Below are 258,402 nucleotides of genomic sequence, written 5' to 3' on the forward strand. Positions count from 1 at the left end.
AAAACATAAATATAGTCGGAATAAGAAGAAAAAAACGACCTCATGCAATTTAATAAGTTCCACAGCATTCTCTTCAGATTCTCATCCCAGTGAGCAGCAGCATGACTGCCATGGAGCTAATATTAATTGACTGGGGGAGCTCAGTGTTGTCAAGGCTGTCTCTTGTTGAAAGAAAAATAACTTGCATTACATGCTGTTCTCTATTCCTCAAGGTCTTCGACTGAGTAAATCTGTTTTTTTTTGGGGGGGGGGGGGGCATAATTTGCAGTGATGTAGTATCCGCATAAGTCTCCTCAACTGAAAGTGGGGGTTAGAACAACCTACAGCTGCCGTAAAGTGCCTAGTGCCTGTCTCAACAGCCTAGCTGCTGTGGCAAAGCTATATTTAGGAACTAGTAAGTAATAACTAAGCACATCCAAATGATCCACACAGGCGGTAATGATACAAGAGCGAAACGACTAGATGTTGGGCTTAATTACATTTGGGACGGAAGCAAAAGCCGTGGCTGTCAGAAGATCTGCCTGTGTTTATAAAACCCGTGACTCACCCAAGACCATATCCAACCATACATCAGCTAATAAGCAGCGTTTTGTGCTCTCCACTTCTCTTTGTTTCAAAGCACTATAAAATGTAATGCATTTACAGGTCTTTAAAGAAATGTAAGTCTTTAAGCATGAAGGACCCAAAAATAACATTGATTCTACTTGATTTATTTGTAGTGTGTTGTGGACTCATGCTGCTTTTAGGCGCAATGTAACTGGCTAGTGGATCGTAGATCAAGTTCCTGTATATTTGTAAATATTTCTGGAAAAGGCTGCACAAACTTAAGCAACAGAGGATGTACCTAAATATTACAAGAAACAGCAGTCAAACACTGTTGAGGAAAGGGAGATTTATTCATGGCCTTGTTGCATAACATTCTATGTATGCTTCACAGTAATGCAAATGCATTTTATATGCAGAGGGGAGAGCAAGTATTTGATACACTGCCGATTTTGCAGGTTTTCCAACTTACAAAGCAAGTCTGTAATTTTTATCATAGGTACTTCAACTGTGAGTGACAGAATCTAAAACAAAAATCCAGAAAATCACATTGTATGATTTTTAAGTAAGTAATTAGCATTTTATTGCATGACATAAGTATTTGATACATCAGAAAAGCAGAACTTAATATTTGGTACAGAAACCTTTGTTTGCAATTACAGAGATTATACGTTTCCTGTAGTTCTTGACCAGGTTTGCACACACTGCAGCAGGGATTTTGGCCCACTCCTCCAAACGGACCTTCTCCAGATCCTTCACGTTTCGGGGCTGTCGCTGGGTAATACGGACTTTCAGCTCCCTCCAAAGATTTTCTATTGGGTTCAGGTCTGGAGACTGGCTAGGCCACTCCAGGACCTTGAGATGCTTCTTACAGAGCCACTCCTTAGTTGCTCTGGCTGTGTGTTTCGGGTCGTTGTCATGCTGGAGGACCCAGCCATGACCCATTCTTCAATGCTCTTACTGAAGGAAGGAGGTTGTTGGCCAAGATCTCGCGATACATGGCCCCATCCATCCTCCCCTCAATATGGTGCAGTCGTCCTGTCCCCTTTGCAGAAAAGCATCCCCAAAGAATGATGTTTACATGTCCATGCTTCACGGTTAGGATGGTGTTTGGGGTTGTACTCATCCTTCTTTTTCCTCCAAACACGGTGAGTGGAGTTTAGACCAAAAAGCTCTATTTTTGTCTCATCAGACCACATGACCTTCTCCCATTCCTCCTCTGGATCATCCAGATCAGTGGTTCCCAACTACGGTACTCAAGTACCCCCAACAGTACACGTTTTCATTGTAGCCCCAGCCAAGCACAGCTGATTCAACTTGTCAACTAATTATCAGGCTCTCATTGAGTTAAATTGGGTGTGCTTGTCCAGGGCTACAACAAAAATGTGTACTGTTGGGGGTACTCGAGGACCGGAGTTGGGAACCACTGATCCAGATGGTCATTGGCCCTGGTTCCAGCTGAACAAAAACAGCCCCAAAGCATGATGCTGCCACTACCATGCTTCACTGTTTGTATGGTGTTCTTTGGGTGATGCGCAGTGTTGTTTTTGCACCAAATGTACCTTTTGGAATTATGGCCAAAAAGTTCAACCTTGGTTTCATCAGACCATAACACATTTTCCCACATGCTTTTGGGAGACTTGATGTTTGTTTTTGCAAACTTCAGCCGGGCTTGGGTGTTTTTCTTTGTGAATGGACGTGTTCCATCTTGCCACCCTACCCCATAGCCCATTCATCTGAAGAATACGGGAGATTGTTGTCACATGTAGCACAGAGCCAGTACTTGCCAGAAATTCCTGCAGTTCCTTTAATGTTGCTGTAGGCCTCTTGGAAGCCTCCCTGACCAGTTTTCTTCTCGTCTTCTCATCAATTTTGGAGGGACGTCCAGTTCTTGGTAATGTCTCTGTTCTGACATCTTTTCTCCACTTGATGATGACTGTCTAATGCTTTGGAAATTATTTTGTACCCTTCTCCTGACTGATATCTTTCAACATCCCTCTGATGTTTTGGAAGCTCTCTGTGGACCATGGCTTTTGCTCTGAGATGCAACTAAGAAAATGTCTGGAAACAGCTGGACTTTATTTGTGATTAATCAGAGTCACTTAAAATGATGGCAGGTGTGTAATGACTATTTACCATGAGTTTGAATGAGATTGGTTATTTCTGAACACAGCCACATCCCCAGTTATAAGAGGGTGTGCACAGTTATGCAACCAGGTTATTGTAAGGTTTTTATTATTATAAATTTTTCCCCCTCAAAGATTTCAGTTTGTTTTTCAATTGAATTGTTCAAGTTATAGGTCACATTAAAAGGTGTAAAAAGTTCTGATGTGATTTATCTTTGTCTCATTCTTTTACATCACAAAAACCTGGAATTTTAACAGGGGTGTGTAGACTTTTTATATCCACTGTATATACACCGTATGATGGACTCAACAGTGTACTATTCTGACTAGATAAAGGTATGGAGCCACCTCAAATTCTGCTCCTGTGAACCTCATTTATGAATTTGCGGTCCCCTGAAAATAACTCAATATAAAATAAATACACTGCTAAAAAACATTTGGGGAACAAGTAATCATCACAGTATAACACCAAGTCAATTAAACTTCAGGGATATCAATCTGTCCAGTCAGGAAGCATAAGCGATTGTGAATCAGTGTCACCTGTTTTGGTACAAATGAAATTCACAGCAGGTGCACTGGACAGGCAACAGGAAGACAACACCCAAAATGGAATTGGTTTTGCAGGTGGTGGCCACAAATAATTGCTCTCTCCTTATCCTTCCTGACTGATTCTACTCTAGTTTTGCATTTTGCTAGTGTATTTGTCACTACTGCTGGCATGAGCCGGTACCTGCAGCCCATTCAGGTTGGACAGGTAGTCCAGCTCATCCAGAATAGCACATTCATACGTGCTGTCACAAGAAGGTTTGCTGTGTCTCCCAGTACAGTCTCAAGAGCATGGAGGCAAATACCAGGACACAAGCTGTTACATGAGAGCTGTATAGGGCCATAGAAGGGCATGCCAGAGGCCTACAAAATGACCTCCTGCGGGCAATTGACCAAACTGTCAGAAACAGACTCCATGAGGTCCAACTCTTTAAAGATGAGCAAGTTCACACTGAGCACATGAGAGATGTGAAAGATTCTGGAGACGCTGTGGTGAACGTTACGCTGCCTGTAACATCATCCAGCATGACCGATTTGGTGATGGGTCAGTGATGGTTTGGGGAGGCATATCCTTGAAGGGTCGCACAGACCTCCACATGCAGGCCAATGTTACCTTGACTGCTCTTAGTTACCGGGATGAAATCCTCAGACCCATTGTCAGAATGCTGGTGCAGTGGGACCTGGGTTCCTCCTGGTGCAGGACAATGCCTGGCCTCATGTGGCCAGAGTGTGTAGGCAGTTCCTGATTGATGGCCTGATGCCATTGACTGGCCCTCACGTTCCCCAATTGAGAACCTCTGGGACATTATGTACCGGTGCATCCAATGCCCCCACGTAGCACCACAGACTGTCCTGGATTTTACTGATGCCCTGATCCAGATCTGGGAGGAGATGCCCCAGGACACCATTCCCGTCTTATCAGGAGCATGCCCAGACATTGTTGGGAGTGAATACAGGCACATGGGGTCCACACACACTATCGAGTGACATGAGTTACGGTGATGAAATTCACATAAGTTGGAACAGCCTGTAATTGTTTATTTTAGTTTTTCTGTCCGAGTTTGAATCCTGCCCTAAATTTGTTGGTGATTTTGGTTTCCAATGACCATTATGTAATTTTGTTCTCTACAAATTACACAATGTACATTAAAGGTTTTGATCTTTAATATATTTTGTTAATTTAGACCATATGTGTGCTTTAAGTGTTCCCTTCATTTTTCTGAAGAGTATGTGGACAGCCCTACCAATTATTGAGTTCAGGTGTTTCAGCTACACCAACTGCTTACAGATGTATACAACCTTGCACATAGCCATGGAATCTCCATAGACAGACATTAGCAGTATTAATGGTTGTTCTGAAGAGCTCAGTGACTTTGGCATTGTCATAGGATGCCACCTTTGCCACAAGTCACTTGGTGAAATTTTGGCCCTGTAAGTGCTATTATTGTGAAGTGGAAGCTTCTAGGACCTCCCTTAAGCCCAGCCACAAAATGGTTGACCATTCAAACTCACAGAGTGCGCCTGTCGAGTGCTGAAGCACATAGCATGTAAAATTCACCTATCATCTGTTTCATCACTCCCCACAGAGTTCCAAACAGCAACATCAGCACAAGAACTGTGTTTTGGGAGATTCACAAAATGGGTTTCCATAGCCAGGCAGCTGTACACAAGCCTCATATCAACTTGCACAATGCCAAGGGTCGGCTGGGGTGGTGAAACGAATGCCGCCACTGGACTATTGAGCAGTGGAAACGTTCTCTGGAGTGATGAGTCATGCTTCACTATCTGATGGACGGATCTGTGTGTGGCGGATGCCAGGAGAATGCTACCTACCGGAACGCATAGTGCCTACTGTAAAGTTTGGTGGAAGAGGGATAATGGTCTGGGGATGTGTTTCTAAGTTTGGGCTAAGCCCCTTTTGTTTCAGTGATGGGTTATCGTAATGCTACAAGATACAAAGACATTTTAGACAGGTGGGTGTTTCTAACTTTGTGGCAACAGTTTGGAGAAGGCTCTTTCCTGTTCCGGCATGACTGTGCCCCTGTGCACAAAGCAGGGTCCATAAAGACATGGTTCGGCAAGGTTGGTCTCTGCCAATATGTAAATAAATGTGCTCAAATAAGAGCTGAGAGCTACTTTAACCTCTTATGAAAAATAATTAGCTGTCCCAAGACTTAAGGATTGTACTGTTTTATGAACAAGAAAAAGTGCATGTTAAGAGAGGCACCCGTTTAACAGCAAATAAACTTATAATTAGTAATTCAGTTTTTCAAAGGAAAAGGCATAACTTGTTTGTCACAAGGGGATTTACAGGGAATTATTTTTTAATAACAAGCATTTTAAATAATGCAATCCATTTTTACAACATTTAGCTAAAACAATATTTACAATAAATTGGAAATCATTGCATAAAGACACATTTTGAAATTAAATTTTTAATGGAGTTCAAAAATTAGCACTATTTTACACATCATTTTTTTTTTTTGCATGACTACCAATTCAGTGAAGAACATAATGTATGGGCTAACATATGTTGGATATTTTAGGGTTTATTCTTTGTAAAGCAAGTTGAAAAAAATCACTGTACATCCCATGGTGATCCTCTGACATTTAAGTACTCCTTTATTCTTTAAATGTTTAATGAGGATGAGGTTATCTTGAGTGGCTCCTCCTGGCATCACACAGCCATAGCTTGATTAGGAGTGACTCAGACTGGATGCTCCCCTGTATTCCAATGCCAAGCCCAAATATGAAATGGGAACAAAAAGCGTCTGTCTTTTTGGAATGCGAAGGGACTTTTACCTACCATCCAAAATTCCCTTCTTGTGATGAGAAAGCATAAACAAAGTAATTTCTCTTTCACCTGGGCCTGAACATTTTGAAAACGCTATAGCACAAGCATCAATAGTCATGACAAATTTAAGCACCAGACGAAAATAAAGTATGAAGCCCTGAGTTTTTGCTGAGATGGGGCAGGTCAAGTTAAGCAGTTGTATAATTACCCACTGCAGTTGTCTTTTAAACACGGTTTGAATTTCAGTTTATTTCATGTGCTTCTAACAATACAAAAAAATGCAACACCATGAATGTAGCTGCTTTCATTAATCACTCTTCCTCACCACTCTTCACCAAAGTATTTTCACACTTAAGTACCATCAATCTATAATTTACCCAGACCAAGTTCACTGGTTCATAGTTATCTTTTGCATATATTGCTTATAGCTCACTTCCCTCTCCTTTCTGTACAGCTGGCCAAATATCCAATGTGACATCTGCTTCCATCTCCCATGCATTTTTTATGGGCCTCTCATCCCACCACACTAACACATAACAGACCCTGTTGTAACTGGTCCTCTGTAACTCAGCAGGTGAAGCATGTCCCTTGCAGTCCAGAAGGTCATGGGTTCCCACTTGGGGCTGAACATATGTAAAAATGAATGGACGTGTTGCTTCAACAACATTGTTATGATGTTCAGTTCATGATTTTGACACTCACTGATCACCACTCCACAGCAGGTTTGTAAGAGTCTTCCCAAGCCTTTCTGCTTCTTATTACACTGCTCGTTTAACTGGAAAGTATGTTCCGGAACATGCAGGAGAATGAATTCCCCCAGCCAACAAGCAAGATTGAGCATCCGACCAATGAGAACAATGGCTACCCTGTCTGACAGTGACATCTGCATTACTTGTGGGCTTCTACCTATTCAAGGAACACTACCATTCAAAGGTTTGGGGTCACTAAGAAATGCCCTTGTTTTTGAAAGAAAAGATAAAATTTATCAGAAATACAGTGTAGACAATGTTAATGTTAGAAATTACTTTTGTTACATTCCACGTTCATTGTACTATGTTGTCTTGTGTGGTGTGGGTGCATGAGTGGCTGTTCATGTGGTGAGTGGCTGTTTGTTCACAGGTGCCGGTGGTTGCGGTGATGAGATTGACATGGCTACCAGACCTCTGAAGCGTCCACACCTGCCGGTGATATGCTGTGCACCTCGTATAATTGAGTCATTTGCTGTTTGCTTTAGCGCTCATGTTGTTTCCTGTATTTGTCCTGTTACCTGCTGCCATAAACAGTTCAACATAAGTTCCGCAGTTCAGGGAGTCAGAAGTGGACTCCTACTTTGGGGTGTTTGAGCGTATTGCGGTGTCTCAACTGTGGCCGCAGGAAATGTGGCTGTTATTAATACAATGCAGATTGTTTGGAAAAGCCCAAAAAGTAGTGTCATCCCTGTCCTTGGAGGACAGTCTCAAATACGGGTGTGTTAAAGTGCTGTCCCCCGGGCGTATGAGTTTGTTCCCGAAGCATATCGGCAGAAGTTCAGGAGCCATAAAAAGAGTTTAAATGTCACGTTTGTGGAATTTGCTTGGGCAGACGTACACTGTTTGACTGGTGGTGCTCGGCTAGTAATTGTGAGGATTTTAATTCCTTTTGTGAGTTGGTCCTGTTTGAGGATCTTAAAAATAGCCTTCCTGACCGCCTGGTGGTGACTGTGGCCCAGGCAGCTATCATGGCGGATTAGTTTTATTAAACCCACAAAACTGTGTTCAATCTTCCATGTACAGATCACCGGAGAGGAGCTCCCGTACCCAACGTACAAACCAGGCACTCACCACCCTCTTCTCCATCTCATCTAAGTTACCCCGATCACCAAAACCAGGTGGTTTAATTCAAATCTTGCCTACTGTCTCTAGTTCAGTGTCTGCTATGTCCAGTGACCCATTCTATGAGCCCTTTATTTTTACAGGGGCTGTATCTCAGGTGGAGGACGCTGAAGAGCAGGTTAGGGATTCTGAGGGATACCGGAGCATCACAGTCTGTAATCCTGGCAGACCTGTTGTCCTGGTCTGAGAAATCCTCATGTGGGTACACTGTCTTTCTGTAGGGTAACGAGATGGGTTATGTACCCCTACCAATGCATTTGATATGTATTATGTCTGAGCTGGTCAGTGGGCAGTTTAAGGTAGTGCTGCAACAGTCTACCAGTAAGAGGGGTTTATTTTAAAATGGGTTATGACATCGCAGGAGGTCTGGTCAGACCTGTAGTCCAAGTCGTGGACACTCCCGTCACTCCCGTGGACAAGTCCCATCAGCTCTATGTCCGATAATCCCTATACTTCTGTTGTTCCAGTCTGAGCCATTACACATGCCTAAGCATGTCGCGTGGGTGACCTGGTAGGTTAGAAGAAACTATTCTTGCCCGATTCTACAGCACAGATGTTGTGTCAAATTTGTCTTTCCCAAAAGCGATTGGGCCAGACTGCTCACTCACTACCTTCAAGGGTGAGAAACTAATACCCCTGATGTGCAACAATTCGGTTTGTGTGCAAAAGGCAGACCCCAGTTAAAAGAAATGTTATGCCTCGGTGTTGAAGACCCAAGAGCAGGCTATGCAGCAACAGGTAGCGTATCTTTTGGAGGATGGACTTTTAGTTCGTAAATGGTCCACCCACACAGAATCACGGAAAGCTTGGAGCTCAACGTTCCAAATTATGGTTCCTACTCCATTTAGGAAACAGGTGCTTTCATTAGCTTACGATGTTCCCTGGTCAGGACATTTAGGGGTTACTATGACTGTGTGTTACAGCATTTCTTTTGGCCTGCGTTAAAGAAAGACGTAGTCCTGCATTGTAAAACATGTCAAGTTACCAGGAAAACTAATAAAGTCATTGCATAGGCACTCCTGTACCTGATTCCAGTGATGGCAGGGCCATTTGAAAGAGTTATTGAGGACTGTGCTGGTCCACTGCCAAAGACCAAATCTGGTAACCAGTTTCTGCTAACCATTATGTGTGCCGCTACCCGCTACCCTGAAACCATACTGCTTAGGCAGATTACAACTAAAGTGGTATTATCAGCACTAACAAAGTTTTTTTTCTACCTTTGGTGTACCTAAAATAGTACAGATAGACCAGGGTACAAATTGTATGTCTAACATGTTCGCTCAGGTACCTATGACTCTTGCTGTCTCGCACAAGATGTCCAGCGCTTACCATCCTGAGAGCCAGGGTGCACTGGAACGTTGGCACCAGACACTCAAATCCATGTTGCATAAGTACTGTGCTGACACTGCAAGAGATTGGGATCAAGGTGTGTCATTCGTCTTATTTGCCATTCGTAAGACCATCCAGGAGTTCTTTGGATTCTGACAGTGTAGCCAAACACAGCCCAGTCCGCGGGCCGATGAAGTTATTGAAAGATCACAAAGGTATTGAAAGATCACCTCCTCGATGAGTGTCCTGGATTATGTCAGTCATGTTCGGGAGTGGTTAGGTACCACCTGTGCACTGGCAAAGGCCACACTGTCTTCTTCTCAGAGGAGTATTAAGAAACACTACAACCGCAAAGTAGTGGGTCATTTGTTATAACCTGGTGAGCACATTCTGGTTTTATTACCCATTCCTGGTTCATCCTTGTCAGCCCGATTCTCTGGTCCATACAGAATAAACGAGAAGCTTAGTGAGACTGACTTATCTGGTTGAGATGCCTGATAGAAAATGCCCGTCCCGGGTGTGTGACGTTAATATGTTGAAACTGTGTCATAACCGGGATGCCCATCATCCTACCCTGGAGGAAATAGCAGGGCCCGCTGTCTCTTCTGTGGTGCCGGTGGTGACTGTTCAACCCTCTGTGAAGGATCCAGTGGATGCTGACTGTGGGTTGGTGTTGTGCAACACACTCCGGCAGTGTGCGTGGCTGTCCAGCATGGAGATGCTCCAGTCTCTTCCCTCGTCTAACCAACATCTGAATAACAAGCACAAGACGTTGTGAGTTTGATTCTTGATTTTCCCAGTCTGTTCAGTGACCACTGGAGCATGACGTAAATGTGGATGGTGCCAACCCCATTAAGCAACACGGATATTGTGTCAACATTATGAAACTAGCTGTAATGAAAGCAGAGGAAAAACTACTTGGCTGTGTATAGTTCTAGTTCCTGGAGTTCTCCTGTCACAGTGCCAGACTCTTTCCCATTGCCACATATGAAGGATTGTGTTGATTCCACTGGTGCTGCCGCTTATGTGACCAAGTGAGACCTGTTTAAAGGTTATTGTCAACTTCCATTAATTCCACGTGCTTAAAAAATGTCTGCTTTTGTCACCCCAGACAGTTTCAGCCAATATACTGTCATGCCCTTTGGTATGCGCGATGCTCCAGCCACATTCCAGGGTCTCGTCAATACTGTCCTGGCTGGTGTCCCGGAATGTTGTGCTTACCTGGATGATTTGGATGTCCGTTTGTCTTTGTGGACTGACCAGGTACGTTCATTGAGGAAGATTTTTTCTAGGGTAGCGGCTGCGTCTTTGACCTTGAACCTAGCCAAGTGCTAGATTTGGAAGGCTGCGGTAATATGTACCTTGGCAACCAGGTTGGGCGGGGTTATGCATGACTGGTGGAACAGAAAGTTGTGGCTATCACTGCAATTGCCGCACCTACAACCAGACGGGAGTTACGTCGGTTTTTGGAGATGGCTTTTTATTACCGCTCCTTTTGCCGAAATGATGCGTCACTTACTGCCCCACTCACTAGCCTGCTTAGCCCTGCTGTCTTTCCTCTAGATGGAAGAATTTCAGCTTGCTTTTGATTTTATTAAAAGCTATTTTGTAGTTCCCCAGTTCTCTCTAAAACTGACCTCTCCAAGCCTTTCAAATTAGAAGTAGATGCCAGTTGAATTGGTGCTGGGGCAGTGTTGCTGCATGAGGATGGGGACGGAGTTGACCGTCCTGTGAGCTACTTCTCGTGGAAGTTCAATCTGTGCCAGACCAGGTATTCCACTGTTGAACAGGAGACCCTGGCGTTGTTGTTAGCCTTGCTGTTCTTCGTGGTGTATGTGGGTTTCTAGTGTGGTGCTGGTTGTCGTTTATGTCAACCACAACCCACTGGTGTTCCTATCATGGAAGTATACTCACATCCAGCGCCTTGTGCGCTCTGCACTGACAGTCCATGGTTAGAACTTAATTATTCGTCATATAAAAGGGTCCAAAAATGTTATGGCAGACGCTCCGTACCGTGTTTAGTTTTCCTGCCCAGTTACCCTGCCTGTGTTCTTTTTTGTTGTTTCTGGTTTATTGACAGGTAAGTTGAGGGGGGTGAGTCATGTCCACAGAGAATTTTTTTTTTGTTGGCCTGATAGTGGTACTTTCTATGAGGGTTGTTGGTACGACTTGTTGTCAATTTGCTCATGCATATCGCAGATCCGGTGGGTTTGCTCTTTTGGGTGGGTGTGTTATGTTCCACATTGTTTGTACTACTGTATGTTGTGTTGTGTGTGTGCATGAGAGGCTGTTCATGTGTTGAGTGGCTGTTTGATCGCAGGTGCCGGTGGTTGTGGTGATGAGATGGACGTGGCTACCAGACCTTGGAAGTAGCCGCACCAGCCGGTGATTGGCTGCACAGCCTAATGAGCTATTTGCTCGAGAGGCCCATGCCACTTTAGCTCTCATGTTGTTGCCTATATTTGTCCTATTACCTGCTGCCATACATTGATCTCTATGCTACTAATTTGTTATCTCCTAAATGCTACCTGTTTATGTCTAACACTTCGGAGAAAGGTCAGGTAAGACACCCAGGGGTTTACATACGCCCATAGATAACCACTGTTAAACACCCTACGGTAGTTAGATACGAGCGGGTGTCACCCTTGGTTTTATGTAGCAGGTAGGTTAGAAATGTGGTAGGTTAGAGAGTGCTAGGCAGGTAAGGGGCAGGGAAGAGTAGGGCTCTTTTTGTTTCATTTCTATGATTTGACCCTGTTCATTCAGTCTTTCTGCTGTACCCCTGTAGTGTTACTCAGTGTATGTAGTAATAATAATAATAATGCATTGTATTTATATAGCACTTTTCAAGGACACAAATACGCTTTACAAAATGGACATGGAACAGAAACAAACCAAAAAATACCATGAGAAAACAAAGAAAATTGAGGGAATGGGATTGGGCATAAGGGTAGGAGATTTTGAACAGGTGAGTCTTGAGGTGTTGCTGGAAGATGGGGATAGTCTCAGAGTCACAGATGGTTTTGGGGAGAGAGTTCCAGAGCCTAGGAGCAACCCTTGAGCAATGCCCTGTCACCAAAGGCTTTGAGCTTGGACTTGGAGATTATGAGGTGGGCTGCAGTACTGGAACGGAGTGAGTGTGTAGGTTGATATGGAAGAAGATGGTCGGAGAGGTAGGCAGGGGCAGTATTGTTTAGGGCTTTATATGTCAGTAGGAGGATCTTGTAGTCAATGCATTGGGAGATAGGAAGCCAGTGTAACTCACAGAGGATAGGGGTGATATGCTGCTGGGACTTGCTGGGAGTGAATAGTCTGGCTGCAGAGATTTAAACCATAGAGTTGTAGAGTTGATGCCGGAGAGTAGGGAGTTGCAGTAGTCAAGACGAGAGGTTATGAACGCATGTATAAGTGTTTCAGCGGCAGAACGTGAGAGGGAAGGTCTGACTTTGGCAATGCTGTGGAGATGGAAGAACTAAGATTTTACAGTCTGCTTAATGTGCTGATCAAAAAAGAGTGTAGAGTCCAGAATGACGCCAATATTACATGCGGGGGGGATAGAGAAACAATGGTGTCAATGATGCTGAGAGTGCAAGTGCCAGTTCTGGTAAGGGTGGATTTGGTTCCAATGAGTATGAGTTCTGTTTTGTCACTGTTTAGTTTGAGGACGTTTTCCTTCATCCATGCTTTTATTGCTGTCAGGCAGGATTCAATATGGGTCAGAGGTGGGTTGGTTAGAGACTTGGTGGCTAGATATATTTGTGTATCACCAGCATAGCAGGGGAATTAAGGTTGAAGTGACGGAGGATTTGACCAAGGGGAAGGATGTAGATGATGAAGAGCAGGAGACCAAGTACTGAGTGCAGGAGGACACCTTGAGTAACTGTGGCTGAGTCTGGGTTTAGTGAAATGTAATGGGTTCGGTTAGTGAGATAGGAGTTCAGCCAGGAGAGTGCAGTTCCCTCAACGCCCAGTCCCTCGAGCCTGGTGAGCAGAATCTGGTGGTTAACGATGTCAAAGGCAGCACTCAGGTCGAGGTGAATCAGGATGTTGAGGGAACGGGCATAAGCAGAGAGGAGAAGATCTTTGACAACTTTGAGGAGTGCAGCTATGGATTGGCCGGAAACCAGACTGAAGAGGCTTATATAGATTTAATTTGAGGAGGCAGGTTTGGAGCTATGAGGCAACAATTCTCACTGCTTCAAAAAGAGTTTTGGCCAGGAAGAGGAGTTTGGAGATGGGGTGGAAATTTAGGATGGTGTTGTCTAGTCCAGGTTTCTTTAGGATGGGTGTGACAGCAGCCTTGTAGCAGGAGACGACAATATGTTTGGAGAAGGGAGAGGTTGACAATGCTTGTGATGTGTGGACAGAGAGCAGCTATGGAGGTTTTAATCAGGACTGCGGGACGAGGATCGAGAGAGCAGGTAGTATTTTTGGATGTCATTATGGATTATGTGATGTAAGGGGAATTAACCAGACTGAATGAGGAGAGGAGAGAGTCCTGGGCAGCAGGTGGACAGATTTGGAGGTTAACAGTAGGGGGGACTGTGGTAGATTTATTAGATAAGGAGGAGTTTAGTGTTGTTATTTGCAGTTATATAAAAAACTGCAAAAAAGTGTTGTCAAGTTCAGTGGAGGGGCTAGAGAGTACAGTGCAGGGCTGAAGTAATTTGCTGACTGTAGAGAACAGTGTCCAGGAGTTCATATTGGAGCCATTGATTATGTTTCAGATGTAGGAAGCCCTTGTAAGACTGAAGGCATCTCTCTGAACTGAAAGGTGGAGTTTGTAGGCTTCAGTGTGAACAGATGGCGTCTGATAGTTGGAGAGGGTCAACAGCTCTGATGTTATGGAAAGGGATGATGCGCTTGTCAGTGCTGTGTGGTACGTTGGAAGAAAATTAGAAATTAAAAATCTTGTGGTCAGACAGCAAGAACAAAGAGGGATCTATGTCGGTAATGGTAATGCCGACTGGGCAGATGAGATCAAGTATGTGACCTTTGATGTGGTTGGGAAAATTAACATGTTGGATACAATTAAAACAGTCCAGGACAGTGATGAAATCAGAAGTGAGTTTGGAGTTAGGTGAGTCAAAGTGAATATTCATGTCGCCAAGCAGGAGAAGGCGCAGGGTGAGTGATACAGCAATGTTAAGTAGTTCAGCTAATTGACAGAGGAATGAGTCATTAGCTTTTGGAGGACGATAAATAAGGATGATGGTCAGGGAGTTTGTACAATCCTTATTATCTACTAAACATTCCCCATGGGGAAACTGTTACTTTTGTGTTCTTTCCCGTTCTTAAAACCACACACACGACTCAAGTGAGCATTGATGCGGGCTGTTGCGTCTCCCATCTCCAGTGAGCTCTCTGTTTACCATCAGGAATGTGGGAGCATAACAACAATTGTAGCTGGAAACGTCAGATTTTTTATGGAATATCTACATAAGAGTACAGATGTCCATTATCAGCAAACATCACTCCGGTGTTCCAATGGCACGTTGTGTTTGCCAATCCAAGTTTATCGTTTTAAAAGGCTAATTGATCATCGGAAAACCCTTTTGCAATTATGTTAGCACCGATTAAAACTGATTAAAGAAGCAATGAAATAGGCCTTCTTTAGATTACTGGCGTATCTGGAGCATCACAATCAGCCCAATTGTAGGTTAGACTGCAGGCTCAAAATGTCCAGAAACAAAGATCTAACCAAAATAGAATGAGGCCCGGTACACAACTGAGGACAATATGTTAGAGTGTCTAGTTTCAGAAATGTATGCCTCACAGGCATGGATGTAGCACAGAATTCTGGGCCCTGGACATAGGCGGTCTCTATATACTTTAGGGCCCTATATACTTAGTACCCCTTTTCCCCCCAGTCCAATGCCCCTGCTCACAGGTCCTCAACTGGCTGCTATAGTACCCACAAAACACCAGACTCAGCAACAACAGTGAAGTGGCGACTCCGAGATGCTAGCCCTCTAGGCAGAGTTACAAAAGAAAAGCCATATCTCAAACACGGTCCAATAAAAAGAAAAGATTAAGATGGACAAAAGAACACAGACAATGGACAGAGGAAGACTGGGAGAAAAAAGTGTTATCGGCAGACAATCTAAGTTTGAGGTGTTCGGATCAAAAAGAAGAACATTTGTGAGAGGCAGACCAAAGGACAAGATGCTGGAAGAGAGCTTGATGCCTTCTGTCAAACATGGTGTAGGGAATGTGATTGTCTGGAGATGCTTTGGTCATGGTAAAGTGGGACATTTGTACAAGGTTAAAGGGATCTTGAAGAAGGAAGGCTATCACACCATTTTCCAATGCCGTGCCATACCCTCCGGACAGTGTGTAACCCATGTTAAAATATGACATAAGTATGAATAAATAGTTTAAAAGCATGAATAAGTTGGAAGGTAAAAGTGATTCATTTAATGTAAGTTGGTAAAAAAATAACAAGAATTATTTAATGTTTAAAATTAAAAGTATGCCGACAGAAAATGTATGTCACTGCCCCTTTAAGGGACTAGTGACGCTAGAAAGCAGCAACTGAGGGACGCTGCAGTAAAGACCTGAGGGAGAGAGCGGGAGGAAAATCGGAGAGAACGAGTGGTGGCTAATAAGCAGGGAAAAGAGTAGAAAAGTTGATTTTGCAGTTGAAAAACATAACTTACCTGGTCGGGAACTGACAGGGATTTTATTAGAACTAAGCCACACCGGTTTTAGTCAGTTGTTTTGGTGTTGAAACTCGGTCGGAGCGAGGATTGGTCTGCAGCAGAGTGCACGTGCATAGACGGGATTCAAGATGGCGAGCCAGGCCCAGACCTTCAATTCATCTTCTCCATCGCACCAGTGAGGAAATCTCCTGCGTATGGTGACTCGCTGCCAGAGTGGTAGGAGTGTCAGGAATTGTTTTTGAACTCAACTGGGAACTGATTTAATTATTATTTTTGGACTGAAGCGAACTGAAACTTCATTGAACTCACATTCGGATTTGAACTTAAATTTAAGGTGTTATACTTTTATTTTCATATTGAGTTCATATTTTTGAATGTGATCCGAAATTATTGTGGTCCACAATTATTTGTAAAAGGAAAAAGGGAGTTAACTCAGGAAGAAAAATAAGAATTCTAAATGAGGTGCAACCTAGGAAAAAGAGACTTGTCTAACTTAGATTAGTTAGACTAAAATAACTTTGAACAAAAAGAGAGTGAAATACCCTGATTTCCTATCCTGTTTGAGCCCAGGGCCCAGTTTTTCAAAAGGTTTAATCCGGATAAAATTGATCCGGATTTAGTAATCCTTTTTTTTTGCGATCCGTGATCACGTATTCCAGCTTACTTTTGAGGCAGTTTTTCAAAGCAACATCGGATTGTATCAATCTGATCCGGATAGGAACTTTTCAGGATCACCAAATCTGGATAACCAGTGCTCAAACAGGATAGGAAATCACAATGTAGAACTATAGATATGTAAAGAGCAACAAGTAGAATAGCCAGTGTGGGGTCAATGTAGGTTTATTTATATTTGAAATGAAAACACAAAAAACTAAAAACAAGAAAAACCCCACCCCATCCTCTTTCAGCAGTCTGCTCATCTGAGACCTACAGCACAAACACTGTACATTGAGGATATTAATAACAAGTTTCAAATATAGATGTATTGAATTAAAAAATAAGACTTCATGTCAAATACTCCACAATAATTTCAGACTTCCTCATCTGATGTGGAGTGACCAGCTTGTCTGAGCTTAGCCTTTAGGAGGCGGATCTCAAGTCTGGCCTTGGTTTGCTGCAGTTTGGTCAGAGTCAGTTGTTCCTCTGCCAGACGAGGCTGTGCTTCTCCCCTTTCAGTCTCTTTTTGCAGAAGTGCCTTGTAATCAGCATGGTCCTTTGTTGCCCTGGCCTTAAGATTCTTCCATCGCAATTTGATTTGGTCTGTGGTCCTCCTCTGGCCAGACTCTATGGCATTCACATTTTCTGTGATTAAAGTCCAAACATCATTTTTCTTTTTGTTGGTATCCTTAGCAGAATTAAAACTTCCCACTATTGTTCCATAATGGCACCGAACACCCTCTAGTAGTGCATTGGTTTCAGCAGCAGTGAAGTTACAGCTTCTTGAGTCCATGGTTCCGTTGCTTTACTATAGTGAACATTGCTCATCAATTATAGGCCTTGGGTCCAATTGCCTCAATTGAACACAAGCCTAAACCAATCAGTTGTAATAGGTGTGTTTGAAACGACCAACTACACAGCCATATAAATCAGCCTTCCTCAGAGGATTCACAGAGAGACAGTGACATGGCAGGTGTTGTCCACCGCCACCACCACTTTGCCAGGTGAGGATACCGTCAAAGGGTGTATGTTGAACGTACCAAGCCACTGGAGCAATACACCACTGAGGAGCTGTATGTCCGGTTTCGCTTTGGGAAGGCTGATATAGAGTACCTTGTGAACCTTCTCAGGCCAAAACTTCAACACAGAACCCAAAGGAGTCACGGTCTGTCTGTGGAAGACCAGATCCTCATTGCTCTCCGATGTTATGCATGTGGGACTTTCTATCAAGTTGTTGGTGACTATATGGGAGTGGTGAAATCAGCTGTGTGTGATGTGGTGAGAGATGTGTCAATCGCACTGGCCAGCCTGGTCAATGAATTTGTTTCTTTTCCAAAGGACAACCAGATTGCCCAGGCCAAGCGCAGCTTTTTTCTTTTGGGGAATATGCCCAATACTATTGGAGCAATCGACTGCACACGTGCATATACAAGCACCTTGTGAGAATGAATGGGAGTTTATAAACAGAAAGGGGAGGCACAGCATCAATGTCCAACTTGTCTGTGATGCTGACGTCATCATCACCAACTGCGTTGTCAAGTGGCCTGGGTCTGTACATGATGCACGCATCCTGAGGGAGAGCGCTCTATATAGAGACCTCCAAACCAACCGACCGGATGGCATAATATTAGGAGACAGTGCCTACCCACTCCTACCATGGCTTATGACTCCTTTTCTAACAGCAAATACACCGGCGCAGGCACGCTTCAACACTGCTCATTGCAGAGCAAGATGTGCAATTGAGCGTTTAAATGGAGTTCTTAAGAGGTGCTTTGCATGCCTTAACTACCTGAGAGCGGAACCACAGAAAGCATGCAACATAACCCTTGCCTGTATTGTCCTGCACAACAACACCCTAACCAACCTCCTGCATTCTGCCAGAACGAGCAAACAGGACTTGCAACAAGGGACGCAATAGTTAGACACTATTTCTGATTTGGATTTGTTTTGGATTTCAAAAATCGGTGATTGCCATTCTTTGCATTTTTTTTGGTTATTCTGTAATCATTGCATGAATCACTAATACATATTCTAAAAAAAAAATATATTTTCGATTGTGATGAATATATATATATCAATTAATGACAGAATAAAATTTATTGTTTTTGGTCAATTTTGACAGCTGTTTGGGGGATTATTTTACGAGGCCAAACTTTTTCTACTTTGCTGTAGGCCTATACTGAAAGGCTGAATACGTTAAACGCCTACCTAATCACTGTAGCCTGACGGATGAACAAATAAAATTAAAACCTTATGAATAAATAGGATATCTTGTAAGATACTGCATGATCCAAATATAGTATTATTTGATACATTTTTAATGTTTTCATTACATTTTGGGCATGAAATCCACACTGAATCCACCCTTCTGATGGGATCAGTTTAATCCAGATTTTTTGGATCAAAGTGATCCAAATCCTACAAAAAAGTTCTGAAAAACCCAAACTAATGGTTTGATCCGGATCAAAACCAAGATTGGATTACGTGATCTAATCCGATTATGTAATCTGTTTTTTCTTTTGAAAAAAACATTTTCAAGATTTGATCCAATCCGTTATCCAAAATCCTAGTGGATAACTTTTGAAAAACCGGGCCCTGGTGACACCATAGGGGTAGGCCGGATCAGTGACAATGACGAGACAGTCTACAGGGAGAAGGTGAACCCCCTGGTGGCATGGTGACCCTCAACGCAAAGAAAACCAAGGAGCTCATTGTGGATTGCAGGAATTCTAAAGGATGCAGTCATGCCCCAGTTCTCATCAATGAAACTGAGATGGAGCATGTGTCCAGCTTCAAATTCCTGAAGAGGTCTCCGAGGACCTCTCCTGAACCATCAACACATCATCCTTGGTCAAAAAGGCTGCACAATCGACAGCAATCGTTTGCCCACTGACAAAGAAATTATCCGCCAATAATTTTAATGGTAGGTTTATTTGAACACTGAGAGACAGAATAACAACAAAAAAAATCAAGAAAAACGCATATCAAAAATGTTAGCTGTCCAAGGATGTCAGGGACAAGATTGTAGACCAATGCTGGAATGGGCTACAATACCATCGCCAAGCAGCTTGGTGAGAAGGTGACAACACAAAATAACTGTCAATCTCCCTCGGTCTGGGGCTCCATGCAAGTTCTCACCTTGTGGAGTTGCAATGATCATGAGAATGGTGATAAATCAGCCCAGAACTACACGGTAGGATCTTGTCAATGATCTCAAGGTAGCTGGGACCATAGTCACAAAGAAAACAATTGGTAACACGCTACGCCGTGAAGGACTGAAATCCTGCAGTGCCCCCAAGGTCCCCCTGCTCAAGAAAAAACATGTACAGGCCTGTCTGAAGTTTGCCAATGAACATCTGAATGATTCAGAGGAGAACTGGATGAAAGTGTTGTGGTCAGATGAGACCAAAATCGAGCTCTTTGGCATCAACTCAACCCGTGTTTGGAGGAATGCTGCCTATGACCCCAAGAACACCATCCCCACCATCAAATATGGAGGTGGAAACATTATGCTTTGGGGGTGTTTTTCTGCTAAGGGGACTGGACAACATCACTGCATCAAAGGGACGATGGACGGGGCCATGTACCGTCAAATCTTGGATGAGGACCGCCTTCCCTCAGCCAGGGTATTGATAATAGGTTGTGGATGGGTATTCCAGTATGACAATGACCCAAAACACATGGGCTAGGCATCAAAGGAGTGGCTCAAGAAGAAGCATATTAAGGTCCTAGAGTGGCCTAGCCAGTCTCCAGACTTTAATCCGATAGAAAATCTGTGGAGGGAGCTGAAGGTTTGAGTTGCCAAACGTCAGCCTCGAAACCTTAAAGACTTGGCGAGAAGATCTGCAAAGAGGAGTGGGACAAAATCCCTCCTGAGATGTGTGCAAACCTGGTGGCCATCTACAAGAAACGTCTGACCTTTGTGATTGCCAACAAGGGTTTTGCCACCAAGTACTAAGTCATGTTTTGAAGAGGGGTTGAATACTTATTTCACTCATTAAAATGCAAATCAATTTATAACATTTTTGACATGAGTTTTTCTGGATACTTTTGTTATTATTCTGTCTCTCACTGTTTAAATAAACCTACCTTTAAAATGATAGACTGATCATTTCTTTGTCAGTGGGCAAAAGTAAAAAATCAGGGGATCAAATCATTTTTTCCCTCACTATACAGTACATGTATACCTCGGGACCACACTGCTGCACATGCTACCTTACTCCTTGAACTTGCCTTGATCACACATTTAGAATGCCATTTGTACCTGCACAACTATTTATCCCACTTGTAACATGCACTATACTTAATACTTACATTTTCTGCCCTCCTTTATTTGCCTTAATTGCACATATAGTATTGCCATTTGTACTGCATGTGCCTTCTTTGCACATCTACACATTCCACTTGTAAGATACATATACTTGTACATTTTCTGCCCTTTTCTATTTGCACTTCTGGTTAGATGCTAACTGCAATTTGTTGAACTGTACTTGTACTTGCTCAATGACAAAGTTCAATCTAATCTCTTAAATAACAAACTCTCCCTTACATGTTTGGATATATGGATATGTATTCTGTACTTGAACACTGTTAACAGATAAAGGTAGCCTAATTTCAGAAATCACACTAAAAGATTATATTTTGCAATTATTTATTAATAAAACATTTACATAAATTGACTTTCAGTCACTCCCAGCTTCAGTAGCTGGTGTTAATCATTTTGGTTGAAATAACTTCATGTAGACATTTCTTGTAACATCAGCACACCATGCTGCCAGGCACTTGACCTCCTCCCTGTAGGCTGACCAGTCAATGTCGTAGATCAGGCCTACCATCGTGGTGTCATCTGCTGAATTGACGATGGTGTTGGAACTGTGTGCAGGAACGCAGTCGTGGGTGAAGAGCAGGGATGGAAATTAGCACCCGCCACCAGCCAAATGCGGGTGATTTTGTGTTGTGGCGGGTAAACTCGCTTCACCTACCGGCCACCGTGGCGGGTAAATAAAAATAGCATACTGTTTCACCCGGACACTTTTACGGAAGAGGATTAGTGCCAAGCAATAATAAAAAAAATAAAACCATCTCGACATTAAAGTCATTATAATGCGAGATTAAACTCATTAAATTTAGAGAAAAAAGTCGAAATACAATCTTGAGAATAAACTCATTAAATATCAAGAATAAAGTTTAATAATCCGTCTTATGGGAAACACGAAACCTTGATGAATCGCGCGTAGGTGAAGCCAGCGATAACCTTGCATTTGTCCACTGGTTGTCAATTCATGCTGGACAAAAGCTAGTACATCGCGCAAATTGGACACATTTTTTTTTTTCTAAAAAGTCCTATCCGCTTGCAAATTCTCTTTTGAATTCGTATGCTAATTATAATTCTGTCATAATTAGCTAATAGTTGATAGTATTTCTTTGTTACTGAAAGAACTTCTATAATATAGCTTGACTAATTGATCCAACTCTGCCATCAGTAGGCTATGCAATGCACACTGATCAAATGCGTTATTCTACATTTAATTTCGACTTTTATTCTCGATATTTCATGAGTTTATTCTCAAGATTGTATTTCAACTTTTTTCTCGAAATATAACAAGTTTTTTCTCGAAACACAACGATGTGACTTTATTGTCGAGATGGTTTTATTTTTTGTATTATTGCTTGGCACTAATCCTCTTTCTTACACTTTAGAGGCGGCAAACATAAAAAAATGTGGCGTTACATCGCAGGCGTTAAGAGGTCCGCTGAGAAAACATCTCAGGAAGAGCCAGTGGACAAAGAGGCGAAAGTCAAAAAACTTTTTTTTAAAGAACGATGGAGAAAAGCACACAATGGGGAGTCCCGCGATTGTTTAGTTTACGACGAGACAAATCTGATAATGTACTGCTCGGTATGTCGTCAACACGCTTCACGTTGTTGGTTAAAAACAAGAAAGTGGCTGGTAAAAACATTGAGTGGCTGGTAGATTTTGAAATCCACCAGCCACAGGGATGGAAATTAAAAAAAAATAATTTCCATCCCTGGTGAAGAGGGAGTACAGGAGGGGTCTCAGCATGCTGCCTTGTGGAACACCAGTGTTCAGGATCAGGGTAGAGAAGGTGAAGTTGTATAACCTGACACACTGGGGTCTTTTGGTTAGGAAGTTCAAAGTCCAGTTGCAGGGAGATGGGCTGATCCCTAGCTTGTTGTTGAAGGAGACATCGCTGGCTGAGGGGGCAGGGTTCTTTGGCCGGTAATCTGTGATGGCTTGGATGCTTTGCCACATGCATCAGGGTTCAGTGCAAGGTTATAATCGTTAACGAAAACGAACGAAAAATGAAAACTAGGTGGGAAAAAACATTGTCGTTAACTGAAATAAAAATAAAAACGAGGCATTACGAAAAAATGATAACTAACTAAAACTGTAATGTGTGGTTGACAAAACTAACTAAAATAAAATTATAGAGTAAATGTTCTTAGTTTTTGTCTTTGTCAATGTCTTTCCTTTTTTAACGCTATTTAAAACATGCAGAGTATTCGCTCAGCTGTGTTTCCGTTCCCTGCTCTCCCTCCGTCTCTCTGTCACTCACATACACACACACACACACACACACACACACACACCCCTCCCATCCGTGCACACTGCGTCTCCATGAGAACGAGTGTTTGACGTTGAAGCAAGTTCGTGAAAGGTTGGTATCTCGTGAACACCTTTACACAATCACACATTAAAAAGTGGTATAAAAATATTTTAAATTCTGAATATAATTTTGTCAGTGTGTTAATGTCTACCCGAGAAGCGATTGCGCCTTCTTTAGAAAGTCGCAAGTTTGAGGTAAAATGCACTTGGGTTGTCGATGTCAAAACACTGTAAGCTGTGATTCAAATATGAAATAATGTTATGTCATTTTTACTTTCACTATGAATGTTTGCTGCTTCAATCCAGATGAGTAGGCAGAAGGCTATTGTATAAATTTAGAATAGGGTGTGAAAATTGTACAGCTGTGGTATTTGTATAGAGTGTGAATTCTGTTTAGAAGATGTGTAACGTTAGATTTTTGGTACGGCGTGTGGATTTTGTAAGGTAACGTTAACGTTAAAGGAATTTCCATGGGGTGTGAATTTGGTAGGCCTCTAGGGCGTTAAATGTTTATATTTTGTGAAGGCGTGAACCATATTTAATATAATAGTTCTGTGTAACATTATTAACAAAGGAATTATTTTAACTATCCCTTTTTTCTGACCTTTTTTAATCTTGCCCCTGACAAATAGCCCATATTACAAAAAAAGACTAAGAGTAACACTAAAACTAATAAAAACTAAACTAAAACTAAGCATTTTCAAAAAATAAAGCAAACCCACTTTAAAAACTAATTAAAACTAAACAGAATTTGAAAACAAAAAGTCAAAACGAAATAAAAATAAAAACTAATGAAAAACTTTAATTACCTTGGTTTGGAGTTGTTGTTGAAGTGCTCCTCAATCTGTAGTTTGTGGTCATTTTTACCCATCTTGATGCCCCTTTTCAGGTTGGCCCTGGATGAGCAGTAGGCCTCTGATGTTGCATCGACGTCAATGTTGCCATGGTAACAGACACAGATATTGATGAAAGTTTTCTGCTTAGGGCAGCATTATGTACTCCATTAACATAATCACCACCCAGGTTAAGGGTTACAGGAGTAGATAAAAACATGGCAGACTCATGGTTCATCAGGCCTATCAGCGCACAGTCTAAGGTGTGTACTATGGTTTGTTTAACTAACTAATTACTATTGATGTTAATTTAATATACAGTTGTTCTTAATGTTAAAATGTTTGCCATTATAGGGGTGGCAAAAAAAAAACTAGTTAACTCATTAACAGGATTTTTTTGCAGTGATGTTTCCAAGCCCCTAGGCTTTAGAGCAAATGGTAATTAGACCCTGTCTAACTTCAGTCACCAGAACACGTTAAACTTTCATCAATATCTGTGTCTGTGACCATGGCAACAGGGACGTCGGTGCAACCTGGGAATAACAGTTTATTATTCTGTTTAAATGTTAAAATTCAGCCTAGCTTATAAAATTCTTAAACTTCTCTCCACAGATTGCATTGGGAAATGAGAGCATGGAAAGGCAAAAATCGAGAATTTCAGAACCAGATAAAGCCCCACCTCCACACCAATAGAGGCTCAAAACATGGTTTTAGGAAAAGTTAATTCGAATGAAAGTGGGAAGATATTGTAATCGCAAGAAGCAAACGTGAAGAAAACGTGTTTGAGCAAAGAAATTTCAAGATCCATAAATTGAGTTAGGCATATACTTTTACCACATTTTAATAAAAAAAATTTATACGACTGAGTTGAGTCGTACAGGGACCTGACAGCCCTTAGCAAAGGACCCAGGACCCCATATTCCCGAAGCACTCTCCACCGGATGCCGCGAGGGACACAGTTGAATGCCTTCTCCAAATCCAAAAAACACATGTGGATTGGTTGGGCAAACTCCCATGAACCCTCCAACACCTCGTAGAGGGTATAGAGCTGGTCCAGTGTTCCACGGCCCGGACGAAAACCACACTGTTCCTCCTGAATCCGAGGTTCTACTATCGGCCGTATTCTCCTCCAGAACCCTGGCATAGACTTTCCCGGGGAGGCTGAGAAGTGTGATCCCCCTATAGTTGGAACACACCCTCCGGTCCCCCTTCTTAAAAAGAGGGACCACCACCCCGGTCTGCCATCCCAGAGGCACTGTCCCTGACCGCCACGCGATGTTGCACAGGCGTGTCAACCAAGACAGCCCCACAACATCCAGAGACTAGAGGTACTCAGGGCGGATCTCATCCACCCCCGGTGCCTTGCCACCAGGAGGAGTTTCTTGACTGCCTCTGTGACTTCAGCCCGGGTGATGGACAATTCCACCTCTGAGCCCTCATCCTCTGCTTCCTTAATGGAAGACGATTAAGGAGATCCTCGAAGTATTCTTTCCACCGCCCAACGACATCCCCAGTTGAGGTCAACAGCTGCCCACCTCTTCTGTAAACAGTGTTGGTAGGGCACTGTTTCCCTCTCCTGAGGTGCTTCCACAACCACCCAGGCTGCAGTCCGCGTGGCCTGCTGGTACCCGTCAGCTGCCTCAGGAGTCCCACAAGCCAACCAGGCCTGATAGGACTCCTTCTTCAGCTTGACGGCATCCCTTACTTCCGGTGTCCACCACCAGGTTCGGGGATTGCTGCCTCGACAGGCACTGGAGACCTTACGGCCACAGCTCCGAGCGGCCATTTCGACAATAGCGGTGGAGAACATGGTCCACTCGGACTCAATATCTCCAGCCTCCCTTGGGATCCAGTCAAAGCTCTGCCGGAGGTGGGAATTAAAGATCTCTCTGACAGGAGACTTGGCCAGACGTTCCCAGCAGACCCTTACCGTACGCTTGGGCCTGCCGAGTCTGTCCAGCTTCCTTCCCCGCCATCGGATCCAACTCACCACCAGGTGATGATCAGTTGACAGCTCCGCCTCTCTCTTCACCCGAGTGTCCAAGACATACAGGTCGATGATCGACTTTGTTGTCGTTTCATCTGACCTGCGGCCTAGGGTGTCTTGGTGCCACGTACACTGATGGACACCCTTATGCTTGAACATGGTGTTCGTTATGGACAAACTGTGACTAGCACAGAAGTCCAATAACTGAACACCGCTTGGGTTCAGATCAGGGGGGCCGTTCCTCCCAATCACGCCCCTCCAGGTGTCACTGTCGTTGCCCACGCGGGCGTTGAAGTCCCCCAGTAGAACGATAGAGACCCCAGTCGGAGCACTTTCCAGCACCCCTCCCAGAGACTCCAAGAAGGTCGGGTACTCTGCACTGCCGTTCGGCCCGTAGGCACAAACAACAGTGAGAGACCTATCCCCGACCCGTAGGCGCAGGGAAACGACCCTCTCGTTCCGCGGGGTAAACTCCAACACATGGCGGCAGAGCTGGGGAGCTATAAGAAAACCCACACCAGACCGCCGCCTCTCACCATGAGCAACTCCAGAGTGGTGAAGAGTCCATCCTCTCTCAAGGAGTGTGGTTCCAGAGCCCAAGCCATGCGTAGAGGTGATCCCGACTACCTCTAGTCGGAACCTCTCAACCTCTCGCACGATCTCGGCGGGGAAGATCTCGGCCTTCCTTGCCAGCGAGGTGACGTTCCACGTCCCTAGAGCTAGTTTCCATGTCCATGGATCGGGTTGTCTAGGCCCCCGCCTTCGACTGCCGCCCGATCCTATCCGCACCTGCCCCTTATGGTCCCTCCTGTGGGTGGTGAGCCCACGGGAAGGCGGCCCCATGTCGCTCCTTCGGGCTGAGCCCTGCCAGGCCCCATGGGAAAAGACCGCTCTTAGTCTGACCCGTCGCCTAGGACCTGTTTGCCTTGGGAGACCCTACCAGGGGCATATAGCTCCTAGGGTCACTCGGGTACTCAAACCCCTCCACCAGGTTAAGGTGGCATTTCATGGAGGGTTGTTCATGTCTATCACATTCCTGCCATGATCATCATAGCATAAACCAAATTCTTAAAATATTGAACACACTTTTAGGACCCATGCCTGTATCTAGATTATTCAAAAAATGCTAACTGAAGAAGAAAATGCCAACTGTGGTGTGGAGGTTGTTGCCAAGATTAAGAACCTTAGCTACTTACACTCCATTCTTGACTGGTGGTGGCTCGTCCATTACTTCGCTAGCTACATGCAGACCCTATGGTGAAGACTTAGACAGTGATTGTGCAAATCATTTTGGTAGTCGTTCTTCCTTTCAAATCATTCACTACCACTTTTTCACACAGAAATAGGAACTACTCAGTGATATCTAGCAAGTAAGCTATTGACTGTAATGTTTGTTAGATAAAACCTGAAAATAAGGATAGCTATCTACGTCTTAACATCTTTTTAGCCAGAAGAAAGTATATATTTTATCAGTGTCATTCGTTCTATAGCTGTGGAAATGTATGGACGTTTATACATGTTGTACTTACTTTGAAAACAAAACGTATAGCTACAGTAATCCATTTACCCTACATACACACTGTCCGCTCACTAGAGCTACAAAACGCATTTTCGAATTAATCTCCAACTAGATCCTGCGAATCCCGAATCCAATGCCAGGGCAGATGTTCTTTGCATCTTGAAGTCCCTTCTTTTGTCTAATCGCTAGCTAAAAACTCTCTCGCTAGCTAAAAACATTGACGAGAAAACTTATAAATGAGGTGTCCGGTTTCCCCATTATTTATGACGCTTCCCTGGCTTCATACAGCTATATACTTCAATTTGATGCATGTTAGGTCTCACAGATCGTTGGGATCACAGATGAGTTATACATACATAACGTAAAACGGTGTAAATTGCTATTAGAACATTGTCTAATCATTGACTTGGCATCGTTGTAAGACGTTTAGTGGAGTCACCCAAATACTAAATACTTAATATTAATAAATTAATATTTGCAGAGACTGATGTTTCCCCAAATACTAGTTGACTGGTTGTCGTTGGCATAAAATAAGAAGATACGCCCTGCCCGAGCGGGCAGTGTGCACGCTAGGTTTAGGCTCGTCGACAGCTCGCCAGAGATTGAGCGATTTGTAAGTTGCGCGAGCGGACAGTGTGCACGTAGGATCCAGCCAACACACACTGCTGGTCATGAAATAATGAATGGGAATGTCAGATCCTGTCGCAACCGGGATGTGACAAGTTACAACGCATAATTTTTTCCAAATGAAAGTATTACGCAAAAAAACACTATTGAAGGGGACAATTTGACACATTTCTAATATTGAGGGTGACATGTCCCCCGGCTCCTACGTCCTTGCCAGGATAGGTATTTTGGTATGATGTGTTACCACCCACCTATATGGTTAATACCAAGTTTTTAATCTTTATGGAAGGTTGGACCCTCCCAAGTTATTCTCAAATTATATTCTTATCATTTGCACCTGATTTGGTGCACCTGATTAAAATTTTTGAAAATTGCATTTTTGTTTATTTTAATTTCAGAAATGGTTTCAAACAAAAAAATATAGAATTGGGTTATCTTTATCCAAAAATGGGCTCAAATATCCATGTTGAAATATGTCAAAAAGGATAGAAACTTTTCAACATGACTATATAATTATATTTTGCTTTAGTTACAATTCAACAAGAATTGCACCAACTGCACTAAGAAATTCAGTTTTTGCTCTTTTCTTTCAGTTTTTCTAATTCTTGCTTAACTCTGGCACTGACAGCTGGACGAGGCACTCTGACTTTGCATATTAGACAATGTTATAATGTATTCCCTATTTACACATCAATTCCTGGCCCCTGTGTGCAATTCTATGAAGCAGGGTATTTAGAAGATAGTTCATTTCAGATTAAATCTCTGATGACACAGGTGAGCAGTGAAGTTCCCATTTTCTGAAAAGTTCCAGTAGTGTAATATGTAGAGAATTGGGTGTCATTTGGGACAACAATATTTACAGCTGAAATTATTTTTCACATAGAAAATCCACCTTCCAGCACATTGGTGCTCACATACACAAACGCTATCAAATCCACTTTGCATGCATTCAATGGGATATTACACTTGATATTTCACACTGATCTTTCCGCCATTTGTAGTGAAAGGAGATGCATGATGGGCTTTTCATTTCTTTTCCTGACAGTTTTCCATTGATCATTTATCAAGCTGGGAACTCAGCGGGGGTATCGATCCAGGGAAATAAAATAAGACTTATGAAATCAAATGTGGGCCGCGATACAGAGTCCGTGGGTCAAAGACAACCATTTGGTATTGCAATTTGCCCCGTGTGTGCGTGCGCGTTTAAATATATAAACACGGACAACAGGAAAATGCAATGCATGCAGAGAATTCCATACACTAACAATGAACTTTGCCAAACCCCCACTTTCTTCTGGTAACAGCCGTTCTGCAGCGAAGCATGCAGTGTTATTGTACTGAGTTAAATGCCTCAAAACCTAATTACTTTAATGTCTGTTGCTGTCTTAAATCACACTTATTGGCACTGTACACTGGTATGTCCTTTACAGAGAAGCTTCCTTCGCGCTGCTTCCAGGGTAATTATTCCAATTGGATATGAGCAATTGCACTTATTGGCTAGGGCACAGCACCGGCTGCCTAGTCTCTGATTCGTTGTCAGGGATGCCTATTGGTGGCTCGCTATTGGGTCCTGGGAGAGTGGGAGTGGAGCTTTCCCTTTCCTCCTCCCGTGATAGAGCGTGTATATGCTAGGACTCTCTTTTGTATTATTTGAGTGACTGCAGGTATTGGTGACTGTGTGTGTGTGTGTGTGTGTGTGTCTAGAAGTGTGTGTGTTGGAGAGTAAAAGAGATAAAAAGAGAGAGGGAGAGAGGCGAGCAGCGTTTCTTCTCCCCCTTCTAGCTTCCCCATTTCCCTGCTCCCTGTCACTCCGTCCTTCCTCCCTTCCCGGACCACCCTGCCTCGAGCTGGATAAGACCCCGGACCTCCCCAGGACCCTCCTCCCCTCACCCCTTTGACTCTCCTCACTTCTCCGACCCGCCTTGTCAACAGAGCAGGTAAGCAGCTCTGCAACAACCAGCGCAAAATCTCCAGGGAAGTGCTCCCGTGGCTTTTTAGCTTTCCTTTTTTTCTTTCCTCTTTGAATCTGTCCTTTTTCTCCATCTCTATTCACCCCCCCACTGTCTGTCTAGCTTTCAAGTTCTCTAGCAGTTCCTGTCAGCGTTAGGGATGTTTTAAAAGTGGAAGGTGAGGGAGATGAAATCTGGGAGGTCAGTGTCTTTTCTCCCTCTAACCGATATCATGCAGAGAGCTTACATTTTCTCCATAATCTCCATGATCTTTTACTATCTCCCTTTGAAATTTCAGGCCCTCAGGGTTCAAGCAGAAGCTAATGCAAGAGAAGTGATTTTGGTCTCTTACTTCAGACCGCTCTGGGTATAAATAGTCTGTGACTGCACGCCATATTTCATTTGCATCCTTAATTGATTTATTCTATTTATTGTCATTTGCAATAACTATTTTAAAATGTGAAAATGCCAGGATGCGCTTGCTATTTCTCCAAATTGTGAATATGCAGGTCCACCAGAAACTAGAACGCATGACATTGCTCAAGCGATAACACAATGTTTGCTACTTGCTTGACTGAAGGGAGCAATCTTTCTCCTGCATGCAGGTCCTACAGTACATTAGTATGGTCTATAAAGCACTCCTGGCAGCAGTAGAAGAAGAGGGGGAAAGCTGCTTATTCCTCCACATAGACTCCACACATCCTGTGCACTAAAGTAATTTTAAGACGTCAATACTACAGGGCCCCTTGAAGGTTTCACCAAATTGTACTTAGCCTCTGATGTTTGGCTATTTCAAAAAGACTTCCCTTGTGGGAAGGGTGACCTTTCTATTTGTGATAAAAAATAAAAAATAAATTGCTCAGAAAAATGCAACTGTGCTAAAGCCTGCTGGGAGTATGGGACCTTCAAGTGAGAGCAACTCTCTTGGGAGAAACAGTGGCTGATATTGTTCTGTGGTGTGCTCACAACTGATTATGAAAGTACCTTCTGAGTACAATGATGTTTGTCCTTTCTACATAAAAACAGCATGCTATAATTTGAAATGGAAATCTCAGTGTGCAGGTTTATATAGCTTTTGTTAAAGTTAAGCGTCAAAGAAGAGGAGTAGATTAGGTGTGTGAATTTTTCAGAAAGAACAGTTGTCTTCATTTACACCAACACCCTATGAGGCCAAACTGACTGTGTGCCAGAGATGGGATCATATGAAATAGGTTCTCCAAATATCCGTTAAGCTACTGGATTTTTAGTTCTGTCAAGAAATGCAGACAAATTCGACTTGAACGTTAAGAAACAACAACAAAGCAGCTATGCTTAGTGGCCTTGGTGGAATCCAAACTCAGTTTTGTTTTCAGCTGGTTCAATTGTCAAACTTGTAATGTTAATACACAGTCAGGTCTGTATTTATTGCCATCCTTGATCAAGCTGAATACAAAAGACTGAAATATTGAGCATATTGTATGCAAATGTTCTTTTCATTATTATTATTTTCTTGAAAAACAACAGAGTTTTAGACAGCCTAGCAGTTAGCATGTGACCAGTAACTTTAATGCTAGTAAATTTGAGAATATTACCAGAAATACTTAGCTATAGAAATGAGATGCCATGGGAGTCTCATTGTTTAATGAGAATTGAGGACCATGTGAGTATACAGCTGCAAAAAACTTCATAAGTCAGACTGTTGCTAAACTAAACACCAGGAAATCCCTTAAAATGAGTTAGTTTACCATCTCCACATTTTACTAACTTTATTTCAACGGTATCTAATTCTGACATTAAACTCACGTTAGCTAACTAGCTAAGCACAGCACAGCCGTAACCTTACCTTCCTTTGCGGGATTTCTGATGTCTCACAGCGTAAGGTAACGCATCAGTAATTTTATTTTTGCATGATTTGCATACAGCTGTCATTTTCCTCCCCGCTACCATATAGCTTCAAATCCAAATGTAACTATTTTCAAAACCCATCCAGATGCCATGATAGCCAGTTCTCAATCATTCCGAATTGTTCACCTAACCTTATCAGCTGATAAGTTCAACTCTTTCTGCTGACTCGGATCATGTCGAGTCGTTCAGTAAAAAGTTTGAATCTTTCGAGTATTTTCGTTTATTTGAGTAGGGCATGAGTCCTACTATCTGTTGCAAATATGTATTTATTTACAATGCTACTTTCTTGATCAACTTTTCTTTGAGTACGTCAAACTAACAGCTGTTGGACGTAGAGTAGGCTTCTGAGCTGGAAACCAGCAGACGGGTAGAACTCTGCTGGCAGACGTTCAAATGAAAGAAATAACCGTTCAATTGAACGATAAAACTGACTGAGTCAGTCGTTCACAAGTCTTTTTTACATAAGGCTCAGTGTACAATTTCATCTGTGTTTATCTTTACAGTCAAAAATCAACTACTACATTAATTATTTTAGACCAACCATGTGTCCAATTATCTCTTGCAAACATGTCGTTATAATGCTACTATCTTGATCTATTTTTATTTGCGAATATAAAACTAACAGCGTATTCCGTGGTTGGGTAGAACGCTGCTGCCAGTCGTTCAAATGAACGAAACAACCGTTCAATTGAAAGATAAAACTGACCGAGTCAGTCGTTCACAAGTCTTTTTTACTCAGGCAAAGGCAGTGGCTCTGTGCTTGTTTTCATCTGTTTTTATTATCAGTAATTAACTAACTATATAAATGATTATAGTCTGCGTTCAATTATCAGTTATAAGCATGTCTGTATGAAGTTCCTGCCTTGATTTATTTTTCTCTGCGAATGTACATAGACGTTGATCGTATAACTGAGCTGGAGGACCGGTTATGCAGCAAGTGATCATGTTGTAGAAATCCATTGTCAAACGTTCGAATGAACAATACAATTGAACGAGTTACTATAAAAAAGGACTTGTGAGTCCCGATTTGTTCAAAACGAAAATAAATAGTTCGCTAACTGCACATCACTAGTTGAGACAACTGAACGCTAGATCTGTGAGCGTCGGGCAGCACGAGCAGAGGTGAGGTGAGAGAGGGCAAAATCTAAACAAGTCTCTCGAATCATACATCCCAGTTAAATCATTGGCATCAAGTCTAAGTCTAGTTGCGAGTATTTTGCAAGCTGTCATTAACGCAGTTGGGAATGGTGTGCAACGAGAGCCGACAAATGCTGTTTTCAAGTCAAGCCCTGTGTTAAAATTGCATAGATTTGCATGACATATATTAGAATATTGTCCAGACAACAGATTATTAGAAGATTACATTACAAATGAAAATGTTCACGTTTGTAATAGGCTTGCTATTAGAAAATATATTTTTTTAGCCCTCTTGATAGGTAAACAGCGACTCTGGGTGAACCTGGCATCCATGCATGTAGCATGTTTTGATAATATAAGAGTTGTAAAATTAAGCCATGTGCATCGGCTATTTGAGCTGTCAGGGTTGATTTTTAAATATTATTTTTTTCAGTGAGTACAACATCAGAATCGCAATGATAAGCACTCTGAATGATGGCATTATAACGCCATTCCAGGTTTCCGATCACAATTCATGTGTAACAAATGGACACGACTATGGAAAGAGTATGATGAGATCGGTACACTCCTAGTAAATAGATCCCCTTCCTTACAATAATTTATTTTGACAATGGGGCTAATTGAGTTATTGATTTTCAAACATTTTGAGATTCTAAGAAATGCTTCAGATGTTACTACTAAACGCTAATCCTACAGTACCAAACAACCAATCTTCACATAACTTTGGCATTTGTGGGGTCTTTAACTGATGCATAAACCATGATATTGTTTCAAAAAAACATATCTGCTCTTGACCAAATAACATTCTAGTGAGTGCGATTTTGCATGTCACAAGTAACATTATTTAGCTGAAAGAATATTTTTGGGATCAGATGATTTAGCAGCTGGTGTTATAGATTAATACAGAGTCACTAACTTTAAATTAATGACTCTGTATGTCAGATATGTTCTAAAGAAAGGTATTTAATGCTAGACAAATGACATCTCACTCATACCTCAACTCCAGCATTTCGATGTATTCTGGTAGTGGCATATTCATAAAGTAAAGAATTATGTCATGCAAATATAAGAACATATTCTTAATGAAAACTCTGCTTAGCTAAAAAAATTTTTAGCTTTTTACAAGCACTTAAATATTCCTGTTTTGAATGTGTAGTTGCTGTTTGGAAGTGAATATGCTGTGCTTTCTCCATTGCCTGGAATAACACTAAACCAATGAATTCTGCGCAATCTCAACATGACTTGCCTTACAAGTGACACTTGCTTGTCACTGAAACCTGGATTTAGTAATGAACGCACAATGTGATCACCGAACATTGACATAAATGAATGGTCTTAAACATACGGTACATAATTATCTGCGAAGTAGAATATGTAGGTTTAGTAACAGTATTTATAGATGCAATTAAAAAGTTCCTTACGTTTACAAAAATGTAAAATGACTTGGTGTCATAAGGAACATATTTGGGATGATAGTGTGGGTTTTGATCACTAGTTATTCATGCCTTCTTATCCATAATTTCAAGCACTGTTGCCTTTGTGCATATCCTATCAATGATCTGAAGAAGGAATTTAAGAGAAGCCATATAGCGTGCACCTAAATACATACTGGAAAAGCATGGGTGTGCTTAAAACAAGGAAAGACTGGAGACACCTCAATAATTTTTAACAAGAGCTGTTGACACTGCAGAACAAATGTAGCTAGTAAAATAATTTAGATGCATTGCTGAAATTGAAATTTCCCAAAAGGGAACCTTGATTTGCATAATATCCAATTTAGTCCTGATCCCATCCCTGCAATTCACTTTTATTTGTTGTGTTTAAAAGTGACTGTGAATCCCACTTCTTGCACTGTTGTTTCCCCAAGTGAACACAAGCTTTGGCAACATCAGGTTCTGTTCCTCCCAGCCTCCATCCCATAGTCCATTCTGAGGTACAGGTGGATTATGTGACCTTGACATTATTGACAATAACAAACTAATGAATCCAGTATTCAGTTCTATGTTACACCAGTAGAAGTCGTTCATAATATATACCATGGCGGCAATTGCAGTAGTATTGATAAAGCTAACTGTTTACTTCAATGGTTGATAGCTGATTACTTGGATTTACCCCAAATTGACATTGCATTGATTTGCAATGCTGCAATTCACTTTTCACCCAAAGATTGCTCAAATATAGAAGGGACCACTAACCGCTGTTTGGTTGTGGTAAGGAAAATCACAGAAACGTAGGGTTAGTAGTTAGTGTATCGTGATGACAGCTAGCTAGCTTAAGAAATGTTGTTACCATAATCAAACCAGCAGAGACGCAAGCAAAGCTATCTTGCTGCAATGATAACTAACAGAATGGCAATTGCTATGCTACAGCTAATTTAACAAACAAGTGATGATCATATATGGTTGACTGACTAATAAGCAGGAAAAATTGAAGCGCTTCATATTTGACCTTGACTTAATATGCCAGGCAATCTAAACCCAGTGACAGCTTTCAAACCATGTCCATACTGCTTACAGCCATTCTATTATGCTACTTCTAGTTCATAAAGCCAGGATGTGTATGTATGATCCCACCTTTTATATTATGCAAAAACATAAATTACACCTCATGTAGTGTTATTGTAATACTGGGGATGGAACTCTATAACACCACTTGAAAAACATTTGTTACATAAAATCTCTTTCTCTGGTATATGTCAACCACTTCCAATCAGTTGCATTGACAGAAAAACATTAATACAGTATAATCATGACACTAAGCCAACTGTCTTTGAAGATCTCTCTTCTTGTCTTGAGCCATGCTCTCGAAGCAGCTGGTCCTTTTGTGCTTTGGCTGCTTCCGCCTGTTCCGGATCTCATGCTGTCCTGGCTCGGTTGTTGCCTCGGTGGCAGTGGCACAACGTCAAAAGGCCTCTGACATTCACTGGCTAATGTCCCCTTGTCTCCTGAAAGAGGTGTAGACCGCACAAATACATACAATAATGGTAGCATGTAGCATGACATATGTAAACAATGCTATCTGACAGAACAGGACAATTTAGGGAAATATTGTTCAGAGTTTGAGCTATGTTGACATTTCCAGTTTTTATCTTTCTCAAATGTAATTTTGAAGGATTTATCCTAGTCACACCTAGATTTTACCTCATATGATGTTGCAATGATATTTTTGCAGTCGCTGAACAGAGTACAGTATATCTGTGGTAAATACATTTTTTCCAAACGCATATTGTAGATTAGAATCCTATAATGATAACGTCTTCATGCATTTTGATGCCATATGGAACCAGCAGCACTGTAAATGCTAGAGCAATTGTGCAACGTTGGCTTAATTGTGTCTCTCCCTCAACTTAGCTCTGATTGGTAAACAGGCCTCCCCGACTGTGCAGGGGCTGTAACTTAAAGGCATACAGCCCATGTCATAATTCATAAGTGAATGCAGCACTGGAGATGGCTGAAATTGAACACTGAACCTTTTCAAAGTTGAGCCTATAGGAGAGAATTATAGCCTGTAAAATCAGGGGCCCTTTGTCTTGGCAGAAAACCCAGTCAGCAATGTAATTTAAGTCGGCGATGGACTGTGAGATCAATGAGGGTTAGAAGCATGGAGAGAGAGGGAGAGGGGAGTGGAGCTTGGAACGTTGCTTTCTGCTGCCAGTGTTAACATGACACTATGTGGTGCAGTTAGGTCATAAATAGGCATGCTAGTACAATGTCAAAATGCTATTTTTATACCTGTTAATACATGGAGGGTTAGGATAAAGGCTCTAGTGGGATTTAACATGGAATATTATTTTTGGCTAGGAACAGGCCTGGATCTGTTGATCAAAGTATGATTTGTGGCATGGGAGACATGCTGTGATTACATTAGAACCTAAAGTGCTGTTCAATCGAAGCTGGTATGCAGGAGTTGTACACTGCTTGTGCTGTCTAAACCCAATGCTTGCAGAGATCAATATTTATTGTTTCCTTGCACAGTGAGAACAACATTGTTTCACATTTTACCTGGATGTCCTGGATGCTGGTATCAATTCAGTGAAAACTTAGTTTCAAAAAGCCAGAGCAAGCGTGAGTTCTAAACCTTTTACATGGTCATTGAGCTAAGTTAGTCACACCTTTCATTGCACGTTCAGTGGTCCCTTTAAAAGCTATGGTCAAAGAACAACTGCACTGTATTGCAGTGTCCTCTTTCACTGAGTCGTGTTTGCAGCTTATGTAGAAATGGGTATCAGCTAATGTCAAGAAAAATGTAATGGATACGCTTAAGCCCTGTCTCTTAGCCTGCACTTAGCACTCACTCTGGCTTTCAGCATTTTTACTCGATTAAAAGCAGCCCTGGAGTTTGAAGCGGGCGGTAGGTGCGAGCACAAGGGCTGACAGCTTAACCGCTGATTATTCAAGCCTCTTAGACTAAGCCACGGCACTCGAGTGATGAACGTCGACTCTCTTCCCCCTTCTCTCCCTCCTCTCAGTCTATCTCTTCCGTCTTCATTGAAGCAGCGGAGTTGAGGAACAGACTGAGGCAGCCCACCGAATGCAGACCTGTTGTCTCGTAGCTCATGGGGATCGGTACATGGCACAGTGATTCACGCAGTGCAGAGGCTTTATATAGACATAATCCACCACAGTGGAATAGCATGGTTGAATGCGAGAGTGCACCGGCCAGACACTCTTGACGCGCCCACTCCTCAGGCCACAGGGGTGAGGTGAGAGTGTGTCACTGGTCACTAAGCAGTAGGGAAAGTCTCACCGGAAGGAGGATATTACAGCGATCCCAAAGCACACCGATGGATATACAACTTGCTTCAATAAAAAAAAAAAATCTCCCAGTCTACCCTGACCTGGTTATACTTTACTATATTTATATTTTATACTATATGTACATTAACATTTTACTTATTTAGCTGACGCTTTTACAATAGTGAGTGCATATATTTCTGACCTGGTCCTCCATGGGAATCGCACCCGCAACCTCTGGCATTGTAAGTGTGATGCAGTACCAACTGAGCTATACTCATCAATAGCAGAGTCCATTCTGAACTTCTCCATCACTGTCTGGGTTGGGTTTGCGTTTCTCATGATGGAGGTGTAAAATGGATTGTATGGTCCGCAGAAAGCGTCATCAGCTGCCACGTACCATTCAGGTCCCACTTGACTTCAGGGCACAGACGTGTGCACATCATCACAGACAACCTCCCACCTCTATCAACCATGGACAAAAAATGTTTACTCCGGCAGGCAGAGAGTAGGCGGGCATTAAAGATCAATCATTTACAAAAAAAATTTGCCCTGTGAACAGTTTATTTTCCATCGCTGTCGACATCAGCAACTGGCCATCTGTACCACATAGATTAATTATTCAGTGAAAATGTAGTTTGGTATGTTCACCAAATCAAGCCACCTCCAAACTGTAAAAAGGTAGCTTTCACTGAAACATTAAACATTCATAATCATTTATCATATAGGATATTCTCACCACCTAATTTATATGATTGTATGTCCACTTGTGTCGATTTGTGTTCTCTGTAAAATACTGAGTATGTGTAAATTCACTTAGCAATTAAAGGTCATGCTGATATATTCTGAAATAAGTGGGTTTATTCAGATACAACCATTCAATAGATGCCAGCAACTCATTTCAAAAAAGCTGGGACAGGGGCAACAAAAGACTTGAAAATTTGTGTAATGATAAAAAAATAACATCTCACTGTAATGAACACAGAGACCAGGGTTGTGTGGTTCCAATTGCAGAAACGCAACTGTCGATTTATTGATGTACAGGGGAGCAGGCAGGAACAAAAACAGCAGAGACGGGCAGTAAGGTTCAGAAACCAGGAGATCAGTCCACGTAGGCAAAGGTACAGGCAGGGATCGGCAGAGAGGAGAAACCAGAAGCAGGCATGCAGGTCACGATACCGGGTGATCAGTCCGCAAAGGCATCAGTACAGGCAGGGGCAGAGGGTAGGAGAATCCAGGGACAGGCAGGCAGGTCGGAATACCGGGTGATCAGTCCACGAAAGTGACAGTACAGGCAGGGCTAGGCGGTAGGAGAACCCAAGGGGCAGGCAGGCAGGTCAGGATACAGGTTTCTGGATAACGAGAGAGGATGGGAATGGGAAGGGAGAGAACAACAGGCTGGGAGTCAAAATGCAATGAGCGATACAAAGACTTGGCAGGTCCACTACGAACAATACCTCACAACTGAGTGGAGGCAGAGAACAGGCTAAGTAGAGAGACCAACATGGCACAGGTGTTCAGTATTCTGGTGATTGGGATCTGGATTGCTGGGTGCATTCATGCATATCGGGAAGTGAGAGCGAAACGTTGGCAGGTGAGGAGCGTGACAGGGAGGAGCTGGATGCGGGACGATGTGAGAACCTCACACCCACAACTAATTTGGTTACTTGGCAACAGGGCATTAATATGACTGGGTATAAAAAGATCATCCCAAAAGATGGGGGGGGGTGATCTTTTTTTTTTTGTGTTAAAACTACCATGTAATGACTGAGGCGAAGTGGAAAACTGTCCTGTGGTCTGATGAATTTTTTCCCATATTTATGGGAAATATGGATGCCACATCCTCCAGGCTAAAAAGGAGAGGGACCATCCGGTTGTTTTCAGCACACAGTTCAAAAGCTAGCATCAGTGATGGTATGGGGGTGAATTAGTGCACATGGCATGGGTGATTTGCACATCTGTGAAGGCACCATTAATTCTGAACAATATATAGAGGTTTTGGAGCAACATATGCTTTTTCAGGGAAGGCCTTGCTTATTTCAGCAAGACAATGCCAAAACAACATTATGCACATATTACAACAGCATGGCTCCATAGTAAAAGAGTCCAGGTGCTAAACTGGCCTGCCTGCAGTCCAGACCTGTCACCCATTAAAACATTTGACCCATTATGAAATTAAAGATATGACAACAGAGATCCTGAATTGTTAGGCAACTGAAATCCTATAACAAGCAAGAATGGGAAAACATTTCACTTTCAAAACTACAGCAATTGGTCTCATCAGTTCCCAAATGCTTACAGAGTGATGCAACACAGTGGTAAACATGCCCCTGTCCAAATGTTCTTGAAACGTGTTCCTGGCAAAATGGGCAAAAACATAACATTTCTCAGTTTCAACATTTGAAATGTTGTCTTTGTACTATTTTTAATAGAAAGTAGGAATGAATGGTATGCACATTATTGCATTCTGTTTTTATTTGCATTTTACGCTGCGTCCCACCGTTTTTAGAAACAGGGTTGTAGTTATGAATATGAGTTACAGAATGTGTCTGAAACACATCTCCGGGTGTGGTTGCACCATCTTCACTTTTGTACAAGTGACAACGGCTTGCCGACACAGCTGATCTTTGTAAAGTTTTTGTAAAGAATGTTCAGAAAATAATTAAGATGGTGAATTATTCTTTGGGATCTTATTTTGTCCGGTTTTATACAACTTTAAAGAGTATTCCTCGTACCCTCCCTTCACTTGATCTCCCGGCTTCTGCCACTATCGTGTCAGAAAAGGAATTAAAAAATAACATGAATATGCAAGGAGTTCTGAATTCTGTTCTTAAAAGAAAAAAAAAGAATATGGCTTCTGTTGTCTATATCAAATTACATACAAAGCATCTCTAGAAGGCTCACTACGATTGGATTGAACAAGAACCTTTGCACATGTTTTAAATACATGGGTACTCCTCCTTGGTTATATTTTTTCCTGACCAGGGATGATAATCAGGTTGTTTTGGAAGCAACAGATCAGAAAAAAGATTTTCCTTTGTATGTGGGCTGTGTTGCACTGTCCCTTTGGACTCATTGGCAAAGCCTTGGACCACAGCACAGTGATACACCTGCTGGACAGATTGGACCCAGTCGGGGTGGAAATGAAAAACGTGTAGGCTGCCACTGAGGCGCCATCGCTGACTTTTTGTTCAGCTGAAGCACAACAGCTTAAGGATACCCTCTGCCTAATCTACAGTAGTATGAACATGAAACACCAGATATTGTACTGTCAGTGTTTGGTCCCCTTTCCCATTCAGAGAGAATTGTGGATGTGCAACCCCCCCACCCCCACCCCGACTTGCCTGACACACTTTCCTTGAGCTATAGTTTTTTTTTTGTCTCCTAAGGCATCCGCAGAGCACGCTAAGTCAGCAAGAACGCAGCCGAGTGTGCATAAGCAGATGTAGAAAAGGAGTGGACGGCTTTAGGGAGACTGAGAAACACTTCCCTCTCAGCTGTTTGCTGGGAACAGTGCGTCTTTGTCTTCTCGGTCTCTCAGAGAAACTTAATCCTATTCAAATATCATAACATACTTTATCCCAGCTACCTCAATCTCTGATCTAATTCATTAGTAACTAGAAGTTCCAGACCCCCAAGCTCAAATTGATCAAAACTTGCCACCAGATTTTAATTTGAGACAAATCGGCATGCCCCTTTGGCATTAAAATAATTTATGTTTCATGTGAATTTAGTAAAAACAAATGTTTTATGATACAAGTTTACTGTTTTCTGGTGTAAACATGCTACTTTACAATGCTTGAAAAACATTTTACTTCTAGCATTTTGTTTCATATTTTTAATCTATTAACAACCTGAACCCATATTTTACTGCTTATTTTACCCATGTACTGCTATGCTAAAGGCTATGTTTTTGCTAATACATTGTGGACCATGGGAGAATATCTCTGGCAATGTGTCTTTGTCTCTTTTGTTTCCTTCCCACTGATCAGACACACAGACAGGGGAGATCAATGTAAGAAAATCTGCTAAAGGTTGATAGGGGTGTCAGCTGTCACCTCACCACATTTATGAGAGGAGAAAGAAAACAATGAAAGCAAGTAACCTTAGACTATATAGATTAAGTGGCATTTCTGGCCCATATAACCTATTTCTGTCAATCATGGGAAAGGACATTGGTTGACAGATACCAAACACTTTTCTTCTTTCATTTGGAGATGGGCACATTGCAAAACTCCTCGAGGCGTCAAGTTGTGCACAATTAAGAACAGTTGCTTGATTTTGTCATTTTAAAGAGCTCATTACCAAGTGGAGCAGCAATCTGTTTCCCGCAGGCAAATCTAAGCAGCAGATTACTTAGTGTGGTGCAATTTCTCCCACCAAGTTTGGAATTTCATCCATCGGCTAATTCCTTTTCATAATCTCTCAGAGAGAGCCTGTGACACAGCCTGTGACATCATGATGCCCGCATCCCCTTATTTTTCCTTGAAAGGCTTAACAACCTAGTTAAAGCAGAAAAAGTGCTATCTATTCCGTTTTAGTCGGGAAGAATGTGTGTGGGTGGGTATGTGTTGGTGGGGGGGTGGGGGTTATTGGTGATATTCAAATATAGGGAAATGCCTTTTTGAATTTTCAGAAAGACCATTTTCCCCCCCTTGTGGGATTAAGACTTTAAAGTCTTTTAAATCATCAAAGTGTTTTAATGTCACCGCTTCATAAGGAGAGGATCAGCGCTGCCTCTTGGAGGTAAGAGCGTTTCAAACCTTGCTAAACGATTCAGCATGTTACTGTTCCTCTCTCCCACCAATCAAATCTTATTTTACCTGCATATTCAATTGTCTAATACCACTTTTGTTGTTGAGTCTATCATGTTTAGACTAGGTCAGTATTTTCATGCTTATGCAGTTCCTATAATTTCATCAAAGAGAACCAATATCATGATTCATGTCAGAGGGTCTCTTCAGTGAGAGAGACTGTTATAATCAGTATTCAAACTGAATTTTACAATATGTATATCTGTCAAATTCTCAAGTCCACCTTTACATCATAATAAGTGAGGATACCATTACACTTTTATTATGAGAGACAGGGAGACAGAGAGGGAAATACTGAGCGAATGACAATTAGAAAACAACTTCATTCTTAGTATTCCACCTGAAACATAAACTGAATGCAGGACTCCATAAAAGAAAGAATGGGACAAAAAAGTTATTGAAAAGTTGACTTGTCAACATTCGTTTCTCATGTCTCATCTGCAGAAAATTGTCAATGTAAGAGACACATTTTTCTTACAAAACGTTTGGCTGGTAGCTGTACTACAGGTTATGATGTGCCATGAGAGCAATGTTAATAATTTTATCAATATAATTTGTAGCAATAACAAACATACATAATACCTCCGTAGTGTTCTGGATATTCTTACTGCAGTGTAATATTTGTAAAGTAAACTGGATGTAGTACATATAAGGCAAACTCTACACACACATACCGCTATCCAATTTTTTAAAATTAATAATTGCAAAATACTGAACAGACTCCTTTAAATGTTTGTTTACATATTCTATAGCTTTTCATGTGTTCCTACTGTTATCATGATAATCTTTCGTTACTTATGTATTTATTTTTACTTTGTTGATCAGAATGCGGAAGTAAGCATTTCGTAGGTGGGGATACTGTACTCACAAAAAATAAGACTCTGAGGAGCACTTCACCCTGTGGGGAACTTAGGTGGTGTGTATCATGTTTTCTAGGGCATGAGAATTGTTTTAACTTAATTGGCCGGAACGAGTAAGGTTTGATTTTTCAAGGTTTTTAAAATTCCACAGTAGGGGTGTGCCGACTAATTGGACAAAACAAATATCATTACAGATACAGCATGATGCATTTGCTTAATACGACTAAAATACTATTATTTTATGTAATTATCTGTAATCTGAGAGATATAGAAAATCAGACACTCATTTCCAATACACTTTTAAACAATGGGCCGATTCAGCTGTCAATAAAGATAAAAAAGGAGTATGTTGAACCTAGCGGTTAGATGAGAAATGTTTTGCCTCTCTTGAAAGTAAAACAACAGTCCTGCATTTTTCTTTTGCTCAATAAATGTAATATCTAAATAACTTGACATTTAACAAAAAATATGACTTGAGTTTAATACATTTTAATCTGTTCAAAATTGGAATAAAAATACAATTAAATCGAACAACACTGCGTCATCCTGCACAATGAAATTCTTGTAACATGACACAGGACAACAACATAGTGAGAGTTAAGAAAAGTATATAAGCAAAGAAATAGCTAGACAGATAATAACAATTCTATAGAGCAACAATATACATAACACTGTACACTAGCACCAGTTTAAAAAAAGAGTATTGGAAACAAGCAGCAATCTGAGTAGTATTATTGATATAGCAACAACCTGGGTAGTATTTAAACATTTAGATATGGCATGTATAGCAGTAGTATATATAAATGTGAATCTGCAGCAATTGGTAGAGTTATTGAATGTTAGATACATAAGGGTACAATAAGCTTATGAATGGTGGCACACTACCCCTACATCGAGAGAATTAAGATGAAAACATATGCACACAGCAAAACCATATAGCAATAGGATGAAGCAATAATATAAGTGTGCATAGCAGCAGTTTAAAAAGAGTACTGTAAACTAGCAGCAATATTGGTAGTAGTATTGAATATTGTAGATATGGCAAGTATGGCAGTAATATACATAATTTGTTTTAACTTACATCAATTTTGAAAGGTTAGGATGGGGGAGTATGAACAGTATGGTAGAAGTTTTGAGTTTTGTAGATACATATGAGTGTAATATGCTTATGAATGGTACATGGATAGGAATATTCTAATGCCCGTTAAAAGTACCTGAAACTAGTGATGGCCATTCGAGGCTTCATTTCCGTTCTTCTAGCAGCAGGATATTATGCCAGCAGCACTAACTCAGATTTTCTTTTTCAAAATAAAAGCCATAATTGAAATATACAGTGGGGAGAACAAGTATTGGATACACTGCCAATTTTGCAGGTTTTCCTACTTACAAAGCATGTAGAGGTCTGTAATTTTTTTATCAGAGGTACACTTCAACTGTGAGAGACGTAATCTAAAACAAAAATCCAGAAAATCACATTGTATGATTTTTAAATAATTAATTTGCATTTTATTGTATGACATAAGTATTTGATCACCAACCAACCAGTAAGAATTCCGGCTCTCACAGACCGGTTTTTCTTTAAGAAGCCCTCCTGTTCTCCACTCATTAACTGTTTTAACTGCACCTGTTTGAACTTGTTACCTGAATAAAAGACACCTGTCCACACACTCAATCAAACAGACACCAACCTCTCCACAATGGCCAAGACCAGAGAGCTGTGTAAGGACATCAGGGATAAAATTGTAGACCTGCACAAGGCTGGGATGGGCTACAGGACAATAGGCAACAACTGTTAATTATTAGAAAAAGGAAGAAGTTCAAGATGACGGTCAATCTCCCTCGGTCTGGGGCTTCATGCAAGATGTCACCTCGTGGGGCATCAATAATCATGAGGAAGGTGAGGGATCAGCCAAGAACTACACGGCAGGACCTGAAGAGAGCTGGGACCACAGTCTCAAAGAAAACCATTAGTAACACACTATGCCGTCATGGATTAAAATCCTGCAGCGCCTAAAGTTTGCCAATCGCCATCTGGATGATCCAGAGGAGAAATGGGAGAAGGTCATGTGGTCTGATGAGACAAACGTGGAGCTTTTAGGTCTAAACTCCACTCACCATTTTTGGAGGACGAAGGATGAGTACAACCCCAAGAACACCATTCCAACCGTGAAGCATGGAGGTGGAAACATCATTCTTTGGGGATGCTTTTCTGCAAAGGGGACAGGACGTCAGATGTATATTCCAAGGTGTGTTGTCCTTCATAGCTCAAATGCAGGTTACCATGACACAGCTCAAGTTGTCTCCATTCTAGCTGCCAGGTCAGGAGAATCTGTGTATTTTCCTTTTTGAATGCCAAGATGACCAGTTTTATCTAAGGGCTCTATAGCTGCAGGCCAGGTTGGAAGTGATGGTCACCAGTACCAGAAAGCTGATGAGATGTACCTGGTAGGGACCCAACCAGTATGGCTTGATGTCATGCAGTTGGTCTTCCATGCCCCAGTAAATGTTGTCCAGAACCGGAGCTTTCCTTAGCCTCCATCCTCTCGGTTGTAGTCCGCTTGTAGCTTTAGGACAGTCTGTGTGTGTGTGAGATCCATCTTATCTCTGCCCACCTCAGAGTTGTCCTTTAAGCCAAACTCAGTCTCTCTGGGTCCAACTCGCTTCCAAGTGTCCTGTACCTGTCAGTAAATTCTCCTTGAGAAAATTAGTTGCAACTGCACAGTTCGCAATCAGAAAATGTCCATTACATTAGCTTGTTGCATCTCGTTAATGCATTAGAACCCAGTCCTACCAAACACTCAAACCTATATTTCCAATGTCTTTCTGCTTCCTTTGTCTAAATAGATTAGAACAGTTGTAAACAGTAACAGTATTGTTAAAAAAAAACTGTTCCGCTAGTGTGGCAAAATAACAATTCCACTCTTTTCTATAGTTGGTTTAACAACAAACAAATAACAAAACACAAAGAACAGAAGAATACAATTTTCCATTTCCCATTACTGTTCCAATTACATATCAGTTAAGATAGTTTGCTTACATTGAAGTATCACTTTCAAAGAGTAGTTCATGAACAATTCTCAGTTCATCTAACCAGATCTCAGTTGGTATATAATTACATCTGATTGTGTTGTCTCGGAACTACATTGAAATTCACCATAGTTTCACATAAATGATCAAATAACTTTATTACAAATCATAACATTTCACACCATTTCGAAGGTCAGCTAACATAGCTGTTATTTAGCCTAATTTCTCTACAAGATGAAACTTAGTGTAAATTTCTCTAAGTCTCTTCTTATTATCCTAGCACATCAAAGACACTCTAATGCTGTCATAAATCATGACCCCCCCCCCCCCCCTTTATCTTCCCAGAGCTCACCCTGGAGTGGGGGATGGTTTACAAACCTAAGGATAACAGACCCTAGTCTTGAAGAATGGTCCCCTTATTAATTAGGGACACATCTTTTTGTCTCATCATTCACACCTAAAAAAAACCCATCTGTTCCCCATTAACATTCCAATGATTGCCTACTAGGACAGAAATTAAGTACATAGATATACAGGTCTATAAAAATAATGAAGAGTCATTGAATAAGTAAACATGTCTATAAAAATAATGAAGAGTCATTGAAAAAGTAAATAAACATGGAAATTGACACTTCCGTTTCCTTCAAGTCAAAACCAGAATAATGAAGACCAAGTATTCAATGTAGCTGAATTAGAATACCCAATTTTGATAATGTCACCAGTAAGTTCAAACAAGTCAAAAACCCATTTCAAAACACCCCACACACTGGTGTTTGTATCAGTGAGTTGAGCACTCCAGGGGGTATATACCTCTCTTTACAATTTAGACTATGTAAAACTTCTCAACTTGTTTTTCTGGAATAAAACATGATGCAGAATTACTTTCTCAGTATTAAGTAAAACATAGCCAAACTTGATAAAAATGTAAGGAATAACAAAATGTGCTCCCTGCACCTTTTTACCCACTTTCTCCATAATGCATGAGATTAATATGATTACTTCTAATCAAATATCACACAGACTGAACAGTAACATTCTCATAGTCACTTTTCATCCCATCAAATTAGTTCTTTCTCAGCTAAACCAAGTCAAAATGGTAAGATGTATTCTACTCAACCATAATCATGTTAGATTTTGAATAAAACAAAACAAATTAGACAAAAACTGAACGGACACTAAGGGATGCCAATTTTATGTTATAACTGTGGAAATTCTTCATGTAACTCTTTAAATACCTATTTAATTATCTTTGAACTCTAAGTTCAACTCTTTTTCATCATACAGTCCCCCCCTGCTTTCACAAGAGTCAACAGAAAATGACTCCAAGCGTGAAAGCAGAACCATTACAGGACGGATATGAAAAAGAAAATCGATAGTTGTTCTTTCAGTAAGGAGTTGCATATGAATATTCAACAAAAACTAATGAAAATTATAAAAACATCCACAAAGAAAATCAAAAAACAACTGTGCCACATGGTCGCTCGTGTGAAGGAATTATAAACCACATAACCCATAAACAAAGTTGTCTCACCCAGGGAAACTCCCAAATTAGCATATCAAAATGTGCACAGGCAATGGCCAAACTAAGTAGTGACAACACAAACATGACTCAAGTAACCTCCTAAAGTCTAGGGAATTAGTCCAACTTTAATGCATGTCTATGTTACACCAAATAGTGGCGGTCAGCCAAAATCGCTACTTTCATGCATATGTCATACAACGACATCAAGATTGTTCTAGCAATTAACAATGTTGGATGACCCAGGGGGTCTGCCCCCCTTCGTGGAGCCAAGGAAAGTTTCCACACAAAAATGTGACATGGTCTACAGATTGTCTGTAGTAAAAGACGTCATGTTATAAACTTAGCCGATATCCCACATTAACTGAAAGTTCAGCGTTATTGCTCTACCCATCTAATATGGCAAGAAAATATATACTTATCTTATCAACACAGCAACAGTAGGGGGAAAAACTCTCCAGTAATGCCAATAGAGAACAGATGCATGAAGTCACTAAAACCAAGGAACAATCAGGGAGTGATCTCCAGGATACTCCAACCTAGATCTCTAAATACAGCCACATCAATCTACCCCATTTATCAGTTTCCCAGGTTAGAATGTAAACTCCAGTAAGGAGTATCAGGCGTTGGTCTTAAAACACAAGTTGTATCCGATATATAATTTTAAATACAAACTAAGTGTAACTACATTATTTAACCAAACCCAAATCAACATGTCTAATTTTACAGGCTTTGGCTATCTGGGGAATAAACAGGTTTTGGCTAATTTTACCCTCTGTTGCAGGTTATGTCTATATTGGATGTGAATCCAGTCTATATGGAAAACAGCGTGTTTTCTTAACGTTAAAGACTATGGCCATGTGGTTCTTCATTGTACTCTATACAAGGAGAGAGAAACACAATATATAAACCAATAATAATTAAACCACAAGATCAGGGATGGAAATAAAAAAATGTGTCCATCGGCCACTGTGGCTGGTGGATTTCAAAATCTACCAGCCACTCAATGTTTTTAACAGCCCCTTTCTTGTTTTTAACCAACAATGTGTAACTGCATGTGAAAATTAATACTACAAGATCTACAACACTTAAGCAGTTTATTTAATCTCAAGTCTCATTGAAACTATTAGTTTTGGCATCTTCTGAAGCGTGTTGACGACATACAAAGCAGTACATTATCAGATTTGTCTCATCGTAAACTAACCAATCGCGGGACTCCCCATTGTCTGCTTTTCTCCATTGTTCTTTAAAAAAAAGTTTTTTGACTTTCGCCTCTTTGTCCACTGGCTCCTCCTGAGATGTTTTCTCAGCGGACCTCTTAACACCTGCGATGTAACGCCACATTTTTTTTTATGTGCGCCGCCTCTAAAGTGTCCAGGTGAAACAGTATGCTATTTTTATTTAACCGCCACGGTGGCCGGTAGGTGAAACGAGTTTACCCGCCACAACACAAAATCACCCGCATTTGGCTGGTGGCGGGTGCTAATTTCCATCCCTGCACAAGATCATATTTCACCAAATTAGAAAAGCATCATTGCACCAATGTCCAATCTATCCCTCTAATTAAATGTAGGACATTATTCTCGTATACAATCCTAAAATATCAGGCAAATACATCCACGTGTGCCAGTCCCCAGCACAACACAAGAAGGCAAATTTCAATTTTGCGGAATCAGCACTAAGGCAAAGGCCGAAAGAGTGGGCCTCGCCAAAGAATCACAAAAACTACACAATGAGTTCCTTCACCCAAGTGTACACCCAACAATGCAAAACCTGGCAAAGGCATAACTTCCAGGTTAACAACAATCTCGAACAAATACACAAATATTCCACCAAGGAAGACCAAATGCATCCAATCGGATCCCTCGTGCACAGGGAATACCAAAATGAACAAATGCATTTACTAGGTGTCTACCACAACCAGATATTGACAAATGCCCGGGACTCGGGCCACAATATCATACAGAACAAGCACAATAAGCACGCGCACATGTAACTTCAGTAGTCCAACTACTAATTCAAACCACAAGCTGACCAACAACTTTGGCATTTTACAGGAGCAATCCCTATTCCATCCTACATTCTCTTAAATTGGTGGACATAGAGCTTGACAAAATCTGCGAGGTTCTCCGAGCACAGCAGTTGGCTATACCCCACCACATAGATGTGCAACAGATATAGCCCCTAAGCCATCAGTGCCCTTTCTACGTGGTTGGAAATCAACCCGAGGTCTGCTCACTGGGCCGCATCTCCCCTACCTATAATACAGGTTGCAAGAGAAGACATAGAGGCACAATATCCCCTAATCTTTCTTGCATTTCACAAAGACAGCATGGGAGCGTTACCAGTGCTAACAGGACACGGAACAACAACTGCCTTTTCTTCACCACAGTTACTATAATACTATAAAAAAAATTACTCCTAAAAAACCGAAACTTCTCAAACCCATCAATCCTGACATACTGAAAGCAACCACCCAGTTTACTAAACCCTATGAAATGGTATAAATGCTGTATCCTCTAAATATGTCAGAGAAAAAAAACGGCTGTGTTAAGGAATGATCTCACCGGTCGATACTCTCTGGTCCGTCTCCTCTGACTGTCAGCACCCCTCCCTCAGGCGGTTCAGCGTTCCTTTGTGTTCCTGTTGGATCGCCCGCGGTGAGACCAAAAGAGGCAGCCAAAACTGTCTCTATTCTTGCGGGAACACTAAATAAACAGCCATCTTGATTCCCACGGGTATCTTCCCAAATCCAATGTCCAGTTGAATGTCTAGCGGTATTTTCATAAATGTAAACGTAGCGGTCAGCATAGTCTCTTCCTCAACCCCGGGCCTGTAGGTTTCTTTGGTCCCAGTTGCTGCAAACACCATAGATTACGGGTCTGGTGTGTACTACTCCCCCATTTTGGACCTTTTCTTGACCCGCGTAGACACTCTAAACACTTCCAAAGTGGAGCAAAAAGGCCTCCAGACGGCCTATTGTAGGGAAATGTCCTCCACCGACACACTGTCGCCGGGCGGGATGGGTCCACATAAACTTCCAAGGAGTCCCAGCGATTGGCCTGGCGGAACACTGTGGGAGGGTGGGGGCGGTCAGAGGGACGATCCATCCAACCTGAGCAAAAACAACTACAACCAGAGATCAATAAACCACACACAAACTTCCCCAAAGTGTCCAGACTTTCTACATACCATAGCCTACGCCTTCCAAACAACTTTATATTATACCTTCTGCAACTTCCATATGTCAGCAGATTTTAAATGTGCCTTAACACATATTACCTGAATGTGCCCTAACACATATACCCGAACCTGAGTACAAAATTTAAGCCTGGGTACCTGTACCGATGAATCCCAAAAATAATTTAAGCCAGTTGCCTTGACTCTCACCCCTTTTGCAGCCACTCCACGAGCGGGGGAGGATTTGGGCTCCGGGACCCAGTCACCGGCCGTGCACGGATAACCCGCCAGGAAATGATTACGAGACACCAGGATAAGTAACCAAGGACGAGCTCCCAAAGTGTGATGGCAATTTCATCGATAAGAACTCTTAAATTCGCAAAATTCTCTTGGCATAATTATTATAAATAATTTATTTGCAAATAAAGAGACGTGTCAAACGCTTACAAACATAATCATCCGAGGAGTCTCTAAAGCATTTGGAAATACATTCGATACTTATAGAGGAATGGGTGGAGATAAGAATCTGCATGGTCATACCACATAAACAACACATGTTCCTTATCTACCGTACCCCCTGTTGTGTATCTTCCTTTATCCTGTCCTAAGACCCATTGTTCTGCATCTACCCCCATCCTGCTAAAGATTCACGTTTACCTCAGCACCTCATACTTCCTTTACCACAGCACAACCGACATTCCTTTTCTTATCTAAACATGGGGACTCAATACATGAATCAATAAGAGTGCATCAGTTCAAGACATTTCCATAACAAAGCCCGAAACCTGAAGGATCTGGAGGAGTAGGCCAAAATCCCTGCTGCAGTGTGTGCAAACCTGGTCAAGAACTACAGGAAACATATGATCTCTGTAATTGCACTGTAAGGTTTCTGTACCAAATATGAAGTTCTGGTTTTCTGATGTATCAAATACTTATGTCATGCAATAAAATGTAAATTAATTACTTAAAAATCATACATTTCCTTGATTTTTGTTTTATATTCCATCACTCACAGATGAACAGTACCTATGCTAAAAATTACAGACTTGCTTCGTAAGTGGGAAAACCTGCAAAATCGGCAGTGTATCAAATATTTGTTCTCCCCACTGTACATTTTTAATTATACATCTGCAAACAGTGTTAACATTCTTAGATTAGAAAAGTCATCATTTTGACATGTTACAACTAGTTAGCGAACTTAACAATTTATATTGACGATTGCATTAAATTAGCTAGTAGACGTTATCAGACATATTTTAAATGAATGGCTAATGCAAGATTATTTTACAAGATTACATTTTGTATTGTACATTTAGTAAAAGTGTGCAGCAGTACCATCTTTCATTACTGCCAGGCTAGTCTAGTGAGACCCTGACTGCTCAGTTGCTAAAAGTATCAAGACATGAATCAACGTCCTGTGTGTTCACTGGAAGGGAGGGGAGCAGGGTGTCAGGAGCAAGGTGACAGGAGCAAGGTGACAGGAGCAGGACTCTGGGACAGGGAAGGGCCGACTCAAAGGTATTGGAACGGGTTACCATAGAGATTAACCACAAAAGTAGAAAAAATATAATACTACACAATAAAATTATATTTGAATATAATATACCAGAAACTCTTGACAACTGTGGTGGCAAGACATTTTTGTAGGGTGGCAGCATCCCCCCTTGCCACCCCGGTGGTTTCACCAGTGCGTTTGACCGACAACCCAAGTAAGAAGCTAGCTACCTAACTGTCACAACTCAATAGCTACAATGGATTAGCGTTGTGCAGGCGATATTAGAGATTCGGCAACAGCAAAAAGACCTTTTGTATCTTGCCTTCAAAAAAGTCTCCAATGAATCTTTATATAGCTACATTCGGCAGCAACAATAAGACTTTTAATTTCCGTATTTTGCCTTCAAAATAAGACCCTGCGATAGGCTGTGTGTATTGTTTATATTTTCATAGGGAAAATGATGTAGGTTAAAATATAAATTCAACAAATTACTAGTTAAATAATACATTATATAAGTTAAATAATATTATAAGGTGGATCACATTGAGAAATGGTTAGAGCTTAAGTTAGTTAATATAGAGAGCCTTTCAAATATAAAGAAAATCAGATTTTTTTATGTTATTGTTGATAATTTGCTTTTGCTCATTAGGTTTGGAGAGGGATTTTGTTACAAATCTGGGAGGCAATTTATGAACAGTTTTAAAGAATGATTAATTGAGGGGGAGTACTTAGGTTAGTAGGGAATTATGTTAAATAAGTATTTTCAAATAATGTTAATTTGACAAGGAAGAAAGAATTATGTAAAGGGATGCAATAAATAAAAAAACTCTGTTTGCAGCTATGAAGGACTGCTGCGCAAGGACTGGGTCACCTGTGAGCGCTTTGGGATGGGGGAAGGGCCTACGGCAGCACCCATTGCTCGTTGAAAAGAATAAGAACGATACCCTTTCACGTCAGAGTGTCCAAAAGTCTCAAATAACACCCAAAAAAGTTGCTAGATTTTAAGCTAGTCGCTTTTTTGAAAAAGAGTCGCTGGATAGGTCTAAATACTTGCTAAATATAGCGACAAAGTCGCTCAGTTGCCAACACTGAGACAAACTTTACACTGCCAAAGCTATTTGATATCATGGTACAACGTTTGTTTTTCTTAAATTTGTGAGAGTTCTGTCCTGTCCAGCATCGGATCCTGTCCTAACAAATATTCTGGAGGTCCTAAAGAGGCAACAGGTCCAGATAGATGACATGACTCATAGGTTGTCTGGAATGCAGGGGTTCTCCGCAGACACGTGGGCAGGAGCCCAGATTTGATCCGTCAGGGAGGCCCATTTGTTTTAAGTGTCAGGGTATAGGCCACATTTCTAGGTGTTGCCAGCTACCTCCTGCTAAGCGGAATGTGAATATTGCACTCCTGCTGGGGTCAGTGGGTATGGGGGACCAGGCTGCCCATGTAGCTGAGCAACAGGGAAACTCTTACCCCCACAGGTTGGGGTCGATCAGGCTCAGACGGTCATTATAGCAAGCAGGATGGAAGCTATGAATGTCTAGTGGGACAGATTCCAGTGTTGGAAGTGTCTATGGGAGGGATCAAAGTGAAGAGTCTTTTAGATACAGTCTCTATGGTCACCACTGTCACTGAATAATCTTTCCAGGCAACATATTTGCCTGCCTCAAGTGGAGGAGTTTAAGTATCTAGGGGTCTTGTTCACGAGTGAGGGAAGGATGGAACGGGAGATTGACAGACGGATCGGTGCAGCTTCTGCAGTAATGCGGTTGATGTATCGGTCTGTCATGGTGAAGAAAGAGCTGAGCCGCAAGGCGAAGCTCTCGATTTACCGGTCAATCTACATTCCTTCTCTCACCTATGGTCATGAGCTTTGGGTCATGACCGAAAGGACAAGATCCTGGATACTGGCAGCCGAAATGAGCTTTCTCCGCAGGGTGGCTGGGCGATCCCTTAGAGATAGGGTGAGAAGCTCGGTCACCCGGGAGGAGCTCAGAGTAGAGCCGCTGCTCCTCCACATCGAGAGGGGTCAGCTGAGGTGGCTTGGGCATCTGTTTCGGATGTCTCCGGAACGCCTTCCTGGGAAGGTGTTCCGGTCCCGTCCCACCGGGAGGAGACCCTGGGGAAGACCTAGGACACACTGGAGGGACTATGTCTCCCGGCTGGCCTGGGAACGCCTCGGTGTCCCCCCAGAAGAGCTGGAGGAAGTGTCTAGGGAGAAGGATGTCTGGGCATCTCTGCTTAGACTGCTACTCCCGCGACCCGGCCCCGGATAAGCGGAAGAAAATGATGATGATGATGAAGTAATGTTAAAAATGTACAATCTAAAATACAATAATGAATCCGGTTTTGTAGAATTACAGTAAAAACCTTAAAATAATTGAATATTAAACTACTGTACTGGTTAACAGTAGAAGTTTCTTAAAATTCTCATAAAATGTAAGCTTTAACATTACTGTGAAATATCCTCAACTGAAAACATACTGAAGAAATGCAAAAGAAATGGATACATCTACAAGAGTTTCACTGTGTCAGTTAAAGTGCAACTGAAAACTTAATTACAAATAAAGTAAAATCAAAACCATGGCACAAAAGATCAGTGAATCTGTACCAGACGTGACAGTGCAATGTAGCAAATAAAGAACAATCTTCCTCCAAATTGCCAATATTCAGCTGGATCCATCCCTGGTGTAGCTATGGGGAAAAACTGAAAATAAGAACACACTAAGATTCACTGAAAAGTCCTTAAAAATTAGGATTTCATATTTTACCATTTCTTTAAACAAACTTAATGCATGTCAGCACTCCCGCCAGAAAAATGTGAATCACCAATATAAGGAAGACGTGGATTCACAACAATGGACAATTATCACAGATGTATCATATCAAGGTAAAAGATAGCAGGCAAGCCAAGTTCAGCCGGCCCGCAATAAAAAGTGATGATTGTTGATGCCCTCCCAGGATTTGAACACAGGTGGGTTCCCACATATGAGACCATGTATTCAACCACTACACCACAGAGCTACACATTTGTCGAGAGTTGGTATAGCATTTCGACATTACTGTAGATCATTAACATCATCAATATGTCGCTAGACACAATTTAGTATTGTGCCAAACTGAGTAACATTTCTTATGAAGTTTACCTCCACCACTAATAGCATCTATGAAATGTATGACTTTTGCAACCGGCCGTTTTAAGAGCTTATTAGCCAGTAATATTTCACTAGACACCATTACGCATTGTGTTAAACTGACTAACACTTCTTATTAAGTTCACCCCCACCACAAATAGCATCTATGAACTGTATGGCTTTTGCCGCTGGCCATTTTAACAGCTTATTAGCCATTTGTGAATGGGATTGGGAATGGGATGAGGGAATTGTGTAGCCAGAGTGTTTGTCTATCCTGAACAAATCCTAATATCTCAAGAACAGCATAGATTAGTAAAATATTGTCTGAAGGGTTTGAGCCAGGCTGGTGCCTCTGTTCAGAGTTTGCATGTTCTGCCTCAGTGATCATGTTTCCTCCCCCAAAAAGGTTATTCTTGAGAAAACTAATAAAATTAAAATGTACATACGAACTGGCAATAGTATGGCCATTAGTGTACATGCTATCCATTCACTGTCTTTATGTCAGGATGACATCAATACTCACTGCCTCTGAAGATCTTGTGGCAGTAGACTTCTCATTCCCAAAACGACAGGATCATTAAGGGAAAACATACACACAAAAAAAAGCATTATTTATTAAGCTATTTTTAACAACAATGTACATTAAGTATTACAATTAAGAGAAGACAACCTATCATGAATTGACAACTTTGTATTAATTTTCAAGCAACATGTTCAGCATATTTACTTAGCAGCCTGTGCTTGGTTTTTTGGAACATCTTAGGGCTTGACAAATACAGTTTTCCTGTAGAATATAAAATAAAGTTAAAGACAGAACATCTAAACGTCTTTAAATTTTGCTTTATACTTTATACTTAAAACTGCAACAAAAAAGGCTATAGCCAAACTATTGTTTTGAGTCAGTCAGCCATCAGTTTTTCTACACTCAAAGGACGACAGGTGCACAGCAACACAAAATACAAATAAGTAACAACGTCCATATCTGTATCTATCTATAACTCTCTTTGCTTTTTTTTTGTGGCCATTTATAGAGGTAGAGAGAGGGAGAGTGAGGTAGAGAAAGTGAGAGGGGAGATATAGATTATTAGATCTCCCAAAGCTTACTTCTTTAACATCAATGGCAGATAAGCATCTCTGCATTTTTAGCTGACAGGTTGTTCCTCTTCTCATCTACAACATTCCCTGCTGTGCTAAAAAAAGTCGCTCGCTATCAACACTTGTGCACGGTGCACAGAGGTAGGTTCGTGCTGCTTGTGCAAGAGCCGGATAGCGGCTTTTATTGTTCTGCCAATAAACAAGTGGCTGTCCGCTTTGTGGGATAACTTCCTCTGACAGGTACAGATTCAACTGCAATGATGCCGAGCTACTGATGTCACTGCCACCACATTCCCGATCACCACCTAACAACTCAGCATACATAGCATGCAGGGAGCCAGTTTGTGGTATTTTCTCTGGGGGTTCGGACCCGCTTGCAGCCAAACTCGCCTCACCATCCTGCTGCCCCAGTCCAGTGGCCACAAGTGGGTTACATTTGCTCCACATTAGAAAAGAAATATGTAACATAACAGAGAAATAAGAAAAATGGAAAATGTATATTAAGAAATGTTCTGTTTAATTTTAAAGGTTATGATTGGCTCTTGTTACGATTAATAAGCCTAACATACTTCAATTTTTTGAACTCTTAGTTCTAAATGCTTATGTTTACAGCAAATTAAACAGAATTTGAAGGAAATACCAGCCTACACAAAAGAATAATTACACTAGGCCTATACATTTCTGTAATAGCTCCTTGTATCAATAATTTAGACCAAAGATACCTATTCTTGCGATATGAATTAAGGAGCCAATTCTGAATTATATCTATTCTGAATTTAAACTTTTTAAATACTCATTTTATTTGCATGCTCTTTAATTCGCTCTGACAACCACACAGCGTGCACGCATGCGGCACACACACACACTCGAATGTGTAAATTACCTCACCTCGGATCGAGATCGAGGATTGTAGCAATGCTATACAGGCGCTCAGATTCAATGTCACAGAATCTTTTCTGGACCGCTTCCAACAACGTGGCTTTTGAAGTTTTTACACCGTGGTCAGTCTCTGCTGTCTTCTCAAGAAGACGAGTTAAAGCTCTGATGGATGGTATAACATCTGCAGCCGATGCAGTTGAAGAACTAATCTGTTGCGTGAGTTCTTCAAATGGGGCGAGTAGCAAAATAATATTTTCTACTAATTTCCACTGGCTGCCGGTGAACATAGAGGGTAATCCATAGTCAGCTCCATAAGCACACAGGGCACGTTTCTGTTCTAGCAGACTTTGCAGCATATATACCAGGGGTTCTCAAAGTCTACATTCAAAGGTCCAAATCTGAATTTTCAATGACAAAGGTCCGGAACTATTGGTAATTACAAAATATGTTTTTAATAAACATGTACAACAAATTAAAATTCATTTTATGAAAAAATAAGGTGCCTTTTGCATTCAAAATACATGGATAACATTTGCAAAAGTGGCAAAACAATTCATTTAAGTGTCTGGATTTTTCTTAACAAAACACCACAAAAGTAACATGCATGGTGCAAAATACAGAGCAGTCAGTATGTTGTTTTGGTCTATACAGCTAATTTTGCCCTTCATGACAACTGTGAGGGGGGTGAATTTTTTAATAACTCATCCGTTTAGTTTATATTTAAATTTCTGCATAATTAAGGCCGTGGTCTACTCCGTTGACTGACAGGTGGATTGCCGCTGCTGTTGGTCTCTCACTCGCTCTCACTAGCTGTTTGTCTGCTGTTAGCTGTTAGCCAGCCGTCACGTTTCTTCCTCAGCTAATTCCAGCTGCTGAACTGGACATATCGGCCATGTTCTTGCTTTTTTTAATTTAATACACGCATTATACCTTCGTCCATGCCTTTGTATTCCATCGTTGTTGAGTATTAAGAGAACAACCAAGGCTGTTTTTCTGTTGTTTTCCTCTGTGAACATGCATTCATGGATGTCTGACAATTTTGCTGCTTTTGTGTGGAGATTCCAGATTTAAAAACTTGTAAAACGTCTATAGATATAGAGGCTACACTCGTTCTGCCGTACCGTTGCTCTCACTGAACAAACTAACGTTAGATATGCTTATGTACCGTCAGATGCAAATTCCTGGAGGTGTCAGTGCTTTCCGTCCATGCAATAAACTAATGCACACCTAAATGAGCACAGATTTTTAGCGCATTTACTTGAACTTCTTAGGTAATAAATATTGTTTGACCGATTTGAGATGCAGCCAAAATAAAATTAAAAAATTGACTGAATAAAGCTCTCTATGAACTTGATGTGCAATGCCGCGCTGGCTGATATGACATGTTTGTGCATGAAACACAAGCTCACAGCAATACTGTAAGTTAATACACTTTAACTAGCAGAATAATACAGCATCAGGATACACAGTCTCACTTTTAGCTATGTCTTAATAGTATTTCGAAGGGCAAAAACATGAACTTTAACTTTTGGCTTTACTTCAAGTCAGCTGTTGTTAGTCACTTAGTGGGAGGCCAGTAGCATATAACATTAGCTTAGCCTGAGCAAACTTGTTCACATCGAGCTAGGTTTCAGGTTTCAGCATCCAGGCTCCTCGCTGAGCTCATCCCGCATCGTTGCCCATTTCTGTTTATCCGGGAGTGACGTGCGTTGATGCACTGCCAAAATGGCAACAGTTGGCTCTGCCCACTTTAGGCTTCAAAACTGCTCTTCACAAACCTACGGGTGACGTCACGGACACTACGTCCATATTTTTTTACAGTCTATGGTTGAAATACGAAATGGAGGCGGGTCCGGATTGAATTGCCTCAGTTGTTGGCCCAGTTGTTTCTGAACACTTTGTAGTCAGGAATAGGCAAGCGGGGAGTGTTTGAAATGACCGACAATGCGTCCTCCACCGGCGATTATATCAGTGATGCTGCGTTATGACATAATTCCCTCGGTCACGGCGAGCTGGAGTGAATGCGCCATGCACGGCAGGCTGGGTAGATTGCTATCCCTCATGGACTTTTCCATGTTATTTGCGTTATCCCTTAAAATAACATGCACTTTTTCCTTCGGGATTCCCCATGCTCGAAACATGTCGCTGAATGCAGCAGCAATAGCCTCCGCAGTGTGTGACCCGGAAAACTCTTAAGAGTGTAGAACAACTTTTTGTAGTTCGAAGTTTTGATTAATAAACTGCGCAGTGAGGCTCGACATGGGACATACACTCGCACTCCAAATGTCACTAGTGAAACCAATTGATGTTATGCTGTCCTTCATAAGGCTGTCGACATGTGTAAACACTGTTTGGTATAACGGCGGCAGGAACACATCAGTGAAATATTAACGCCCTGGCATAGTGTAACGTGAATCTAAATAGGACATGAGTCGCCGAAACTCTTTGTCTTCCACGATAGACAGTGGCTGGTGATCTAGGCAAATTAATTCCATTATTTTGTCTGTTATTTCTTAATGCTTCTTACTGTCCCTGCTGTAGGGCTGCTGTCTTTGAAATGTTTCTGTTACCGACAGCTGAGTGAGTGGAGCGTGAGCTGTCTCCACTGTCTCGCGTTCTCTTAGCGCTAGCTAATTTTGAAAACTCCTCATATTCCTTTACGTGACTAACCTTCAAATGTCTAATGAGGTTGGTGGTGTTAAAATGTTTTGCTTTCTTTCCGCCTCGTGGGATTTGCTTGGTACACACATTGCAGATTGCTAAGGTATTGTCTTTTTCACACACCTTGTAGATTTGCCAGACCGGTGAAGCCATTCATAGCAGCGCGTAAAAAATTGTCTTGCGAGTTTTGCATCATCTGATCGGCTTTTCTGGATCGGCCTTTATAGAGACCGCCTGTCAAACATCCCAAAGCAATTATCGGCTGATTGTGATCCGCGACCGATCAATCGGAGTACCCTTAGTTTTCTTTAAAATGTCTCCTTCACGATCACATTCATCCTCTGATTATGGTTCTGTACTTACTTTCCCCTCTGACAATCATCACCTTGCCTTGATGAGCTTGTCTCTGTAATTAGAATTAGTATCAATGTATATATTCTGTATTTAAGTACATGGAATTTAAGTACATTTTGATTCATTACAACTTATAACCGGTGTATTGCTTGGTTCACATTTTGGATGGAAAGAACAGGTGTTGATGTAATACAGATCATATCTGACCAAGCTGATCAAGCTAACTAGGGTGGGACAGGCAGTGGCAAGGTCCTGCAGGAACAAAATGTAAATCTAATACCCACTCACTATTTACCACCATATTTTGGCCTCTTTATGTGAAGAAGCTGTGAATATGTCCCTATCCCTGTCGTTTCATAATGGCTAGTTGTCTTCCATGATAACGTTAGCAAGTAAACTGCTACGCTTTCCTTAAACTTGAAGATGCTTACACATCCATAACCAACATCCAACTGTACAATATCCATGGAGTAGGGGTAAATCAAAACTACAGCTATATTTCAAAATGATAATATATGTAATTAGAACATGCATGTACTACAACAAAATATTAAGCCATCCAGCTAGTTAACTCCCTTGAAAACTCACTAGATATTTATGTTAGCTAGTAATCCTAGCTAAGATAAATGAGTGAGATGGCCAGCTATAGCAGCAATCTCTTTTTTTACAGTTTAAGGATAAAGGTTTTTTTTTTTAAATGTAAGCTGCCATAAAACACAGAGTTATTACTGGCAGAGTGACCGACTTAAGAAAAGTATAACAGTTACTTTTCATCAGCTAGCCACGTTTTTTCCACTCAAGCTAGGCTAGCCTGGTCAGTTAGCTAGTTACAAGCTAGATACAGATAGACGATCACATTGAATCGGTCAATAACATGTTGACAACAGCTGTTAGAAAACTGTGTTCATATGTATCTCTAATGAATTTACACCATTAAATCTGATTCACATACTTTGAATTGTGTTGTGTAAGACTAATGCACCGACCGAATAGCCCAGCAGCAGTATAACCACTCAAACAGACGTATTTTCAAACCTGACTTGTGAGAGGCGCGCAATTGTCATTGGCCAGATTCCTGGATGACAGTCAGATTAACCAATCATGCTCAATATTTATATTGAGACAACCAATATAAATATTTTCAGCGTCAAAATATATAGAAAAAGATTACTCGTTTTAAAGGGAAAGAAAAGAATAGCATGTTTTATTTTTAAAATTAGAATATAATTAGAATATAAGACCAATACAAAAAAAGGATTTTTAGAAATGTTGGCCAACTGAAAAGTATGAACATGAAAAGTATGAGCATGTACAGCACTCAATACTTAGTTGGGGCTCCTTTTGCCTGAATTACTGCAGCAATGTGGCGTGGCATGGAGTCGATCAGTCTGTGGCACTGCTCAGGTGATATGAGAGCACAGGTTGCTCTGATAGTGGCCTTCAGCTCTTCTGCATTGTTGGTTCTGGCATATCGCATCTTCCTCTTCACAATACACCATAGATTTTCTGTAGGGTTAAGTGTGATGGTAATTTTAACGATCTTTTAGAAGGAAGTACAGAGACGAAATTCTCTGGGCACAATTAACAGTTTTATTAATATTTGCAAATATGAGAGACGCGTCAAACACTTACATACATAATCATCCGAGGAGTCTCTGATTCGATACGTCATTTCAACAGTATGTAAGGGAGGAAAAGGGGTGTGGTAAGATGCTGCCATCAGTCTCATGTCAATAAAACACATTCCCTTTGTTCTATCACACAAGTCAAATGCTATCCTCTCCCACCTCATCATTCCTGCCATAATGTTTACTGTTGTGTTTACCTAAGCTTCACACAAAGGACAGCTCTCCTTCCTGTCATAAGTAACTTCTTCAATTCTAAGAGTTCTTACAGCATCTGGACAGACAATAGATGCCCCGATGAGTCATACAGATGCGCAGATGAATGAGTACCTTTATAACCAGCCGACACCAGTCAATGATGCCCCCTATGCAAATACCAGCTCCCCCTCTTCCACAGTCCTCAACGTATCTAAACAATGGGACTCAGTCCTTTAATCAGTAAGAATGCATCAGGCTTCAGAAACTTCCCCAACAATCCATCCTCTTGATACCAAATCAAACCTTGGTATCAATCCTTAAACAGTTCACTCATTAGGATGTAGACTGCAACAAAACAGTACTCTTTAACAACATGACCCAGTCAATATTATTACCCTTAACGAGTAGAGAACGGAACAAATCTGAAATGTCTGACTCCTCATTTACATGCTCCTGGACCATTACCTGTGTAGTAAAATATACCACAAACAGACAATAGGGCAATAGCGGCTAAGGCAGTAGTTAATAACTTGTATATTGTCATCCCCCAGGGACCAATCATAGAAGATAACCCTGAGAATGGGTCCCACCCATGAACAGTATTAAGTTCCTCTATTCCTTTAGTAGTTTCGTGGACTAAATTAGTTACCTTATGTGACGCATCTGAAATGTATGTACAACACTCGGATCCCACCACCTTACAGACACCTCCTGGGAAGCCAAAATCAAATCTAGTGCCATTCTATTTTGTAGAGCAACTGAGCGGGTTTCACTCAGCTCCATACCTATTGCTGCGATTGTGTCACTTGTCAAATTCATGTGTTTCTCCAACACTTTGGACAGGGCCATTATCTCTTCCTGTGAGGTGTATGTGCCATATCCTGGGATTAACACACTGAATATACGTTGAGTTCTAGTAAGTGTTCGCTTATGGCGAGATTGGGATTGATGTAAGGCAGTCATTTCCCTGTGGTCAGCCTGCATAATCAAAGGGACCAAGTATACCATGTAGCATACTCCACCTGCGTCTCTAGATATGCAACTGTATGCATTCCCACCACAGACTATATAGACCTGCTCCGGCAAAGCTCCTTGAGCCGTGAAGTTGGCTTGAGTCGTGGTGGGACAATCACTTTGTCCTAAACTCTGTGTGGCTCCTGGAGCATCTGTAATACAAAGCGAGACATTATGCAATTCATAAACAGGTATTGGTGGCCAAGTCTGCGCACAATCACGCAAACTGAGCTTCTCAGGTATCAAGGGAGTAGAACAATTATGCAAACTGATGGTCATTGAATCTACACTCACCTATCTACAAATAGGAAAAAGAGGCTACAATTTGCACGAGCTCACCAAAATTGGACAGTTGAAGACTGGAAGAATGTTGCCTGGTCTGATGAGTCTCGATTTCTGTTGAGACATTCAGATGGTAGAGTCAGAATTTGGCGTAAACAGAATAAGAACATGGATCCATCATGCCTTGTTACCACTGTGCAGGCTGGTGGTGGTGGTGTAATGGTGTGGGGGATGTTTTCTTGGCACACTTTAGGCCCCTTAGTGCCAATTGGGCATTTTTTAAATGCCACGGCCTACCTGAGCATTGTTTCTGACCATGTCCATCCCTTTATGACCACCATGTACCCATCCTCTGATGGCTACTTCCAGCAGGATAATGCACCATGTCACAAAGCTCGAATCATTTCAAATTGGTTTCTTGAACATGACAATGAGTTCACTGTACTGAAATGGCCCCCACAGTCACCAGATCTCAACCCAATAGAGCATCTTTGGGATGTGGTGGAACGGGAGCTTCATGCCCTGGATGTGCATCCCACAAATCTCCATCAACTGCAAGATGCTATCCTATCAATATGGGCCAACATTTCTAAAGAATGCTTTCAGCACCTTGTTGAATCAATGCCACGTAGAATTAAGGCAGTTCTGAAGGCGAAAGGGGGTCAAACACAGTATTAGTATGGTGTTCCTAATAATCCTTTAGGTGAGTGTATGTTCACGTATGTTTCCCATGGGGTATAGTTAACCACAGTATCAATATGAATAGAGAAACCTGAGGGTAAGGGAGTACAGGTCCTACCTGTTCTGATTCTATCCTCCTTAGTGTGACAGTCTGTCTGCACCAGGGTCATTTGTATCCTTACAATTAAGCCACCTTTTCCTATTTGCTCAGTGTAGGTTAACCTAAATCATTTGGAGATGTTTATCCCCATAGGACGACGGTGGTTATTAAATTCTACTATCATCATATAGACCAAATCCATGTTAACCCCATTCTGCCGGTCAGGAATGGCTGACGGGGAATAGCAGTCCTTATCTGGCGGCATCATTTGTGCTGCCACATCCACGCAACCATATGCCTGCCAGTCTTCTACTGAAAATGGGATAGGAGTTAACATAGGAGAACGTGAACATGTTGGTATGTGTTGACAAATCCAACAATTAGTAATGTTCTTGTTTTTTGCATAGTCAACCATTATCCTAAGGGCTATGTTGTCTGGCTCTAACAGTGCTCTCCTTACTCTATCTGGTTCAGAACAACGTGGTGCAGGAGTAGGAGCTACAGTAGTAAGTGCAACTGTTAAGGGACATATCATAGCGGGTCTACCTTTAGGGAAGTCGGGTGATCTGCAAGGGGTGGTACCCTCATTGGTACTGAAACACCAGTAATCCTGGATTACTCCTAGAGGTTTGGAAATGTTAACAGTACAATAAACATTATCATAACATCTCCACCTATTCACATGGTTGGGAAAATGGTGTGAGGGGAACATAGTGTTCCCTCCTGTATTCAGGTGAGTCCAATACCACACATTATCCTTCAACACTGGGCTTGTCAGCACATAGCAATCCCCATCCGGGGGGCAGCTCATCATGTCACAAGAGATTAACAAAGTCTGTTCGAAATCAGACCCTGTCTGTATCTGTGATTCGGGCCTCTTCTCATGGTGTACAAATGTCTCTTTCCTTGCATCAGGTGTCATATATACAATCTGTCCATGATCATCACAGTGCAGTTTAGAAATCCACACTATAGGTATGATAATGATAATACTTAAAATCAGCAGGCACCCGATGGTGCATCTCATTCCTCCAGACCTCCTGAAGGGGTTCCATGGTCCTTGTTTCTCTGGCTCCATGGTCCCAGGATGTGTTGGATTTGTTAGTTACTAGCACCACAACCCACGCCACCCTTAGGTAACTTCAATTTACCTATTCTTTCGCCGTTTCTTCTAATGCTGGAGCCTTCTTACAGTGTGTGGCGTGGACCCAGGTGCCTCGTTCAGCAACTTTGACCGCAGACTGAGTGACCAGTTGAACTTAGTATGGACCCAACCAGCGTAGCTTGCTCCAGTGCTTCCTCTTGCAGTCCTTGATGACTACTCAGTCTCCAGGCTTGATGTTGTGCAGCGGGCCTTCAATGGGAGTTGGTAGAGCAGCTTTCACACTCCTGTAGCGTGTGTCGTCGACCCCAGGCTCCTTTCTCAGCTACCTGGACAGCAGATGAGTTGTACCTGGTATGGACCCTATCAGCGTAGCATGATGTTGTTCAATCGATCTTTCCACGCCCCCGTAAACGTTGTCCAGAACCGGAGCTTTCCTTCGCCTCCATCCTCTCGGTTGGAGGTTGAGTTCTCCATCTCATTGCAGAATCGTCAGGACGTGCGGCACCTAGACGTGCAGCGCCCCAGAGTAGACTCCTCTATCAGCTGTAAGACAGTCTGTCTGTGTGTCTGTGAGAGCCATCTCATCTCAGCCACCGCACAGTTGTCCTTTTAAGCCAAGCTCAGTCTCTCTCTCTGGGCTCCAACAAGTCCTCTATTGCCAAATCGCTTTCAAGTGTCCTGTATCTGAAGTGTGAATTATCCTTGAGAAGATTAATTGCAACTGCACAGTACACCATCACAAATATGTCCATTACATTAGCTTGTTGCATCTTGCTGATACATTAGAATCACACACTATCAAACACCCAAACCCTATATTTCCAATATCTCTCTACTTCTTTTGTCCAAATAGATTAGAACAGTTGTAATCAGTAACAGTATTGTTAAAACATTAACATTTCTGGAGCTTCTGTTCTGTTAGTGTAGCAAAATAACTATTCCACTCTTTTCTATAGTTGGTTTAACAACCAACACAAAGAACAGAAGAACACAATTTCACATTTCTCATTACTGTTCCAAGAACTCATCAGTTAAGATTGTTTGCTTACATTGAAGTACCACTCTCTAAGAGTAGTTCATGAACAATTCTCAGTTCACCTATATAATTTACATCTGATTGTGTTGTATCGGAACTACAATCAAATTCACCCTTGTTTCACATAAATGATCAAATACCTTATTTCAAATCAAACATTTCACACCATCTTGAAGGTCAGCTAACATAACTGTTATTTAGCCTAATTTCTCTACAAGATGAAACTCAGTGTGAATTCTCCAAGTCTCTTCTTATAATCCTAGCACATCAAAGACACTCTGAAATCCTGTCATAAATCATGACCCCCCCTTTTTTGTCTTATCACCTCAGGGCTCTCCCTGGAGTGGGGGGTGGTCTATTAACCTAAGAACAGATCAAATCTCATAGGACAGAGTGGTGTTATCTTGAGGCCAGACAATAGCAAGCAACCTTACACCTCAGAAGCATCTGTTAATCATTAACATTCCAAGGATTGCCTACTAGGACAGAAATTAAATTAGAATTAGAATACCCATTTTTGATAATGTAACTTGGTTTTCCAGAAATATAACTTGATGCAGAATTATTTTCTCAATATCAATTAAAACATGGCAAAATTTAGTAAACGTAAGGAATAACAAAATGTGCTCCCTGCACGTTTTTACCCACTTATTCCATAATGCATGAGATTAAAAGGATTACTTCTAATCAAATAAACAAACTGAACAGTAACACTCCCATCAAATTAGTTATTTCTTAGCTAAACCATTTCAAAATGGTAAGATGTATTCTACTCAACCATAACCATGTTAGATTTTGTATAAAACAAACTTCTCAAAAACCCAATTAGACAAACACTGTGAAGGGATGTTGATTTTAACAGATGCCAATTTTCTGCTGTAACTGTTGGAAACAGAAAAACTAAATTCTTCACGTAACTCTCTAAATATCTATTTAATTTGCTTTGAACTCTAAGTTCAACTATTTATCATCATAGATAATCATTTCATACAATCCCCCCCTGCTTTCACGACAGAGTCAATGGAAAATTATGCAAAGTGAAAGCAGAATCATTAGAGGACCGAAATGAAAAGAAAACCGACAGTTGGGAGGAATCTAACAGCCAGTCAATAAAAGTAACAAACCGAACATCTAACAAAATAAAATGTGAAAATGATAAAAACATCCACAAAGAAAATTAAAAAAAACGATTGTACCACACGGTCGCTCATGTGAAGGAACTCCCAAATTAGCATAACAAAATTAGCCTTTCCACAGGCAACGGCCAAACTTGAGACCAACCAAACATCATGACTCAATTTACCTCCTAAAGTCTAGGGAATTTACTCAACTTTAGATGTAAGTCCATGTCATTCAAAATAGTGGCAGTCAGCCAAAATCGCTACTTTCACGCATATGTCATGCAAAGACATCAAATTTGTTCTAGCAATTAACAATGTTGGATGACTTAAGGTCTCCACCCTTACTACAAGTAGGTTTCAAAATCATAAAGTTAAATATTAAAGCTATTGAGAGGAAAACCTATTTAGCTTTCACTTAATGTTTGATTATCCCAAAACTGATCATCAAAAGGGGAAATTACCACGGGTGAGAACAGTCTGAACATTCGAATTTAACCCTTAGTAATAGGCTACTTTGATGTAATGGGAAAGGTTGCTACTCTGAGCTCCACCCATTTATGGTAAACCATTAAAAAGGCCAAATGTTTGTTTATGGTCCTTAGACTATCCTGTCAATTTAGCCAACATTTGTTTTTAACTGGAGATTTTAGATTTAGTGTCCAACCCATCTAATATGTTCGCAGTTTGTAAAAATGTGCTTATCATTATCTATACAACAACTCAACATTAGGGTGGAAATTAAGAAACTCTTAAGAATGGCAATCCAGACAGAAAACATGTATGACGTCACTAAAATCAAGGTACAATAAGTAATCCAAAGGAAACTCAATGTAGGCCTTAAACACTGGTACACCAGGCTAGAAAGCATCAGGCGTAGGTCTGAAAATGCAAGTCCTATTACCCCAGGTATCATTGTAAATACAAACAAAGTGAAAATAAATCATTAATTAACCAAATCCAATTGAACATTTTAAATAGGACGTCAGACATTAGGGGTTTATTCATTCGGGGAATAAACAGGCTGTAGCTATTTTACTCTCCTTTGCAGGCTATAACTATATTGGCCGCGAATCCAGTCTTTATGGAAAACAGCATGTTAACTTAAAATTAAAGACTTTGGCCAATCTACTCCATACACTATTTTAACCCCTCATTACGAAACCACAAGACCATATTTAACCAAATTAGAGAAGCATCATTATACCACTTTCCAAGCTATCCCTCTAATTAAATTTAGGAAAATATTGTCGTATAAAATCCTAAGGTAGCAGGCGAACACCTACACGTGCACAGGACTAGCACAACACCAGAAGGCAAAGTTCAATTTCGCAGATACCACACTAAGCAAAAGGCGAAAAAGTAGGCCTTGCATAATAACCATATTAACAACGCAATATAAGTGTTCACCCAAACGTACACCAAACAAGACAAAACATTGCGATTACAAACCTTCAAAGTTAACACCAACCTCGGTAAACAAGATCAAATTTTATATCAAGGAACATACAATGCAGCCTATCGGATCCCTCGTGCACAGGGAATACCAAAATGGACAAATGCAATTACAAGATGTCGACCACAACCAGACATATTCACAATTCAACATCCAAAACCATTATATACAGGAGCACGCTATGCTCCATCACGCAGTCCAACTGCCACAGTCCAACTGCTAACATATTTAAAGGTCCAACCTAAATTGCAGATTTTCCAGCAGTCCAACTGCTTAATATCCAGCACTAATCGCAACGCAATAGGTTAGCTGCACGGGAATGGGTGTCAGGACATGGAACAAAAACAACATGTTTCTAACTACAGGCGCTATAACCAAACCACCTCAAAAATAACTTATAGTTACCATACTTCAAATCTGACATACAAAAACCAACCAGGTTGGTATATGAAAACTGGATATAGCATATGAAAGCATATGAAAGCTGTATTCAAAGCATATGAAAACTGTATTCAGGAATTATCTCACCGGTCGATGTTCCCTCTGGTCCGTCTCCTGTCTGACCGTCCGCACCCCCCTCCCTCAGGTGGTTCAGCGTTCCTGCATGTTCCCGTGGGATAACTCGCGGCAAGGCCAAAGAGAAGCCGAAACTGTTCTCTAACATAATTTTTGCCGGTCTAGCGTGAACACGAGAGACCGGCAAAGATTTACCGTCGCACCTACCCATAATTAAACCCAGCAAACCCCAAGCGTAGCGAAAACGCCGGATCCAGAGTGAACACACTGGTGAGGTTGTCAAACCTCCACCAATCACCCTGGTACCTCGATCAACGTGCCCAGCATGCGTAGATCAGCTCGTCAGCCCTTTTGCGAGATATACCTTACACTAGTGTTTAACACAGTGGTCCAACCACCGTACTGTTAACAGTTTTTCCTTAAGCGCTGACTGTAATGTGCACGTACTTCCTGAGGACGAAATTTAAGCCCGGGTATACCAGGCACGAGTCACAGCTCCAGTCAGGCCCTCTTTCTCAGCCCGTCAAAGGATAAGCCTCTTCCCCGGGGGATACTAAAGTTCCAGACCTATCTCTGGCCGTGCACGGTTAACCTGTTTGGAAAAGGACTCGAACCGAGCAGGATTAGGATCCCGGACGAGCCCCCAAATTGTGATGGGAATTTTATCGTTCAGAACTCTTTTAGAAGGAAGTACAGAGACGAAATTCTCTGGGCACAATTAACAGTTTTATTAATATTTGCAAATATGAGAGACGCGTCAAACGCTTACATACATAATCATCCGAGGAGTCTCTTGACTCGATTTCAACAGTATATAAGGGAGGAAAAGGGGTGTGGTAAGATGCTGCCATCAATCAATCAAATGTATTTATAAAGCCCTTTTTACAACAGCAGTTGTCACAAAGTGCTTTACAGAGACACCCGGCTTAAACCCCAAGGAGCAAACAACAGTAGTGTTGAATTTCAGTGGCTAGGAAAAACTCCCTAAGAAGGTTGAATTTTAGGAAGAAACCTAGAGAGGACCCAGGCTCAGAGGGGTGACCAGTCCTCTTCTGGCTGTGCCGGGTGAGATATTAAGAGTCCAATTGGAATAATAAATAAATTTTTCTGGGCTAAATCCAGAGTCTATTTGATTTTAGACTAGGTCAGAAGTATGACCAGGTGGACAAGGACAGGGACAGCAACGGGCCTCCCAAACCAGGTAATCTGCAGGTGTGGACCAGGACCTCATCTCCTTCTAAAATGTAAAACTGGAGGAGACTGAGAAAAGTTAGTAGTGCATTCCTCATATCCCCCAGCACAATAATATAGCAGCGTAACACCTTGGAACTGAGACGGGGGGGTCCGGTGACACTGTGACCCTACCCAGGGGAGGCCCCAGACAGGGCCCAACAGGCAGGAAATCAATCCACCCACAGTGCCAGGCATCAACCAAAGGGACACCCACCAACCTCAACTCCCCTGAATGAGGGCCGAGTATTGCTAGCAGCGTACAGCCCAATTGCAAAGTGCGCAACAGAGAGTCAACAACAAGCCAGTGACTCTTCCCCCGAAAGACATTGGAGGGAGAGCATCCTAGTGGTGACGAGAGCCCACCTGGCAAGACAGCAAAGGTGGACAGTATCAAGCCTACTGGTCACCTTCACGCCCCCGGGCCAGGCCAAACCTAATTATAAACCGTGCTGTAGAGATTAGTTTTTAGTAGACACTTGAAAGTTTGCACTGAGTTTGCATTTCTAACCTTAATTGGCAGATCATTCCACAGGAGTGGAGCTCTATGAGAAAAGGCCCTGCCACCAGCTGTTTGTTTAGAAATTCTAGGTACAATTAAAAGGCCTGCATCTTGCGATCTAAGGTCACGTGTAGGTATGTATGGCTGGATCATTTCAGCAAGGTAAGTAGGAGCAAGTCCATGTATTGATTCATAGGTTAAGAGTAAAACCTTAAAATCTGCCCTAACCCTAACAGGCAGCCAGTGTAAGGACGCCAGGACAGGAGTAATGTGTTCAAATTTTTTTGTTCTAGTTAGGTTTCTAGCAGCAGTGTGCAGCACTAATTGAAGTTTATTTGTTAATTTGTCTGGATAACCAGAGAGAAGAGCATTGCAGTAATCTAGTCTAGAAGTAACGAATGCATGGATAAATTTTTCTGCATCAGTTTTTGATAGAAAGTTTCACATTTTTGCAATGTTTCGAAGATGAAAATAAGCAACTCTTGAGACATATTTTATATGTTCTTCAAAGGAGAGGTCAGGGTCAAGGGTAATGCCAAGGTTTTTTACAGTTTTTTGGGATACGACCATGCAGCCATCGAGGTTCACAGTGAGATCTGCTAACAACGCTCTTTGTTTTTTGGGTCCTAAAACGAGCATTTCTGTTTTATTTGAGTTTAAGAGCAAGGAATTCTCTGTCATCCACTTCCTAATATCTGAAACGTGTGCTTCCAAAGTAGCTAATTTAGGGGCTTCTCCATGCTTCATTGAAATATATAACTGTGTGTCATCAGCATAACAGTGAAAGTTAATATTCTGATTTCGGATTACATCGCCCAGAGGGAGCATATATAGTGAGATCAATAATGGGCCCATAACCGAGCCTTGAGGAACACCAAAGCATACCTTTGACTTGTCAGAGGATATGCCATCCACACTAATGAACTGATATCTTTCAGATAAATAAGATTTAAACCAGGCTAGAACATATCCACGTAGCCCAATATGGGTTTCCAGTCTCTCTAAGAGAAGGGAGTGATCAATAGTGTCAAAAGCAGCACTAAGATCAAGAAGCAACAGGATGGATGCGGAACCTTTGTCTGAGGCCATTAGAAGCTCATTTGTTACCTTCACGAGTGCAGTCTCAGTACTATGACGGGATCTGAAACCAGACTGGAGTATTTCATAAATGTTATTTGTCTTTAGGAAGGCATGCAGTTGTTGGGAAACACATTTTTCTAAGATTTTTGAGAGGAACGGGAGGTTCGATATTGGCCTATAATTGTTTAATATGTCAGGATCCAGATTAGATTTTTTTAGAAGAGGCTTAATGGTACGCATCCGGAGGAAAGGGAGCAATTTATTATGTTCAGCATTGGCTGACCTAGCACAGGAAATAGCTCCTTAAGTAATTTTGTTGGAATCGGGTCTAGCTGAGAGTTTGTGGGTTTAGAACTCATTACAAATTTTGTAAATGTGTCGAGCGATACAGTATCAAAAAATTAAAGTGTCCCCATTGACACCTGGTCAGGGAGGTTCAGGGCATTTTTTGGACAACTGAGATTTTAAGGACCATAACCATTTAAGGTTATGGTCCTTAAATTGTTTTCTAATGGTGACGATCTTTTCATCAAAATAGTTCATGTATTCATTACAACTGAAGTGAAGACCCACTTCACTTGCTAAGCTTTTTTGTTAGCTTTGCAACTGTATCAAAGAGAAATTTTGGATTGTTTTGTTCGCCTCAATCAGGTTGGAGAAATAAGCTGATCGAGCAGACGTGAGTGATTTTCGGTATTGTAGTGTACTGTCTATCCAGGCTAGTCTAAAAACGTCCAACTTGGTGGAGCGCCACTTTCGCTCCAATTTTCTGGAGGCCTGCTTAAGTGCTCTAGTATTGTCTGTGTACCAGGGAGCAAGTTTCTTGTTGCGTATTTCTTTTGTTTTTAGTGGTGCAACTGTGTCTAATGTATTTCGCAGTATTGAGTTTAGATCCTCGATTTGATCGTTTACAGATTTATTTACTCTGTCGTTAATGAGAGAACTTGTAAGAATATCAAGGAATTTATTTGTAGTCCGAGAATTTATAGTACGGCTTTTGAAACTCATTGTTTGGGGGGCAAGTGGATTTCTTGTTTTAACGGTAAATGTAATAAGACAGTGATCCGATAATCCGGGATTTTGGGGGTAAATTATTAGATCTACAATATCTATTTCTCGTGACAGGACTAAATCTAAGGTATGATTGTGGCAATGTGTTGGACCTGAGACATGTTGGATGAAACCCATTGAGTCAATCATGGCTTCAAAGGCTTTTTGAAGAGGATCATTAGACTTTCCATATGAATATTGAAATCGCCAAAAATTTGAATACTATCTGCCATGACTACAAGGTTAGACAAGAATTCTGAAAACTCATTGAGGAACATTGTGTATGGCCCGGGGGGCCTATAAATAGTAGCTATGTAAAACGATTTATCGGCCTGGTTAACTTTCATGAGTAAAACTTCGAAAGAATGAAACTCAGTGATATGTTTGAGAGTAAATTTATATTTACTGTCATAAATATTAGCAACACCCCCTCCTTTTCGGGACGCACGAGGGATATGATCACTAGTATAACCAGGAGGAGAAGCCTCATTTAAGGCAATGAATTCATTAGGCTTTAGCCACGTTTCACATAAACCAATAGCATCTAGTTTATGATCAGAGATTAATCCATCTGTCTCATGTCAATAAAACACATTCCCTTTGTTCTATCACAAAAGTCAAATGCTATCCTCCCCCACCTCATCCTTCCTGCCATAATGTTTACTGTTGTGTTTACCTAAGCTTCACACAAAGGACAGCTCTCCTTCCTGTCATAAGTAACTTCTTCAATTCTAAGAGTTCTTACAGCATCTGGACAGACAATAGATGACCCGATGAGTCATACAGATGCGCAGATGAATGAGTACCTTTATAACCAGCCGACACCAGTCAATGGTGCCCCCTATGCAAATAGCAGCTCCCCCTCTTCTACAGCCCTCAACTTATCTAAACAATTGGACTCGTAAGAATGCATCGTAAGAATGCATCAGGCTTCAGAAACTTCCCCAACATTAAGGTCAGGCGAGTTTGCTGGCCATTTAAGAACACGGATACCATGGTCCTTAAACCAGGTACTGGTAGCTTTGGGACTGTGTGCAGGTGCCAAGTCCTGTTAGAAAATGAAATCTGCATCTCCATAAATTTGATCAGCAGCAGGAAGCATGAAGTGCTCTAAAACTTCCTGGTAGACGGCTGCATTGACCTTGGTCCTCAGACAACACTGGACCAATAACAGCAGATGACATGGTACCCCAAACCATCACTGACTGTGGAAACCTTACACTGGACTTCAAGCAACGTGGATTCTGTGCCTCTCCTCTCTTCCTCCAGACTCTGGGACCTTGATTTCCAAAGGAAATGCAAAATGTACTTTCATCAGAGAACATAACTCAGCAGCAGTCCAGTACTTTTTGTCTTTAGCACAGGCGAGACGCTTCTGACGCTGTGTCTTGTTCAAGAGTGGCTTGACACAAGGAATGCGACAGCTGAAACCCATGTCTTGCATACGTCTGTGCGTGGTGGTTCTTGAAGCACTGATTCCAGCTGCAGTCCACTCTTTGTGAATCTCCCCCACATTTTTGAATGGGTTTTGTTTCACAATCCTCTCCAGTGTACGGTTATCCCTATTGCTTGTACACTTTTTTTCTACCACATCTTTTCCTTCCCTTTGCCTCTCTATTAATGTGCTTGGACACAGAGCTCTGTGAACAGCCAGCCTCTTTAGCTATGACCTTTTTTGTCTCGCCCTCCTTGTGCAAGGTGTCAATGGTCGTCTTTTGGACAGCTGTCAAGTCAGCAGTCTTCCCCATGATTGTGATGCCTACAGAACTAGACTGAGAGACCATTTAAAGTCCTTTGCAGGTGTTTTGGGTTAATTAGCTGATTAGAGTGTAGAACCAGGTGTCTTCAATATTGAACCTTTTCACAATATTCTAATTTTCTGAGATACTGAATTTGGGGTTTTCATTAGTTGTCAGTTATAATCATCAAAATTAAAAGAAATAAACACTTGAAATATATCAGTCTGTGTGTAATGAATGTATACATTATAAAAGTTTCACTTTTTGAATTGAATTACTGAAATAAATCAACTTTTTGATGATATTCAAATTGTATGACCAGCATCTGGATATACTGGATGACGGTTATACATATGTATCCATATGAAATACTGTATGTAGGCCTACATGAAAAGCTAAGGCTGGATTGACATCTCGGTGACATTACAGTTACATTCATGTAGCCCATAGAATTACCCTCATGCATTTTTACAAACACTTGACATTTCCTTTAGACCCACTCTTATGACTAAATGCCAACTGTGTAGCGGTTTTTCACCACCTGTTAGTTCAGGGTTAAGACTCACAGCAACACTCATTTTCAACATTGCCATAATTCCATACAAGTTACAACATTTGTCTTCAGACTTTTATTTAACTGCATGGAGTGAGTCAGTCCATTGCAAAGCCATTTCCCCCCAATAGGTTTTTATTGTTCTGCATAGCTCTGGGCCAGCCAGGTCCAAGGTGCTGACCGCAGTGGTTAGGCCATTAGCCATCCCTGAAAAGGGACAATGTAAATTAAAATGTGGAACATCTCAATGTAGACAGTGACAGTCTTAAATGGATTTTAGTTAGTGATGTAAGCAAAGACAACATTTGTATGGATTGGCTCAAAGCCAGAATTCTGCCATGAACCCTGCCCTGGCTGACCAGCATGGTCAATTCAACAGCCACTGTCCAGTTTGACAATGCATGCATGATCATTCATTTCAACACCATAGTAATGTGGTACTTGGGTGGCCCATGTATTATTGCTTGCAGTGGTTAGCACCTCACCTCACAGCCAAGAAGGACCTGGGTTAAACTTTAACCCTTGTCCTTTCTGGGTGTTGCTTGTATGTTCTCCTTGTGTTTCTTCCAGGGACTCTGATTTCCATAATATCAAGACACACAAATGTTGATGAATTAAGTGTGTTAGCTCCGTGATGCTGCTTTCCACCCAGTGCATACTGAGATACGTTCCAGTACTTTCAAAACTTTTTCTCCATGTACTGCTTTTTCTAGTTTCAATAGTGTCAGAATGCCTCAGTGTGACTTGCCTTTTTCTCTCATACACTCTTCCTCAGGGCACTGATATGAACATGAGATTACTATATATATAACACATTCACATTCTAGTCAGATAACATAATTACAAATACTTTAAGCTGTTAGTATGCCATATGAGTGCATGTATAATGATGTGCTTTTCTCATCTCTGTTTACCATTTTCTCTGTAAAGCACTTCGGATAAACTGTATTGTGTTTAAAGCGCTACATAAAAAAAAGTTGACTTAACTGCATTTAGTCAAAATATCAAAAGTATCATTAATATTCTTTACTTTTTTCCCCCCCACTTGCTAGACAACTATACATTATGTTTGATGTAATTAAAATAGTTTGCTAAATTTGTACCTAGAATTACAGAGTTTGACTACACATGAATAAGATTTAATGTAAAATAACAAAGTAAATTGTTAAATTGTTAGTATGGACATAAACCTTTGTATAATGTGCTACATATTTAATTACAGATATTTATTGTCATTTTACATGCATTTATCAATCATTTCAGAAAACAGAAATATACTGTATAAATTATATAGTAATTGTTCTGGAGAAAAATGTGGAATATATGTAATCTGTCATTATTGGCGTATTACTTAAAATAACAGTTGGATTGTTAATCTACAGATAATGTCCGTAATTTTACAGAGTTTTGTATACAATTTGAAAAAAATGAAAACCACTGTAAAAACATGAGCATTACTTTCTGTAAAACTTTTGATATTTTTTTTACAGTGTATGTAAATACCATGGGAATCTTTAATTTGTGAACACGATCAACTCTCTCACTCTGAAAAACATCAGCAATGCTGTTGTGTACAGAGTTAAAAAATATAAAGTTAAAAAATAATGATTCACAGTATAACAGACTTGATCCAAGAGTATATGTTTGAGGGAGTAGTAAAATAATTGAATATTGAGTATTCTGCATCATGGGGAAAGGAGCATAGCCATTACAAAGTTCAGAGTAGTGTTCATTCTGTCATCACAGGAGAGAAAAAGCCACTCTCTAAACAACTGCCTAGTAACAGGCCTGCATCTAACTCGTTGAATATTCTTGTCAAATTCAGACAGTCACAATCTTTTTGCAAAATCTGTGATTCTTGTGAACCAAGGAAAGAGCAGTCCTATAAGATGTAAAACGAATGACCTTGACAACGACGTGTCAGATTCAGCGCATCATCAAAACCAAACTTATTGGCAGCTATCATTAGACACCATATTCAGAAATATTGAAAAAGAATATCCAGAAATGGTAAAAGAGCGTCTATTACGTGGAGGATTTCATCACTGAAACACAGTGTGGAAAAGGCCTTGGAATTATCCAAAAGTGCAAAAGAAATCATGGAAACAGTCAGTATGACCATGTGAAAGTAGAGCACCAATTCCTCTATATTACTGTACAAACGCAATGGACAAAGGAGAGAATAAAGGAACAGGTGGAAATGAAAGGTCAAATTATTAGAATAAACATGGAGAACTGAAATGGATTACTTCATATTCGAAACAAAAGTGTTGACCAAGAGATTTGGGAACAAGGCAGTGACTGGGCTGAGGACCTTCCTATCTACAAAATGGAGAAAATGATGCGCAGACGTTGTTGGAGCATACATGTGCATTGACACTGCAGAATGAGGATGTTTAACTTGCCTTGTATCAACTAAAATGAAAGTCGCTCCACTGAAGTAAATAACACTCCCCGGAATACAATACAATTAATGGGAGCTTTGATGGGAGCTAAGCTAGGCAAATTCCTAATGCCGAATGAGAAGAAGAGATAAATTCAAATGTATTATTGGACAGATTTATTGATCATAATCCACTGGATCAGAAGCATGTCCACATGATGGAAACCTTACGTTGCTAACAGAAACAGTCAGTGAAACCCAAAATCTAACACTGCCAGCAAATTGCAATCATTGCAGAGGAATGTAATACCTCATGTAGCTGGTTGACTGTTTGCAAAGCTGTCATCAAGGTGAAGGGTGACTACTTTGAATCTCTTTAACACCTTTGTCATTACTACAAGATTCAATAAGTGTTACTTCATAGTTAGAGTTAGGTCCGGAAATTATTGGGCACTGACACAAGTTTTATTTTGGCTCTTTACCAAAATATATTCAAGTTACAGTTAAATAATGAATATAGGGTTGAAGTCTCTCGGCTTTAATTTGAGGGTATTAACATCCAAATTGGAGGAAGTGTTTAGGAATTAGAGTTCTTTAATATGTAGCACCCTCTATTTCAAGGGACCAAAAGTAATTGGGCAATTGACTCAAAAGCTCATGGACAGGTGTGTGCTATTCCTTCGTTATGAATGCTAGTGAAACAGGCCTGCAAAAAGAAAAACTATCCAGAGAGATAGCAGGAACATTAGGAGTGGCCAAAAAACCAGCTTGGTACATTGAGAGAAAGAAAAGAATGCAATGGTGACATCTGCAACACAAAAAGGCCTGGACGTCCACAGAAGACAACAGTGGTTTAGGATCCTTTCCATGAAAAAAAAAAGCCCTTCACAACATCCAGCAAAGTGAAGATCACTCCAGGAGGTAGGCATATCATTATCCAAGTCTACCATAAAGACTTCACAAGAGCAAATACAGAGGGTTCACCACAAGGTGCAAAACATTCATAAGACTCAAGAATAGAAAGGCCAGATTAGACTTTGCCAAAAAACATCTAAAAAAGTAATCCCAGTCCTGCAACAGCATTCTTGGACAAATGAAACTAAGATCAACCTGTACCAGAATGATTGGAAGCAAAAAGTATGGAGAACGGCTCATGATCTGAAGCATAACACTTCACCTGTAAAACACGTTGGAGGCAGTGTGATGGCATGGGTATGCATGTCTTCCAATGGCACTGGGTTACTAGTGCTTATTGATGATGTGACAGAAGACAGAAGCAGCCGGATAAATTCTGAAGTGTATAAGGATATATTGTCTGCTCAGATTCAGCCAAATTCATCAACGTTGTTTGGATGGCATTTCACTTTACAGATGGAGAATAATCCAAAACATACTGTGAAAGCGACCCAGAAGTGGAAGCAAATAAGTGGAATGTTATGCAATGTCCGAGCCAATCACCTGATCTCAACCTGATCGAGCATGCATCTCACTTGCTGAAGACAATATTTAAGGCAGAAAGATCCACGAACAAACAACTGAAAACAGCTGCAGTATAGGCCTGTCAAAGCATCACCAAGGAGGAAACCCAGCATTTGGTGATGTCCATGCGTTCCAGACTTCATGCAGTCATTGCCTGCAAAGGATTCTCGACAAATTATTAAATGTGAACATTTTATTTTAGATTGCGTTAATTTGTCCAATTACATTTGAGCTCCTGAAATAAGGGGACTGTGTATGAAAATGGTTACAATTGCTAAGTGTTTCATACAATATTTTTATTTCAACCCCTCGAATTAAAGCTGAAAGTCTGTACTTCAATTGCTTCTGTGTTGTTTCATTTCAAAAATTGTGGTGGTGTACAGATCCAAAATTACAAAGATTTTGTCAGTGTCCAAATATTTCCAGACCTAACAGTATAATGTCCTACAATGTGGAAAATAGTGAATATATAGAATACCCTTGAATAAATGTGTGTGTCCAAACTTTTGACTGGAACTGCATATAAGAGACCACTCCTATATTTTCTTAAATCAGCATCTCTACGTGTAAGGCCATACCATTCCAGTGTCTGTTAAATTCCAAAACAGCCACACCTCATTTTACTTAATGAGGTACTCATTGGGTGATTTCCTGAACCAAATCTAATTAAATGAGAAAAGGTGTTTTTTTACTGCTGTGGTCATCACTATCCTCTTGCAATAGGACCAGTTGGTCCTGAATAAAATAAATACTATTTTAGCATGACAAAAGTGTTGAAAAGAAAAGCTTTGAGTGAGGAAAAGAAGGGTTATATTTTGGTTTTACTGGCAGAGGGTTATAGTGAGCGTCAGGTTGCTTCCATCCTGATAAATTCAAAGATGGCGGTTCATAAGAACAAGGTCAAGCAACAGACATTGGGGACAACAAAGCTACAGACTGGCAGAGGGCGAAAATGACTGTCCACTGACCGAGATGACCGTCTTCTCATTTCGAATGTCATTCAACCACCGTAGGATGACAACAAGTGACCTACAAAAAGAAAGGGAAACAGCAGCTGGGGTGAAGTGCACGACGAGGACGGTTTGAATCAGGCTCCTAGGGGCAGGGCTGAAGACGTGCAAAGCTATGAAAAAGCCCTTCATCAATGATAAGCAAAGAAGAGTCAGACTGAAATTTGCAAAAGACTTTGCCCAACACCTGGTCGTCTAATGGTTAGACAGAGACCTGGAGAGGCCTACAAGCCACAGTATCTCGCACCCACTGTGAAATTTGGTGGAGGATCGGTGATGATCTGGGGATGCTTCAGCAAGGCTGGAATCAGGCAGATTTGTCTTTGTGAAGGACACATGAATCAAGCCAAGTACAAGGTTATACTGGAAGAACACCTGCTTCCTTCTGCTCTGACAATGTTCCCCAACTCTGAGAATTGTTTTTTCCAGCAGGACAATTCTTGGTTACAAGCCATCAAACAAAGCTGAGCTACTTAAATTTTTGTACCAGGAGTGGCATAAAGTCACTCCTGGTGTGATTAAAAATCAGGGTTATTCCACCCAATATTGATTTCTGAACTCTTCCTAAGTTAAAACATTAGTATTTCTTTGTTAAAATATTTGTTTTTTTTGCATTATTTGAGGTCTGAAAACAATGCATATTTTTTGGGCTATTTTGACCAGTTATTTTCTACAAATTAATACTCTAAATGACAATATTTTTATTTGGAATTTGGGAGTAATGTTGTCAGTAGTTTATAGAATAAAACAAAACTGTTCATTTTACTCAAACACATACCTATGAAAAGTAAAACCAGAGAAACCGATAATTTTGAAGTGTTCTCTTAATTTTTTCCAGAGCTGTATAATTCATAGTCAACTGTCAGGGTAGATGCTCTTATATCAATACAGTTTCCTCAGGTTATACATGTTGCCATGGACAGCTTTGCAGGGGTGAGGTAATCTGGCTCTCGTAGTCTGGCTCTCTCTTTCACTTATATTGGGCTATATTCGGCTCAGTTCAGAGATTTTAAGGCCAACGTGTCAGTATTATAAAAACTGAAATAAGTTGTTAGAGCAGATATTTTTTTTTTCATTATTGGATGTAGTATAACCCCCTTTATGACTTAGGTATTTTTCATAAATACAACAGGAGTGCCTTTTAAAGTGCTAGTAAGTTATCAGATTAAAACTACAAGGTAATGCAACATGATATAAGTTAATTCATGAATCTTTATAATTGCAACTAATCACACAGTCCCATACGTGGGGATGGATCTATTTTCACTCCGGAATACAGGTGATAATTTCACGTGCCTGCTTTGTGGCACAGACACCTGTTTGTTGTTATTACCCTGGGTCAAATTTTCCCGATCTTTTTGTCATTGTTTGAATTGTCATATTGAATTGTCAATACACTTACAGCCCAGGACCCTCTGTTATTATGGAGACAGTGAAGCAGGTTTTCTGCTTGTAGCTGTATACTCCAAAAGGTTGGAATTTGAAATCAAACAATTAACATTAGGTTCAATCATAGTATCCCAGCATTCTCTGTCCATGACACAGCTGGTTTCCTCTTTAAAAGACCCTGCAACACTCTTTTTATATCTGAACCATTTTGACTTCAGTTTGTCCCTGTGCTGACTTTTTATCACTTTGATTGCTTTGCAAAGGTTATAGCTGGCCTGTTTTGCTTAGCCATGTCTTTAATCACATTATGGTAGTTATATGCAATGGTAAGTGCTTTCAGTTTCAGAAAACTGCCATTAGTCCACATTTTAAGATTTGGATAGGTTGTAATAGTCACTCTTGGGACAACCTGCTCAATGCATCTCTTGATAAACCTGCTGACAGATTCCATTTCTCCACATTTCCTAGTCTACCTAATCAAAACAGTTCTGTTGCATTGATTCTAATTGTACAGACCAATGTACAACAGTCAATACCACTGATGCTAGCTGCTTTATTTTTGCCTATAGGAAGGTAGTTGGTTGGGGAAGACCTTGTAACAGTTATGCTAGTGGTTAAGCATATTATCTCTGCATGTCACACCCAATTGATGTGTGAAATTCTGGGAGAATCTTCCTCAGTTTCCCTGTTTGTGGATGGTCAGCAGTCTAAGCCATTTCCACCGGTGCACATGTGCTTCTTCAGCATGGGTTTGAATCTGTCCCAGTGCCCTTTAAGCAGAAATACATCCCTCACTTTCACTTTCTTGTCCATTGAAGTCTGATAAATAAGATTATTTTCTGTGTAATACCTCGAGTGCCTGCTTCAGTAAGATCCACATGGCCAAAATAATTAATTATCAAAATGTATGTGGCACTGACTTCCTTGGACGTGTGCCGGGTGTAGAAAGCCTTGTGTCAAAGGTGATCCAAGCAAAAGAGAAGTCTGATTTGGGCAAGTCGGATGTTTGTTGTGAGTGATTGCTAATCTGAAGTGCAAGAGTTACTGTAGGATATAATACCTGAGGCATTCTGAGCAAATAACAAAAGAAAACAAATACACTGTTCCAAAAAATTAAGGTAACCTGTAATCATCACAGTATAACACAAGTCAGTTAAACTTCCAACATGGTCTCAGGGGACTACGCAGACTATTTTATGCAAATATTTGACAGCCAAATTCGTAAGATATATTACATTAGGTAAAGTAATGTTAGAGTAATAATCCAGAAAAAAACATTTGTAGGCTGTGTTTCAAACCCAGGTCTTCCCACTCTAGGGACAGGTGCTGTACCCACAGCTCCAAACAAGAACATCCTGTTAGAAAAGACGAGTAGTGGCCTTTTAATTGTACCTAGAATTTCTAAACAAACATCTCTACAGCACGGTCTATGATTAGGTGTAGCCTGGCCCGGGGGCGTGAAGGTGACCAGTATGCTTGATACTGTCCACCCTTGCTGTCTTGCCAGGTGGGCTCTCGTCGCCACTGGGATGCCCTCCCTCCAATGCCTTTCGAGGGAAGAGTCACTGGCTTGTTGTTGTCTCTCTGTTGCGCACTTGTGCAATTGGGCTGTACTCTGCTGGCAATACTCTGCCCTCATTCAGGGTGGTTGCGGTTGGTGGGTGTCCCTTTGGTTGTTGCCTGACAATGTGGTTGGATTGATTTCCTGCCTGTTGGGCGCTGTCCGGGGCCTCCCCCAGGTAGGGCCACAGTGTCGCCGGACCGCCCCGTCTCAAGTCTTACGCTGCTTTACTATTGTGCTGGGGGATTGGGTCAGTTCTCCTTCTCCACTATAAATTGTTGTTGATATGAGGAATGCATTTTCTGAATTTTCCCAGTCTCCTCCCATTGTAAACTTTATGATGACATGAGGTCCTGGTCCACACCTGCGGAGTACCTGGTTTGGGGGGCCCGTTGCTGTCCCTATACTTGTCCATCTGGTCATACTTCTGACCTAGTCTAAATTTAAATAGACTCTGGATTTAGCCCACATTCATTTATTAATTATTCCAATTGGACTTTTAATATCTCACCCGGCACAGCCAGAAGAGGACTGGTCACCCCTCTGAGCCGGTGTCCTCTCTAGGTTTCTTCCTAAAATTCGGCCTTCTTAGGGAGTTTTTCCTAGCCACTAAAATTCAGCACTACTGTTGTTTGCTCCTTGGGGTTAAGGCCGGGTGTCTTTGTAAAAGCACTTTGTGACAACTGCTGTTGTAAAAAGGGCTTTATAAATACATTTGATTGATTGATTGATAGTGGTGTTACAACATCAATGTTAGAAGTGATTTTCTTTCTAACCCAAACATTAACCCTAACCTTAACCCCAGTGCTGTGATACCTAACCAAACCTTAACCCCAGTGCTGTGATGCCTAACCTTAACCTAACTGTAATGTTAAAATGCATTTATTACATATTGTAGTGACCTTGGTAAGGTCGCTACTCATTTCTTCATATTCATATATCCTGTGTGGAACAGTGGGTAGGGTGCTTGCCTTCAGTTCTGAATATTGCTGTTTTGAAATACAACTTTAATAGCGTTCATATCACATGTTGTAATAGCATTTGTAAGATATGTTATGTTTTAGCGTAATTCGTAATGTATTATACGTTTTGGTAGTGCATGTATTGTAACGTAACATATATGAAATCAGGTGCCATGGATTTACATAAAATAGTCTATGTAGTCGCCTGAGACCATGTTGCAACTTCAGGGATATCAATCTGTCCAGTTAGGAAGCATAAGTGATTGTGCATAAATGTCACCTGTTTTGGTGCAAATGAAAGTGACTACAGGTGCACTGGAGAGGCAACAGCAAGATAACCCCCAAAAGGGAATGGTTTTCCAGGTGGTGGCCACAGACAATTGTTTCTTCCTTATCCTTCCTGACTGATTCTTGTAACTACAGGTAGTATGAGCCAGTAACTGCAGCCCATTCAGGTTGCACAGGTAGTTCTGCTTTTCCAGAATGGCACATTCATACCATCACAAGAAGGTTTGCTGTGTCTCCCGGTACAATCTCAAGACGAGGAGAGCTGGATAGGGCCATAGAAGGGCATCAACCCAGCAGTAGGACCGGAATCTGCTCCTTTGTGCGAGGAAGAACATGAGGAACACTGCCAGAGCTGCAGACTCCATGCAGCTCTATTCACATTTGCCAGAGGACATCAGAATTGGCAGGTCTGCCATTGGCAACTCGTTCATTTCACAGATGAGAGCAGGTTCACACTGAGCACACAAATGTCAGAGTCTGGAGACAACGTGGTGAACGTTATGCTGGCTGCAACATCATCCAGCATGACCAGTTTGGCGTGGGTCAGTGATGGTCTGGGGAGTCATATCCTTTGGGGTATCGCACAGACCTCCACGTTTTAGCCGACAGTACCCTGACTGCTGTTGGGTACCGGGATGAAATCCTCAGACCCATTGTCAAACTTTACGCTGGTGCAGTAGACCCTGGGTTCCTCCTGGTGCAGGACAATGTCCGCCCTCATGTGGCCAGAGTGTGTAGGCAGTTCCTGGATGATGAAGGCATTGATGCCATCAACTGGCCCTCACGTTCCCCTGACCTGAATCCAATTTAGAACCTCTGGGACATTATGTATCAGTGCATCCAAGTAGTGCCACGGACTGTCCAGGAGCTCACTGTTCCCTGATCCAGATCTGGGAGGAGATGCCCCAGGACACCATCCGCCGTTTAATCAGGAGCATGCACAGATGTTGTTGGGAGTGCATACAGGCACTTGGGGTCTATACACACTACTGAGTCACATTATGAGATGCCGTGATGAAATTCACATGAGTTGGAACAGCCTGTGATTTCAAATGTTTACTTAGATTTTCGAAGTTTGAATCCAGCCGTCAATCGGTTGGTGATTTTGGTTTCCACTGACCGTTGTTACGTCATGTTGTTCTCAACAAATTACACAACGTACAGTAACGATTTTGATATTTAATATATTTTGTTCATCGAGACCCGATGTGTGATTTAAGTGTTCCCTTAATTTATTTGAGCAGTCTACTATAGACAGGGGCATTCAACTCTTACCCTATGAGGTCTGTAATCTGAGGGTTTTCTGTTCTGCCTCATCTTTAATTGCACCCCTCTGCTGTCCCAGATTTAGAATAGTCCCTGATTAGATGGTTAAGATGAAACAACGGAGTGTACCTGGCTTTGAATCCCAGAGTTGAGTTTGAGGGCTACAAAAACATACATTATAAAAACAAAAGACTTCAAAGTAGTCTAGGAACTAGCTACTCTCAGCACACCTCTTTGTGATGCTTCAAATCATGGTTGCTATGTGGCTAACAACAAAGCCCCGAGGACCAGCAGTTGTAGAAATTGGCTCTGCACTGCACGGGTGGACAAGTGAGACAGTAAAGGCAAACCTATTGTGCTTCAGCAACACCTTGTGGTATGCCAAGGTATCGCCAAGTGGATGAAATAACACTAGGAGGGGAGAAAATTGTTACACTATAGGTAACTAAAAAGTGGCTGAGCAGCTAGTTAAGGGTGGAGCAAAAGAACATTTGCAATTAAATATTGGTACTGTTTACATAGTTCGAAATTTAGACAGTTTAACAATAGTCTGTTACTTGTGTAACATGCTCAATATTCATAAATGTGTGTACATATACTAAATATTTTATTCTCCCTCTGTTCGCTGGCAAAGAGGTTTTAAGATATTTTTGACATAGATGGTTTGAAAAATCACGTCTGAATGATTTGGCTGTGCAGGTTCAGCATTCATGGCTCCATAAGGAGCATATTGGGGAGGGGAACTTTTACTAGGAGACACACACTAACAACAGGGAAATGGTAGAACTGCTTATTACTAGAAAAAAATCTGGATATCCTTTTAGCCTATTTTATACAAAAGCTTCATCAGAGGGGCTTTGCTAGCGATAACGCTATTTGAAGCTACTTATTCAACTCTACAAAATGTATGAATTGCCTAATTGCAGTTTTGGCCACTAAAACCTGCATCACATACATTTGACTGTGCATATATATATATATATATATATATATATATATATATATATATATATATATATATATATATATATATATATATATATATATATATATATATATAATTCCTTGGAGCACTTTGATCTTGCTTGGGGAGAGCCCATTTACTGTGCAGTAAGATGACTTGCTCTCACGTCATTTTGTTCCACTGAAAGGAAAGGATTAGCAGTGCTCTACTGTATGCTTTCTAAATTACACCCTATATTCTATTTAATGCACTACTTTTGACCAAAGCCCTATTGGCCTCTGTAAAAAGTGCAGTAAATATGGAATCAGGTGCCAGTTGGGACATAGCCTACATGTTTATAGCCAGGTTCTGTAAAGTTAATGTGTCAGCTTTTCAGAGAGCTGAAATGCAGTTTGTTCAGAGGTGTTTTGTGAGGTGACATACTGCATGATATGACATTCTGGGGCATATTGTCCCCAAATATCAAGACTCCACAAAATAAATGTTTGGAAAATATCTACACCACATACAGTATTGGTGACTTGAAACGCAGTCATGACTAAACTTTCAAAGTAAATTTCCACAGTTAACAGTATTTATTTGAAAAAAACGCAATGCCATGTAAGGAAATCAGAAACAGTATACATGATTCAGTTACTCATTAATTTGTTTCTTTGAGATAAACACATCTTGATTTATTTTTTAAATTGTTACTTTTGCATGTAAAACCAATGGTGTGCATATTCATGAATATTTATGAATACATTGAATAAGAACATTTTGTCAACTGGCAAGCTGTATGTATTCTACCCAGGACAAAGCGGATGGACATTTGTTAAAGGGAACAGTTCACAGCCTCATTTCATTCCATTACCATTTCATGTTAAATACAAACTGTCCAGTCAAGTCAGTGTTAGGCATCTTTCTAATCAAATAGCACAAATGGGTATTCCTTTTTAACAGTAAGTCAAGACCATAAAACCACTGAATTCTTGTGGTTGTCAGACCCCAGTGATTGCTATGGAAGTGTTTTGCATAATCATAGTATAGCTTAATAGGTAATCTTTTCATAGACCCCTTAGTTTGACCCTGTTGGGTTGTCAACTTCTGAGTAGAGAGGAAGCCTACTCAGACAAACTGAGAGGCACGCGCACACACACTTAAAGCTAAAGTAGGGGTCTGATCCACTTAGATTTATACTTATACGTGGACACATTTATGTCCGAGGTGTCAGACTTTCTGCCTCATCATCACAGTCGTGTGTGTGAGAATTTCTGTGTGTGCACTCACATACTCTCCTGGGCAAGCGCTGAGTGGGACAGAAGGTATTGACCCATGTTATGATTTACAAGGCTCATCAATAACCATGTGAGCTAACCTGTCATTAAAGCCACACTCTGGAGTTTGTGTAAGCCCAATGGCAGCCTTACCACTATCTGAGAGATGGGGATATTCCGGGTTGTGTCTAAGATCATTTTGTGTGTCTGTAAATGCCTGTCCTAGATCAAATTAAATCAAATGTATTTTATAAATGCATTTTTACATCAGCAGTTGTCATAAAGTGCCACTGCAGATACCTAACCTGAACAACAGAAATCATTAGATAGCAAATTCAACACAACCAGGTGGACAGGGACAGCAACAAGTCATTAAGACCAGGCATAGTCCAAAGGCTCATGTGCTCCTAAGGTTAAACAGGAATCAGGAATGTTAGGGAGAACCTTCCTTTGATTCAGAAGGATACCTGGGCAGACTTTTCCCTTGTCCCTCACATCACGTAAAATAAGGCAACATAAAGAATTGGGAATAAAGATATACAGGCAGGTGACAACTGAAAAAAGGAAAAACCTTAATAAATGAGGGAAGGAACATAAATGCAGATGCTTCCAGGCTCTGTGGCAAATATAAAAATTCTGAGCAGGCCCCAGTTGACCTCGATTTTGGATCAAGATGGCAAGAGTAAAGGATCTGAGTGAGTTTTAAAGAGGATTCATCATTGTATCCAGGATGACATTGCCCCATTCACAGGGCATGAGGGATCACTGAATGAGTATGAAAATAATGTGAATCGTATGCTTTGGTTTTTGGAGTCACCAGATCTCAACCCAATTGAATACTGATGGAAGATTAAGGACCGTCATGTAAGACAGCGCTCTCCACCACCATCATAAAACAGCTACAATGTGCTTTGGCATAGATTCCAAAAATCTCTGGAACTCCAGTAGAGTGATGGAACACCATTCTTCCAAAGGATATTTCCTCATTTGGTGTTTTGAAAATGGTGGCAGAGAGCACTCCTATAGGTGTTCAATTGAGTTGAGGTCTGGTGACTGTATTATATGATGGCTGTAGTACATGATTCATATCATTTTAATTCTCATCAAACCAATCAGGGACATTCATGCCCCAATAATATTAAGGGCTTAATTGTATCATATGGTGCACCTGTATGGCAGTTTTTACATGTTTATGTTTCTCTACTCATTATTTAAAGGGGTTTCCTTTTAATTTGTCACCCATCTGTATATTAGCGTTTTGAGTTATGCCATTCCTTTTTTATCAACTTAGCCTGCTAATTTACAACCCCAAATAGTTGGGATGCTGTGTAAAATGTAAAGAAAAACAGAATCCAATGTGCAAATCATATGAACCCTATATTCAATAGAAAATAGTACAAAGACAACAAATGGTGAAACTATGAAATATTATTGTTCCTTGCAAAATATATGCCCACTTTGAATTTGATGCCAGCAACACGTTTCAAAAAAGCTGGGACAGGGACAACAAAAAACTGGAAAAGACCTTGTGAAACATCTCACAACTAATTAGGTTAATAAGAAACATGTCAATAACATGATTGAGTATGAAAAGAGCATCCCAGAGAGGATGAGTGTTTCTGAGGTAAAGATGGGGAGGGGTTCACCACTCTGTGAAAGACTGCATGAGAACATAGTGCAACAGTTTAAGAATAGTGTTTCTCAATGTTAAATTGCAATGAGTTTGGGGATGTCATCATCTATGGTACATAATATCTAGGGATGCACCGATCTTTTTCAGACTGAGTACAAGTACGAGTACTTATATTTGGGTACTTGTTGATACCGAGTACTGATACCAAGTACTCAAAGCTGCAATATGTAATATTTATATAGTTTTGTCCCCTATAAACCTGTTGTGGACCAGGTTCTGGTGTTTCCATGATTCTTTCGTCTTTTCATTTGATGAAAAAGTCAGTTATCGTCACCAATATAGATAGATAGTGTATCAATGTCAATAACTTTCACACATTAAAGAAAAACAAACATTGTTGTGCCATGAAATGAAATAGCTTTGGCAGTGTAAAGTTCGTCTTCAGTCTCACTAGCAATTGCTCAGTTCTTATGACTTTTCCAAGTAGTAAGATACTAGTAGGCCTATTTCAGGCTAATAAGCTAACGGCCAGTGGCAAAAGCCATACAATTCATAGATACATACACTCACCTAAAGGATTATTAGGAACACCATACTAATACTGTGTTTGACCCCCTTTCGCCTTCAGAACTGCCTTAATTCTACGTGGCATTGATTCAACAAGGTGCTGAAAGCATTCTTTAGAAATGTTGGCCCATATTGATAGGATAGCATCTTGCAGTTGATGGAGATTTGTGGGATGCACATCCAGGGCCCGAAGCTCCCGTTCCACCACATCCCAAAGATGCTCTATTGGGTTGAGATCTGGTGAATGTGGGGGCCATTTCAGTACAGTGAACTCAGTGTCATGTTCAAGAAACCAATTTAAAATGATTCGAGCTTTGTGACATGGTGCATTATCCTGCTGGAAGTAGCCATCAGAGGATGGGTACATGGTGGTCATAAAGGGATGGACATGGTCAGAAACAATGCTCAGGTAGGCTGTGGCATTTAAACAATGCCTAATTGGCACTAAGGGGCCTAAAGTGTGCAGAGAAAACATCCCCCACACCATTACACCACCACCACCAGCCTGCACAGTGGTAACAAGGCATGATGGATCCATGTTCTCATTCTGTTTACGCCAAATTCTGACTCTACCATCTGAATGTCTCAACAGAAATCGAAACTCATCAGACCAGGCAACATTCTTCCAGTCTTCAACTGTCCAATTTTGGTGAGCTTGTGAAAATTGTAGCCTCTTTTTCCTATTTGTAGTGGAGATGAGTGGTACCCGGTGGGGTCTTCTGCTGTTGTAGCCCATCTGCCTCAAGGTTGTGCGTGTTGTGGCTTCACAAATGCTTTGCCGTGTTGTGGCTTCACAAATGCTTTGCTGCATACCTCGGTTGTAATGAGTAGTTATTTCAGTCAAAGTAGCTCTTCTATCAGCTTGAATCAGTCGGCCCATTCTCCTCTGACCACTAGCATCAACAAGGCATTTTCGCCCACAGGACTGCCGCATACTGGATGTTTTTCCCTTTTCACACCATTCTTTGTAAACCCTAGAAATGGTTGTGCGTGAAAATCCCAGTAACTGAGCAGATTCTGAAATACTCAGACCGGCCCATCAGGCACCAACAACCATGCCACGCTAAAAATTGCTTAAATTAGTTCAGGAGATTGTCTTGACCAGGACTACACCCCTAAATGCATTGAAGCAACTGCCATGTGATTGGTTGATTAGATAATTGCATTAATGAGAAATTGAACAGGTGTTCCTAATAATCCTTTAGGTGAATGTAGAAACAGTGTTTGAAATTAACTTTTTGGCTCACCTGCCAAGCGAACTGGTAGATAAAAAATCAATCAGCAAAGCATACCGGCCAAAATAATAATTTCCTTTTCGTATCATGTATATTTTAGTACATTTTAAGGTATTGTGTTGAATACAAACTTTTTCTTTCCGATGAGAAATTTGTTTTTCTGCTTTTATCTTTAACATAATAGTCACACACAAAACAAGTCGTCACCAGTCTCAGTATCATACTGTAGCAGCCATCCCTTTACATCAGCCGCTCTTCGTTGTCAACTTTATATTATTTGACAATACTTATTTAATGTTATTCCCTACTAACCTAAGTACTCCCCCTCAATTAATCATTCTTTAAAACTGTTCATGAATCGCCTTCCTGATTTGTAACACAATCCCTCTCCAAGCCTAATGAGCAAAAGCTTATTATCAACAATAACATCAAAAATCTGATCTTTATATTAAAACGTTTCTCTGTTAACTAACTTAAGCTCTAACCATTAGTGATGTGCAGTTCGCAAACAAATCGTTCACTTTGAACAAATCTTTTTAGTGACTCGGGCAATTGTATCGTTCATTCAAACGTAGCAGATTACTACAACATGATCACTTGTTTCATACCAGGTCCTTCAGCTCAGTTATCCTATCAACATCTATGTGCATTCGCAGAGAAAAATAGATCAAGACAGGAACATCATAAAGACATGTTTATAACTGATAATTGAACGCATACTATAATAATTAAGTTACAATTAATGGGTTAACTCAATGCATCCCCTAAAATGGCCTTATAATATTGAGTTCCACCTTAAAATCAAAATGAAGGCGTTTTTCAGTGGTCTAAATTAGACTTTTGAAATGTATGGATTCAATTATTTTAATAAAGGACCCATTAATTCATATTAAGGGATTTTTTAAGGGATTCAAGTTTCATAGTGGTATCTAATTTGTTCTGACTATTTAAGTAGTCATTTAATTTAGGTTTTATTTGATTGGTTAAGATGCATCTTGTGACTGAGGTTAGAGGTCGTGGTGGCCATCTTAGTTTTCACTTCACAACAGCAGTGATGCAGCAGCAGATGTCTCTCTGATAAAAGATATATTCTTCTGTTATTTCATGCCAAAGAGGCCATCGTCTTTATACAAATAATTACGTTGTGGGACTGAAGATTTCAAAGTAAAACACTGAAAAATAACTTCTTTGGTTTCGACTTTTTCTTCAACCCTCATGTACTACAGCAGTGGTGTCAAGCCGGTTCCACGGAGGGCCGAGTGTCTGCAGGTTTTCACTCTCACCTTTTACTTGATTGACTAATTAGGTCATTAATTGGTTAGTTTCTACCCTCACCTGGTTGTTTTTAGGTCTGAACTGGCAAACAATTTATTGGATAAACCAAAAACCTGCAGACACTCGGCCCTCCGTGGAATTGGTTTGACACCCCTGTACTACAGCCATCATTTTTGCTTCTCTCAGGACCTGACCTGAATAACATCCTGTTGGGTGTTTTGCTGCGTTTCCGTAAAGAAGCAGTCGCATTTACTGCTGACATTGAACAGATGTTCCATAGCTTTGTGGTAAGAGAGGATCACCGCAACTTTCTCCGCTTCTTGTTGTTTGAAGACAATGACCTCTCTAAGGACGTCATTGGAGTATAGGATGAAGGTCCATGTTTTTGGGAATAGTCCCTCTCCCGCGGTAGCAATCTATGTACTTCATCGTGCAGCTCAACATGGAGAACTTGAGTTTGGGAAAGACGCAAGAGCCTTTGTGGGGCGAAATTTTTATGTGGATGATGGCCTGAAATCAGTGCCCACAGCTGAGGAAGCAGTTGATCTGTTGAAAAGAACTCAAGAGATGCTAGCAAGTTCCAACTTGAGGCTTCATAAAATAGCATCTAACAGTCCTGCTGTAATTAATGCCTTTCCTGTGGAGGATCATGTGAAAGACCTCAAGGACCTCGATCTGGAAAAGGATACTCCACCTATTCAGAGGAGCCTTGGTCTGAGCTGGAATCTTAAAACAGACACTTTCACTTTTCGTGTTGATGCAGAAGAGAAGCCTTTTACACGTAGAGGTGTCTTAGCAACTGTCAACAGTGTTTTTGACCCTCTTGGGTTGGCAGCACCTGTTACAATACAAGGAAAGTTCCTTCTTCGTGACCTGACAGTAGACACCGAAGACTGGGATGCCCCTCTGCCAACAGTCAGGGAAGCTGAATGGGAGACTTGGAAACACTCTTTGCAGGATCTAGCAGTAGCCTACCTGAGAGTGATGAATGACAATGGATCATGTACTGTAGGGTTTATGCTAGGAAAGGCTAAGCTTGCTCCACTGTCCACTCACACTGTACCTCGATTAGAGCTTGGAGCAGCAGTCCTGGCAGTAGAAGTAGCAGACCTCGTTCAAGATGAGATGGATAATACTCCAAACGCTGTAGAATTCTATTCCGACAGTGAAGTAGTGTTGGGGTATATTCATAACCAAACCAGACAGTTTTATGTAAACGTGAGTAATAGAGTCCAGTGGATTAGGAAATCTACAAGGCCAGAACAGTGGCATTACATTTCCACAAGTCAAAACCCTGCTGATCATGCAACCCGTTCAGTGCCCGCCTCAGACTTGAAAGATTCCTCATGGCTTTCTGGGCCTGAGTTTCTTTCTCATCCTGTTTCAGAGCGTCTTGAAGACAATCCCTCATACAATCTAATTGACCCTGATTCAGATGTGGAAGTACGCTCTAACCATACAGATCTGACACCCCATGACTTTCCTGTCAAACTTGGCTCACATCGATTTGAGCGCTTTTCGACCTGGAAATGTCTCCTACAAGCTATATCCAACTTAATTCACATCATCCATTCATTCAAACTTGAAACTGAGTTGGCAAGTAGCTGTAAAAAGTGGCATCTTTGTGACAGTGTACTCCCAGAGGAACTTTCATGGGCAGAAGTTGTGATATTACAATGTATCCAACGGGAGAGCTACGGTGTTGAGTTCGCTCTTCTTTCTGAAGGAAAGGAAATCCAAAAAATCAGTGGACTGAGAACTCTGAACCCCTTCAGTGACCAATATGGTCTTCTGAGAGTAGGTGGTTGACTTAAGCATGCTCCTATAAAACAAAGAGAAAAGCATCCGGTCATCATTCCTGGGAAAAGCCACATAGCCCTTCTCATCACGAGACACTTTCATGAACGGGTCAGACACCAAGGTCGCTTGTTTACAGAAGGTGCAATCAGAAATGCAGGATTCTGGATTGTCGGGGCGAGAAAACGCATTCATAGTGTGATTCATAAATGCATCATCTGTCAGAAACTCAGAGGAAGAGTCGTTGAACAGAAGATGACGGATCTTCCTCCGGATCGACTTGCCACTGATCCACCTTTCACTTATGTCGGCCTTGATGTCTTTGGGCCCTGGATGGTCGCCTCTCGCCGCACTCGGGGTGGCTTGGCAAACAGCAAAAGATGGGTACTCATTTTTACCTGTTTGAGTATTCGAGCAGTGCATTTTGAGTTGATTCTCTTGATGCATCCACCTTTATCAACGCTCTCCGCCGCTTCTTTGCCATAAGGGGTCCAGCAAAACAAATCAGGTCAGACTCTGGCACAAATTTCAAGGGTGCTTGTAAGGAGCTGGGAATGCTTGCAGAGGAGCCTAGTTTAAGGAGCTACTTGAATGAGGAAGGATGTCGTTGGATCTTTAATTCCCCTCATGCATCCCATATGGTAGGAGCTTGGGAGCGTCTTATCGGAGTTGCACGTCGCATACTAGACTCCATGCTGCTTCAAAACAGTCACTCTCATCTCACTCATGAAATGCTGGCGACATTCTTGGCAGAAGTTTCTGCAATTATGAATGCAAGACCTCTCGCACCAATCTTAAGTGACCCAAATTCACCTGCCCTGTTGACTCCAGCCACTCTTTTGATTTAGAAAGTTGGTGTCTTGTCTCCTCCTCCAGGGGACTTTGAAAATTATCTTTGTCGCCAGAAATGGAAACAGGTTCAACAACTTGCCAGTATCTTCTGGGAAAGGTGGCGACGTGAGTACCTAGTCAATCTTCAAAGTTGCCGCAAATGGCCTACCAACCAGCCTAACATTAGGGAAGGAGATATTGTACTTGTGAAGGAGACTCAAGTTAAGAGGAATGAGTGGCCTATGGCTCTTGTCACTAAGGTCTTCCCAGGCGATGATGAAAAGATCAGGAACACTGAAATCAAGGTCACCAAGAATGGGAAGTGTAAAACTTATCTGAGACCTGTGTCGCAAGTGATTCTTCTTCTGTCACCGGAAGAACAGAAGGAATAAAGTTCTATGGAACTGTTGCATTGTTAGTAGTGATATTTCTAAAATACCAGACGGGGAGTGTTCTGACTATTTAAGTAGTCATTTAATTTAGGTTTTATTTGATTGGTTACGATGCATTTTGTGACTGAGGTTAGAGGTTGTGGTGGCCATCTTAGTTTTCACTTCACAACAGCAGTGATGCAGCAGCAGATGTCTCTCTGATAAAAGATATATTCTTCTGTTATTTCATGCCAAAGAGGCCATCGTCTTTATACAAATAATTACGTTGTGGGACTGAAGATTTCAAAGTAAAACACCAAAAAATAACTTCTTTGGTTTCGACTTTTTCTTCAACCCTCATCCTGTTTAACTATCTGTTGAAGAGCAACCTACTTGCATCAGGGACAGAATATAATTATTACTTGGAATAGGCAGAATTGAGTTAGCGACACTGAAGATGAACCTTACAATGCCAAAGCTATTTCATTTCATGGCACAACATAAATGTTTCTTTCATTCGTGAATGTCTTTGATATAATAACAATCAGTTAAGGTGAAGTTAACTATTTCGTCAAGTGAAAATCGAGGATTGTGGAAACCCCTCCTCTTACTGTGCATGGGGTTGTGATGTATTACCCCAAAAAACAATAATGGATCCGTACTTCGAAAATCCACCAGAAATAGTCATAATATAACCGTAAACAGTTTTATTTTAGGCTTAATATAATGTAGCTACTGTGGAAGGCCGTGTCTATACCCACTATGCTATATAACAAGGGGTAGTCAGTCACTCATTTGAGACATTTGCTCTTATTGGCCGGCTCCACTCTTCTTGGCTGGCTCCACAACTAACAAAATAATTTGAAAAAATGTAAGCATGGTGTGTACAGGATTATATCTGCTGGCGCCACTGCCTGGAGATATGATTTGGGTCATTATCTTGCTGTAGGATGAACCCCTGACGAACAAGGCATACACCAGAGCGTACTGCATGGCACTGCAAAATGCTGTGGTAGCTGTTTTGGTTCAGGGTGTCACTCACTCTGTGCAAGTCACTGATTCTGGATCCAGCAAAAGAGCCCCAGACCATCATGCTTCCTTTTCCATGTTTAACAGTTGGTGTCACAGATGGAGAAAACATATTTTGACCACTTGATCGCATACAAAAATTTAGCATTATGGACCAACATTTTTTATTAATCGTCCCTTACGACCTTCTTCCAGTCTTCATTATTCCACTGGCTGTGCTTCATGGCCCAGGCAAGCCTCTTGTTCTTACTTTGCCATTTTACCAATTACTTTCTTACTGCCACTTGACCTATCACACCTGCAGCTCAAGGTTCTCTTCATAGCTGAAAATGAGACTTGCTTCTTTTAACCTGTGTTAAGCTATGCTTGAAGCTGTTGTCCTGTGAGCCTCTCATCACGCAAGCTGTTGTCTTCTGATTCTATTGTGGCTTTGGGTCTGCCTGACCTCTTCCTGTCAGAGTTTCCTGAGGTTTCCTAGTGCTTTTTGATGTTTTAGGAAACTGTTCTCAATGACACCTTCACTTGCTTTGCAATTTCTCCAAAGAAAAGACATACACTTTTAAGGGTTATTTAATATCTTAATTTACTTCTATTGCCTCATAACAGCTTTAAGTTGTTAACCCATTTCTTGTAGTGTTGGCCAATTTGCTAAAATAACATTTTGTTGATATGACAGATTAATTTGTTTGTTGACTGTAAAAAAAGAGAGTCTTTGTTGTTGCTTGGGCACTTAGTTTAGGGCCTCAGAAACTTCCAGATTATTAATAATGGATGGGGTCTCTAAGACTTTGAGAGGATCAGACCAACAGCTGTTCATGGCTAAGCATTGGAGCAGTGTGCCCTCTACAGTTTGAGATGTTATCAATATTATGCTTCAGGTAAATGAGAGGAATCTACTGTAGAAGATTCTGTGTAGTTTGGTTTTGAGTAATGTAATCTGTGTAAAGTCTTGATTTGTACTACACAATGTATGTAGTGGATTGAACAGGTATAAATGTATTCCAAGATGTCCTACAAGGCTTTTTAAAACCTGATTTCTGGTTAAGCAGGCTATTGAAACATCTAGAGGATGAAATACTAGTATTTATTTCCTGTATGTCTGCTTAAATTAACCACCACTTGAATGTAATCATCTTAATGAAACTACCAAATGAGATGTAATCAATTTCTCATGAGTAGTCCATGAGAAAGCACCAGTTACAGTTTCAAGAGACATCTCAATCTGGCCAATTAATTTATATCTGGGATAAACAATTGGGGAATGCTTTTGTTTTAATTAATACATGCATACTTAAGGATTTTCGGCAATTTAAATTGTATTCAAGATCAAATTGGTTCACTTAGTGTGACTATCACCATACCCTTTTCCTATTACATTGTTGGATTTTTTTCCTTATCCAATATCCATACCCTGTTGGTTAATACTGTTTGCAAATTGCTATTTCAGTTTATTTAAAGGCAATACATGTTTGCTTCTCGGGTGCTATGTGGTTGTGTCTTACAATTATTAAATAACTGGATAAGCGTGTCTGCCAAATCACCAACATGTAAATGTAAAATGGGAGATAATATGAAGACATACTTGCCCTCCCCTGACATGGTTTGTTTTGAAGAAAGCAGTCATAGGGGCCTACGATTCATTATTCATACTCACAGTATAAATTGTTTAGGTTGTATTAATATTGTATGATATGCTCTCTAAAGGCAAAAAGATGTGACCTTTTTTGAAATGTAAAATGGTTGCTTGAAATTGACAACCTAAAAGAAAACTAAGCTAACTTCAGAGGAATGTAATTATACGTTGTCTTTGCTTATGTTTTGTTTACACTGACTTAATAGGGACTCCAGTATTCAATAAAGTTAAAAAAATACTTGCTTTTGGATCAAGTAGCATTTCATATACAGACCTCAAGCCTCTGTGAGAATAATATAGTATGTTTGTGACATTCACATGGAAGAACAGTGCTTTGTCAGTGGCAGGTTGTCACATGCCAATCCAACTCCTGGGTCACGTTTTGTAGGCGCCTGGTCTGGAATGTTGCAGATAGTAATATCATAACTAACATGAGTCCTTATTGTACATGTGAGTTGTATTCGTTCTAGGGTTTAAAGGACTGTGCAGTCTTCTTCATTTTATATTTAATTAATCACTTCATATTTAATATACTGCTGTGTGAGATTATTTAATAAATACAAGTGCCAACATTCAGCGAAAAAGTATTTTCTCCCTTTTAGATTTTTTCTGTCTTTGCATAACATAATATTTGTCACTGAATGTTTTCAGATCTTCAACCAAAACCTAATAAGAATGGTTGCCGTACAGCTGTACTGTGAGGCATTGACCACTGCACAACTCTAGGGCCAATATATTTCAGAAACCACCACAATTTTGTGCCTTTTAAAAGTGAAACTGTTCTGGATGTCAAGTTTGCCATCTAGCCCTGAATAAATGTATGGAGTAGTGGTATTAGATCCCTCTCAGTGTGTTCTACCACTCATGTAAGATTATCCTTGCAAGTTAGGATATTGGAGGGTGTTGAAAACTGTGGTGTCAATAATTTTCACTCCTTTCTCTTGATACTTTTTCTTTTTTTTTGATAACATCTCTTTTTGGGCAATTGGTGTCCTTCTTGAATTGTAGTGGTAGACTGAATGCTGTCCTTGACTTTGGGAACATATAAAACATTTTAAAATGTCAAATGCAATAAATGTTAATAATAAATGTTCTATTTTATTGAAATAATAAAAAATAAAAACAGCTCAGTAAATTTGATTCATAGTCATTAATGGACCTTGCAAAGCCATTCAGCTATTGGTCTGTCTTTGGCATTTCATTGTGAAAATTGGGTTTTCATCTTTATACCTGAGCTTTTCTCTGTTTATATGTAATTCAACAAGCATACCCATAACATGATGAGGTCACTAGTATGCTTAAAAAATAACATTATCAACATAAAATGTATTCCCTATTACAGGCAGTATGGAGTACATTTTATGTAATTTTTTAAGCAGGTTTTTATTACAGGATGTTTTGTGATGGCAGTCAAGTCACCTTCATTGACAGGGGAGTTAGGATAAAAAAAATACATTGAACAGAGAAGAGCCCTAGTAAAATGTTAGATGATAACTCGCCCCTGTCTTAAAAAAAAGACAAATAGTTTTATTTCTCAGCGGGAAAATGAAACAAAGAGTGTAATGGATGCATACACTATTCATTTCAGAGCAGCCTACTGTATTGTTCCAAATGTGGTCAAATGCACATCTCTTGAAAGTAAGTTCATTTAAAGAGAAAATTAAAGGAGGGATATAACCAGATAAGTATTGGGAATTTTAGATATCATTAAACTTTAATGTAGTCTGATTCATGTGCCGAGGCCTTACTGACTTCCATGCTGCATTGTAATAAGGTTTCACCTCTGGGACTCTTGCCTCTGGCTCTTTGTCAGAGAATAAATCCGATCACCATACTTTACACCACCCTAGTTTTGAGAAGGAAGATAAGCTCCCATTCTCTGCGTGCTTCTATTATAATTTTTTGTAAATTAGTAGAGGGATGTCTTGGTTAAGGGGTTGAACACAGACAATGTTTTTTTGATTCAGACTGTTTAACTTTAAAAAATCCATAGCACATACTGGTGAAAATAAAAATGTGTTATATATGCAACTGAATAATTTTCCAGACATGGAACATGAAACATACAATATCTAACAACCATGGAATATATTACATTTTGCAGTTTGCAAGGTTTGTCTAATGGTTGTGCTGTATTATTGTGGTAAACAGATCACCTGCAAACAGGGGGACTTCCTAAAAACATCCAGGGGACCATGGCACAACCTCCTGACATTCCAAGGATGTCCTGAATATATATATTTCTTTGCATTGGGTGTGCAGTTCCTCAGTATTGTAAATCAAATTTAAATTCCCCGCTTAGAGGGTTTTTTCACAACAATTATTTTATGCAGATGAGCAAAACTTGTGGGTAGATTTGTGTCAGAGATATTTTTGTAGCTTATAAATAGGTGATAGTTTTAACTGTTTGGTCTGGCTCCTATATAAACAGAATCACAAAAAAAAATATATAAATTATCTTTGGGAAGTTACTGAAAATATCTCTCATTGGCACCAAAACAATTCTAATATCACCAATAAAAGCACCTTGTTAGTTACCAGGTAAAAAACTGTCAGTAAGTGAATGCACCATCCAGGTCAATGGTCTGGCCAAAGTGCTGTGTGCATGTGTTTTGTCTTAATATGGAGTGTCAGTAACTCATTGCTAGTGCAAACGTAAAATGTTATTTACATTTTATGTTAATGTTGTTTAGAAAAAAAAAATTCTGTAAAACTATCATAGTGTAAAAAATAAATAAAAAATCAAGAACTTGAAGTCAGTTTGGCTCACTAATTGTTAATAACAGTATGGAAAACTGATATTCGATCCATATATAGTTGAAAATTCACAAGGAGCATGTGAGATTACGGCCTGTATTCTCAAGTGTCTCAGAGTAATTCTGATATGGGATCAGTTTAACCTTTTTTGCAAATAATATAAAAAATTATATGGACAGGGGAGACCTGTTCCTAGATCAGCACTTAAAATCTGACGCTAAATGGCATCATGTGCCAATACATACATGTGAAACTGAACTTGTGTTGTTGTAGGCAAAAAATGAGTGGATACAGTGCCGGCTCTTGCCCTTTGGGGGCGCTAAGCAGGTCGGGGACTCCCTAGCGGTCGGGGGCCTTAAGTGACCACTTATGCCCCTTATGCCTGGAGCCAGCCCTGATTTGATACATGCGTGTGTGTATTCTTGCCAGAAGCAGACAAGAGTCCTGTAGCTCTGTGCAAAAACATGGCAATTTTTCTATAACTTAAGCACAACTCTCATCAATAATTCATGCAAAGCAGCTACTAGCAATGTACTGCTCTGCATCGCTGGTCAGGGCAGCCTTGTGCTGCAGGTGTTCTCTGTACCCCCAGTGTACTTGCATACAGATATCTTGAAAACAGTCCTCTTTTAATTGTAAACCCAATTTTTGGCCTCTAATTAAGTATTTAAAGTGTGGGTGGTTACCTGTGCGTGCTTCCATTTACTCAGTCACAGCCTCCAAACCCTTCCCCATGCTGCTGAGTGCATGGTAAGCCAACAGAGGGAGCTGTCCTCACACTATAACTAACATCTTTCTCCTTTCTCATGTCAGTTTTGTTAGGATGTAATTTATTCTTTTTTCTCTTTCACAGGATTCACAGGATTACAAGACTGTTTAAAAAAAAAAGGTGAACCACTAAAACAAATTAACTTAATGTAAGGAGTCTGTGTAGTACAGTTATTAACGTCCATTAATGTGAATTGAAATGTCATCCAAAGATATACAATAAAGATGTGCTGGTTGAATGTACTGTAGGCAGAGACGCAATACAGCATCTACTGTATATGTTATTTATTAATTGGTCTTTATGTAATGTATGAAATTATGCCTTCAAATAATATAGCTTTCTCATTCCACTTTAAACAGCTCTTCAATAAACCTGAAGAGGGAAGTGTTATCAGACACAGTTAAACATTTGAAGTGGTCACCAAAAACATTGCTCAGGTAATCACTAGTTAACCTACTACTAGTGAATGCAAATAAATAAATAGTGCAAAGAATATATAGTATAACATGGTCCAGAATGTCTACATGAGCATAGCAGATACACATTCACATTTGAATTGTGACAATTTATTGTCATGAGGATTGGTGTTCCATGTACAGGAACTCCACAATTACCCTGTGAACTATTGCCCATCTTACCTGTTCTAGGAACCGGACTCTCCCCAGTCCTCTGGAAAGGCGACAGCACTAGGTCACATGACCTGGAAGAGAAAACTCAGAACACTTTTGGGATCCCTCTTTGGTAAGAGAACAATCACACCTCACATTGTATTCATTAGAGCGAGCAAACTGAAAGCTATGTGATAAATTGCAAGAGGAAGCAAAGACGGAAAAAGAAAAATCTCCATGATTCAGACAGTTTTTGTCTGCAGTTTGTTGCTCTAATGAACCTGATATATTTTAAAATATTTAAACTAAATGCTAGGTGAAAATCACACTTTGAAAATTGCATATACAAAATAATGTAGTTGAATAATTACAACAATAAATGATAAAGTTTAAATCGGACAACTAGAAAACACACAAAAAAATAAATATATAAATTATATTCCTGAAGTAATTTGAGCTCAATATAAAAACAAAATATCTTTAGCATTTCGATACTGTCTAAAACCACAAATGTGAAAATGCACTGATTGAAATTGGTTGCAAATAGAAATTTTGTTTGCCCATTGAACTGAACTACTTACAATACGATGCTTACACTATCTTTCAGTCGCCATGCCCATATACAGTGAATATAAAAAGTCTACACACCCCTTAAAATGCCAGGTTTATGTTATGTAAAAGAATGAGACAAAGTTAAATCATGTCAGAACTTTTTCCACCTTTAATGTGACCTATAATGTAAACAATTCAATTGAAAAGCAAACTGAAATCTTTGAGGGGGAAAAATAAAAAACTAACAATAACCTGGTTGCATAAGTGTGCACACCCTTAAACTAAAACTTTGTTGAAGCACCTTTTGATTTTATTAAAGCACTCAGTCTATTAGCATGGCACATGTTGACGTGGCAATATATGCACACTCTTTGCCTTAAGTGCTCCAAATCTGTCAGATCTCCTGTGCACAGCCCTCTTCAGATCACCCCACAGATGTTCAATTGGATTCAGGTCTGGGCTCTGGCTGGGCCATTCCAAAACATTCATCTTCTTCTGGTGAAGCCATGCTTTTGTGGATTTGGATGTGTGCTTTGGGTCGTTGTCGTGCTGAAAGGTGAACTTCATCTTCAGCTTTCTAATGGACACCTGAAGGTTTTGTGCCAAAATTGCCTGGTATTTGGAACTGTTCATAATTCCCTCCATCCTGACTAAGGCCCTGGTTCCAGCTGAACACAAACAGCCCCAATGCATGATGCTGCCACCACCATGCTTAACTGTGGGTATGGTGTTCTTTAGGTGATGTGCAGTTTTGTTTTTGCGCCAAACATGCCTTTTGGAATTATGGCCAAAAAGTTCAACCTAGGTTTCATCAGACCATAACACATTTTCCCAAGTGCTTTTGGGAGAATGTTTTTGCAAACTTCAGCCGGGCTTGTATGTACTGCTGCATTATGTGTTCAAATCCTTTCTCTATCAAATATGTAGCAAACAAATGGCCAAATATTTAGTTGTAAAAGATCGCCTTGCTATTTTTACCCATTTCAGCTGATAGGAAGTTCTTGTCTGGACAATGTCTAATCTACTATTAACCAGAAGAGATGATGGGGCTAATTGACATAACAATCACTATGTAGTTGTCAACTTTCCATTTTTGGTGCTCTGGTTTTGTAAAATGGGCCAGTTGTCAACTTGGAGAAAAGTCTAAAGGCTGATGAATTAATCTGAACAGAGAAGCAGCTGTGCTCGGTTACTCGCTTTACTCTCTGCCTAACGGCTTCATTGATGCCCTGACAACCCACGACTTAGCTCAACTCGGGTGAGTAAGGCTAAGCTCAGGGGTATAGAATTATGGGGTGCGGGGGGGTCATGACCCCCCCCCCCCCAATATTACAGACAGCTCAATGTCACTCCCCTATGAAGGGGTGGGTGTGTTTACAAGTGTCTTCACTGGCAATTGCGTAACACCCATGTTAACGATCAAGGGCTAATCTGATACAGCAAATGGCAGTGAGTCTCAGAGGCTTGGGGAACAGCTGTCTCATCTGCAATTGGGTACCTCCTTTGGCTCCAATGTTCAAGACTCCTTGTTATAGACTTTTTTACCAAACCAATTTTCTCAGCTCCCTTCACATACTCAGCTCCTGGAATACACAATCTAGCCTGGTTTTCAGGGCAGAGAAACAAGCCATCAGTGAACGGAAACAGGTAAATATTGTTGTCTGCCCATATTCACCTGCCAGGTTGAGATTGTCCACAGGGTCCTGCAATCGCCAGGCAAGCCCAAATGTTTACCAGATGTATATTTAACTTCAATTTGTCAAGGCCTGTATTCCACATGTTGATATTGTCTGATTTTGCCCCATGTAGACAATGGGATTTTGTAGCTATAACTATGAAAGAAGAAATCCATTGGTGAGAATGCTAATTATGAATGGCTTGCCAACTTGAGGCAAACATTCTCTTGTCTGCTGTAAGGCCAGCAACCCAGATCGTTTTTGCCTGTATTAAATTCAGTGAGGAGTCAGCATTGAGCAGGATTACAGTGGGGGAGACAAGACATATATTTAGAAAAATTGCTTAAGAATGATGATGTAACAGATTGCCAAAAGGACCAAACCTCTGGGCTGTCCCAGTCAAATGAATGAATGTTCCAGGATTTCTCTGAGGTGGTATTTATGTTCATCTGAAAGACTCCTTCTGGAGTCATGAGCAAAATTATAGGGATTCATTTCACTGAATTTCATGATGATAATGTAACATTGGCCCAGACAATATTCCAATTAATATCCCCTGCTGGTATATCTTCATTCCATTTTAAGTTGAGTGGTAATTGTTGGTTTAAGAAAAAATATAATATAATTTTTACCCTTCTTTACCCTTGCAGTCATTATCTTGGTTTGAATTACATACTAGCTCTGAACCCCATGGTACTCCATAAACATGTAGTGCAGAAGAAAGCTACAAACAGAAACAAGAAACCAGGCAAGCCTAGTTCAGCCGGCCCACAATAGAAAGTGTTGATCGTGGCTGCCCTCTTGAGATTCGAACCCAGGTCGCCCACGTCCAAGCAAGCAACACACCAGTGGCCCACCGGTGGCCCACTAGCTTTTTGCCGCTGCGGCCACTGAGCATTTCTGCAAAGTGTCTGTTTTTTTATAGCACGCGTCGCATTCGGGCCGCCGGTGGGCCACTTTCATGACAATGTTTTCTAACAATACCCTGATCAGCGGCTTACCAGCAGCCCGACGGCGGCTAGCTGCTTTTATGCACTAAACCCAGTGGGATGCCTTAAGCCCCAATATTAGGTTTTATTTATAATAATCCTTTATAATAGTTTTGGTCATATCACAAATGACAATGAACTGATGAAGTCTAAACAATTTATTTCAAATAGTGCAAGATGCATACAAAAAAAACATGCATTATACAGAAAGCATGCAAAATTAACATGTGAAAATGAATTGAAATAAAAAACATACAAAATCTAATAGTGCAAGAAAACGTGTCCAGCAACAGATAGTAAAATTACAGTACAAGTTCTGGCAAACTTGTCGTGGCTGAAGGACTTCCTGCTGGTGATGCTGTGTGGTGGCCAGTAGCAAAGTCCTTTGAGCCACCAGCGTGGAACTACTGCCACACAGTCATCCTCCTCCGGGAACAACACTACAGAAAACGTCATCACTGAAAGCAATGTTTAGAAAAGAGGTTAAAAAACCGGCAGCATAAGACACACAAAGGCTGGCTAAGAACAATGTGGATAAACAAAGACACCTCAGTAACGGAATTGTAACAAATGCAGGTTTAGCTAGTCTATCTAAATTTACTGCCAAGTTACACAAAGAAACACGATGTAGCTAACGTTATGTATCAGTTGATAAAAGTTTCCAGGTGTAAGCACATATTATAACATTCTAACTTGTTGATACCCTAAGAAACACGATATAGACAAGTTAGCTAAAGATGTTACCATACCTGTTCAACTGTTGATATGCGAAGACGCACAAAACATCCGAATTTGAGGATAAACGAAGAAACAAAAAATAGTAAGCAACCAAACTTGTGGACACACGAAGAAACAAGGGTTACTGTAGGTATTTAATCTCAGGCCAAAGCTGTTTTTTTCAAGCTCAGTTTCTATAACTTGTTTTCCCACCAATTTAGAACTTGCGTTCAGCTACCAGTATGACTATAGAATTTGAATGTTAATAGAATATTGCAAACAGTCATTGTTTAATACAAAACAGTCATTTCGTTCTTACTCAGTAACCTAACAACACTTAATGCTAGTTAATGCTAGTTATTTATAACAGAACAGAACTCACCATCCCCTCCAAGAACTGCCACCTTAACGTGGTGGAGGGGTTTGAGTACCCGAGTGACCCAAGGAGCTATGTTGCCTGGGTCTATATGCCCCTGCTAGGGTCTCCCAAGGCAAACAGGTCTTTGGCGACGGGTCAGACTAAGAGCGGTTCAAAACCCCCTTAATGAAGAATACAATTTTGAGTACCGTGACGTCGCCCGGTATGGCGCAGCCGGGGCCCCACCCTGGAGCCAGGCCCGGGGTTGGGGCTCGTATGCGAGCGCCTGGTGGCCGGGCCTTCCCCCATGGGGCCCGGCCGGGCTCAGCCCGAACGGGCGACGTGGGGCCGCCCTCCCGTGGGCTCACCACCCACAGGAGGGACCATAAGGGGCCGGTGCGAAGAGGATCGGCGGCAGTCGAAGGCAGGGGCCTAGACAACCCGATCTCTGGACACGGAAACTGGCTCTAGGGACGTGGAATGTCACCTCGCTGGCGGGGAAGGAGCCTGAGTTAGTGCGTGAGGTTGAGAGGTTCCGATTAGAGGTAGTCGGGATCACCTCTACGCACGGCTTGGGCTCTGGAACCACACTCCTTGAGAGAGGATGGACTCTTCACCACTCTGGAGTTGCCCATGGTGAGAGGCGGCGGGCTGGTGTGGGTTTGCTTATAGCTCCCCAGCTCTGCCGCCATGTGTTGGAGTTTACCCCGGTGAACGAGAGGGTCGTTTCCCTGCGCCTACGGGTCGGGGATAGGTCTCTCACTGTTGTTTGTGCCTACGGGCCGAACGGCCGACCTTCTTTGAGTCTCTGGGAGGGGTGCTGGAAAGTGCTCTGACTGGGGACTCTATTGTTCTACTGGGGGACTTCAACGCCCATGTGGGCAACGACAGTGACACCTGGAGGGGCGTGATTGGGAGGAACGGCCCCCTTGGTCTGAACCCGAGTGGTGTTCAGTTATTGGACTTCTGTGCTAGTCACAGTTTGTCCATAACGAACACCATGTTCAAGCATAAGGGTGTCCATCAGTGCACGTGGCACCAGGACACCCTAGGCCGCAGGTCAATGATCGACTTTGTTGTCGTCTCATCTGACCTGTGGCCGTATGTCTTGGACACTCGGGTGAAGAGAGGGGCGGAGCTGTCAACTGATCACCACCTGGTGGTGAGTTGGATCCGATGGCGGGGGAGGAAGCTGGACAGACTCGGCAGGCCCAAGCGTACTGTAAGGGTCTGCTGGGAATGTCTGGCCGAGTCTCCTGTCAGAGAGATCTTTAACTCCCACCTCCGGCAGAGCTTCGACTGGATCCCGAGGGAGGTTGGAGATATTGAGTCCGAGTGGACCATGTTCTCCACCGCCCTTGTCGAAGCGGCCGCTCGGAGCTGTGGCCGTAAGGTCTCCGGTGCCTGTCAAGGCGACAATCCCCGAACCCGGTGGTGGACACCGGAAGTAAGGGATGCCGTCAAGCTGAAGAAGGAGTCCTATCAGGCCTGGTTGGCTTGTGGGACTCCTGAGGCTGCTGACGGGTACCGACAGGCCAAGCGGGCTGCAGCCTGGGAGGAGTTTGGTGAGGCCATGGAGAAGGACTATCGGCTGGCCTCGAAGAGATTCTGGCAAACCATCCGGCGCCTCACGAGAGGGAAACAGTGCCCTACCAATGCTGTTTACAGTAGAGGTGGGCAGCTGTTGACCTCAACTGAGGATGTCGTCGGGCGGTGGAAGGAGTACTTCGAGGATCTCCTCAATCCCGCTGACATGTCTTCCATTGAGGAAGCAGAGGATGAGGGCTCAGAGGTGGACTCGTCCATCACCCGGGCTGAAGTCACAGAGGTGGTCAAGAAACTCCTCGGTGGCAAGGCACCGGGGGTGGATGAGATCCGCCCTGAGTACCTCAAGTCTCTGGATGTTGTGGGGCTGTCTTGGTTGACACGCCTGTGCAACATCGCGTGGCGGTCGGGGACAGTGTCTCTGGGATGGCAGACTGGGGTGGTGGTCCCTCTTTTTAAGAAGGGGGACCGGAGGGTGTGTTCCAACTATAGGGGGATCACACTTCTCAGCCTCCCCGGGAAAGTCTATGCCAGGGTTCTGGAGAGGAGAATACGGCCGATAGTAGAACCTCGGATTCAGGAGGAACAGTGTGGTTTTCGTCCGGGCCGTGGAACACTGGACCAGCTCTATACCCTCTACGGGGTGTTGGAGGATTCATGGGAGTTTGCCCAACCAATCCACATGTGTTTTGTGGATTTGGAGAAGGCATTCGACTGTGTCCCTCGCGGCATCTTGTGGAGGGTGCTTGGGGAATATGGGGTCCTGGGTCCTTTGCTAAGGGCTGTCAGGTCCCTGTACAACCGAAGCAGGAGCTTGGTCCGCATTGCCGGCAGTAAGTCAGACTTGTTCCCAGTGCATGTTGGACTCCGGCAGGGCTGCCCTTTGTCACCGGTTCTGTTCGTAATTTTTATGGACAGAATTTCTAGGTGGGGGCCGGAGGGTGTCAGGTTTGGGGACCACATGATTTCATCTCTGCTCTTTGCAGATGATGTTGTCGTGTTGGTCCCTTCTAACCAGGACCTTCAGCATGCACTGGGACGGTTTGCAGCCGACTGTGAAGCGGTGGGGATGAAAATCAGTACCTCCAAATCCGAGGCCATGGTCCTCAATCGGAAAAGGGTGGCTTGCCCACTTCAGGTTGGTGGAGAGTGCCTGCCTCAAGTGGAGGAGTTTAAGTATCTAGGGGTCTTGTTCACGAGTGAGGGAAGGATGGAACGGGAGATTGACAGACGGATCGGTGCAGCTTCTGCAGTAATGCAGTCGATGTATCGGTCTGTCGTGGTGAAGAAAGAGCTGAGCCGCAAGGTGAAGCTCTCGATTTACCAGTCAATCTACGTTCCTACTCTCACCTATGGTCATGAGCTTTGGGTCATGACCGAAAGGACAAGATCCCGGGTACAGGCGGCCGAAATGAGCTTTCTCCGCAGGGTGGCTGGGCGATCCCTCAGAGATAGGGTGAGAAGCTCGGTCACCCGGGAGGAGCTCAGAGTAGAGCCGCTGCTCCTCCACATCGAGAGGGGTCAGCTGAGGTGGCTTGGGCATCTTTTTCGGATGCCTCCGGAACGCCTTCCTGGGAAGGTGTTCCGGTCCCGTCCAACCGGGAGGAGACCCCGGGGAAGACCTAGGACATGCTGGAGGAACGCCTCGGTGTCCCCCCGGAAGATCTAGAGGAAGTATCTGGGGAGAGGGAAGTCTGGGCATCCCTGCTTAGACTGCTGCCCCCGCGACCCGGCCCCGGATAAGCGGAAGAAGATGGATGGAACTCACCATAGCTATGTAGGTGATATGGCGTTCAACAATTTTCAGTCTGACGTCCAAAAAATCCTTAATCTTTTTCGGGTATTCATCAAATCGTAGTAAAACAATGTCACATGTTGTATTGTCCAATTCGGAGCATATAGCTTATACCTTACACACTTTGAACAAGAATTGTTCCTGAATGAAAGAACCAAATTATCCTACTAGTTTTCACGGTACTACAGCGTGGGATTCCAAATGGCGATTGTCTTGCCTTATGTGCAATTCACATTCGCTATTGCGCCATCTACGGACACAGCTTTAAACACAGTAAAGAACTGTCCCCCATGAAGCATTAAGTCGAGGCTATAGGGCGAGTAGTTGAGCCTGTACCATGCAGTGGAAAATGGCTATTAGTTCGGGAAAATATTATGGTAAGCAATGGCTAGAGACGGCTGTTTCTATGTGTTTACTGTACATGTCTACACAAAGGTCCTTTACACAAGCAATAGTGCAATTTTCAAAGTCTATTTTATTTATAAACTACCAATGTTGACAAAAATTCTGTACACTAAGATTTAACAAGATTAAAATAAATCTAATAATCAGTACAAGAATAAAAGGTATACAATAGTATCTCTGCTGGAAGAAAATAGCAACACAAGCAGATACAGCAGATCACAGCGCACGCCCTCTCTTCGCCATCCATTTGCTCTTTGGGGTGTAAGGCCGCGTCTTTAATCACTATGCCACAGAGCTGACCATTTGCTGAGCGTCAGTATAGCATATTGACATTATATAATATTGTCATGCATTTAACATCACGTCAAGTTTGAATATTTTGTTAGACACCATTAACCATCGCGTTAAACTGAGAAACGTTTCTTAGTAAGTTTACCTCCACATCAAAAAGTATCAATGAACTGCATCACTTTTGCCACTGGCCATTTTTAAAGCTTATTAGCCAGTAAAATGTCACTAGATGCCATTTAGTATTGTGTTAAACTTTGTAACGTTTCTTATACATTTTACCACCACCACAAATACCATCTATTAACTGTATGGCTTTTGGTACTGGCCTTTTTAACAGCTTATTAGCCATTCGTGAATGACATTGATACAATAACTACTGTATCAATATAGGTGACTATAACAGACTTTTACGTCAAGTGAAAAGACGAGAAAATCGTGTAGGAAGCAAAGTGTTTGTCTATCCTGAACAAATCCTAATATCCACCAGAACAGTTTTGTTTTAGGCTTCCTATTATGTAGCTACAGAAGGTTATAGCCAGATAAGTTTTTGTCTGTCTTGAACCTCAGGCATAATGTGTTTTGACTTTTATGGGAGTCGAACTCAGGACTTGTTCTTCCATAGCCCGCGTCTCTAAACACTACGCTATTTAACAAGGGCTAATCAGTGAGGGACGGACAGACTCACTCACTTAGTAAGAGACATTTGCTCTTCTAGGTCGGCACCGGCAAAAAGGATAAACAGGCGATTTGAATTGCTTTTTAAGTCTTGGAATGTACATAAGCTATAGCTGTCCACGACATCAGAGAAAACATGAATCCCTCTCTCACTCCATGCAGGCTGGAAATTACGCTGAGAAGTAAAACATTTTGACCACTCTCAAGTGAATAATGTTGATCATCCCCTAACAAGGCCACAAGTCAAGGTCTCGACCAATTTGATGGTAAACGAAACAATCAGTTATTGTAGTCAACGTGTTGGATGCATGCAAAATGGGCAAGAGAAAGGACCTGAGCAACTTTGACAAGGGCCAAATTGTTAAGGCCAGACGGCAAGGATGGTGGGGTGCTCCCGGTCAGCAGTGGTGAGTATCTACCAACAGTGGTCTGAGGAGGGACAAGCCGGTGACAGGGTGTTTGGGCGTCAAAGGCAATCCCGTCTGGCTGGAACCAATAGAAGGTCTCCTGTGGCACAAGTCACAGATAATTCTAATAACGGTTATGGGAGTAATGTGTCACAACACATAATGCATCTCACCCTGTTGTGTATGGGGCTGCGTAGCCGCAGACCGGTCAGAGTGCCCATGCTGACCCCTGTCATCAAAAGTGCCCACAATGGGCACACAAGCATCGGAACTGGACCTTGGAGCAGTGGGAGAAGGTTGCCTGGTCCGAAGAGTCTTGTTTTCTTTTTACATCACGTGGACGCCTGTGTATGTATGTACTGTTTACCTGGGGAATTGCAGGGAGTGGGATGCTTTAGGAAATATTCTTCTGGGAAATCCTAGGTCCGGGCATGTGGATGTCAATTTAACACGCGGCACCTACCTCACGCGCCACCAACATTGTTGCAGACAAGGTACACTCCTTCAGCAATGGTATTCCCTGATGACAGTGGCCTTCTTTCAGCAGGATAATGCGCCATGCCACACTGCACACATGTTCGGGAATGGTTTGAGGAACATGACGATGAACTCAGTGTTGCCCTGGCCTCCAAATTTCCCAGATTTCAATCCGATTGAGCATCTGTGGGATGTTCTGGACCAACAAGTCTGATCCACGGTGGCTTCACCTCGCAACTTTCAGGACTTGAAGGATCTGCTGCCAATGTCTTGGTGCCAGATACCAAAGCACACAGGTTTTGTAGTCCAAGCTTCCGCGGTTCAGCAATGTTCTGGCAGCATGCCGAGTACCAACAGCATATTTGGCATGTAGTCAATGTTTTGGCTCATCAGTGTATATTGCCTAGTAACCCAAAAAGAGACTGACTATTAAACATAGGCATAACATAGAGATGATGTTTAAGGATGTATTTGCAATGATTCCCCACTGAATGCGATATTGTAAGCAGTGAAATGATTTAGCCAAATGAGGGTTTACCGTTTTTAACTTAAATGTTGGAATATACATAATTCTTGGAGCCTATATGGCTCTAGGGTTGTGATTTTCATCTCAGTTCTGAAGGAAATTCAAAGAAACCAAAATTGGAATTGAGTAATGGGCGATTGTCTATTAAACAGTATAGTTTTGGATTGCCAAACAATTCACAACCCCACAACCATTAAAACATTTGTATTTCATTGCATAATTGAGAGATCTAACCAAGGTTGGCATATTTATGTGTCTTGCTGGTTTAAGATATGAAGCTAATCAATTCTAATCATTCTCATTGGTCAGGATGTGTTGCACCTTGTTGTTATCATTACACAGAAGAGGTTTCACCAGTACCGGGACAGCTGATACTTAAGAGCTGCTGGCACAGTAGGCCAGCTGTTGGGCTAATGACGTTGTTTGGCTTGTGTCCCACTAATTAAGCTCAGCACACTGACGTGGGCCTATTTGGGAATGCATCCAGATGTGGAGACTTTCCTCACCCGGACTTAGTGCACTGGCAGGCTGCTCCCCTAGATAGAAAAGAGCCAAAGGCTTTACTAACCACAGCGTTGTGGCAGCTATTCCCAAGACCTAAGGGAGAACAGGGCCTTAGCTTTAGCTCTACACAGAACCCCACTAGCTTGGGGACATGACTGCTTACTCCTGAACACCAGTAGACATCATAATGGACGATAATTATGATTTAAAAAGGAGCCAAACAACCATGTGACAATAAATTGCTTCATATGATCACTATCCATAAATAAAATATAGTTTTTTCGCATGATCAGTCATATTTTCAAAACCAATGCCAAACTTTCACAATTTTTGCCAGGGTAAGCAAACTTACGAGCACAACTGTACAAATAGTAGTCGGAACATGACTTGATATATAATATCGATAGCAGGAACCACGTTAGAAGAAAATATGGTTGTGTCATTTCAAAGAAACATTTGCCAAAACAATCACTCACATAGTGGCGGAATAAATTGAAAACTCACATTGTTTCTTGAAACTCACATTGTTTCAAGACCATGGGCACTATGATGTCAGAGAGAAAATAAATTGTGCTGTATTCAATGTCCAGCATGCAACAAAAAAAGATGCACCACCACAAGAAATACTTCCAATTGCAACTACATTACCTTTGTTTTTACCACAACACAACCAGTGATCTAACGTTGAATTAATATTTTACACATTGTATTCAAAAGATTATGATTATCATTTAAAAACAAAGTCGATTCTCCTGTCCTTCTTTATGAAATGGATACTGGCAGGTTCATGTAGCTTGTCTTTTGATTTTAAATCCAAAATAAGTTATTTTTTGATTGAGTTCAAAGCCAGGGCTGACAGCTGGGCCATTGCCATCCTTACATACAGTTCACTCACTCCAAAAATCCAGTCAGCCATCTAAACTGAAGCGTGAGAAAACAGGATAAGGCTCGTTATTGGCCCTGAATTAGTGGCGTATACTAAGGCCCTCTAGAGAGCCTTGAGGCATCATACAGTTGTCCCACCTATTACAAGAACATTTGTGATTGGTTGATTCTGCTGTCATTCCAAAATGCTGCTCTAATTGAAGTCAATGTCATTGATCGTAACTGGTGCCTTCTATTCAAAACCATAGGGTTTAGCCAATGAATGTTGAGCACAGCTAAATCATTTCTACCAAGATGCAAAAAATATATATTCTCATTGGATAACCCTTCTTTTTCCAACAGAAACTTAAGAAATTCAGTAGGAAGATTACTACAATTAAGACGATTTTTTTTTTATCAATGAAAACAAAAATACAAATTATAACGTATAAATAGATATACAGATTTGTATCTATCCATAGGCCCTCTCCGAGGATGTAGAGGGCCCTGATGTTCCCCACCGGAAAATACATACAGTGGATATAAAAGGTCTACACAGCCCTGTTAAAATGCCAGGTTTTTGTGAGATAAATCATGTCTGAACTTTTTCCACTTTTAATGTGACCTATAATGTGAACAATTCAATTGAAAAACAAACTGATATCTTCGAGGGCGAAAAATAAAAAACTTACAATAACCTGCCTCAGGTCTGACATTTTCAAACTGTCACTGGCCCAGGCTGTTGTTCCAATGTGCTTCAAGACCGCAACCATTGTGTCAGTGCTGAAGCAGTCGACTGTGTCTAGCCTGAATTACTTCCGACCTTAGTACATTAACTTTGATAAAGTAATTCCTAAATATAAACCAATATCCTATGTGAACAATCCTTCACCGAAAGGTCCTTTCTGTGGATCCCTTTTCATGGCAATCTCAAGCTTCATTTTTTTTGCCGGACCGCATCCGTGTTCGAATCTCATCACAGTCAAATCAAGTTATGCATTAGGATTTGTTCCGGATAGACAAAAACTTTGCTGGCTACAACCTTCAGTAGCTGCATTATAGAAAGCCTGGTATAGCACTGTTTATGGTTATAGTGCAACAATTTCTGTTGGATTTACATAGTATGCATCCGTGCATGCTTTTTGGAGTAATATAGGCTAGATCAAAACCCCTTGGTTAGTAAAGGAGTAGGGGTTTCCAGGATTCTCTCTGCTTTTCAATTGATGAAAAAGTCAGTTATCGTCACCTATATTGATAGTTATTGTATCAATGTCATTCATGAATGAAAGAAAAATGTACGTTTTTGTGCAATGAAATGAAATAGCTTTGGCAGAGTAAAATTAATCTTCAGTCTCGCTACCAATTACTCCATTCTTATGACTATTCCAAGTAGTAAATTAGTAGACACTAGTAAGCCTATTACTGGCTAATAAGCTGTTAAAAGGGCCAGAGGCAAAAGCCATATATTTTATAGATGCTATTTGTGATGGAGTTAAACTTAATAAGAAACTTTAGTCAGTGTAACACAATGTTTAATGGTGTGTGGCGAAATATTCAAACTTAGCATGATGTTAAGGTGGGTCAACATTTTCTGATGTCGAGATGCTGTACCGACATTGAGCAAATGTGTAGCGCTATGGCGTATTGGTTAAAGACACAGCCTCTCGTGGGTGACCGGCGTTCGAATCCATTGGGGGCAACAACAATTATCACTTTTTATTGCTGGCCGGCTGAACTAGGCTTGCCTGGTTGCCTTTCTTGTTCAAGAAGAATCACCCAAGTTAGAAATGATTCCCTGGGTTGAAATTGGGTATTGATCCTGTCCCCATTCCATGAAATTATATTAATTCTTCTCTGTTTTTGGTGTCTTTCTTAAAAATATATACCTGGCAGAAACAGAGCACATTTGCTTTGTTTTCTGTTACGTTTTCTCTAATATTTGTGCTGAATTTAGGCAGAGTAATTAGGAGCACCAGTGTGCTTTGCGACAGACCTCGAAATGGGTGATATAGAATGACAATTGTTTTGTCACAATTTTGATTCAATCTTTTTTGTTGGGCTGAAAGTGTCATACAAGATAAATAGAAATGTTTGTAAGACTGATTATTTTTCCTTATTTGTTCAGAGTCAGATCCATTGCTGAGTGACAACATGTCATCAATGTAGAGTGAGGTACCAATAAAATGCAAATTAATTACATAAAAATCATACAATATGATTTTCTGGATTTTTGTTTTAGATTCCGTCACTCACAGTTGAAGAGTACCTATGATAAAATTTCCGACTTCTACATGCTTTGTAAGTGGAAAAACTTCGGCAAAATCGGCAGTGTATCAAATACTTTTTCTCCCCACTGTATATGTTTCAGAAATATTGCATACAATAGTGTATGTCAATCTGTTACCATAAAATAGACAACTTTAAGACAAATGCACTTGCTCATGTGTGGGGAGGATAATGAAAGTTCAAAAAAGTTACAAGGACGGCCTACCAACTAGTTATGTTTTGATTGAGGTTGATTTTGTTTATGAATTAATTAATGCCTAAAACATGTCATTCTTTTACAAAATCATAACAACAATCTACACTTTGGGGTAAGACATTTTTTGAAAGAGACAAGATGGCGTTGCACAACTTTCAGTATCTTTATATAACAAAGCATTTATCTTTACAGTACATTTTGGTGTTTTAATTTGCCCCATCATCAACGTAGCGGAGGCTTAAGAGGGTATGCTAAGGAGTCAAATTCATATGCTTTTCGGAAAACAGTTCATTTTTTGTTTGATGTATTGCACCTTTTTATAAATGCAATATTCATAAATACACACATAGCTCAAACTAACCTGAACAACTTCAACATGTGGAGGTTGTCCCATTTCTTCTGTCTTACTGTTTCAATTACCTGATTAACTGATTTCCTCATAAAAATTATGTAAAGAACTGTAACATTTGAAGGGTTACAAAACTGAACACATTGTTCTTTTTAAGGATGGTTGTCATATTTTGGTAAATAATGTATCAAAGATTTCATTTTTGTGATATTTTGATCTTACACAGGCTTCATTTAAAATTAATTATTGACTTTGTTCATATCTACGTGCAACAAAGCAGAAATTGGTATGAACATGAAGCTTTATCACTTGGCTTGTAACATGTTTAGTATTTTGATTTCAATAATAAAATTCAAGGAATATAAAATATAAAAAGATTTGATTTGGTTACATTTTCTAAATAATATTATTCAACATTATGCAACAAACTCTACTGTCATATCAGAGGTCCAGCATAATATCTCTGATACATTTATCAATTTGTAAGACTTGTTAAACTTCAGTTTGTAAAGTATGGTGCATGGTCGTGGGTTCAGTTAGAAAGGTGGGTCATTATGGACATGTATGGTTTTGGTTACATAGTATGCTAAAATCTCTGGGATGTAACTCAAAAAGTCCTAGAGATCCCACTCTGTACCTTACTGTGTCAGTAAAACATAGTTCTTTGAACAGCATATACGGTAAATAGGATAAAATGTATTTCATCTTTTGTGTCAAGTCTCTAAATCACACATACATAAAACATTAGGCCCACTTTTCCATCCGATTTGGATTCTTATTGGCTTCTGTCAAAAGCAGCAGCTTCAGTTTTCTTGAGTACACAGAAAATGCTAAACAAAATAAACTACAAAACACAAATGTATACAGACCAGAACAATCCAAAATTACAACCTATAAAAATACAACCATGTGTAGATTTGGTCTTTGCTCTTTCAGATTGTTTGTGCTTATCTCCCACTAGTTCTTGTTGTGCCTTGAGGGATTTTTCATCTGACATTTAGAGGCATTTTTGTTGTTTGTGTAAAAATATACTGGATGGTATATTTGTAAACATGCTCAGACACTGTTATAGAGATTGACTTACAGTAACACGTTTTTCATACTTTTGTTTTGTTTTGTTGTCCTGGCACCTGTGTAAATCAACCCCCCAGTAAATCAAATGAGCATTGTAGATAGATAGATATATGGATAGATAGATCCTTTCTAGTACAAGCATTACATTCAACACAATTGTGCCTGTAAAATGTAATGTATGTTTGTTGTACAGAGAGTGGTTGACTTGGCATAAACTTTTATATACTCAGACTAATGATCCAGGCTTATATAGTTGAACTGAGTTTCTGGACTGTGGCCCTACAAAAGCACTTTAAACCCATAGACATGTTCTCCAATGTAAAACATTTCACATATGACAGCACATAATTCATTTCCATGAATCCTGGGCCAAGAAAAGCTCTGGAAATGGCAATTGTTATTAGCAAAAAATGCAAACTGTGCACAATTTGTTGTGGGTTTGTTTCCCACTCTAGCCAACCTAGATAAAATGCCAGCATACATTTTTGGTGATAACATTAGGTTAGACTTAATTATCATTGAGCAGTACAAGTGCAGAACAATAAACTGCAGTAGTAATAACCACCTAATGAGCAATGTTTCTGGTCATAACAGACTCACTGTTGTAGTATACAGATGGGTTTTTATTTCAGCTGTTCAGAAAATATGAGGTGGGTGGCCTCGGGGTATGAGAGATGGGTTTGACTTTTACACATTCTTCAAAGCTCACCTCTGTCCAGTTTCCCCTTGATGGTCTGATAAAGCACACTATATCATTATGATCAAATCCTGATTAAAGAAAGGAGCATGAAGGGGGGGATCAGAAGCAATTATGTATCTCCCGAGAGCGCGATGATGAGCTGCAACACACCCCAGTAATCATCGATGGTGCTGAGGTGGAGCGTTTGTCCAGCTTCAAATTCCTGTGTGTCCACATCTCAGAGGAGCTCTCCTGGTCCCTCAACACCTCAGCCCTGGTCAAAAAGGCACAGCAGCGTCTGTACTTTTTGAGGAGGCTGAAGAAAGCCTGCCTGTCCTCCAGGATCCTTGTGAACTTTTAACGCTGCACTATCGAGAGCATTCTGACAAATTGCGCCACAGTGTGGTTTAGCGGCTGCTACGCCCTGCAACGGGTGGAGAAAACCACCCAGCACATCACTGGTCCCCAGCTTCCTGCCATCGCAGACCCTTCACATTCTTGCCACAAACTGTTTGCCCTCCTATCATCAGACAGGCAGTACAGGTCTCTTCGTTACCGCACCAGCAGGCTCAGGAACAGTTTCTTCCAATCTACTGTAACACTTCTGAACTCTGTGACCGCTCACTTAACAACCCCCCCCTTAGGTCCTTGTTGCACTACTCAATCAATCAAATTTATTGTTGGACCGCATAAGCATTGAGTGAACGACCGATCAATTTGCCTCTTTGCACATTTAGAATTGCCATTTAGAATTGCCTTTCTTTTTTACTGTTGTTACACACATGTCTACCTCGGGGACCTTTATGCTGCCATTTCTGCATTCCAGTTGATCATGCTACCCTACTACATTACTCCTTTATTTGCCTCGTTTGCACATCTAAAATGTCATTTAAGAATGTGCCTCTTGTACCCAAACAACTATTATCCCATACTATACTAATACTTTCTGACCTCCTCGCTTTGCCTTAACTGTACATTTAGTACATTAAGTATTGACTTTGTTGCACAACTAAACATGATTCACAGAATCGCAGGAGCCTCTGGATCTTTATCTTGAGAGATACATATTTTGTAATGGTCAGGGAAAAGACATTTGCAGTACAAAATGTCCTCTTTCTCCTCTAAGCCAACTGAATGGATAAAATATATCTTTGTATTGGAGGCTTTTCAGACTGGTTGAGGTAGCACATTTTAAGACGATAAATGACACATTATAATGTAATACATTGTCTGGTAAGAACAGAGGCTATTTGCCCTAAGCTGTCATCTAGCATTAGCGATACATATGGGGTCAATCCGAGGAGCATCTTTACTTTCCTTCCTCAAAACTGGGGATGCCACACATTATTGAGGTTGGCTAGCATCAAGTTGCCAACCATTCATCATGGAAACAGGTTCTTCTTCACAGTTTTACGGCAGTAGGTTAGGAACCTAAGGTGGGCATTTGTCAACCATTCCCCTAAGGCATTTTCCCACTCATATGTATTTTTCTCTAGCTGATGTGTTTTTCTAGGGTTTATGTTATTTTTTGTCAGGATGGGGAGTGATTTAGATGGATCTTAGATGTTGATAATGATGCACCATACTCGATCATGCCCCTTAGGGTAGTGACAGGAAATATCTGTATATGCCACAAAACGAATATTTATTCCTGTGGATCTACAGTATACTGCTCAAAGAAAATAATGGAACATGTAATCATCACAGTAATACACCAGGTCAATGAATCTCCAGGGATATCAATCTGGCCAGTTAGGAAGCATAAGCGATTGTGAATCAATGTCATCTGTTTTGGTGCAAATGTTTTGATTCCTGTAATTCATTAGCAAATGCACCTTAAACTTGCCCTCATTGCACATTGCACATTTACAGTAGAACTGCCACTGTACTTGCATTTTCAATTGTTACATAAACATGGGACCTCGGGAACCTCGTTGCTGCTGTCCCTGCATTTCAGTTGCATATACTTACCCTGCTCCTTCAATTTGCCCCGATTGTACCTGCACGACTATTTATACATTATACTTAATACCTGTACATTTTCTGCAAATGTTTTAATTTTTCCCTGCACATTTTGAATGGCCATATGTAATGCATTTGCATCACCTGCACACCTATACATTCAACTTGTACATACATATACTTAATACTTTATTTTTTAACTCTGCACTCCTATTTGCACTTCTGGTTAGACACTAACTGCAATTTGTGGTACTGTACTTGTTCAATGACAATAAAGTTATATCTAATCTAAAAGTGACAGGGACAACAGCAAGAAAACCATCAAAAAAATAATGGTTTTGCAGGTGGTGACCACAGACAATTGAACTCTCTTCTTATCCTTCCTGACTGATTCTTCTCTAGTTTTGCTAGTGTCATTTGCTAGTGTCATTGCATCATAACTGGTAGCATGAGGCAGTAGCTGGAGCCCTTTCAGGTTGCACAGATAGTCCTGCTCCTTCAGGATGGCACATCCATATGCGCTGCCACAAGAAGGTTTGCTGTGTTTCCCAGTACAATCTCTAAAGCATGGAGGAGAGACCAGGAGACAGGCCGTTGCACAAGGGGAACTGGACAGGGCCGTTGAAGGCCATCAACCCAGCAGCAGGATCAGTATCTGCTGCTTTGTGCGAGTAAGAATGGGAGGAGCACTGCCAGAGTCCTAAAAATGACCTACAGTGTGTCACTGAATTGCATTTTTTTGACTAAACTGTCAGAAACAGTCTCCATGAGGGTGGCATGAGGACCCTTCATCCTCTAGTTGGACCTGTGCTCACAGCCCAGCTCCGTGCAGCTGGATTGGCATTCGCCAGAGAACACCAGTTCCCTTCACAGAAGATTGCAGGTTCAGACCGAGCATGTGATAGATATGAAATAGTCTGGAGATGCCGTGGTGAACGTTATCCTGCCTGCAACATCCTCCAGCCGGTTGGTGGTGGGTCATTGATGGTTGTTATGGAAATTCTTGAATTGATGTATACTTAGTCCTATACATGTATAAATGGGTTACTAGTTAAAGGTACTGAGTCCCCATGTTTTCTAGGGAGGCATATCCTTGGAGGGTCACAGAGACCTCCATGTGCTAGCCAACAGTACCCTGACAGCTGTTAGGTACCGGGATGAAATCCTCAGACCTTACACTGGTGCAGTGGGCCCTGGGTTCCTCCTGGTGCAGGACAATGCCTGGACTCATGTGGCCAGAGTGTGTAGGCAGTTCCTGAATGACGAAGGCATTGATGCCATTGACTGGCCCTCATGTACTCCAGACCTGAATCCAATTGAGAACCTATGGGATGTTACGTATTGGTGCATCCAACTCTGTCAAGTTGTGCCACGGACTGTCCAGGAGCTTCCTGATGCCTGATGCAAATTGGACCAACCTGTGATGTCAATTGTTAACTTTGATTTTCAGTGAGTTTGAATCCAGCCCAGTCTGTTGGCAATTTTGGTATCCATTGCCCATTGTTACTTAATTTTGTTCTCAACAAATCACAAAATGTATACTAAAAAGCCTTGATTTGTGATTTAGGGGTCCTTTAATTTTTTTGAGCAGTGTATATCTTCGTCCATGATACTGTACTGTAACATTAATGGAGTCTTGTATGATCAAGCATAATATAACGGAAATTATATATATTTTTGATTACATTATATCAAAGGAGTTAAGATGACTAAATAATCTGTATTTTCAACAATGTGCATACAACCCTGTTTCCAAAAAAGTTGGGACGGTGCATAAAATGTAAAAAAAAGAAAAAAGAATGCAATGATGTTTCTTGAGAAATATATGGCCACTTTAAATTTAATGCCAGCAACATGTTTCAGTAAAATTGAAAAAAAGGGACAAAGGCAACAAAAGACTGGAAACATTTTGTAATGTAAAAAAAACCTGCTGGAATATCACACAACCAGTTAGGTCAATTGGCAACATGATTGAACATTTAAAGATCAATATCAGAGAGGATCATTCCATCAGAAGTAAAGATAGGGAGGGGTTCACCACTCTGTGAAAGACTGCGAGGGCAAATAGTGCAACAATTTAAGAATAAAATTTCTACGTAAAAGAGTTTGGAGATCTCATCAATTCCAGTAAAAAAAAATTATTAAAGATTCAGAGAATCCAGAGAAATCTGTATGCAAGGGACAAGTCCAAAAACCAATATTGGATGTCCTTGATCTTTAGGCCCTCATATGGGACTGCATTAAAACTAGACACGATTCTGTGGTGGAAATCACTGCATGGGCAGAGGAACACTTCCGAAAACCATTGTCTGTGAACTCAATACATCGCTGCATCCACAAATATAAGTTAAAACTCTACCATGCAAAAAATAAGCTGTATATAAACAAGATCCAGAACCCCCTCTGGGCCCAAGCTCATTTAACATGGACTGAGGCGAAGTGGAAAACTCTCCTGTGGTCTGACAAATAAAAAATGAGATTTTTTGGGGGGGGATTCATGGATGCTGTGTCCTCTGCACTAAAGAGGAGATGGACCATCCAACTTCTTATCAGAATGCAATTCAAAAGCCTGCATACGTGATGGTATGGAGGCTTATTTCAGCAAGACAATGCTAAACCACATTCCGCACATATTACAAGAGCATGGGTCTGTAGTAAAAGAGTCCAGGGGCTAAAGTGGCCTACCTGCAGTCCAGACCTACAATATAGTGATAAACATGCACCTGTCCCGACGTTTTTTAAACATTTTTCAAGCATCAAATTCAAAATGGGCATGTACATTTTCAAAAACAATCACATTTCTCAGTTTCAACATTTGATAGAGTTGTGCTCAAAAGTTTGCATACCCTTGGAGAATTGGTAATGTATTTACCATTTGTAAAGAAAATATGAGTGAGCAGGCAAAACACGTATTTTATATATAAATGGATTCACATTCAACTGTAGGTCATAACAGAATGACACAATCATAAAACAAAACAATGCAAAAAAAAATGACCCCTGTTCAAAAGTCTGCATACCCTTAGTTCTTAATACTGTGTATTGGCCCCTTTAGCATCAACGACAGCGTGCAGTGTTTTGTAATAGTTGTCTATGAGGCCCCAAATTCTTGCAGGTGGTATAGCTGCCCATTCGTCTTGGCAAAATGCATCCAGGTCATGCAAAGTCTTTGGTCATCTTGCACGAACCGCACATTTGAGATCTCCCCAGAGTGACTTGATATTTCTTTTTGATATTGAGGTCAGAAGACTGATGGCCACTCCAGAACCTAACACCATTTTCTGCTGTAACCACTGGAGGGTCAACTTGGCCTTGTGCTTAGGATCACTGTCGTGCTGGAAAGTCCAAGAGCGTCCCATGCTTCGTGCAGAAGAATGCCAATTGTCTGCCAGTATTTTTTGATAAAATTTTCTGAAGATTTTCTGTGCCTTTAAAGCTCACACAACCCTAAAACATCCGTGAGCCACCACCATGCTTCACAGTGGGGATGGTATTCTGTTCATTATAGGCCTTGTTGACCCCTCTCCAAACATAGCCCTTATGGCTGTGACCATAAAGCTGTATTTTGGTCTCGTCACTCCAAATTATAGTGTGCCAGAGGCTGTGAGGCGTGTTACAGTTTTGCCAGGCATATTGTAACCAGGCTTTTTTGTGGCATTGGTCACAAAAAAGCCTGGTTACTCAACCATGCAGCTCATTTTTGTTCAGGTATCAAAGTATTGTGCTCCTTGAAACAACCACACTGTCTTTTTCCAGAGCAGCCTGTATTTCTCCTGAGGTTACCTGTGGGTTTTTCTTTGTATCTCGAACAATTCTTCTGGTAGTTTTGGCTAAAACATTTCTTGGTCTAGCTGAACTTTTCTTGGTATCAAGAGATCTCTGAACTTTCCACTTCTTAATAAGTGATTGAACAGTACTGACTTTGCAAGGCTTTTGTTATCTTTTTATATCCTTTTCCATTGAAATAAAGTTCCATTACCTTGTTACGCAGGTCTTTTGATAGTTATTTTCTTCTCCCCATGGCTCAGTATCTTGCCTGCTCAGTGCATCCACTTGAGAGCTAACAAACTCATTGGCTATTTATACATTAATTGTAATTTAAGAAGCCGCAGGTGTGGGAAATTCACCTTTTCACCTGTGTGTGTGTGTGTCACCTTGTGTGTCTGTAACAAGGCCAAACATTCAAGGGTATGTAAACTTTAGATCAGGGCCATTTGGGTGATTTCTGTTATGATTATCATTTAAAAGCCAAACAATATGTGAAAAAAAATTGCTTTAATATGATCATTATCCTGAAATAAAAGACAGTTATAGACTAAAACATTATCTATGTACATATAAACAGCATACACATGAACACATATACACAGAATTGTACTTTGGATTCCTATTTTCATCTGCTAAATAATTCAGGCTTATTAGTTGACTAAAGAAGCTGGCTAAACATTTAAAATAGAGGTATCAATGGTATATTATAATCCACTCCAAAGCTTTCACTGAAAGTAGATGATATAGTTGTCACCAATAAAAACACCATGGCTAACGCATTCAATCACCATTTTATAAATTCAGGCTTTGTTCCCAAAGCTCCCACCCCTACTGCTACAGCTCCTGTACCCTCTAATCCCTGCAGCCTTTCTACACCTCCACATAGTTTTTCCATCCGGCCTGTTTTGATGGAGGAAGTCCTGAAAGAATTGACCGCTCTGGATCCCAATAAAGCAGTTGGGTCGGATGATCTTGCCGCCTTTTTTATTAAAATTGCTGCCTCTGTCATTGCGGCTCCATTAACATCACTCATTAATCTCTCCATCCATACATCAGAGATTCCACCGGCTTGGAAAGAAGCGGTTGTGCTTCCACTATATAAGGGCGGTAATCAGGTTGATCTAAACAATTACAGGCCAATTTCAATCCTGCCTTGTGTGTCTAAAATTGTGGAGAAACTTGTCAACAAACAACTTATCAATTATCTAAATGCTTACGATATCATATCCGGGGCACAGTCTGGCTTCCGAGCAGGGTATGGGTGTGTTACAGCTACCACTAAAGTACTCAATGATATTACTTCTGCGTTAGATACTAAACAACACTGCGCTGCTATATTCATTGACCTTGCAAAAGCTTTTGACTCTGTGGACCACAACATACTCATTGACAGACTCAGCAGCATTGGTGTCACTGATCACTCACTGGTTTGGTTCACAAATTATCTCTCACACCGGGTTCAAAGTGTAAGATTCGAAAACCTTGTATCCCACTCCCTCCCGATCATCAGGGGTGTGCCCCAAGGTTCTATCCTTGCTCCAACTCTTTTTTTAATTTATATTAATACCATTCCACCGAAGGCTGGCAATTCTTTCATTCACCTAAACGCTGATGATACTGTTCTTTATGCCACTGGTCCCTCCCCTGATGCTGTTCAAGCTACCCTGCAAGAAAGCTTTTACCAAGTTCAACAATCCTTTACACAACTCAATCTCAGTTTCAATACCTCCAAAACAAAAATCATGTGGTTTTACCGAAAGGGTACTACGCCTCCTCCTGCACTTAACATCACCACCTGTAATGGGGCTATTCTAGAACAAGTCACTGCATATAAATACTTGGGCATCTGGTTGGACACCTCTCTTACTTATTCTACCCACATATCTAAGCTGCAATCTAAGGTTAAAGCCAAGCTTGGTTTTCTTTACAGAAACCGCTCTTCATTCACCACTTCTGCCAAACTTTCTCTTATTCAAATGACCATCCTACCCATTTTAGACTATGGAGATACCATTTATAGGGTTGCCTGCAAGTCCACCCTGTCAAAACTTGACTCTCTTTACCATTCTGCTATCAGGTTTGCCACAAATGCTCCTTACAACACACACCACTGCGCTCTCTACACATCTGTCAACTGGTCCTCCCTTCACAATCGTCGTACAATTCACTGGTTCACGTTCATTTACAAGACCCTTCTTGGTCACTCACCACCTTACTTAGGTCACCTGCTGCAGCCTAAGCCTGCCACTTATGATACCCGGTCTTCACTTTATCTTCAATTAATAATTCCAAAAACCAAAACAGCTATTGGTCTAATATCATTTCAATCTGCTGCCGCTCGGGACTGGAATTCGCTCCAAAAAATTCTCAAAATTGATAAGCTAATTTCAACGTCATCATTTAAAGCTGTAATATCACTCTTGTATACGGACACATGCAGCTGTTTCTCTTCATAGTCATAAATAAAAAATTATTATAATTTTTTTTTTTTTTTGGAGCAAATATTTCTATGTACAGCTATTCTTCATTTCTATATACACATACCTAGTTAAAGTGGTCTGTTGTCTACTGTGTTGAGTTTGCAATTGTATTTATGTAATTGCTAACTTGTAAGTATCTATAATGTTTGTTGTCATTTTAACTCTACTTCCCCTTTTCCTCTAAGTGGTTACTCCACTTGTCAGGCCGCCATTGTAAATAAGAACGTGTTCTTAATGACTTGCCTGTAAAAATAAAGGTATAATAATAATAAAAGAATATGGCCTCTGTCAAAAGAGTGTGTTTGTGATTAAGAACAAAGTTTAGGTACTTCTGTGTGTGAACACATTCAGATTTAAGCTCAGTTGGTAAATGTCTCACAGTGAAGTAACGAAGAGCTACCTGAATAGCACAATGTCAGTTTGACTGATTTGAGTCCTAATGGAGTTGAAAGAGATAAGAACTGGTTACCAAGGTGGCCTTTTGAATGAGGAAGATATACAGAATGATTCATGTTCTGCCTTGCACATGATAAAAGTTGGGGAAAGGAATTGGTCCATTTGATAGTCCGTAACAGAGGGAACAATGTTTTTGTAAAAAAAAGACAGAGAGGGACTAGGGGACAGAATGAGAATGGAAGAAAGAAAAATGAGAAACAAGTTCAAAAAATAATCTTTGTAGCTCCTTTTGTCAACCTTCAAAATGGAGGGAAACAGAAGGAAAATTGCACTTCCCAAGCTGTGATTTTATCAATTTCTGAGCACAAAAGTAGAAAATAAAACCAAACTCGTCTCTTGAGTTTGGTGTGTTCTATCTCCCCTTTGCCGTCAGCTTGTATTAGCCCTGAAGATCAGTTTGGTTTGGCCTATATATAAGTAAGGAGCTATACATAAATGTGCAAAATTATTTTGCATTAGACATTGAGGTTATGGACATTCCTAGATAATTGAGAAACTTTAAAACAATTTACTTTAAAATGATGTCACTAGTTTAGCAAAACACGCAACGCATGAGACCTAGTAATTTATTATTAGTTTTAGTTGCAATCAATCATTATTAGATAGTGTGAGGAGGGTAAATGTTTTTGCGGGATTTGCCCATTATAACAGGTTTGGTCTAGATAGTTCCATGTGTACAAGTTTTTATATGAGGGCAAAAATGTATGGGCAGCCTTGATTTTTTTGAAGGCTGTACATTTTAGGTCCTGAGCAACAGAATGGTCCACACAAATGTTAGCGGAAAGAATATTCAGTGATGGATTTTTTAAATATCCCTCTGAGTTTCAAGAATATTCATCTTGTATTCTTAAAGAATGTGTCCACAATTCTTTAAGAATACCACTTTTCAAAAGTTTAGGGGTCACTTAGAAATGTCCTTGTTTTTTTCTCTATTAAAATAATCAGCAAGACAGTGTAGACATTGCTAATATTGTAAATGACTAGTGTAGCTAGAAACGGCCATCATCAGCAACCATCACTCCTGTGTTCCAATGTTGTGTTTATGATTTTAAAAGGCTAATTGATCATTATAAAGCCCTTTTTGCAATTATGTTAGCATAACTGAAAACTTTTGTGCTAATTAAAGAAGAAATAAAATTAGCCTTCTTTAGACTAATTGAGTATCTGGAGCCAGAGGCGCCGTATGGGAGGGAAGTTAGGAGGATTCCATGACTGAAAGGGGCCCTAAAAAAGTATTAGAACATCTGGTAAAAAAGTATTTAAATTATTAAAACATAAAATTATTAATTAAAACATTAAATTGTTAATTAAAACATTGAATTGTTAACCGATCCACCTATCCTGTTTTTGGCAAAAAGTAAACATCCAGAGAGCCTCTGTATTGTGCATTGCACTGTATTGTGAATTCCACTTATAAGAGCTGACGTTGCCTTCGGCTTTGGTGGTAGTGTGCTGGCCACAGCTCCATGACCCGTGTGCATGTTAATATAAAGAAACGACTTCCACATGAAGTTACTAATAATAAAATGTATGGTATTCATTATATGTATGGTAATAATAAAATGTATGGTAATCCATTTGCTTCACAGTTAGGGTAAAGAAATCTTCTCAGACAAAGTAAAGTAATTCCCTACATATAACTCATGCAGCTACGGTAAGAAAACTGTGTTGCTCCACTGTCCAAAACCCCAGACAAGCTTTGTTACAGCAGAACACAGCTGTTAAGTCCAATCACCACCTGTTTTAAAGTGACGGTTACCAAATATACAAATAAACCAAAAAGATATACAATGAAAATGTATTCCATGCTTATGTAATGTACATCAATCCATAGAGTTTCCTAACATTGTAGGAACATTTCAGATCAAAATAATTGGACAACAGTTTATACCCAGTATTTAGTATAAAACAGTAGTGACACTATTCCCTGTGTACTCACACTCAATATTAAACAATTGCACAACTTTAAAGGTGCTTTGGCCCCCACACCACTATATGCATTGGACAAAATTAATATTTCAATTAAAAATAATTATTTCCAACCATGTCAGTATATTTCCTATTAATTTTGCTATAAATCCTATTCAAATTAATTTCCTGTAGGAACATTTCTATGTGACTCGCAACTTTTGAATTGTTGTGTATTTGGTCAACAGAAGTCATACATTAATAATTTGTTGTCAATTCTGTCACTTTAGGAAAACTCCTTTAATAAATATTTTTTGGTCAATATTATGAATACATTATATCCCTGTTCTGGACTATTCTCTTCAACTATTTACATATACACTGTGCTAGATCAAAGGAGTGATATTAGATTTATAAATGTTGTTTCCTCTTCTAAATCTACAAAAACATTGCCAAATGTTAATATAATGCCCTTACACATTATATAGTACCAGCCTTGTATATTATACAGTGGTTCTCAAAATATTCACCTCCCTTTTGATTTTTCCGAATTTATTGTGTTACATGAAATCTAAATTGATTTAATCCATGTTGCCACAGATTAACATGAACAAAACTCTGGTGTGCAACTAACTGCATTTCGAAGTCACTCATTGGTTGAATGGGGTCCACAGTTGTGCAAGTAAGATGTTTCGCATGATTTCAGGTTAAATACAATTGTCTATGGAAGGTCCCAGAGTTGATTGATACAATTCCTAACAAAAACACATTTAAAGTAAATCTAAAATAAGGTTCTTCAAAAGCACCAATCAGGGTCAGGATATAAGAACATTTGCAAGGCATTGATGATACCCTAGAGTCTATTGTTAAGAAGGAGAGTTTGCCAGAAGCACTCGACTTTGCCGGTTTACTAACCACCGGTCTGCATTTTTATGCGCTGATAAACGCAGTCCAACATTCACAGACTGTCATCATTTACACCGGTTTTGTGTTACCTTGTTATCCCTTCACTATATTAGGCACTATTATGTTGTTGGTTTTCTTTTATCTGTTTTTTTTCTACGATTTAAGTGAGTCTTTCGTTTCTCAGTTCTGTGCCTGTCATTTTTCCATATCACGTCACCCACCCAAAGTGTACATTGAAATGCTATGGAAATGATTATGCAAAATAAGACATTTATTTTCATCTTTAAGTCTATGTCATTGTGTAAAAGTATACTTCAGCTCTGCCAATCAGAAGCCAGGTAGATTTACACCTACTTGTTTGTAGAAATGTAAAAGTTCCTGACACATTAATTCATTGTCACATCAATCAAAACTAAATATCTATATAATGTTAGGAAACTGAACCCCCCTGAGGGACCCCTCCTGGTGAGCTCTGGGTCACACAGAGGGCTCTTCTTGCTAAACTCCTTTGAGCGTCCTAGGACACTGAGTCCTCACATCATGATAAACTTTAATGCTTCTAAAAAGTTTCTAAAGTTACACTTCAGCTGTGGGATCCTACTTTACATGAGCACATTGCCATAGTTATTCGTTATTAGCTGTGTAGTAGGGGCGGTGCCATGTGGGGATGGAATTTTTATATCAAAGTACATGTAATGTGATCCCTTCAAGCAATCCGTTATTGCTCAAATAAAAGGTATAGCTACTAATCTTTTGCTCTGCAGAGCAAGAATAAATAATGCTGGGTTTAGGATTATGATAATACTGGGGTAAGTATTATAGGTTTAGCTTATATCATAACAACATAAATGTCAAATAACGCTGCATATACTGTCCTCCTTTTCTGCAAATGTACTGCAGAAAGAAAAACAATAATATGGCAGGTTAACAGAAAAGAACTAGGTCGATAGCTAGAACAATGCCTTGTCAACTAGGGATTCTGATTCACACAACTTTAGAGGCATGTCTCGCTTAACCTGAATTAACAATACACAAGTGGAGGTTATTAAAAGATTAATCTAACAATCCCTTGTCCAACATTCTTGACAAGGTTACCTTGTTAAATAGATACAGGATGTCATCTAAGAAAGTGGTAAGCAATGGCAAAAAACAAGTTATTTAAATTTTTAGGTCTCAACATGCCCATTCAAAAACTATTCCGGATCCCAACATTAAGAGACATCATTCACCCAAATCTTATAAAGAAATGTGTAGTTGCATTGATTCGAAAGATTTGTTATTTTTACAAAACAACTCAATGGTCACAGTCAGTAAAATAATCAAACTTCTATCTCATCTAGGCAATACCTGATATGGAGAACTACGGAACAGTCAAGAATACATAGAGACCCATTCATTAAAAGACGTTATGAAATCCCTAGTGTCTCAGCAGTGCAGGCCTCCCCCCGCAGTTCGGGTCTCGATTAACAAAATATAATAAAGACCAAAATCTTTACTGTACATCGTGTAGTTCGTTGAGAAAAAAAAGATGCAACAACGGTCAGTGGAAACTAAAATCACTGATTGAGGCGGCAACTCATAATGGCCCTCATTTATCAAAAGTGCGTACACCAAATTTCCAGCGTACACCTGGCGTACACCCAAAACCACGGTGACTTTGAGATTTTTCCAATATGGACGTTGGCGTACGGCACTCTCAAATCCTACGCCAGCTCAGGAGGTGGTGTACGCACGTTTTGAGTTAGTGCGGAAATGCGCATGTTGAGTTATATGTTCTCATCATTTATGTTATATTATGTTGTTTAATTATGATACTGACTGTTGTATACCCAAAATTGTGCAAGAGTTAATTGTGCGCATGTGTGAAGAGACGGGACTTTTATTTTGACCTCAAGTAAAAAATGCGTAGCCGTATACTCAGCCCCTGCTGCAGTTCCCTCGTGCACTGATGTTATGCCAGTGCAGAGATGTAAACTGAAAATAAAACAGTATTAATAGTTATATTTGGAGTGATCTTTGGTGGATGGATGACAACAAAATATTGCACATGGACATGGCGGAGAGAAATTAAACCTTAACAGCGCAGAAAAGAAAATCCTAACGCACTGACAAACTAAAAGATGTGATATATTATGACCTACTGTAAAAAATAAAAAAAAAACATAATTACAAACTTCAGTGTTTATTTTTGTGCAACATGGACTTCAAGGTTTCATTTGTGTGACTTTACCAAAGCATTTGACTTATATGTATTCCTTCAGATGCGAGTCTGTGCGCTTTACATGACGTTTCAGGGTTAGGCCCGGCAGTTGCGCATGGACTGGGTTCAGTAATAAAAGGCTTTGAATTACCAAAATATAATTCAGACTGACAAAATAATAAAAATGACATTCTTCTTCTTTTAGACAATAATAGAAATAATAATAATAACGACATTCTTCTTCTAAATAACAATAAACGTCATTGATAAATATCATGAAATAATAAGACGAATATTACAAATTGTCATGCAGTTATTAATGTGAATGAATGGTACTCCACATCACATCATCATCTTTTATTCCGCTTTTTAAACTGCCAAATGAAACAATTTTATTTCTTTCTACCTCCCTGGTGATCGTCTCAATCTCCACGTCAGAGAAGTTTCTCTTTTTTGCCGTCTTCCGTGTGTCCATGGCGTAAAATGAGGGCGTGGGGGAAGCGGAGACTTGAATATATAGGGGCGTGTTATTCTAATGACGATCGTTTTCATCCGCGGCATTTATCAAGGGAAGGTGTTGCGTACACCTGGATTTTAAAGGTACGCACAGTTTCATAAATCAGGCGATGAGAGGAGTGTAAGCAAAATCTTACACCAACATATACGCCCGTTTCTACGCAAGAATGATAAATGAGGGCCAATGTGACTCAGTAGTGTGTATAGACCCCACATGCCTGGGCATGCTCCTGATGAGACAGCGGATGGTGTCCTGCGGGACATCCTCTCAGACCTGGATCATGGCGTCAGTGAGCTCCTGGACAGTCTGTGGTGCAACTTGACAGCGACGGATGCACCGATACATCACGTCCCAGAGGTTTTCAAATGGATTCAGGTCTGGGAAACATGAGGGCCAATCAATGGCATCAAAGCCTTCGTCATCAAGGAACTGCCTACACACTCTTGCCACATGAGGCTGGGCATTGTCCTGCACCAGGGCCCACTGCACCAGCGTAAGGTCTGACAATGGGTCTGAGGATTTCATCCGGTACATAACAGCAGTCAGGGTACTGTTGGCCAACACATGGAGGTCTGTGCAACCCTCCAAGGATATGCCTCCCCAGATCATCACTGACCCACCACCAAACCAGTCATGCTGAATGAGGTTGCAGTCAGCATAATGTTCACCATGACATCTCCAGACTATTTCATATCTGTCACATGCTCATTGTGAATCTGCTCTCGTCTGTGAAGAGAATGGGGCACCAATGGCAGAGCTCCATGGTGCTGGGCAGTGAGCACAGGTCCAACTAGAGTACATCAGGCCCTCATGCCACCTTCATGGAGTCTGTTTCTGACAGTTTAGTCAGAAACATGCACACCAGTAGCCCGCTGGAGGTTATTTTGTAGGGCTCTGGCAGTGTTCCTCCTGTTCCTCCTCACACAAAGGAGAAGATTCCGATCCTGCTGCTGGGTTGATGCCCTTCTACGGCCATGTCCAGCTCTCCTCATGTAACGGCCTGACTCCTGGTATCTCCTTCATGCTCTTGAGACTACACCGGGAGACACATCAAACCTTCTTGCGACAGTACTCTTCATTCATTCATTCATCTTCTTCCGCTTATCCGGGGCCGGGTCGCGGGGGCAGCAGTCTAAGCCGAGATGCCCAGACTTCCCTCTCCCTCGACACTTCCTCTAGCTCTTCCGGGGGGACACCGAGGCGTTCCCAGGCCAGCCGGGAGACATAGTCCCTCCAGCATGTCCTAGGTCTTCCCCGGGGTCTCCTCCCGGTGGGACGGGACCAGAACACCTTCCCAGGAAGCGTTCCGGAGGCATCCAAAACAGATGCCCAAGCCACCTCAGCTGACCCCTCTCGATGTGGAAGAGCAGCGGCTCTACTCTGAGCTCCTCCCGGGTGACTGAGCTTCTCACCCTCTAAGGGATCGCCCAGCCACCCTGCGGAGAAAGCTCATTTCGGTCGCCTGTATACGGGATCTTGTCCTTTCGATCATGACCCAAAGCTCATGACCATAGGTGAGAGTAGGAACGTAGATTGACCGGTAAATCGAGAGATTGCCTTGCGGCTCAGCTCTTTTTTCACCACGACAGACCGATACATTGACCGCATTACTGCAGAAGCTGCACCGATCTGTCTGTCAATCTCCCGTTCCATCCTTCCCTCACTCGTGAACAAGACCCCTAGATACTTAAACTCCTCCACTTGAGGCAGGCACTCTCCACCAACCTGAAGTGGGCAAGCCACCCTTTTCCGATTGAGGACCATGGCCTCGGATTTGGAGGTACTGATTCTCATCCCCACTGCTTCACAGTCGGCTGCAAACCGTCCCAGTGCATGCTGAAGGTCCTGGTTTGAAGGGGCCAACACGACAACATAATCCGCGAAGAGCAGAGATGAAATCGTGTGGTCCCCAAACCTGACACCCTCCAGCCCCTGGCTGCACCTAGAAATTCTGTCCATAAAAATTACGAACAGAACCGGCGACAAAAGGCAGCCCTGCCGGAGTCCAACATGCACCAGGAACAAGTCTGACTTACTGCCGGCAATGCGAACCAAGCTCCTGCTTCGGTCGTACAGGGACCTGATAGCCCTTACCAAAGGACCCAGGACCCCATACTCCCGAAGCACCCTCCACAGGATGCCGCGAGGGATACAGTTGAAAGCCTTCTCCAAATCCACAAAACACATGTGGATTGGTTGGGCAAACTCCCATGAACCCTCCATCACCCTGTAGAGGGTATAGAGCTGGTCCAGTGTTCCACGGCCCGGATGAAAACCACACTGTTCCTCCTGAATCTGAGGTTCTACTATCGGCCGTATTCTCCTCTCCAGTACCCTGGCGTAGACTTTCCCGGGGATGCTGAGAAGTGTGACAGTACTCATGGATGTGATATTCTGGCACAGCTGGATTACCTGTGCAACCTGAATGGGCTGCATGTCTGTCAAAGATCTGTCAAAAGACCTGCGTAACAAGGTAATGGAACTTTATAAAAATGGAAAAGGATATAAAAAGATATTCAAAGCTTTGCAAATGCCAGTCAGTACTGTTCAATAACTTTTTAAGAAGTGAAAAATTCAGGGATCTCTTGATACCAAACCAAGGTCAGGTAGACCAGAAAGATTTAAGGCAAAATTTCCAGAAGAATTGTTCAAGATACAAAGAAAACTCCACAGGTAACCTCCGGAGAAATACAGGCTGCTCTGGAAAAAGACGGTTTGGTTGTTTCAAGGATCACAATATAATGATAATTGAAAAAATATGAGCTACATGGTCAGAGTTGCCAGAAAGAATCCTTGACTGTGCCAATGCCACAAAAAAACCCTGTTACAATATGCCAGAGAACAACTTGACACGCCTCACAGCTTTTGGTATGCGGTAATTTAGAGTGACAAGACAAAAATGTTTGGAGAGGGGTCAACAAGGCCTATAGTGAATAAAATACCATCCTCACTGTAAAGCATGGTGGTGGCTCACTGATATTTTGGTGTGTTAGCACTAAAGGCACGGGAATCTTGTGAAAATGTATGGAAAGATTAATGCAGCATGTTATCAGAAAATACTGGCAGACAATTTGCATTCTTCTGTACGAAAGCTGCGCATGGGACACTTTTGGACTTTCCAGCATGACAATGACCCTTACCACAAGGCCAAGTTGACCTTCCAGTGGTTACAGCAGGAAAAGGTGAAGGTTCTGGAGTGGCCATCACAGTCTCCTGACCATAATATCATCGAGCAACTCTGGAGAGATCTCAAACGTGCGGTTCATGCAAGATGTCTAAAGTCTTTGCATGAACTGGAGGCATTTTGCCTAAACAAATGAGCAGCTATCTGACCTGCAAGAATTTGGGGCCTCATAGAAAACTGTTACTAAAGACTACACGCTGTCATTGATGCTAAAGGGGTACAGTTGAATGTGAATCCCATAAGATGTTGCCTGCTCACTCATGTTTTCATTACAAACTGTACATATATCACCAACTGTCCAAGGGAATGCAAACTTTTGAGCACAACTGAATATATACAGCTCTGGAAAAATTTTTGAGGCCACTGCTAAATTATCAGTTTCTCTGGTTTAACTACTCATAGGTATGTGAGTAAAATTAACAGTTTTATTCTATAAACTACTGACAAAATTATTCCCAAACTCCAAATAAAAATATTGTCATTTAGGGTATTTATTTGTAGAAAATAACAACTGGTCAAAATAACCAAAAGAAGAAGCATTGTTATCAGACCTCAAATAATGCTAATCTTTTTTCAACCACAAAATACTAATGTTTTAGAAATCAATATTCAGTGGAGTAACCCAGATTTTTTTATCACAGCTTTCATGTGTCTTGGCATGCACTCCACCAGTCTGTCACATTGCTGTTGGGTGACTTTATTCCACTCCTGGCACAAAAATGTATGTCTTGTGACCATCCATCTTCCTCTTGATCAAATTCTAGAGGTTTTCAATGGGGTTCAGGTCTGGAGATTGGGCTGGCCATAACAAGGTCTTGATCTTGTGTTCCTCTATCCACACCTTGATTGACCTGGATGTGTGGCATGGAACATTGTCGTGCTGGAAAAAACAATTCTCAGAGTTGGGGAACATTGTCAGAGAAGAAGGAAGCAGGTGTTCTTCCAGGATAACCTTGTACTTGGCTTGATTCATGCGTCCTTCACAAAGACAAATCTGCGCGAATCCAGCCTTGCTGAAGCATCCCCAGATCATGATGGTCGTCCACCAAATTTCATTGTGGGTGCGAGACACTGTGGCTTCTAGGCTTCTCCAGGTCTCCATCTAACCATTAGACGTCAGATGTTGACTCGTCAGAGAACATTTCCATTCCTCTATGGTCCATTCCTTAAGGTCTTTTGCGAAATTCAGCCTTGCTCTTCTTTGCTTCTCATTAATGAAGGGCTTATTCCTAGCTTTGCACAACTTCAGCCCTGCCCCTAGGAACCTGTTTCGAACCGTCCTCACCGTGCACTTCACCCCAGCTGCTGTTTGCCATTTTTTTTGTAGGTCACTTGATGTCATCCTACTGTTGTTGAGTGGCATTCGAATTAGTTGATGTCATCTTGGTCAGTGGACAGTCGTTTTCGCCCTCTGCCAGTCTGTAGCTTTATTGTCCCCAATATCTGTTGCTTGACCTTGTTCTTATGAACCGGCGTCTTTGAAATTTTCAGGATGGAAGCAACCTGACGCTCACAGTGTCCCTCTGCCAGTAAAGCCATAATTGAACCCTTCTTTTCCTCGCTCAAAGCTTTTCTTTTCAACTATTTTGTCATGCTGAATAGTATTTTTTTAATTCAAATTACCTTTGATGTACTACTTGCACTGTTTTTGCCATCCAGCTGGTCCTATTGCAAGAGGATAGTGATGACCACAGCAGTGGTTTTTATACTTTTCCTCATTAAATTAGATTTGGTTCAGGTAATCACCTAATCAGTACCTCATTAAATAAAATGAAGTGTGCCTGTGTTGGAATTTAAGAGACACTGGAATGGAATGGCTGCCATACATGTAGAGATGCTGATTTAAGAAAAATTAGGAGTGGTCTCTTTATTTTTTCCCAGATCTGTATATATATATATATACGGTATTTGGAATATGTTGCAAATCCATCGATTTGGATGGTATATGTCATTTGCGGTAATCCAGACTGCAGGGTTGTGGGCATGGGCGGAATCTGGAGACAGCTTCACTGACATGACATGGCACCCAGTGCACCCAAGTGTTGGCTGGCGCTTCCTGTAGCCCCAGGGGAAAGCTTGATCTGGGGCTACCCTGGGATGGCTTCGGCCCATCGAAAAGGCAACTGTCCTCCAAAACAATGGTCATGTAGCATAAACATTTAACTCGTAGAATTCTCAGATTTGGGATGATTTTCTTGTGCGTTTTAATGTCTGCACATGTCACATGTTGCTACGCTTCGCACACATGACCACAACTTGGGCCAATCCTGTGCTGAATTAGAAGAGTGATCTTTTCTGTCAGCTTTTTTTCTTATCTTTTGTTTTAATGCTGAAAGTGAAAAGTGGTCGAAATTTGTTTGGATCTGGACAAAGGTAAAATCCATTTTAATTACATTTTTGAAAAGAGGATACAAATGTACTACTACAATAGATATGTATGGGTGTGGTGTCTACTTGATATTTTGATTCAAATATGGACATAACATTTTGTGGTGGTGAATAAGCCTTTGGATTTAAATGGTTTAATTGATTCTGACCGGGATAATAATTAATTCTGCTTTGATGTCCACAATAACTAGAGGTAGACCTATATTTTCCTGATCATCATTATAACAATTATTTTTTAGAGATTAATAATCTGTCACAAAGAATGAAACACAATTGTATCTAGAGGAACAAAAACAGGGCGAGCACAAATTGAGAAATTGGCCTTAGTGATATGATATGTTCATCTACGCAGCGTTTTGTTATTGGATTAGAAACACAAATGTTCATTATACACCGATTTTTTCATGAATATATGTTCAGAAATATTTCAATTGTTTATCAGGCAACTTATGTATTTCATTTGAAGTTTTTCAGATTCTCCCTTCAATGTTTAACTGAGAATGTTTTGCTATTATAATACAATGATAGCCTTTTTGATAATGGGATTGAGTCTATAATTTTAGTAACTAAAAAGATGGGTAGCGCAAATGTCAGCTGTCAGCTATGTCAGCTGGGATTTTGTCTGAGCGAAAATCTAGAAGTAAATACCAAATGCTGTTGTCATGAAATTCATTAAAGCCATGACATATATATTCAAGAAGATTAACTGACGAGTGTGTTCACATTTTGATGTGCCATATTATGGCTAGGTCATTGGAGCGTGTTCAAGCTGTGTATTGTCGATACACCAAATCGATGACTAATGCATGCTCTCTGCATTTTGCAACATCATCGTCCCCCAAAAACTGTCTCCACATACCCAATCATACTGTAAGTAGCCATGTGCAGGATTGGTTTTGTCCCTATAATTCATCATTCAGGAGAATCTAGGCTAGAGTTAGCCAGGCTAATTTAGGGCATCAGGGTTAGCATTCCTAACAATCCCCTAGACTGAGGTTGGTTGAGAAGGCACAATGCAAAGGGCCCTTGGCGCTTGGTTCTAATTAATGCTGAGATCTCAGCGAGGACAATTGATCTGAGCTGACAGTTTTACTGCCCGTGATCAGGCCAAGAGGGAGGGGTGGAGGGTCAGCCTTGCCAGACACATGTAATAAGGGGGTTTTATGAGCTGCACACAGGGTTGCCAGATTGTATTGACAGTATACCGCACAAAACACCCGCAAACTCAACAAAAGAACTCTCCCAAATTTTTACTGTACAACCCTATCTGTAAATCGACACACCCAAGCCCATTTTTGCCCGCACACTGTCTTTAAAAATATCCCAATTGGGTGGGAAACTGCTCAATCTGGCAACACTGGCTCCACACACGCAAGGATAAGCACACACCTCCTACTGTACTTCAGCCAGCCCTGTGTTCTAACGATGTGGTGCTGAGCTCATCCCTGTCGTGTGCAATCACACATTATTGCCTATATGGAGTGACATGCTAAGATCTTTGCTTTATTATCAGACCAAATGTCAAGAAAATAATAATAAGTCACTGCATCCTTTGACTAATTAATATACACTGAATCAAAGCAAAGATGATGGCTATCAGGGAGGGTATTAGATTAAACAAATTGTGCATTCTAGGCAAAAACAATGTTCCTTAACATAAAACTACTTTCAGTCCCCTTATCATAATTTATGAACAGAACTTGAGACAGCTAACTTGGTCATGTAATATCAAAGTACATTACAGGTTCAGACAATTGTACATCATGAAAAGAGTATATTATAATAAATGGCATATAATTTGAAAATTACAGATACCTGTTATAATGCCTGTCCATATGTTATGCTAATAACATAATTTGCAGCCTGATGACTAGGTAAAATGTCACCATAAAATAAGTATAATGGCCTTCTCTGCCATAATAACTGTTTCTGTGTATATAGGGAACGATAGGTGTAGTGTTGCTTGTATGCACTGCATTCGTGTTCTTACTGTGACTGTCATTAACTGGGTAATTAATAAACATGCTGCTTGACAAGAGGTAATGAACAACACTGTGTCCTGCTCATACCCTCCTCCTTGGGTATCACGGTGACAGCATTAATTGCCTAGGCTGCTGTTGTTCTAGAAAAGTAATTTCCATGTTAGTTACTGTCAGTGACACCGCTATTACAGTTCCTTCTGAGAAGCACCTAAAGTAGTAGAGTAGTGCTGAACATTTAATGCTTTTTGAGGTTGGTTTGGTTTGGTTTTGCTTTGAATATAAATTATTCATATTTGTAATGCATTATGGCAGGGGTATTGAACTCTGGCCCTCAAAGACAGTTCAATTTTTTTTTCATTGCAACCCCCTAATCAGGGACATATTTAGACCCGGGACTCCAGATGCAATTAATGATGAGGTAGAGAAACCCAGCAGGCTTCTGACCTCCTAAGGTAACAGTTGCCTAACCCTGCATTATGGAACAATAGCAATAAATGACTTGTGGGATTGCTTGTTTTTCCTGCCTAATATGCTGCATATTTCATACTGTTTGCCTTTTTGTCTTCTCAAAGTCTCTCTTCCCCTTCCTCTTCCAGACCACTACTAAATTATTTCAGTTTAGTTTTTCCTCTGTAATGCATGTGACTAGAAGTCATTCACAATGATTTATTGGCTTGTAATTGCCCCTAAAATGGTTTTCAGTAGTAGCAAATCCGCCCAATTATACACCCATTTTGATTCATTCAGGTACTCCTCCTGACACACCGATTTTCAGATACACTCCATACAGATTGCACGAACCCATGACTTAAGACGGATTGTCCTTTTGATATCTGCCAGACATTTTGAGATGGAGAATTTCAATAATTTCAGTAATTACTGTAATGATGTTGAATGTGTACCAGAGACTGAGGTCGATTAGGCAGTCAGCATTTTAGTTATCTGTTTGTGAAAAAAGAATCTGCTAGCCCTGTCTATACCTTTAATTGACATTCTTTGGAAAGCGCTAGCAGCAATCACTTTAAGGTTTTCGCCATGAATTTTGTTCACCTTGGCTCATATTTTAAACATGCTGCATGCTCTTAGAGAACATTTTACCAGAGTTGGTCATGTCTTCAGCCTTCACCATAACACTTACCCAGCTAGTGCCGAATCAATCACATCATCTTTGCAGAACTGAGAGGTAGTTTGTGCACCAAATTGCTCCCTATTCCCTACAACATACATTACTGTTGATCAGAGAATTTAGTTTTTGACCAAAAATAGTACACTGTACATGGAAAAGGGTGGCATTTAGGACACACCCATGTTTTATTAACACATAATGATTGAGTGTTGTGATAGCAAATTCAACATTCTTTTTGTGCCCAAAACATATTTTTTTGGGTGGTTGTTTTCTTTATTTTCTGTATGGAAAGGTGAAATTTTAATGCATTGCTTAATAATTTAAGGCAATGGTGTTGAGAACAAACCCTTTATCCAAAAAATTTTCCCAAAGAATATAATCTTTAAACATTAGCAGACTTCTATTGACATTTCTCTAGGGCAGGAGTTTCACACAAATGTACTTAATGTTGTTTACAAATGTGTTAATTTAATTTATTTTAATCTGCTTTGGTTTAATGTTTCATGTTTCTATGTCAGTGTGCCACAGCCTAACAAGCAGTATATGGGCATACTGCAATATCAAGGATAAAATCAAGAAATGTCTCCAGGAGTAAATATTGTATCAATTGTTTAGCTGAGTTAACAGCAATTTCATTAGCAGGACATCTCTTCAAACTGCCTTGTTGGCTCTATCGTTTTGATTATAGCTCCTTCTGTAGTCGTTTCAAATGTCAAAATGTATTTGTTTTCTAAAGCTTCAGTCTGCCTCAACACATGCTAAAGACGATTTAGTTAAACATTCATCTCCCAGTTAGAATATCTGCTGATTTTAACTATCAGTAGAAACCTTTTCATGTGTGGATATGTATTTATAACATTTAGATGTTGATTACAAATGTTACACTTTTCATATAACTTATTATTACAGTTGATGTCACAGCCCAGCAGCTATTGGGTGACCAGATAACTGAGATAGAAACTTAATGATTTACACATAATCAAAAACATTCTACTTTGACCATCACGTGGAATTTTAACCATGCAAGCCTTATTAAAGCAGATCTTCCCAGGCAAAATTTACAAGACGTGATTAAAACTGGACCATGTTTAGAGGACCACTTAAAGTGTACTGCACTACCACCCCTGCTGAGAACGGACTATGACCATTTCATGCTCCAACTCATCCCTGCATACAGACTTCATCTTGAAACTGCAAAGCATAAAACTCTATTCCATCAAAAACTTTGTGTCACATAGCAACAATCAGAAATTGTTTACATAGAAGTCTCTGCCACAGAGGACTCAATGATTAGGTATATATCCCTCTGTAGAGAGGCAAAGAAGATTTTTGAATTAGGAATAACTTGCTAAACACAAGAATGGAGCAAGGCTAGAACAGCTATTCACAAATTGCAACATTTACTCTGATTGGAAAAGCAACGGGGACCAACTAAAAAATGAAACCTCCCGCTGTTGTTTGACCCAGCTCTGCCAAACAAGCTCTACCAATATTACTGCAGATTTGACACTCAAAAGACCCTCGATCTGCAGGTGACCTCAATCTCCACTTTACTTCACTCCCTCCCTCACTCACAGCAAACCTTATCACCTTACCGCTTATCAAGATGGGCTTCCACTACACTATCAAACACCTGGACAACCCAAAATGTTCAGAGCACAAGGATTCTGTTTGTGGACCTTACCTCTTCGATCAACAGCATAATTCCAGAACTACTACAAGACAAACTCTCCCAAATTAACATGTCCAGCTTCATTGTCAGTGGATCATTTATTTCCTGACTAGTGGGACACAATGCAAAGATGGACAAGCACTTTTCGGACTCTGTATTTCTCAACATTGGAGCACTGCAAGTTTGCATGCTCACAACCATACTCTACGCACTCTACCCTAATGCAACTGTCAAGCTACTCGAGTGTGCTTATGAAACCACTGGTTGGCGTCCATGTACTGTGGAGAGAATGACCAGCTGGTGTACAACATTCCCCCTTATATCCTGACCCACATCAATCGTAGAGTTCAGTTATTATAGTTCTGTCCTTATTGTATATTCTGACCCTCTATGCTATCATAGCGCCTCTACACCAAGTATAGTACTGAGTTCATATTCTCGTTTACATCAATGACCTGTGAATCAGCATTAATTCAAGGAGACCTAAATCAACTTGTCAACTAATTATCAAACCCATAACAACTGAAATCAGGAGAGCTGGTAAAGGGCTATGTGAAGGTTTCAAATATTTTTTACTATTCACGGTTAACTCATTGTAAGACCAGGGATTTAAATCCTGCTTGCAGATAAGCCCAATATGTCCAGTGGAGGACGATGCAATTGGGATGTGAGGATTCCAGTCTAGAGTTCCTGGTTGAGTGAGCAGTTCGAAAATAGTCAGATTATCATCAGATGTCCTTCGGAAGACACGTCTTGACATTAGTCAGAAATCTCAAATAAATTGGCAGGAACAACACTATCTTTATCATTAGCAATTTAGTTTTTAAACATGAAACAATTTATTTGAGATTTCTGACCACATTACCAATCAGGAAATTTGGCACTTATTAACTGTTACTTAGTATCTGAGTTGATTAACTGTTTTATTAGTAGTGCCAAGCATTCTGTCCTGGGCGTCACAGAACTGTTGAGGTTTTACAGCTGTTTATTTTTTCTGACTTCCTTACTCTGATTAAACATACCCTGGGCCTATGAAATGTATTACATTAATGGCTGACACTAGTGGATTCAGAAGAGCCTAACCGATTCAATAAGAAAATAATGTCTCTAGCACATACAAACAAAATGAGGTAACTGAATAGAAATTCACCTGTGGCTGAAGTTTTGGTGAATAAAACCTTTATTTTTTACAGATTAAATGTTTTACAGGAACTTGAAAAAGTTCTATTATGATTGTACATAATAAATAGTGTACCTTATTGTAAACAACTGGTACACTGCTCAAAAAAATGAAGGGAATACGTTATTATTACACCAAGTCGATTAAACTTCAGGGATATTGTTACGCATGCAGGTACCCTGTATGTGCGTTTGTGTTTTTCCCGTCCTACCGTTTCCCCAGGTGTCCCTTATGTTCCTGATTGTGCTCGTTGGTGTTTCCCACCTGGCAGTCATGAGTGCATTGCCTAACTGCTGAGGTGGACCAATCAGTGGACACCCCTCCTAATTGCACCACGTGTTCATTTTTGCCTTATACATTATCGCATCTCACATCCCTGGTTTTAAAACCCAGTCAGTTGGTTCTCCTAGAGAGACTCTTTTGCTTTACCCCACATGGACATATAGTGAGGATTTGATACAATAACGATTTTGCAGGTTTTCCCACTTACAAAGCATGTAGAAGTCTATAATTTTATCATAGGTACTCTGATAAAACTGTGAGTGACGGATTCTAAAACAAAAATCCAGAAAATCACATTGTAGGATTTTTAAGAAATTAATTAGCATTTTATTGCATGACATAAGTATTTGAAACATCAGAAAAGCAGAACTTAATGTGGTACAGAAACCTTTGTTTGCAATTACAAAGATCATACGTTTCCTGTAGTTCTTGACCAGGTTTGCACACACTGCAGCAGGGATTTTGAGATGCTTCTTACGTAGCCACTCCTTAGTTGCCCTGACTATGTGTTTTGGGTCGTTGTCATGCTGGAAGACCCAGCCACGACCCATCTTCAATGCTCTTACTGAGGGAAGGAGGTTGTTGTCCAATATCTCGCGATACTTGGCCCCATCCATCCTCCCCTCAATATGGTGCAGTCGTCCTGTCCCCTTTGCAGAAAAGCATCCCCAAAGAATGATGTTTCCACCTCCATGCTTCACGGTTGGGATGGTGTTTTTGGGGTTGTACTCATCCTTCTTCTTCCTCCAAACACGGCGAGTGGTGTTTAGACCAAAAAGCTCTATTTTTGTCTCATCAGACCACATGACTTTCTCCCATTCCTCCTCTGGATCATCCAGATGGTCATTGGCAAACTTCAGACGGGCCTGGACATGCGCTGGCTTGAGCAGGGGGACCTTGCGTGCACTGCAGGATTTTAATCCATGACGGCGTAGTGTGTTACTATGGGTTTTCTTTGAGACTGTGGTCCCAGCTCTCTTCAGGTCATTGACCAGGTCCTGCCGTGTAGTTCTGGGCTGATCCCTCACCTTCCTCATGATCATTGATGCCCCACGAGGTTAGATCTTGCATGGAGCCCCAGACCGAGGGAGATTGACCATCATCTTGAACTTCTTCTTTTTTCTAATAATTGCGCCAACAGTTGTTGCCTTCTCACCAAGCTGCTTGCCTATTGTCCTGTAGACCATCCCAGCCTCGTGCAGGTCTACAATTTTATCCCTGATGTCCTTACACAGCTCTCTGGTCTTGGCCATTGTGGAAAGGTTGGTGTCTGTTTGATTGAGTGTGTGGACAGGTGTCTTTTATACAGGTAACAAGTTCAAACAGGTGCAGTTAATACAGGTAATGAGTGGAGAACAGGAGAGCTTCATCAAGAAAAACTAACAGGTCTGTGAGAGCTGGAATTCTTACTGGTTGGTAGGTGATTAATGTGATTTTCTGGATTTTAGTTTTAGATTCCTTCACTCACAGTTGAAGAGTACCTATGATAAAAATGACAGACCTCTACATGCTTTCTAAGTAGGAAAAACTCAAAATCAGCAGTGTATGAAATACTTGTTCTCCCCACTGTAGACACTCTTGGGATACACACCCTTTTTGATAGACAGACACTTTGTTCATTCATACACCACTTTGTTTAGCAGATACATCTCAATTTATCCTGTTTCATGTATGTATTGCTGTTGTGTTTTGTTTGGTATTGTCTAGTCAATTGTTTGCTGTTTAGTCCTTGTTCAACCTGTGTGCTTTGTTTGTCCCTGTGTCCCTGGGAAAAGTCGCCCTTGGACATACACAACTCGTAGGAAAACTGTCTAAAACACTAGTTAAAACTGGGCAGACCACCCACTGTATTTTTGGATTGGTTAGAAGTTCAGTTTAGGGGTGTTTGGACAATAATATTTCATTTCTTGTGTCCAGGTCAGCCCCTTTTCCCTAACCCCTTGACCCTGTGTTTATAATAAACTTTCTATGTTTGACGGTAGCTTTATTTGTCTGTGTCGTTTGTTCTCATTGTGCCTTAACATTAAACTAATTTGCATGAGTTTTATGTTATGGGTCTATGTACCATCCACCCTAGACTGCTAGAGCCACAGGGTTCGTAGTAGATATGAATCAGTCCAGTTAGGAAGCATAGGCGATAGGGATTCAATGTCACCTGTTTTGGTGCAAATGAAAGTGACGGTGCACAGGAGAGGCAACAGCAAGACAACCCCCAAAATGGGAATGGTTTTTCAGGTGGTGGCCACAGACCATTGCTCTCTCATCCTTCCTGACGGATTCTTGTCCAGTTTTGCATTTTTCTGGTGTCCTTGTCACTACTGGAAGCATGTCACGGTACCTGCATTTGCATTTTAATTAGTGAAATAAGTATTCAACCCCTCTGCAAAACATGACTTAGTACTTGGTGGACAGTTGCACAGGCAGTCCAGCTCCTCCAGGATGGCACATCCATATGTGCTGCCACAAGAAGGTTTGCTGTATCTCCCAGTGCAGTCTCAAGAGCATGGAGATACCAGGAGAAGGGCCGTTAGATGAGGAGAGCTGGACAGGATCGTAGAAGGGCATCAACCCAGCAGCAGGACCGGTATCTGCTCCTTTGTGCGTGAGCCCTACAAAATGACCTCCAGCTGTCAAAAACAGACTCCATGAGGGTGGAATGAGGGCTTGACGTCCTTTAGTGGGACTTGTGCTCAAAGCCCAGCACTGTGCAACTTGTCTGGCATTTGCCAGAGAACACCAGAATTGGCAGGTCTGCCATTGCTGCCTCATTCTCTTCAAAGATGATTGCAGGTTCACACTATGCACGTGACAGATGTGAAAGAGTCTGGAGATGCCGTGGTGAACGTTATGCTGCCTGCAACATCATCCAGCTTGACCGGTTTGGTGGTGGGTTAGTTAAGGCTTGGGGAGGCAAACAGTTAGGGAAAAAAATCTTTGATCCCCTGCTGACAAAGAATCAGTCTATAATTTTAATGTTAGTTTTATTTGAACAGTGAGATACAGAATAACAACAAAAAAATCCAGAAAAACGCATGTCAAGAATATTATGAATGCAATGATTTGCATTTTAATTAGTGAAATAAGTATTCAAACCCTCTGCAAAACATGACTTGGTACTTGGTGGACAAACCCTTGTTGGCAATCACAGAGGTCAGACGTTTCTTGTAGTTGGCCACCAGGTTAGTACACATCTCAGGAGGGATTTTGTCCCACTCCTCTTTGTAAATCTTCTCCAAGTCATTAAGGTTTCGAGGCTGATGTTTGGCAACTTGAACCTTCAGCTCCCTCCACAGATGTTCTATGGGATTAAGGTTTGGAGACTGGCTAGGCCACTCCAGGACCTTAATGTGCTTCTTCTTGAGCCACTACTTTGTTGCCTTGGCTGTGTGTTTTGGGTCATTGTCATGCTGGAATACCTATCCACGACCCATTTTCAATGCCCTGGTTGAGGGAAGGAAGTTTTCACCCAAGATTTTGACGGTACATGGCCCCGTCCATCGTCCCTTTTGATGCAGTGAAGTTGTCCTGTCCCCTTAGCAGAAAAACTGTTTGATGGTGGGGGATGGGGTTTTTTGGGATCATAGGCAGCATTCCTCCTCCAAACACGGCGAGTTGAGTTGATGCCAGAGTAAGATTTTTGTCTCATCTGACCACAACACTTTCACCCAGTTCCCCTCTGAACCATTCAGATGTTCATTGGCAAACTTCAGACAGACCTGTACATGTGCTTTCTTGAGCAGGGGGTCCTTGCAGGCGCTGCAGGATTTCAGTCCTTCACGGCGTAGTGTGTTACCAATTGTTTTCTTGGTGACTATGGTCCCAGCTGCCTTGGGATCATTGACAAGATCCTCCCGTGTAGTTCTGGGCTGATTCCTCACTGTTCTCATGATCATTGCAACTCCACGAGATGAGATCTTGCATGGAGCCCCAGACCAAGAGAGATTGACAGTTCTTTTGTGTTTCTTCCATTTGCAAATAATCGCACAAACTGTTGTCACCTTCTCACCAAGCTGCTTGGCGATGGTATTGTAGCCCATTCCAGCCTTGTGTAGGTCTACAACCTTGGACAGATCTTTGGTCTTGGCTGTGGTGGAGAGTTTGGAATCTGATTGATTGATTGCTTCTGTGGACAGGTGTCTTTTATACAGGTACACTCCCTTTAAGAGTGTGCTCCTAATCTAAGCTCGTTACCTGTATAAAAGACACCTGGGAGCCAGAAATCTGTCTGACTAAGTGGGGATCAAATACTTATTTCACGCATTAAAGTAATGCGTTTTTCTGGATTTTTTTATTTTATTCTGTATCTCACTGTTCAAATAAACCTACCATTAACATTATAGACTGATAATTTCTTTGTCAGTGGGCAAAATCAGCAGGGGATATAAAAAAGAATTCCCTCACTGTATCCTTGGAGTGTCGCAGAGACCTCCACGTGCTAGCCAACTGATTTTGGTTTCCAACGACATAATTTTGTTCTGAACGAATTACACAATTTACAGTCAAGATTTTGATCTTTAATATATTTCCTTTATCAGGACTTGATGTGTGATTTAATTCTTAATTCTTTTGAGCTGAGTATATTATTTATATTACTCATGGACCAATTAAAGCAACTTTATTTGTATTCAGTTTTCATGAGTAACAATTTTTCATAAAATATCCTAATAATTGAATCCAAATCTATTTCTGTAATTCCTTTTTTAAACTCAAGTTTTGCTACAGAAAAGTAAAGACTGCTTTTAACTATGCTAGGTCCCATAGACTAGGCAACAGTATGAATCCCCATTGTAATTCATTTCTGTTCAAATCAAAACAACTACTTTCTTTACTACTAAGCTGATAAATAGAATGCAACTACATCCACAGTCAGAGCTTTGCACATGATGGCTGACAGCCGATAAATTCAGTATGATAGATGCAAAGCATTTAGATGATTCTAATCAAGCAAGTAAAACAACCTTTGTTTGGGTTATGAAGGGGTAATACTGTTGATGTGGCATTTAGAAGTTACATTCTCAAGAATAAATCTATAAGCCTATATATATAGTTAATTTAATTGATTTCACCTATAAATTAAATCAATATGGTTCAGCCTCCTTATTTCACACACAGGATCTGCTTCAACTGGACATTTTGACACAGGTCCTTGCAGTGACACATGCATGAGGTAGGTCAGCCAATTACATGAGGCCATGTTGCATGTACATTTCTATATTCTAATATTTTTTTAAATCAATCCAGGGCAACAGGCACATTGAAGGCAAGATGGATTAGACAACATAATGACATAAAAGCCCATCCTGCTTAATGATGGCAGGGGGGACAGGAATACTGTAGCGTGTGCAACACTGTGCATGTTGAGTGGTTCATTAGAACTCGCAGTCAGATAGAAACTAGCAGTGGATGTGGTGAGTTAATTCCATAACAGTGGTTTTAATGCATAAAAGAGCTATATTAATCAAATCCATTAGCATTGCAATTACATGCCTGATCAATACAACTCTGCTGTGCTACTGGAAAAAAAATAATCTAAGTTAGGCCTCAGGGCGGAGGGACCAACATTCCCACTGCCTCTGGAGTGCAGCTACTCCAGCCGAATCCAACTGATATTTCAGCACTCTTACTAGCAGACCTCTTTTCTTCTTTCTGTACACTGTCAATTGTATCGGACAAATATTTCCTCTTCAGGACACTGCGCTAGATAAACAGCAAGACAGGAAAGCCTCAAGCTGCCCTCTATCAAGGTCCTACATGACCGTGGGGCAAGGCAGTATGCTGGCAATATCATCACAGACCCCTCCCACCCCAGTCATCCACACAAATGATCCTCCAGCAGGCAGTGGAAGGGGGGTCCATCGTGACCAAAAAATCCTGACACCTGAAAAGTGAATTTATCCATACTGTGGCCTTCTGCAAACTGACAATTTCTCCCACAGAGACAAAAAACACTATGCTCAACACTTAGATTCACTTCCAAGCTGGGCTTATATCGCTGTATACATCCTTGTTCAATATATTCACAACCATTTTTATATAACCATTTGTCAACTGTGGTGTATGCGTTATGTTTTCTTCATAGTTGTCCCTAGAATATATCAACATAGGCTTTTCTTGCAATAGTGAGCCATTCAAATACATTTCTATCAGGTGAGAATATAAGAAAAATCCCTAGTTACAAATGACTGCATAAAATTGCCTGTGGTATCTGTTACAAGTTTTGTCATTTATTTAGACAGGGCATGTTTACTAACTTTGCTTTGGACAAAAGAGATGATAGCCCTAGGTTATGTCTGGGTTTGGCTGGAAATTCTAGGTTTTTCGATTTTAAAAATGAGAAAAAGTTTAATCAGGGACACACTCCTGTTTATAGGCACTGAGAGTCTACTTGTTTTTTTTTATGATGGTTGTGGTGATGGAGAGCACGGTCTAACACCCACAGATAATTTCCTCTTGCATTCTTGATTCAAAATCGAGGTCAACTTGGCCTGATCAGCATTTTCATGCCATTAGACAATGATAGGATGTTAATTGTTTAATTTTATCATCCAGTACACTTGTATGGAAGCATTTGCATTCGTTATGTTCCTCCACTCATTTATTCAGGTTTTTCCATTAATTTGTCACTCATCTGTATCTGCAGTGAATGTGTTAAGGATTGTTTTTCACAGTATTACTTATCTGCCAGTTTTATGATTGACTGTGAGATTTACCTATTGATTTCTTGTCAAGGCCCGGATTTGTTGCCAGAAATGGTTTTGATTCAAGGTAGAATCGTTTACCTGAAAAATCATGCAGTAGTGTAGAGAAGCAATCATTTCACATTATAAATCAGTTAAAAAACAAACAATTTAAATAAAAATGCAAACACATCTTCCACATAGAAGTCAACTTTCCCTGTCTCAGTCCCAAGATCTTACGGTGCTATATTATTGTACTGGGGGAGTAGGGTCAGTTCTCCTTTCCCACTAAGTTCTCCTTCTCCACTATAAATCATTGTTGATATGAGGAATGCATTTTCTGAATTTTCCCAGTTTCCTCCCGTTTTAAACTTTAGGAGGACATGAGGTCCTGGTCCACACCTGTGGAGTACCTGGTTTGGGGGACCCGTTGCTGTCCCTGTCCAAAGTCCTCCTGGTTGTGCTGCAGATCAAGACAATGCCTTACAATTTCAGCTGCCACTGTGCTGACACCTCCCCCCTCCCCCATGTTGTCCCTGTCCGTGTCCATCTGGTCATGCCTCTTACCTGGTCTAAATTTAAATTGACTCTGGATTTAGCCCACATGCATTTATTAATCATTCTAATTGGACTCTTAATATGTTCACCCGGCACAGCCAGAAGAGGACGGGTCACCCCTCTGAGCCTGGGTCCTCTTTAGGTTTCTTCCTAAATTTCGGCCTTCTTAGGGAGTTTTTCCTAGCCACTGAAATTCAACACTACTGTTGTTTGCTCCTTGGGGTTTAAGGCCAGGTGTTTTTGTAAAAGCACTTTGTGACAACTACTGTTGTTAAAAGGGCTTTATAAATACATTTGATTCATTGATTGAACTCAGTTTCAATATTCTGTATAATGTACACAATTTTGATATCATGAAAAAATACAATTTGCAAGTAGTACTTGACCATGCATTTAGTCTGATTATCATTTTACGGCTACCAACAAAGGGGCCAGAGGCCCTTTAGCGGAAAGCCTGAGCCACTTATTGCTCTCAATAACAACAGGGAAATGTGCAAATTATATGAATTTACACAAACAACATATTGACTTTAAACAATATTAGCTGACACGTTTTTTTATTGATCACACACAAGCATGGGATGGGACTATATTCATTATTCTAAATGAAAGATCGTTCAATGGCAATGTCCAGCAGAAACAACCTCAGGCCGCTACCAGAGGTTCTAATGTGGCCATAGCTGGTCAGCGGGTCATGAATTCTTGCGGTAGCTGCCACACAACAGACCAAAGGATAGTGTCAATGGCTGTAAGAAAGTGAAATGGTGTTGTTTAACAAAAAATGACAGCCTGTACGAGCAAACCACAATTATTTTGATTTATTATCAGCTGTCACACTGATTGAGGAGTGAGTTCCGCACAATGAACTGCAGTGGTTATGGAGCTGAAAGCTGAGGCAACCAAAAATGGCCAAAGGGCATTGGTAATGGCTGCAAGGAAGTGCTAAGTAGTAACTCCCTGACTTCCTACTGTCTGTTGAATGCAGCTGTATGAAAGGAAGCTGGGATAAATGTGGGTGTACAGCGCTCCTGTGCGGTGTATGTTCAACACCTGTGTCACTGGTTCTTCCGTTTACATTCTAGTCATTTATCAGGTGCACTTATCCTGAGCCACTGACAGGAGCAAGTAGGCTTGAGCACTACATGTGGTCCATATTATTCTGGTTGCGGCATACTGACTGCGCCAGGGATTCCTGTAAGACATTGTACCTTGTCTCGCTCCAGTGACGACTTGTGGCAGGTCAGAGGGCCTCCAAGCTCAGTTGTATTCTGTTCTATTATAGACAATCTCTATCTGGTACAGTGGCTCTCAATAGTATTAACCCACGTTGGACCACATTTTATTGTGTCTCAGACAGGAAATGCCATGTCTTAGATTAACTATTTATTACACAAACAATGCACCACAATACACATCCAATAGCTTGGCTTTTAGGGGTAACTCACCACCATCACATTAATTTGAAATACAAACAATAATTGATTGCATAACTATTCACCTGCTTTAGTCAATATTTGGCACCTTTGGTCGAAACTGCAGCCATAAGTCACTTCGGACAATTAGTCTGTAGCAGCTTTCCACATCTGGACACAACCCTTTGCAAAATGTTTCAATCTCCGTGAAGGTTGATGGGGACCTTTGGTGAACTGTAAGTTCAGGTGTAAGTACCCCAAAAATATATGAAAAATGTGGGGTTCTTTCAGTTTCTTTTACACAACAATGTATTTTTTATTGTCCGCCAATATAGCGACATCCATAACTTAGTAATGGTAAATCTGTTTGGCTGTTGTGGACTTGATTTTAACCCTTTGTACAACATTATCTGGAATCCAAACCTAAAATAAATGCATCCAAAATAAATTGAATCACTTGACCTAAACTTTGATTGGTTGATGGATTTACCTAACCTTTCCTGGTACATCCCCTATTTGTGCTGCAGGTGACCGGCCGGCTGCTGTTCCATCACACTCCTTCCATTCCTGAGCAAACCCTGATCCACAACCATCCTCCTCTCCCCACCTCCACCCCCAGTATGGAGCCCAACAAAGTCCAGCCAGAGGGTGGCCTCAATGTCACCCTCACCATTCGCCTCCTCATGCATGGCAAAGTAAGCACTCTTTAGTCATCAGAAACCACTAGATCTGAAAGTGAAACCTAGATAATTGTTGGTATATGTTCAACCTGAGTCATGACTGATTGATTGATTGGTGACAGGAATATATTTTTGTCTTTCTTCACCTTGAAATGTGTTCAACCCAAATCATTATAGAAAAGTCATATTTTACAGAAATTATTTATAACTGTTTTTTGGAATGGTAATTGTAGTGAAGAGCTAAATCACCACAGTTACAATCCATATCATGATATTGTTCATAGGGATACAGGATATCATATTTAAAATTATGATTTTAAATATAAATTATATTTTTGCACTAATTGGCTTCTCTTATTGCTATGTCTACTGCTCTGTCTATCCCTCTGCTGCAGCAATATGTTATCCCCCAAGAATCCCCCAATAATCTTTTTATTAAATCTTTGCAACGGTAGAATCGTCAGAATTGCATCACATATCTATCAGCACCATATATATCGTGACAATGTGATATTGTGAGGTCCTGTTAGTTCCCAGACCTAGTTTGTTGTTGAGATGATGGCTGCTGGTAACTGAGCTGCTGTCTTGCTGGGAGAGGCTGAGTGCATGTCACCTTCAGCGGCATGGAGGAGAGGTCAGAGAGTGTTAGCGCAGGAAGCCAACACAGCACGACTTCTCTAGTCATACCAGGCCAGACCAAGACGATGGAGTGACGGCATGCATGTATTAGTTTGAGCTACGATTAGATTAGGTGGCTGTTCGACCTATTAAAGTACATTGCTATTCTCATTTGGAAGTGATTTCTCAAAAAGCTTTTACTTTAACCTAGTTAATTGTAGCGATTGAAGACCATGAATTTGAAATAATAAGTGCTATATTTTCTTTATGCTCCTGTATTTCTTTAGGAGGTTGGAAGTATTATTGGCAAGGTATGCAAGATTTTGTGATAACCAAGTATGATGAACATGACAATAATTAGAATAATAGGTGATGCAATGTATCATAGAATGTAATCAGTTCTGTAAAACAAATACTGTTTCCCGTTTAACTTCCAGAAAGGGGAAACTGTGAAAAAAATGCGTGAGGAGGTACGTTGTCAAACCCTCACTCCTTTCATTATGTAGTAAATTGTTATTAGGAGTTATGTCAGTCCTAGGCCTGCTCATAATGACATTGGCTATTATTCACAGAGCGGAGCACGCATCAACATATCAGAAGGCAATTGTCCTGAGAGGATTGTCACCATTACCGGCCCAACAGATGCCATCTTTAAGGCCTTTGCAATGATTGCCTATAAATTTGAGGAGGTATCATCATTTCCCTTGTTCTTAGTAACCTCCTTTGTATGCAGAGTTACTGTTAGAGTTCTAAATCATGTTGGGAGGGAACAAAGGTATATATTTTTTACCCTAACAAAACTCATTTTCATTGAGAAAGTGCAGCAAGGTTCAGCAAAAGAGTAAAAAGATTGCAAAACAGTAAAGAGATAAGTCTCACCTACAGTAGGCAACATGTTCCCCATACTTTTCCCTTTCTAGGATATAATCAATTCAATGAGCAACAGTCCAGCCACCAGCAAGCCTCCTGTCACCCTGCGGCTGGTGGTGCCAGCTAGCCAGTGTGGATCCCTCATTGGAAAGGGAGGCTCCAAGATCAAGGAGATGAGAGAGGTACATTACTGTAGATAACAATACTATGCACATCAGGCATGGAACTAAGTGGGCAGCAGGTAGTCCTGCAGTTAGAAGCACTGGACCAGTGACAGCGGGTGCCGAGTAGGTGAAATTGCCCTTGAGCAAGGCTGTTAACCTTAAATGCTCACCATGTCAACGTAAAAATGGCTGAACCCCTGAATGTGACCATACTCTGTCTCATATGGGTAATAAGCACCAAGTTGATTATTCTTATTTTTTTTCATTAATATCTCTTAATACTATTAATCAAGATCATGCCAATATTGTACTCTTTACCTTTCACTCCTCAAAGAATCTGCTTAACTAATGTCTACCTTATGACATCTGTTGGCCATACTAAATTGCCTTATTTTTCTGTGACTCTCTGCCATCATTTACAACACAGTATCGATGTTATCTGTGTTTCACTATTCCATCTCTCTCTCTCCCCCTCTCTTTCCCCCTCTCTCTCCATCTCTCTCTCTCTCTCCACCCAGTCCACAGGGGCTCAGGTTCAGGTGGCAGGGGATATGCTTCCCAATTCCACAGAGCGTGCTGTGACAATCTCCGGGACCCCCGAAGCCATAATCCAGTGTGTCAAACAAATCTGTGTGGTCATGCTGGAGGTAAAGAATGGTGTAGGGAGAGGCCATTTTCAGTCCTAATAGAGAGCAAACCATGCTACTCTTGACACTCTGAACTGTCCCTAGCACCCTACCAAATAACTCTGGCTGTAATGGCAATTTTGGTTTCTGACATAATGGAAGGAGAACATATCATGGTTCTCCAGCAAATGTTTTTCCCAAATGTTAAGGAGTTAGAGAAAACCAATTGCTGTGGTCTGACAAAAGAGAAAATGTATGAATCAGTTAGATAGTCCTCTTTGAACAGTATGTCTAGGATTTTATGATTCTGTGACCTTTTTTAACAAAATCAATTTTTCAACAGATTGAATATTTAACAAGTCACCAAACTGTTATCTCATACAACTGTTCAATTAACCTTTTACAAAAAATAAATACCCAATATTTATCAATCACCGCACTTTCCAAGTATGAAATGGTTAAATCAAGCAACATCAGGAAATTCAGGCCATTTTTGTAACAAATTGGACAAAATCAATGCAAATCGCCATGTCATTAATGAATCACCAATATAAAGGATTTTTGGTCACAATTATAATAGGAAGGCAAGGAATAACAGCATATTAACAAATGTACAATTATTTCAGTTACCATAACAAATATAGAAAATCTTGTTGTGTCTCACACAAGCAGCTTCCGAAAACAGGGAAAACTAAATAACTATGGGTGCATGTAAAACATCAGACATGTTAACAGGCATGAAAACTATAGATTAAAGGAATTAGGCTGCTTGTTTAAACATAGCCAAAGAGATGCAGTTAGTACATTTAAAATATTTTGTCAGGCATTTTTATGTTGTTTATTTTACAGAGGTTGGAAAAAATACTTATTTCCATCTAATTTACCCAAACTTATTATTTGGACCAAAATCCTCACAGGGCTCTTTATCCTAACATTTGGACCAATATACTCGTTCCTCTTAAAAATAAAGATTTACCAAATTGCTCTCTCATTTTCTCATACAAAATATTTACAGACAGAACTAACCATACAGCCATGATGAAGAGTGGTGCGATCTCATCCCCTGGTGATATTTGTAGTGGTGTGGCTTGGTATAAGGACTCCACTGTCTTTTGATGTGTGTTTTATTAGTGACATCAAAAGGTTGGAGAATATTTCAATAGAATAGAAATACTAAAAATGTTCTTTATTACTAAAAAGTGTATGAGTTGAAGGTTTGGTGCAGCTCCCCCCAATAGATTTCTGTGTTGAAACATTACAGTACCATATAAACAGGATTACTTTAGCTGTATGTTTGTTATTTCCTTGGATTGAATGGAGAATATAACGGCGTAATTTAGAGGCCTATGTTTTAGAGACTTTTGGGATGGGACAGCGATTTAAAACTCTTCTACTGAGTCACCATTAGTTCACAACCTACAGTGTGAGGTAGAAGTGTAGATGCAACTTTTGTCTCCATCATGTCTCATGTCAGTCCCACGTAAGGTCACTCAATCAGTTCTGGTCTAACACTGTCTTTGCCTCTTCCCCTTCTCTTAGTCCCCACCAAAAGGTGCCACCATTCCCTACCGCCCTAAGCCTGCTTCCACCCCCGTCATTTTTTCAGGTGGCCAGGTAAGAGCCAATGGTTATTTTAGCATCAGTAAATACATTTACAAATACCATTGTAAATCCATTCTTTACACATACCTAATATCATGAATATTATAATTATAAACTATTTATAGACTCTTTGAAAAGGTTTCCTTGTATTACTGTAAAGTATTACTGTCCATGTGTAGAATGAAGCCACCAGTCCGCATGGCTCGTTGTTACATACTAACCTCACTAACCTCATTTGATTGACTCTTAGTTGTGGGCTTATATAAAAATGGGAGTAAACTATCATGGCTCTACAGCTGTGAGCTCTGTACCAAGCCTGATAGAAAAGCTTTACTAAGAAGTAGTGAGGGATATAGGGAATGAGCTTTTTGCAGGTCACTGTTCAATAGAGGGCATTAGTATTTGTAGGTCTGAAGTCAGCAGACTGGAGTATGCACATTATGACCTTCAGGATTGTTCCCAGGATTTTGTTCAGACATTTATGCAATTCTATTCAGATGATCTTATTCCCACTTCTGTAACATTAGTATTAACATAAAACTGTATGGTGAGTGGTAGGGCAATAACACAGAAACAGACAGCATGGCAATTGGACTGTTACCACTGTGGGTCAATCATCGAAAAAGAATGTTTAATATCAGCAGCATTCATAACTAATTATGTGCATGCAAGCTCTCATTGTACCGTTATATATATTACAGTTAAAACATAGTCAACTATGGTATTTTTAAGTCAGAGCTGCTCAAACCTGTTCTTGGGAAGCTGGTGTCTGGGACGGTTTCTTTAAAACAGTTTGCATAACTGGTTCTAATAATTAGCAGGATAACAAAACTACCATCCTCTGGGACGTTAGCTCTCCAGGAAAAGCACTGAGCAGCCCTGTTTTAAGGGATATCATGTCAAGGATATTTTATAGTAATAATTAATTACAAAGAAGTATTTTTTAATTGTTCAGTGTTCATCTTATCTAAACAAGCTGGACGAATGACAGTGGAAACTTCTCAGGAAATCTTGATATGCTGTATCCCTGAATGAGACATTCACTTGAAATGAGCAGTAGTTGTAAAACTGACATTCCGACCAATCTTTGTGTTAGCCCTATTCCATGAAAAAATGTATTCTTATATGACAATTTCTGTTTTTTCATTCACACAGGCCTATACAATTCAGGGACAATACGCCATCCCACACCCAGATGTGAGTTACAAGTCTTTAATGTCCCATATTACTGCTTTTGGTAAAAGCCTTTCAAAATGGTAACCAGACGTCTCATATCGCTGACATCTGCGTTTGCTTTAAAAAATAAAAAATAAAAAAAATACTTAAAAAACAACTTTTTTTGTTTAGTGTCAGGTTTTCTGATTTGGAGTCAAATACATCCAACAGCTTCTGCTCCCAAGATATTTCTTCTGATCTGCTTTAGTGCTTGGGACCATGTCCATGGATGGCAAATGTGATAATACAGATTAAACTGGTCTTTTAGGTGTGGACACCACCTAAATATCCCAGGGCCATCATCTCCATTAACAATATCACTTCATCTATCTTTGTCACAAGAGCATCTAGAAGGCTATCGTGTGTCAGATTCTTTAATTCAGAGCAGGCAGTGATTGATTCCAAGGGAGCCCTTAGTTGACATTACTATCATTTAGATAGGGTCTCGATCACCCATCCCACTGTTATTAAAAGAACTCTTATAAGCACATTCACGAGTGACTGCCCCAATTATTCTTGAATAATTGTAGACAGTCAGGGACAATGGTCAGGTACAGTTTTACATTGACCAAGTGGGGTTGGATTGACAGCCAGGTCCATGAAGATTGTCTTGTTAGTCTCCTTGGAAAGGTAGTCCATCTGTGGCTTACTGTAAACAGTTGAGGTGTCAGGAGATATACTGAGAGCTCTATTTTAAGGAACCAAATGGAGAGGTAAATCTAAGGGAAATGGTAGTGCAACATTCTCGAGGGTGGAGGAGAAATATGTTTACTTTTTTCACAACCAAGACAGGTTTTGATTAATCTATAAGGTGGGTTGAAGCTTGATCTGTTACTGCCCAATCAGAACAAATCCATGACTAAATAGGTGTCTTGGGTGTTCACATTACTTTATTTGTTGACTTATAATCAGCTTAAATTCCAATATTAGTCCATTACAGTATAAAGGTTCACTATGAAAGTATTTATGCCACTGATAGGCAGTGAGTTGAATATGGGTTCTACAACTCCATTAGGTTCTGACACTTTCATTACTGAAGCACTGTCAACTCCAACCATCAATGCTGGAGCAATGAACTCAGACTTTCATTTTAGATGGGGTTGAAGATCATGGGCCCTTTCCATAATTACAGAACACAGAATAAGACATGAAAATCAATCAGCTTTTTTTAAACCAGTTTTGAAACCAGAATAGGTGACCTACGTGAATCGTGTAGATTCGATGAGAAACTGTTGGGGGTGGGGGGGGTTCGGTACCATAGATTCAGCGAACTACGAAAAGGTGCGCGAATAGTTACCTGATTGGTTTACAAGCAGTTTGCTTCGCTCGTGCTGACAAGAGCGTGCACACCAAGGGAGAACATTCAGAAGCTGAAAGCCCACCTGGCCTCTGCGATTTAACTGACTGAATTTGGTGAGTGATGGTTTCAATAATTTTTATATTTTCTGGTATATCTAAGTTACCCAGGAGCTCTGTTGCAATAGGCTTAGCTAACGTTAGCTACAGCTTGATGAATTCTGTCATTGCACACAGCAGGACAGAACGCAACGTTAGCCAGCCAAAGCTCCGGTGGAAAATTATTAGCTAACGCTACCGTTAATGTTAGCCCAACATTAGCTAGAAATTGTTACTAAAGCTAGCTGCTAGCTTGTATAGCTAAGGGTAAATCACAAAAAAGAAACACTGGTTAATGTTTGTGCTTCTTTCTAAAATCTCTACAACTCGTTTTTCCAGGATGTGTGGATGATTTTGAGGTGAGAGGACTGACAAGGCGGAAGGTAAAGTGCTCCACTGTTATTTTAATACGGCTCAACTAGAAGTTAACACTAATACAAACATCATTTTTGCAGAATGAGTGTTTTAGGGGAGAAGGATGCAGCCTTTGTTAAACAACTGGATGCTGGCTTGAAATGCAGCTCACTTTACTCAGGTAATTAACTCCTCCTTACACCCACTCTGCCTACATTAGTATATTAATTGTATCCCTATTTTTATTTTGATGTTGTCTGTGCTATCAGTTGAGTGTTTACTTTTTTGTTAAGCAACCTGGGGTCTTTTAAAAGGCACTTAAGTTATTACTCCCATTAATTATTTCCCTTACACAGCTGTCTCCCAGGGCTCTGAGGGAGATGGTCCTGGAGGATCATATGCTGCTGCCCTCCAAGGAGGTCTATGTGGGACAGGAGGCTGACACGTTCAGGAGCCAGAATCCCAATCATGCTGTAAGTACCCTGCATCACCTGCATTACTTTTTTTCTCTCTGAGATACTTAAAATAATGGTCAGTTTTTGGTGTTTTGTGTCAGCTGTTGGTGCCATTCCTAGCAGATGTCAGGAAAGCCTAGATCACCACTGCAGTGTACCTCCAGAAGAAGCTCCCCTTGGCCAGTCCGACTCAGACAGCCCTGTCTGTTCTGGACCCTCTTCTGAGAGGCCACTCACAGGCAACCATCCAGTTGAAGAGGTAAGAATAACATTTATGGTTTTTTTTGCCATATTACCAGGTACTTTGGGATTTCTGTAACCTCATGTCTTTACACTGATTTCAAATTCTCATCCATTTCTTGGCAGACTGAGTGGTATTCTGAGGCACCTCTTGCCATCAGACCAGGACATCCAGAGAGAACTTGTGCGGTTCATTGTTGACCTGACCGTCCCCAGTTTCAAGGAGGGAGCATGGTGGAGTGGTGGGGTTATGTATTTGACAAGCCAGATAAGTACCCCTCCCTGAGTGCGATGGTTAAATGTTGCCTCTCCATCTTTCACGGACCAAGAGTTGAGTCTTCTTTTAGTTTGATGAATGATGTAATTGACCAAAGGAGTGGCAACATGAATGTACCAACATTTAATGCAATCCAGACGGTCAAGTACACCCTGCAGTCCAAGGGGAAGACAGCCATGCAGCTCTTCAGAAGGGAGGATGTGAAGTTCGGGGAGGTGGACAGAACACTATGCAAGAACATCAACTCTGCAGCAGCCACATACAAACGCTAGCAGATGATGAATCAGAAAGAAAAGCAGCAGAGCAAGTATGGCTCCCAAGAATCTGGTGAAGACTGCTGAAGAAGAGAAAAGGGAGAAGCTGAGACATGTGGTAAAACAGTGAAAGCGGGCCATGAAGAGACTGGTGGTCCAGGCAAATTAAAAAAAATAGATCTGGTTTTACGATCTGTAATATAAAGTATTCAAATCTGAATTACATAACATTGTATTGCCTGTTAATCATGTTGAAAGAGTAGACAAGTTAAGTTACAGCATGTCCACCATCTCTTGTGCAGGTTATGCATTAAGCCATTTGTGGTGACCTTACCACATTGTGCCTCATATACTGTAAATGTTAGACCCAATGACAGGCTGGCATGAAATGGCTTGCATAATACTTAGTAAGGAGGCCATAATATTTTTGAATCATGGCTGAAGTTAAGTTTCTCCAGCTCTCCCCAGGTTGGCAAAAAATGCATCTCAAAATGCATCTGATTGATGCTTTAAAATATGGAATATTTACAATTTTCCTTCTCACCTTTTTCACCCCTGACCGTTTTCATGCCTGCAGAATGAACAAAGTAATCAGCTAAACCAATCAAAATCAATGTGTGTTATGCATTATCACATTTCAGATATTCATTGATGGCTTGCTAGTGGACATGAAATCATAATCATGCTAGCTAGCTGGAACATTGATATGCATGTTTTGCACAAGGCTAAATCTAGCTAACAGGCAATTTAATTGCTTATTCTGAACAATAGTAACTTTTGCATTAGATTTGGTCAAACAACCCAAAATGCATGTTTGTTTTTCTGTATCGTTTGCAGAGAACATCAGGTTGTAACATTATTTTCTAGTAGGAAATGGAATCAAAAAGTGTCAGCTCGGACACATAACTAAGCTAGCTAACCATAGCTCATTGTCTCGACCAAAGACTTCGTATCTGCTGTCATACACAAAAAAAAAAAAAAAAAAAAAAGAACATCTAATGATTTTCTATGTCAAAGAATTGTTTCTCCATCACCATCAATCTTGCCTTGACTATCTAGCCAATCTGCTAAATGAGATATCTAATGTAACTTTTTAGCCAATTCTGCATCACTGTTCACACAAACTCTAGCTCTCGCCATCTAATGAATGCCAAATCCAAATTTATGCTTGTATTACTTGGTGATTTGTCTGATGCCCAAGTTAATTCCATATATTTTAATTTCTGGAGCACTCGGTGTACATGAACCCAAACAAAGCTTGTCATTAGCCTTCACCTCACACACCTTCAAGGAAGTACACGCCAACAAACATCCCGACCTTCTACATATTACTTGCAATTATGGCACTGGGAGTAGTGTCAGTCCTGAGACTCTGCGAGATCGTTTTTAACATTAACTGATGATATGTAAGGGTTATTGTCTGATATTTTAAATGGAAAATGCTTGATAAGGCACCTTTAATATTATGTACTCATATAAACACTTTTTTTTGTGTTGTTTATATGGGATTACAACCAATCCCACTTTACTAAATACCATAACTTGAAAATATTTTCAGTCCAAAGTGTTGTAGAGAAACGGGCAATATGAAAATATTTACATTGCATTTTGACCAATGTAGAGGCTGGGCATTCAAAAAAAGACAACATTTATTTTTCATATGAAAGAGACAAAAACCATTTTTTACAGGAAATTAATTTACTAGTGTAATGTTTACCAGCATTCCCTGAATAATTTCTTAAATATACAGTGCCCTCTAATATTGGCACCCTAGATATTATGAACAAAAAAGGCAATGTGAAAAGGCAATGTTTATCAACTTGACCTTACACACAAAATATCACAAGTATAACCTTCATTTGTGTGAAAATTGTTAAAGAAAATTCTATTAATCAATAAATAATTTTACTCAAAAACACATACAGCTCTGGAAAAAATAAAGAGACCACTGCATCTTTTTCTTTCATTTCCAAAAAAGTCTTAAAGGAAGGGTTTGAATGAGAAACTCACTATTTGGTAATTCATTAAGAAAATGTAAAACAACTGATGCTGTGATGAATCTGCCTAGAAGGGGAAGGATATTTACTTTGCTTGGACGCACAGTGAAAAGAATGGTTCAGGTGTCAAAGAAATCCAAGGATCACAGAATTGCAGAACTTGTTTACACTGTGGGGTCACCAAAGTCTCCAAAACTAACATTAGAATCCGCCTCCTTGCCCAAAAATGATTTGGAAGTTGTGGCGTGACTGTGCCAGCATACCTGGAAGGTGTGCCTGAGAACAAGATTTTGTATAAAAAATTACCATTTTTAAAAAGGTCACACAAATTAATTAGATTTCTAGGATATTTCATATATAAGATCAAGCTAATTATCAACAAATACTTACATAGCCTTTTTTATTAATATTTATCTTGTGTGACAATCTTTTTGAAATTTTCTTTTCATGCCCCCCACCAGTCACAAACACACAACTTAGGCCTTTTTCCAAAATTTCGGGAACCTCCAATTCATCTAAGGTCCTGTCTCAAAGGCTAAATCCAAAGTTAACGCCCTTGCCTCCTCCCACCATTTGCACAAGTGTCTCAAATCTGAGGTAGAGTAAATGATCAAGGGTGTAAGAGCTAATTAGAACCACCAGTGGACAATTCCAATGTGTATGCAATGATGCAGCCTTCATGACCAAAGTGTAATCCGTCAAGGCACTGTGATTTTTAAGCTTGAGCGATTTCATTGTTGACTTTTTGTAATACCTCCTACATTTCATGTTACTGATTTTAATGGAACATGTGGAACATTGAACAAACAGCATTATTCTCAAGTGTGTTTAGAAGTTGGATTTATTGATTCCCCCACCACTCACTGGAAGTCACCTTCAGAGTTTTGGCATCAACCACTGAAGTAGGGAACTCGAAGCATGTCGATAGGGGGGCAAGGGGTAGTTGCTGGATTCACAGTTACTTCTGGAGACAGTCGAGCTGCCTAAGGGAATCGGCAGAGCTCGATTAGACCCTGAAATCCCTACTGATGTTGACTCCGAGACATCTCTCCTCGGGTGATGCCAGCAAATTTCGATCTCATGGGGCTTCCCAGCATCTCCAAGGCTCAAATCTAGAGGAAAGCTGTCACCATGGTGCAGCATCTCTCTGTTTAATGATGGCATGGACAGATGTAGCCTATATCATGTTTTGTTGGTATGTCCAAAATGTGGAAGCCTTTAGCTGATACACATGTGTGGAAGCTACTCAGTCATCAGCAATACAAGCACAATAAATATCTTAGAAACATGTCCATGTCCACCCATCCACCGCATTCATTTGAACAATAGAAACAGAAGAACAGAATAAGAATTCCTCTTTCATTTAGTTTTTCTCTTTTCAAAAATGTATTTCAGTTTCTCAAGTGGTTGAAACTCTATCAGAGATCATCTGATGGTGTTTCTGACTGAATATGTGTAATAGGGGTGTGCAGACTACCAGGAACCAATGAGTATCTCTACGGATATGTGCAGTTTTCCGGATAGTATCTGTATATTTAATGTCATTACCTGTGATCGGATAAAATTACTAAAAACTATAAATTCTCATGCCAATCACACAGTGCATGCGGAATGCTTAATGCTTGATTGGATGATTCTGCAGTCAGTTAAGACACAACAGGTAAGAGTGCTCCTTGAGCCTGCTGCTACAATTGGATTCTCAAGAGAAGCTCTCCCATACACCACACACACGTTGTGCCATCTGCATTCACTTTCACCTAACTGTTAAACTGTCTATATACCTTTTTTGTTCATCAAAATCATTTGATAGCTAGCCAACAAGCTAGTTATATTTTCCATTGACTTTGTTGAGGCGATATTGTAGTGGAAGTTGTTTTTGGAGTTGTTTTTGGTAGGTTTACTATCGTCCTTCAAATTTGACCACATAGTTATTTGCCTCCCTTAAAATCAGTTTTACAGGGAAATGAAAAAAGAAAGACACAAATTGAATAACCACATTAATAGCTCTTGTAAGAAATATCAAGTGTCACCACCAGACCCAGGCACTAGCCACATATGTCTTTACGTCAGTCCTGACTGAGTGTTTTGCAAACACTTCGTTAACATTTTTCCAATTCTAGAATAGTTTCCAAACAACACTTTTTTTGGAAAATAATGTAACGAATGAAAAAGTAAATTTACAAATGTTACAGCATAGGCTAGCTGTTAGAAAAGAAAATATTTGCCCCAGTCGAAAGTTAAACAGCTAATCTGGGCAAATGAAAAGTAGCCGGCCTCCATGCTTTTAAGAAGTATGTTTTGTTAATATATAGGTTATGAAAATAAGCCATGTGCATCAGCCATTTGAGTTGTCAGAATCTTTAAACTATCAACATATTTTTTTATTGTGTAAAGTAACATCAGAATTGCAATGCTGAGCACTCTGAATGATGCAGCAATAAAGCGAAGATGAAGTGTAGCCTGCCTTAACCATCATTAAAAACACACTTCTTGGTGTTCCGATTATGAGTCAATAACGGATATGATTATGAATTATTTGATGACCCTTTGCATTCTCTGAACCAGCTTCATTATGTAACCAAATTCCTTTTTTGGTTATCTTATGTTGTCACTGCTGTTGTTTATAAGTGTAGGTGATTTGTGATAAAATGATGCAGGAATATTGGCAGCAGGTCTCTTCAAATAGCATTTTTTTGATGACTCAAATGTGTGCAGGAATTTATTGTGCGTTTGTGATTGCTGTCTTCTAGTCTCCACAATACAAGTTTGTGTATATAGGCTATGAATAATGTCTTAGAGGTTGCAATACATAAATATATAGGTAATGAAAAACAGCTTGTACAAATTGTAATATGAATAGATTATAAATAACAGATTATCATGTTTGTAATATATGTTGGCTAAACATAACGGCTTATAGTGTTTGTAATATATACAGGCTGTAAATATTTTGTAGTCTAAAAATAAGTTATATGTTTACGATAGGCTATGAAAAATGTCTTGGAGGTTGTAATATATAGTATATATAGGTTATGAGTAATGGCGTATACAAATTGCAATATGTATAGGTTATAAATAATGGCTTACAGAAGTTATAATATTTATAGGCTTTCAATAACCACTTATAGAGTCTGTAATATGTATAGGCTACGAGTAACAGCTCCTAGAGGTTGGAATATGGATTGTGTTCCCCCTTTGGCTTTCCAAGTTACTTAACCCACTGAGCAAGCAAACTCAGGTTGAACTTGCCAATGTTAGTCAATTGGCACTAGCCAATAATTGGCATTTAGCTGAAAATAAAGCCATAAATGTTAGTGAATTGTAAACATTACATCAGAGGATGACAAAATTAATGTAGATTTTATCTTTGTAATAGTGATGCTAGACTTCATACATATTTTTACACTTCAACTCTAGGTCTCATAATAAAGGAGAACACGGCCACATCTGATGTTTATATTTAGCCAGACAATTCAGACACACGTTACCGATTTTTGACTGGTTGTCTTTTGAGACAACATAATAACTGATTTAAATTAGGTTAAACCAAAAACTAGTTTTAATGGAAAGGCAATGTACCTATTTTAATGGTTTGACATAATTATAAATTAAACATTCATATAATTATTTGCATTTGTTCTAATAACTGTTACAAGTAAACTATTTACTGGACCTTTAATCAGAAAACTGACCAGATTGATGTATTCACACATAGAAGCAACACAGATAGGTGCATTTCATTATAATACGAAGAAGTCATTGGAAAATACTATAATGCAACAAGTTGTCTGTGATGATCTTTCCTGTGACAATGCTGCATATCTGCTAATTATGCAAAATGTGGTAATTGACCAAAGGGCAGACCATCTGCTGTTGAAAACTATACAGCCGCAAATATACCAGCACGTCTCAACCACAGCCAGCAAGGTCCTTCTAAAGGTCTCTTTTCGCTCTCTCTGCCCCTCACTCACTTCTCTCTTTCTTTCTCTGTTTTTGTCAGTTGTCTCCCACCATGTGTCATGCCTCCTCTCCTCACCATTTCTCCTAAATCTACTAGTTAGGTTTAGATTTCTACTAAATTTGATATCCCATCAGTGTGACCTTGTGTTACCTTGTGCTATCACAATAACCTTTTAGTTCTACTGTCCCTCCTACCCCTTCAGCAGTTGACCAAGCTCCACCAGTTGGCTATGCAGCAAACCCCCTTTACCCCTCTTGGACAGACTACCCCTGCTTTCCCTGGTACGTACCCACAAGCCCTCTCTCACTTCTGTCTCGTTGTACCCGCGGACACTGTTGTCTCTCTCACCCGCCCCCCCCACCCCCCCCCCCTTTCGCTGGTGGTTGCTTTTATCATAAGTTTGGCTTTTTGTATTTTAACTCTTCGTTTGGCCCTGCTGTCCTTCTGGTCCAGCAAGCTGGTCTTTGGTTGAGCTTACCATCTAGACAAAACTGTAGGTTGCATTTGTTATTTTGGGATTGAGTTATTTTCCCATTTAATATGAAAAGGACTGTTATCTGAAATGGGCAGAGGACAACTTAAGCCTCCTACCCCTGCATTATTTGGTTTGTACCTCTTGCATGGATTGTACTAGTAACATGTAAAAAACAGGTGTTTGTAAAAGACAACCTCTCATGAATAAATATGTCATAGTTGAATTCCTCTTTCAACCAGTGTCATCCACAAGGACTTGTTGTGGATGTTAACCATTTCATACATGACAGAATGTATTGATTATAACCACAACCAGCAATACTGGCCCTTCTTCTTGACTGTACATATTTCCAATTTAGTTGGGATTCAAAACACTAAGAATTACAAGAAAGCGCATTATCAAAACGTCCAGCCATCAATGTTCCTTGAAAAAGATGCAGTCGGTTGCTATTCATGTTACAGTTAAATCAAAACTTTGTACTTTCAGAGCAGGCAGTGCCCCAATCGATAGACCTACATAACAGTGACCTTGCACTCTTTCACAAACACCTGACAGTACATCAATGTACATCACAATGAATGGGATCTCCATTGTCACCCAGAGGACAAAACTCTCCATTTGATTACTATGCTAAGAAAGGTCCTCGGTTCATTGATGCCTAGCCCTGCAATCTTGAGACCAACAAGACCGAAAGACCTCCATTCAAGTAATTCATTTTTCATGTTATATTATTTATATGCTATTTTCTCTCCTGTGTTTCCCCTTCCCTCTCCAAAATAGGGTTGGATGCTAGTCCCCCGGCCAGTACTCATGAACTCACCATTCCAAATGATGTGAGTATAAGACAACAGTGGGAGTTAAACATGTACTAATGAACTAGTAGCAGTGTCAACTCCAATTGGGCCGTCCACTCTAGTAGATGAATAGTAAATTAAGAATATATATTTTCCCTCACAAAATAACTTCAGCTGTGAAGACAAACAATATAAACCAAATAAACAGACATTGATGGAATTAACATTTATGCCTTTTGATACTTTAATGGAAAATCCCAATTTGAACTTTTTTAACTGTCCACTTAGTAAATCAATTGTAATTGAAAGAACATCTGTTCTAATGTTTCGAACTTTGCCCATTTCTTCCCAGCTAATAGGCTGCATCATCGGGCGCCAGGGAACCAAAATCAATGAGATCCGACAGATGTCCGGTGCGCAGATCAAAATTGCTAACGCCATGGAGGGTTTGTCAGAGCGCCAGATCACCATCACAGGAACCCCCGCCAACATCAGCCTTGCCCAGTACCTCATCAATGCAAGGTAAGGCCTCACCCACCACCATTTTCAGAGCGCTAACACATACAGCTCTGGAAAACATTAAGAGTTTCTCTGGTTTTACTAATCATAGGTATGTGTTTTATTATATAAACTACCGACAACATCACTCCCAAATTCCAAATAAAAATATATTCAGATTATTTATAACAACTGGAAAATAACAACTGGTCAAAATAACCCATAAATATGCATTGTTTTCAGACCTCAAATAATGCAAAGAAAACAAATTCATATTAATTTTTCAACAAAATACTAATGTTTTAACTTAGGAAGAGTTCAGAAATAAATATTTTGTGGAATAACCCTGATTTTTAATCACAGCTTTCATACGTCTTGGCATGACCTGTCGGTCACATTGCTGTCAGGTGACTTTATGCCACTCCTGGCACAAACCTTCAAGTAGCTTGGCTTTGTTTGATGGCTTGTGACCATCCATCTTCCTCTTGATCATATTCTAGAGGTTTTCAATGGGGTTCAGGTCTGGAGTTTGGGCTGGCCATTACAGGGTCTTGATCTGGTGGTCCTCCATCCACACCTTGATTGACCTGGATGTGTGGCATGGAGCATTGTCCTGCTGGAAAAAACAATTCTCAGAGTTGGGGAACATTGTCAGAGCAGAAGGAAGCAGGTTTCTTCCAGTATAACCTTGTACATGGCTTGATTCATACGTCCTTCACAAAGACAAATCTGCCCAATTCCAGCCTTGCTGAAGCATCCCCAGATCATTATGGTCGTCCACCAAATTTCATTGTGGGTGCGAGACACTGTGGCTTGTAGGCCTCTCCAGGTCTCCATCTAACCATTAGATGACCAGGTGTTGGGAAAAGCTGAAAATTTGACTCGTCAGAGAAGATGACCTTACTCCATTCCTCTACGGTCCAATCCTTATGGTCTTTTGCAAACTTCAGCCTTGTTCTTCTTTGCTTCTCATTTATGAAGGGTGGCTTTTTTCTAGCTTTGCACGACATCAGCGATGCCCCTACGAGCCTGTTTCGAACCGTCCTTGCCCTGCACTTCACTCCAGCTGCTGTTTGCCATTCTTTTTGTAGGTCACTTGATGTCATCCTGTGGTTGTTGAGTGACATTCAAATGAGTTGACGGTCATCTCGGTCAGTGGAGTCGTTTTCTCCCTCTGCCAGTCTGTAGCTTTGTTGTCCCCAATGTCTGTTGCTTGACAGTGTTCTTATGAAAATTTTCTCAGACCGCTATATTTGAAAATTGCAGGATGGAAGCAACCTGACGCTCACCGTATCCCTCTGCCAGTAAAGCCAGAATTTAACCCTTCTTTTCCTCACTCAAAGCTTTTCTTTTCAACTATTTTGTCATGCTGAATAGTTATTTTTGTATTCAAATTACCATTGAGGTACTACTTGCACTGTTTTTGCCATCCAGCTGGTCCTATTGCAAGAGGATAGTGATGACCACAGCAGTGGTTTTTATACTTGTCCTCATTAAATTAGATTTGGTTCAGCTAATCACCTAATCAGTACCTCATTAAGTAAAGTTAGGTGTGCCTGTGTTGGAATTTAATAGACACTGGAATGGAATGGCTGTCATACATGTAGAGATGCTGATTTAAGAAAAATTAGGAGTGGTCTCTTAATTTTCTCCGGAGCTTTATATTAACAGTGGGCAATGTGAGCCTGAGGCCTAATCAGTGACCTTACGGTACAGTCCTGTGGGAAATTGTAGTCATTACAGTAAACCCTTTGTAAAAAGTAGCATTTCTGTCAAATACATTCACAACTATCTATTGCATCTGTATGATTCCTAACATTTGACTGATGACTGGTGAGAGTAGCAATTATGTGGCAACAGGCCTAACACACTGACATGTTCTGTTGAGAGTTGTAATCAGTCAGTTATTAACTCAGATGGCAAATTTACATTGTATGTGATTATTATTGTCATATCATTGTCATGATAGAGGAAATTCACAATGTATGTGATTATTACTGTCATGTCCTTCTCTTGATAGAGCCTTCAGGTCAGGTTAGGTTTCATTGCTCTCACTGGTAAGAAAAACAAACCCACAATGACCAAAACACTGAAAATACCTTACTTAGATGGATCTGCTATGTGGCAACACATTTTTAAATAGATATTATCATACACAGTCCCCTTATTTCAGGGGCTCAAATGCAATTGGACAAATTAACACAACCATAAATAAAATGTACATTTTTAATACTTTGTTGAGAATTCATTGCAGGCAATGACTGCTTGAAGTCTGGAACGTACAGACATCACCAAATGCTGGGTTCCCTCTTTTGTGATGCTTTGCACAGCGATGCAACCACAGAAAGTTCTCTAAAGTATACAAATAATTGAACAAGGTAACAAGAAAATATGTACATATATTCATTTAAATCAAATAAATATTGGGACACGCTACTAAAAACAGCAATGTAATTAAAGATTGTGCAAATAGTTAAGTTTAAAGTGAAAATGCTTGCTCTCAGGTTCCCATACAGCAATTCAAGAATAGAAAGTTCTCAAAAGGACACTGGCGGCCAAAAGTTTGGAATAATGCACTGATTTTGCTATTCCGGAAGGAAATTGGTACTTTTATTCACCAAAGTGGCAATCAACTGAACAAAGTATAGTCAAGACATTACTGATAAAAAAAAAATGCAGACAGGCCCCATTTCCAGCAACCATCACTCCAGTACCTTATCCTCAAGTAATCATGCTAAATGGCTAACTGGGTACTAGAAAATCACTTCCCATTATATCAAACACAGCTGAAAGCTATTTGGTTTGTTAAATCAAGCTCAACATTTATGGCGTCACATCAGTCTCAACAAGATAGAGTCGAGAGAGCTGAAACACAAACTGCACGTGCAGAAGACCAAACCCGAGCGAGAGTATAAACATTGTGAGGGCACAGATATCGTTGCTCCACGACTTTTCAAAATTCACCTGCGCCTTCTCGAATCCCCCTTCTCTCCAGTCATGGGTCGTTTGCGAACGAATGTCTCTTTTTGGTTAATGATGGGAGCCGATTCAGGAACGGAAAAGGGCTCTTAAATATGTTTGAGGCAAGTGGTATTAAACGAAGACATTTAAACAAGGCACTTGCCATAAACCACAATTATTAAAATGTACATAAATGTTCATACAAACTTTAATAATATTTTAAAAAAATATTTTGTAAAATGTTAATTCATATTACATTTACAATTATTTTATATAGCCTATATAAAAAAAAAAAATATGTGGCACCCCCAAAAAGACTCAGTAGCTAGGATGCCAACAAGAGTGACACCTAAAAAATCGCAAATTTTGACGTAATATTTTACGCAAGGTCCCCCTGCTCAAGCCAGCGCATGTCCAGGCCCGTCTGAAGTTTGCCAATGACCATCTGGATGATCCAGAGGAGGAATGGGAGAAGGTCATGTGCTGATGAGAGGAAGAAGGCCGTGTTTGGAGGAAGAAGGATGAGTACAACCCCAAGAACACCATCCCAACCGTGAAGCATGGAGGTGAAAACATCATTCTTTGGGGATGCTTTTCTGCAAAGGGGACAGGACGACTACACCGTATTGAGGGGAGGATGGATGGGGCCATGTATCACGAGATCTTGGCCAACAACCTCCTTCCCTCAGTAAGAGCATTGAAGATGGGTCGTGGCTGGGTCTCCCAGCATGGCAACGACCCGAAACACACAGCCAGAGCAACTAAGGAGTGGCTCCGTAAGAAGCATCTCAAGGTCCTGGAGTGGCATAGCCAGTCTCCAGACCTGAACCCAATAGAAAGTCTTTGGAGAGAGCTGAAAGTCCATATTGCCCAGCGACAGCCCCGAAATCTGAAGGATCTGGAGAAGGTCTGTATGGAGGAGTGGGACAAAATCCCTGCTGCAGTGTGTGCAAACCTGGTCAAGAACTACAGAAAACGTATGATCTCTGTAATTGCAAACAAATGTTTCTGTACTAAATATTAAGTTCTGCTATCCTGGTCTATCAAATACTTATGTAATGCAATGAAATGCAAATTAATTTCTTCAAAAATGTGATTTTCTGGATTTTTGTTTTAGATGCATTACAGACTTCTACATGCTTTGTAAGTGGGAAACCCTGCAAAATCGGCAGTTTATGAAATACTTGTTCTCCCCTCTGTAGACACTCTTGGGATACACACCCTTTTTGATAGACAGACACTTTGTTCATTCATACACCACTTTGTTTAGCACATACATCTCACTTTGTCGTGTTTGATGTGAGTATGTATTGCTGTGGTGTTTGTTTGGTATTGTCTAGTCAATTGTTTGCTGTTTAGGTCCTTGTGTTTTGTTTGTCCCTGTGTCCCTGGGAAAAGTTTTTTTTTTAGCAAGTCGCCCTTGGGCATACACAACCCGTAGGAAAACTGTCTAAAAAACACTAGTTAGAACTGGGCAGACCACCCACTGTTTTTTGGATTGGTTATAAGTTCAGTTTAGGGGTGTTTGGACAATAATATTTCATTTCTTGGGTCCAGCTCAGCCCCTTTTCCCTAACCTCTTCACCCTGTGTTTATAATAAACGTTCTATGTTTGACAGTAGCTTTGTTTGTCTGTGTCGTTTGTTCTCATTGTGCCTTAACATTAAACTAATTTGCATGAGTTTTATGTTTTGGGTCTCTGTACCATCCACCCTAGACTGCTAGAGCCACAGGGTTCGTAACATATATGAATCAGTCCAGTTAGGAAGCATAGGCGATAGGGATTCAATGTCACCTGTTTTGGTGCAAATGAAAGGGACGGTGCACAGGAGAGGCAACAGCAAGACAACCCCCAAAATGGGAATGGTTTTTCAGGTGATTATTAAAATTCTTTTTTTTTTTTTCATGTCCCAATCAATCAACTTAGTCTTAATTGGGAACAACAGTCAAATAATCACACTATTCAAATTGACACAGCCTTACAAAAACCAGCAAAAAACAGCGACAGTGTGTTACATTTACACAATTATTGTATTTAAATTATATTACATACAAGTTTACAACATTTAAAAATAATTGGGTCCATTTTCACTGACTGAATTATTTCTAATTCTACTTTGTGTCCAAAAGTTTCCAAACACTTTAAGTATACTGCTTTTTAACTTTAGGTTGCTTAAAGTTAAAACATTTGAATGAGGACAAAAGTGTTAAGAGCTAATTTGCATGTACAAAGATCGAGGAGTTTCCAGTAATGTCAAGAGCTAACTTCTTATGACTGGTTAATATTTGTTTTTGCAGCCTAAGAATGGCCTGTTTCACTTGCATTGAAAGCTCATTTGATCAAATGTTGTGGGTTAAAAGCAACAGCTTCCAAATGTGAATGCCATACCTGGAATCAACTCGAGACCTTTTACCTGCTTAATTGATGATGAAATAACAAAGGAATAGCCCACACCTGTCCATGAAACAGCTTTTGAGTCAATTGTCCAATTACATTTGGTCCCATGAAAAAGAGGGGGCTACATATTGAAGAGCTGTTATTTCTAAACCCGTCATCCAATCTATGCTTTAAGCTCATATTCCTTATTTAACTGTAACTTTAATATATATTTTGGTTAACAGCCAAAATAACAAAAATGTTGTCAGTGTCCAATTATTTCCGGACCTAGCACTAGTTCCAGTCCAAGTGTCGATGTTGTTTAGCAACTCCAGGTGTTTACAGTTTTTGAATGACATAAAACCAAAATATATTTACACCAGTGGGGAGGCTTGGGTTTGAAATGAGAATGCATGAGTAGCAAATAACCACTGGCGGCTGGGAAACCCCCGCAACCATTGCAAGGCGGGGGGCCCCGTCCTGAATAGCATAAAAAAAGCTAGGCCTTTTTAAAAAAAAGCACAAATATTTGAAGGTGAGAAAACTCATCTGGTTGAGAGATGTAGACATGAATAAAAGAAAATATGCAAGCGGTGCTCAAAAGCACATGCAGCAATAGTGTTGTCTGAACAAGCTTGCACAAAACACCCAAAGATTACATCCTTATTTAGGAAGTTATCATCAGCACCTCCACAGACAAAACACTGCCACCGCCGGTAGCTAGCAGCAGCACGTCTTCACCAGCAACCAGCCTTCCCTACCAGCAGTAATCATTGCCTTTCTCTTCCTAACCCCCCCCCCCCCCAGCACAGATCTATATAGCACTGCCCTTGGTGTTGAACGTTGATCAATAGGCTATATAGTGCTGTCCATTAATTGTGCTGACGTGATTGTGCTTTTGTAGTTAAAACTTCCTTTTTAATTTATCTTTTTTCCATTACTGAATATGTATAAAGGTAGACAGCCATCAGTCTATTGGCATAGGAGGCAGTGGTATATGCTAATAGATGGAGATACATTTTGAGGGGGTTCAGGTTAGAGGCCTCGAGCTCCGGTCTCTGCAATGTCTGGGCCGCCAGTGAGAATTACCCAGTTGTAAAATGTGGTGGTTCTTTGATGTTATGTGGTTACAGTATGTTGCTTTCAATGTTTCCGGGGCACATGCAAAGGTCAACAGCATTCTAAACAGTATCCAATACCAGAGTATTTTAACATAGATCCGTGCTGAGGATCATCCAGCAAGAAAACAATCCACAAAAGGCCTTTTCACACTGCATTTTTCTTAGCCCCGGGCTAATCTTAGCTTACCCTAACCCTCTGTTAGCTTAGCCTGGTTAACACAATAGTTTGTTAACCCGGGGGATAAGGTTTCACATTTGTTTTCCTAAGCCCTAGGCTAACGGACAAATACGACAAGACTATTTTACATACATCTACATGCTACAAATATGTCGTTCTCTCTGGCATGCAACTAATGCTACGTGCACACTGTCTACTCACTCAATCTCTGGTGAGCTGTTGCTGAGCCAAAACTATCGTGCACACTGCTCGTTCAACATCACTGACACGCGTTTCTCTCAGTTGATCGCCCACACTGTCGGCATTTGTTTTATCAACTTGGTAAAAACTATGCAAAGAAAGCGAAGAACAGCGACAATAAAATATGAACTTTACTAGTTGACCTTTATTCTTTCGACATATTTGCGTAACAAGCAAGCTGCAGTAACTATTTCACTCAGATAAAGCCGGGTATACTAAAACAAGGAAAGTTCACATAGTGAAAGGACCAAAACAGAAATACAGTGTAACTATTCGTGGCGGCCTAAGTCAAGAGCACAGCTTTTGTGATTGGACAATAAACGTTCTATAATTTTGTTCTTGATCCCGCATTCATACTGGAAATGTTGACACTGAATTTCTGGGGCTACCCCTGAAAAGTCGTGCTAACACTGCTCCAGAGCAGGGGCAGCCATCCCTACGCTAAGAGTGATGCTAGCCCACTTATATGCTAATAATATGCTAATATGAGCCAGTTCAGCCAGGAAACCAGAGTGGTAATTGGTTAGCAACACATCAGTTGATGCACGAACGCTCTTATCACATTGTAAAACTGTCTAGATTGTAAACTGTGTATATAAATATCAGGGAACTTAGTCTGATGTTGAGCTTGTCCTAGCATGCGGTGCACTTCGATCCACCACCCCTGCCTCCACCGGCTAGATTCTGTGTTCCTTCTGGTGGAGATCAGTACTGTGTACTTTAGTCACTGCCATGGGAATTGCATAAATAATATCAAAGGTATGTTATTGTGGTAGTATCGTATACATGATCATTTGATGGCAATGAGTTACCCTATAGGAGCAGAACCTAATGGAAAGACCTGCATGTACAGGGCTGTACATACGTTCTCCAATGAACTCATACAGTGTTTTCTGTCTGAATTTGTGAAACCCAATGAAACCTGTGTTTTGAATTGAAGATGAAAGTCTGTAAGCGCATACGAAGGATCTGAAAGTATAAAGAAATGGTCCAGGATCGCTCATAATGTTTTCTGCAACCCAAAACTCCCTCATTTTTGGAGCAGTTAAATATAGCTCAGTGTTTGAATTATGTATTTCATACAGTTATTTCTGTTCATCTCAATCATCTGTGGACAAATGTTCTTGTTCTCAACTCACAATCACAATATTACAGTCTATTACAGAGGATTTGCTCACTGTGTGAATCCCAAATGGCAGCCCTAAATATATATAGGGAATAGGGTGCTATTTAGGACATAGTGCTTGTCTTAGCACAAAGTCCATTGACCTTTTTTAATAGAGGGGAATTTGACCCTACTATTGGTTCATTGCATCTTCTGCCTGAGGCAACATAGCCAGGACATCAGCAGTGAAATACTGAAGAGCACATTTTTCATTTATACGTTTCCCTTTTCTTTCTCCTTCTGCTTGGTGTCCTCTGAAACCACTATGATTCATTATCACAAAACAAAATAAATTGCTTTTTGCTATTTACTCTAGTTTGGCATACCTTCCTTGAAATCTGAAGTTTCTTAAAAGTATATTGGGCTGCTTAAATGACCCAGTGTCAGGGGTACAGCACAACTTTTTTGTCCCTTACTAATACTTGTGGCTTTATTTTTTGTGGATTTTTCTTTTGGGTTTGGCATGCTAAAAATGCAAAAAACAAATAATCAGTTTGAGAGAATCTAATGGCTATTTCTTTTCCAATGACAGGTTCAGGGATGTGGCCGCCATGTGGAATGACCCTTCATCCATGACAACATCCTGAAGCCCAAATCGGATTCTATTAAGAGAAGCTAATGGCAGCAACTGTCTCCCAACACTCCCACTGAACTTACTGGCTCCTCAAATTCACTTAGCACTTAGCTTTAGCCACAGCTAAGAAGGTGATTTCTAAAGCTAAGCAGGAAAAAAATGACTTTTTGTTCATTGTACTGTAAAGAGTAAAATAGTGTTTCAGCATGCAGAATGCTTAGGATAATTGTTTCATTTCTTTTTTTTTTTGCTGGGTCAGTGATTAGTTTTGCAGTTTCAAACTTGTAGTTCCTTGTCAGGATAGTAAACAAAACGTTTAAAAAAGAGGAAAACAATAAAAGAAGAAAAAAAAAATGGAATTCCGTCTGAATGTTAATGAGTAATGTTGTTGGTTGTTGGCAAGCAAACTAAAGTAATGCATTTGTAGAAGGAATATTGCTGATTCAAGTGAAAGGAAGCTGTTTTTAAAGAAATAGGTTTTGGATGCTCTACATTTTTTACTTGTTTTTACCAAGTGCATTATCAAGTCCATACGCATGCATTATCAGTAAACAGGAGTACTATTACATGGAGACTAAAAACTAGAAAGCTTTCCCTATTGTGCAAAATTGCACAATCTTGTTTTATTTTGTTCACATTTTCTATCTTTCCTTCACCCTTCCCTCTTACCTGTTCCTTACCTGTTTTAAGCTTACTAAATGTGGCATATTTAAATTTACACCAGTCATTCTTCACTGCATCTCATGACCTTTGAGCCAGTTGCGTGCGTCTTGATTTGTATTGTCTTTGTATTTAGCTGTTCTGCGCCTTTCAGTGACCCTAACAGATGTTTTATAATGTAAACATAATATCCACTGTTAAATTGTTACCTGCCCACCACCCACCTATTTCAAAGAGTACTTTACTGTTTTGACATTCTAGTACTTTCCGTGACATCACCAATACTTCAAACTCCTTTTTTTATCAGTTTAAAACATATACAGTGTGTTGTGCACACCACTGAAGAATATCTTCAAAGATCAGCTCTAAATTAAGTTGTCATTACATGGGTCTTTATACTATTGAAGAAAAAAGTCAGTGGGATTTAAATGTTACTTTGTATTGTTAAGGTTTCTCAAATAATCCTCAGAATTCATACTGCGGTGTAGTTGATGTTGTTAAGCCCTGGAAACAACGAGGTAAAGAGAGGCATTCACCAGGTAAAGAGGAGCATTCCACATATAGTCATATAGATTGAGAGAATGTGCATGCTACTTTTATGTACTGTACTTGTCTGTCTGTCTTTCTGTCTGATTGTTTGGTATGTGACATTACACTGAAATGACATAACTGCATTTGTATTAAAAAAAAAATTGTAGTGGCTTATGGAATGAGTTAACATTAACTGCTGATTGGCATAGATGAAACACTGAACCCAACTGCATTCATGTAAAACATTGTAGACATGTAATCTGTTAAACAAATATCCATCACATTTGTTTAATTATAAAATGCCATCATAGGAAGCTTCAGCATTACTTATTCTGAAAGTGAATACTAAAATGTGGTTATTGATCATTGGATCCCTTTCAGTTTTCCCAGTTGCTTCTTTTTTAATGTATTAATTTCCACCTTCAGCTAAAATCAATCCAGTAACAACATTTTTTTGTGTTATTGATCAGAATGACAGCATTTAGTGGGACATGGGACAGCCCTAAACCAATCGTGATTGATTCTGGACAAAGATTTACCCTCTGAGTATTAAATTATATTTGCACAGTATCAAATACTTTTGAGCTTTGGAATGTTCCAATGTTTGGAGCAGAACTCAAAAGACAAAAGCGCAGTTTACAATGGTCTGAAAAAGCAGCCTTCTCAAGACGTAATTGTTATTTTTTATTAATACTTTATATATTTTTAGACAAACAACAAATCTGGAGTTCAGCAATATTTTATAATGATACTTTGGTTGCTTTTTGAATTATAACCAGTTATTCTTCAAATACATTTTTGTAGCTGCTGTTATTGTGCCATCAAATATTTGTAATAATTCAGATGCCCTATCATTAGGCCAAACTAGGGACTAAAACCTTTATTCAGAGATATCAATGACATTTCCTGGTTCGTCAAGACCATCCTTGGAAAGCTTACTTTTTGTTTGGCTCATTGCCCATTGTTAGTGGTTCTGTCATGTGAAATCACTAACATTTATTTAGATAGTTTGGCACAGAAAGTTGAAGTTGAATGTAATCAATTTTACCATTCTGAGAAATGTACTGTTCTTTTCATGATAATTATGTTCTTTGTTCATTTTTGTTTAATAATCCTTCATTTTGGATGAACGTAATGTGCCTGAAAAGGTAGACAACAGATGAAATACTACAAGGTTTACTAAGCTGCTTTTGATTGGAATTGAAATTTGGATAAAAGTGAATTAACACATGTCAATATGGATAGACAAGGGGGTTGTATTGAACTCCATCTTCCACTATTGCAGGTGATCAAAAGATGAATTAGACATACATATGTTTACATAAACTATAGCCACTGATCTACACAATTATTTGTTTAAACATCTTAATTGTTGCACTGATTTGTCAGCCAACTTAATCAAGCTGCTCTTAAGTTTTAACATCAAATAAACACACAGGCATATGACTCTTTTCAATGATTTCCTTTTGATTCAGTTTTTTATGTGTCCCTCAAAACCTTACTAAACCTTACTGTGTTCATTTTGGCTGTTGAGTTGCACATACCGTACATAAGAACAGCAGTTTTGATCAGAACATTCAAGTGCAAGTTGCACTACATGCATGACAAACACGTTTCATTACAGGCTGTCATTTTAAGCATACATACTAAATCACTTTGTACTAGAGCACTCTTTGTACTTGAGCAGCAAAAAAAAAACAATGGCCCTTTTGCCTCTACGCTGATTTAATGTTTAAAATTGTAAGAGTTAGGTTATATTTATGGTAATTTGCTGCCTGCAGGTCTATATTAGATTGATTTATTGAGGTTTGGTTCAATTTTGACATGTTTTGTAAAAAGGAATAATAAAGTATTGTTTTCCCTTGATCTGATGATTTTGTTTTTTTAAATAAAGAATAATAATGTAGAGGTAAACATTGAACAAAGCTACTTGTTATTATAATGCTTAAAATCCAATATAAAGAATAATAATGTATAAAGGTACACATTGAACAAAGCTACTTGTAATTATAATGCTTAAAATCCAATCGTGAATCACTTTCAGATGAGGGTCTTCAAATATCAGTATTTTACTGTGGACATAAAGGGATAATTCTGTTAGCCGTTGTCCTCTTTACATCCGTAAATAATAAAATCACGCAGTCAGCGGTGAATGTCTTTATTAGTTCTCCACTCATTACCTGTATTAACTTCTTGAACTGTTTGAACTCGTTACCTGTATAAAAGACACCTGTCCACACACTCAATCAAACAGACTCCAACCTCTCTACAATGGCCAAGACCAGAGAGCTGTGTAAGGACATCAGGGATAGAATTGTAGACCTGCACAAGGCTGGGAATAGGCAAGCAGCTTGGTGAGAAGGCAACAACTGTTGGCGCAATTATTAGAAAATGGAAGAAGTTCGAGATGACGGTCAATCTCCCTTGGTATGGGGCTCCATGCAAGATTTCACCTTGAGGGGCATCATTGATCATGAGGAAGGTGAGGGATCATCCCAGAACTACATGGCAGGACCTGGTCAATGACCTGAAGAGAGCTGGGACCACAGTCTCAAAGAAAACCATTAGTAACACACTATGCCGTCATGGATTAAAATCCTGCAGCGCACGCAAGGTCCCCCTGTTCAAGCCAGCGCATGTCCAGGCCCATCTGAAGTTTGCCAATGACCATCTGGATGATCCAGAGGAGGAATGGGAGATGTGGTCTGATGAGACAAAAATAGAGCTTTTTGGTCTAAACTCCACTCACCGTGTTTGGAGGAAGAAGAAGGATGAGTACAACCCCAAGAACACCATCCCAAACGTGAAGCATGGAGGTGGAAACATCATTCTTTGGAGATGCTTTTCTGCAAAGGGGACAGGACGATTGCACCATATTGAGAGGAGGATGGATGGGGCTATGTATCGCGAGATCTTGCCTAACAACCTCCTTCCCTCAATAAGAACATTGAAGATGGGTCGTGGCTGGGTCTTCCAGCATGACAACGACCCGAAACACACAGCCAGGGCAACTAAGGAGTGGCTCCGTAAGAAGCATCTCAAGGTCCTGGAGCGGCATAGCCAGTCTCCAGACCTGAACCCAATAGAAAATCTTTGGAGGGAGCTGAAAGTCGTTGTTGCCCTGCGACAGCCCCGAAACCTGAAGGATCTGGAAAAGGTCTGTTTGGAGGAGTGGTGACAACCTGGTCAAGAACTACAGGAAACATATGAACTCTGTAATTGCAAACAAAGGTTTCTGTACCAAATATTAAGTTCTGCTTTTCTGATGTATCAAATACTTATGTCATGCAATAAAATGCAAATTAATTACTTAAAAATCATACTATGTGATTTTCATTCACAGTTGATGAGTACCTATGATAAAGATTTGACTTCTACATGCTTTGTAAGTGGGAAAACCTGCAAAATCGGCAGTGTATCAAATACTTGTTCTCCCCACTTTATATATGATTTTCAATGCTTCCTCAATATCAGTAGTAGGTCGATGGTCAGCAGAGATGACCCATCCATACTCTTACAGCATGTGTTTCCATTGACCTAAACGCAAGATTTAGGCTAACCCATTTTTAAAAAACACACAGATGTTTAGTTGCACTGACGAACATGCATCCTTTCTCCACCAATTAATTTGGATCCACCCTAAAAAAGGCTTATTAGTATCTAAAGATTCTAACATCTTAACTCAAAAGTCATTTGTTTCATTAATAAGAGGTGACAGTAACATTATTGTAAAAACGTCCTCTTGCCTTCCGGCTAAATGGAATTGCTGTCATACAGTGCTAATTTCACGTATCCAACTCCCCCAACATCAGATCAACAGTGCTATGTAGGGAAAATGGGTAAGCTCTTCAGTTCTTAAAGATTTGTTGTTAGAGTAAACGTGTCTATGAAGGTAAAGAGCACACATTTCAGCAAAGGGCTAACACTCAAAGTTGAGGGTCAATTCCATTCTTTTTGAATTTGGGGGATCTTCATGACCATCTGTGCTGGCAAAGACCACAAAAGTCACTATAAATACAAAAAAAAGCTAAATACTATATTTGATTACAGAGGGCTTAATTACCATGAATAATGGTTTTTCTTAGGCAAGAAGCCTGCACATTTTGTGCTGCAGGATGGCACATGGTCATGATAGATCTTCGCTACCAAATTATAATAGCCCTCAATATTAGGAAGTGGAAAGTAGCCTTCTCCTGGAGCCAAATGTTCCCAAACATGCGCAGAGACGCACATTTTAACATTGCTTACCACAACGCATTCAAAAAGATGCTACCCTACCAGTGTTTCCAGATGTGGAGTGGAGTGTCTGTTGGAGTGGTTTATTGCATGATTGGTTTCAACATTCAAAGTAAGAACTACAATAAAGACAATATGATCTGGAAAAGGGGCCATTAAGTTTTTGGCAGACAAAACTTGAAATGAGGAGCCTGGAATTAGTTTTATTATTTTCCTTTTAATGAGAAGTGGTTTTGATATGCTGTATATAAACATAAAATACTATTTAGGATTTTTTTTATTAAAATGATCCAGCTAGCTACTGTACTGTAGCTAATTACCTCATTTTTATATTGGTTAAGCAGACTAGGTAGCTAGCTAGCTTGGGCTGGTAACGTTAGCTAGCTATCCAGGGTCAGCAGCATTAACTAGCTACTAGCTTGCTTACTTACCCAACCAATATGAAAGTTTGAGTTAGATTACACAGATTACACAACTTCCATAAACAGTATTTCAAATAACATTAATTTAAACGTTAATACCGACACATCGGCAACTTTATTCTATGCATCTTTGCACTAGAGCCATCCTGCAGCTTAGAGTCTTGTGGGTCAAGACCAATACCGGCTGTTTAGCTATTATGGAAGTGGTAGAGTCATCCTAGAAATGTTTTAGTTATTTTATATTCAAGCAACAAGGCAAGAGATAGTATGGTAAATGACAAGTATACCATGTCTAAATGCTGTTCTTAAGCACTATGCATTGCGGAATGCCTGGATACCGCACTTAGCTGTAATCAATTAAACCCTAAACCAAGAGAATTATCCAAAATTACCTTTAAATCTTATCATTACAGTGATATCTTGCTTATAATAGCTACAAGGCCACTCCCCATTGACACATGGCCACTCCACGTTGCTTTGTTCCAAATAATAGCCCTTTGCCCTGACATCATGGCCCTGTACCATACATGTTATTGCCTCCTTGCTCAAGTATAGTATTTACCAGACATGATTTTCCAAAACAATTTACAATTGAGTTCATACATTAAAATGGGTAACCACTAGAATAAATTCTACTAATTTAGCATTGCGTGACAATGTTTTGATGCCTCACTAAAAGATGAAGCCTTTTGTCAAGCAATGCCTATTCCACATTTTATAAAGCACTGGTTTACATCATATTTGATATTGCAGATTGTCATATCTGCTTATGCCACGTTAATGAACTATTTATAAAGTTTGAAGGTTTATTTGTCAAATGCACCGAACAACACAGCGTCATCCTGCACAATGAACTTCTTGTGACATGACACCCGCAACTATGTAGTGAGAGTTAAGAAGTAGAATATATAAGTAAAAATAAAGCCAGATAAAAATAAATAAAGCAAAAATACTGTACAAACACTGTACATTAGCAAGAGTAAAAAAAAAAGAGCAAACTGTAAACTAGCAGCGATCTGGGTAGTATTATTGAACATTTAGATATGACATGTATGGCTGTAATATACAGTTGTGCTCATAAGATTGTATACCCTGGCAGAAATTGAGACATTTTGGCAATGATTTTGAAAATATGACTGATAATGCAAAAAAACTGATCATATGAAGCCATTTATTATCACATAGTTGTTTATGTCATTTTTAAATCATAATTATAACAGAAATCACCCAAATGGCCCTGATAAAAAAAAAATACATACCCTTGAATGTTTGGCCTTGTTACAGACAGACAAAGTGAAAATGGCAATTAAAGGGGCATATCCCACACCTGTGGCTTTTAAATTGCAATTAGTGTGTGTGTATAAATAGTCAGTGAGTTTGTTAGCTAACTCACTGTATTAAGAACTAAGGGTACGCAGACTTTTGAACAGATGTTAGTTCATTTTTTTCTTTGTGGCCATATTTTGTTTTATGATTGTGCCATTCTGTTATGATCAATCAATCAATCGAAGTTTATTCACAAATACCAAAAGCAATATAATAATACAGTCGTTGCAACAAAATCACATCGGTATAATGAATGGGTCCCCCAAAGAAGCTTGAGAAGCTTATGGGTGGGGGCTCGTAATTTTACAAAAGAAAGGTGGTACAATAAAGATACATGGTCACCATCAGTTACCAGGCGATGATAACAAAGCTCACAAGAAAAAACGCACAAAAACATACAGTACATACACATACATTCATGCTCATTACATCCCAGTAGTCCATGAGAAAGCAGTTATATATTAAATATAAGTTGATAAATAATATTTTTTTAGTTGTTTTTTTAAAATTGGAGATAGAGGGCAGCACCTTAAGGTCATCATCAATCCCGTTCCAAATCTGAGGCCCCCTACATACAACACTCATACTAGTGCGCAAATATCGGCGATATTTACCAAATATTAGTTTCTTCAGCCTCCTCAAAAAATACAGTCGCTACTGTGCCTTTTTGACCAGGGCTGAGATGTTGAGGGACCCGGGGAGCTCCTCTGAGATGTGTACACCCAGGAATTTGAAGCTGGATACACATTCCACCTAAGCACCATCAATGAGGACTGGGGCATGACTGCAGCCTTTAGACTTCCTGTAAACCACAATGAGCTCCTTGGTTTTCTTTGCATTGAGAGCCAGGTTGTTGTCAGCGCACCATGCCGCCAATGCGCTTGATCTCTTCCCTGTAGGCTGACTCGTCATTGTCATTAATCAGGCTTACCACGTGGTGTCGTTGGCAAACTTGATGATGGTGCTGGAACTGTGTACAGTAATGCAATCGTGGGTGAAGAGGGAGTACAGGAGGGGACTCAAAACACAGCCTTGTGGAACACCAGTGTTCAGGAGGTGAGGTTGTCTAACCTGACAGACTGGGGTCTGTTGGTTAGGAAGTCCAAAGTCCAGTTGCAGAGAGAGGGGCTGATCCCCAGGTCGTGGAGTTTGTTGATCAGCCTAGAGGGGATGACCGTGTTGAATGCTGAGCTGAAGTCTATGAATAGCATTCTCACATAGGTGTTGGTTTTGTCCAGGTGGGTCAGGGCAGAGTGTAGAGCCGTGGAGATTGCATCCTCTGTAGACCTGTTCGGCCGGTAGGAAAACTGGTAGGGATCCAGTGTTGTGGGGAAGGCAGGACTTAAGGTGGGCCAGAACTAGTCTTTTGAAGCACTTCATGATTGGGGGGGTGAGTGCAACCGGTTGAAAATCATTTAGGCTAGATGCGGTCGACTGCTTTGGCACTGGCACAATGGTTGCTGTCCTGAAGCACGTTGGGACAACTGCCAGTGACATGTTAAAGATGTCGGTAAAGACCTTGACCAGCTGCCCAGCACATGCTCTGAGCATATGCTCAGGGACGCTATCAGGACCAGCAGCCTGCTCAGTGCAGACGACACTTCTGGGGTGGATAGTCTGAGGCGGGGGTCTTCTGGGGGAGTTTAATGGCTTTAATGGCTGGATCTTTGTTGTCCCTGTCGAAGCATGCATAGAATCTGTTTAATTAATTAGTGAAGGATACGTCGCTGCCTGTGGGGGCAGGGTTCTTTGGCCGGTAGTCTGTGAAAGGTCTTCATTATTTTATTGGTGGTGATGTTGTTGGTGCAGATGTTGATGTAATCCAGAACCCAGAAAGCATATGTTTCCAGGTCTGTATGGGAGTCAAGGGTGGCTTGAGTGGAAAACAAACTCCAGTTTCTATGTTGAAACTGGTGCTGTAGACCTGAATCTGATACTTCTGGCTGGGGGAGATAATATGCAGACACCGTTTCCACGTCCTGATGGTGGTGTAGTAGGTAGCTGACATTCTCCACCAGGTTTGGTGCTAGAGGACAGTGCACCCAGCTGAAAGAGTAAGCCCCAGGCTACATTAGTCATAGATTTTTTCACTTTAAAAGTCTGAAACATTTTGGGGGGCCTGGAAACAGTGTGGTTTCATCTGTAGGTAAAGGGAGCATTGTCGATAGGTGTCCTCCCCTGGGTTTGGTCTAGAAAAGAGAGTCCTACCAACGAAACACACAAAACCCCAGACTAATCTTAGGCTATTGCAATGAAAAACAAACTAGTGACTGAGACATGGGACTGGAGGTACTCTCCACCTCCATGTCTCAGTCACTAAGCCATGTCTGAGGTGTTGAGGGGGTTGGTGACATAGCTTGGAGGTTTTGAGCTAGAAGGCAGTCCTCCCAGCAGAACAGGGAACATCCACTCTACACTTATTCTTGGAAGAATCATATTACGAAGGCATTATGAAGCATTTATGAATGCAACATCATTAAAAGTGTGACACATGTACACCCACTGAATCATAAGAACCTTAAAAAGACAATAAGCTGTTGAAATGATAAAGGATGGATGGGAGTGGAGAAATATAAACACTGAAATAAACAGGTAGACCTATGGATGCAAGAACTGACTATCCATGATAACTATCCAAGTTATACTTTGAACTATGTTTTAAAGTTGTAGAGTGCTGTAGAGTTAATTATATATTTATTGGAGGTATTTGAAATGGTCCATGCTGTTTTATGATTCAGCATAAACATCAGGGACAGCAACGGGAAGTGTGCACAAAGAAGTCACTGGCATTTTTCCAAATTAGCACTATTACTCTTGGGAGAACAGAGGTCATCTTCTCCTCTACTCTGTCATTAATACTAGATCTTTGACGCCTGGAAATAAGCCCAAATTACATAACCCCTTGATCCTTCTCCCAAAGTCCCAAAATATGTTTAGCAACTAATTTGTTGACACTAAAGAAGACAAAGTAATCCTTGTGACAAACAGCATTGCTGTGCAGACCCCGTGATTTGGTGATCTTGGCACACATATGCAACCGTAAGAATCCTTAATTTGCCTTCCTCCTAGTCTAACCTGCCCACGATTGAAAATTTTAATAAATAATGTAGAATTGCCTCAAATGTTCGTAAAAAGGAAATATTGCAGACGAAAGTTTAGGCTTAAATCTATAAACTCTAATCTAACACTGCTCAATATACAGTGCTGAGTACAGTAATACTGCCACTGTCAAGGACGTATTCAATAAACCTTCTCTAAAGGCATGTTGACTAATTAATGCATAAACCCATGCAGGCAAAAGGCTGCTTATCTCCCCAAATCCTTTACTGTGAACCTCAAATCCTTTCATGTGAACCTCAACTGGATGACCCTCAGCATGAGAAAGGGTTTGACACTGCAGCAATGCACCACAGTGTTAGAGGGTAAAGTTATTAACAGTGGCGCCAAGAGAAGGAAAAAAAATTGTGTCTGTCTATTTTTGTGTCAGTTGTATGTATCTCTTTTCTAATATAGTTATAACTCATTCATGGTCAAAGATTCTGTTTTATGAGGCTGAAGATATTGTGAGATTACGTTTTCTCACTCTCCCCACAAGACTGATATAAAGACTGTCAGTCAGACAGGAATATACAATATCACGACAAATATTTAACTGTTTTTCAGGGTGCATGTGAAGGAACTGGATTTTGACCTGTTTTAGATTAATTCCAAATAGTCAATTAATTAATGTAATACAATTACAGTACCAGTATCAAAAATTAAAAAGTTTGCAAGAGCAGAGATGCAGGCAGGAGTGAAGAAAATGCAAAAGAGAACTTTCCCAAACTCCACTCTGGTTTATATCCCCTAACTAGAGGTGTGGGCATTGGTTTACTGATCTAAGGATAACAAAACTAGTCTTGAAGAATAGAATCCTTATCAATTAAGGAAATATTCCAATCTATGCCTCCTGACACCATATTATAAAACAGAGTGATTAGGCATGACCTTAGGTTCTGTAGTCAGACAAACATTTGTAACATAAGCATTCTGACAAAAAGTACTTGACCAGACACAGAGTATAGGCTAGGAAATAACAATTGAGGACATAATTATAAATGGCTATACTGAATATTGAAGAATCATCGAATATATAAATAAACATAGAATTTACATTTTTCGGTTCCTTCACGTTTATAATGCATTTGATAGTGACAGCGAGGATATAGTTTTGCTAATAGAGCATTGGGCTTTATTCTAACTCTAGCATTGCATATGAATCGGAGACAGCACCTTAGAGCATTGGACCACCCTAGGCCACAACATTCAACTGTTTTAACTCTTTACACTTGTATGCAGCTGAAGTGAAATTTAGCACTGTCCAATTTCTGTTTATTCTTTTTGGGAATAAACAAAGTCCTCTTTTTGCAGCAATTTTGATATACATTGTAGATATGGTTATCCATGTTCAATAGACACACTGGAATCAATCCTATTCCTACGGGCGGGAGCCAGTTCTAAAGATAGTCAAAGTTAATCCCTATCCTCAGAAAATTGACCCCCGACCTGTCTTATGTCACAAACACACACCGCATTTACTTCTTTACATTCTTTTCTTAGTCTCCATTTATCATGAGCTGAACTCAAAGACCTAATACTTTCTCTATGTACACAAAAAGGCCTGTTTCTCTCAAATACTGTTTACAAATCTGTCTAAATCTGCGTTAGTGAGCACTTCTCCTTTGCCGAGATAATCCATCCACCTCACAGGTGTGGCAAATCAAGATGCTGATTAGACAGCATGATTATTGCACAGGTATGCCTTAGGCTGGCCACAATAAAAGGACACTCTAAAATTGAGAGACCACTGCACCTTTTTCTTTCCTTTCCAAAAAAGTCATGGAAAGTTTTGAGTTTGCAACAGAAGGTTTAAAACTAAGAGACCACTGCAAATTGAACACTTCTGATCATATGCTACAGCCTTTGTAGTCACCAGCTCTCAACACAATGGAACACCTATGGGAGATTTGGGATGAACGTGTTTGACAGGGCTTTCTACCACCATTATCAAAACACCAAATGAGGGAATAACTTTTGGAAAAATGGTGTTCCATAACACCAGTGGAGTTCCAGAAACTTATAGCAGCTACGCCAAGGCGTATTGATTCTATTCTGTTGCCTCGTGCTGGCCCAACACCTCACTGAGACATTTTATGTAGGTTTTTCTTTTGTCATCTGTCTATATACACTCACCTAAAGGATTATTAGGAACACCTGTTCAATTTCTCATTAATGCAATTATCAAATCAAACTATCACATGGCAGTTGCTTCAATGCATTTAGGGGTGTGGTCCTGGTCAAGACAATCTCCTGTACTCCAAACTGAATGTCAGAATGGGAAAGAAAGGTGATTTAAGCAATTTTGAGCGTGGCATGGTTGTTGGTGCCAGACAGGCCGGTCTGAGTATTTCACAATCTGCTCAGTTACTGGGATTTTCACGCACAACCATTTCTTGGGTTTACAAAGAATGGTATGAAAAGGGAAAAACATCCAGTATGTGGCAGTCCTGTGGGCGAAAATGCCTTGTTGATACTAGAGGTCACAGGAAAATGGGCCAACTGATTCAAGCTGATAGAAGAGCAACTTTGACTGAAATAACCACTCGTTACAACCGAGGTATGCAGCAAAGCATTTGTGAAGCCACAACACGCACAACCTTGAGGCGGATGGGCTACAACAGCAGAAGACCCCACCGGGTACCACTCATCTCCTACAAACAGGAAAAAGAGGCTACAATTTGCACAAGCTCACCAAAATTGGACAGTTGAAGACTGGAAGAATGTTGCCTGGTCTGATGAGTCTCGATTTCTGTTGAGACATTCAGATGGTAGAGTCAGAATTTGGTGTAAACAGAATGAGAACATGGATCCATCATGCCTTGTTACCACTGTGCAGGCTGGTGGTGGTGTAATGGTGTGGGGGATGTTTTCTTGGCACACTTTAGGCCCCTTCGTGCCAATTGGGCATTTTTTAAATGCCACGGCCTACCTGAGCATTGTTTCTGACCATGTCCATCCCTTTATGACCACCATGTACCCATCCTCTGATGGCTACTTCCAGCAGGATAATGCACCATGTCACAAAGCTCAAATCATTTAAAATTGGTTTCTTGAACATGACAATGAGTTCACTGTACTGAAATGGCCCCCACAGTCACCAGATCTCAACCCAATAGAGCATATTTGGGATGTGGTGGAATGGGAGCTACGTGCCCTGGATGTGCATCCCACCAATCTCCATCAACTGCAAGATGCTATCCTATCAATATGGGCCAACATTTCTAAAGAATGCTTTCAGCACCTTGTTGAATCAATGCCACGTAGATTTAAGGCAGTTCTGAAGGCGAAAGGGGGTCAAACACAGTATTAGTATGGTGTTCCTAATAATCCTTTAGGTGAGTGTACAGTCCCTGAGGTAACCACTCCTCAGGTTTAAACAAGTTCTTAAAAAATGTGTGGTGGGGCCTCCATGGATTGGACTTGTTTGTCCAGTACATCCCACAGATGCTTGATTGGATTGAAATCTGGGGAATTTGCAGTCATAGTCAAAACAATGAACTCGTTGTTGTGTTCCTCAAACCATTCTTGGACCATTTTTGCTTTGTGGCAGGGTGCATTATCCTGCTGAAAGAGGCCAATGTCATCAGGGAATATCGTTGCCATTGTAACCCATGTTAAAATATGACATAAGTATGAATAAATAGTTTAAAAGCATAAATAAGTTGGAAGGTAAAAGTGATTCATTTAATATAAGTTAATTCATCAGTATGCCGACAGAAAATTTATGTCGCTGCCCCTTTAAGGGACTAGTGACGCTAGAAGCAGCACCTGAGTGACGCAGCAGTAGAGACCTGAGGAAGAGAGCGGGAGGAAAATCGGAGAGAAGGAGTGGTGGCTAATAAGCAGGGAAAGGAGAAGAAAAGTTGATTTTGCAGTTGAAAAACAAAACTTACCTGGTCGGGTACTGACAGGGATTTTAGGAGAACTAAGCCAGTCAGTTTTATTGGTGTTGAAGCTCGGTCGGAGCGAGGAGTGGTCTGCAGCGTGCAGGCGTGCACTTGCATAGACGGGATTCAAGATGGCGAGCCAGGCCCAGACCTTCAATTCATCTTCTCCATCGCACCAGTGAGGAAATCTCCTGCGTATGGTGACTAGCTGCCAGAGTGGTAGGAGTGTCAGGAATTGTTTTTGAACTGAACTGGGAATTGATTGAATTATTATTTTTGGACTGAAGCGAACTGAAACTTTTCATTAAACTGAATAATTGAACTCACATTTGGACTTAAACTTGAATTGAAGGTGTTATTCTTTTGTTTTCATATTGAGTTACATATTTTTGAATGTGATCCGAAATGATTGTTGTCCACTTTTGTGTAATTGTGTAATTGAAGGTATTCTTTTACCCTTAAAAGAAAGGAAAAAAGGAATTCTACATTATGTGCAACCTAGGAAAAAAAGAGACTGGTCTCATTAGATTAGTTCGACTAAAATTACTTTGAACAAAAAGAGTGAAATACCAAGCCACCTTCTTCCATTGCTCCGTGGTCCAGTTCTGATTGCTCCCCATAAACAAAACACTGCGATGCACTGTGTGTTCTGACACCTTTCTTTCAGTACCTGCATTAACATTTTCAGCAATTTGAGCTACAGAAGCTCATCTGTTAGATCAGACCACACGGACCAGCCTTCGTTCCCCATGTGCATCAATGAGCCTTGGCCACCCATAACCCTGTCACCGGTTCACTGCTTTTCCTTCCTTGGACCACTTTTGATAGGTACTGCAGACTGGGAACACCCCACAAGGGCTGCAGTTTTGGAGATGCTCTGACCCAGTTGTCTAGCCATCACAATTTGTCCCTTGTCATAGTCAGTCAGATCGTTACGCTTGGCATTACACAGCATTTTTGGAATCACAGTCTAACCAATCACAAATTGTCTTGTAATAGGTGGGACAATTATATGAGGCCTCAAGGCCCTCTAGAGGGCCTAAATATACATCACAAATTCAGGGCCAATATTGAGCCTTATTTTGTTTTTGCACTCTAGAGCTGACTAGCTTTCTGGAGTGAGTGTACTGTACGTAAGGATTCATCTATAGCTTGCTTTTTGTTGCTATCTCGTTCATATCTTTTAAATACAATGTGTAAAATATTATTTCAACATTAGATCACTGGTTTTGTTGTGGTAAAAGCAAAGGTAATTATGTTGCAATTGGAAGTACTGGGTAGATGACATTTCTTTTTATGGTGCATGTTTTTTTGTGGCATGTTGGATATCGAATACAGTGCAACTTTTTTTATCTGACAGCATGGTGTCAGATTAAGTGGACAACAGCATGGTCTTGAAACAATAATTATGTGAATATATTCTGCCACTGTTGTTTTGGCAAATGTTTCTTTGAAATGACAACCGTATTTGGCGGATGGCATAAGCGGAGACAGCCTAGAAGAGCAAATGTCTCTTACTGACTATTTACAGGGGACTGACCGACCCTGTAAATAGCGTAGTGGTTTGAGAAGCGAAAAACTTCACTGGCTATAACCTTCAGTATTGTAGTGGATTCAAGACACTGCCCACCACACGCTATATTGGTGTCAGAAGTGGGATTTGCCCGGATGGCCATCGGAGAAGCATGTCTCCGTAAGGGACTTGGTATAGTGAAGCGTGAGGACATGCTCTCCTGTTTGGTCGGGGTAGTGTAGGGACCTTGGTAAGGCCACTACTCGCCCCTCCAAGGGGATATCCTATTTGGAGCAGTGGGTTGTGTGCCCGCCTGGGGAGTGGAAGCTTGCGCGTTCAAGACACTGCCCACCAGATGCTAAAGTATCTACATTATAGTAAGCCTAAAATAAAACTTTACAGTTAAATTGTGACTATTTATGCTAGATTTTAGAAGTACACATCCATGCATGCTTTTTGGGTCAGGATAGAGAAAAACTTAGCTGGCTACTACATTCAGTAGCTATGTTATAGTAAGCCTTGACAAAAACTGTTCATGGTTATATTGCAACTGTTTTTGGTGGATTTTCAAAGGTATGCATCTGTGCATGCTTTTGGGGGTAATAATATAGGCTTTATCAAAACCCCTTGGACAGTAAGAGTTGGGGTTTCCACGATTCTCTCGTCTTTTCACCTGACGAGAAAGTCAGTTATTTTTACCTATAGTTATTGTATCAATGTCATCCATGAATCAAAGAAAACCAAATGTTTTTGTGCCATGAAATGAAATAGCTTTGGCAGGGAAAGAATCATCTTCAGTCTCGCTAGCAGTTGCTCAATTCTTATGTCTATTCATAAGTTAGTAGATACTAGTAAGCCTATTACTGGCTAATAAGCAGTTAAAATGGCCAGTGGAAAATTCCTTAGCTCATAGACGCTTTTTGTGGTGGAGATGAACTTAATTAGAAACATTAGTGAATGAGGTCTAACGACTAGTAAAATGAGTAGCGCCTCGGCATTGTGGTTAAAGACAGTGTCACTCATATGGGAGACACAAGTTTGAATCCTGTGAGGACGATGACATTTAATCATTTAATTGCGGGCCGCAATAAAACTGTTTACGGTTATAGTGCAACCATTTCTTGTGGATTTTCGAGGTACGCATCCAGGCATGCATTTTGGGTCAGGATAGACAAAAATGTAGATGGCTACAACATAATAACAGCAGATATGTTATAGCGGTTCAAACCCCCCTTAATGATGAAAAAAATTATGAGTACCGTGACGTCGCCCGGTATGGCGCAGCCGGGGCCCCACCCTGGAGCCAGGCCCGGGGTTGGGGCTCGTATGCGAGCGCCTGGTGGCCGGGCCTTCCCCCATGGGGCCCGGCCGGGCTCAGCCCGAACGGGCGACGTGGGGCCGCCCTCCCGTGGGCTCACCACCCACAGGAGGGACCATAAGGGGTCGGTGCGAAGAGGATCGGGCGGCAGTCGAAGGCAGGGGCCTAGACAACCCGATCTCTGGACAAGGAAACTAGCTCTAGGGACGTGGAATGTCACCTCGCTGGCGGGGAAGGAGCCTGAGTTAGTGCGTGAGGTTGAGAGGTTCCGATTAGAGGTAGTCGGGATCACCTCTACGCACGGCTTGGGCTCTGGAACCACACTCCTTGAGAGAGGATGGACTCTTCACCACTCTGGAGTTGCCCATGGTGAGAGGCGGCGGGCTGGTGTGGGTTTGCTTATAGCTCCCCAGCTCTGCTGCCATGTGTTGGAGTTTACCCCGGTGAACGAGAGGGTCGTTTCCCTGCGCCTACGGGTCGGGGATAGGTCTCTCACTGTTGTTTGTGCCTACGGGCCGAACGGCAGTGCAGAGTACCCAACCTTCTTGGAGTCTCTGGGAGGGGTGCTGGAAAGTGCTCCGACTGGGGACTCTATTGTTCTACTGGGGGACTTCAAGGCCCACGTGGGCAACGTCAGTGACACCTGGAGGGGCGTGATTGGGAGGAACGGCCCCCCTGATCTGAACCCGAGTGGTGTTCAGTTATTGGACTTCTGTGCTAGTCACAGTTTGTCCATAACGAATACCATGTTCAAGCATAAGGGTGTCCATCAGTGCACGTGGCACCAGGACACCCTAGGCCGCAGGTCGATGATCGACTTTGTTGTCGTCTCATCTGACCTGCGGTCGTATGTCTTGGACACTCGGGTGAAGAGAGGGGCGGAGCTGTCAACTGATCACCACCTGGTGGTGAGTTGGATCCGATGGCGGGGGAGGAAGCTGGACAGACTCGGCAGGCCCAAGCGTACTGTAAGGGTCTGCTGGGAACGTCTGGCCGAGTCTCCTGTCAGAGAGATCTTTAACTCCCACCTCCGGCAGAGCTTCGACTGGATCCCGAGGGAGGCTGGAGATATTAAGTCCGAGTGGACCATGTTCTCCACCGCCATTGTCGAAGCGGCCGCTCGGAGCTGTGGCCGTAAGGTCTCCGGTGCCTGTCGAGGCGGCAATCCCCGAACCTGGTGGTGGACACCGGAAGTAAGGGATGCTGTCAAGCTGAAGAAGGAGTCCTATCAAGCCTGGTTGGCTTGTGGGACTCCTGACGCAGCTGACGGGAGTAGTTAGTGTAGGGTATATTGTGTCAGAATGGTGATTTATGGCCCTAGGGGGCGGGACTTCCATATTGATGTGACAGGTGGGCGGGACATCCGGTTTGCATGGTTGGGACTTCCGGTATGACGTATGTTAGGGTGGGACTTCCGGTATGACGTATGTTAGGGTGGGACTTCCTGTATGACGTATGTTAGGGCGGGACTTCCGGTATGACGTATGTTAGGGTGGGACTTCAGGAGTGACGTATGCATGTCCGGTGACTTTGTGATTTATGATTACATTGATGTGTCAGTGTTTGATGTTTTACAACGTCTGATTAGCAAACCAGACTAGTGTTATAACAGGTGGGCCATGTTTGATGATTAACAAATGGGGCTTAGGGTTCCGGAATGTTAAATTCCCAGGCAGTAAATAAGTGTTGTGTCAGCAGTATAGTGTTTGGTGTTAAACAAAAGGGGGCCAGGGTTCCAATGCCTTGTGGTACAGATGTAAACTTCCATGTTTTGCAATGTGGTGTTTTTCCACAAACACAGAGTTACACGTGAGAGACATGTTTTTCTGTAAGATATAAAGAAGGGGATGGGGCGGGACTTACGAGTTCGGATAGTTTTCAGCCCAATATTCATTTTAACAAGAGATGGGCTTCAAGGTTATATCTGCCCAGTAGTAATGGTCCCAAAATAACCACTAATACAAACCGTAGTATATGCAAGTTAGAAATCATCCCGTGTCTCACGGTTTGTAATCCAACACAACATTACAGCATGTTAACATCGCATGAGCAATGCTTTTATTTTGAAGGAGCATCCATGGCCCTGGGCCAACCACACATTTCGCAAAGGTAGATTGTGTAGCGGTTGTTTTTTTTTGAAATATTGTTATAAAAACAAGTGTATGTATGAGCAATGTTGAGTTTTGTAATAAAAATGGTTAAGTCAGCATTAACTTCTAAGTTGCATTATATGGCAAAACGTTACAAAGTTACCAGCAAGTTCGCGTATAAATTTGCATGAACAACGGGGGATCGTTGACAGGTAAGGATAGGTAATTAAAACATTCGTAAAGGCGTCTTTTGAAATTGTACAACAGAGATCAACGCAAGATTGTTTTCTACACATTGGTAGAAATGTTTAATAATAGGCAAACGTTGGTTAAAAAATATACTATAGTATTTGTGTTAGTATGGGGTTATGCTGTCACTTCCGGGTGAAGATGTGCTGCATTCTCTTAATGAACAACTCGTGAAATCTGATTTTGTATTGCTGCATTATGGTCCTGTGTTTGTTAAATGTTGAACTGAATAATATCGATATGGTGACAATAGCAAGCGTTTATATGTAAGCAGATGAGTTTATCGTTAATATATACAATTATATGACGTGTGTCACGGCTGAGCCGCGAAAATTAACGCGAACGGCTGTTCTACCAGACGTGATATAGCAATATATTTGGTTGCCAAGTGGCTACAAAAATCAGAACTAAATAGTTAAGTTTTATCCTGAATTTGTATCATTGCAGCATGTATAGTTCTAACACAATTTGAATCTAACGTGAAGAACGATGACATGTAACCAATGACAAATTTAAGAGGCGTGACTTGCTGGAGGAGCCCCGGCTGCGATGTGAAGATCGTAATTAAACCCCGCAGCATCCGCAAAAGACAGCATGGGGTTTCAAGCGTGGAGTATATCGTTTCTGTTGTAAGTACAAGTTATTTTATTTGAAGTAATTTATTTGAATTGTGATGCAACTTTTTAAGAATTTGTAAATCAATTTTACGATTGCGCAATCCATTCATTTTAGCTGTCTTTCATATTGCCTGTTTAAATCTCCGGTTTAGGTTGAGCGGATTTGAACACCGACCGTGTTTGGTAAACACATTTTTGGACCTCCAAATCTTGGTAAGTAGACTTTTGACATTATTGTTAATCAGCTTTAATTACCTGTATACGCTTGTTAATCCTATTTGTATTTAGTTCAAGTGACCGGCATCTGCGTCAGTTGGACTGGGTGGTCAGACTGTGATCTTACACAACCTGAGCAGATACTTTGTGTAAGTTTAATTATTTACAGACATTTTTAGTCTTGTTCTAAAGTGTTATTAACAATTATGACTATGCATACTGACCCTTGGTACAACATTCTATATTCCAACAGATTGAGGACAGCCGGGTGATGATACAAAGTACATTATCACAATGGGGTCAGTTACGGACACCCTTCCTTGTGGCTGCACAGCGTGAGGGGATTTTTGTTTTCTTTCAGGCTTGAAAGCTGAAACTTTAGTCAACTCTTCAAAACTGCGCTGTATGTAAATGTATGTTTGAGTTAGAATATTTAAATCTGAAAAGTGGATTGTTATTTACACGTTAAACCAGAGAAATGGCGAAAGATAATGCTAACGACAGTCCAGACACGGAACAGCCAACAACCTTTACAAATAATCAATCGACCATACCCCAAAATACAAATGAACCAACTGCTACTTTGTTACACAGCGATGCGCACAATAATCCTCAGATACAAGGCTTGTTAACCGAGCTTAGTAGCCCCCATTTTTCACACGATCTAGTTGACACTCCTTCAAGCTCTCTGATGCAAACTCAGTGCAGTGATGGCGATGTTAGAGTTATACAGCGTAATGCGTTTGACAATGTTGAATTACGACAGTTTATAAATTTACAAAATACTGGTGAAGTTGGTGATTTTGGCACATTCTACACAAGTATTATGGCAGGCTTGGATACTTTGATTGTTAGAGCCTCAGACTTTGTACAAGGGCCCGGTGATCGTCTGCAGATTGAGTTGATTGGTGAATCTCTGATAGATCCCGTACATGTGACCATGAGAGCGGATGAATATAATGAACGCACGTTTGGTAATTTACTTGAAAGTGTTATGCAGAGTAATACGGAGCTTATGATTGATGAATCACTAGAACTGGTGGTACAAATTGTCAAAAACCGTGAGGGTGGTGCCCCACGACGTAAAGCTCAAACATTGTTGATAGATCAGATTATCAATAAAAAAAGAAGACATTTATATGTGGCTGTGAATAATGATTCTACATGTTTTTCTGTTTGTTTGATGGGTATGTTGAACCCGCAGTACACATATCCCGAGGCCCTGGTTAGTGGTCGTGAGCTACATAAGGGGGCTGGTTTAGCGTTAGATGAATGTGTGTCATTCACAGATATTGTTCGGTTTGAAGAAATGACAGGGTGTAAAATTGTTGTCTTTCACCGAACACGGGATGGTCACTTTACCAAGTTTCAAAACAGCAAGGAAACCCACCCTAGAACTGTCTTTATGTACTTACACGATAACCATTTCTACGGTATCATGAATCTGAAGGGTTTTCTGGGTGTGTCTTATGTTTGTGACTGGTACTATACCGGTTTCAACACACGTGGTGATCATGGTTGTAAACATAGCTGTAGTGTCTGTCTTCATGAAGATTGTCATACCCAACCCCGTAACACAAAGCAGTGCCCTGACTGTAAAAGGATATGTTATTCAGATTTTTGTTATAGCCAGCATAAACGTTTGAAGCACCACAAAAGTGTGGATCGTTGGGTTAGCAGGTGTGACCAGAAGAAATACTGTGTCGATTGTGGTCGCTATTACAATGTCAGTATTACCAACTATAAAGCACACCGGTGCATTGCTAACATGTGCCCCAATTGTAATGTGGATCTGGCTTTTGAAATGAATCATCAGTGTTTTATAAAACCCTCCAAGCCCGAGGACCCCAGTGAGCGCTACATATTTTATGATTTTGAGACTATTGCCAATCCGGTGAATGGTGTACACACTGCAAATTTTGTGTGTGCAATAAGCTTTGATAACAAGACGTGGTGTTCAGCCGGAGATGGTTGTGTCACTGCTTTTTTTCAAAAGTTTAGGCAGCCGAAATATAATGACTACACATTTCTAGCACACAACTCTAAAGGTTTCGATGGTTACATCTTGATGCAGTACCTTGCTAACAATGGTATTGGCACGACACTTATTGCTAATGGTAGCAAGCTCATGATTTTTACAGACAGCACATTCAATCAGAGATAGATTGATAGTCATTGCTTTCTACCTATGAAGCTGTCAGCCTTGCCATGTGCTATGGGTTTTAAGGATTCGAAAAAAGGCTACTTTCCTTACAAATTTAACATCAAGGAGAATGAGAACTATGTTGGCCCCCATCCGGAACCGCATTACTATGGCGTGAATACCATGATGGCTAAAGAAAAAGATGAGTTTTTGCAATGGTATGCACTTGTTTCCGCAGACCCCTTTGTCATGCAGGATGAAATAAAGGCTTACTGCGTGAATGATGTGGTCATCTTGAGAGAGGGTTGTATGCGCTACAGACTAGAGTTCCTGGAGTGTGGTGGTGTTGACCCATTCCGGTCAATTACGATTGCTTCGGCTTGCATGAAAGTCTTTTGCAACAGATTCCTCACCAAGGACACCATTGCATTGGTCCCCTCAGACAACTACAACCGTTGTCAGAAGACATTCTCAAACAGCTCAATACAGTGGCTTGAATATGTGGCCTCCGATAAGAATATATCAATACAGCACGCCCTGAACAGGGGTGAAGTGAAAATCGGTCCCTACTACGTTGATGGTTATGCTGAACGTGATGGTTTTAGCACGGTCTATGAATTTCTAGGTTGTTTCTGGCACGGTCACCCAAAGTGTCATTGTTCAACCAGCATCAATCCAATGACAAAGATTCAGTATGGGTTGATGCACCAGCAATGGTTGACAAAGCTAGAGGCTTTGAAAGAACAACACAACGTACATGTTCAATACATATGGGAGTGTGAGTGGAACCGGCTTAAAAACACATCCGCAGATGTCAAAGCTTTCTTGAAGACCTTTGGTTCTCCAGAGCGCCTTGACCCTCGGGATGCTCTTTTTGGTGGTCGTACTAATGCGATTCATCTGAAGTTTACGGCTCGAGAAGGGGAGACTATTCAGTATAACGATGTCTGTAGTCTTTACCCATTCTGCAACAAGACAAAGACTTATCCGATTGGGCATCCAGACATAATCTTTCGAGATTTCAAACCCCTAGACACTTACTTTGGTATTGTTAAGGCTACAGTGTGTCCACCGAAAGGCCTTTATCACCCCGTTTTACCACACAGGGTTGGCGGTAAGCTGTTCTTTCCATTGTGTAGATTATGTGCAGAGTCTGAAAACCAGGTAACTGATTGTTCACACACTGATTCAGAAAGATCTTTAACCGGTACCTGGGTTTCTATTGAGCTGGTTAAAGCTGTTGAGAAAGGTTATCGCATTGTGGAAATATTTGAAGTCTGGGATTTCACCAGGACATCAGATGATCTTTTTGCAGATTACATGAGAACATTCCTGAAGCACAAGCAGGAAGCTAGTGGCTTCCCACCATCTGTGGTTGACGATGAGGCTAAAGACCGGTATATCTGTGAATATCATGAAAAGGAGGGTGTGCAGCTTGACAAGGAAAACATTGTTGTAAACAGTGCTAGGCGATCTTTAGCTAAATTGGCAATGAATAGTCTTTGGGGTAAGATGGGTGAGCGGACTAACCTTATGAACACAATGTTAATTACAGATCCGGAGGAGTTTAGCCACTACCTTTTTTCCAGTGAAATAGATGTTGGTTATTTCTCGTTCATCTCAGACACTGTTGCGATGGTACAGTGGCGTTACACAAAACAGACACCAATCAAACCACGTAACGGCAACATATTTATTGCCGCGTTCACAACAGCTTATGCTAGACTCGAGTTGTATTCACTCTTGGAAAAGTTGGATAGACGTGTACTCTACACAGACACTGATTCCGTGATCTTTGTCACACGCCATGGGGATTGGGTCCCCCCACTGGGCCCGTTCTTGGGTGACTTGACCGATGAGTTACCGGATGGTGACAGCATAGCTCAATTTGTTAGTGGTGGGCCAAAGACATATGGTTACAAAACCGTTAAAGGTCTGACCTGTCTCAAAGCAAAAGGCATTACGCTCAACAGCTACAACACAACCATTGTTAATTTGGAGACGCTGACACGACTGGTTGACAACTTTGTACGGGGTGAGGGTGGTGATGATGATCATGTCCTTGCTAATGCAGACACAATTGCTAGAGATAAAAGAACATTCACGTTGAAAAACCGAGTAGTGTCTAAGCGTTTCAGAGTTGTGTACAACAAGCGTGTACTGCTCCCTGATTACAGCACAAGGCCTTATGGGTACTAAACCACAGTCTAGGATGGATAGCGGTTTTGACCCGCGACTACAACACCCGTTCAGCTGTGTCATTAGTGGCCCCAGTAACTCTGGTAAAACATATTTTGTGAAGATGTTGTTGGATAATGCAGAGGTTGTATTCTCCAAAGAAATTCAAAATATCGTCTGGGTTTATTCATGTTGGCAACCGCTGTATGACGAACTGTTGAAAGTAAGGGAGATACATTTTATAGAAGGTCTACCAACATCGCTGTGTGATGACAATCTGCTACCGATTCAGAAAAACAACCTTTTAATCATTGACGATTTAATGAAAAGTGCATCAGAGAGTTTGGAGATGGAGAGAGTTTTCACACAATATTCACACCACCGTAACCTGAGTGCAATTTACCTCGTCCAAAACATGTTTGTTAAAGGCAAATCTAGTAGAACTATTAACTTGAACACAAACTACCTCATCTTGTTTAAAAACCCCCGCGACAATCAGCAGATTAGTATTTTAGGCAGACAGATATACCCCGGTCTTTCTCGATTCTTCATGGAGAGTTTTAAAGATGCAACACATCCGCCTTTTGGTTATTTACTTATTGACTTTAAAGCTACAACACCAGAAGACTACCGTCTGAGAACAGGGTTATTTTCAGGGGATTGGCCTGTCGTGTACGTTCCTAAGAAAGTTTGATCATGTCTAAACGCATTCGTAGAAATTTACCACTTTTGAAAATGATATTTAAGGCCCCGGCAAGTCAACGAAAAGTTATTTTAGAATCAGCATCCACCGACCTCATTCTATCACTCTGTGAAATAGCGCTTAATCTAAGGCGCGGTAATATACCCTTAACCGAGTCGCAGCTCCGAAAAGTAAAGAGACAAAAAGCCAAAATTATATACATGTCTAGAAAGAACACTTCAGTTGCACGGAAAAGAAAAACCATCAACCAATCTGGAGGTTTTCTACTGCCGTTACTAAGCGTTGCAGTTCCATTCTTAACCAGTCTAATTGCATCGAGACAGGGTTAAACAACATGGAGCATGCTCAGAAAATGTTTCTGGTGCCACAACATCAGTTGGAAAAACTGCGGGAATCCAAAACAACTAGCACCGATGTAAGACAATCTGTTGAGAATGATTTGGACTCATCGATTCGCAATATACTGTTGAAGCCTGATATGGATTTACATGAGAAAGCTAAAAGATACTCTGCCATTTTACAAAGATTTTTGACTGTTGTGCGCCAGGGTGAGCTTGATACAAACACCCTGACTTTAAGTCTACCTGGGTCAGAGACCGGGTCTGCTGTAGTAAACGTGACTGAGAATAAGCAAACTGTTGACCGAAATGTTGACCTTGTTGATGACATTTTGGATAATGTGCCTGTGAAGCGTAGAAAGAATGTTGAATATATTCTTAATAGAATGCACAGGTCTAAAGATTTGACTTCATGGAATTCAAATGGTGAATTTGTTTTCAAAGGAGAGATAATCAAGGGCTCGCACCTATTGGATCTTGTTAAAAGTGTGACTGCTACCAATAAAATTGCTGACGATAGAAGACCGTTGGGGTGGGGTGTGTTTTTAGAGGCCATGGCATGTCTCAACATGCCTTTTACAACTATTCCAAACGCGCATGTAAGACGTAAAATCAATTTGTATAAACAAAAGTCTGGTGACACAATGGATGATTTAGCCACACCACCAGCAACTGGTTTTCAAACAACCAAAGCATTCTTTGAACCTCATACCACGGACCCCGCAAAATGGCTTCCATTTTAATGTTTTCATTTTATTTGTGATACATTGTATGTTTGTTTTATCTTGAATAAATGTTGTATGAAAAATAATATGTAAACATTGATGTGGTTTTACAAATGTTTTTCTTTTTTAATAATAAATTTGACATACACGTGATTGGCTTTTATATTTCTTCAACAACCATGGCACAAATTAAACGTTTCACAAGATTGAGCATGTTGTATGCAATTAAACATTTGCTTATCACGCTTACTCTGGTACATCTTAGCTACAAACTTTGAGACTAGGGCATCATTTTCTCGTAAATCATCAGCATAAAAAGACATAAAATCTTTATAACTCAGACCTTTTGTCATTAGAAAGAGAAAGAACAAACAATGCTGTCCACACGTGGTTGAAATCAGATCCTGTACTTGTTTTGAACTGTATTCCACATTCTCACAGGTTTTCAGAAAGGCCTTGATTGACTTGGGAAAATATGTAAAATCCGGGGGGTTTCCAAAACTGTCATAAAACCTTCCAATGCCATCATCCGTTATGTAAATAGCTAGCCAGTGCTCCCCAGGTTGATTGCTTGGGTGTGTATTAACAATCATCATTGATGCAACATCTCGGACAGGCACCCTAGGTAGTTGGTCACTTGCCAGTACAGGTCCTAGATGAAAATTGGTTCACCACACTGGTCAACTCTGCGGTATTCATTTCCACACAGTTCTCCTAATAGTAGTCAACCATGACTTGTCGCCGGTTTGACACTTCGATAATGGAGTCAAAGATTGAATAAACAACTAAATTAATTGTGTGGGGTAGTGGTTGTCTGAACCTCATCTCAAGTCGTACATTCCCTGACTTGATCAAGGATATGTGCTGACCACATTCCTCGTCTGGTGCGCAGTTGAATGCATAAAGGGCATAGCCGTGTAAGAAGTCCGACCTGTCAATAGCCAAGGCTTGGTCCTTTAGGTGTTTTCCTGAAGCTAAGGCCAATTGGTAAAATTCACGCACTGCTGACCCTGTTGTGTAATTTGGTTGGAATGGTTTGCTAGGAAATTGCTGACCATCCACATACATAGCCATAAACTCCAAATTATAATGTTTGAAATTAAATGGATTCTTTGTGTAACTTCCGGTAAAACTGTCATTGTCCACCAATCCGATTACAATACATTTTGGCAGAGGTCCTAAAAATAGGTTTTCCTGGTTACAAACACGACCCCCAGCCGGTAAACTAAATGTCTTCATACACACTCTTTCAATTGGGTACTTGGCATTGGTTGAGAGTAGCGCTTGAGCGTGTCCAAGTTTCACGGCTGGCGAAACAGACACTTTCTTGACAAATAGTGATGCGGATAGTATATGCAAACGATAACGCACATCCCCGACCCCCATAAGGCAGAACTCATCTTTACCGCGCACCATCCTAACCTTTATGTCAACGCCGTTTAACATAAGTTTCTCTTGAAAGAAGATATCGCTATGAACAGGGCCGATCATTTCAAATGTTGTGCTATCCACCGAATAGGCTGCCCTTTTCGTAAGTCCATCGTTCTCGCCTGCAGGGTCCGTAACATCCATGTGACCTGCGGCATCCTTGTAAAACAACCCAGCTGAAAACTGTGTCTTTAATGTATCACATCCATAATTCAGAATGCTCTCTATAACGGCTCTGTAGGGGTATGTGTTGCTACTCTGGCTAATTAAACGATCACCCAAGGAGACATCCACTTGTGAAAATAGGGTGGCTATCGGATAGTTGATAACCCAAACACGGGCTCCGGCATCAATATTGGTTCCGTCCGGTTTAGTGACTTTTACACGTAGGTACAGCAAAGTATTGTTTAGATCAACGTAGTCTTCGCCATTCCCGGCAATAAAGAACTCCAGAGGGGCTGCGTCAGATATTGCTGATAGGGTCGGTATTTCAACGTATGTATTTTTCTCGATAGATGTCTGTGTGAATGGAACTGTGAATAAATCCAACTCTGTCTTCATACATTCGCCAGACATACGGTGTAGGAGTGCCATCTCTCTAAAATATATTCTTAATCAGATTTGTCGTGTTCCCTTTGAGCGTCCTCCGGGGTGTATGTCCTCTTTTAACCTTGGCTCTTGTTTTTGTCTCATTCTTGCGTTTTTTACTCTTGGGTAGGCTCCGCCTACCAGGTGGTCTCTTTCTAACACCTCGGGACATAACCATTAATCCAGAACCATCCTGCTGTTTTGTTTGTTGTGACATAACACTGTTGACAACATCGCCGACTATATTCCTAGCCGCACTCTTCAGATGTGGTTTTGCTATGGTGAAACCGCGCTTCAACAAAGGTATTGCCATCCGGAAAAGCCCTCGGAAAAGGCCCCCTAGACCGGCCCCATACATTGCTGAGCTACCATGATACCCTGGTAAACCGTTACCGGCCTGTGTTGTGTAGTATTCAACATACCTTTGAGGATCATCATAGAGCTTCTGCGGCTGCATCTTAAACTCTAAAAGATTGTTTGACGGGTCTGAAGTGTAATTTTGCAATCACCTTCCCCACTACAAATGAAACCAGCTGGTTTTGATCAGATTTTACTTCAATACAGATCTCATCAAATTGTCTCTTACTAAGAGGTACGTAGTGTGGCTTGTCGTACGTCACTGTGACAACTTCATTCTTTCTCCCTGTAATATGTACAGTTCGCAGCAGTGGGACATGACTGTCACCAACACATTGATAATCAATTATATCTGTGTAGATGTATAGGGTGTTAAACCCCGCCAGAATATCTGTGTGGCAGACCACCGCTCGCCTGGTTTTAACCCCAATATCTGTTCCAGTTTTGCACTAAATTTCAAACTAAACTGGGGCTCACCTTTTAGAAACACTCTATTTTTAAATTCATCGTACCCCACCGATAAACCATGTGTTTTTATATGACTGTTGAGCTCTATCACTAGTTTTAATATGCTGCTGTAATAACCGGTGTCGAGTGCATATTTCCAAGTTTTGTCGTTTTTCAAGTCAAGTAGTTCAAATGCGTTTTCGCCCCGTGTAAAAGTATTCCACGTATGCGGGTATTGGAACTCTATCAAAGATACTTCCCAATCGCCTTTCAAATCTATACCTTTGGCAAATTTAGTGGTATAGCACGGACTTGTGTTGCTTGGATAGACATGTCTCGATGAGTTACTGGGCAGCGTTATGTAGAAGCCACCGTCACCCATGCTGATCGCAGTCAATGTAAATGACGTGATCCTGTAAATCCTGGAGTTTTATCCAGTTTCTAGGTCAACCACTTGTTCCGATGGTATCCAGCTGTTGAATTTCTCAGGCCAACCTAGCCACTTCACAAGACACATTTTCCTCCCTTTCTGTACTTTCTCATTCAAAACTGCTTCCACTTTAAAAGTTTTATCCTTGGCCACGATTATTTTCAGCAATTCCTGTTCATAAAAGGTCCCAACTATCACATCACCATCGTAATCTTTTATTCTATATACAGGAGGTACCCGAGGAATGCATTCTGTTATTGTAAAATATTCATCTGTGTACCCTTTTTCATAGCCTTTTGTAAACGCACCTCTCAGCTTTGAGAGTCTCACTGTATCCCCAACCTGGAACTTGTAGCTTTGATTACCATTTCTCGTTAATGTTGTGCCATACAGGTTCTTGAGAACTAATCTAACATTTTCTTCACAAACGTCAGCAGGCTTCATCTTAATAGACCGATGGTAGCTATGGTTGTACCCACGAACTAAATCTTGAATAACCTCAACATAGCGGTGGGTGTTGGCTGCTGTCAGATACCTCCACATTCGTGATTTAATTGTTTTATTAAACCTCTCAACGATACTCGCTTTGACATCATTTCCTGTAGCAAAATGTTTTATGTTGTACTTCTTCATCAACATTTCAAAATGTGAATTAAAAAACTCCTTCCCCTTGTCCGTTTGGACTTTTTGTGGTGTTCTTCCTTCTTTTAATATGTCTTCAAATGCTCGCTTTACCTCTATAGCGCTTTTATTTCTCAGCACGCGAATCCATGCGTATTTGCTTAATACATCTATGCATGTTAACATAAATTTCATGTTATTGTTTTCCACGCTGTAAGCACTCATGTCAACCAAATCCAGCTGAAATTGTGAATTTATATCATGAACAATAACTCTATTTCTTTTAAAATGTATAGCTACAGGCCTGTGTAGCGTGTATGCATCCTGGGCGAGCAGCCAGTCATCGGCCTCACCATTTTTGAGGATCTCCCCGGTTTTTTTCCAAGTATGCTCTTTTCAAACCCTCTCTACCCACATAAGCACCAGGGTTTGCCGGGTCATAGTAAATACTTTTCATAACCTGTTCAGACATCGTAGAGTGTTCGAGCAATAATGAGAATTAATACATGTTTAACAATGTTTTATTTGAGTTTTTGAAATTACACAACCAATATATTCAGAAAAGTTACACAAACATTCAGATTTCTCATAGTCTTTGTTTATATACATGTTAACATGAGAACTGAAGCTACCCTGGCCTTAGACAACAGACTCTTTGCTTTCATCATACCATGACCCCGCTGCGTCGCATACAACATCCTCATTAAATTTGTCCATGTACTCATCCCTGTTCTCACTCAGTCTCTGTGTGATGTTCGGCTCCAACTTGAGCTCGTGCAGAAAGTTCTCAGCGGCCTCGTGAACATCAGTCATCGGTGTGTGAAAACCAGATGCGTTCAAAGCCTTGACCAACACATGTTTCAGTCGCGGTGTTAAAACTGTCGCCACAATGTCATCATAATGGGCCTCAAAAAAATATTCAGGCGGTTCGAGACATGAATGTCTTGTCTGGCTCGGGTGGTCCACTTCGCATCCGATGCATGCTTTGTGTAGAATAGCCCCAACAACGTTTTCCAGAATCATACCCATTGTTGCTTTGATGATCTTTAAAATTTTTGGTGCAAGTTGTTTGTCAATTTTGTGATAACTCTTGTTAGCATTTGAAAGGTATGACAGGTTAAGAGGACCTAGTTGATCACCAACCCTGTCAATCCAATGGTAGTTTCTTGTTGGGTATGCCGGTGGAATCGAGCTGTCTGGGTCAGGGGTTCCGTAGAAGGCTTCAGCGTTGTCATCCCAGGCGTCACACAGCCAGTCCTCAGCCTTGGGTTCTTCAATCACCGCTTGGTTGTAATCTTGAGACATGTTTCGTAAAATCTTCCGACTGCTTGAATGTCACCGGCGGTCTGTCGGTTTTTATGCTGTGCTGATGAAGGTGTTGGCTTAAGGTGGGGCTTCGGGGGTCTTAGGTCGGTCGATCAGTCCGCAGTCACAAACTAACCCGCTGATATTTTACGGAAATAACTCCAATCTGACAGAGTCATACTCTTTCAGCCCCTCGACAACTTTAAACAGTACATCTACTGTATTATGTGGGCCTTGTTTTGGCCCCAAATAAAACACTTTTCGAAAGGTGGCCCATAAACTGGCATTAAAAACCATTTGATCAGTCACACCAGCCTTAAACACTTGGCCTTCGGGTAATTCATAAAATGCAACCTCTGGTTGCTCTGGGTTGAAGATGTATCCCCCGATCCGACCATCGTCCAATTTCCACTCCTGTGCCACCATATCCGGGTGTAATTGATGGATTCGGGTTAAACTCTGCATCGGTTTCTTCGGGGCTGGCATGTTGATTGCATCTCTGCGGTCCATTAGCAATTTCTTACCAAATCGCTGAGCTGCGTTTAAGCTGTTAGCTTTCACCGGTGTTTCACCCAAAACATTGATAGCAGCACAATCCTCCATGTTTTGTAATGTGTAGGTAAGTTCGCTCAGGCAAGACTGAATGACCAACCCCGATGTCAGCGTGGTTTAAATACACATACCACGCCAGTCAACCCATATAACATGAAAGGTTAGCAAACACCATTTGTATGCCAGCTGTTGCAACACTTGTCAGAAGATAAAACACCAGGGTTTTATATTTGACGAACACCATTTGCTGTACACCAAACAACTTACCGCTGACACAACACTTATTTACTGCCTGGGAATTTAACATTCCGGAACCCTAAGCCCCATTTGTTAATCATCAAACATAGCCCACCTGTTATAACACTAGTCTGGTTTGCTAATCAGACGTTGTAAAACATCAAACACTGACACATCAATGTAATCATAAATCACAAAGTCACCGGACATGCATACGTCACTCCTGAAGTCCCACCCTAACATACGTCATACCGGAAGTCCCACCCTAACATACGTCATACCGGAAGTCCCACCCTAACATACGTCATACAGGAAGTCCCACCCTAACATACGTCATACCGGAAGTCCCACCCTACAAACCCGGATGTCCCGCCCACCTGTCACATCAATATGGAAGTCCCGCCCCCTAGGGCCATAAATCACCATTCTGACACAATATACCCTACACTAACTACTGACGGGTACCGACAGGCCAAGCGGGCTGCAGCCCGGGTGGTTGTGGAGGCAAAAACTCGGGCCTGGGAGGAGTTCGGTGAGGCCATGGAGAAGGACTATCGGCTGGCCTCGAAGAGGTTCTGGCAAACCATCCGGCGCCTCAGGAGAGGGAAACAGTGCCCTACCAACGCTGTTTACAGTAGAGGTGGGCAGCTGTTGACCTCAACTGAGGATGTCGTCGGGCGGTGGAAGGAGTACTTTGAGGATCTCCTCAATCCCGCTGTCACTTCTTCCATTGAGGAAGCAGAGGATGAGGGCTCAGAGGTGGACTCGTCCATCACCCGGGCTGAAGTCACTGAGGTGGTCAAGAAACTCCTTGGTGGCAAGGCACCGGGGGTGGATGAGATCCGCCCTGAGTACCTCAAGTCTCTGGATGTTGTGGGGCTGTCTTGGTTGACACGCCTGTGCAACATCGCGTGGCGGTCGGGGGCAGTGCCTCTGGGATGGCAGACTGGGGTGGTGGTCCCTCTTTTTAAGAAGGGGGACCGGAGGGTGTGTTCCAACTATAGGGGGATCACACTTCTCAGCCTCCCCGGGAAAGTCTATGCCAGGGTTCTGGAGAGGAGAATACGGCCGATAGTAGAACCTCGGATTCAGGAGGAACAGTGTGGTTTTCGTCCGGGCCGTGGAACACTGGACCAGCTCTATACCCTCTACGGGGTGTTGGAGGGTTCATGGGAGTTTGCCCAACCAATCCACATGTGTTTTGTGGATTTGGAGAAGGCATTCGACTGTGTCCCTCGCGGCATCTTGTGGAGGGTGCTTGGGGAATATGGGGTCCTGGGTCCTTTGCTAAGGGCTGTCAGGTCCCTGTACAACCGAAGCAGGAGCTTGGTCCGCATTGCCGGCAGTAAGTCAGACTTGTTCCCAGTGCATGTTGGACTCCGGCAGGGCTGCCATTTGTCACCGGTTCTGTTCGTAATTTTTATGGACAGAATTTCTAGGTGCAGCCAGGGGCCGGAGGGTGTCAGGTTTGGGGACCACACGATTTCATCTCTGCTCTTTGCAGATGATGTTGTCGTGTTGGTCCCTTCTAACCAGGACCTTCAGCATGCACTGGGACAGTTTGCAGCCGAGTGTGAAGCGGTGGGGATGAAAATCAGTACCTCCAAATCCGAGGCCATGGTCCTCAGTCGGAAAAGGGTGGCTTGCCCACTTCAGGTTGGTGGAGAGTGCCTGCCTGAAGTGGAGGAGTTTAAGTATCTAGGGGTCTTGTTCACGAGTGAGGGAAGGATGGAACGGGAGATTGACAGACGGATCGGTGCAGCTTCTGCAGTAATGCAGTCAATGTATCGGTCTGTCGTGGTGAAGAAAGAGCTGAGCCGCAAGGCGAAGCTCTCGATTTACCAGTCAATCTACGTTCCTACTCTCACCTATGGTCATGAGCTTTGGGTCATGACCGAAAGGACAAGATCCCGGATACAGGCGGCCGAAATGAGCTTTCTCCGCAGGGTGGCCGGGCGATCCCTTAGAGATAGGGTGAGAAGCTCGGTCACCCGGGAGGAGCTCAGAGTAGAGCCGCTGCTCCTCCACATCGAGAGGGGTCAGCTGAGGTGGCTTGGGCATCTTTTACGGATGCCTCCGGAACGCCTTCCTGGGAAGGTGTTCCGGTCCCGTCCCACCGGGAGGAGACCCCGGGGAAGACCTAGGACACGCTGGAGGGACTATGTCTCCCGGCTGGCCTGGGAACGCCTCGGTGTCCCCCCGGAAGAGCTAGAGGAAGTGTCTGGGGAGAGGGAAGTCTGGGCATCCCTGCTTAGACTGCTGCCCCCGCGACCCGGCCCCGGATAAGCGGAAGAAGATGGTATGGTATGGTATGTTATAGTAAGCCTCAACTAAAACTGTTTACAGTTATACAGTTTTCTGACTATTTCTGGTGGATTCCACGATTCTTTCGTCTTTTCACTTGACGGAAAGGTCAGTTATCGTCACCTATATTAAGGGATACTGCATCAATGTCATTCACAAATGGCTAATCAGCTGTTAAAACGGTCAGTGGCAAAAGAGGATTTGTTCAGGATAGACAAAAACTTTGCTGGCAAAAAACTTCCGTAGCTAAGCTTAAAATGAAACGGTTTACTGTTATATTGTGACTATTTCTGGTGGATTTTCGAATGATGTCTTAGGATTTGTTCAGGATAGACAAACACTTTGCTGAATACACGATTGTCTTGTCTTTTCACTTGACGAAAAAGTCTGTTATTGTCACCTATATTGATACAGTAGTTATTGTATCAATGTCATTAATGAATGGCTAATAAGCTGTTAAAACGGCCAATGGCAAAAGCCATACAGTTCATAGATGCCATTTGTGAGGAAAACTTATTAAGAAATGTTACTCAGTTTAACACAGTGGTTAATGGTGTCTAAAGAAATATTCAAACCTGATGTTATGTTAATGCTTGACAGAAATATACACCCTAATGCTTGGTGACATAGTGGTTAAAGACACAGCCTTTCATGTGGGCGATCTGGGTTCGAATCTCGTGAGGGCAATGTCGATCAATGCTTTTTATTGCGGGCCGGCTGAACTAGGCTTGCTTGGTTTTTTGTTTCTTCTGACGTGGTTCCTGCTATCAATATTAGCAACCATTGTGTAAGTTTGCTGCTTCTGTGAGCCACAGCCAAGGCGTGGCTTAGGGCTGCTTGACTCTAATCAAAGAATTGCTTCTCCTACATACTGTAGGTCTGCAAAAGAAAGCTCTCAAGTCATGCTCTGTACATGCCGGTATCCAAGTTCTCTATTTACATGTATGATGTCAGATTTTTTCCAATACTCCAGTAGTCACGGTTCGCAACTGGTCTAATGTGAGCATCCCAGAGAGGTTGAGTCTTTCAGAAGTAATTATGGGTAGGGGTTCACCACTCTGTGAAAGATCTACTTTTTTGGAAACGGATTGTATATTTGTTTTAGATTTTAAATATATTTGAACCAAAATACTGTGCAAACAGGAGAGACCTATTTAGAGAGTGAAAATTTTCTGATAGAACACTCAGAATATTAGTGTGGAATTATGTGAATGTATGTTTCACTGGATGTTAAATGTGCCTAGATAATGATAACAACAGAAACATTTGTGATTCTCTCTCTGTAGGTCACGCTCTGCCAACCTCAGTGAAATGTTTATGATGACCATCTGGCTGTGATCTGTGATCAGCATATACCAGCTAGCATCCATCTTTACAGTGAGATTGAGTTAACAAACAATGACGCTACATTTATTGTGACACTATTCAATAAACACATTGAATTGCTCTCTCTCTTGACTCTTGATGGGTAGGTGATTAACGAAAGTGACCACTATACGAAAAGGCTACAGTGGAGAGAAAAGGCTACAAGTATTTGATACACTGCCGATTTTGCAGGTTTTCCCACTTACAAAGCATGTAGAAGTCTGTAATTTTTATCATAGGTACTCTTTAAATGTGAGTGACGGAATTTAAAACAGAAATCCAGAAAATCACATTGTATGATTTATTTGTAATTAATTTGCATTTTATTGCATGACATAATTATTTGATACATCATAAAAGCAGAACTTAATATTTGGTACAGAATCCTTTGTTTGCAATTACAGAGATGTGTTTCCTGTAGTTCTTGACCAGGTTTGCACACACTGCAGCAGGGATTTTGTCCCACTCCTCCATACAGACCTTCTCCAGATCCTTGAGGTTTCGGGGCTGTCACTGGGCAATACAGACTTTCAGCTCCCTCCAAAGATTTTCTATTGGGTTCAGGTCTGGAGACTGGCTATGCCACTCCAGGACCTTGAGATGCTTCTTACAGAGCCACTCCTTAGTTCCCCTGGCTGTGTGTTTCGGGTCAGTGTCATGCTGGAAGACCCAGCCACGACCCATCTTCAATGCTCTTACTGAGGGAAGGAGGTTGTTGGCCAAGATCTCGCAATAAATGGCCCCATCCATGCTACCCTCAATACGGTGCAGTCATCCTGTCCCCTTTGCAGAAAAGCATCCCCAAAGAATGATGTTTCCACCTCCATGCTTCACGGTTGGGATGGTGTTCTTGGGGTTGTACTCATCCTTCTTCTTCCTCCAAACACAGCGAGTGGAGTTTAGACCAAAAAGCTTTATTTGTCTCATCAGACCACATGACCTTCTCCCATTCCTCCTCTGGATCATCCAGATGGTCATTGGCAAACTTCAGACGGGCCTGGACATGAGCTGGTTTGAGCAGGGGGACCTTGCGTGCGCTGCATGATTTAAAACCATGACAGCGTTGTGTGTTACTAATGGTTTTCTTTGAGTCTCAGTTCTCTTCAGGTCATTGACCAGGTCCTGCCATGTAGTTCTGGGCCGATCCCTCACCTTCCTCATGATCATTGATGCCCCACAAGGTGAGATCTTGCATGGAGCCCCAGACTGATGGAGATTGACCGTCATCTTGAACTTCTTCCATCTTCTAATAATTGCGCCAGCAGTTGTTGCCTTCTCACCAAGCTGCTTGCCTATTGTCCTGTAACCCATCCCAGCCTTGTGCAGGTCCACAATTTTATCCCTGATGTCCTTACACAGCTCTCTGGTTTTGGCCATTGTGGAAAGGTTGGAGTCTGTTTGATTTGAGCGTGTGGACAGGTGTCTTTTATACAGGTAACAAGTTCAAACAGGTGCAGTTAATACAAGTAATGAGTGGAGAACAGGAGGGCTTCTTAAAGAAAAACTAACAGGTCTGTGAGAGCCGGAATTTTTACTGGTTGGTAGGTGATCAAATACTTATGTCATGCAATAAAATGCTGAATAATTATTTAAAATCATACATTGTGATTTTCTGGATTTTTTTAGATCATAAGTATACCTATGATAAAAATTATGCTTTGTAAGTTGGAAAACCTGCAAAATCGGCAGTGTATCAAATACTTGTTCTCCACACTGTATGGTGCCGTGACCCGGAGAGACAAGTTGATCCTACATTGTCCACCGCAGAGCCCAATACTCAACATAACTGAAGCTGTTTAGTATCACTTGGACAGGGAAATTAACAGAAATCAGTAAAAATTTGAATTATTACAAATCATGCAAGAATCTTGGAAGAATTTACCAGAGGAGTAATTCAAAAACATTCACAATAATTATCGGTTTGATATCACTTGGACAGGGATATTAACAAAAAGCTGTTAAAAGAAAAATATTTTAAGCCTTGCAAGAAACTTGGAATGTATTACCACAGGACTACTTGAAAATTGTTTAAAAAATTACTTATTTTAAAAACACAATACATTTTCATTCTGTTTCTTTGTGTTTACTTGAGTGTTATATATATATTTTTTGCAACATTTCATACTGAGATAAATGGCTTTAATGATTACGTTTCTCATCTGGCCTGTGAGTTTGCACAGTATAGAAAAATCCAATATATTAATGCATGTTGATGCAACTTTCATTATTCCTTCTTTCAAATGTAATTGGACATCATTAATCTGCCTTGTATACTTCATTTTAGTTCTCTTGTTGACCTGGAATTGCAATTAGATCACAAATTTCTGAGTCATAAAGGCTGCAAATTGGAGAGCTATGGCTCATTCACCCAGCAGTCGTTAATGGCCGCCAACTGAATTCTTTGGTCAGGTCAGCAGTAAGAGCACTGGTAATTGGGATTAATCTGTGGTGAAAATAAACCTTCTTAATTAGTTTCTCATCCATTAAAAAAAGATGGATCTTCTTTGTCACCACACTGATGTGCTTGAATAACTATGTCAGCTACCCAAGCTGAATTTACTCTTGGCACTTGACTCATGTTATTTGTCTATCAAGTACTCTAGAGTATACAGTATAATAGATTCAATGAAATGCAGGTGTATAGTGAGGAAATTAGCAGTCTTGTTTTACAGAAAGGTACTGCTCTACCTGTTTGATTTTTAATGACTGCTGGGCATTATCTTCAATATTTTATTTTCCCACCCCCTCCCAAACACACAAACATACACTTTTCTGGTAGTAATCAGTTGTATCAGAGATGCGTGGCTATTGGCAAAGCATATGAGGAACGTGTTTTGCATTTAAAGCCAGGCTCAGTAAGTAACCTTTTAGTTTTCTCTGAAATTACACAAAATTATTTAACTTAATTAACTTAAATATATTAATTTTCAACGCTGGAAACAGTGTTTTCACTATTTTCACTTTTTACTCTAACATGTTTGTTGACCATTTGTGGATATCTTTTTCATTTAAACAACTTTACGATATGCCAAAATCAAATCTCGCTCATGCACTTTTGATGTTAATAGCTGTTAGTCTGGTATTCTATGCTAGATGTACTGGTTTCATGTAAAATTGGGCTAGCCACTGAAGGACAAATATATTGCACCAAAGCTAGCTAGTTACTGAGTTTCCTTCAAGCCAGGTCTCTGTTGTTGTTGCAGCCAATAGGACTGTAACTTAAAACCACTAGACTCCTGTCAGTTGCAGGTAAATATCTGATGGAAAGCATGGCAGATATGTTTATCTACAGACACATTTGCAATAACACTTGCTCTAGATTTGGGTGCAACATTTCTTCACTGTTATGCTAAACAAAAGTAGTTAAGAAATCTATATTCATCAGACAGTGTAGAGTTAGCTAGCTCTGTAATCTCCCTAGTAGTGGGTTATTTTGTCAGTAACATCCTCAGTGAGATAGCTAGGGACAGATTGTCTTCTTATTAAAGAGGCCTTCAAAACTTGGTAAGAAGCAAGATATGGTTCACAGGTAGCTGTTGTCACGAGAAATCATTGTATGCAATGACTCCCACAAGATGGCTGCCCGTACTATTATGGATCCCCCACCATGTTTACAGTTGTCAGCAGACATTGTGGGATGATGGAATCCCTTGGCTTTCTCCAAATGTAAACCTGTCCAGGTGTAGGAAATAAAGATGAATAATCAGACCATAACTTATTTCCATTGCTCAGGGTACAGATTTTGTGCTCCTTACACCAAGTTGTGCGTTGGCCTGGGTTACAAGCAGTTTTTGCCCTAACATTACATTTTTGTGACAGAGAGATCAGCAATTCAGACAGCAACTAGTTTCCCTCTTTGGAACTCTGTTAATGACCAAATAATTACCAAGTGCTAATTGTAAGACCTATGTTTTTAGCTGACACATATGTTCTGCAAATTTTCCAACAACCTAATGTGACTTCTGCAGCTGCGATTGTAATTGTGATTTAGTTACATCTGAGTAACAGTCATTATCCATATGGTGATTTTGCTATTTTATCCTCACCCTTTAATCTCACTGGGAATGTCTGACATAAACACATTCCAGTTGTTTCTTTTGAGGTACCTTCATAAAATTATCATAAAAAAATCAAAGTAGCTGATTTAGATCTGCTACTCACCGAGTCTGGTTTTAAGGTGCTATTGGGCCAAAATGCGCTTAATAACTTAATGTAAACAAATTGAGACCATCAAGTGCACTTCACTTCAAAGCAGTGAGGGAGACTGTCCTTCTATTCTTTTGCCATAAACGTGTTGGCAGTATTTTGCTCCGTGTCTAAAAAGCACAAACAACATTTATTCTCTGTGTCAGTGTGTCGAGAAGCAGAAAAGGCAGAACATTCTCAATTACCTCAACCATACAATAGACAAAAAAACTCAAACCAGCAAAAAATTCATGATTCAGAACCATCAACTTGAAGATAAAACTGCCCACAAACCCCAGTGGATCTGAGGTAAGTGCATTTCCCTCAGCTCGTCTGGTGACAGGGATTGAAGGATGTGACAATAATGTGCTAAAGTAGAGAGTCTGCTGCAGCTCATTGACAGCGGTGCAAGTATTTGTACACCTCACAAAATCAGCTTTATCCTTAAAAGTCCTGAACTAGGGATTTCTTTAAAGAAAAAGTAAACATACTTTCATCTTTGTCCTTTTTAACTGGGTACTGGGTATATGGCTGAGTTACTATTCATCAGCCATATTATAAACCGTGTATTTTCAAACCCTGAATGATGATTGGCTGAAAGCTGTGATATGAGACTGTTTATTATGGGTACGACAACAAATGTAAGTATTTGTATTGTTCTAATCACATGAGTAATCGGTTTATAAACGTAATTGAACATATACCATACCTCCTTATACCTTACTGTTTAAATATAGGCCAATGGTAGAAAATAGAGAATTGAGTGAGTCAATCTGGACATGAGTTTAAGTGATCTAAATCCAAAAACTAACAATTTTCAAATCTTTGAAGACAATTCAAGCTAGTTGTAATGAACAAGTATTGTGCCCAAAATTGATTGTATATATCCCTGCATGAGTTCCCTTTGTTATGATCAAATTATTGATGTTTATGGTGTGCTATTGTTAATGAGGTTGCAGTTTATAATACTGATAGCACCAAGGGCGTAGGTTTGATTTCAGTTTTGGTAGGGACATCTACAGTTAATGCGAGCGTGCGTAAGTGTGTAAGATTTTTTTATTTTATTAATTTGAGCGCAAATACATTTATTTCATTTGCTACAAATCAGATAATCTTGATGACTTTCTTTAATGAACCTCTTGAAAAGATGGTGCTTTTGGCCTATACATGAATTTACTACATAAAAACTGTTAGCAAACTGTGTCCAAAAAACCTAACCTAACCTAACTTGGTGTGCTTACGAGATAGTCCAGCAAGAATAAAAACAGATAAAAGAAGCAGGATGACTTCACGGTGCTAGATAACCCATAGGCTATAGTATGGGATACATTTTTGTTGGAGCAGCCTTTAACAGATGTATAACAGTAGCTGTAGGTGGCAGTACTTGTGGTTAGTGTTCTTCACTTACAAAACTACTTTTACTTACAGACATTGTTGCTTTTCAACTTCATATATAATATTATATGGTTTACCTTAAGACAGAACAGAGATGTATTAAAATAACACTACAGCTTACACATATATAGTTATATATATACACTCACCCAATTTCTCATTAATGGCAGTTGCTTCAATGCGTTTAGGGGTGTGGTCCTGGTCAAGACAATCTCCTGAACTCCAAACTGAATGTCAGAATGGGAAAGAAAGGTGATTTAAGCAATTTTGAGCGTGGCATGGTTGTTGGTGCCAGACGGGCCGGTCTGAGTATTTCACAATCTGCTCAGTTACTGGGATTTTCACGTACAACCATTTCTAGGGTTTACAAAGATGGTGTGAAAAGGGAAAAACATCCAGTATGCGGCAGTCCTGTGGGCGAAAATGCCTTGTTGATGCTAGAGGTCAGAGGAGAATGAGCCGATTGATTCAAGCTGATAGAATAGCAACTTTGACTGAAATAACCACTCGTTACAACCGAGGTATGCAGCAAAGCATTTGTGAAGCCACAACACGCACAACCTTGAGGCGGATGGGCTACAACAGCAGAAGACCCCACCGGGTACCACTCATTTCCATTACAAATAGGAAAAAGAGGCTACAATTTGCACAAGCTCACCAAAATTGAACAGTTGAAGACTGGAAGAATGTTGCCTGGTCTAATGAGTCTCGATTTCTGTTGAGACATTCAGATGGTAGAGTCAGAATTTGGCATAAACAGAATGAGAACATGGATCCATCATGCCTTGTTACCACTGTGCAGGCTGGTGGTGGTGGTGTAATGGTGTGGGGGATGTTTTCTTGGCACACTTTAGGCCCCTTAGTGCCAATTGGGCATTGTGTAAATGCCACGGCCAACCTGAGCATTGTTTCTGACCATGTCCATCCCTATATGACCACCATGTACCCATTCTCTGATGGCTACTTCTAGCAGGATAATGCACCATGTCACAAAGCTCGAATCATTTCAAATTGGTTTCTTGAACATGACAATGAGTTCACTGTACTGAAATGGCCCCCACAGTCACCAGATCTCAACCCAATAGAGCATCTTTGGGATGTGGTGGAACGGGGGCTTTGTGCCCTGGATGTGCATCCCACAAATCTCCATCAACTTCAAGATGCTATCCTATCAATATGGGCCAACATTTCTAAAGAATGCTTTCAGCACCTTGTTGAATCAATGCCACGTAGAATTAAGGCATCTCTGAAGGCGAAAGGGGGTCAAACACAGAATTAGTATGGTGTTCCTAATAATCCTTTAGGTGAGTGTATAAGGTGTAACTTATACTCAGTAATGCCATATTGACTCACCATGTCTTCTACATTTACAACCTGTGTATGACATAGAAATTAACTTGCAGGTGATTATGTAACTATGTATAGGTACATATTGATTTGAATCAAATCTGGTCAGACTTATCTATCTCCATATAACTTAGAACTTAATTAGTTGCTTGCATGATTCCACTTATCCTGATTAAAATAATCTATACCTGTATATTGATTTACATGAATCACCAGTGCCTAGTTTTTTGTGGTTTATCTTCCAGGATTAAATATTAAAATTGTGTTTTGTTTTATTCTATAAACTACTGACAACATTACTCCCAAATTCCAAATAAAAATATTGTCATTATAGTATTTATTTGTAGAAAAGGAACCAAAATCAATGAGATCCGACAGATGTCCGGTGCGCAGATCAAAATTGCTAACGCCATGGAGGGTTTGTCAGAGCGCCAGATCACCATCACAGGAACCCCCGCCAACATCAGCCTTGCCCAGTACCTCATCAATGCAAGGTAAGGCCTCACCCACCACCATTTTCAGAGCGCTAACACATACAGCTCTGGAAAACATTAAGAGTTTCTCTGGTTTTACTAATCATAGGTACGTGTTTTATTATATAAACTACTGACAACATTACTCCCAAATTCCAAATAAAAATATTGTCATTCAGAGTATTTATAACAACTGGAAAATAACAACTGTTCAAAATAACCAAAAAAGATGCATTGTTTTCAAACCTCAAATAATGCAAAGAAAACAAATTCATATTCATTTTTCAACTACAAAATACAAATGTTTTAACTTAGGAAGAGTTCAGAAATCCATATTTGGTGGAATAACCCAGATTTTTTATCACAGCTTTCATGTGTCTTGGCATGCTTTCCACCAGTCTGTTACATTGCTGTTGGGTGACTTTATTCCACTCCTGGCAAAAAAATACAAGTAGTTCGGCTTTGTTTGTTGACCTGTGACCATCCATCTTCCTCTTGATCAAATTCCAGAGGTTTTCAATGGGGTTCAGGTCTGGAAATTGGGCTGGCCATGACAGGGTCTTGATCTTGTGGTCCTCCATCCACACCTTGATTGACCTGGCTGTGTGGCATTGTCCTGCTGGAAAAAACAATTATCAGGGTTGGGGAACATTGTCAGAGCAGAAGGAAGCAGGTGTTCTTCCAGGATAACCTTGTACTTGGCTTGATTCATGTGTCCTTCACAAAGACAAATCTGCCCAATTCCAGCCTTGCTGAAATCGGGCAGATCATCACCAATCCTCCACCAAATTTTACAGTGGGTGTGAGACACTGTGTCTTCTAGGCCTCTCCAGGTCTCCATCTAACCATTAGATGTCAGATGTTGACTCGTCAAAGAAGATGACCTTACTCCATTCCTCTACGGTCCAATCCTTATGATCTTTTGCAAAGCCTGGCTCTTCTTTGCTTCTCATTGATGAAGGGCTTTTTTCTAGCTTTGCACGACTTTAGCCCTGCCCCTACGAGCCTGTTTTGAACCGTCCTCGCCGTGCACTTCACCCCAGCTGCTGTTTGCCATTCTTTTTGTTGGTCACTTACGGTGACATTCGATTGAGTTGACGGTCATCTCGGTCAGTGCACAGTCATTTTCGCCCTCTGCCAGTCTGTAGCTATGTTGTCCACAATGTCTTTTGCTTGACCTTGTTCTTATGAATCGCCGTCTTCGAGAATTTCAGGATGGAAGCAACCTGACGCTCCCTGTATCCCTCTGCCAGTAAAGCCAGAATTTATCCCTTCTTTTCCTCACTCAAAGCTTTGACTATGTTTTTTTAATTTTTTAAATTTTTATTCAAATTTCCTTTTAGGTACTACTGGCACTGTTTTGCCATCCAGCTGTTCCTATTTGAGGAGGATAGTGATGACCACAGCACTGGTTTTTATACTCTTCCTCGTTAAATTAGATTTGGTTCAGGTAATCACCTAATCAGTACCTCATTAAGTAAAATGAGGTGTGCCTGTGTTGGAATTTAATAGACACTGGAATGGAATTGCTGCCATACAAGTAGGAGTGGTCTCTTAATTTTTTTCAGAGGTGTAGAATTTACTGTGCATTCGGTTTCTGCAAACACGCCCAAAAAATGCCGGAATTTAATGTTTTGACAGTGTTGCCTTCTGGGCAATATGGCTTTTTGTTTGAAATTATTTTAAGTTATTCAGTGTGATGATGAATATTGTATAGAATTGTTATATTTGTAATTGTTATGTCCCCTGGTCCTTTTGTTGTTGTGGAAGTGTATGAGAGTGCATATGAGTGAGCGTGCTTGGGCGTGCATGTGAGTGAGTGGGCATGCTTGCTTGTGGGTGTTTCTCTCAGGTAGTATCCAAAGCTGCCTGATTGGATCCAATTACCGGCCGGCATTCCAGCTCATCAATGGCCCCTCCCTTTCATCATTGATTCCAACTGGCACCATTCCCCAACAGCCAATCATCGTTGCCCAGCCGCTCTACAAAATGCCACCTGTTTCCCATAGCATGGGCTCTCTCTCTGTCTGTGGTTTGCGCATGAGTCGTAATTTTTACATTAAGATAGTTCTGTTGGGTGTATTGTAAGATGTAATGTTTTATAGTTAGCAAAGGGTGGGGAGGTTTCTGAGTTTTATTGATTTCATTTCTTTGGTTCCACCCAGTACCTTTTCTTCAACTTATCCATATGGTTACTGAACGAAATGTGTTAGACAGCGCTCTCCACCACCATCACCAAAACACCAAATTATAGAATATATTTTCAAATAATAGCATTTCATCCCTCCAGTAGATTTCCATTGTCTTGTAAAATGTATACCAAAGCACATTGAAGCTGTTATGGTGGCTCATGGTGAACCAGCACCTTTCTAAGACACTTAAGGTTCGTTTTTCCTTTAATTTGTCACTGATCTGTATGTAACAGAGTGAATTATTCATCACTGATTGCTTATGTCTGACCTGACAAGTTTCATGTGAACTAATGGAGATTGTGGTTGCTGGTTTTGGCATGAAGTCAGGTCTTGTTGAGCTTTGTATGCCAATCTCATGTCCAAGTCTTATCAACTTTATAGCTTCTCGTTTTATCTGCAAACCCTCCAAATGATCCAATACATTACTTAAAGATATTCAATGGCTCATTCAAACAAGCACAAAAGCAACTACACACAAAACAACTTGTAGCACCATTGGAATAGCATAGAGGATTTGTGAAATAAAACAAAACATAACTACATTTATTTTTCATATCTCACTATCACATCAATCCACATTTTGACATACTTGTTTGTAAAACCCATTCAGAACCCCTGGCCAGTTGTGTGTGAATCAAATCTCACACTGTCTAGAAAACCACCTAAGAGCCCCCAGGGTGAAATTCTCATTTAAGCTACCTACAGCTATGTATTTCTTTAAAAAATACAGTATATCATTCTATATACAGTCGTTTATTGACTTGGAGCCAATTTGCACTGCCCTCTGCTGGACTCCTAAACAATGGGGCTATGCCATGACCAGGATAGAAACCTCTTACCACAATGTTGCAGCAGTATTACAGTGACTTACAGGCTGTTTACATTGCGATACAGGGAATAAAATGCTTGAAAGACTTATCTTAGCTTGCATAATCATTTATACTGCGTTTTAATTTGCGCTTGCATGTTCGAGAAGTACAAGACAGGATTGTTGCTGAAAATGTGGAATTATGAAGCAATATGCATATACACTGCACGGAAACTTGATACAGTTCTGACAGAATTTTCTTCAACCTTCGGGAAAGGGACCCTATATATAATGTTTTACACTCTACGCTAGAACGTGGCGTATCGAGCTATCGATATCTGCAAGTTTACAGAACAAAAGAATCTGTCGTCTCAAGTTGCGTTCAGTATGTCTCAGAAAAAGTAGCATAATGTAAACAAGCCCATAGATCACTGCGCCACTCTGGGATCTGGGATGTTGTAAGCAAAACCCTGTGCAGTGAAAAATAATCCTGAAATTTTGACAATAACTCATTAATACAAAAAGGTGAATAAATGTCAGGCAACTACAGTATGATGAAAATGTTCATTATGTCACATTTGCTGCCTTATAGGTACAGTTGAGGTCGGACGTTTACATAAACTTACGTTGAAGTCATTAAAACAAATGACTAAAACACATTTCATGTTAACATCGTCGGTTTGGTCATCTACTTTGTGCATGTCTTAAAAATCTTCCAACAATTGTTTACAGACATTATTTAACTTATTTCAGTCTATCACAATTCCAGTGGGTCAGACGTTTACATACACTACAGTGGGGACTATATTTGATATTTTAAGTATTTGACACACTGCCGATTTTGCAGGTTTTCCTACTTAGAAAGCACGTAGAGGTCTCTGATTTTTATCATAGGTACACTTCAACTGTGAGAGACGGAATCTAAAACCAGAAACTTGGGTCAAGTGGGAAATCCAGGATATCCAGAAAATCACATTGTATGATTTTAAATTTAAATTTTTTTTTTTTTATTGCATGACATAAGTATTTGATCACCTACCAACCAGTAAGATTTCCGTTTCTCACAGACCTGTTCGTTTTTCTTTAAGAAGCCCTCCTGTTCTTCACTCATTACCTGTGTTAACTGCAACTGTTTGAACTCGTTACATGTATAAAAGACACCTGTCCACACATTCAATCAAACAGACACCAACCTTTCCACAATGGCCAAGACCAGAGAACTGTGTAAGGACATCAGGGATAAAATTGTAGACCTGCACAAGGCTGGGATAGGCTACAGGACAATAGGCAAGCAGCTTGGTGAGAAGGCAACAACTGTTGGCGCAATTATTAGAAAATGGAAGAAGTTCAAGATGACAGTCAATCTCCCTCAGTCTGGGGCTCCATGCAAGATCTCACCTCATGGGGCATCAGTGATCATGAGGAAGGTGAGGGATCACCCCAGAACTACATGGCATGACTTGGTCAATGACCTCAAGAGAGCTGGGACCACAGTCTTAAAGAAAACCATTAGTTGCACATTACGCCGTCATGGATAAAAATCCTGCAGCGCACGCAAGGTCCCCCTGCTCAAGCCAGCGTATGTCCAGGCCCGTCTGAAGTTTGCCAATGATTTGTAAGTGGGAAAACCTGCAAAATCGGCAGTGTATCAAATACTTGTTCTCCCCACTGTAAGTTGACAGTGTCGTTAAACAGCTTAGAAGCTTCTGATAGGCTAATTGACATAATTGGATATATTTTAAGGCCTACCTTCAAACTCAGTGCCTCTTAGCTTGACATCATAGGAAAATCCAAACAATTCAGCCAAGAGCTCAGAAAACAAATTGTACATCTCCACAAGTTCATCCTTGGGAGCAATTTCCAAATGCCTGAAGGTACCACGTTCATCTGTACAAACAAAAAAGTGTACAAGTACAACAGCATGGAACCACGCAGCTGTCATATCGCTCAGGAAGGAGATCAATCCAAGACGAACAGTGGAACTCCATGTGAAGATGCTGGAGGAAACCGGTACAAAATTATCTCTCCACAGGAAAACAAGGCCTATATCGGCATAATTTGAAAGGTCGCTCAGCGAGGATGAAGCCACTGCTCCAAAAGTGCCATAAAAAAAGCCAGACTACGGTTTGTAATCTGCACACGGGGACAAAGATTGTACTTCTTGGAGAAATGTCCTCTGGTCTGATGAAATAAAAATTTAACTGTTTGGCCATAATGACCATCATTACAATTGGAGGAAAAAGGAGGACCATCACCATCCCAAACGTGAAGCACAGGGCTGTCAGCATCATGTTGTTGGGGTGCTTTGCTGCAGGAGGTGCACTTCACAAAATTGATGGCATCATGAGGAAGGAAACTTGTGTGGGTATATTGAAGCAACACCTCAAGACATCAGTCAGGAGGTTTAAGCTTGGATCTTCCAAATGGACAATGTCCCCAAGTACATTTCCAAAGCACAACAAAGTCAAGGTATTGGAGTTACCATCACAGCCCTGACCTCAATCCTATAGACAATGTGTGGGCAGAACTTTGCATTTTGGAGGATTCAGTTACTCCAGTTCTGTCAGGAGGAATGGGCCAACATTCACCCAATGTAGTGTGGGAAGCTTTTTGAAGGCTATCTGACCCAAGATTGACCCAAGTTAAACAATTTAAAGGCCATGCTACCAAATACTAATTGATTGTATGCAAACTTCTCACTCAATGGGAACGTGTTGAAAGTAATAAAACCTGAAATTAATCATTATCTCTACTATTATTCTGTCATATCACATTCTTAAAATAAAGTGGTGATCCTAAATGACCTAATACTGGGAATTTATACTAGGAATAAATGTCAGGAATTGTGAACAGCTGAGTTTAAATGTAGTTTCAAGTTTATTTATCCAAATATTCCAAAACACAGCATTAACCTGCACCTTGAAGTTCTTATGACATGGCACACAACATCTACGTAGTAAGAATTACGAAAAATATGTAAAGCAAAATTATAGCAAAACAAGCAATAATATACATAAAGTTAAGGTGTATATACTGTCAACTTCAACTATAAGTAGTCAGTTGTTTTATTGAGAAGTGTTAAATAACTGCATTAACTTATAGACAAAAAATAAATACTTAAATACTTTGTCTCCCTTATCCTATCTCATTAAATAACATTCCAATGGATGACAACATTTAGGCTGGTTCAAAGCAATGAGAATCAACATACTGTGATCCTGGTGAAGTGGTATCTAGATCAAATGGATTTTAAATTATGGAGGAAAGAAACCTAGCTAAAAACAACCAGATTAGTTTAATCTTGCCTGAATTTTTGGCTGAACAAAATGTTATATCTTGACCTACACTGTAGAAGGAAATATTGACTTATTTAACACAGAAAATATGGATTCTGTGATTTTGATATTACAGAATTATCAGATTATTTGATTCTAGATTAATAAAATATAATTACAGAATCTGGATAATTCTGTTCCAGATGAATAGTTTTTCTACTTTTATTATACAAAATGTTGGAACATTGCCTGTGCAGTTACCTTATTTCACTGCAGGCTTCATTGGGCAATGGTTATAGGGTAAGCAACACTCATTGTCACAAAGGATGTACTTTGATTGTGAGCAGGCACACATAGCCCTCTACCAACTCCCTTGGGTTAGGTCACCCAGAAAAGCTAACTGAGTTGGTCAGTCAAACAAACATGACCTTACATGCACATCTGACTGACTTCCTGGTTGGCCTTGTAGTGTTGTAAAAGCAGAACAGAATGGATGGAATATGCCTGGCAGGAAGACATGCTGCAATCTTCAACTCTCTGGTCAGATGCTACTGCACAGGGTGATAGGTACAACTGGATATCACGAAGTTGGGGAGGGGAGTTAAAAATGGGTGGATAGTTGATCCAGTTAACCAAATTCTCTCTAGGTTTGTTCAAGTATATTCGATCCAGATGCTTTTATTGTCGTGATTGGCTTATAGAATCGCCTGTTGTTTTTCTAGAGGTAAAACGTGAAGGCTTATCAAACTAACTGCTCTGCAATCGACACGCAGTCCGACTTCGTGCACATTCGATGTAACTCGGCTGATGTGCTTATGATGCGCGGATGCAACTGTCAGTAATTGTGGCTGATCTGTATGTAGGGTTTGCGCTATTATCTATTACAATGGTAAGCGATCCTCTAGACGACCTGTTTTTGAGATGACTTAACTTGCAAAGCCATGTACAGACCCCGAGGGAACTGAACTCTGTATATGCTTCATGCTGAAAGAAGACGTGTCGGACGTGGAGACGCGTTCTAAAGTTGTCAACAACTGGCTGAATTGTTTGTTTTTTACCGGACATGCATGTGTGAATTGTTTTTAAAAACCTGTGGATTTTAAATAAAGAATGGAGATGAGTCTCACGGTCTTTACGCACGCCTTATGGAGCAAATGGACCGCTGGATTACCACCTGGTGTATGCTCATTTTAATAACTAATGCTGAAGAACACTTGGCTAAAAACTGGCTACGATTCCAGTAAGTTTCATCTTTATGCAACCTACTGTAAATGTTTCCTGTTTGAAGGCGGTAAGCGTTTGAAAGGATAATATAAAATAGTTGTGGATTATCAGCATACGTTAATAATCAGATGTTCCACTGTTTTAATTCCGTTACAACGGATATGTGAATTCTGGGTGGGTTTTAAAAACAAACAACTTGTTTTCTAAGTCACTACTGCTCATTGAAATAGCATATGATTTTATAAAACTTCGCGGTGATAAATAATGTACTACAATACTAGGTAAATACGCATTTTCCATTATACAGTACACGGTTTTTTTTAACGTATGTTTACTGTTTTGATGGCATTTGAGAGTGGTGAATTAGCCTGGCTTCTTAACTTCCAAATCAAGTAGGGCTGTCTTGTTAAATTTAAAGACTGTCATTAAACCACATTTTCATTATAAGTGATATTGCAGATTATAAACCGGGTGCTGTGAATCATTAATTCTGATTGGCTTAAGCTGTGTAAGAACTATAGAAAAAAGCTGTGTAAGGGTTAGAGTATATTTGGGTAATCTGGGATTTTTTTTGCAATTTTGAATTATTTGATTTATTCCAATATCTGTCTAACACTTATTCCAATATCTATATCAGCACATTATACCTTTCTGAAATCCCTAAGAGGTTTTCTAACCACACCAGAGGAAATAATGTAGATATTATAGCCAGAGGAGACATGCCACAGCTATTAGTGTTCTTTGTACCAAACAAAAATAATCTGCCTGAATTTGATAATTTGGGACAGGTTACTTTGTAATCTGGGACACTTGTATTAGGCTTTTAAAAAAAGCCTAAATCTCTTTATGTATACCAAGATCAATATCACTAATTTAAAAAAATCATGATGAAAAGATGACAAGGACAGGAAGCTGAATAAAAATATAGTATTGATAGAAATTGCTTTAATTCATAAACAAAAAGTAATTTTTTCATAAAGATATCTAGTAAAATACTTTCTCCACATGGAATTAATTGATATACCATGTTAATACATTTAAATTCATTCTATTAAAATTGTATAACATTTCTTTTTTAATCTACTAATATTCAAGCAACAGAGATTTACTGATTATTCAGGTTATTCACTTAAATTATTTTCATGCAATTTCCAAGGAGCATCTTATTTAACATTAACCCTGTCCCATTCTGTGAGATCACCTCCATGATGTCATGTGATTTCAGTTATATGAAATCCATACCAAACCTATAGTAAAAGTCCTGTTGACTAAACACAGGAAATAAACACACTGGAGCTTAGGTGTCCCACATTACCCAATGTCCCAGATGTCCCGAATTCACCCTATATAAGATTTTATACAACAGGTTTGACAAAAAACTATTTTTCTGTTTGCGTTAGTAGGCTAACCCGTTTTAAAATAGGAATTAGGATGGTTTGTGATATATCCACTAAAAGGGCTGTATCTAGGCATTACTCATTGTATATTACATGAAAACAGAACTTAGCCTGGGTGTATTGGCCACATTACCACATCCCCTTTATGCCTAGTTATTTATTTATAAGTCTGCTAATTTGCGATTTCTATTAAGCATGCGCTTCCAGTTGAATAGGTAATTTGATGCATTGTATTGCTAGTCAAATAGCTAATTCAATGTATTATATAAAGTTTTTAGAAAATTTCTACTGTATTTTGACTAACTGACCCAATTAATGTATAATAAATGCTATGCCTCAGCTCTGGCTCCAGAATAATTTAATGTGTCCTTACAGGCCTACGTTCAGTTAAAGTAAATTAAAATACAGGGCTGGAGGCAATGCTCTCATAATGTCACTACAGGCTGTCCCACTGTGCCCTTGCGTGTTTTAGTGTGTCAAATCTTGTCGACACCTACCGCTGAGCACCAGCTGAAATGTGAACATGAGGAGCTTGTTAAATGATAATAATTTTTTGCTGCATTGTGTATACCCTTGAGACATAGCACAAAAATGTTTAATATCAATTTAATATCAAAATATCACAATGATAACCCCATCATCGAGGTCTTCCACCATATACAGTATTTTTTAAATGGATTTTACCTTAGTCACACTGCCAATACTCTCACAGTAGACCAAGATACACATGGGCAACATAGTCCACAAGAGGGTTTATAGTGTCTAAGTGAGGGTGGTATAATTCACTGGCAGACATGATTTATTCTATATTTGTAAAAGTAAGAACAGTTTTCCTGTATATGAAAATAGTACTTTAATTTTAATCAGAACATAATTTATATTGTTGCTTGCCCTTATTAAATTTTTTTATCATTACTAATTGGCACTACCCAGCAGATGCAAGATAATCTCATATTCATTTTAGAGTTTTAAATCCAGACAAAATAATTTGGCTCGCTACATGCCAAATGTGATAATGGAAGCACAGATCAGTATATTTTTATCACTGCATAGTGACATTTACTATGTGAAATAGATTGTTCCCTGTAATAATTTTATGTAAACGATCCAAATTGACTGTGCCCAATTTGCAAGCTAAACAAATTTCGGTCAAAAATAATATTCCAACAATACTTCAACCCAAACTCTAAAACCAAATTATGTCTCATGTCATTTTCTGTTTCACTGTTGCTAGTAAACTTTTCTGTTGTTTAACATGACTGTGACTATTCTATCTTTGTTCCTTCAGTTCTCAACATGGCAAGAGGATATCTGTAACACATTCAATCTACCTCCACCTTGCTGTTGCCCTGATCTTCCTCTAAGAAACCTCCCCTCGTAAATCATGACAACATAACTCTCCTTTCTTTCCCATACAAAGGCAGACTTGTGAACTATTTCTGGAATACACTCAGTCCACTTTATGTGCTCTACTGAAACCCTTTGCAAACAGGGAGCAGGGTATGGAATTGGGTCTCAGAACAGATGGATTAATTAGTTAAAACCTGAAATTAAAATACTCCACAGTCTTGGTTTTTGGTTTGCAAGCCATAACAATCGTGCCCAGTGATGCAAGCTAAAACCATGACCGCTCTTGCATGACAGGACCAGCAGGAGTGTACAGCTGAATATGTCCATCTGTATGGGGCCTTACTGGCCCATGAAACCCTTGCTCTCAGCTCTCTCTGCCCTCTTGTGGGGTGTACACTTTGGAATAGTGTTTGGAAGTGCACTGACATCTGCTTGTCCCAAGAGTTGCCACTGCATGGACAAGAATGACCTTGTTGTGGTCCAGTGCATGTCGCGCAACCTGGAGAAGATCCCTGCTGATCTGCCTCCTGACACTGTGGTGTTGCTACTGGCCTTTAACCGTATTACCAAAATTCCCAAAAAGGCCTTCAAGGATCTCAGCAGATTACAGGAACTGGATCTGTCCAACAATGCTATCGAAACCGTAGATGCCATGGCCTTCCAGGGGGTCTCTGATGCACTCCGGTTCCTGGACCTGTCCAACAACCACATAAGCAGTGTGCCCAAAGAGGCTTTCGCTAAACTTCAGGCCAAAATCAGCCTCTCCAACAATCCCTGGCACTGTGAGTGTAGCTTGCAGGAGGTCCTGAGGGAGCTACGACTGGACCCAGAGACAGTGAACGAGGTGAGCTGCCACACAGCTGTGGATGAGGAATATGCCGGCAAGCCAGTCATCCAGGTACTGGACTCGGGCATCAACTTCTGCAACTTCCACCATAAGACCACTGATGTGGCCATGTTTGTCACTATGTTCAGCTGGTTCACTATGGTGATAGCCTATGTAATCTACTATGTGCGACAGAACCAGGAGGATACCCGGAGGCACCTTGAGTATCTAAAGTCCCTGCCCAGTGGCTCGCAGAACAGCAAGGACTTTGACACAATCAGCACAGTTCTCTAGCAGCCTACTTCAGTACCCACGGATGCAGGAAAGTGCTACAGGAAACATTTTTAGGTGGCCTCTCCCACCTTGTGAAAACAAATGTTTTTTTAACCCCCACTTCACAGTGGAGAGAACACAATTAAGGTAATGTACTGTGGGTCTCTACAAAAAGCATAAGGAAATTGTTGCAGTAAAAATGTCTGTGTCAAATTCTTAACATTTTTGCAGAGTCAAGAGGAGATCTTTAGAACAAATACATAGCAGTGTCGCGAATACATAGCTCCTTTTAAATGTGAGCACAATCAGAATGTGCAGAAAATCTAAACAAAGGTTGTATGTTGTACTGGGTATAAACAGGGCTAAAGTGATGGCTAATTATAATTCACGTCGCCCGAGAGCCTGCATTTATGTAAGAGCACCTGCATAGGTTTAGAATAAAGGATAGTTAAGTTCAGAACATGTTCACTGTGGTACACAGATTGGTTCCTAACAATAACTCATTATACTCAACCATTATAGAATCCCTGTGTACTTTAACAGGTGGTACATGCCACATGGATATCTGAGTTTATACAACATATGGTTTCATCCTGGATTTATTGGAAGACTAGAATAGAAGTGGATTGACAAACCGTAACATGCCTACCACTTTAGCACAACTAAAATCAACATGAGCCATATTCATTTTTATATCTGACTTTCTTTAGCTAGTCAGATATATAGGAAGTCAGATAGGAACGTACTTCCAATAGACTCTCTAAAGTTTAGCAGAAGTGTAGGTTATAAAATATAATTTTCGGGCTAGGTGTTTTGTGCATGCCCAAGTGCCTATCCCTTATGACTTCTAGAGCTGAGCACTCTGCATTGGGCTGGACTAGAACAAGTTACTTTCCTGTCTTTATTCCATAAACAAGGTGATACTGTCTTTTAATGTAGTTTGTTGCGACTCAGGGGGCAAAGCTGGTAAAAAAATAAATAATGTGTTTTTGTCAGGTTATATAGCCATTATTAAATGTATTTTTATCAAACATTATCTATTTGTCTTTAATGTTATAATAGTTATTTGAACAGGTATGATACATACTGACATTATTTCCCTTGATGTCTTAATCATGACTTCAACAAAACATGTTTAATGAGATGCTTATTGTTATATCTCTGAACGTATGAATAAATTGTATATCCCCAATGATTATTAAATAATATTACTTTTAAATGCCTTATTACTTTTATTCAGCCGTCATACACCATTGGAGCACAAAATGCCCACTTGTTATACTCCAACTGTAAAACAATGTAAATGTAAACACTAACAACACTGGTCAAGTTCCTTCTATGAATATTAAAGTAATTAGATTTCTCAAAACCCATCCCTGTGCTTTTTACCAAACCACCATTTGTGATTGCTTTGTTATTCTTAAAATGAAGGAACGCAGCTTTAAAAGGTCACAATATAGCAATATAACAAGCAAACTAGACACAAACAGAACATTTTCATCTTATTTTAGTAGGATGTTTGTCTACATTTCATTATATATTATTCAAGTCAACAGCTTGGGTGGCAATTTACATGTATCTGTTCTTATCATTTGTATCACAAAAACACAAGATGTTGTGGTGTCATAATGTTCAGGGTTAAAGTGTAAGCTTTTCTGGATCTGGGCCCGATCTATGTAGTGATATTTTCATTTCCTATTTGCATGTTTTTTTTATTCAATTGAAAGGGCTATGGTAATTCCTTGTACATTTCCAGTGATTAATTTAAGTTGTTTCTATATGTCAATATAGAACTGTATATAAAACATTTCATTTGTGTAACAAAAATTCAACCAGCATTTGTTAATAAAAGTTGTTTTACAGAATTGGTTAAGTTTTCCAAATGTCCCTGATTGAGTTGACTACTATTAATTGTAAAAAGCATAGACCTACAAGATACAATTTGTACAATGTTAAGGACTAATAATCTTTACACAATACTACAATAATTAGAATGTCTACAACCCGACTGTAACGAGGACGCGCGTGGAGGACGCCGGTCTTCTAGCCACGCCGCTCCTCCTCCCACGGCACTGTCATGTCTTGTTATTGCACACACCTGGTGTCGATCCCTCATTAGGTTGCCTATATTAGTTCCTGTGTTTCTGGGTGTCTTTGTGTGGTATTGTTCTATGTCTTTATATTGTGGAGAGAGGCACGTTCGTTTGAGCGTTTTAATCGCCGTGTATAGCGTGCCTTTGTTGTTTGATTATTATTTTTGAGAATACAGTTTTGTTTATCGCCTCCCTGCGTTTGGCTCCAAGTTCTTCGACACACTCCACTACACCCAGCCGTGAGAGAATACCACACCACCATGGAGTCAGCGGGGAGTGACCTGCTCCACCACCATGGCAGCATGATTGCGTCCCTGGGGGAGGCCATGACCGAGATGGTCCAGGCTATGCGGCGGTTGGAGGCGAGGCTGCCACCTGAGCAGCAACCACCACCAACACTCAACCCGGCCGAAGTGCCCCTGCCATCGTCTCCACCGTCGCAGAGGAGGACCATTCAGCTGAGCCTTCCTCAGGGATTCAGCGGAGACGCAGCCCAGTGCTCTGGGCTTTTGCTCCAGTTGGAGCTATATTTCGCCTCCCTCAGCCCTCACCCGGGGGATAGGGAGAAGGTCTCGGCCCTTGTCTCCTGCCTGAGGGGCAAGGCGTTAGACTGGGCCAACTCCGTTTGGTCCGCTAACGGGCCGGAGTTGGCCCATTACGGGGCGTTCGTCGGCCTCTTCCGGGCCGTGTTCGATCACCCACCCGACGGCAGGGAGGTCGGCGAGCGTCTCGTGCACCTGAGGCTGGGGACAAGGAGCGTACAGGCCTTCGCCCTGGAGTTCAGGACCTGGAAATTTTATGGACAGCGGTTACGCACGGAAACTGCGCATTCCACTGGTGCCATTGTCTCAACCTAGGTCCATTACGGGCTTAGACAGCAAACCACTAGGCACTGGTCTCGTTGAGCACGTCACGGTCCCTATCACGATGACCGTACAGCACGCCCATACCGAACAGATAGAGTTTCATGTTATTCACTCTCCTGCTTTCCCTGTGGTGCTGGGTCTTCCATGGTTGTCGGGACACAACCCAACTATTTCCTGGTCGCAGAGAGTGTTGACAGGGTGGTCTCAGGGGTGTCAGGAGAGTGTCTAGGTGTTTCCGTTGGTGCGACCTCGGTGGAAAGTCCAGACAGTGTCTCCGCAGTGCACATTCCCCCGGAATATGCCGATTTAGCGCTGGTCTTTTCGAAGACCATGGCTAGTCGTTTGCCACCACATCGGTCCAGGGATTGTGCTATAAACCTAAAGGGAGATGCTGTGCCGCCTTATTGTCATGTGTATCCCCTGTCGCAGGCAGAAACCGCAGCGATGGAGACCTATGTGGCAGGGGCAGATCCACCGTTCCACCTCGCCCGCCTCCTCGAGTTTCTTTTTTGTGAGGAAGAAGGATGGGGGTTTGCGTCCGTGCATTGACTACAAAAGCGTTAAACAAACTGACGATCCGGTACTCATATCCTATCCCCCTGATTTCCCAATATATTGAGTCAATGCATGGGGCGCGCTTCTTCACGAAACTGGACCTCCGGAGTGCGTACAATTTGGTGAGAATCCGAGAGGGAGACGAGTGGAAAACCGCCTTCAGCACCACCACGGGTCACTACGAATACCTGGTGATGCCGTATGGGTTGATGAATGCCCCGGCAGTGTTTCAGTCCTTTGTGAACGACGTGTTTAGGGACATGCTGGGGCGCGGAGTTGTGGTTTACATTGACGACATCCTCGTTTATTCCACTACGCGTGCTGAGCATGTGTCTCTCGTTCGCAGGGTGCTGAAGCGGCTGTTGGAGCATGGCCTGTACGCTAAAGCAGAGAAGTGCGCATTTTTCCAGCGAGCCGTCTCTTTCCTCGGGTTTCGGATTTCCGCCGGTGGGGTGGAAATGGAGGTTGATCGCGTGTCAGCCTAGCGTAATTGGCCCGTTCCCACCACGGTTAAGGCTGTGCAGCGATTTATTGGGTTTGCCAATTTCTACCGTAGGTTTATACGGGGCTTCGGCAAGGTGGCAGCTCCTATTACTTCCTTGTTGAAGGGTGGGCCGAGCCGGATCACCTGGACGACCGAGGCAGACGTCGCATTTCGCACCCTTAAGAGAATGTTCACCTCTGCCCCAGTTTTGGCTCACCCCGATCCGTCACTGCCATTCATAGTGGAGGTGGATGCCTCTGAGGTTGGGATAGGTGCTGTGTTGTCCCAACTATCAGGTACCCCTCCTAAGCGTCGCCCCTGTGCTTTTTACTCGCGAAAGCTCAGTGAGGCAGAGCGCAACTATGGCATCGGTGACAGGGAGCTGTTGGCTGTGTTTAACGCCTTGACTGTTTGAAGACATTGGCTCGAGGGAGCGAGACACCCGTTTGTAGTCTGGACCAACCACCGTAACCTGGAGTACATCCGGGCGGCGAGGAGACTGAACCCTCGCCAGGCCAGGTGGGCGTTGTTTTTTGCCCGGTTCGATTTCACTCTTTCATACGTTCCGGGTACAAAAAACGCCAAGGCAGACACGCTATCTCGGTTGTGCGACGCGGTTGAAAGGCGGGTAGATGATACACCGATTCTGCCCGCCTCGTGCATTGTGGCGCCGGTTGTGTGGGACGTGGACGCGGACATTCAGCGAGCGTTGCGCAGCGATCCTGGGCCACCTCAGTGTCCTGCGGATCGTCAGTACGTCCCGCTGGATGTCCGTGACCGTCTCATCTACTGGGCCCAAACGTCCCTTTCCACGGGTCACCCAGGCATAGACGTACTGTGCGCTGCCTTACCGATAAGTACTGGTGGCCTGGCCTGGCTAAGGATGTGAGGGCGTACGTGTCCTCCTGTTCGGTGTGTGCTCAGTGTAAGGCACCTAGACACCTTCCGGCGGGTAAGTTACATCCTTTGCCCGTTCCACAACGACCATGGTCTCACTTGTCCATTGATTTTCTGACCGATCTTCCCCCCTCACTAGGCAATACCACGGTCCTGGTTGTTGTGGATCGGTTTTCAAAGGCCTGCCGGTTCCTTCCCCTCCCTGGTCTCCCTACGGCTCTGCAGACCGCAGAGGCTCTATTCACCCATGTCTTCCGGCACTACGGGGTGCCGGAGGACATTGTTTCTGACCGGGGCCCTCAGTTCACGTCTCGGGTCTGGAAGGCCTTTATGGGCCGGTTGGGGGTCTCGGTCAGCCTCACCTCCGGGTTCCACCCCGAAGCTAATGGGCAGGTGGAGCGTGTGAACCAAGACCTGGGGAGGTTCCTGCGGTCCTATTGCCAGGACCGGCCGGGGGAGTGGGCGGAGTTCCTGCCCTGGGCAGAGTATGCTCAGAATTCACTCCGCCACTCCTCCACGTCCTTGACTCCCTTTCAGTGTGTCCTGGGGTACCAGCCGGTCTTGGTACCCTGGCCGAGCCAGCCCGAGTCTGGGGTTCCGGCGGTGGACGACTGGTTCCGGCGCGCCGAGGACACCTGGTCCGTGGCCCATCGACACATCCGGCGCGCCGGGGTTCACCAGAAGTCCGCTGCTGACCGCCGGCGTAACGACACCCCGGTCTACGCTGTGGGCGACCGGGTCTGGCTCTCGACCCGGAACCTCCCTCTCCGCCTGCCCTGCCGGAAGCGTGGCCCGCGGTTTGTAGGGCCGTTCAAAGTCCTGGGGAGAGTGAACGAGGTAACTTATAAATTACAACTTACCCCTGATTACAGGATTAATGCCTCGTTCCATGTGTCTCTCCTCAGGCCGGTGGTGGCTGGTCCCCTCCAGCAGTCTGAGGTGCGGGAGGTCCCTCCGCCCCCTCTGGACATCGAGGGGGGCCCGGCGTACTCTGTCCGTTCCATCATCGACTCGAGGCGCCGGGGGAGGGGCCTGCAGTACCTGGTGGAGTGGGAGGGGTACGGCCCGGAGGAGCGTTGCTGGGTGCCGGCGGTGGACATTCTTGATCCTGAGCTCCTCACCGACTTCCATCGTCGGCGCCCTGATCGTCCTGCGCGGCGTCCTCCGGGTCGGCCTCTGGGCCGGCGGGGCGCGCTGCGGGACCCGCGCGTCGAGGGGGGGGTACTGTAACGAGGACGCACGTGGAGGACGCGCGCCATCCCCCCCGACGTGGTATTCGGCGCGCGTCGTCGCCGGTCTTCTAGCCACGCCGCTCCTCCTCCCACGGCACTGTCATGTCTTGTTATTGCACACACCTGGTGTCCATTCCCTCATTAGGTTGCCTATATTAGTTCCTGTGTTTCTGGGTGTCTTTGTGTGGTATTGTTCTATGTCTTTATATTGTGGAGAGAGGCACGTTCGTTTGAGCGTTTTAATCGCCGTGTATAGCGTGCCTTTGTTGTTTGATTATTATTTTTGTCAAACCTTTTGCTCCTCTGTAGTTATTGAAAAACACAGCGAAGGACAACCTAAAGTATTGCAACAGTTGCCAAGTGTCTGTGATATCTTCTAAAAGTAATTTGTAATAATTTATTGTTTGTTCTTACTGGCTGTATTTTAGGACTGTGGCAGCCAAGACAGTGTTTGATGAATGGAAGTATTTAGCCTGCTTGAAGTACCTATCAAATAAGCAGGACACAAATAAAAGCACACAAATAAAGACTAATTGCCCAAATTATTGAAGTAAAACTGTGGTCATTATTCACAATTATGGTCTCAAGAGTGTTGCATGCTGTAACAAAACATGTTTCACCAAATATGTTTCCTTGTCACCAAAGTTGGAGCATTCGGTCAGGACACCATATTGTGCAATATGCTATTGTACTTTCTTGTTGGGCAGACCAAAGGCTTTGAGATTGGTCTCAAAATCTTCTATGCACTGGCTCTGAAAACTGGGGTTCCCAAGGCGTGTGTCCTCAGCCCACTGCTTTACTCCCTGCTCACTCATGACTGTATAGCTAAGCAGGACACCAAATCTGTCATGAAGTTTGCAGACAACACCACAGCTGTAGGTTTAATATCTGAGAACAATACTGGGAGGAAGGTAAAACCTAAATAAAATGTTTGGTTAAATGAGAGTATTTTGGGTATAGACATGGTAAAATGAGACACCAGAAACCTTGACAATTATCCCCTCTCTCTAAATGTGTCTATTGAAAATTCTAGAATCACTGGTAAATATACAGCTACACTCTTTTGACTGAACATTTTCTTTTCAATATACATGAATCAGGGACGAGGCCAGGGCACAGCACTGTGACTGCAATCACAATTATCGTTAATGATATTGCTAGTGCTCAATGAAAAGCTAAACTGTGCTGTCTTGTATATAGAGACCCATCAAAGGCCTTTGACACAGTAGATCATTCACTTTCCATTAGCAAGTTGAGGTCATTATGACTAAATGCGAATGCCTGCTTATTGTTTCAGGATTATCTAACTGATAGAACTCAGACCTTTGTGACTGAAAAAGTAAAACCTGAATTTCTTCGAAGTGCATAAAAGTGTGCCACAGGGCTCAATTCTGGCTCCTATATTATTCACATTGTGAAATATCACATTGGAGATGCTGTTAAAAAGTAAAAAGTAACATTTGTATTGCAGTAATATCTTCTATTGCATCTTCTAGTGCCTAGTTACAGTCTGACGTCCAAGCATTACAAAAATCCTTATTTGTTCTTATAATGCTGAAAACCCAATAAATATATATGCAATAACTCCAATCTAAATAATTTACATTATAAACATCTTAATACCTGGCGTTTCACATTAAATACATTACTGACTAAAGAAACAGAAATTCAAAATAGGATACTTTTACAGAAATATAACGTGACTATCTTTTGATAATAGAAAATAAATAGTCCAATCAATCATTATTACTGTTTTGGACTGTGGGGTTGTAATCTATATGCAAGCAGCATCTTCAACACTTAAACCAATTACATGCAGTCTTTCACTGTCTCTTTTGATTTATATCTGGGGATAGCTGTAAGGCCAGGAGCGTAGGAGTGAGTATAATATTAGAGGTCACATATTGCATATTATTTGCAGTGTTTTTGTTGTTGAGTGGGACAAGTTTATGTGCTTCTAACATGAAGATGGGGGTCCCCAGTCCCCCTACTCCTACTCTTTGTATAGGACTCATCATGCAGTCTTTTTGGAATGATGGGATGGGCCTCTATGTACTGGATGTAAGACAAGTGAAACACTCCTAACACCCAACATATATCACAGCTCTTATTAAGGTTAGACAGTAAATTCTAGCACAAGCTCACAGTATAGGTTAATATTTCATACGCCTAGCTTCTGAATTTGGTTAAACTGCTTACATTGTTTTGCAAAAAAATGGCTATTTTTGATGTAAACTGAAGCTATGTGACAATACAGTTAAGAGGCTAAAGTATCAGCTGTCACCTTTTATATTTTAGGCTGATTCAGCACATATGTTTTACCAAATCAGTGTGTGCTGTCATTTATCAAAAAAGGGCACTTGATTAGTATAAGGGGAAAAGAGAAGGGGTCCAAGCTACCCCTGGGGTCTGTCTATATGCCTGGTTCTCAGAACCTTTAATCTCACTTATTTCATTGAAAATATCCAGCCTTTTAGCATGGCACATCACTAATAAATGCCTCGACGGTGACATGGTAATACAATGTCAGATTGATTCCCGAATTCAGGCACATCACTAACACATTATACTGGTAATCAGCCATACATTAGGCACCAGCATAGCCTTTGCATCAAAAAAGGTCAAAGAGAAGAGTCTTTAGCCAGTATTCCCTGTAATGACTCTGCCGTGATGTTGTAGGTATCCAAATGCTTTCACAATGATGTCCAGTTTATTATTATTTTTGTATATCCACCTTCAGTTTTACTGTTTCAGGATCTCTCAGGACAGCAGTATGACTGATATTCACTACCAATCATTTTCAGTGCTCCCACATATGATACCTGCTCAAAAAATGTTTGATTTGTTTTGTATTTTCATTTGGTATATCTCATGTATTCCAACTTAACATGAGTAGGGAGGACCATTGCATGAAACCTTTGTAATAGAGAAAAACTTTCCTCTTTCCATTTACAGTGTGCATTTATCAGACCACGCAGTTTCAAAGTCTTTTGACACATGAAAAATCTTACCCTTTATTAGTATCCTAATCTTAAAAATCTAAAACATTCCAAAAAGTACATTGAAAGTTTATAGGGTGGAGGTGATTAATAGCCTTCTGTTTATACAGCTGAGGTACTGAATCAACAGGGCTAATTACTATATCAGATAGACCTTTGGTTGACCTGGGTTTAGGCCTTTTCCCTGTTCTTTGAAGATGCAAATATGCAGCCCATTTGTCTTGAAAGGATAATTCACAATGGACATTTAGTGCCCTGGGAAGGGGGATGGCTCCCTGGAAAGGCAGGGTGGCTCCAAATCACCAGCATCCCATTTAACCATCGTAATATTCAATTGCCACAGTGAGCAAGTAACCTGTGGCAAATGAATATTATGGATGTATGTTGAATTAATAAGTTACATTTTGGTATTCAGACTTTTGTTTATTTGTGGTCATTTCCACAACGGTAGAGACACAAATCCCTGTATTTGTTTAAAACAAGTAAAACTGATTTAAAACACAAGCAATTATCAGCCTACAGTTCCTAGTCTGTTGACAACATGACAGCACTTTTAGCTCTATTCTTTTCTACCACTACCTTTCAGGCGACAACTTCACCTGCAGCAACAGAATCAAACACAGGCTGTATCATGCAATTTCTAACCCCTAGTTCCTCCTCCACTTTCTTTCAGGGGAATTTCCATGCAATTTGAAACCATATGCAGTTTGATTGCCATCTTCAGCACCAGTCCAATTCACCAAAAAAATGTATCCTTAATTTAGCTCTAGCAAAGTTTGGTGTCTCTGGATATATGACGGCAGCAGAACTGACGTTGGGTGCCAAGCGACTGTCAGCATTTGCATCACACAGACAGACAACGCATGCTCATCTGCTTTAGTGAAATGCATCTGGAATGTCGGCACCAATGAATGCGGGCACTGATGGACAAAAAAGGCCCTTGTTGAGTCTGAGGGGAAATGGTCAGTGAGGTCAGTGAGCCAAGCCCCCTATCTGTGCATGAGCCTGATCTCCTGCATTCTGGAGGTCATTGATTTCAGAGACACTTATTTTAGGGTAGTTTTTCACAGCCCTGGTCATTTTTCTGTCATCAACAGACCTAGTTGTTGCTGATTGCTAAAAACACCAGTGGTTTCTTTATTTTTCAGGACATTCCAAATTGTTGTGCTATGGTTGAAATTGAGGTCTTCTCTTCTTTTAGCATCCAAATGACTTGCTTTTCTTTCATAGACAGCTCCCTTGGCTTCATGTAGGATTATGCCTACTGACACCAAAACGCTGCCTCCAAAGACAGAAGTAAAGGATAAAACTAAGGCAACACAATCCCAGCTTTTGTATGTGTAAAGAATCAATGCAACAGGAAACACCTGGTCAATTAGCAACACCTGTGAGCCAATGTCCCAATATTTTGGTGGAATCATCTGGTGCCGTCTTAATCTGTAACACTTTGTGACTTTGGACAGGGGCAGTAATGAGTCTTTAGAGCTTGGTACTAGGGAGGTGTGGGCCAAGACCTCATGTTCTCCTCAGTTTAAACGGAGCAGGAGACATGGAAAATGTAGAGAATGCATTCCTTAGGTTTACAATGATTTTTCAGTGGAGAAGGAGAACTGACCCTACTCCCCTGGCACAATAATATAGCAGTGTAAAACCTTGGGGCTGAGACGAGTGTCCGGTGACTCTGTGGCCTTATCCGAGTAGGCCCTGGACAGGGCCCAACAGGAAACAAGTCAATCCACCCGAATTGCCAAGCATCAACCAAAGCAACACAAACAAACCGCAACCACCCTGAAATGAGAGCAGAGTAGTTCACCCCAATTGCCCAATGGGCACAACAGGGAGACAACAACAAGCCAGTGGCGATGAGCCCACCTGGCAAGACAGCAAGGGTGGACAGTATCAAGCCTTTCCTTTCACCTTAACACCCCTGGGCCAGACTACACTTCAGTGGCGTCGTTAGGCCTGGGTGTCTGGGGCTATAGCCCCAGTTCTTTTATGAATAGCCACGGATCTCAAATTGACCAAAAATAATAAAACAAGAAACCAGGCAAGCCTAGTTCAGCCGGACCACAGTATTGCCCTCTTGATATTCAAACCCAGGTCGCCCACATGAAAGGCTGTGTTGCTAACCACTACACCCAGAGGTCTACATTTGATGGGTGTCAGTATAGCCTCTTGTGTCTATGAACAAATCCTCTTTTGCCACTGGCCGTTTTAACAGCTAATTGGACCCTCATAAATGATATTGATACGTTTCTTACTACGTTTATTTCCACCACAAATAGCGTTTATTAGCCAGTAATAAGGTTTACTAGTATCTATTAACTTACTGGAATAGTCATAGGAAATGAGCAATTGCTAGCGAGTCTGCTATTTCATTTCATGGCATAAGAATGTATATTATTCTTTCATGGCATAAAAATTTACTTTTTTCTTTAATTTGTGAATGACATACAATAACTATAAAGAAAGATGACGATAACTAAATTAAATTAGTTAAATAAATTAATGTTGTTCACAATAGAACTTGAGCCTTCCAAGTGAGAGGGACTGTCTTTAACCATAATGCCACAGCATCACGCATTTCACCAGTCGCTAAACACTATTGAGCATTGTGTTAAACAGACGGAGCTGTTAGCTTTTGCTACTGGCCATTCGAACAGCTTATTAGCCAGTAATAGGCTTATTGGTATCTACTAACTTCTTAGGAATACTCATAAGAATTGAGCAATTGCTATCGAGACTGAAGATGACCTTTTCCATGCCAGAAACAGTCGCAATATAACCATATACAATTTCAGGTTTCTGTTTCAGCCAGCAAAGTTTTTGTCAGCACAGAATTATTCACAATTCGTACTTCGCTTCGCCTCCGAGGAGATACAAACATGGGACCTATTGTTCACAAATCTGCTTCTCTAAACACTACGCTATTTAACAAGGGGTAGTCAGTCATTCAGTCACTCACTCACTCAGCAAGTCACATTCGCTCTTCTTAGCCCGCTCCGCTTACGCGGTCTGGCAAAAATAGCCCAATCTATTCATCTAGAACTCTAATCGTGCATTATGACAATGTAGACATGTAGGCCGCTAGCATGTAGATCAACATTTTCCGCATTTACATTCAATATCCCACACTTTCTGTCCCGGGCGGGGCAGGGGGGACTAAGCCCTGAATGTATTGTGAACCTAGCGACGCCTCTGCAGCACTTAATCAAAGACCATGCTGAAGAGATGACTCTGGATCATTTCAGCGAGGTCAGTAGAAGCAAGTCCATGTATTTCTTTATAGGCTAACAATAAAACCTTAAAATCAGCCCTAGCTCTAACAGGCAGCCAGTGTAAAGAGGTTAGTAGAAGTGACAAAAGCATGTATTTGTTCTTCTGCAATAGCTTTTGATAAAATGGAGCCCTTTTGCCCTGTACAAATCTTCCACTTTACCAGCACCAAAGCACCCCAGACCATCCCATTGCCTCCACCATGATTGACAGAGGGCATCAAGCGCTCCTCCAGCATCTTTTCAATGGGTCTGTTTCTCACAAATGTTCTTCTATATGATCCTAACACCTCAAACTTTTTTCCTATCTTCCTCTGTCCAGTGTCTGTGTTAATTTGCTCATCATAATCTTTGCAACTTTACTGTTGATGTTGACACTGGTGTCTTGCGGGTACTATGTAATGAAGCTGAAAGTTGTCCTCTTGCCCCTATTTTGCACTGTGGCCTCACACTCCTCTTTCTATTCTGGTTAGAGACAGTTTCCAATGTTCTGTGAAGGGAGTAGTATACAGCGTTGTACAAGATCTTAAGTTAATTGGCAATTTCTTGCATGCTAATAGCCTTCATTTCTCAGAAGAATAGACTGAAGAATTTCAGAAGAAAGTTCTTTGTTTCTAGACATTTTGAGCCAGCAATCAAACCCACAATTGCTGATGCTCCAGATACTCAACTCAACAAGGACAGTTTCTTTGCTTCTTTAATCAACACTAAAGTTTTCAGTTGTGCTTACATAAATCCAGAAGTATTTTCCAATGATCACAAATGATTTTAAAATGATTAACTTGGATTAGCAAACCCAACATGCCATTGTAATACAGGAGTGATGTTTGTTGTTAATGGGCCTCTGTAAGCCTATGTAGATATTCGATAATAAAAATCTGCCGTTTTCAGCTACAATTGTCATTTACAAAATGAACAATGCCAACACTGTATTTCTGATCAATTTGATGTTATTTTAATGGACAAATATCTTTGCTTTTCTTTCAAAAACAAGGAAACTTCTAAGGGACCCCAAACCTTTGAACAGTAGTGTATCTAGAAATGTTGTTATTTTTTCATTATGGGGCATTGTGTTCTCTTGTCAGAGGAGCTACTTAAGGCCTACCAGGAGCAGCTTTGGGCGAAGACCAAAGTAAAGAGAAGGACTAATAAGCCAGAGAAGGTGACAAGATGGAGTAGTAGGAAGAAGATGGCAAGGAGATAAAGACTGCCTCCCCATAGAAGGGGTTTGTCTTTTGATTTGGATTTCTCCATTACCTCCCTTCATCCTTCCCTTTTTCCATGTACACTGTTCCAGCATGAATTTGACTGCAAATGCCCTGCCTTGCCCCAGATGGCCGCTTATGGGCGAATCCACTATGGGTGTTTGTTTTTCGGCGGGGTTTGTGTGTTGACATCCCTTCGTGATCCTTTTTTAATTTAACATGAAACCGACCAAAATAATTTCTCACTCATGGGCAAAATAAAAAGACACGTTATAATGAGTACTACACTAGCAGGCTACGTATTTCTGTGGTGCTGAATATATAAAACAAACAACTCAATGCTAAATTAACACAGCACATTTAAAAACACAGAGCTAACTTATAAAACTGACCTGAGTCACCAACAATTTCCATCATCCTCCAATCCTTGTTGTGCTTATCCCCCACAATAATTTGCTTTTCCTCCAGTTGGTAGCAGAACGTTTCACATGGAGCAAAAATATTGCAATACAATGATGAACCAACAAGGAAGACCGTGAGTGAATGAGTGACTAACTATCCCCTTGAGAATTAGCGTAGTGATTAGAGTTGTGGACTACAATACAATAGGTCCTGTGTATGACTCCTGTCGCAGTCAAAGCAAAGCGTGTATTAGGATTTGTTCGGTATAGATAAAAACATAGTTGGCTATAGTCTTCAGTAGCTACGTTATAGTAAGCCTGAAATAAAACTGTTCACGGTTATATTCCTGGTGGATTTTCGAGGTATGCATCAGTGCATGCTTTTTGGGTTAATAGATCAAATCCACTTGGGCAGTAAAAGAGTAGGGCTTTCCTCGATTCTCTTGTCTTTTCACTGGACGAAAAAGTTATCATCACCTATATTGATAGTTATTGTATCAATGTCATTAATGAGTGAAAGAAAAAGAATATCTTTGCGCCATGAAATAGCTTTGGCTGTATTTTCGTTCAAGTATTAAGTTAGATACAAGTAAGCCTATTACTGGACCATAAGCTGTTAAAACGCCCTGTGGCAAAAGCCATACATTTCATATATGCTATTTGTGGTGGAGGTAAACTTAATAAGAATTGAAATATTCAAATTGGCATGATGTTAACACTTGACAAAATGATCTAATGTTGAGATGCTATACCGACCTTGCACTAACTCTTAGTACTATGGTGTAGCAGTTAAAGACACAGGCATGCATGTGGAAGACCTGAGTTTGAATCCAGTGAGAGTTACAATGTTTATCACTTAATTGAGGGCCGGCTGATCTAGGCTTGCCTGGTGTATTTTCTGGTAAACAAATTAAAAATACTTTATTTCTGAATTTTAAAAAAGCCTGCAGATTTTCTCATATTTCCTTTGTGAGATACATGCCCTTTCGAAGGACAGTTGTTCGAATTGAATATCATTATATTGTAATGATATAATGGATGGAAAAATCCTGTTCATGTATTATGCAATAGTGTCCTCTGTGAAATTACTGATATCTCAAAGCTAGGGGGGAGCATCCAGCACCAGGTGAAATGATCAATGCACTAGCAAACTATTTCATATTTCAATTTTAGGTCTAGGTGTGTTGATTTTATTATACTTTGTGTTTTATTCAGAACTCTGGCCAATGCTCTCATGGTACCAATAAATATCAAAGTAAAGAAAAGGTATTTGAGAACTGTAACATTTGCAGTGTCAATACAGGTATTGAAGTCTAAATTGTTTTGCATTTTAAAGAGTCTGAAAGATACATTTTGGCCCATAAGGAAACAAATAGTATTCATAAATATCATGCTGCTTTTCAAGTGTGTGTAACATCTGGTAATTCCTGTTTCCTATTCATAGTGCAGGCTCTCATCCATAATGAATGTAAAGATGCCATACATTACAAAATGGCAATTTGTCAAATCATATCACAAAATGTTTTAAAAATCACTATAATATTTACTTGTGGTTATTGGTTGAAAATTATTTTTAAAGGTTGAAATCTCATTTATCAACATCTGATCCAAACATAATCCAAATTTCCATGTTAAAACGTGGTCTGCCCAGTGGTCTGCCCAGTGGGAGGAAAGTGAAAAGTGTTATAGTTGTCATGAGAACAGCATCCACCATCTTTTGTCAAGAGCACAAAGTGTTTCTTTTGGCTTTCCAAAATACTTTATTTTCTTGTGATGTGGTGCTGATTCTGGGGAATTGCTATGTTGTGTCATGTGATTGTGTCTGGGGAGAGGGAAGTCTGGGCATCCCTGCTTAGACTGCTGCCCCCGCGACCCGGCCCCGGATAAGCGGAAGAAGATGGATGGATGGACCAATCAATCACATTGATTTTAAAAAGCTTGATTTACATCACCAGTTGTTGCAAAGTACTTTCACAGATACCCAACCTGAAACCACAAACTGTAAGCAACAGCAGGAATGGGTGAACAGTGGGAAAGACAAACTCCCTAGTCAGGTCGGAATGGGGGAAAAAACCTAGAAAGAAAGCCAGACTGAGAGGTGGCCAGTACTTTTCTGGCTGTGCCAGGTGAAGATTATAAGAGCACTTCACTAGATCAAACCTAACTGGGAAAAGTAGCAAATCACTCAGGTAGATCAACCATAACATTATGACCACTGACAGGTGAATTGAATAACACTGATAATATCATTATCATGGCACCTGTCAGTGGGTGGAATATATTAGGCAGCAAGTGAACGTGCTGTCCTCAAAGTTGATGTGTTAGAAGCAGGAAAAATGGGCAAGCGTAAGGATCTGAGCGATGTTGACAAGGCCCAAATTGTGATGGCTAGACGACTGGGTCAGAGCATCTCCAAAATTGCAGCCCTTGTGGGGTGTTCCCGGTCTGCAGTGGTCAGTAACTATCAAAAGTGGTCCAAGGAAGGAAAAGCGGTGAACCAGCGACAGGGTCATGGGCGGCCAAGGCTCAATGATGCAAGTAGGATCGAAGGCTGGCCCGTGTGGTCTGATCCAACAGACGAGCTACTGTATTGTTGTATTGCTCAAATTGCTGAAAAAGTAAATGCTGGAGCTGATAGAAAGATGTCAGAACACACAGTGAATCGCAGTGTGTTCCATATGAGGTTGTGTAGCTGCAGACCAGTCAGAATGACCATGCTGACCCCTGTCCATTGCTGAAAGTTCCTACAGTGGGCATGTGAGCATCAGAACTGGACCACCGAGCAATGGAAGAATGTGGCTTGGTCTGATGACTCACATTTCCTTTTACATCATGTGGATGGCCAGGGGTGTTTGTGTCGCTTACCTGGAGAACATATGGCACCAAGATGCACTATGGGAAGGAGGCAAGCCGGAGGAGGCCGTGTGATGCTTTGGGCAATGTTCTTCTGGGACACCTTGGGTCCTGCCATTCATGTGGATGTTACTTTGACACGTACCACCTACCTAAGCATTGTTTGTGCACCCTTTCATGGCAACGGTATTCCCTGGCCTCTTTCAGCAGGATAATGCGTCCTGCCACAAAGCAAAAATGGTTCAGGAATGGTTTTAGGAACACAATAATGAGTTCAAGGTGTTGACTTGTCTTCCAAATTCCCCAGATCTCAATCCAATTGAGCATCTGTGGGATGTGCTGGACAACGAAGTCCGATCCATTGAGGCCCCACATCGCAACTTACAGGACTTAAAGAATCTGCTGGTAACGTCTTGGTGCCAGATACCAGATACCTTCAGAAATCTAGTGGATTCCATGCCTCGACGGGTCAGGGCTGTTCTGGCAGCAAAGGTTGGGGGACCTACACAATATTAGGCAGATGGTCATAATTTCATGGCTGATCGGTGTATATTATTGCTAAATTTTTGCTATATTTCTTAGTTCTTATTACGTAGATGTCATGTGCCATGTCACAATAATTTCATTGTGCAGGATGATGCTGAGTTATTCGGTTCATTTGATAAATAAGCTTTGAACTTGAACTGACAACGAGCCATGGTGTTACTTATAAGTTAGACAGCTATCAATATTCAGTCTACTGTGGGATATCAAAGTCAAAGTATTTTTTTGTCAAATGCACAAAATATCATAGTATCGTTCTGAGCAGTGAAATTATGATAACATGGCATGCAACATCTATGCAGTAGCAAGTAAAATAGAAAGCAGAAAATAGACAAAAAATATATAGATAATGTAAACTTGCAGCAATTCCAAAGAGTGTAGAAAAGGGGTATATGCACAGTATGGAAACATTAATTATTATAAAAAATGTATATAAGTGTAATAGTGCCTATGAATGGTACATTAAATTAGGTACAGTGAATGTGCATAGAAAGTCATCAGATCATTTGAGTTTTGTGTTTGATCAATATGATCATAGATCAATGTTGGTGGTTTAGAGGCCTTATGGAGTGGGGGAAAATCTGTTTGTGAGTCTGGAAGTCCATGCCCCGATGCTCCGGTGAGGTCTACCAAACGGCAACAGTGTGAACAGACCATAGCCTGGGTGGCTGTATCCTTTTATGATGTTCTGTGCTTTCCTAAGGCATCGTTTGTGGTAGATATTGTTTGAAAGAATGTAGGGGAGCAACCATAGCAGAGCAGGAAATAATGGCTTGTAAAGTGGTAGAGTTTATAGAAATAGGAAAAATCTTGACACCATGTACATTTATGAAAGAATGACATCCAATAAATATATCCATCAAGGAGAACCATGACTACATATTAAATGTACTTGTAGTACGATCGGTACAACATGTTGTCACAGCAAAATGAAACAACATGACTACCATCATTTTTCGTCTCTTGCCGGCCCTTACTCACAGTGACATAATACTGGGTTGCTCACAAAAAACAAACATTGCTCCTTTTGTCCAAATATAGGAAACAAATCTCACTTCCCTTGAAATCTGTCAGACATGATACACAGTTTCCCCCAGGTTAAAGTGCTCCTTAAGGAGGCTTGAATATTCACACAGATTGAGAGTAGCCTGGAGAGATACAAACCATCTTTACTAGCCTGGCTGTGAATTAAGACAACAAAACAAACCAAAACAGTTTATAGGTGAACTGGGCTATTGACAGCTTATAAGAACTGTTGACCTACTGTACACATTTATTTACTGTTGCAGAGGGGTCACAACAGGTTTAAAAGTGGTGGGTCTAGGCAGGTAAGACTCAGTGTCCTATTTGTAGGCTATGTTGGCGGGAAGATAATTGTAGATGTTCATGAACAGTACCTGTAAATTATAGTCATTTATAGTTTTTAAACCTTAAGTAATGTTAGTGTCAGAGTGACCCATTTTTAGACTTTTTTTGAACTAATATATATATATATATATATTTTGATTTGCATGAAACTTGATGATATCCTCAATATTGTGTTTATGAACATACAGTTGTGCTCAAATGTTTGCATACCATTGGAAAATTGGTAATATATGTACCATTTGTAAAGAAAACATCTGTAACGATGCCAGACGGAGGCAGATGTTGTGGCTCCAGTTGCGGTGTGCGCCGCTCTGATTGACAACGGGGAACAGTAGAAGCGTGGTCAGACGTACAGACTGGGGTCATACACAGAAGGCTCCGATACAAACTGAGGTACAAGAGGGCTAGGCAGGTCTCCAGGTCACAGGCAGGCAGAAGGTCAAAGTACTGTAATCCAATGGACGGGCAAAAGCACAGATAGGGACTAGACTGGGAATCAGAGTCAAAGGGTAGATCGGGCAGAAACAGGTCGGTACACAAAATCCAAAACTGTAGCAATCCAAAAAAGGGCTTAGTAAAGATGCAGCGAACTAACAATCAATACCTCACAGTCAGAAGGCTGGGAGTGGAAGAACTAAATACTGGGAGAAAACAAACGAAACAGGTAAGTGACACAGGTGATCATAGGCGCCGATACCGTGGGTGCTCCGGGGCTCGAACACCCACGGAAAATAGCGAGCACCCACGGAAAATATCGAGCACGTGCCAGACCGCCAGTCCGCCAGTAGGCTACATTCATTTAAAATTAAACTTGCCGTTGGTGATATGTAAAGCGTCTGTCACACTGTGATTGGTTATGTCGATGTTAGTGACAGCGACATAACCAGTCGCCTGCTCCGGGTGCTCCCTATCCACCAATCACAGCGTTTCTCAGATGAAAAAATGCCACTATCAAAAACTCGTAGCAGAAATTAGGGAGAAACTCCCAGAAACTATATGTGTAGTTTTTTTTAGATAATAGCGATATTTAGATAATAGCGCAAAACATTAATTTCCCAGGAACTGATCGCGGTTAGGCCTACGTGTCAGTTAAACTTTTCATCTCCAATCCTGTATTTGTGATAAGTGGTACATTTTGAAAGATCTACTTTACGGCTTTATTAATAAGTAAATGAATAGGTGTGCGTAGTGCGTTTATATATGTATATATAGGTGTATATATAGGTATATATAGGTGTGTGTATATAGGTATATAGGTGTGTGTATATATATATATATATATATATAGATATATATAAATGGCGTGCGCCTATGAGCACCCACGGAGGAAAACATAAATCGGCGCCTATGCAGGTGATCAGTATTCTGGTGACTGTGAGGCGGGAAGAGTGATGCGTTCATGTGGAGTGGAAGGTTGCGGTCTAGGAGGTGCGCCGGTTCCTGGTGAGGAATGACGTGAACAGGGAGCAGATCTTACAACATAAGTGAGCAGGCAAAACACCTTGGTTTCTTATGGGATTCAGGTTCAACTGTAGGTCATAACAGAATGGCACAATTTTAAAACAAAACATGGCAACAAAGAATTTTTTTTACTGGCCCCTGCTCAAAAGTCTGCATACCCTTAGTTCTTAATACTGTGTATTGCCCCCTTTAGCATCAATGACAGTGTGCTGTCTTTTCTAATACTTGTCTATGAGGCCCCAAATTCTTGCAAGTGGTGTAGCTGCCCATTCGTCTTGACAAAATGCCTCCAGGTCATGCAAAGCCTTGGATGAACCTCATGTTTGAGATCTCCCAAGAGTGGCTTGATGATATTAAGGTCAGGAGACTGTTATGGCCACTCCAGAATCTTCACCTTTTTCTGCTGTAACCACTGGAGGGTCAACTTGGCCTTGTGCTTAGGGTCATTGTCGTGCTGGAAAGTCCAAGAGTGTCCCATGCGTAACTTTTGTCCAGAAGAATGCAAATTGTATTGCAGTATTTTCTGATAACATGCTGCATTCATCTTGCCTTACATTTTCACAAGATTCTCCATGCCTTTAGAGCCCACATACCCCCAAAACATCAGTGAGCCACCACCATGCTTCACAGTGGGGATGGTATTCTGTTCACCATAGGCCTTGTTGACCTTCAAACATAGTGCTTATGGTTGTGACCATAAAGCTCTTTTTTGGTCTGGTCACTCCAAATTACAGTGTGCCAGAAGCTGTGAGGTGTGTCAAAAGGTTGTTGGGCATATTGTAACCAGGCTTTTTGTGGCATTGGCGCAGTAAACGCTTTTTTGTTCAATTATCATCATATTGTGCTCCTTGAAACTACCTGTGGGTTTTTCTTTGTATCCCAAACAAATCTTCTGGTAGTTTTGGCTGTAATCTTTCTTGGTCTACCTGACATTGGCTTGGTAATCAGGAGATTGAACAGTACTGACTGGCATTTACAAGGCGTTGGATATCTTTTTATATCCTTTCACATCTTTATAAAGTTCCATTACCTTGTTACGCAGGTCTTTTGATAGTTATTTTCTGCTCCCCATGGCTCAGTAGCTAACCTGCTCAGTGCATCCACGTGACAGCTATCAAACTCATTGACTATTTATTCACATTTTTCCATGATTCCCAAAAATAATTCTGAATATTGAATTGTCAGACCACAGGACAGTTTCTACTTCGCCTCAGTCCATCTAAATTAAATGAACTTAGGCCTAAAGAAGGTGGCGGCAGTACTGGATCTTGTTACAGTTTTTTCTTTGCGTGGCTTACTTGTATTTGTGGATTCAGCAATGTACTGTGTTCACAGACAATGGTTTTTGGAAGTATTTCAGAGCGCATGCAGTGATTTCCACTACAGAATCTCGTCTATTTTTAATGCAGTGCTTTGGGCCCGAAGATCATTTCTCCGTATTCTCTGAATCGTTTAGTGATTTTATGTACAATAGATGATGAGATCCCCAAACTCTTTGCTATTTTATGTTGAACATTTTTATTCTTAAATTGTTGCACGTGCAGTGTTTCACAGAGTGGTGAAGCCCTCCCTGTCCTTAATTCTGGGAGACCCATCCTCTCTGGAATTATCTTTTAATACCAAATCAAGTAACTGACCTGTTGCCAAATGACATAATATTTTGTGAGACATTCCACCAGGTATGTTTTTGCTTCTGTCCAGTCCAGTCTTTTTTTTGCTTCTGTCCCAACTTTTTTGAAAACGTGTTTCTAGCATTAAATTCAAAGTGAGCATATATTTTTCAAAAAACAAAAGCATTTCTGAGTTTCAACATTTGATATGTTGTCTTTGTACCATTTTCTATTGAAAATAGGGTTTAAATGATTTGCACATAATTGCATTCTGGTTTTATATACATTTTACACAGTGTCCCAAGGTTTTTAGAAACAGGGTTGTAAAACGAAAGGCGACTACATTTAAAAGTTTTAAGGCCATCTAAATAAAATAGTTACATTCGTAATGTCAAAATGACCAGGTGGTGTAGGATAGATGAAAATGCTTCATGAAAATCCTGCTGAGGACAGATATAGAGGGGAAACTGTCTTACTACACCTCAAAACATACACTCAGCCTTTAGTCCAGTTCTACAATATGCTGGACAAATCTGCATACAACGCATTTTTTCTCTGGTCCGAGATCATGCCCAGATGGAACACTGGAAAATGTTACAGGAAAAGATTATTTCTTCAAGAGCTAGGGAATGCTCTTGTAACAGTCATATTCACAGTAGGCAGCGCCTTCCCAGAAACCTAACATCTGTGAACATCGTCATGGGTTAACCATCTGATTCTATAACTTTCAATTAGTCTGTAACATGTTTTGACCCGAAGTTGTCACTATAATCATAATATTGAGACATATTATTAAGCAGAACATTGTCTAGAACATTAAAAAGTATTGGTTCATTTTTTCCATTTTGTCTAAATGCACTACATAATAAAATAAAAACAAGTAAATGTTATAATTTATGTGAGTAATGAGTTGGTTATGGATGTCATTAGTTGGGGATACATTTTTTGGGGGCTAAAATATCAATAGTGGGTTGGGATTTAACATCCCGGGTCAAATTGACCCACAGACATAATGAGTGGAACCAAAATGTTAACATAACACAAGGGTTAAAACCAGAGTTCAGGGATAAAACTAAACAATGGGTGAAATTAAACATTCCATCCTTAGTTGATTTCTCAAAATCTAAATACAAAATGTAGATTTGAGCCAGTGCCTTAAGTAGATTTATCTGTCTGTCACAAACAAAGAAAACATGACACAGGCATATAGAGAACAAAGGACTTAATTATGTAACTCAAAAGAGCAAAAAACTAAATCAGGACTGAAATGTAACAACGGAAAAAGGATACATACAATGACCAGCGAATACATGATGGAACTTAAATAGAATGAGTAGGATGTGCTCAATGAACTGGTGAGGGCAATGATAACATGAAAACGTAACACTCACATTATACAACCACATGACAAATTATTCATATTTTAAATATTTTGCAATATAAAAAAATATATATAATTTGATGGAGTGCACATCCACAAATTGGTGTAACAAATCTATTAGACATGATTACGTGTTTCTCCATATGTGTTTTTCTAACTGATGTTGCTATTATATCGCCTACATGTTTTATTGGAGATTTCTATTAACATTTATATTCACCAGTATATATTGGAAATGTTGGTATTTCAAATATTTTTCCATATCTTTAATGTAGGTACATCTTCCTGTAAAAATGACTTTAATTAACAGCCTTCATCCCTTGTAATGAAAAATACTTCTTCCTCTGTTTCACATTAGGCATCAACGTTTTAGCACTCTCACCCAAACAAAGTGGCACACATTCTTAAGTGACAACAGAAATTGAATTTAACAATAATTTTATTGTTGTAGAATCTGAGGATTAACAATTACAATATGAATGTACGTTTCATTGGAAGTGCATGTGTCTAATAATGAGAACATCAGAAACATCTCTGTTTTGATTCTCTCTCTGTAGGTTGTGCTCTAATGACCATAGGAATTTTTACAATGGCCATCTGGCATGGGGGTTGACTTCTAAAAACATGGTCTTTGCTAGTTAGAAACGCCCTTAATGTATAGGCTAGCTGGCAACCAACATTACAGTGAGAAGATAATGGAATGTTCACCGAATGACATATGTGCTGCAATTTTCCAATAAACGTGAGCGAACTTCTCCCTCGATTTGATACAGGTTCTACATTATTTGACCACTATACGAAACCGCCGATTTCTAACACTGTCTAACAGAACGTCCTAACTAAAAAGCTGTGTTGTTAGGAAAATCGTGAATGAAAACCTTTTTTCAGAATTTGTTAACACAGTAACATTGAGAGAGCCCTTCACATCATGAATACACCTCTTTGACCACATTACTTAAACAATGGGTCAAAGGACTCCTATAGCCTTATTGATAGTCATTTTGATGAGGTAGATCATGTCTGTACTAGAGCTTGCAAAATCAACGTAAATTTATACAGACAATTCATTCCTTTCAAAGGACTGGCTGCTGAAGGACCTTGTGTGTTACACAATCCAGTATAACATTTGCATGATATCAGAGCGAAGCAGTTCTCAAATGAAGAGGTCGCATTAAGAGGTCTCTAGCATAACTGCTTGTTGTGTAGCCACATCGCCCACCATCAGTTGTGACTGGAAGGAGTA

At 40.9% G+C, this 258,402-nt stretch overlaps 2 protein-coding genes across 6 annotated transcripts; both read left to right on the forward strand.

The window, feature by feature from the left end:
• Positions 1 to 29,775: 29,775 nt before the first annotated feature.
• Positions 29,776 to 182,363, forward strand: LOC105007398 (poly(rC)-binding protein 3). Of its 5 annotated transcripts, none has more exons than XM_013131193.4 (16): positions 29,776 to 30,059; positions 102,669 to 102,704; positions 102,944 to 103,021; positions 103,232 to 103,325; positions 154,743 to 154,910; positions 155,801 to 155,824; positions 155,951 to 155,983; positions 156,086 to 156,202; positions 156,434 to 156,565; positions 157,066 to 157,194; positions 158,713 to 158,787; positions 159,931 to 159,972; positions 169,126 to 169,204; positions 170,179 to 170,231; positions 170,545 to 170,714; positions 179,265 to 182,363. In XM_013131193.4, the coding sequence occupies exons 5-16, from the start codon at positions 154,836 to 154,838 to the stop codon at positions 179,317 to 179,319; spliced, it is 984 nt and encodes a 327-aa protein (XP_012986647.1). In that variant the 5' UTR covers positions 29,776 to 30,059; positions 102,669 to 102,704; positions 102,944 to 103,021; positions 103,232 to 103,325; positions 154,743 to 154,835; the 3' UTR covers positions 179,320 to 182,363. The 5 variants fall into 5 exon arrangements, with proteins under 5 accessions (XP_012986647.1, XP_019910592.1, XP_019910593.1 ...); XM_020055033.3 differs by having other exon boundaries at positions 169,129 to 169,204; XM_020055034.3 differs by lacking the exons at positions 155,801 to 155,824; positions 155,951 to 155,983; positions 156,086 to 156,202.
• A 47,272-nt stretch (positions 182,364 to 229,635) lies between these two features.
• On the forward strand, positions 229,636 to 235,677 carry LOC105008348 (leucine-rich repeat-containing protein 3). Its single transcript, XM_020054681.2, has 2 exons — positions 229,636 to 230,106; positions 232,776 to 235,677. Exon 2 carries the CDS (start codon positions 233,157 to 233,159, stop codon positions 233,955 to 233,957), a length of 801 nt encoding a protein of 266 aa, XP_019910240.2. The 5' UTR covers positions 229,636 to 230,106; positions 232,776 to 233,156; the 3' UTR covers positions 233,958 to 235,677.
• The last annotated feature ends 22,725 nt before the right edge of the window (positions 235,678 to 258,402 follow it).

The sequence above is a fragment of the Esox lucius genome, chromosome 16, assembly GCF_011004845.1.
Source record: "Esox lucius isolate fEsoLuc1 chromosome 16, fEsoLuc1.pri, whole genome shotgun sequence".
Lineage (NCBI taxonomy): Eukaryota > Metazoa > Chordata > Actinopteri > Esociformes > Esocidae > Esox > Esox lucius.

What these genes read in the sequence shown, in the direction of transcription:
- LOC105007398 (XM_013131193.4), top strand. Translation starts at nt 154,836, where the DNA reads ATGGAGCCCAACAAAGTCCAGCCAGAGGGTGGCCTCAATGTCACCCTC. An exon ending in TCTGTGTGGTCATGCTGGAG is followed by an intron (nt 157,195 to 158,712) that starts GTAAAGAATGGT and finishes CCCTTCTCTTAG; the next exon opens with TCCCCACCAAAAGGTGCCAC. An exon ending in CAGTACCTCATCAATGCAAG is followed by an intron (nt 170,715 to 179,264) that starts GTAAGGCCTCAC and finishes TTCCAATGACAG; the next exon opens with GTTCAGGGATGTGGCCGCCA.
- LOC105008348 (XM_020054681.2), top strand. Translation starts at nt 233,157, where the DNA reads ATGTCCATCTGTATGGGGCCTTACTGGCCCATGAAACCCTTGCTCTCA.